The sequence below is a fragment of the Lepidochelys kempii genome, chromosome 1, assembly GCF_965140285.1.
Source record: "Lepidochelys kempii isolate rLepKem1 chromosome 1, rLepKem1.hap1, whole genome shotgun sequence".
NCBI classification, from domain to species: Eukaryota; Metazoa; Chordata; order Testudines; family Cheloniidae; genus Lepidochelys; species Lepidochelys kempii.
The window spans coordinates 287435151-287662628 of record NC_136380.1 but is presented as its reverse complement, the minus strand read 5'-3'; the positions used below and the strand labels follow the sequence as shown (position 1 = coordinate 287662628).

The following is a 227478-nucleotide window of genomic DNA, read 5'->3' as shown; positions in this document are numbered from 1 at the left end:
AACTTGCAAGCTGCTAATTGCGTTAGTACATTCTAAGACAGAGTCTGAATTCACAGAGAGAGAGACTCAAAGCAATACTCTAACAACAGAAACAGCACCCAGAGACTCCCCGCCCTTTTGTTGTATTAACAATTGTGATTAAAATAGAGATAGAGGATGTATGTGGATGGATGCTTGGTGTGGATAATAACTGAATGATCACGAGGTGCCAGCCTAAGAACGCAGTGTCCATTGGCTGAAGGAGGCGTCAAGTGGAAATAACCAGAGGACCCCCTGGAGGGCAGACTGGAATCCACCCAACAGCCTCAAGAATGGGAGAACCAAAGAACAAGATAACATCTAGCAGCACAGAGCCGTCAGGAATGTGCCATCTGCTGATTGATTCAGCAACAGCATGATGAAGCAATTCCCATAGACTGGCATAGGAAGAAACTCCTATAAAAATGGACTCTAGAAAGTGAGAACTTTGTGGGGTCTGATTCTGCAAACCAACTTCCAGGAGCATCATATGAGCATCTGACAAGGCCCTGGTCCCTCCTCATGTCCAGGCCACCTGGCCAGTGGCTTGGCATGAGCAACTCTAAGGGTATGTCTACACTACGGAATTAGGTCGAATTTATAGAAGTCGGTTTTTTAGAAATCGGTTTTATATATTCGAGTGTGTGTGTCCCCACAGAAAATGCTCTAAGAGCATTAAGTGCATTAACTCGGTGGAGTGCTTCCACAGGACCGAGGCAAGCGTCGACTTCCGGAGTGTTGCACTGTGGGTAGCTATCCCACAGTTCCTGCAGTCTCCGCTGCCCATTGGAATTCTGGGTTGAGATCCCAATACCTGATGGGGCTAAAACATTGTCGCGGGTGGTTCTGGGTACATATCGTCAGGCCCCTGTTCCCGCCCTCCCTCCGTGAAAGCAAGGGCAGAGAATCGTTTCGCGCCTTTTTTCCTGAGTTACCTGTGCAGACGCCATACCACGGCAAGCATGGAGCCCGCTCAGGTAACTGTCACCCTATGTCTCCTGGGTGCTGGCAGACGCGGTATGCCATTGCCACACAGCAGCATCAACCCCTTGCCTTGTGGCAGCAGATGGTACAGTACGACTGGTAGCCGTCATCATCATGTCCGAGGTGCTCCTGGCCATGTTGGCCAGGAGCGCCTGGGCAGACATGGGCGCAGGGACTAAATTTGGAGTGACTTGACCAGGTCATTCTCTTTAGTTCTGCAGTCAGTCCTATTGAACTGTCTTATGGTGAGCAGGCAGGCGATACGGATTGCTAGCAGTCCTATTGCATCATCTTCTGCCGGGCAGCCATGAGATGTGGATGGCATGCAGTCCTTCTGCACCGTCTGCTGCTAGCCAAAGATGTAAAAGATAGATGGAGTGGATCAAAACAAAAAATAGACCAGATTTGTTTTGTACTCATTTGCTTCCTCCCCCTCCCCCGTCTAGGGGACTAATTCCTCTAGGTCACACTGCAATCACTCACAGAGAAGGTGCAGCGAAGTAAATCTAGCCATGTATCAATCAGAGGCCAGACTAACCTCCTTGTTCCAATAAGAACAATAACTTAGGTGCACCATTTCTTATTGGAACCATCCGTGAAGTCCTGCCTGAAATACTCCTTGATGTAAAGCCACCCCCTTTGTTGATTTAGCTCCCTAAAGCCAACCCTGTAAGCCATGTCGCCAGTCGCCCCTCCCTCCGTCAGAGCAACGGCAGACAATTGTTCCACGCCTTTTTTCTGTGCGGACGCCATACCAAGGCAAGCATGGAGGCCGCTCAGCTCACTTTGGCAATTAGGAGCACATTAAACACCACACGCATTATCCAGCAGTATATGCAGCACCAGAACCTGGCAAAGCGATACCGGGCGAGGAGGCGACGTCAGCGCGGTCACGTGAGTGATCAGGACATGGACACAGATTTCTCTGAAAGCATGGGCCCTGCCAATGCATGCATCATGGTGCTAATGGGGCAGGTTCATGCTGTGGAATGCCGATTCTGGGCTCGGGAAACAAGCACAGACTGGTGGGACCGCATAGTGTTGCAGGTCTGGGACGATTCCCAGTGGCTGCGAAACTTTCGCATGCATAAGGGCACTTTCATGGAACTTTGTGACTTGCTTTCCCCTGCCCTGAAGCGCATGAATACCAAGAGGAGAGCAGCCCTCACAGTTGAGAAGCGAGTGGCAATAGCCCTGTGGAAGCTTGCAACGCCAGACAGCTACCGGTCAGTTGGGAATCAATTTGGAGTGGGCAAATCTACTGTTGGGGCTGCTGTAATGCAAGTAGCCCACGCAATCAAAGATCTGCTGATATCAAGGGTAGTGACCTTGGGAAATGTGCAGGTCATAGTGGATGGCTTTGCTGCAATGGGATTCCCTAACTGTGGTGGGGCCATAGACAGGACCCATATCCCTATCTTGGCACCGGAGCACCAACCCGGCGAGTACATAAACCGCCAGGGGTACTTTTCAATAGTGCTGCAAGCTCTGGTGGATCACAGGGACGTTTCACCAACATCAACGTGGGATGGCCGGGAAAGGAACATGACGCTCGCACCTTCAGGAACTCTGGTCTGTTTCAAAAGCTGCAGGAAGGGACTTTATTCCCAGACCAGAAAATAACTGTTGGGGACATTGAAATGCCTATATGTATTCTTGGGGACCCAGCCTACTCCTTAATGCCATGGTTTATGAAGCCGTACACAGGCAGCCTGGACAGTAGTCAGGAGCTGTTCAACTACAGGCTGAGCAAGTGCAGAATGGTGGTAGAATGTGCATTTGGACGTTTAAAGGCGCGCTGGCGCAGTTTACTGACTCGCTTAGACCTCAGCGAAACCAATATTCCCACTGTTATTACTGCTTGCTGTGTGCTCCACAATATCTGTGAGAGTAAGGAGGAGACGTTTATGGCAGGGTGGGAGGTTGAGGCAAATCGCCTGGCTGCTGGTTACGTGCAGCCAGACACCAGGGTGGTTAGAAGAGCACAGGAGGGTATGGTACGCATCAGAGAAGCTTTGAAAACCAGTTTCATGACTGGCCAGGCTACGGTGTGAAAGTTCTGTTTGTTTCTCCTTGATGAACCCCCCCGCCCCTTAGTTCACTCTACTTCCCTGTAAGCTAACCACCCTGCCCTCCTCCCTTCGATCACCGCTTGCAGAGGCAATAAAGTCATTGTTGCTTCACATTCATGCATTCTTTATTCATTCATCACACAAATAGGGGGATGACTACCAAGGTAGCCCAGGAGGGGTGGTGGAGGAGGGAAGGAAAATGCCACATAGCACTTTAAAAGTTTACAACTTTAAAATTTATTGAATGCCAGCCTTCTTTTTTTGGGGCAATCCTCTGTGGCGGAGTCTCTGGTTGGCTGGTGGCCCCCCCACCGCGTTCTTGGGTGTCTGGGTGAGGAGGCTTTGGAACTTGGGGAGGAGGGTGGTTGGTTACACAGGGGCTGTAGTGGCAGTCTGTGCTCCAGCTGCCTTTGCTGCAGCTCAACCATACACTGGAGCATACTGGTTTGGTCCTCCAGCAGCCTCAGCTTTGAATCCTGCCTCCTCTCATCACACTGCCGCCACATTTGAGCTTCAGCCCGCCACTTACTCTTTTCAGCCCGCCACCTCTCCTCCCGGTCATTTTGTGCTTTCCTGCACTCTGACATTATTTGCCTCCAAGCATTCGTCTGTGCTCTGTCAGTGCGGGAGGACAGCATGAGCTCAGAGAACGTTTCATCACGAGTGCATTTTTTTTCTTTCTAATCTTCACTAGCCTCTGGGAAGGAGAAGATCCTGTGATCATTGAAACACATGCAGCTGGTGGAGAAAAAAAAAGGGACAGCGGTATTTAAAAAGACACATTTTATAAAACAGTGGCTACACTCTTTCAGGGTAACCCTTGCTGTTAACATTACATACATAGCATATGTGCTTTCGTTACAAGGTCACATTTTGCCTCCCCCCCCACCGCGTGGCTACCCCCTCAACCCTCCCTGTGGCTAACAGCAGGGAACATTTCTGTTCAGCCACAGGCAAACAGCCCAGCAGGAATGGGCTCCTCTGAGTGTCCCCTGAAGAAAAGCACCTTATTTCAACCAGGAGACCATGAATGATATCTCACTCTCCTGAGGATAACACAGAGAGATAATGAACGGATGTTGTTTGAACGCCAGCAAAAATACACTGCAATGCTTTGTTGTACAATGATTCCCGAGTACGTGTTACTGGCCTGGAGTGGTAAAGTGTCCTACCATGAAGGACGCAATAAGGCTGCCCTCCCCAGAAACTGAAGGGTTCATGTAGCGTTCATGCACCTGGAAACAGTCAGGGCACACCCTGACTGTTGTGTAGGAGCAATGCGCACATTGCTCTGTTCTATCCAAGGACATGGACCATGAAAACATGGACCATCTGGGAAGTCAAAATAAGGACATCAGCCGTGGGAAGCTTCCTCGGCCGAAACTCAAGGCCTGAGAATAAAGATTGTAGTAGATAGAGGCTAGTAAATAGGAATATTAATCAAAGTCATATTATTTCCTTTGTTGATGCCTTTTGCGGTCGGTTGGGGTATGTGATGCGCAGGGGGGAGAGAAATAAAAGAGGTGGAAAAGCTGACAGGGAAAATCCCATCAGCAGACCAGCCTGCTTGCTTGCCTAAAGCCGTGTCCTGTCTTGTATTGAACCGCCCCTAGAAACCTTTTGCAAAGGCTTTGGGAGTACATCCAGGAGAGCCGCGAATGCCAGGGCAAATTAATCCTTTCACATGCTTGCTTTTAAACCATGTATATTTAAAGTATTTTAAAAGGTACACTCACCGGAGGTCCCTTCTCCACCTGCTGGGTCCAGGAGGCAGCCTTGGGTGGGTTCGGGGGGTACTGGCTCCAGGTCCAGGGTGAGAAACAGTTCCTGGCTGTCGGGAAAACCGATTTCTCTGCTTGCTTGCTGTGAGCTATCTACAATCTCATCAATCATCATCATCTTCTTCGTCCCCAAAACCTGCTTCCGTATTGCCTCCATCTCCATTGAAGGAGTCAAACAACACGGCTGGGGTAGTGGTGGCTGAACCCCCTAAAATGGCATGCAGCTCATCATAGAAGCGGCATGTTTGGGGTTCTGACCCGGAGCGGCCGTTCGCCTCTGGTTTTCTGGTAGGCTTGCCTCAGCTCCTTAAGTTTCATTCGGCACTGCTTCGGGTCCCTGTTATGGCCTCTGTCCTTCATGGCCTGGGAGATTTTGACAAAGGTTTTGGCATTTCGAAAACTGGAACAGAGTTCTGATAGCACGGATTCCTCTCCCCATACAGCAATCAGATTCCATACCGCCCGTTCAGTCCATGCTGGAGCTCTTTTGCGATTCTGGGACTCCATCATGGTCACCTCTGCTGATGAGCTCTGCATGGTCACCTGCAGCTTGCCACGCTGGCCAAACGGGAAATGAGATTCAAAAGTTCACAGTTCTTTTCCTGTCTACCTGGCCAGTGCATCTGAGTTGAGAGTGCTGTCCAGAGCAGTCACAATGGAGCACTCTGGGATAGCTCCCAGAGGCCAATACCATTGAATTGTGTCCACAGTACCCCAAATTTGAGCCGGCAAGGCCAATTTAAGCGCTAATCCACTTGTCGGGGTGGAGTACGGAAATCGATTTTAAGAGCCCTTTAAGTCGAAATAAAGGGCTTCATCGTGTGGACGGGTGCAGGTTTACATCGATTTAACGCTGCTAAATTTGACCTAAAGTCCTAGTGTAGACCAGGGCTAAGGCTGGTAACTATGATAACAACCTTGCAGAACCTGTGTGTGTGTGTATGAATGAATGTGTGAATAAATATGAGATTGAATGGAATGTTATAGCTATAACTAACTGCTTACTATGATTCTTTCTGTATTCACAATAAATGGTGTATTTTGCCTTTTCGCCTTTAATAAGATCCTGCTGGATTTTAATTTATTGGTACAACATTTTGGTGGAGAATTGCGAAAGGGGGAATATTGGTAAAAAACCTCAGTTATTGTAAATATTGGTGTGCACACCGCCAGCTCTATTGAGCTAGGCATTTCTATTAGGTTAACCAGACCTGCTGGACTCCGGGAAGGTAGCAAGGGGACCTGCTGGCCTCCGAGAAGGTAGCAGGGAAGAACAGGTTAACCAGACCTTCTGGCCTCCGAGAAGGTAGCAAGGAGAAATAGGTTAACCGGACCTGCTGGCCTCCGGGAAGGTAGCAGGGGAAAAACGCATAGATTAAGCTATGATTTCAGAATCTAGGCTGTGTCACTTGCTAAGTAATACCAGCAGTGACAAAGAGATTGAAATATCCATGTTAAAAAGAAAACAGGGTAAGCCAGTACCAGAGGGAGGAATGGAGTCAGAAGGAACTCCAACCTCACCTTTTGTTAAAGAAATTACACCTTTTAAACAAATCCTTCAAAAATTTGGGCACAGTCCTTGGACTAAACAAGCCCTAGCTGATGTCTGCACTATTTCGGACCTAGAGGATAGACTGGCTCAGTCTATCCTCATATACAAACCTTCTAGTGCTGCCAAAAGAGATGCAGCAGCAATTTGGTTGTTGTGGGAGGCATGTAAGGATTCTTCCCTCCGCTTGTCTTCATGTAAAGAGGAAAAGGCACAAACGGAAAAGGGAGCAGACAATTGGAAAGTGCTGGCTACAAATACCCAAAGCCAGCTGAAAATAGTGAAAGAGGCACTCCAAGAATGCAAAAAGAGAGTGAAAAAGTTAACTCTGCAGAGGCTGGAGGGATGCAGGTAAAGGGGGAGAAGGTCCTATGTACAGCACCCCCAGGCATAATTACAAAGAGAAAACAGAGTAAAAAGGTTAACTCTGCAGAGTCTGGAGGGAATTAAGCAGCTAAACTTTGTGAAAATGTTAAAAAGGAAAAGTGTTAGAGAAAGAGCATTCTTGGTTTCTTTGCAGCCATTCTGAAAGAAAAATGGGCCCTTTTCCAAAGGAATGTCTGTAAATTAGCCAAGCAAAAATAAACTATCTGATTAAAATCATTTGACTGGACAATTTAGTCAAATTTGCTAAAAGAACATAAGAGGGTTCTACTGGAACTTAACTGTCTCAAATGTAAAAGGGGAATGTAAGATGTAAAAAAAAAAAAAAAAAACCAGAGCAGTGTGGAAGGGATGTTAAGGAAAAGAAAATGTGTATGTATCTATCTGTGTGTGTGTAAATATGTAAAGTTCTGAGGACTAATTGGTTTTGTTTTTGTTTTAAATAATGCCACTAAAAATCCATTTGACTCTTTAATTCAAAGTTGCAAAACTGACAGACCTTTTTGCTAGACACAGGTAATTAGTGTTGTTTGGCTTTGGGATTTGGCATTTAACCTTTAAAAGGTAACTCAATGCTTTACAAAATTTAAAATGTTATTAAGTTGTGGCTGCAGCAGGGCAGTCAAAATCAGAAGAAAAAAAAATTTGGATTCTTTTTGTTTGGTTGGTTGGTTTTTGTTTGTTTGTTTTTGTAACAAAATAGCAGATGAGAGCTATAGTAAAAAAATAAATAAATACGAAATTTAAAAAAGACAGTGCCCCTCTGAAGCAACAGCAGGGGTGAGGTGCACAAAACAAAAAGAAAAGGAGTACTTGTGGCACCTTAGAGACTAACTAATTTATTTGAGCATGAGCTTTCGTGAGCTACAGCTCAAAAGCTCATGCTCAAATAAATTGGTTAGTCTCTAAGGTGCCACAAGTACTCCTTTTCTTTTTGCGAATACAGACTAACACGGCTGTTACTCTGAAACAAAAAGAAGCAATGTTAGAAACACTGAGTCTTAAAATGGCTCTGAGTAATCAGACTGTCACTTTGATAAAGATACATGAAAACTCTAAGCAAAAAAAGAAATAGTTACACCATATGTAAAAATTGATATGGATGTTATAAAAGTTAAACGATGGAAGGAATGTGCATTTGCCCCAGAACATGTGCAAGGTATATTGTAGAAGGGGCAAAAGAAATGCAAACATACCATGCTACTTAATTAAAATGCTATTAGGGCTCCAAAGGGAGCCACAATAGGTTGGGTTTTCTTTTTCAGATTGCTGTGTGTTTTGCAAGCAGAAGTTAAAAGTAATCGAAACTCTGGTGAAAGTTGATTGTGTCCCTTTTAAGATAGAGTCTCTGAGCTGCTGATGGCTTTAAATCCAAAAGCAGGAAGCTTCTGTGAAAATGCAAATTACCTAACTGATAAAGGAAGGAAAGAACTAGCAGCACCAAGGAACTGCAGATAAAGGACACACCTGGTCAGCAAACAAATTGTCTAAATAAAAGGCATGGGATAACAAGATAATTTTAATAAATTTAATGATAATCAGTACCCCTGTAACAATGTATAGTGTGTATGATTTTTGGAAAAACCCTTTAAGGTCATATGGTAATGATGCTTCTCAGCTATTACCTGTAAATAAACTTAAAGCTTAACACAGCAGGAAAAACATTATAAACTTGATCTGCTGTATAAGGAGGAAAACTGAGGTACCCCACCTCAGGGATTTAATGACTAAACAGTGGGATAATTTCCCCATAATCCTTAAAAGATAAAAGCCATTGAAACCTGGCCTGCCTATAGAATAAAAACAGGAAAATGTGGGGGCAATTCCTGTTTTGCCTGCAATCAGCCAGGGTATTTGTAAAAGAAATATTTTAAGCAATAATCTGCCACCCGGAGCGCCCAATGCTGGCTCAGGCTTCCTCGGTGCATGGTGTCCCAGAGCCGTCGAGAGACCCGGCACTGGCTAAGCCCTGTAAACTGTCGGCCCCAGAGCACCAGACTAGGCCCCGGCACCACTCATCCTCCCCGGGGCGGCCCCCGGCACAGCTGACAGGAAGGCGCTGTCATTCCCTGCACAGGAGGCCGGCACCTCCCAAGGCCCCGAGTGCCGATAAGAGCGGGAAGGCCGCGGTTCCGGCAGCACAAGCCCCACCGAGCCCAGACCTAAGTGAGCTCAGTGTGGACGATGGGCTCGAGGGCATAACGGATCAGCCCTCCACGCCTGGCACCTTTGAGGCTGCAAAGGACCTCATTGAGCTGTTGGCGGCAAGCCCCCTCCCAAATGGGGAGAATCATCCAGCACCCCATGCCTCGGGTGCCATCGAGGGGTAAGCCAGCAATGGTGTGCCACTCGAGGACACCGTCCCGGCACCGCTCCTGGAGTTGGTCACAGTCTAGCTCCAACTCCGCGGACTCACAGTTGCCAGCGGCCCAGAAGGCCGGTCTCTGGCACCACCCAGAGACCGGCACTGGGAGGAGTCAAGAAGGCCCTCACCAGAGGACTCCCGCCGATGGTCCTGCTGCCGCTCGTTCTCCCACCAGCACAGATCGTTGGCACTGTCGTAGCCTTCGCGATCAGCGTCACTGCAGTCCTGAGCCGACTCCGGCAGCTATAGCTACTCGCACCGGGCCCCAGACAGCACGGACCCTCAGGTGGGCTGGCAACTCCAATGAGGGCCGCCAGGCCATTGGGCCTTCTGGACCCCCTGGGCCTATCAGGAGCACCAAGGGGCTCCGTCCAGGGCAAGTTACTCAATGCAGCGGTCCCGGTCCCCACACAGATGCCAGACGGTGCAGGAGACTACAGTATCCAGGCCTCCAGCATCTCCCCAGGATAAACCGGAGAGACCGGCACCGATCCCAGTGCCGTCGCATGGACTCACATCCCAGCTCCAGGCGGGCCCATCCGAGGCGGAAGTGCGGGGCCATGTGGAGGTGGCCCTGAGATTGTTCCGCGAGCTGGGGCTCCTGGTCAACGTCCCCAAGTCCACGCTCGTACCCATGCAGAAAGTGGAATTCATAGGGGCAGTCCTGGATGCGGTGCAGGCCAGAGCAAGCCTTCCGGTATCCCAATTCTAGGTTATCCAGCAACCGGTGGCCTCCTTGCGCCAGTTTCCAATGACAACGGCCAGGTGCTGCCTGCGGCTGCTGGGCCACAGGGCAGCATGCACACACGTGGTCAGGCATGCCAGACTGAGACTCAGGACTCTGCAGGCGTGGCTCGCTTGGGTGTACCGCCCAGGCAGGGACCCCGTGGACTTGGTAGTGACAGCCCCAAGGGACGTGCTGGACTCCCTGCTGTGGTGGCAGTCCCAGCCTGCGGTTTGCGAAGGCATCCCCTTTGCGGCCCCACAACTGGACCAGATGCTGGTGACGGACGTGTCACACCCCGGATGGGGGGCTCACCTGGGGGACCTCATGACGCAGGGGTTATGGTCCGGAGCAGAACAGTTGCTCCATATCAATGTGAAGGAGCTCAGGGTGGTTCGTCTCGCCTGCCAGACCTTTCACGTGATGCCCTCTCTGAAACTCCCTCAATAACATCTCGGGAGAAATTAACCATTCCCAGAAAGGATCTAAGAGCTGTGACATCTGTGGGAATTGGTAGTTTAAGTATCAGTTCCACATTCTGTTGATCAGGGGAAATCTCAAAATCACTCCAAAATAGTCTACTTGTTGGGACCACGATTGGGTCTTTCTTTGGATTTATTTTAAACCCAGCTTCCTGAATCTTTTGTAACACCCTGTCCAATACTTCCAAATTCTCTTCCTTGGGGTCTGAGTGAAAACCAGGTTGTCATCCACATAAGAAATCACACTGTCTCCTTCAGGCATACCATCCCACATCTTGACTACAGGGGCATCTTGACAAATAATAGGGGCATTGTTCAAGCCCATGAGGACCGTGGCAAGACACAACTGTTTCCCTTGAAAGGTAAAAGGGTATATGATTCAGCCTTCAGGCTGGATATCTCTTTGTCTTTCTCAACTTTATCTTTCTTTAACTCCTCTATTTCTGTCATTAACTGATCTATCTCTGTACCTACTATCATCACTACCATCCGCTTACAGAGCCACAGGAAGCTCCCAGGCTTCCAGAGACCAATACCATGCTCCTGTACAAAATCATTCAAGCTATTTCCCAAGATCATTTCCAACTTTTCTTTCTTTCCAGATGTTCCCTTTCCTTCTAACATGTCTTCTTACCCGATCAGGCTGTCAGCCTGAGCCCTGAATCAGAAGCAGAATGTAACCATAAATCAACTCATGGGCTACAACATGGAAAATTACAGCTTGCGATCCTGTTCCACCATTCCCTTCCCTTACTGCAAACAAAAACTACTTGTATCAATTGTCCCCTCCTCTCCATCACTCCTGGCAACTGGCTCACCAGATCCATTACCCAGGGTTTTCAGAACCCAAACCAGTAGTAACTTAACTGTTTCATTCCAGGCAGTGTCAGGAATAAATCAATGGGAATACAGCGCTTCCAGCTGATGAAAGATTGATATAAGTAAGTGGGCTCTTACCTAAAACTACTATTTATTAGATTTAAGCACACACAGACATAAGCAATAGGTTTAGAACATTCCAAATAATTACCTAAACTCTGAGATGGTATTGAGTGATTAGCAGCAGATCAGCAATGGCCAGGCGCTTCCCTGCCAGAGAATATGGTGTTGGGAAAAAGTCTCTCAGGATAGCTTCAGAGAACTGCTCCAAAGTATACTCCATTATCTAGTTTTTTTATAATTACTTTTTACAAAACTCATAGCTCATTGTGACCCCTAGTGGGTCATCACTTCTCCTAACTTCAAACAACTGCTTATTAACAAAACATTCCTAACAATCTTAGCCATAATAAGCTTCTATATCAAAAGCGCCCAAGCTCAAGGTCTCCATCCACTTATTTTCTTTCAGTCTCATAATTTGTTGATGCTTTTCTCCCCTCCTCCCATCACGATAAATAGAAACTGTAAGCTTGGAGCCTGTATTCTCCACAAGCCCTGCTGGTGCAAATTAACCCTTAACTATGTGGTGTTCTGTTTTATTAATTCATGGTGGCTGAATACACATAATATGGCTGTAATTAGCATAATCAAATTCTGGAATAACACACCTCTCAATTCTCGGGTAATACAGCCACTGGAAACCCACTCTAACTCCTAACCTCCCATGTCACATAGAGAAGAGCCATCAACATTAAGAAACAAAGGGGACTCAATACCCAACCAACGATCAACACAGAAGGGACATCACCCCAACCTACCACAACTGCTGCCTGAAGAAGCCACAGGCAGGCACCTGACATCATTGCTATTTCTGTGAGGAAGAGCTGTCATGTAAGGGACCCACCTCAAGGAGCCTTCTATGAGAGGGTGGTTTGGGGGAAAACGTGGTGACGCAAGAAGTACTGGGCCAGGAAAAGGGTAGTGGTTGTGTCAGCTAGGGCTGTTTGTTGAGGGAAAGGGTGTAGAATTGAATTTTTTTATATTGGGGGCACGAGGAGGGTAAGGGGGAGTATTTTACCCTGGGAATGGCACACTTTTGAGGGAGCCCATTGTTAAAATATTGGCAGTACAGCCCTGCTTCTAAAGACCTAAGAAGAGTTAGCAGTCATAGTTTAAACTCGAGTCAGATTCCAGTGGGGTGATTCCATTCTGGCTATCTATGTTCAGCTAGAACTCACAATGGACACAGAATTCTTCAATGTCATGCTGCTTTGTACTGTTTAAAGGTTTTCAGTGTCAGAGGTAGCTGCATTCAGGGGCAGGTGGAGTGTTCTCTGATTACACAGTTTTATAGCTAGTCTGGTGCTTTGGCTTTTTTGGTGAAAAACACTATATAAATGTCTATCACCCACAAAGACTGAAAGATCATACTAAAAATACCCCCAAAATCAACATTTAAAATGACAGATTTGGGGTGTTATCTTCACTAAATTGCCACAGTTGATATTTTTTATACTTTCTGAAGTTAGGAAATCCTGAACAACATCGTTTAGGGCTCTCCTGTCTGGCCATACATTGTATGGAAAAGAACTCTCCAACTTTGGTCCAGATCCTCAGCAGATGTAAATTGGTGTAGCTCCATTGAAGTCATGGATTTGTTCCAGCTGAGAGTCTGGCCCTTGCTCTTCTGCTTTTGGGCCAGCCTGGGAAAAATTGCACTCGATAGCATTGCTGTGCAGAACATGCACTTAGGCCCTGATGACGGAGACTTGAGGAAAGGGAAAAGCATCTTGTACCAGCAATGCTTCTGGCTGCACTGGTGCTGATGGCTTCTGGGGAGAGCAACCTTCAGCCCAGCATAGATTTCAATGGGAGTTAGGCACTTAAATACCTTTGAGCATCTGGGCCTAGGACTCCAATGTCTTTTGGATAGCAGGTTGAGAAGAAAATGTGAAAGTAGGAAAAATCTTGTGGCTCCAAAAATGGCTCCTCTCCCCATCAAGGAAGAACCTGTGATTTATAATGGAGACAGTGCTGGACCTGGAATTACACTGGCACAAATGGGACTAGAGATATATATTTACACCTCTCATTTTGTAAACTTCTGCAGTGCTTTGTTAAAATCTAATGGTTGACAGATGAATGAGGAAACGAAACAATGTATGTTTTTCTTTGAGTAACAGAAAACCACACATTTCTTAACAAGTAGTTAAAAATACTAATTCGGTATTTCCCAAAAGGGCTTTCTTCATAGTGCTGTTCTCTTCTCTGCCTGTATTTGCACAATTCTCCTAATTAAGATAAAAATCAATACAGTACTGTTCTGGTGTGTGGGGTTTTCCTTAACATATATAAATTGCATGTGCAGTAAGGTAACAATCTAGGCCTGGGGCCCAAGAATGGAGCATTTTAGCTGTATTTGTTATGGAAAAACAGAGGCCCATAGCACATAGAGTCCATCTATGGCATTTAAATGGCTCCCACCATCAAAGTATGTGAGCACTGCATGCCACCTCCATAATGTAGGGAGCGAAGGCACACAGAGACTAAACAATAGAGGAAATCTGTGGCAGAAGAGGGAACTGTGTCCCCAAGCCACTGCCCTAACCACTGGGCCATCCTTGCTTTCATAATAATAAAGAACAGGGTGTGGGCTCTGGGAGGGAGTTTGGGTGAGGGAGAGGGGTCAGGCTCTGGGCAGGAGTTGGGGTGCACAGTGCAGGCTTTAGGATGGGGAAGGGGGTTGGGGTGCAGGAGGGGGTTGGCACTTACCTCAGGTGGCTCCTGAAAGTGACCGGCACACCCTGGCAGCGGCTCCTAGCCGGGGGGGTCTAGGGGGTCTCCGTGTGCCACTTCCCACAGACACCACCCCAGTGATGGGTGCGGGGGGCAGTGTGCGGAGACCCCCTGTCCCCTCCAGGGCCGTAGAGCCGTTCTAGCCACTTCCGGGAACAGTGTGGAGTGAGGGCAGGCAGGAAGCCTGCCTTACCTCTGCTGCGCTGCCGGTGGCAGCGGCCGGGGCCCCCACGGGCCCTTTTAAACCACCTGGGCCCCTGGGCAATTGCCCCATTACTCCCTCGCTCCCCCATCGGCGGGCCTGAGTAAACCTAGGAAATTCAGGGAAACTCGCACACTGGAAAGTTTGGAAAGTCATCATTAAGAAGCACAAACTAGATTCAACTCTGGGCCAACAGGCTAGCACACAGATGTACTCAGTAACCTTAATGTGATCTTTCCTCACGTTATTTTACTACAGAGGGACAAATATATATACACTAACCCCTCCTCCTTCCCCAGCCTCCCCCCCACTCAAAAGAAGAATGTTTGTTTCTGAACTTCTGCGCTTAGGGTGTCCAATTCATTTCAGCTTTTTAGTAAAGTCTTCCCTCTCCCTCAGGCCTCTCCTAGCGGTTTCGAAGCTGACACTCCTCTGGTTGGGCATTTTAGATGGAGTAGCCCAAATCAGGCTTGTAATGGGAAACTCAGTCACAACATTAACTACAGAGTCACTATTGTCATTCTGCAGTGTTACAGAAACAGAAATCTTAGCATCTGACCTTGTAGTTGTTACAAAAACAAAATTCACATTCATATTAATTTTTTTAAATTTACACATCAAAGTCAATGTCTGCAAAGTGCTATTGCGAATTTAGGTCTGCTGAGCAGGCCCTGTTGGTATCAGTAGTTGGTAGACAGCGCCAGGGCCCTAATTTAGCACACATCCCTGTAATAAAGGTGTTCTCCCACCCCTGGAGAAAAAGATATAGTATAAACTGTTCTCTTAGGGTGTAGAAAGCCAGTCATTACTGAGACTTATTAGTGTAAGTTTAAAATAGCTCTTGCTCAGCATAAGAATACCTAGCAATACCTAGACAGAGCATATAGGCCACAAGAGAGGTATCATTATCCCCTTTCTGCATATGGGGAAACTGAGGCAGAGGTAAAGTAACTTGTTCAAGGTCACCCGGCAGACCAGAGGCAAAGCTTGCACTACAATGTAGGTCTGTTGGATCCCAGTCCAGTGCCCAGTCCACTAGGCACACTGCATTTCCAAAGACATAGCAGAACTTACAGATGCCACAGAGAACTAGACAACCTTTTAACCCACCTACCAAAGTATTTGCAGTTTATCATTCAAAGCTGGGAGCTGCAGGGAGGGGCTGCTGCTTTAGCTGCCCAGTGTGGCAGGAGGGACAGCTGAGAGCTAAGGGAAGGGCCACTGCTTTCCGGGCGGAGCGTGATTTGAGCTGTTCCCTGTTGTTCCTCCCCACTATTAGCAGGCACACATCGTCTCTAGTCTCAGTGATAGGAGCCTGGGCTTGCTACACCACCAGCATGAAGGCTTTGCTAATCCTGGGGCTTCTCCTCCTGCCCCTGGCTGCTCGTGGGAAGACCTATGAAAGGTGTGAGCTGGCAAGAGCAATGAAAAGGCTTGGGCTGGATGGATACCACGGCTACAGCTTGGGACATTGTAAGTCTGCTGCCTTGGAGGAGATGTCTATGTGATTCAGGGGGCGGGGAGGGAATGGGGATAAGTTGACAGGTGCCCATTTTCCTTTGGAAAGTCCAGTCAAAAAGGGGACCCAGCAGTGTCCAGTCAGATGTACTGACTGGAGACCAAAAGTCCGTTTACCAGAGAGGGTGGGAGTGGGAGGGGAGGTACTGGGTCATCAACCTTTGACAGCCCCTGCTCAACTAGGGTCGCCTTCTATCTGCAGACAACCGTGCGGTAGGCTCTGCGTCTGACTGCAGCTCCTGTCCAGGCCCCGGAGCAGAGGGAGCCCAGCTGGTGAGGGAGGGAGGATGAGACAATCCAGCAACAGGGAGCGGGGAGAGCATGGAGCAATACGGGGAGGGCGAGAGAAGAGTGAGTGGGGGCAGGGCTTTGGGGGAAGAGGTGGGGCTGTGGCAGGGGCTCAGGAGTTTGATTTTCAGCAATTAGAAAGTTGGCAACTCTACACCCCAAAACACTCACTGGTGTTTCCTTCAAAGATATTGGCCCCATGTGGTGTTCACATGACAATCAAAAGTTTTCCATGTAGAATGTTTTTTTCTTACTCTTCATATTAAATAAGGATTGTGAATCTGATCAATTTAATGGGAAGCAAAACTGCCTGTGTGTATTTTGTATTACATAATCATTTACATCATCTACAAACCAGTGATATAGGGGCATTTAGATTCATATTTCTGTAAAGTATCAAGCTATGAGGAGTTTGTATCACCAGAGAAAATACATCAGTCTGTGTGTGGTTATTTTTTTTAAATGGAACCTTCACAGGGGTGTGCGCAGCAAGATACGAGAGCAACTTTAACACAGGAGCCACGAACTATAACCCTGGTGACCAAAGCACTGACTATGGGATTTTACAGATCAACAGCCACTGGTGGTGTAATGATGGCAAGACTCCAAGAGCCAAGAACGCATGTAAAATCCAGTGTCATGGTAGGTGCAATATGTTCCTACAGGTAACACTATGAAGGGCAAATTCTGCCTGTTTGTGTGAGCCTATAGCATTGCAAAGTTATAACTGAGGCCATATTTTGCTCCTAGTAGCCCTACATTAAAAAACCAACCCCTTATTCTACAGACAGAAGGGCGAGGTTGCAATGTGTGGGGATGCATGTGTGCTATAAAAGGGGAATTCCCAAAGGATTTTTTAAAAAGGAATTGTGTTCCTTCTTTTCTGACTTTCTGTTTTATGTTTCTTTAGTAAAAACAATTCCCTTTTCGAGAAGCATTTACTACTTACCGGTTATGTTGATTTGAGTACATGTAACTTTGTTCTCAGAGGATGAAGTTCACCACTGTGCAGAAGGCCAGCACAAATGCCGGTTCCTGCCCTTGCTTCATTATAAAAAAAAACATTTAAAGTTTCTAATTTAAAGAGACACAATCAACTTGAAATCTAGTCCATTTTAAGAAAGAATTAAAAATAGTTTCAAGTACTACAATATACCTTCCCGTCCCCTGACAGTTTTTGTATTTTTACAATCCCTCTTTTTTTTTTTGGACTTGTCTCCTCTGTTGCTGTGTGAGAGACCCACACAAACAACATAGAAAACTGTCTGTCTGACTATACACAAAACCAGCAAAATAGCTATTCAGAAAGAGTAAAACCAACCCTTTTGGAGAGGGTTAGCACAGAATTTATGGTCTCACCTAAGACATATTACACCCAAAAGCTATCAAGGGCACCAAGGAAAGAAGATGGAAAAAATACCAAACAATATTTTTCTCTCATTTCTTTCAATTTCTGGTGACTTTTAGGTGCTACTTGTGGTAATAGTTGGTTTAAAATTTTCAGACAAGTGTGTTATATTGAAGCAGATGGTGTGGTATCCCTTTATAGTACTAGAAGACATTTGTTCTGAAATAAAACCATTAAATAGAATTCAGCAAAGTCTAATAGAAACAGATAGAAACTTCAAAGAGAGAAACAGAGCAATTGCCATACTGGATCTAACCAGTGGTCTTTCTAGTTCAATACAATGTCTCCAATAGCCTCTTTACTCCTGGGGGAATTCTATGCCAAAAATTAAAAATTCTGTACACAATATTTTAAAATTCTGCAAAATTCTTCATATTTTATTTGTCAAAAGAACACAATATAATCACATCTGTTTCAATCATTTTGGTAATTTATTTTGAAATACGTGTCAGCAAGTATGTCTGTAACAATACAGACAACAAAAAAGATTCAGGAAATGTTTTCTGACAAATAGATTCCTTACTAGGCATATTAATACAGGACTCTGAGTAATAACTCATTTAAACTATAGTACAGAACCATATTTCCTGCTCCCCTCAGAAGCAGTGCAAAGACTTGGGGGAGTCAGGGGTAACAGAGGATCTGAGGGAGAGGGAAGTAATTGCTGGGAAGGAGCCTGGGTGTGAACTTAGAAGGTTGTTGGGTATGGGTGGGAAAAGTATGGAACAGGTGTTTTTGGGAGGTGGGGAAGGATTGTTAGGGAGCTTCCCCCATGCAGACCCTGGCTGACCCCTAGCCTCTCCCATTCAGTCAGGCACATATGCCCCTGTCCACATGTGTCCCTCCACCCCCACTTAGCCAGGCCCCATACCAATGTGTCCCTGCACCTCCTCCCCCTGTACCCATGTGTCCCTGAACCCCCTCAGCCAGCCACCTCCCCCCATCCTCATGCAGCCCTAAACCCCCTCCCCATCTTCATGTGGCCCTGCAACTCCCTCCCCACTGTGGCCCAGCACTTCCACTCCCATTCAGGCCCTCCCCCAGCTTGTCCTCCCCAACTAGCCCTTATGAGCCCCTGTCTGTGATCCCGCAGCAGCCCCATGATGTCTGTCTCCCCATGTCCCCTGTCTCCTGACCTGGCCCGACAGGCGCTGTGAAGAAGGCATTGCAGGCTCTTTCTCTTCCCTAGTTGGCCGGGAGCGCCACAGCACCCTTTGGTGGGTAAAAGGTGGAACTGTAGCACCTTTCTGGCAGAAGCTATTTTCTGGGGGAAAAAACCCTAAAAATATGCATAGCACATCAATTATGCATGCACACAGTGACATAGAATTCCCCCAGGAGTGTATAATAGCAGTGACCATTATCACATGTGCCAGAGGAAGATACAAGACAACTTACAGTAGTTGGTTATGCTATAACTAGCCCACAGACTTACAGCATTCTAAAGCTAAGATCAAATTGTGGAACTAACATGATGCTTGACACCAGAAAATTGCTTACTCTGTTTGTGTGTTATATCCCTTTTCCCTACCCTGGGTCTATCTTTCTATTTAGATTCTAAGATCTTCAGAACACGAACATCTACGATTCTATGTTTGTACAGTGCCTATCACCACAGGGTCCTGTTCTTGGTTGGTCCTTAGATGCTACTGTAATCAACTTGATTAATAAACAATAATACATAAAATATTATTTCAGCATCCATTTTAAGATGACTGATTTTAAAAAAATGAAGAGGAAAATGTTTTTTTCTTCCTCCGCTTACCACTGTATTTCTTTTTTAGAGTTACTGGCAGCAGACATTACAGCGAGTGTAAATTGTGCAAAGAGAGTTGTTCAGGATCCTAATGGCATGGGTGCATGGTACGTCTAAAACTCTTACAAGAACTAATAACAGTGACATATTTGTGTGTACAGTTAGGGGGGAGGCTAGTTAAAAGAGAGAGACTACAATCTTCTTTCAGATAAACAAGCTTGTATAGAAGCAACAAGCAGGTTGCTAATATTTGCATGCTTAATTATTAACAGATTTGAACTCAGAACTTGTATACTAAGGATTCACAGCACAATATATTTATGGACATTGAGGCATCTCAGTTGTAGCTCTGATACACATGAAGGCGACTTGGACCTTTACAGCAGCAGTGGAGATAGCTCTCAGATCTTCCTCCTCGAAAAACTCCTACACTTGGACTGAAAACAACTCTCTATTCATTATTAAAGGTGTACGGTCTATGACATAGAGTTGACCAGTTTGGATTTCATCCAGTATAGAGCACTGGCACTGTGAATGGCAGTCTATCCCATTTGCTCTAAACAACAGTCCAAGTGCCCTCTCTAGGTTCACAACTCACCTACTTCTGGGGTTTGACTTTTCTAATGACCAATAAAACAGCACAAAGTCCAGTCTAAACCTCCTCCGCAGACTTGGCTGACCTGACAGTTCCTAGCTCAGGATTGCTCAGCCCACCCCTTAGGTCCTCTCGGCCTCAGACCCAAGATCCCTCTGTTAGGTGACTGGCTCTGAAGCCTTTTTCCTCCATTTTAATTCCCTCTAGACTTGTTACTTCTGGCAGGTGAAATGGGACCGGCTTCAGCTGCTGTCTTCAGGACAGACAATTAACCCCTTCCTGCCCAGGTTCGCCCTGCTTGTCCACCACATCAGAAGCACACACACTCTTCTACTTAGAGAAATGTATTTGGTGAGCATCTGTGGTTCCCAGGAATTCAAACACCAAAGTAACAAATCCAGAACCACCAGGGACTTCAAGATTACATCTATGCTGCACAACAGGGCCACTTGATCTTTCATATGGCAGTGGGGATGGAACTTAAATCACCTTTCTCCAGAAGTTTAGTGCCCTCCAGCTGGAGATAAAAGGAAATGTTCATTAATTTTATTTAGCAGGATAGTGCTTATGGCACAACACTGAACAAATTTGATTCCATCCAGTAGAGAGCAATTCACACAGGCCATCTTCCAATTTTCCCCAGGGGTGCTCAAACCCTGCTTAGCCCCAGGCCCTACCCTCGCTCCACCCCTTCCTTGTAGCCCCCACCCCCACCCAGCCTCTTTCTGCTCCTGGCGCACCTTGGCCCCACCCCCATTCCACCCCGTTCTCCAAGGCCTACCCCACCCACCTCTTCCTGTCCCTGCTCCACCCTCTTCCCGCCTCTTTCTGCCCTCCCCCCAGAGCATGCCCTGTCCCCACTCCTCCGCCTCCCTCCCAGCATCTCCTGCACGGCACGAAACAGCTGATCCATCGGGGCCGCTGGCGGACGGGAGGCGCTGGGCGGGGAGGGGGAAGCTTGGCTGTCAGTGGGTGCTAAGCACATGCTAATTTTTTTCCAAGGGTGCTCCAGCCCTGGAGCTCCCATGGAGTTGTTGCCTCTGAGCAGCGTCACAAACACACCAAATTTATGTGGCAGGAATAGCAGCTGGTAAGTGGGCCTTTTGACAACCATTTGACAACCTTTTAGGAAGTGTTGGCAGACTCAGGATTTATTCAGGCATGCATAGCTCCAGGACTCAGCTGGGCCATTCAGACTAGGCAGGTGCTCTGCTGGGATTGGACCAGTAGCAAATTATTTGTTATATTAGCTCGGATCTCTGCAGAAAAGTTAATCATACAAAAATGTAATTGGTTGGTTTTTTCTTGGGTGGCTTTGCACTAATTGATGAGATGGCCATAATCAACTAATGTGATTTTTAACTCAACAGGGTGGCATGGAGAAAGAACTGCAAAGGACGAGATGTCTCCCTGTGGATCCGTGGCTGTGGGCTATAAAGTGATGGGGTTTATCGCATCTTGGTTCCCTTATAAATAAGGAGCTTTTCACATAGAGCAAAATATTCTCTTTGCTTGCTTCCCTTTTACAATTAATCATGTTCAGAATAAAAAAAATTCAGGAGAAAGGTTTGCAGGGCAACTGACTGGTAAAATGCAAATATTTTACTCCTTGCTGTGGATCGTTCCATGTGACCAGCTGCAGTAACTTATTTTGTGTTCTACACAGTTTTAAAGAGCTCCTATTAGCTCTATATTATGTATACACATTAGAATAAGCCAGATCTGTTTTTCCTGTGAGATCCTGCTACTACTTTGTTCTGCTAATTAGTAATATTATGTCATCTTGCTTTCGAGCTCACATTCATTACACTCAATAAAATTACTTACTTTGCGCATCATTTTTGTGATTCTTGGTTAATATACAAAAGAAACTGAATAAGAGATTATGAACTTGGGCCCAAGTCTTCAAACATATTTAGGCTCTTAACTTCCATTGATGTTCATTCAATGGAAAATAAGAGCCTAAATACCTTTAAAGAACAGGGCCTGGTACTATGAGATAAAGATTGTGGGAGAAGAACATAATCAGGGAGACCTACATGTTTTATATTGACTATCATAGTTTCTAAAAACATGGTGCGGAATTGTAATCTGTTATATATAATTATGTTCCAAAAACATGAATTTGGGCTTAAAAAATATGTTAAGATTGTAGCAACTACACTGATGCCACTCATCACATCATTTACACAACCCAAGCACTTAAAAGCAAAGAAATTAATAGTTAAGAACACTGGTCCTCTTACATTGTCAACATGACAAACACACACGCTGGTCCCCGTTCAATAAGGTATTGAAGCACGAATCATCCACTGTCAGGTCAGAGGGAGAGGAGAGGTACTTCCAGCACTCCGGCAAACCCCAGCTAGCAGATGCTCCTTTGGAGACTGTTACCAACTGGCAGAGTTAGCTCTCCATTGGAGCATACCAGGCAAGAGAAATCAGAGAGCTGACAAGGGCACTGAGGAACTATTGGGATTGCAGCTAGCGGTGTGCCCAAGACAGAGGTGCAGCTTCACAGCAAGCTGATCATAGGAAGGAGCCCAGGGTACCAGACAGTAGTCCAATTGTGTTGCCAGAATTCTGGTCAGCGTGTTGTGGTGGGATCCCCACTGACCACGTAGTAGAACCCCTGGGCTGGGACTGGGAGGAGTAGAGTGAAGCCAAGGTCATGCATGGATTCACCAAGGGCAAGTCATGCCTGACTAACCTAATTGCCTTCTATGACGAGATAACTGGCTTTGTGGATGAGGGGAAAGCAGTGGATGTGTTATTCCTTGACTTTAGCAAAGCTCTTAACACGGTCTCCCACAGTATTCTTGCCAGCAAGTTAAAGAAGTATGGGCTGGATGAATGGACTATAAGGTGGATAGAAAGCTGGCTAGATTGTCGGCTCAACGGGTAGCAATCAATGGCTCAATGTCTAGTTGGCAGCCGGTATCAAGCAGAGTGCCCCAAGGGTCGGTCCTTGGGCCAGATTTGTTCAGTATCTTCATAAATGATCTGGAGCAGTGTTTCCCAAACTTGGGACACCGCTTATTCAGGGAAAGCCCCTGGCGGGCCGGGCCAGTTTGTTTACCTGCCGCGTCCGCAGGTTCGGCCGATCGCGGCTCCCACTGGCCGCGGTTCGCCGCTGCAGGCCAATGGGGGCTGCGGGAAGCGGCGTGGGCCGAGGGACATACCAGCCGCCGCTTCCCACAGCCCCCATTGGCCTGGAGTAGTGAACCGCGGCCAGTGGGAGCCGCAATCAGCCGAACCTGCGGACTCGGCAGGTAAACAAACTGGCCTGGCCAGCCAGGGGCTTTCCCTGGCCAAGCAGCGTCCCAAGTTTGGGAAACACTGATCTGGAGGATGGCATGGATTGAGCCCTCAGCAAGTTTGCAGATGACACTAAACTGGGAGGAGAGGTAGATACACTGGAGGGTAGGGATAGGATACAGAGGGACCTAGACAAATTAGAGGATTGGGCCAAAAGAAATCTGATGAGTTTCAGAGTCCTGCACTTAGGACAGAAGAATCCCATGTACTGCTACAGCCTAGGGATCGAATGGCTAGGCAGCAGAAAAGGACCTGGGGGTTACAGTGGACGAGAAGCTGGATATGAGTCAACAGTGTGCCCTTGTTGCCAAGAAGGCTAACAACATTTTGGGCTGTATAAGTAGAGACACTGCCAGCAGATCAAGGGACATGATCATTCCCCTCTATTCAATATTGGTGAGGCCTCATCTGGAGTACTGTGTCCAGTTTTGGGCCCCACAGTACAACAAGGATGTGGAAAAATTGGAAAGAGTCCAGCGGAGGGCAACAAAAATGATTAGGGGGCTGGAGCACATGACTTATGAGGAGAGGCTGTGGGAACTGGGATTGTTTCATTTGCAGAAGAGAAGAATGAAGGGGAATTTGATAGCTGCTTTCAACTACCTGAAGGGGGGTTCCAAAGAGGATGGATCTAGACTGTTCTCAGTGGTAACAGATGACAGAACAAGGAGTAATGGTCTCAAGTTGCAGTGGAGGAGATTTAGGTTGGATGTTAGGAAAATCTTTTTCACTAGGAGGGTGCTGAAGTACTGGAATGGGTTACCTAGGGAGGTGATGGAATCTCCTTCCTTAGAGGTTTTCAAGGTCCGGCTTGACAAAGCCCTGGCTGGGATGATTTAGTTGGGGATTGGTCCTGCTTTGAGCAGGGGGTTGGACTAGATGACCTCCTGAGGTCCCTTCCAACCCTGATATTCTATGATTCTAAGGTCCCCCTATCCTTTGCTGCCAACCCCATCTCTGAGGGGCAACCTTCCCACCTTAGGCCAAGAGGCTTGCGCTTGTTTGCCGTGTCCCTGATACAGGACATGAGGCATTAGCCTGCTTGCTGTTCTGCCCTGCTTCAGGGCCTGAGCCCTGGACTACTTGCTGTCTGGCCCTGGCCTAGGCAACAAGGATCATGGAGACTGCTAATCCCTTTTTGAGCCGGTCCTTCCAGAAATGCAGAGCTAGGGGCCTGGCCTCCCTCCAAGTCTGATGGGGAGGGACAGCCACAACCTCCTGCACCTCTGGTGAGAGCCTCCTCCAGCCCCAAAGATTTCAACGGGAGTAAGGTGCCTTAGGGATAGCTCAGTGGTTTGAGCATTGGCCGGCTAAACCCAAGGTTGTGAGTTCAATCCTTGAGGGGGCAATTTAGGGATCTGGGGGCAAAGATTGGGGATTGGTCCTGCTTTCAGCAAGGGGTTGGACTAGATGACCTCCTGAGGTTCCTTCCAACCCTGAGATTCTATGATTAATACTTTATAGGATCTGGGCCTAGGACTCCCAAGTCTTTGGAATAGTAGATAGAAAAGAAAATGGGAAAGTAGGGAAGATCTTGTGGCTTCACAAATGGCTTGAACGATTCCCTCCTCTCCTCATCAAAGAAAAACCTGTGATTTATATTGGAGACAGTGCTGGATCTGGTATTACACTGGCACAAACGGCACTGGTCACATACATTAATACACACAAGCTTGGCAAACTTCTGCAATGCTCTGTTTAAATCAAACTGTAGACCGATGAATGAGGAAATGAAAGCAGCCCCTTCCCTGCTGTCCCCCCACCCCCGCAGCCATGCCAGCATGCTGGCAGTGTGGCTGGCTCCATCCGGGCAGCGGGGCTGTGAGCTCCTGCCGCTCTGAGCGGCATGGTAAGGGGGTGGCGGGGGTTGAGGTTGGGTAGGGGGTCGTGGGGGGGGGGCAATCAGGGGACAGGGAGCAGGGGGTGGTTGGATGGGGCAGAGGTTCAGGGGGCCTGTCAGTGGGCAGGGGTGTGAATAGGGGTCGGGGCAGTCAAGGGACAGGGAGCAGGGGGGGTTTGATGGGGGTGGGGTCCCAGGGGGGCAGTTAAGGGTGGAGGGTGCTGGGAGGGGGCGGTCATGGGACAAGGAGCGGGGTTGGATGGGTTGGGAGTTCTGAGGGGGGCAGTCAGGGGCCGGGAAGTGGGTGGGGGTGGATAGGGTGCGGGGTCCAGGCTGTTTGGGGGACACAGCCTTCCCTACCCAGCCCCCATACGGTTTCGCACCCTGATGTGGCCCTTGGGCCAAAAAGTTTGCCCACCCCCGTCTTAGGGTGTAGAAAGCCAGTCATTATTGAGAGTTATTAGTGTAAGTTACAAAATACTACTAGATCAGAATAATAATACCTAGCAGTTATACAGAGCATATAGACCACAAGAGAGGTATCTTTATTCCCGTTCTGCATATGGGGACACCGAAGTGGAGGTGACGTGACTTGTCCAAGATCACCCTGCAGCCCAGTGGAAAAGCTTGCACTACAATGTAGGTCTGCTGGATCCCAGTCCAGCGCTCTGTCCACTAGGGCACACTGCATCCTCAAAGACCTAGCAGAACTTACAGCTGCCACAGTGAACTAGACAATCTTTTAACCCACCTACCAAAGGATTTGCAGTTTATCGTTCAAAGCTGGGAGCGGCAGAGAGGGGCGGCTGCTTTAACTGCAGGGAGCGGTAGGAGGAACAGCCGAGAGCCGCAGGGAGGGGCCGCTGCTTTCCGGGAAGGGTGGGACTCCAGCTGTTCCAGGTTCTGCCTCCCCCATGAGCAGGCACGCTTTGCCTCTGGCCTCAGCGGCAGGAGGCCTGGGGTCGCTACGCGGCCAGCATGAAGGCTTTGCTACACAGGCTCCGACTCCGTGGGTGGCTTAGCATCCACCATCAGCCGGTTCCTCCCCGTGCCTCCCACCCTCTGGCAGCCGCGTCCTGCCCATTGCAGAGCAGCTGTTCTGCGGCCTGCAGGAGGCGCTGTGGTGGGGGAGGGGAAGGAGCGGGGACGGGGCGCGCTGGCAGGAGGCCAGCGCTGGGGGCGGCCCCGTGAAAGGGGCGGCGGCCCGTGTGGCCACTTGTCTTTCCACGGTAGCGGCAATGCGGCGGCGGCCCCACTCTTCAGGCCGCACCGCAGCGCCAGCTTCTGTCTTCAGTCGTCCTGCTTGGGGGCGGCAAAAGCTGTAGAGGGGGGCCCTGGGAGCGGGGGGGGGGGGGTGGAGGTGGAATTGGCCCCCCCAGAGGCCGGTCAGGGGGTGGAGCCGGGCCAGGAAAATGCGGGGTGGGGCGGGGGCCTTGTGGAAGGAGGAAGTCGGCGCCTGGGCTTCGCTAAGCCTGGGGCTTCTCCTCCTGCCCGTGGCTGCTCGTGGGAAGATCTGCGAAAGGTGCGAGCTGGCAAGAGCAATGAAAAGGCTTGGGCTGGATGGGTGCCCGGGCTACAGCCTGGGACGCTGTCAGTCTGCTGCCTTGGAGGAGATGTCCGTGTGTGGTTCAGGCGATGGCCAGGGAAAGGGGATAAGTTGCCAGGTGCCTGGTTTTCCACTGGAAAGTCCAGATAAAAGGGGGACCTGGCAGTGTCCATTCAGATGTATTGACCAGACACCAAAAGTCTAGTGACCCGGGGGCGGGGGCAGGGGTGGGGATGCCGGTGCGTGGGGGAGAACTGGGTCATTAACCTGCGCCAGCCTCTGCTCAGTGAGGTTCGCCTCCTACCTGCAGGCAGACGGGCAACAGGCTCCGAGGCAGAAGGCAGCTCCTGTCCCAGGCCTGCAGAGCAGAGGAAGCCCAGCTGGTGGGGGAGGGAGGATGAGAAAATCCAGTGACAGGGAGTGGGGAGATCAGCCAGCGATGGGGGAAGGGGGAGAAAGGAGTGAGTAGGGGGCAGGGCTTCGGAGGAGGAGGTGGGGCAAGGGCGGGGCCTCGGGAGTCAGGTTTTCAGCAACTGGGAAGTTGTCATCCCACCGCAAAACACTCACTGGTGTTTCCTTCAAAGTTATAGGCCCCATGTGATGTTCATATGACAATCCAAAAGTTTTACTTGTAGAATATTTTTTCTTACAATGCATATTTAATAAGGATTGTGAATCTGATCAGATTAAAAGGAAGCAAAACTGCCTGTGTGTACTTTGTATTAAATAATCATTTGCATCATCTACAAACAAGGGATACAGGGGCATTGAGAACCATATTTCTGTAAAATATCAACCTATGAGGAGTTTTTATCACCAGAGAAAATACATCAATCTGTGTGGTTATTTTTTTTAAACGGAACCTTCCCAGGGTGCGCACAGCAAGATACAAGAGCAACTTTAACACACCTGTCATAAACTATAACCCAGGTGACAAAAGCACTGATTTATGGGATTTTACAAATCAACAGCCACTGGTGGTGCAATGTTAAAACTGAAGGCAGGTTTTGACCACTGTTGCCAATTTTCACGGGGTAAAGAAGCACCCCGATTTTCACAATAAGCCAAAAATCAAGCCAATCCCATTTTAAAACAAGGCCAAAACAAGCCAATCCCTAAGAACCACAACACTCTATGTGACTAGATCCCCCCAGTGTGCAGTCTGAGACTGTGGTGGGCCTGCTGTGCACTCCTGATGCTCTTCCCCCCCATTGCCCCCGCTTGCCCCTGCTTGCCGGAAGCTGATCAAAAAAAGAAGCAACAAGCTACAAGCCAAAAACTAGCCAACAAGCAACTCACAAGCCAATTAAGCAAAAAGCAAGCCCAATTTCTGTGTTGTTTTTTTGGTGTGGGTTTGGCATGTCAGGTTTTGACCCTAGTAGCCCTACATTAAAAAAACAACCCCTTATTCTACAGACAGAGGGGCGGGGTTGCAATGTGTGGGGATGCATGAGTGCTATAAAAGGGGATTCCCAAAGGATTTTTTAAAGAGGAATTTTGTTCCTTGTTTTTCAGACTTTCTTTATTAGGTTTCTTTAGTAAAAAACAATTCCCTTTCGGAGAAGCACTTATTACTTAGCAGTTACGTTGATTTAAGAACACTTAACTTTGTTCTCAGAGGATGAAATTTTACCGCTGTGCAGAAGGCCAGCACAAATGCCAATTCCTGACATTTTGAAAATAAGCATTTTAATGGTTGTAATTTAAAGAAACCCAATCAACTTGAAATCTAGTCCATTTTAAGAAATAATTAAAAGTAGTTTCAAGTACTGCAATTACCCTTCACTCCCCCTACCAATTTTTGTATTTTTACAATCAGTATTCTTTTTGTTTTGGTCTTGTCTCCTCTGCTCCTGTGAGAGATGCCCATACAAAAAACACAGGAAGCTGTCCGTCTGACTATACACAAAAAACAGCAAAATAGCTATTTACAAAGAGTAAAACCAATCCTTTTGGAGAGGGTTATCAGTAGCACAGGAATTATGGTCTCATCTAAGACATATTTCATTCAAAGAGCTGTCAAGGGCACCAAGTAAAAAAGATACCAAACAATATTTTCTCTTATTTCTTTAAATTTTTAGTGGCTCTTAGGTGCTACTAGTTGGTTTAAAATATTCAGACAAGCATGTGACGTAGAAGCAGATGGTGTGGTATCCCTTTACAGTACTAGAAGACATTTCCTTTGAAATAAGATCATTATGTAAAACAAGCAAAGAAAGTCTAATAGAAACAGATAGGAACTATAAAGAGAGGAACATAGAAATTGCCATACCGGATCAGACCTGCGGTCCTTCTAGTCCAATACAGTATCTCCAATAGGAGTGGCCAGTACCACATACTCCAGAGGAAGGTGCAAGACACCTTACAGTAGTTAGTTACGGTATAATGAGCCCACAGACTGACAGCATTCTAAAGCTAGGACCAAATTGTGAAACTAACATGATGCTTGACACCATCACATAGTTCACTCTGCTTGTGTGTTATAGCCCTTTCCCCCACCCTCTGTCTGTCTTTCTATTTAAATTCTAAGCTCTTCAGAACAAGGACCATCTGCTATTCTATGTTTGTACAGCATCTAACACCATGGGTCCCTGTTCTTGGTTGGTCCTTAGATGCTACCGTAATCAACTTGATTATCAAATAATAATAAATAACATATAATTTCAGCAACAGTTTTAAGATGACTGATTCAAAAAAATGAAGAAGAAAATGGTTGTTTTTTTCTCCCTCCTGTTACCGCGCAATTTCTTTTTTAGAGTTACTGACAGCAGACATTACAGCAAGTGTAAATTGTGCAAAGAGAGTTGTTTGTGATCCCATTGGCATGGGTGCATGGTACATTTAAAACTCTTACAAGAACTAATAACAGTGACATACTTGTGTATATAGTTGGGGGGAGGCTAGTTAAAAGAGAGAGACTACAATCTTCTTTCGGATAAACAAGCTTGTAGAGAAGGAACAAGCAGGTTGCTAATATTTGCATGCTTATTTATTAACATATTTGGACTCAGAACTTGTACACTAAGGGTCCTCCAGAAGCCTAGCCACCTTTATCTGGAGCTAAAAGGGAATGAGCAGTATTTCTGCTTAGCGAGACAGAGCTTATAGCACAAAACAGAGCAAATTTGATTCCATCCCATAGAGAGCAGTTGTGCAAATACACCAAACTTCTGCAGCAGGAATAGCAGCTGGTAAGTGGGCCTTTTGACAATTGTGTTCGTAGACTCCAGATTTATTCAGGCAGGATGCAGGATCCAGCTGGACCATGCAGAGTAGGCAGGTGCTATGCCAGGATTGGGCCAGTGGAAAATTACTTGTTATATTAATTTTGCTCTCTGCAGAAATATTAACCATGTACATACATTTAAATTTTTTTTTAAGTCTTTGCACTAATTGATGAGTTTCCATAATCAATTAATATGATTTTTAACTCACACAGGGTGGCATGGAAAAAGTACTGCAGAGGATGAGATGTCTCCCAGTGGATCAGGGGCTGCAATCTGTAAAGTGTTGGGGTTTATCCCAGCTTGGTTCCCTTGCAAATTAGCAGGGATTCGCATAGAGCAAAATGTTCCCTCCACTTGCTTCCCTTTTACAATTAATCATGTTCAAAATAAAACAAACTCAACAGAAAGGTTTAGGGCAACTGTCTGGTGAAATGCAAATATTTTACTCCTTGATGGTAAATCTGTGGATCTTTCCATGTGACCAGCTGCAGTAACCTATTTTGTGTTCTATACAGTGTAAAAGATCTGTTATCAGCTCTATATTATATAGACATATCAACATAAGTCAAATCTGCTTTTCCTGTGAGATCCTGCTACTATTTTGTTCTGCTAATTATAGTAATATGTCATCTTGCTTGTGAGCTTACATTCATTACAATCAATACAACTACTTACTTTGCACATAGTTTTTGTGATTATTCGTTAATGTAGAAGAGAAACTGAATATGAGACTATGAACTTGGGCCCACTGAAATCAATGGAATTTAGGAGCCTAAATACCTTTGAAGAGCTGGGCCTAGCACTACGAAATAAAGAGTATGAGAGAAGTGCATCATTAGGGAGACCTAAATATTTTATCTCAACTATCATAGTTTGTAAAAACATGGTGCAGAATTGTAATCTGTTATAGATAATTATGTTCCAAAACCACAAATCTGGGTTTAAAAAATCGTTTTAGGTTCTCATTCAAATATACTGAGTCACTCATCACAGCATTTACAACCACCCAAGCACTTAAAAGCAAAGAAATGAATAGTTGACAACACTGGACCTCTTACACTGGCCACATGACAAACACAAACGCTGGTCCCAGTTTAACAAGGTATTGAAGCACATGAGTAATCCACAGAATTCAGGGGAAGAGAAGAGGTACTCCCAACACTCCTGCAAACCCCAGCTAGCAGATGCTCCCTTGGTGACCGTTGCCAGCTGGCAGAGTGAACTCTCCACTGTGTTGCCAGAATTCTGGTCAGCGTTTTGTGGTGGGATCCCCACTGACCACGTGATGGACCCTCTGCTACTGTTAGGGACCTGGGTGGGACCTGGTGGAGTAGGGTGGCCCAGGTCCCCCATCCCGTCCTGCCAACCCTGCCCCTGGGGTGGCAGCCTCCCCGCCTTAGGCCAAGAGACCTACGTTTGTCGGCCATCTCCCTGAGCCAGGATATCAGATACGAGACTGCTTCCTGCTCCGCCCCGCCCAGGGGGCCAGAGTTCCTAGACTGCTGGCTGCTCCACCTTGCCCAGAGGATCAGAGCCCCTAGATTGTTGGGTGCTCCGTGCTGACCAAAAGGCCAGAGCCCCTAGGCTGCTGGCTGCACTGCCCTTTGTGAGGGCCTGTGCCCTGGACTACTTGATGCCTGGCCCCTGCCTAGGTGATCAGGATAGTGGAGGACTGCTAATCCCCCTTTGAGCCAGTCTTTCCAGAAATGCAGGAGTGAGGAGGCCTTCCCTCCCTCCGAGCCTGATGGGGAGGGACAGCTGCAACCTCCTACATCTCTGGTGAGAGCAACCTCAGCCCCATAGTTTAAATGGGAGGTAGGCGCCTAAATACCTTACAGGATCTGGCCCTAGGACTCCAAAGTCTTTCGGATGATAGGTAGAGAAAAAAATGCGAAAATAGGAAAGTTCTTGTGGCTCCAAAAATGGCTTGAAGGATTTCCTCCAGCCGAATCATCAAGGAAACACCTGTGAGTTATAATGGTATTAGTCACATATATGAAAACACACAGCTTGGCAAACTTCTGCAGTGCTCTGTTGAAATCAAACTGTAGACAGATGAATGAGGAAATGAAACAAGGAGTTAGAAATACGAATTTAGGATTTCCCAACAGGACTTTCTTCATAGTGCTGTTCTCTTCCCTGCCTGTATTTGCACAATTGTTCCAATTAAGATGAAAATCAATACTGTCGTGTTCTGGGGTGGGTTTTGTTTTTAACATCTATCAATTGCATGTGTAGTAAGGTACAAATCTAGGCCTGGAGCTGGCAAGAGCAGTGAAAAGGCTTGGGCTGGATGGATACAGCTTGGGACACTGTGAGTCTGCTGCCTCGGAGGAGATGTCCAGGTGGTTCAGGGGGCGGAAAGGGAGGCCCCGTCTACACTGGCTAGTTTCTGCACAGTAAAGTAGCTTTCTATGCTGTAACTCCCGAGGTGTACACACTGCCAAGCCACTTAGTGCTCAGAAGCTGCGCAGTTGTAGCACCCTGATGAGAGGCGTAGAGCTTTCTGCGCCAGGACTACAGTGCCGCTGTGCCAGTGTAGACACCATGGTGATTACAGCGCTGTAATTGGCCTCCGGGCAAGGGCGGCCTGTCCATACAGGTGAAGTAGGCGGTTGCCTAGGGTGCCAAGTTGAATGGGGCACCAAAGTTGAGGGAAAAAATCAAACTTAAAAAAAAATCAAATGAAAAAAATATGAACAACATGAAAAATATACAAATAAAATAATGACGATACCATTATTTCAATTCCCATGCACGTACGGAGGGGATATGAATTATAATTCATTTCTCTACATTTCTGAGAATTTATTTATATGTCAAATCTTTTATTTACTGCAAAAATAAATATTTTAGCGAAAAAAATTTCAATTTGCAACGTAGGGTTAAGATGACCCACTCCGCAATTTTGATAAGCAATAACTCGGCCACATTGAAACAGAAGAGCTGCAATGCTAGTGACGCTTAACTCGAATATACATCAAGGTCGCATAGCCGGAAATTCATGTTGAGTGGAGATATCGTGAGTTGATACATGTCAAAGGGTCATTTTAACATACGTCGCAGGTAGATGGTTAAGAATCAAGCGAATACTGTGGAAAATTGTGTTTCTTGGTAATAAAGAATAACATCTTTCAGCATTATCAATCCAAAATGTGAGTATCTTTAAGCGTTATTAAACCTTAGCGTTATTATCGGGCTGTATAATTATGAACTATGCTTTGTTATAACTGATTCACATGTAATAAATAAGGTCCATAAAAGAAAAGTAACAGCGTTAATGCTTAATAGACTACGAAAGTGATGACGTCACACTCCAAGCAGGTAACCTTGAGGAAAGGGATTACTTTCCAAACAACCGGTGTCGGGTTATAACGTCGAAAAGGTCATTTTGTTTCTGTGTAAACGCTGTAACTAACTATTTTAATAGGTAAGTGAGTGTATGTTACTAATCACTGAACCTTTAAGCAGTGAAAAGACGGGTTGGGATGGCTGCAATGTGGTTTAAATCGCCAACCATGTGGTGTGTCAGTCATCCTTAACGCTATAATGTTTGCAGTCGTGAGCACAGTACATAACAATATTCAAATGTCCCATGGCAGAAAGAGGAAAAAGAAAACCCTCAGGAGCTGAGTATCATAAATGAAAGGCTGAGAAGGAGAAGGACCAAGTAAAACAGCAGGGATCCTTCCTGAAATATCTTCTCTTTAATCCAAATAAATCTGGAAGCAGTTCACAGCATCCAGATGAAGGAATTTTACTTGGAGAGGAGGTTAGCTCACATCCGCATGGAAGCAGTTTGGAACATCAAGATGAAGTAAACTTACTTCTAGATGAAGGCAGCTCACAGCATCAGATTGATATGGAAGTGGAGAAAATTTATTCACCTTCAGAGACACATGCAGAAATTGAAGTAAATGAAGTAGAAAGAAGAAAGGATGAGGAAGTTACAAACAAGTCACAGTATGGGGATCCAGCTTCATAGCCCAGATGTGATGACAGTGTGCGGCCAATTCTCATGGAACATAGACCCGAACAAGTTCATGAATTTCCCTTCCCTAAGGATGGAAATAAAAGAAAATTCTCTGCTCAGCATTACAACAGGAAACTCATTAATGGGGAAGAAATTCTTCTAAACTGGTTACAATATTCAGTCAAAGGACTCTGTGTTTTGCTTTTGCTGCAAGTTGTTTAGAAATGAAGCAATTGGTACATCACTTACTGAAAATGGTTCGAAGGACTGGAAAAACATATCTTCAATTCTCTCCTCACATGAAAGAAGTACAGAACATTTGGAATGTTTTCAAAATTGGAAAGAACTTGAATTACGATTGAAAAAAGGAAAAACTATCAATGAAGAAAATTAACGTGTGATCAAGGAAAAAGAAGAATATTGGCAACAAATATTAGTGCATCTGATTGCTTTATTGAGAGTTATTGGTGGGCAAAATTTAGCATTCTGCGGCCGTGGTAAAAATGAAAAATTATACACTCCAGATAATGGAAACTTTTTAAAATTTGTTGAATACCTAGCTTTGTTTGATCCAGTCATGAAGGAGCATCTATGTAAAATAACAGATCATGAAACACAGGTTTATTATTTAGGAAAAAATATGCAGAATTAACTGATTCAAATCCTAGCAAATGCCATTAAAAAGAAAATTGTAGAAGCTGCCCATTTTGCAAAATACTTTTCAATAATACTGGACTGTACACCAGATATGTGTCATGTTGAACAAATGATGACGATCGTTCATTTTGTGGATGTGGAAAAGTCTGCAGGTGAAGATAATATTGAAGTGCTCATAAAGGAACATTTTTTGGGGTTCATACCACTGAAAGAGACCCCTGGAGCATTTATGACTAAAACTATTCTACAAGAGCTTGAAACAATGTCATTATCTGTTGAAAACTTACGTGGCTAAGGCTATGTTAATGGGAGTAATATGAAGGGGAAAGACAATGGTGTGAAAAGGAGAATGATGGAAATCAATCCTAGGGCCTTTTTCGTTCCTTGCAGTGTGCATTCTCCAAATTTGGTTGTCAATGATGCTGCTAGATGCGGTTTGGAGGCAAGCAGTTTCTTTGACCTGTTACAACATGTTCATGTGTTTTTCTCAGGCTGAACACGCCGTTGGGAGATTCTGACTCGCCATGTGAATTCTCTAACTCTGAAACCACTTAGTCAGACAAGATGGGAGAGTCGCATTGATGCTTTGAAACCTCTTCGCTTTGAACTTGGAAATATTTATGATGCCCTAATTGAAATTTCTGACGATACTACCTTTACTGGATCATCTGGCAATACGGCATGTTCAGATTCAGAAGCTCTTGCAAACGGCCTTTCCAAGTTCAAATTTGTGACTTCACTCATTTTGTGGTATAATATCCTTTTCAAGATTAACCTCACTAAGTAAGCAGCTTCAGGAAAAGAACTTGAACATATATTCTGCTATTCAAAAACTGCAGCAAACTAAAAATATTCTGGAGGAATTCAGAAGTGATGAAGAGTTCGAAAGAACACTGGTAGATTCTGAAGAAATAGAATTTCCGACAGAATTTGAACCAGAGCCAGTTCACATTCAGCAAAAGAAACAGCAGTTTTTATACAAAGGATGAGACACACCCATTCAGAACCCAAAACAAAGGTTCAAAGTGAATTTCTACTTTGCAGTCCTTGGTACTGCTATTCACTTGGCTGACAAAAGATTTCAAAGATGCAGCAGCTCGAGTCAGTATTTGGCTTTCTATATGATATCCACAGCTTGCAATAGAAAACAGCAAAACAGATAAGAGAATTTTGTAGAAAACTGAAGTCGGCATTGACTCATGAAAATTCAAAAGACATTGATGCTACAGATTTGTGTAGTGAGCTTCAGGCTTTTTCAAGACGACTTAAGAAACATTCCACTCCTGAAGAAGTACTGAAGTTTGTTTGTGAAAATAAACTCACAGACAGTTTTCCAAACATTTTTATAGCTCTACGCATTCTTTTAACTTTGCCAGTTTCCATAGCTAGTGGGGAACGTAGCTTCTCAAAGTTAAATTTGATAAAAACGTATCTGTGTTCAACAATGGTGCAAGAGAGACTTGCTGGACTTGCCACAATGTCAATAGAGCATGAAATAGCTGGAAAACTGGATCTAAAAGAACTAGTCACTGAATTTTCAAAACTTAAAGCAAGAAAAGCCATGTTTTAAGAGCACAGAGTGTTTTTTATTTGGAGTGTTTTGTAAATACAGGTTAAAGTTCATTGAAGAGTTTTCTTATTTCTTTCTATATTGGATGTGGTGGTAATGGCAGTTAAAGCAGGATAGTATAATGGATGATTTTGGATTTGTAATAATAAAAATTATAATTAACACTTTTAATGCATTTTTATTTGAAATCAGACTGAAATATCATCTAGCTGTCGTGTACAAATCTATTCTGCAAATTTCATATCTCTATTTTATCTGATCTCAGAAACATTGGTTGGACAGATGGACGGACAGACAAACCGAATAATTAAGCCTCTTGTTTAAAAAAAAACCACTTAAAAAACATTAAAAGGAAAAAAGGGGCAAAATGTTTCCCAGTTTACCAAAAACCTCAGCCTAGATCTGCCCTTGGGGATTGGGGGTGGGGGGCGCCAATTACGTGGTTCACCTAGGGTACCAGTTGCTGGCAGCTAGTCTAGGGCCACCCCTGCCTCCGGGAGGTGTCCCACAATGCCTGTTCTCACCTCTTTGGTCATCGATTTGAACTCTACTGCCCTGCCCTCAGGTGACCAGCTGTCATCCCCACCCCATACATTCCTTTGCAAATTTGAAAGTCCCCTTCCTGTTTGCTTGGTGATGCGTACAGTGGTCTCAGTGTATCTTTCCAGGTGACCATGCCTGCTCCATGCACCAGGCGATCCCCAGCTTGAAGCAACGCTGAGCTGCTGGACCTCATCAGCATTTGGGGAGAGGAGGCTGCGCAGTCCCAGCTGAACTCCAGCCGTAGGAATTATGATACCTATGGACAGATTTCACGATGCATGATAGAAAGGGGCCATGACTGGGACACACTGCAGTGGAGGGTCAAAGTGAAGGAGCTGCGGAACGCCTACCACAAGGCGCAGGAGGCAAACCACCACTCCGGTGCTGCGCTCATGAGCTGCCGGTTCTCCAAAGAGCTGGACACGATACTCAGCAGTGATCCCACCTCCACTGCGAAAGCCCCTGTAGATACTTCGTTGGTTCGCGTGCCAGTCGAGAGTGGACCGAGCCAGGTGGAGGAAATCTTGGACGAGGATGTGGAGGGGGACCCAGAGATGGAGGATGGCTTGGAGGCCAGAGATGCATGCAGTCAGGAGCTCTTTTCTACCCCGGAGGAGCCTAGCCAGTCACAGCAGTCGGATCTTGGCGAAGTGCAAACAGGAGAGGAGGCCTTGGTAAGTGGATCTAAGCTGAAGCGATCTGCTGGGGGTAGGAGGGTTGCAGAAATCAGGCTTTTCCCCCATCGCATGCCTATTCTGAGTGATGAAACAGGCTGTTGATAGAGTCCCTCACTTCAAGGGAATCTGCCAAAGAGATCTCCAGGAAACTCTCGTGGAGATACTGGGCAATCCGCTGCCGCAGGTTCCTCAGCAGAGCTGCTTTGTTTCTTACCCCATTAGCAGTAACTTTCCCATGCCACTGTGCCATCAGCAGGGTTGGGGGAGGGCATTGCTGCACACAGGCGAGCCACATAGGGGCCAGGAGGAAAGCTGCTGGCTTGGAGAAGACCCTCCCTTGATTCCCTGCTCACCCTCAGCAGCAAGATATCTGCCATAATAATCACATCCTGTGAAAAGTGTGGGGACAGGAACGATTATCAAGCCCCCACGCCCCACACAGTGCTAGCTTGCCCCAAGAGCCACATGTCCAGCTTACAGCAGGGTCCGGGAAGAGTGATTCACCCTGCCCCTGCAGCTATTCACCATTTTGGGGATCTTGTGGCTCATGTGTGCTTGCCTGGGGTCGGCCAGTTAGTGACAGGTGTGTGAGTACTGGCTGTGTTTTAAAGCATTGAATCAGTGTTGTCTGTGTTGCAAACAATAGTGCTTCTGTAAAATGTTGCATTTACGTTTCACAGAGATGACCTTGGGAGACCAGCCTCCCTTATCTGTGGTAGAACGGCTGCGCAGAATTAGAAAGCAGCCATGAAGAACTAAGGAGGACTTTCTCTGTGAGGTTATGATGCACTCCGCCACTGAGAAACAAATTGAAGGAGTGGCAGGACAGCGAGAAGAGGGACCGAAAGGAGAATGCGGCACACCAGAAAGAAGCCACGGAACGGCTTTTAAACATTATGGAGCGCCAAGTGGACATGCTCCAGGCGATACTAGCTCTTCAAATCGAGCAGCTCCATGCCCGCCCTCCCCTGCAGCCGCTGTCGCAAAACTCTTTCCCATGCGCCCTCCCCCCCACACCGCCAACACACTGTTATCAACCTCCTGGCTCCATTCTCTACCTACAGCGTTCCACTTCTCCCTCCTCACAGTCCAGCACTGTGGACGTCCACTACCCACTGCACTCAACACCCATCCCTCTGCAGTTTGGCCCTGCTGAAGTACTGCACCCGCTGCACTGTACTCCAAAGGAGAAGGTTGGGTATGATCCCTGGACATACACAAATCTGTAGCCATCCCGGGACCCCTCCTCCTCGTGAGACCTTCCCTTCCCCCATCCCTGCTGATGATTTTTTTCATTTGACTTTCTCCTCCGGTTGTTGTCTTTTCATAAAAGAATTGTGTGTGTTTGTTTGAAAGCAATCTTTATTCTATTAAGCGAAATCACAAAGAGCACTTCAAAGCTACATACAATTATGTTAAGGTCCCTTCTTGCATCCTGTGCACCAATCACCTCCTAGCATTACACGCACTGCAATCCCAAGCATAGCAACGAATATTAGTGGCTTTCAGCCTCAGATTGCTTCCTCAAGGCATCCCTGATACTTACGGCCCCACGCTGTGCCCCTCTGATAGCTCTGGTCTCTGGCGTTCAAACTCAGCCTCCCGGCGCTGAGCCTCTGCGGTCCAGCCCTGAATGAAACTTTCACCCTTCCCTTCACAAATATATGGATGAATAGCACGTGGCTATAAGCATAGGAATATTGTCATCAGCCATGTCGAGCTTCCCACACAGGCCTCGCCAGTGAGCTTTTAAACGGCCAAATGCACACTCAACAGTCAATCAGCACTTGCACAGCCTGTTTTTGAACTGCTCCTTGCTGCTTCATAAGCCATGGCATTAAGGGATAGGCAGGGTCTCCCAGGATCACAAAATGGGCATTTCGACTTCCCCTACGGTTATCTTCTGGTCCGGGAAGGAAGTCCCTGCTTGCAGCTTCCTGCATAGGCCAGTCTTCTGAAAGATGCGTGCGTCATGCACCTTTCTGGACCAGCCTGCATTAATGTCCATGAAACACCCACGGTGATCCACAAGTGCCCAGAGAACCATTGAGAAATACCCCTTGCGATTAATGTACTCAGTGGCTAGGTGGTCTGGTACCAGAATTGGAATATGCATGCCATCTATCGCCCCTCTGCAGTTAGGGAAGCCCATTTGTGCAAAGCCATCCACAATGTCACGCACATTGCCCAGAGTCACAGTCTTTCAAAGCAGGATGCAATTAATGGTCCTGCACACTTCCGTCAACATGAGTCCAACGGTTGACTTTCCCACTCCAAACTGGTTAGCAACCAATCAGTAGCAGACTGGAGTAGCCAGCTTCCACAGTGCAATCGCCACGCACTTCTCCAGTGACAGGGCAGCTCTCATTCTCATGTCCTTGCGCCGCACGGCTGGGGCGAGCTCATCACACAGTCCCATGAATGTGGCTTTTGTCTTCCGAAAGTTCTGCAGCCACTGCTTGTCATCCCAGACGTGCATCACAATGTGATCCCACCACTCAGTGCTTGTTTCCCGAGCCCAAAAGCGGTGTTCCACTGTGGTCAGCACCTCCGTGAACGCCACAGCAATTTCATGTCACAGCTACTATGTGTGGTGAGATCAACGTCGCATTCCTTGACTTTGTAGTTTAAGGAATAACTCCACTGCCCCTCGTGACGTGTTAGTGAGAGCGAGCAGCATACTGGTCAGCAGTTTTGGATCCATTCCTGCAGCCTGAAAGAGGCAGGGCGCGCAGTACACAAACCGTTGAAAGATGGCGCCAAATGCGGACAGAAGCACAGGGACTGCTGGGATGTGAAGCAATGCATCATGGGACATTGGGACTGATCCCAGGATGCCCCGCAATCCCCTCTGCCTTCCCACAAGTCTTAGCAGCAAAAGAGAAAGAGGTGCTCTGTGGGATAGCTGCCAGAGTGCACCACTCCAAATAGCGCTGCAAGTGTGAACACGCTATTGTGCAGGCAGCTGTCAGTATGAACATACAACTGCGGTTTTCCTTCTGCCCTCTCTGAGCGGCGCTGTAACTGCTGGCGCTGTAACTTTGCCAGTGTAGACGTGCCCCAAGTGTGGCAACAACCACCACCACAACAGCCTTGCTCATATGGGAGGCACACTTCACATTTTTAAAGCCAGTCATCTTCCCTAGAGCTAGAACACACTGCTCCACAGAGACAGAGTCTGGAGGCAAAATCCATAGCCCCCAGCCACGGATTAAACCCTCAGAATCCACAATAAACTGCGGTCTATTCCCACTGGACTGGCCAGAGGCCAGAAAAAAGCCTGCTAAAACAAACAAAACCCTTGAAATTAATCCCACAACAAACACAAAAAACCAAAAGTCCATTTCCCAACAAATAGAAAAGCAGAGAGAACAGCAAACCACACACACTCTCAGCCTCCCTCCCAAACATCCCACCCCAACAGTCCTCTCAGAGAGAGAGAGAGAGAGAGACTGAAGAAACAGCTGAAAGCATGCGGTGGCTGACCCTGGAAGAAACCTAGGGGGGGTTCTTGGGTCAAAGGTACAGAGTTCTCTTGGTGCTGTATGCATGTAAGCAGAGTCAGGATGAGCTCTACCCTGACACCTGGTGACGAGTTGTGGTGGGTTGTGGAAAAGAACTTCAGGGGCTAATCTCATTTGCATAGGCACACCCACCCCGTCTAGATGGTCACTTAGCTGTTGTAGCAGCCCCAGTTTCTCTGTTATTGGGGCAGGAAGAATAAACTGTTATTATCCTGATTATATGAATCAAGGACAGTGGAACTGTACTTGGCCTTTTGTTATGATGGAGGGACTCGCCATCAACTGCGCAGCACTCGCTAGGCAAGGGTCATGGGTTCCAAAACCCAGTGAATTGAGAGAGGCTGGGGGTAGGTATTAATATCTTGTGTTATGGACCTTGCCCTGCCCACTTCCTGGATCCCAATAAGGCTATGGAGGCCTAGGGAAGGCTCTATATGCTAGTTATACACCCCCTGCCCTGCCCTTGTGGAATATCAGAGCTAGTTTTGATTCTACTGCAAGTCTAGTTACAGGCTGCTGAGCTGAATTCACTTTGGGTCAATGGTGCACCAGCAATGAGGCTCCCCTACTACAAGCTGAAATCACTAAAGAGCTAAAATTATTAAGAGCTGAAATCACTGAGTGTTGTGTTAAGTAGTGGTGGGGTCTGAAGATATATTGTGGGACATATCACAGGATGGCTGGCAGAGTGGAGCAGTTTGCGGGATGGCTGGTGGAGCAGAATGGCTGGCAGAGCAGAGCAATTCATGGGACAGCTAGTAGAGCGGAGCCCACAAAGAGAGGTGGAGCAGTCGACTTTGGACCACATAAGGTGCCCCTTAACCCCCTCCCCATTTCCACCCCGGCTGGGAAGTAAAACTCTGCAGATAAACTTTTGAACTCTGGGGCTCCACTTACCAGGGACAGAGACTTTTGGGTTGTTGGACTTTTGGGACTTCGGGTGACTTTGAGTTGCTGGACTCCAGAACCAAAGGGAAAGGACATGGCCCAATTTGCTTGGGGTGGGATTATGCTCATGGGTTGTGTTATGAACCCTTTTGGTGGTGTTTCCCCAACATAATGCCACATTGTTTCTCTCTGTTATTAAAAGACTCTGTGCTTGCGAGAGGGGAAGTATTGCCTCTGGGAGGCGCCCAGCGGGGGTGGTATATATTTGTCCCAGGTCACTGGGTGGGGGCTCGAGCCGGTTTTGCATTGTGTTATTGGAATGGAACCCCTAGATACTGAACCCGGCCCTTGTTGCTGCCAACTCTGACAGGCAGAAGGGTTACATGCATCCAATGAAGTGAGCTGTAGCTCACGAAAGCTTATGCTCAAATACATGTTAGTCTCTAAGGTGCCACAAGTACTCCTTTTTATGCAAAAGAACCTGTTTCCTGATATTTGATTTCTTCTGCATTTGAAGATACAGGGCTTTGTACATTTTTTGTAAATAAACTGCCTCAGATAAATACCTCTCTCCAATTTTTGCCCAACTGGAACACCAACAGGGCCCAAGACTTTGACTAGCTGCTTGGGTCAAAAGGGGCAACAATATGTACAGACGATTGTCAGTGATCCCCCTATACTTGCACATATGTACATTTTAAACTGTTACAATATGAAAAAAGTAGTGGCATACAATGACTATTTTTCCTACAAAATTTGGCCAATTTTCATGAAAATTTAAACAAAATACAGACACACTAATTTCAAGCATTTCCTATTATGCTGTGAATATTTCACAAATGCTAATATACAGCCCTCTCCATTATAGAAACTATAGGTGAAAGCCTGGCCCTATTGAAATCAATAGGAGTTTGCTATTGATGTCAGTGAAATTGGGATTTCATTCTGCGGAATTAATTCAGCCCTGCCAGTGTAAGCCAGGGCACAGGATCCCTCATGTGAGAAAATCCTGGGGTAGGAGTTGCAGCTACACAAGGCATATGCAACTTGAAACATAGTGACAAGCCCTGGCCATGCAGAATTGAAAAATACATTATCCCCTTTCCACCATTAATGCCATACTGTAGCTACTCCAGCCCGTTTGATCCTAAGGAGAGTTACGGGATGTCTACACTGTTAGTGGTTTGTGTCAGGTAACTTGAATTTGTAGGACTCAGGCTGTGGGGCTGTAAAGTACATTTGCTAAGTACATTTCACTTAACTACGATCTAAGGCAGGCGTGTTAAACAGACTTGCCCACAAACCAACAAGACAAATATTTAGCAATCACACTGTTTCAAGGGCTCTGTGGTTAGCTGCATCTGTGGCCAGGTTACCCCTCTGCCGCCCCCCGTGTATGACCCCGCTCTAGCTTTCACCCCCAGCCCACCTGCCCTCTGGCCTGCCTCGACTCCCCCTCCCCGCTCCGCCCCTTTCTCCTCTTCCCCTAGCGGGCGGGGCAAGGTGACATCACGGACCCGGTGACACCCGACTAGTGTTGGCGGCGGCTTCTTGCCATAGGGGGGCGGGGTGACCTCGCGCTGCACGCGGGCGGGCTGCCTCCCTGGTGACGTAGAAGCGCCAGGGGCACGGGCCGGGGTCTGGCGGGTAACCCACCCCCACCTGATCTGGCGGCGGGGAAGGAAGGCGCGAGCCGTGGCCGGAGCTGCGCGCGGGCCTGGCCTCGCTGCCGCGGAGCAGGGGGCTGAGCGCGAGCGGCCGGCGCGGCCCCGGGCGGTTCCCCGCGCTGCAATATGTTCAAGAGAATGGCTGAGTTCGGGCCTGACTCCGGGGGAAGAGTGAAGGTGCCGGCCGGGGCCGGGTTCCTTTCTCCGCCGGGGGCGGGAGGGCGCCTGTCCCCACCTCCCCCGGGCGCGCTCGGCTTGCTGGGGGCTCCGCACGGGGAGGGGCTGCGTAGCTGCGCCCAGTGCCCGCCGCGGGGTGCAAGCAGCCGCGGGGGGTGGCGGCCCCGGCGCGTTCACCGCTTGGCAGCCCCCCGCCCCAAGGGCCAGTGCCGCCGCCGCAGCAGCGCGGGTAAAGCCCGCGTCCCCGCCAGAGCGAGGAGCAGCAGCCGCCGGGGGGAGCCCCGCTCGCTGCACGCGGTGGTAGAGACCAGCCTTAACCCGCGGGCGGGGCACCGAAGTTTCCTGTCCGTACCACAGAGCGGGTCCCGCCATGCCCGCTCTGCGGGGCTGGGCGGCTTGAGCCGGAGGGCAACTCGGTCTCCCAACGTCACCTGGCTCTTGGCCTCTGCTGAGGGGCAAAGAGAGTGGTTCAGCACGCTGCGGGCGCTTCATAACTGCTGTGCTGGTCTTTTGGAAAACGCATTTTTCACCCCTTCTTTTTCCCCCTTACCACGGGTAGCCTCCATACTGGAAGGTTATTTATGCGGCTCAGAAACGTTAATTTCTCTGTCAGATGGAGTCTCTCAGATCTCATAATGATAAAATACATGTTTTAAACAAAACAGATACAAATGGCAGAATAGCTTAAATTGTGAAGTAAAAATAGCAGCTGTTATATATCATGTGGCTTCTCAACAGGATTAGTTTCAGTTATCATTTATGAGCGGCTGATCATTTTTCTTTTTTAAAGGGTGTTACTATTGTGAAACCTATAGTTTATGGAAATGTTGCACGTTATTTTGGAAAGAAGAGAGAGGAAGATGGACACACACATCAGTGGACAGTTTATGTAAAGCCCTACAGAAATGAGGTAGGCAAAAAGTTGATTATTGACCAAAAGATGAACTAGAAATGTTTACCATAAATTGTCATCTGTCTAGATATAGGCCTTAATTCTGCAAACACTTACGGCATGGCTACACTTGCAGATGTAGAGCGCTTTGAGTTAAACCAGCCTTTGTAGAGTGCAGTAGGGAAAGCGCTGCAGTCTGTCCACACTGACAGCTACAAGCGCACTGGTGTGGCCACATTAGCAGCTCTTGCAATGGCCACAGAGAGAGCAGTGCATTGTGGTAGTTATCCCAGCATGCAGGTGGCTGCAACATGCTTTTCAAATGAGGGGGAGGGGTGGAGTGTGACAGGGAGTGTGTTATGTGTATGTGGGGGGAGAGAGAGCATGTCAGCATGTTGTCTTGTAAGTTCAGACAGCAGCAGACCCCCCCTCCCCACCGCCTCTCTCTCTCTCTCTCACAGCATTCCACAGTCATGGTTGCTTTGTCTCAGAGCAGATAAGCAGCCGGCTGTCAGAAACGGAGCTTTCAAAGGGCATATCCGCATTCCTGCAGCGATTCTAAAACAATGAGAAGAGTGACCACTTGACTTAAGGGGATTACGGGACATTTCCAGAGGCTGATCAGAGCGCAGTAATGCAATACCTTGTTCACACTGACAACCGGGCATTTCAGCCAAGGCGCAACAAGTGTTTAATTTTCTTGCCCAGGTGGAGTACCAGGAGCACTCTAGCCGTGGAGTCAGAGCACTCTACGTGCCTTGCCAGTGTGGACGGGTAGTGAGCTAGGGCACCCGGGGCTGCTTTAATGTGTTCTAATTCACAAGTGTAGCCAAGCCCTTACATTCATATTTAACTTTAAGCATGTTAGTGGACCCATTGACTTCAAAGTTAAGCACATGCATAATTGCACAATTGGGGCCTTACCTGTTAAAATATAGCAAATGTTGTAATGACAGTGTCACTTAAGAAATGCCAGAAAGGCTCTTAGCATTGTGTTGGGGTCAGAAGAAAATACAGGCACAGTTAGAATAGCTTCTTCATCTCCAGTATAACACATTAATTATATGTACAAATTTAGAGCTGGCATTAGGGAAAAGGTGTGCAGATAAGTGTTTGGCAAAAGGTGAGTTATATAGACTGGCAGTTAAAAATAATCTATATTTCTGCAAGGATCATACAGAAAATAAATTAGATTGATGTCATCAGAGAGAAATGTAGCAAGAGATTATGTGGATTTTTTAATCTGGAGTATAGCTTGGTTTTGGCAGATAGTTAAAGTTTGCCACATTAGTAAACATAATAGATATGTGGAGGGGAAGAGACAATGAGAGAAACTGTTCAGTGTGGTTTAATATCTGGAAATAATTGGCTACAGTGTTTACATTTTAGGATATGTCTGCTTATGTGAAGAAAATTCAATTTAAACTACATGAAAGCTATGGTAATCCTTTAAGAGGTAAGTTTGTTTTTTTATGGTTTGTACATAGCTCTCACATAATGAGACTATAAGTTATCTGTGTTCCTGCCACTATTTTTTTCACTGCAGTTGTTACCAAACCACCATATGAAATCACTGAAACGGGTTGGGGTGAATTTGAAATCATCATCAAGATATTTTTTATTGATCCCAATGAAAGACCTGTAAGTACATTTTTTGGCTTTTAATAAACCTTTATTTATGTGTAGTGTATTGTGCATTTATAAAACTTTGACATGGGATGCAGTTGACCAGAAAAAGTTCTAATACTAAGTCACAGCATGTTTAATGTCTTCATTACTGTATGCCTACCCTTCACTTTTGGATGCATCTTCAAGATAATGTGTGCTATTACTCAGCTTTTGGAGTCATTTTTTATTGTGCATTGAATCCCAGTGCATAGCTGGCTTTCACACTTTTAAACTAAGTATAGATAGGGAAAGCACGTGTCAAGTAGCACTGTGGTGCCTGAAGGTGGGAAGGGAATGCCTACTCGTTGAAAACAGAATTTGTAAATTACCATGATCGCAAGAGCTTAGTCCTTTCTCCTTGTCCAAAACTCTCAAACTCTTTATGCTTTCCTTGACCTGATTAACACTACGGAGGAATATGATGGATTACACACTTTTTGAATGGTGTTGAAGGAAGGAAAAGAACTGTAAGGTGTTCCAAAGAGGATCAAAGTAGATAAAATAGCCTGGATTGTCTCTTTTTTCCCTCCCTGCCCTCCATTATGTACAATTCTTCCAACTGGAAGCAGGTATTGGCCATCTCTGTGGCACTTAACTGGTTTGCTTAAGGGAAGGAGTGGAAAGGGCAGAGTTGTTGGGATTTGTTGATTAGAGCCAGAGCCATTGTGAATCCATGTTGCTTCCACATGGATGGCCTGGCCTCCCATGAATAACCAGGGGTTTGTAGGTAAGCTCACAGCCTATTCCATTACCTATCACCTCCCACAGAATAATAGAAAAGGAACTCTTGGAGAAGAACTTCATCGAGGGGTGATATAAATCTAGATTAATATTGAGAAGCACTTCCTAACTGTGTTTTGTTAGGCATCCGTATGCATAGGGTCCCACGTGAACCAAGTGATCTTTTCTGTGCTCAGAGTTTGTCTACATGGTGAGCTGGTGCACAGAAACCTAGCATGTGAATCTATAGCCAGCTACATCGTGCTTGCAAAGTTCTGTAGCGTGCTTTGACTTACTGCTGTTAGTGCTGTAGCTGTGTCCACATGGGATATTGTTGTGTGGCTAGCTAGTGTTCTGCAGATGCACTTCCTGGCTTGTTGTGCACCAACTCATTGAATGTTTGAAAAAAGGTAATTATTATAGTAGCATTTATAGATCAGTCTTCGTTTATCTTATTTTCTATTTTACTTTCCCTAGACCCTTTCCAAATCCAGCCAAACATTTGGCTTCAGGATGCTTAAGTTGTTTAACAATTAATATTAAATTCAGTTATTCTGTTAAAGTTTAAACAGTATCAGAAGATCGGTTTAGTTCTTGAATTCTTACAGGGTTTTAAAAATCCTATATGCTTGCACAGCAAAAAGAGCAATGAATGTTTTAATTCCATTCTGGTGTATCACTTATTTTTTCTTAAAGTGGTCATATTACATTTATTCAGGTCTATCTGTTTTCCTTGCACAGGTAACTTTGTACCATTTGCTGAAGCTGTTTCAGTCTGACACCAATGCAATACTGGGAAAGAAAACTGTAGTATCTGAGTTTTATGATGAGATGGTAAGAAAAGAGAACATATTAAAGGTTTTGTTTTTAAATAGTGAGATTGATAACAGGTGTGTATTTTTCTCCTCTATTAGATATTTCAAGATCCTACTGCTATGATGCAGCAGCTTTTGACAACATCTCGTCAGCTAACGCTAGGAGCTTATAAGCATGAAACAGAGTGTAAGTGCCAACTGATAATTCTAATGTCACACATGAATTTTAGAAGTTAAGATTAACCATTAATGTTTTTAATTATCTTTGTCTGCTGCTGTAAAGTGAAATTTGTATGTGGAAAGATCTCTATATGTTTTTGAAAAACATCTCTACAGACATATCTATTAAGTATTATACTAATTTTAGGATCTGAAGGTTTCAGATTTGTACATTTTTCACAATCGTTTACTTGTGAATAATTCTATATGAAGGCTGATAGAAATATTTATCGTTCATGTAATTCCAGTGAAGTCAGAGAGTAACACAAGGAATGAAAAAACCCCTGAGGGGTCCTTGTGCTACAAGGACTCCTTGTTGTTTTTGCTGGTACAGACTAACACAGCTACCACTGTGAAACCTCTCACAAGGAATTAAGTTGCCCAATAGATTTGAGGTGTGAACTTCCCCCGTTCATCTAAATAGGATATTAACTGAACTCAGAGATTGAACTTAGAATTGCAATATTTAATATTTCAACACCTTTACCTGAAGCGAGCAGCTATTTTGGGATGGAGTGAATAGTTACCATTACTTGTTTTCTAAATGAAGTTCTCAAACTTTCATGCTGTAGACCATTTCTTAAGATAAGACTTTTATAGAGTCACCTCCCTATCCAACCTCTTTCCTAATTCTTTGTTTCCTTTGCAACTATAATGCTTTCTTTAAGTATTGAGGGCATTAAGGCGATAAAATGAAAATAAACTTTATTAATATTGACTGGTGTGGCTATTTGACTTATCCCCTCCTTCAGATTTTGCTTCAGCTTTCTGATTTCCTATACCCAGAGCATAGATTTAATATATATTCATTCCACATCTCACATTGCTGACTATAACTCTGCTGCTCTAATCTCTCCAGGACACTTACACTTTGGTTCTGTCCTCCTGTCTGTATGTTACCCCTCTCATTTAAGTATTGTCAGTAAATTATATTACTTAAGATACTTTTGAGATACCTAAAACTGAGGACTAAGGGAGTCCATATAGCTTTGAAAGCCAGAAAATGCTGGATTCTAATCTCAGCGTTGCCACTGTAGTGCTGTGTCGACTTTGGTAAATCACTTGACTTTCCTGCCTTAGTTTTATCATCTGTGCGGTGGAAATAATGTCTTTACCAGTTTCCTCATTTGTAAAATACTTATCTCACAAAAGTACTGAGGATTATTTTTTGTATTTGTAGCTTGTTACTTTGTTAATTGGACAGTAGAAAATGTTTTATGACTTTACTTTTGAGCATGTCAAACTTTTACATTTAAACTAAAAAAATGGCTACATGTTTCTACTAGGCATGGATAGAAGTGATTTATTGCTCTACAGCCAAAGTATTAGAGGTGTTTCCTTATTTGCATTTCTCATAAATATGCTTGTGGAAGAAGATATCGAGTAGGACCTTCCTGGAGCATGGGCTGTTTAATTTAATATCCCACAAATGGGAGGGGTGATGTTTTTGCGATGCAGTGGAGTGCCAGTGTTCTATTCAGATTTCTGTTGCCCTGCCCGCCAAAAACGGAGACATGGGGAAAGTAACATTCTCACAATGTTTTTGTGCATAAGCTAAAAAGCTGGAATTTACAGTATTTCAATACTGCAATTTCTGTAGGATACTTGGAAAGACAGATTCTGTGCCACTGTATATCTGAGACATGTAGAATAACTATTGTGGTAAGGCATTGAGGGCAAGGTGCTTTTTTTTTGCACCTGGTAGGGAATAGGAGCCCAACTTCCAGCCATGCAAACTCCAAAATGGGATCTGAAGGTCCTTCTGGATTCTTTTAGGGTCCATGCATTACCAGTAGTGAAGATTCTGTGAAACAGATTCTGCCCTCTGTTACATTATATTGAGTAATTGCAATTTTGCAGCGCACTAAAATTTTTTTTTTCTTTGTCACCATCCCAGTTGCAGATCTTGAAGTTAAAACCAGGGAAAAGCTGGAAGCTGCCAAAAAAAAAACCAGTTTTGAAATTGCTGAGCTTAAAGAGAGATTAAAAGCAAGTCGTGAAACTATCAACTGTTTAAAGAGTGAAATCAGGAAACTTGAAGAAGATGACCAGTCTAAAGATATTTAACAAGTTATCAATTTGATAGAGACTTAGCTGTAAATAAAGGGACTTAGATCATGGAACAATGTTAACATATTCCCTCAAATTCATAGAGGGGACTATGTACAGTTTCATCCTTGAATTTCATTTCAAAAGATTGTTGTACATGAGGCCAGCTTTATAGATGAAAAATGTCTAGTGTTTAAACTGTCGAAGTATGTGCAATTTTTACTTTTCTATCGTTTTAAAGAATGTAATTCTTTGAGATCAGACTTTTTTAAAATTGCATTGAGTGCAGCATGGTAACTTTGTAATAAATCTCAGGTTACTATAATTTACAAAATGTAATCCGTTTTCATACTCCATTTACTCTTTCTAAAGTATTGGAGACAAATCTTTAAAACTGAACATTAAAATAGTAGTAGCCTTTTCACTGTTGGGAATCTGAAATTCCTCTTAGTTGTTGGCTTCACATCCAGTGTGATGAGTAAATTTGAAGGGAGAGGTTAAAATCTTTGGTATGCAGGTAGATTAAGCCTGTCAGTTTAAAATTACATCTGCACTTCTGTTTTCTGATATTGGTATGAGGAAACAGTGGGCTGGCAGAGATTCAGGAAGATGAGATTCTTTAAACTAGCAGTACTACTGTACAAATGGTACAGAGACAAACTATAAAAATGTAGATCAGACTTATATAAATACAACCACATTACTTATATTCCAAGATGTAAGTTGACTTGTCATGTTTTGCAACTTTTTGTTGGCCTAATATATTATTATTATTATACTGTATTATTTGTTACCAACTCCAGTAACTCTAGCATACGTCCTTACCGAAAAAGCAGTACATATTCCCCTTGACAGCTCTGACTTTATTCATAGGAATAAAATGTGACCTTGGAATGAAAAGCGTTATCTTCCCTGCTATTTTTTAAATTACCACTATACAATATAATCACCTGTTAAATACACACACAAACCCCAGGAATTAATGTGAGATTTTAAAGACTCAAAGCATTGGGATTGCTTTAAATTTGAGATTAATATGAACCGCCTGTTGACCATGACTTTAGTAAACTAAATACATTTAAAACAGTTCCATAGAAGTAATTTACTTCAAATAATGCAGTTTTTTGATATCTGCACTTAATATAGAACTGGAAGGATTTTTCCTTCATTCTCTGATCCCACAGTGCAGCTAAGATACGTGGGAATCAAATGAGAAGGCACAAGCCAAGACCCTTTGTTTAAAGGTGTTTCAAAGAGTTATAACTCCCATGGAACCAACTACTGTCTAATGTTCAAATAAAGCTGGCTGACTCTAAAAGATGGTCCAAGTGGCTTCCGTCTACAAATTGTTGCTGGTCTGATGCCTTGCAAGACTCATGAGAGGAGAATAGGAGTGGAAATGTACTAAACTGACGGGAAGTAAAATAGATGTCTATATTCCAGAACAGCAGCTCCTCTGACTCCTTGCAGCTGCTAATCTGGGTTTGAGTGTGGGCTGAAGTTGGAAAGATAGGATTTAGATAGGGCAAGGGTTCTCAAATGGGGTTATAAGCTTATTACATGGGGGGGGGGGGTCGCAAGCTGTCAGCCTCCACCCCCAAACCCTGCTTTGACTCCAGCATTTATAATAGTGTTAAATACAAAAAATGTTCTTTTAATTTATAAGGAGGGGTCGCACTCGTAGGTTTGCTGTGTGAAAGGGGTCACCAATACAAAAGTTTGAGAAATACTGATATAGGGGCCAATGGCTTACCCAAGCCCCATCAGCTCAGATGATGCCTTGTCACTCTCCCAACCTCTGAGTGAGGGGTGACCCTTAAAAGAGCCACTATCCAGAGGAAGGATTGTCCAGTGGTTAGGGAACTAGTTTAGGATTTGGGAGACTATGGTTCAGTTTCTTGTTCTTCCACAGTGTGTGACCTTGAACAAGTCACTTAGCCTCTCTGTGCCTCAGTATCCCTTGTGAAATGGGGATAATAGTATACCCATAGCTCATTAAGGATTATGAGATGCTCGGATACTACAGTGATGTGGACAATGTAAGCAGCTTAGGTAACTTTTCCTGACTGTGATTGTAAAGGAGCTACTTGCTAGATTTGGACCTGTGAGGTGTCACTAGAATTTCAGGAGTACCATCACACAAGATTATGGGGAATTGCATTCCGTTTCCTGAGGTAGCTTTTAAGACGCTGGAATTTTTTTCTATTTTGGGAATAGGATGTAGGTGGGGAGGTAAAGGAAACCTGGGAATTTGCAGCAGTGGTGGGACAAAAATGGGTTTAGAACACATATTGAACCAATACTTACTCCTGCACAGCCCTGCCACACGAGACTGTGGGGGAATGAGGAAATCCTCTCAATTTTTTTAATCTTCACACTGAGCCAACGTGTGTGACATCTCCTGGTTTGAGAGTTGAAGTTGTGAATCCTAATTCTGGAGTACATAAGTCAACATAATGAGACTAATGGGAATATGAGTAACATACAGTCAGAATTCTAGAGCCTCCAAAGAATTGAAACAGAACTTGAAAAGCTGTGTCATAAGTAGCCTAGCAGAATTTGATTTTTATTTTTTATAATTTTGACATATCAATGTTTAGTTTTAAGCATTTTAAAAATTTTTATTAACTTAAATTTTTAATTGCAGGAAATTGGGGTGGGGAGGAGGGGTCAGGCAATAGGTGAGATCAGACCATAATTCTTTAATGACAATAGAGATTTGAGATTTCAGTAAGTTAAAGCTTTATTGCCATTAAAACACAATTGTCCACATCACATCAAAATATACAAAATAAATATTCTTAAATCAAACTCTTCTCAAGCAGCATTTTTCCTATTTTGCCTATCTGTAAACTCTGGTTATTACAGATGTAAATTTTTGTTAATGTGTCTGGTGAAATGAACATCTACTGTCACTTACTGATGATCTAATCCTCCCAAGCCTAGTGATAAGAAAAGCTATGATTCAGATATTATTATTTCTTAAGAACCTATAAACACTATCCAGCTGTGTTTTTATACCATCGTTATCACCATAGTATTAGAATACTTTATTTAAGTGCAGAACTCGGCCTTAAAAATGGACCCAAGACTGGTGCTTTCGTAATAGAGAGCATGCCCGTAATAGACCAGTGATCTTTTTTTTTTTTCCTCCTTCTGAGGCAATCAAGATTTTTTTTCTTGTCACTGTTCCCTCAACTTCACTTTTTATGCTTTTCTTTCTCTCCTTCCTTCCTTGCTGTTCCTATGGGAGGAGGAGACAGAAATAATAGTCTTAACTTGGAGGGAAAAAAATTAGTCACAAAATCTTTTCCTGAGCAGATATGACTGTCTCATGGAAAACAAGAAACTATTTCATATTACACTGTTCAAGTTCCTTGTGTGTATTCTGTATTTTTCTTCAATAGTAGAAAATTGTTTCTAAGGATGAAGAAAACATGCTTGAATTCAGCAGTATCAGAAAAATTCAGTTTTCCAAAGAACCTGTCTACAATTTTCTATCAGAATTGCAGAGCCTAAGCATTATGATTTTTATTGGATTGTAAGCAGTATGAGAAAACAAACTTTTCCAAAACTTGTGTGAAACTAAATATTGTGCCTGCATGTGACTACATGTGCATATATGAGTCATGGTGTTGGTTGGACACATGAATATGTATTCACCTTTCTAATCATGTGCCCATCTAAATCCCCAAGCTTGCATATAGTGTATACACCTAAAAGTCAAGACATCTGAACTGAGATGAAGCAGCACATGCTGGGACCTGTAGTCTGCATGATCTACATTATCTGGAGAAAGCAGCTGTGGGTTGTAATGGAAAGTTAAGGTCCATAGACTGTACTTTGGCCACCCCTGAGTAAGATGTTTTTCACATTATTCGAGACAAATAGTTATGGTTCATGATTTCTGGGGATGTGAATTTAAGTGGTAGCTATGTACATTGTTGACTCTGACTTTCTGCCTTCAGAGAGTGGTTCTATCCTGAATTATAATGATGACACAGAGTGGTATTTTAAAATCTCTTCAAGAGGGGGAAAAAATCCCTGATTGTGCCATATGTAAAACAAAAGACTTCTTGATCTCACCCAGATGTATGATAATTTAGTCTCAATAATTGTCTAGCACTAAAGCTTCAGACTCTGTTTAAACTAATCCTTTGGTGGGTGAGGAGAAATATGGTTTATTTCCATTGTCTTGCTAGGTAAAATGTTCTGGATTGGGAGATAAACTTGTCCCATAATAAATCATGTTACAAGTTAACTAGTCCAGATCTGTTATCCTACTTCATGCATCAAACAGGTAGCTTTATAATTAAGCACAGTTTGCTATTTCCATTGCAAACTCCATTTCCCCCCAACCCCAAGAATTTTAACCCATTTTAACTCACAGCTGTCTGAGATGTGAGATCTAAATATTTAGGTTGGATGAGAGAGGAACTGCCAACTACCTTCCATGATCACCTTCCCTTTCACTACTTTTCAGTAGTAAAGAAAAACTCACTAAACTGCTGATCTGAAAGTTTTATGCTTCACTGTCCCTCTACAGCTTTTTCAGCATGGGGATGGGGTTGATTCTTCTGAGGGGGTGGTGGTTAGCATATCAGCCCGTTTGTTAGTCTGAGATAGAATTTTGGGTTTGACTTTTTCATATCCATATATCTTACGCTGATATGTGTGAAGAACAATGAACAAAGATACTGTGTGTTGAACTTCCCACAACCAGATGGGGTTTTTAGTACAATGGGAAGAGATAAGGGATAGAGCAGTTAAAGTGTTACCAGGCATAGTGGGAGTGTAATATATGAGCTCCTTTCTCAAGCCAAGGTCAAGCAACCAGTTGCGGGGAGGGGGTGGAGGCATAAGAAACACTAAAAGCCAAAGAAAAGCCTGGCATTGTCTAGAACACAACCTCACTCCTTACCCCCACATGGAATACAAAAGAGGTGGGACGAAGACCCATGACCCTGCAAAACAGAATGTGACCATAAGTGTAAGGAGTGTGATTAGGGGTGTGCACTGCAGGTATATTTGGGCCTGCTAAGGAGGAAGAGGTGGGAATGGGGAACAGGGACATAAGCAAGACTCTGCAGTGTCAGAGCTGGGAAGGGGGACATGGCGTAAACACTCTGCGGCGTCAGAGCTGGGAATGGAACACTGGGAATCAGACTATGCCGACATGTAGAACTATGGTATCCATGTTCGCTTGGAACTAACCCCAGTAAACATTGTATTGCCTGCACTTTGGACTTCTGGTCTTCTGCTTTCTGTGTGACGAGAACCAGGGGAGAGGGTGACGGGAAAGCCCTCTAACAGTGGTAGCTAGACAAGAAGTGCAGCTCTGTTGGGGCAGCCTGCCCGGCCTCATCCAACAATGCTCTAGGACAGTAAGTAGGTCACTGGTGGCCAAGACCCATCCTTGTTGGAGGGGGCACCCAGACTGGTGGTCAGAGGCCAAACTGAAGATATGGAAGCAAAGAGCGTTGTTGGCATGAGCCAGAGCGATGGATACTATTCTTCAAATGCAAACCTGGTGAGATCTGAGACCTCTGAAGTATCTAGATATAGCAAGGTGAAGTATCTCCTCTCCCTCTTACTCATTTTCTTTTGTTGTCCTTCTGTATTCTGTCTGTATCTTTTGCATTCTCATATTCTTTTATCCCGTTTCATTCATTTACCCTGCCTTGTCCTTCTTTTTAGCAATTTAGGACTGGTAACAGTTGTCAGATTGAAAGCCTTGAAGAATAAAACCCAGCACAGGAAAAATATGGATAACTAACTACCTGGTTGTTGTAAGAAACATTGCTTTATTTAACTTCTTCCGGAGAGTTATTCTTCCGGCTACACTGACTCATCTGTCCTTTTGGCATGTAAACTACACTGCTGAACCACTTACAACTTTATATCATTTATCACCATCCATTTTCAGACCTGCTTAAACCTGATGTGTAACTTACACCTCCATTTATATCACCGTTCAGTTTGGTCCTAGTATTTCTGCTTAAGCCACATCTCTAATACCAAGCCATTTAGAGCTGTACCCTTTGTAGATTTCACTTTAGAATGCCTAGGATCTGACATGAAGTCTATTTCAGGGGTTTACTCTAAGAATTTTCATGGTCAAAGGGAGAGATGGGGATGGTGTTGGGAAGTTTTCCCCTAAATGTATGTTTAATGACGTTAATGTTTATGTTTGAATTAATGTGTTTGCTGTAATGATTAGTATAAAATGTGTTAATTATGGAACAGAAATCAATGGAGTCCATGATTCAAGATGGTGTGCCTGAGCATTCTTGCCATCCACCAGAGCGGCAGCCAGGTATCACATTGATTCCCGCGGACGTCGAGGATCTCCTCAGTGACTTCGGGCCCACACCGTTGGCCAAGAAGACATCACTTACCATCACTCATGAACTATAACACCTACCTATATCCTGATTCCAGCGACTCCTTTATCTGCAATCCTGGTTCCAGTAGATCTTCGCTGAGGGTCCTATGCTCCTCTCTCCCGTAGGCCAAGTCAGGCTGCGAAGCTTGGTTTGGGGTCCAGGATTTGGAACCCACGGTGTCAAGCTACAACGAGATACTCCACCATCAGTTATTTTGTCTTACCTGAAGCTGTCTCCTCTGACTCAGTACAGTCAGGGCCATTCCTATCCATACGCAAAATTCGCAGCTGTGCAGGGCAATGGGAAATTTGGGGCACCACATTTCCTGTGCCCTACGCAGCTGCATGCTGCTCCAGCCCCTGCCCTGCCTCTTCCCACCCCAGCCCTGCCCCCCACTCCCTTGAGGACTGCAGCAGGCGTTGGGCCTACACTCACCGGCGGCGGGAAGTGGAGCGACCCGGTCCCAGCCCGCTCTGCGCTGCTGGCTCCCAGCCGCGCCACTGGTGAGTGCTGGGGGGGCGGTAGCCCCCTGCCCCCCAAGCCGCAAGGCTGGGAGCCAGGGGAGCAGAACAAAGCAGGCTGGGGCCCGGTCGCTCCACTTCCCGCCGCCCCGTGAGTGCAGGGTCGGTCCTGCCCTGCACTCACCGAGCGGCAGGAAATGGAGGGACCCGGCTCCAACCCGCTCCACTCCACCGGCTCATGCTGGGGGGGCGGTTTCCCCCCGACCCTCAAGCCTGCTCCTGCTCCCCCATGGAGGCCACCCCCCCCCGTGGAGGCCTGGGACCCCACATCCCCCCCCCGGGGGGGGGCTGAGTAGGGCACCAAAATGGCTAGGGACGGCCCTGAGTACAGTATTGGGGTAGATTGTGTTTTCCTTTAGTTTAGTTTAAATATAGCCACGGTTAAGGGTTGTATGGGTCTCCGGGCTTCATGTCCAACTGGGGGCAGCCACACTTGCATTTGTATTGGGTTGTTTATTCTAGTTATCATTCCTCTTTCCCTGCTATTGTCAATTTCCTTAATAAATCTTTCACTGTTTTCAAAGCATACATATCTCTCTGTCTCTTTTCTGTCATACACGAGAGGTGTATGGACTGACAAACTGCTTCCGCAGGTGATTAGATACTGTATGCCAGCTCAAGTTCCTGACCCTGTGGGCTAGGTTGAACGGAGGGAATACTCGGTCACTCTCTTTGTTGATTTGTTCCTTCCCACATTGGCTTGAGGTCACTTTCAGCGATGTTGTCGTGAAGACTATTTTGTTTGGGGGTTTTAATATATTTGTCATAAATCCTGAGTCCATTTCAGAATAATATTACCTTGCTCCTTAAATAGGAATACAATTTCAATAGCACTCCAGGCTGCTTTCCAAACACCAACAGGCAAACGTGCAAAATTGTCCTAACCATCTCAATAACAACTTAATAATTTGGTTTTGGGCAGGAAAAGGGGAACTTCTCACTGGACCCATAAAGTAGCTTTTTACACTGAAGATTTTTAGCACTTTTTAAAAAATTCTGGAAGGATAATCAGTAGTGACCTGTGTCCAGGGGCCATTGGCAGGTACAGAAAAAAAAATACTCTTGAGTCAGACAACTTGCTACAATCTTAGGAACTATTTTCCCATTTGGGCAATGTTTTACTGCTCTTGGCCTTCAAACCAATACATATTTGTGTTTATGGGCTTTAGGTATATTCATATATCTTACACGTTTTTATCCCTGAGCATCATGAAGGTCTGAATATATCATGCTCAGGGGGTGATCATTGAGCCAGACCTTTCAGTATGATTTGTTCTTGCTTCTGTAGATGGGATGAAATCACATCTAGCCTGCTGTGAAACTTTTACAGCCCTGTGAGCCAGCAATGCCAATTCAGATATTTCTTGGAATGGGGGGCAGATTCCAATTCCTACAGCTTCCTCAGGGATCCCTGGACAGTTTCCCATCTCTTACCTACAGAGCACATGATCAGCCAATGCTGCCATGGGTTGAGTTCTCAGTGGACTCTCTTACCCTCTGGATGGAGGGGCAGCTGGGTCAAATTTCAGTGACAATGTAACCATGCACTCAAATCCATCTTCTGGATTGCTGCAGCAGCAGCCATACTGTACTTACCCCTGCTACTGAAATTAATTAAAGGATAAATCCTGAGGGTGAGTGCAGGGGGGAGGACGGGGCATTTGCACCTCACTGCTGTGAGCTGAATTTAGCCTCAAGTATTTGCCTGACTGCAGGGCTCAGTCATAGGAATTGTGTCTGGGTCCAAATGGAGATAATTATTGCATGACAGGGACTGCAACTCTCATTTATTTGTCAGGGTCCAGTTTTTATAACCCATGCTCCCTTTTTGTGTGCTTTTTCAAGGGGATATTATGTACCTGCAATTATATGTAGACAAAAATGATGTCACACAGATGTCCTATTACATGGCATAATTTGCTTGTGCACACAAGTATTTGCATCTGTAAGAAAACCAGGTTTTAAAATTTTGACTTTAACATTCAATTGCTGGCCGCTGAACTTGTCTAATAAGAACTTAAATAATAAAGAATGCCATAGATGTGTGTAGGGTGTGCAAAACTAATAGATGGAGTCCCTGCTCTGCACAGTTTGCAATCTAAATTGAGATAAGTGTAACAGGAGTAAACATAGGTGGATTCACAGGAATATAGGAACGTAAGAACTGTCATACTATTTCAAACTAGAGTCCATCTAGACCAGTATCCTATCTAACTGTGGTCAGTACTCCATACTTCAGAGGGAAATGGTTAAAAAACATTCTTTATTTAAGTATGGAAGATATGAAGTAGACTGATGGCAGGAAAATGGTGACAACAGTGAAAGATCATGAGATGAGCTTATTGTTTCATATGCATCTTGTTCCTCTTTGGACTTTTAAAATATAATGAATTAGTATGGATTTCTTTTTTTAACCTGGGGTTTACGGTACACAGCATGCAAATAATTCATAATGGAATGTTTCAGTTTTAAGAGGGTCTAAGCCAGGACTCTAAATGATATAAGCGTCTAGTAAAACAGTTCTTTTACAAGGAGATATTACATGACAGAAACTGAAATTTACATTTAAACATTCAGGGGAAAACATCTTGGAAGTCCTGGAGAATAAGTCACAAAAAGAGTTCATCAGCATCAGGATGGATAGCTCGTCTCCTTTTTTCCTGGATAGCTACTTTAAATTCTAAGTCACTTGAGTGTTGAAATAATAGTAGTTGGCATCTTTGCTCCATCTTCTACTGCAGTGTTTCCCAAACTTGGGACACCGGTTGTTCAGGGAAAACTCCTGGTGGGCCGGGCCGGTTTGTCTACCTGCTGCATCCGCAGGTTCGGCCGACCACGGCTCCCACTGGCCGCGGTTCGCTGTGCCCGGCCAATGCGGGCTGCGGGAAGTGGCACGGGCCGAGGGACGTACTGGCCGCTGCTTCCCGCAGACCCCATTGGCCGGATACGGCAAATTGCGGCCAGTGGGAGCCGCAATCGGCCGAACCTGCAGATGCGGCAGGTAGACAAACCGGCCCGGCCCACCAGGGGTTTTCCCTGAACAAACGGCGTCCCAAGTTTGGGAAACACTGTTCTACTGTATTCTCACAGCAGTGGACAACTGCTATAATTTATAGCACAGAAAACATCTATCTGATGTTCTTCCCTCTGCTGCTTAAAGAGTATTTTAATCTGAAATGTTGGCAGTTTTTCTAAGGGTCACAGTTGAAGAAATATTTCAGCTAATTCCTATTTTTGTGGTGTTTCCCTTTCCAGTGTTCTGTACATCTTTTGTACATTTTCCTATGGAAAATATTGTTGGTGACAGCTTACGGTACAATGTAAATTCAGTTTAAAAACTCATATTTCAGGCAAACTGTAGCCTAAAACGTTTTAATGCATTCAGAATTGTGTGTTCCTAGTATATGGTATAAGTTGCATAAAAGAATTGTGTAGAGACATTGTTCGGGGAAACAAATTATAGTATTCATTCATGAGCCCAAAAACAAAGAAAGAAAAAAATTAAGAGGCATATAAGCAAGAGTTTTTCAGCTGATATTTGAAGTAAGATGAGAACTGGCAGGCAAAGCTACTGCTACTACTACTAATTCTATATTGATGTAATGACTTTAATGCCACAGGATCCCAAAGTGCGTCGCAGGTTTATACCCCGGTTTGTAACTTTGCATCTGCCATCACCAATATGGTGGCTGATTACCTATTTTTGCTGCAAGTACAGTATTTTTATTAAGTTATAAGAGGATAAGAGTTATAAATGGGGGGAAAATCAGGCTCTATGCCTTTTGTCTGCATGTTGTATAAAAAGAAAAGGAGTACTTGTGGCACCTTAGAGACTAACCAATTTATTTGAGCATAAGCTTTCGTGAGCTACAGCTCACTTCATCGGATGCATACTGTGGAAAGTGTAGAAGATCTTTTTATACACACAAAGCATGAAAAAATACCTCCTCCCACCCCACTCTCCTGCTGGTAATAGCTTATCTAAAGTGATCACTCTCCTTACAATGTGTATGATAATCAAGTTGGGCCATTTCCAGCACAAATCCAGGTTTTCTCCCCCCCACCCCACCCCAAACCCACTCTCCTGTTGGTAATAGCTTATCTAAAGTGACCACTCTCCTTACAATTACTATTACCAACAGGAGAGTGGGTTTTGGGGGGGGGGGGGAAAGAAAACCTGGATTTGTGCTGGAAATGGCCCAACTTGATTATCATACACATTGTAAGGAGAGCGATCACTTTAGATAAGTGTGTTGGAGTGCATGGTGTGGTTGGAAGTGATCAAGGAGCAAGCTGGAGGTGGAGAGGGAAGGTCCGTGACCATGTGGTCCTTCCCATTCCCTGTAGAAGGGATTCACTAGCTCTGTACTGCTTGGGGGAAGGATTGCTTCCTTCCCTGCCTCTTTCCAACCCTCTCCTCTTTGGAAATGGTCATTGTACAGCAGAGTGAGATGAGCCCTGCTTGGCACTGGGTCTCTGCTGGAGCTGGAGAGTGGTAGTAGTCCACCCAGGTGATCTGGCCTCCAGGCAAATCCCTACTCCATGCCTGCCTGTGGGGCTGGGACCACTTCTAAAGGTGGGAAGGTAGTTCAGCTTCTTAATGTTCAATCTTTGGCCTGTCCGCTGGTGCTGAATTTGGCAATGTGGACTGCCCACTAGGATCTAGACTGAAAAAATACTCTAGGTCATTACCTACCTGTTTTGGATTCAACCTGATGCCTTAAAAGTTAAAGGTTGAGTCCCATTATCTTCTGAGTGATCCATTTCCGTGAGAGGTAGATCATCTCTGCATGTATTTAAAAAGTTTTACTTTCAAGAGAACAAAGACTAGCAGACTTTTGTCAGGAATCTTCACAACAGTGTAAGTATTCTCCATTGTTTAAACTGCTCTTCTCTGAATCTTTGATGTGCAGGCCATCTGGTGGTCTTGTGCAAATCTGTGTATTACAAATCTGCCTCTATTATTGCCTAGTAATTTATTAAGCTCACATCAATGTAAATAACATAACAACCATTAACATTTTTATATGTGGCTTTCCTGTGGAAAGACTTGAAATCATAGAATCATAGGACTGGAAGGGATCTTGAAAGGTCTTCTAGTCCAGTCCCCTGCCCTTAAGGCAGGACTAAGTATTATCTTCACCATCCCTGACAGGTGTTTGTCTAATCTGCTCTTAAAAATCTCTAATGATGGAGATTCTACAACCTCCCTTGGCAATTTATTCCAGTGCTTAACCACCCTGATAGTTAGGAAGTTTTTCCTAATGTCCAACTTAAACTGCCCTTGCTGCAATTTAAGTCCCTTGCTTCTTGCCGTATCCTCAAAGGTTAAAGAGAACAATTTTTGAAAGAGAACAATTTTTCTCCCTCCTCCTTGTAACAACCTTTTATGTACTTGAAAACTGTTATGTCCCCCCTCAGTCTTCTCCTCTCCATACTAACCAAACCCAATTTTTTCATTCTTTCCTCACAGGTCATGTTTTCCAGACTTTTAATTCTTGATGAGATTCGAAATGCCAAGTATTTTTCAGTCATTGTTGATATCAGTCCAGATTGTTCTCACAAAGAACAGACTACTATCGTTATTCGATATGTTAAGATTGTAGACAGCTCAAAATTTTCACTTGAAGAAAGGTTTATTTTGTTTGATAATTTTAAGAGAAAAACTGGAAAAGAAATTGCTGCTCGAGGCCTAGCAATTCTAAAAGGTTTTAAGTTAGATTTTCAAGTCTGCATTGGTCAAGCCTATGACAATGGATCTAATATGGCTTCGAAGTACAAAGGTGTACAAGCAGTTCTGCTTGAGCGTAATTCAAACTGTATTTTCTCCAGCTGTGGAAACCACACACTAAACCAGAGGTTCTCAAACTGGGGGTCGGGACCCCTCAGGGAGTCGCAAGGTTGTTCTAGGGGGGTCGCGAACTGTCAGCCTCCACCAGAAACCCCACTTTGCCTCCAGAATTTATAATGGTGTTAAATATATAAAAGGGGTTTTTAATTTATATGGGGGGGGGTCGCACTCAGAGGCTTGTTATGTGAAAGGGGTCATCAGTACAAAAGTTTGAGAACCGTTGCACTAAACCTTGTAGGTGTTGACTGTGCTGAATCACGCAAGGAAGCAATTACTTACTTTGGAACTGTTCAGCAAATGTACAATCTCTTCAGTAGCAGTCCACAAATGTGGGGAATTCTGAAGCAATATCTTCCTGTTTCACTGCATGGGATGTCCAAAACTAGATGGTCTGCACGGATTGATGGTGTTTAACCAGTTGTGCATCATCTGAATTCAGTGAGAAAGGCTTTAAATGAGCTTGAATCTCCCAATCTCACTGCACAGGCTCGAACTGAACTTCAGTCTATTCAGAAGCACATGTTCAAATTTGAATGCATTCTGCTGTCATCTTTGTGGATGAAGCTACTTACAATGATCCACCAAACTAATCTGGTAATTGAAGCGTGCAGTGCTACACTTGATGTTGAGAAGGATAAAACTGAAGGTCTTATCAATGACATTCAACAGGATCTTGAACAATGGGATGCGATCCTGACTGAGTCCAAATTAGTAGCACAGAATATTGGCATTTCATCTGAGTTCTCCACCAATCGCAACTTACCTACTGAATCCGATGCCAAGCAGCTTTATAGGGTCAATGTCTTCCTTGTCATCATTGACTCTATTCAATCAGGTCTTACGCGTCCATTTGAATCACTGCGACTAATCTGTATCCTTTTGGGGTTTCTTTGACAGTTCAACAGACTGAGTAATGAAGATCTACTTTCTGCAGCTGAACAATTTCAGCAACAGTACAACAAAGAAATCTCAAAAGATCTCAGTGATGAGATCATCTTCCTCGAATGAATCTATTCCACGAACTTTAAATTGGATTGCAAGCCAAAGGAATTGCTTCAAGAAATAATCGAACTTGGACTCTCTGGGGTGTTTCCTAATATCACAATTGCATTGCGTATTTTTGTCAGTTTGCCTGCATCAGTGGCTTCAGGTGAATGCACTTTCAATGTGTTGAAGCAGGTAAAGAACTATTACCATTCAACTATGGGACAAGAGTGTTTGAATGGGCTCGCCATGCTTAATATCAACTGTGACATTGCATGAAAGCTAGATTTTTCCTCAATAATTAGTGCATTTGCACAGAAAAAGGCTAGAAAAGCATTTGTTAAATAAAAAATTATTCAAATTATGTCTCACTCTTTTTTTGGTGCCTTATTTTGTTTTCATGTGTCGTCATTTTTTATTTTTATTATGGCTAGGGGGCCTCAAAAGCTGGAAGTGGCCCAGGCCCCTCTGGACCTCTGAGAGGGCCTGAATGGATGTTAAGGCTGAATCACTTTCTGAGGAGGTCTGGCCAGGTCAGGGCAGAGACACATTGATGAGGCAGTGGAGGGAAGCTTGCACTGTATCTGCCTGTTCTGTGGGACAAAGTGGGTGAGGTAATATCTTTTATTGGACCAACTTCTGTTGGAGAAAGAGACAAGCTTTCAAGCCACACCGAGATCTTCTTCAGGTCTGGGAAAGGTACTCCCAGAAAACCTCATGCTCAGAGCTGGCAATCTTGCACCTTTCACAACCGCTAAATTCACTAACAAAAAATATTCAAAATTAAAAAGTAACACAGTAGTATGAATTTGGCTTCCCTCTGCAAACTTACTGCTAAGCAGACAGAGTTATGAAAAAGAGAGAGACAGCACTCTGTTTCTTACTCTGTGATATTGGTCTCTTTGGGGAAGTTCTGCCTTTTTTCATAAGGGGACTTATCCAGCCCAGGGAAACTTCCAGAAGGACTTACAGGCCAAATTCACGTTGGTGTATTGGCACTGACATCAATAATTACATCAGGGTTAATTTGGCCCAATATGTTTTCCTTCTTCTCTTCTAGATTACTAACTCCTGAGTGAAAACAAAAGGAGAACTATCTAATTTGCACTGAACCAGCTGCTCTGCTTTTGCAGAGTCACAACAAGGAAAAAAAAATTCTTGACCACCATTTAAATATTTCGTCCAAAACACACCAAAGGGAAATGAAAATCAGGGCAGGGAGAGATGCTTCTCTGTGTATCTTAAGGGAAGTGAAAGTAATTTTGTACATTAGGAGAGGAATGCTATATCAAAGCTTAAGAAACCTAGTTATAGAGAATTAGATACGTAAAGTACATCAGAATATACAGTAATACTAAGAAGAAAAGGAGGACTTGTGGCACCTTAGAGACTAACAAATTTATTTGAGCGTAAGTTTTCATGAGCTACAGCCATTTCGCAGAGATAGCTCTCTGATTGTGCTGGCTAAAACCTCCAAATGCATGTTCTAACCACCACAATAGAGATATATACGTTTTTGTGGGCACACCCATTACCCCCCTAAAATCTTGGCCTTAGGAGTTTCCTGACACTTTGAGTTACTTTAACAATCCACAAGGACTAGAGAGCGTTTATTTAAGCGCACTCTTTGATTCTGGAACAGTAAATCCAGCCACAAAAGATAAATATCAGCAACATGCCTACAACGTTCTAAAAAAACAAACATGAAAATTCTGTATGTAACAATGCAAAATATATATCAATAATGGGTATTTCAGTAAAAGTTCTCTTCACTTTCTCAGCTCCAATGAGTGGCTGTGCTATGGTTGGACTTTCTGCTAGCACAGAGATATTCCAGTACGCAGTGTACTGTTAACCTGAGTAGCACCTCTTATTCCTAAGGGAACAGGGACAAGGAAGTGTGGGGGGAAATAAATCAAATGTTATTTTTAATATTTGCTATGTAGTAGTCGTCATAAAAGCATACAATGTAAATACAGAAGATCTTAGAGATCTGTTGATGATTCATTTAAATTTGGCTTAATTTTTCCCCATAAGCAAACACCCTGTGCCTGATCAATCATATTCAAGCATGCAATTGTCCATACAAATCCCTCGTTACCAGTTGCACAAGAAGCTTAAACTGCTGTTGCAAAAATATTTAGATTTGCATATAACCACACCTTATGGAAAAAAGAAAAGGAGGACTTGTGGCACCTTAGAGACTAACCAATTTATCTGAGCATAAGGCTTTCGTGAGCTACAGCTCACTTCATCGGATGCTGTAGCTCACGAAAGCTCATGCTCAGATAAATTGGTTAGTCTCTAAGGTGCCACAAATACTCCTTTTCTTTTTGCGAATACAGACTAACACGGCTGTTACTCTGAAACACACCTTATGGTTTTCTCTGAATACATAGCCCGTCATCTTAACCCCACTACCTATCTACTCTCCAACAAACAGACAGACAACTCCTGTTGTTTTTATTCAGTCCTTACTCCAATTGAAGTCAAAGTAAGTTTGGCTTTAGTAAAGGCTGCAGGACTTGATCCACTGCGTCTGGACATTCCTAGCTTCTCGGACAAGATCATTCTCAAGGCAGCTAGCTCCTCCTGATGCTCACCCTCTGCGGCTACACTTCCATTTATAGTGCAATTGCTCAATGAGAGTGAGCATGGATATGTCTCCTTGAGGTAGAAATTACACTTCCAATTCTAAGTGTGGACATTCCCTAAGTATTTTGTGTGAGTGTATTGTTGTACCTCTGCTGAGCAGTAGCTGATTCAGGCCTTGCAAGTCAGTTTCCTGTTAGAGGAGAAATCAATGATGCAGAGCGTGGGTGTTTTCTTAATGCACTTTGTTTATTACACTATGTATGCCAGTCCTTGAACAGAGGTGGACATCAACAGCACACAGGTAATCCCCTCTTTCAGAAATCTCAGTCCAGATACCAATGCTCAGTTCCCAGGAATCAACTTTGCACTATGAATTGACTTCAGTTAGAGAAATTAAGGTAGTGAGCCAACCCCTTATTGTCAACAATTTCCCCAAAGAACATACATCAAAAAATAACAATATCACTTTTCTTCAAAGACTATGCTGCTCTCATGTTAAGAAAAATAATTTATGTGCAATAATGCCATTAAGGGACTTCTACCATAGCTCTGTTATGGAAGGTGGGGGGAGGGCCTTGTAGTGACCCATCAGGTTAAGTTACCTAATACTTTCCCTTATAAAAAATTCTTGTAACTTTTTTTGAAAAGCTCTAATGTAACCCATGTGCCTAGTAGTGAGATATCTCTTTAAGAGACCCATTGGGGGGAGGTAGGAGTGAGTTGTGTCTGAGTCATTGTTGTGAGGCAGATTTAGCACTCCACATCCAGAAGCTTCTGGAATTGGGTCTGGTAGTTTTGGGTATGCTTCAATAGATTCTCTGTTCCTGGGGTCAGACTCCAGGAGGGCAAGCAGTCAGGGCAGCTGCTTTGCAGAAGGCCAAGTGCCCTGTGTGAGTTGGGAGAAGATGAGCCCAGGAGCAGAAAGCAGGCTGTTGTCTCTAACTCTGAAGCATTTTGCAGCAGGCTAGTGGTATTGTTAACCCTCTAATAGGGAAGCATGGGCAAGGCTAATTAAAGCAAGGGGAAATTGGGAGGGAAAAATAACTTCTATTTTAATTGTATGCTTTGAATGTTTTGATTTTAGCCAAACTGTTCTAGTTATATCAACTAGTCGGATTCACCAACTTTTCTTTAAATGTAGTAATGGGGAAAGAGTCATTTATATTTTGCTATTCTCAGTTTTGTATTTTCTTGTAACAGTTTTCTTTAAATCTACACACTTTAACTGAGTGTTTGGTTAATCAGTTAGCTGACTGACTAGCAGTGATTTCAGCAGAGGAAGAGTCTGCATGGATTCCAACTGAAGATTCCTACAAGCAAGTGGAAGGAAGATGTTTTAGACTCAGCAGACTGTATAGATTCGGTGCTCAAAGTGGGGGTCAGTGCTAACAAGACCAATTCAATCAGGGTGGATGTGGCCCATTCCCAACAGTTGACAAGAAGGGGTGAACATCAACAGAGGGCAAATTACTTTTTGTAGTGACCCAGACACTCCCAGTCTTTATTCGGGCCTCATTTGATGGTGTCAAGTTTGCAAATTAATTCCAGTTCTGCAATTTCTCATTGAAGTCTGTTTTTGAAGTTTTTTTTGTTGAAGAATGGCCACTTTTAAGTCTGTTATTGAGTGTCCAGGGAGATTGAAGTGCTTGCCTACTGGTTTTTGAATGTTACAATTCTTGATGTCTGATTTGTGTCCATTTATTCTTTTACGTAGAGACTGTCCAGTTTGGCCAATGTACATGGCAGAGGGGCATTGCTGGCACATGATGGGATATGTGCAGGTGAACGAGCCCCTGATGGCTAATGTGGTTAGGTCCTATGATTGTGTCCCTTGAATAGATATGTGGACAGAGTTGGCAACAGGTTTGTTGCAGGGATTGGTTCCTGGGTTAGTGTTTCTGTTGTGTGGTGTGTAGTTGCTGGTGAGTATTTGCTACAGGTTGGGGGCTGTCTGTAAGCGAGGACCGGCCTGTCTCCCAAGATCTGTGAGAGTGAGGGATGGTCCTCCAGGATAGATCCTTGATGATGCGCTGGAGAGGTTTTAGTTGGGGGCTGTAGGTGATGGCGAGTGGCATTCAATGACTTTCTTTGTTGGGCCTGTTCTTTAGTAGGTGACTTCTGGGTACCCTTCTGGCTCTGTCAATCTGTTTCTTCACTTCAGGAGGTGGGTATTGCAGTTGTAAGAATGCTTGATAGAGATCCTATAGGTGTTTGTCCGAGCGATCGGAGCAAATGTGGTTGTATCTTAGGGCTTGGCTGTAGACAATGGATTGTGTGATGTGGTCTGGATGAAAGCTGGAGGCATGTAGGTAAGTATAGAGGTCAGTAGGTTTCCAGTATAGGGTGATGTTTATGTGACCATTGCTTATTTGCACTGTCTGTGGGTTAGAAAATAGCCATGTTATGCTGTAAAAATTAGGTTTCAGAATGGTAGCCGCATTAGTCTGTATCAGCAAAAAGAACTAGGAGTACTTGTGGCACTTTAGAGACTAACAAATTTGTCTGAGCATAAGCTTTCGTGGGCTAAACCCCACTTCATCAGATGCATGCAGCGGAAAATACAGTAGGAAGATATATATAATATAAATTAATTATATACACATATAATATAAATTAATATATACACATACAGGAGAATATGAAAAAAAAGGGATTGCCATACCAACTCTAACGAGAGTAATTGATTAAGGTGAGCTATTATCAGCAGGAGAAAAAAAACTTTTGTAGTGATAATCAGGATGGCCCATTTGACAAGAAGGTGTGAGTAACAGTAGGGGGAAAATTAGCATGGGGAAATAGTTTTTAGTTTGTGTAATGACTCACCCACTCCCAGTCTTTATTCAAGCCTAATTTAATGGTGTCCAGTCTGCAAATTAATTCCAGTTCTGCAGTTTCTCATTGGAGTCTGTTTTTGAAGGTTTTTTTGTTGAATAATTGCAACTTTTAGGTCTATAATTGAGTGTCCAGGGAGACTGAAGTGTTCACTGACTGGTTTTTGAAATGGGCTTTAGCCCATGACAGCTTATGCTCAAATAAATCTGTTAGTCTCTAAGGTGCCCCAAGTACTCCTCATTCTTTTTGTAAAAATTAGATTATTATTTGTTTCTTTATCATGAGATTTTATAAACTTATTTAATTAAATTCATTTCTTTAGTTCCTTTTGGGACTTGAATGTGGGAAGGTTGACCCTGTGCAATTCTTGCTGAAAATCCTTAGAGACTAAACTGGGTCTCCAGCTACTTTTCTATGGGAGTTGGGGTTTTTTTAGACACTGGAGAAGGGCAATGAAGTGAACTCTAGCCCACCACCTCCGTTTCTTCTGAAATGCCATTGTCACTTTAAGTGTCAGCAAAACTTTGGCAGCATGCCACAACAATAACTCAACATAAACATTCAAATTTAAGGTCAGGCCCACACAACTGCTACTGCAGCATCAGCAGACCCAGGGAGAGAGCTAGACTGGGCTCCCCATGACAATCTCATCCGCAGATTCAGCACGTGGTACCAGTATCCCATCCTCTTCTCTGAGAACACCACATGGAGAAGGAATTCCCCTCACTTTCTGGGGTTGGAAAGAAGAGAGTGATTTGGGCCATGCTTTTCCCAAATACATGCCGAGACCCAACACGTGGTGCCAGCAGCTCACTTCTCCCTGGGATAACAGCTTTTTCCTTCTGCCAGCTAAGGTAGTTAGTATAGGTTTCAGAGTAACAGCCGTGTTAGTCTGTATTTGCAAAAAGAAAAGGAGTACTTGTGGCACCTTAGAGACTAACCAATTTATTTGAGCATGAGCTTTCGCGAGCTGCATCCGATGCATCCGATGAAGTGAGCTGTAGCTCACGAAAGCTCATGCTCAAATAAATTGGTTAGTCTCTAAGGTGCCACAAGTCCTCCTTTTCTTTTTGTAGTTAGTATAGTAGCTCAAGCTGTGCTGAAGATGTAGGATTCAAATTCTACCAATAATGTGTTTTGGGGGAGGGTTTGGTAAGTACAGCAGCACATAATAAAATTTGTTAACCTTTTTCCTTTAAAAAAATTCTAAGAAATTAACTAAATTTAAAAAAACATTAAAAAACACATGTGGCAAACTCAAGCATTCAGAAGTTAGGAAATGCCAGATCTAAGGTTGCCCATACAACCTTACTCTTGGTGGAGTTCTGCGCCAAAAAAATAAAAATTCTGCATATTTTATTTGTCAAAATCACACAATATAATCATGTCAGTTTCAATTATTTTGGTAATTTATTTCAAAATATCCGTCAGCAAGTATGTCTGTAACAATATAGACCCCCCCAAAAAAAAAAGATTCTGGTAATATTTTTGTTTTGACAAATAGATTCCTTAGGAGGCTTATTAATACAGAACTTTGAGTAATTCATTTAAATTACAATACAGAACTGTATTTCCTGCATCTGTCAGAAGCAGTGCAAAGGCTTGGGGGAGTCAGGGGTAACAGAGGACCAGAGGGAGAGGGAAGGAGCCTGGGAGTGAACCTGGAGGGTGTTGGATGTAGGTGGGAGAAGGGTTTATTGGGGGCGGACGGGACTGTTAGGGAGTTGGGATGCCTCCCCCATGCAGACCCTGACTGACCCCAAGCCTCTCTCATTCAGTCAGGCACATCTATCTCTGTCCCCACAACCCCCCATCCCCATGGGTCTCTGCAATCTTCTCCCCCATCCCCCTGTTCCGTGCAGCCTCCCTTCCCCATCCCCAGGCTCAATGCTGTCACCCCACTAGCTCCTGAGCCCATGCGCCAGTCTGTCCCTGCCCCCAGCCATTCTGAACCCCAGCAGCCGTGTGTGCCCTACTCTGTCCTAACCTGGCAGAGTGCTATGATGAACTTCTACTGCTGGGGGAAATCTGCAGCACTGGGCACACAGAGAAATTTCTTTCCCCCACAGAAAATACATTCTGCCCCAGAAGTGCTGCGGTTCTGCCTTTTGCCCACAAGAGGCCGCTGTGGTGGCAGAACAGCCGGGTGCATTCATGTAGCTGTCTGTTCTGGCCCCACAGCAGCCTCTGGTGGGCAAAAGATGGAACTGCACCACTTCTTGGGTAGAATGTCTTTTATGTTGGGGGAAAAACAAAATTATGTGGGACAGATGAACATCTGCAGATACACAGAATTCCCCCAGAAGTAACAACCTCAGTTCTGCCCCTTGTGTATATGGCATTATGACAGAGTCTCCAGTTTCATTATCATATACTATTTTTCAATAGGAGTTCTTGCTCTTTCAGTGCACAGGATGGACTGTGCTAAAGGCATGAATCAGGGTTGATAGTGAATGAGGCTGTTTGTAGGATCTCTGCCTCATTTGCTCTAGAATTTGGAAGATGTACAGTGAGCAGGTAGGGGACTGCAGAAAGAACATGCGCTCCCAATGTGATGTTGTATTTAGCAGGGTGAATGCAATCCTTGGATGTATGAAGAATATCCGGTAGGAACAGGGAGATGGTGTTACCTCTGTATACAGCATTAATAAGGCTGTTACTGAACTAGTATATCTAGTTCTGATCACACTTGAAAAAAGATGTTGAGAATTTGGAAAGGGTTCAGAAAAGTGCTATACGAATGATTAGAGATCAAAAACCATGCCTTCTACCGACAAGCTAAAAAAACTCTGTCTGTTTAGTTTAGCGAATAGAAGGTTAAGAAGTAACTTTTTCACAGTCTATAAGTACTTAAAGAGAGAAGAAACTTCTGCTAGTTGTGGGCTCTTTCATCTAGCAGAAAAAGGCATAATGACATCGAGTTTGGATGCGGAAACCAGACAAAATATAGACTAGAAACCGGGTTGCAAATTTTTAACAGTTAGTGTAATTAACCATCGCAACAACTTTCCTAGGGATGTCGTGGATTCTCCATCCCATTCAGTCTTTAAGACAAGAGTGGAAATCTTTCTAGAAGATACGCTGTAGCTCAGGTAGAAGTTATGGGCTTGATGCAAAAAATATTCATGATGCTCTATGGCTTGTGTTATGGAGGTCAGACTAGATCAGGATCGGCAACCTGCGGCTTCAGAGCTGCATGTGGCTCTTTGGCTGCCCCCTTGTTGCTCTTTGGCTGCCCAATTGCTGGCTGCCATTTTCTGAGGGGGTGCGAGGTGCAGGCTCTGGCCAGGAGGCGCTTACCACAGACTGCCTGCCTGCCCTAGACCCACGCTGCTCCAGGAAGCAGCTGGCTGCTGGCATGTCTCTGCGCACTCCTTGGGGGAAGGGAGGTAGCCCGCAAGCACCACCCCCGCAACTCCCATTGGCCAGTTCCCAGCCAATGGGAGCTGTGAGGACGGTGCTGGGAGTGGGGACAGTGCGCAGAGCTGCCTCCCCCCTGCACAAGGGGTGTGCAGAGGCATACCAGCAGCCAGCCACTTCCGGGAGCGGCATGGGGCCAGGGCAGGCAGGCAGCCTGCTGTGCTGCCAGCCGGGTGCCGCCTGTAGTAAGCGCCTCCTGGCCAGAGCCTGCACCTCGCACCTCCTCCCGCACCCCTACCCCAAGTCAGAACCCCCTCCTGCACCCAAACTCCCTCCCAGACCCCACACCCTCTCCTGCACCACAGTCCCCTGCTTTGTAATCAAGGAAGACTGGCACTCAGCAGAAGAGGTGGGAGGTTTGCATGAAGGGGATTCGGAGTCTGATACAAAGCCAGGGTGAGGCTCTCATAAGCACATAATCCACCGCAGCACGGGTGTAGTTATTGTGTCGTCTCGGGTACACAATGCTCCAAGCACCCTGTGATTCAGAAGGGCAGAGACCACTCAGCCTCCAGGGAGCTCACATATTGTACAGTGACATCGCATTACTGTGACCCCCTGCCAGAATACTGGCCTTATTCAGAGCCTCACTTGAGGGACTGTAGCCCTGCAGGCCCTGTAGAAAATGCACTTTAACAAACCCAAATCTGAATGCAAGTATTTTCCAGAGAGCTGGGTCCAAACTTATTTGAATGTCAGTAACATCAGTAGGCCCCAACTCAGATCAGGTCCTGATTGTGCTAGGTGCTGTACAAATGCAGGGGATGTGCCTACATTGCATTCAGAAGCATGACTGCAGCTCTGCTAGCTTTAATCTAGCTCCCCTGGCTAAAGATATCAGTGAAGATGCAACGGCATGGACCCAGCATGGTTTAACACCGCAGCTACATACCCTGGCTGTGGGCAGTGAGGTATAGTGAGGTATAGTCCTCACTGAAGCACCTAGATTCTAGTCAGATTAAAAGTATTGGTGAGTAGTAATAACTTTAACATGTTCAATTATTATTAGTTGATAAATTCGAACTCTACAAGTAGCTTTGTGTGTGATACGGCTCTTGAAATATTTTGGTCAAAGACAAAAACTAAAAAATAGCTCTTCTTCGAAAGGTTGCTGACCCCTGGACTAGATGATCATAATAGTTCCTTTATAATCTATGAGCAAAGATTCCCTTGTAGTTAAGGAAGGTGAATAATAGAGTATAAAGGAAGATTCAGATCTATCTCTGCTGCAGCCTTCATATGCAATGCAGAGCAAATCATTCAAACAAAAATTTTGCCAGGTGACCACTAATTGTATACTTCTGATTTTCTGTGTGCACAACTTGACACAATGGGGGCCTGCTTTGCAGAAATGCTGAACACTTACAGCTGGAATAGAACTCAGTGGTGCCACAGATGCTCAGCACCTCTGCCAATAAGACTGTTTTCACGGACACAAAGGTGTGGGGGTTTGTACAGCGAGATAACAAATATAGAGTGGTTATCCTGCTATAAAATCCTAAGAGAGACATGTAGTGTTTGCTGTGAGGTACCTAGCTGAGGTCAGCATTATATACCTGTGTTTGATCTCATGATAAACACTACAGGTGTCTTTTCTCCACTACGGTAAAGCAGGATAGTTAATGTGGTTAGGTATCCTATTGGTAAAAACATACCTTTTTGTCAGTGACATCATAGTACAAGAGAGCTTGGTATGGAGGTGTGGGCACAGGCTTGGGAATCTTGTGGTGCTGAGCTCTAACCCTAGCTCTACCCCTGATTCACTGTGTTCCTGCAGAGAAGTCTTTGTCTGTTTTTCCCATCTATAAAATGAAGATAATACTCTTATCTTGCAGTGGCGATATGGAGATAAATTCATTAATGTGTGGGAAGCACTCAGACATTACAGTGATGAGTGCCCTAGAAAAGACCATAAGAAAATTAATAATTATATATTCATTGCATGGTATACACTAAATAAGGCAGAGGATACTAACTGTATGTTGAGGATAAAAATATTAAACAGCAGCTTCATTCTCTGAACCATTCGTTTTTTAAACAGGTTTACAAATCCTTGCCATGTAAATATCAGAGACAAAACACTCATTACAACAGTGAGCTTTTGGTTAGTGAAACAGTATACAGTTAATATAATCATCAAATCTCTCCGTTTAAGCAGGGTGTTACCATGTGACAGAGTGAGCATCTTTACACTACTCATGACCTAGCATTTCTAGTGAATTTGTTAAATTGAGTGAAATCTCTGATTACACATATTTAACAAGCCAGGCATGTCTATCAAATGCTAATATTCAAAAAGATTGGACAGGTGTGCCAAGAGGTTTTTTGCAGGTGAATCTTCTTTTGTTTGAGTACTGAGTGTATATAGTAACCAAATATCTAAGTATCTATTTGTCCTCTGTCTATTATCCTGAGCACGTAACTGGTGCATTAATTTTTCCATAACAACCTCTCATATTTTGTGAACCATTCCGCTAGAGTTGGACCATTTTTCTTTTCCCAATGAGAGGCTATCAGGAGCCTAGCAGATGACAGATTAATTCTTCATTTCCTTTTGTATGACCATTCTGACAGGAAGCCCAGGAGGATTACTGAAGGATCATTGGGTAATAAATATCCAACAATTTGTGATAAATTATTATGAATTATGTCCCAGTACTTTCTAATGAATAGACATGTCCACCCTGTGTGTGTAAAATCTCCTCGTTCACTGCGGTTTCTCCAGTATTTATCCACATTTAATTGCTATATATAGATTTTAACCTGACTGGCATGAAATACCATTGAAACACTATAGTAAAGAATTTTTCTTTTATCATGCTGAAGACTGAGGTTACTGGTCCTCTTGTATCATATCAACCCTCATTCTTCTGGGGTAATTTGTTTATCCAGATCCTTTTCCCAGCATGTCATATATAGACTTCTTTGGTTAGGAAAGTTGTCTGCAAAGATTGATATAAATTAGTTGCAATTTTTTGTTTCCTAACTGACCGGATGCTATCGCTTCTATTAAAGTCAGCTTTTTGTATAAAACAACTTTTCTAGGAAGTTGAGCAACATAATGGCTAATTTGAAAGTACTGTACCAGTATCAGGGAAGAATGGGCTGGTTAAGGTTTGTTTTGATCTCTATGTAAGTTAGAAAAGTTTCTTTATTGAATAGCTGGGAAATTGCAGTCTTTAAAACTCTCTGGTTCATGATTTGGGTTAAGAACTGGATTATTTGAAATGGGTGTCATTAGTGAGGGAAAAACACTTATTTTTTATCTCTAGTTCTATCCTAAACCCATGGAGTAGCCTTTGCTAAAGATGTATGTACATTTCTGGAGGGCATGTTCAACCTTCATTCTGGCATTTTCTAACTTTTGAGAGCTTGACTTTGCAACCTTAATAATGTTCTTTTAACACAGTGATTTGTATGTAGTGTGTGTTCACGCATGATTGTGCACACTGGCATGCGCACAGCCACAACACGTGTGTCTATTATGCACAGTTCTGAGACCCTGCAGTTCCAAAGTACAGCAGGGTGAAATAAGGACAGAATGGGAACTTTAACTTGGAATTTCCTTGCTTTTGTCAGTTTAATTCAGACCATGAATGTTATTGCAACATACGGCAACTTTTTGTATTTAATTAGATTTACATCCCACTCAGTTACCACAGGCTGGTTGGAAACAGATGTGTGTGTACTTTCCTATGGTCAGCACATTGATGCTGCCACTGGAAAATAGCCAACAAGAAGTTACAAAGAGAGGACTGCATGTGGCAGCTCCTGTTAGGGGAGTGAAAATAGTTGAATGTGGTTAAGCATAACGTTCATTTTGTGAGGCCACCTGGGCTTGAATATGGTTTTGGAAGCCTCAGAAAAAGCTTCATTTGTAATTATGTTTTCAGTCTTTCATCATTAATGTGTCTGAAAGATCAAAAAAAGCAGAGCATGACTATCTCAGCAGGCTCAGAATCATTTTATTATAACACTAAATAGGTCTTCTCTGACCTCATGAGCTTTAATTTACATTTTCAGTTGTTTTCTCATTGTCACTGTGTGTTCAATTCTTACAGCTGAAATACCGCTGTGCCTGGAGCCTTAAAAATACTATAACAGACAGTACATTGTTTGTATGCAGCAGGTAGATCTTTTCAACAATTCCAGTGCTCACAGTTCAATATGCATAAGGCACTTTACTTATTAGGCAACCCAATTCAAATATTCCCAGTATGGGCACCTATCTCAAGGTCCCCTAATGATGTGAGTACAGTTCTATTCCACCTTTCTCAAAAAGCCACATCCATTAAACGCAACGGATTTATCACTCTCAAGCAGTCACTTAGGACAAGTTTTACTGTGTAAATAAAAATAATCTGTCAAGATGTAGGAAATACATTAATATTGATTTTTACATACACAGCGGCAACTGCACTAATGATTACAATATTCAGTGATACAGTGGACCAATGGTTTAAGACCAGGGCCCAATCTTGTATTCCTTACTTAGACAGAAATCCTATTGACTTCAGTAGGACCTTTTTCCTAATTAAGAATTGCAGGGTCAGGTGCTAGGTGCCTGTAGCATAGCCTCCATTATCTGGGAGGGTTTGTTCTATCTTGTTCAACTGCGGAGAACAAAAACTTCTTGAACCTTGATACACAAAGGCTCATTCTACTGAGCATACCCACCGTGAGGGGAGGCAGACTGACCTTACACTGTTCAACTAGCACACTAAGTACAACTCATTCTCTCTGTAAACCGGTCTTCAAGCTTCTGAAAGGTTTGCTATAGACTCAGAAATGTGTGTTTTAAAAGTTGTATTTGTTAGTGTCAAATTGCATTTGGAGACGGACACAGAAAAATTACACAAGAGGCCGCCTCCTACAGTAGAGAGAGGGAGATTTTCTGTATAAAATTTCAGCCAAGAAGTGCTTTTAATGGCTGAGTCATAAACACTGCAAAACACAGTTCATAACAGACTCGCAACACTGGTCGCATACTCATCTATAGCTGTGCTGCCAAGCACTACTCTAATGAATGCAATAATAATAAAGGCCTATCTTAAACAAAAGTGATTGCAAAGTTTTGTAAAAGTGCAGAGTAATACAAATTTAGAAGATTAGAAACAAGAGAAATTAACTTTTTAAATTTAATTGAAAATGTCTTCTCAGCCTAGCATAAAAGACTAGCTTTAGGTCCTAATCTGAATCTTTAAATACTGTGTAAATGAGTCTTGCATTGTGTGACAGGGTGTACCAAACCCGCACTGGGTCAACGGGGCCTGACCAATCACTGTGGGCCTAGGAGACAATGCCCCCTCACCCCTGCTGCACATGCTCCAGGTGGAAGGGACAGATAAAAGGAGGCAGCCCAGTTCAGTGGGGGCTGACTGAGGTGGAGGAAGGACATGTGCTGCAGGTTCCTGCAGAGGAATCTTCAACTCTCCAGGCTGTTGAGACCACGGACTCAGACTATGCTGTGGATGACCAGCTGACCATGGAGACTAACTGGGATGCTGAGCCCCTGCCAGCAGAAGAGATGCCCTAAATGGGCCTTATGGTAGGAAGTACCCAGGGAATGTGTTAGGGGTTCAAGCATAGGGAATTTACCAGCTTCTTAGGGCCCTGGGCTAGAACCCAGTGGAGTAGGGTGGCCCCAGGTTCCCCTGTGCCCTCCTCTGCACTTGCCACTAGGCAAGCTACCTGACAGCTAGCTGGGAGGAGGAGAGAGTTTAGGTGTGTCCATGTAAATACAGTTTGCTCTTGCTCTGCTTAGATATTCATCAGATAGAGCAGTGTTTTGCCCAATGTAATCAACTTTGACTCATGTTGGGTTACAAATCACTTTACTACTGAATGCAGGGGTAGTGAAATGCTGTTATCAATGTGTTGTAATTATTGTATGAATAAAGGGGAACAGAACCTGTCCCAAATGAGGGGGTCACCCTCAGCTGAAAGCACCTTGTTAAGCCAGGGGCTCGAATGCCAGAGCCCTGTGAAAGTAAGAGGGGTGGGGACAGGTGTCCCAGTCAGGAAGTGTAGACCTTCCCCAAGGATCTTCCCTGGACTAGTTTAATGTGTTTCTCTTAGAATCATAGAATATCAGGGTTGGAAGGGACCCCAGAAGGTCATCTAGTCCAACCCCCTGCTCAAAGCAGGACCAATTCCCAGTTAAATCATCCCAGCCAGGGCTTTGTCAAGCCTGACCTTAAAAACCTCTAAGGAAGGAGATTCTACCACCTCCCTAGGTAACGCATTCCAGTGTTTCACCACCCTCTTAGTGAAAAAGTTTTTCCTAATATCCAATCTAAACCTCCCCCACTGCAACTTGAGACCATTACTCCTCGTTCTGTCATCTGCTATCATTGAGAACAGTCTAGAGCCAGTCTCTTCCCCTGCTGCTCAAAGAAAGAGCTAAATTATTTTTTATCAAGGTCCAAATTTCTTGGTCAAGGTATAGTCAAGATCCAGACTCCAGAGAAAATAATAATAATTTAAAAAATGACAATAAGTTCATAAAAAGATTTTGGAGTCTGTTTAAAATCATCAGGTGGTCTGGATTTGGTCATCTGCCTATTGACTATCCCTGCTATAGACTGAGTGTTTGCTCTGCTCCACCCCAGGGGCTGATGACTGACTTTTTGCCGTGACCTGCCCAGAGGGTCAGAGCCCTCCACTATTGTCTGCCCCAGCCCAGAAGGCTTACGAGCCATAGACTAAGTGTTTGCTCTGTCCTGCCCCCGGGGCTACAGACTGCTTGGTTGCTTGGCCCTGCTAGGGGTCCTGAGTTCTCCAACTGCAATTGTTTGACTCAACAGGGAATCCCAATGACCGTGTGACAGGGTGTACCAAGCCCAAGCTTAATATTAAAACTGCAACACTGATCAATAGATACAAGCCTTTCCTAGCTGCCTTCTTTGTGCAGTCCCCAATCCTAATGTTTTTTTCTGGAAGGTCTAAATCTTGTCGTTGGGCTGCTGCTGTGGTTTTATTTTTTAAAATAAACTGTTTCCTTTATTGCTTTTACCTCAAGAGCAGAATTTACAATAGAAAAATTAAGAACATGAGAACTAATACCCTTACCAAAAAATGTACTCAGTCTTAAGAGAGATATACAGTAATACATATGTTAGAATTATGGAAAGGTATCCCATCCTCCTTTAAGTAGACCAAGTCGCATCCCGATAATATTGTATTTATTTTGTACATTTTACCTCAAGATATCAGGCCACATCCTGGTCTGTAATATCCCTTTGCCTCTCTCTGGCCCTTAAGATCAAACTTATGATTTTTCCTTTCCACCAAAGTTGTCTTTTTCTTGGCAAACACTTTAAGTGTAAGGTTGTCCATATTAGCAGTTCTCTCAGCTTAACAACCTTAGGCCCCAATTCTACATATATACTTAACTTCATGCACTTTGAACAGAAATCAATGGGACTACTCACTGTGTATCCAGTTAAGCAGGTGCGTAATACCCAATGTAACTCATTCTTGCACCAAAATTCAGAGTGATACCCTCTGGCTATTCTCACTAAAAATAAGAGAGAGAGAGAATATTTGGTACAACCTGAATGTCAGAAGGGCTAGGAAAGATATTGTTACCTTCCACCTGCCCACTTTGCAGGCCATATGCAAGGACCACAGGCAATCATATTCCCTACATTTGCGGAGAAAATAAGGACTGTTCCCTCTTTGCACCTCTGCGGTGGCAAGTGGCAGGATCCATGAAGTTACTTGGGTACTTAAGTCCTGTTGTTTAGACACCACTGAAATCCACAAAACTCCCACTTGGCTGCTGGCTAATCCTGTAGGCACCTATGTATTTTCCCCTAGGAATGTACACTACATGCATGCTGCAGCCTCACTATAGGCACTGTAATAGAATAAGAACGGCCCTACTGGGTCAGACCAAAGGTCCATCTAGCCCAGTATCCTGTCTTACAACAGTGGCCAGTGCCAGGTGCTCCAGAGGGAATGAACAGAACAGGTAATCATCAAGTGATCCATCCCATGTCCCTCGTTCCCAGCTTCTGGCAAACAGTGGCTAGAGACACCATTCTTGCCCATCCTGGCTAATAGCCATTGATGGACCTATCCTCCATGAATTTATCTAGTTCTTTTTTGAACCCTGTTATGGTCTTGGCCTTCACAACATCCTCTGGCAAGGAGTTCCACAGGTTGGCTGTGCATTGTGTGAAGAAATACTTACTTTTATTTGTTTTAAACCTGCTGCCTATTAATTTCATTTGGTGAGCCCCTAGTTCTTGTGTTATGAGAAGTAGTAAACAACACTTCCTTATCTACTTTCTCTACACCAGTCATGATTTTATAGACCTCAATCATATCTCCCTTTAGCTGTCTCTTTTCCAAGCTGAAAAGGCCCAGTCTTATTATTCTCTCCTCATACGGAAGCCGTTCCATACCCCTAATTTTTGTTGCCCTCTTCTGAACCTTTTCCAATTCCAATATATCTTTTTTGAGATGGGATGACCACATCTGTACACAGTATTCATGGATTTATATAGAGGCAACATGATATTTTCTGTCCTATTATCTATCCCTTTCTTAATTATTCCCAGCATGCTGTTCACTTTTTTGACTGCCGCTGCATATTGAGTGGATGTTTTCAGAGAACTATCCATAATGACTCCAAGATCTCTTTCTTGAGTTGTAACAGCTAATTTAGACCCCATCATTTTATATGTATAGTTGGGATTATGCTTTTCAATGTGCATTACTTTGCATTTATCAACATTAAATTTCATCTGCCATTTTGTTGCCCAGTCACCCAGTTTTGAGAGATCCTTTTGTAGGTTTTTGCAGTCTGCCTGCGTCTTCACTATCTTTAGTAATTTTGTATCCTCTGCAAATTTTGCCACCTCACTGTTTACCCCTTTTTCCAGATCATTTATGAATATGTTGAATAGGACTGGTCTCAGAACAGACCCCTGGGGCCCTCTCTCCATTCTGAAAAAGGACCATTTATTCCTACCCTCTGTTTCCTATCTTTTAACCAGTTACCAATCCATGAGAGCACCTTCCCTCTTATCCCATGGCAGCTTACTTTGCATAAGAGCTGCCATAGCAACTCAGCCAGCAGTCTTTGCCAGCAGCAGCTACCAAACATCTGCAGTGACCAACAGGCTTCCATATTTGTCACCAGAGGGCAGCTTTCGCCTCAGCAGCATTGGTCTCTCTCTGGTGGCAAACAATATTAAGCACCAGCAGACAGCGTTTCCTTTTTTCACAGATCAGAAGGACCTTATTGATGATTCAGAGGAATCTAAGAATAGTAGAAGTAAGTCTAGTCTTCTATTCACTGTCAAGGAACGTATGGGTTTCTCCTGTAAATAAAGTTGTATGCCAGTGGTCTTAGTGAGCTCTTCCTCTACCCATCTAATAGTCCCTTGGCCAGTGCTTATTGGATGTTCAGTGCTACATGTTGAATGTTAAATGTTAAAAGTCAAATAGAGTTAAGTGAATGGTTACATTGTTATATTTTATATAGTCTATGTTTTTACTTGCCGCATTGCTTTATTTTAAAGTGTAATTCTATTATGTTTTATCATGCTTTACTCATTTCTTCTTCTTTTTCTGTAAATACCTAATTCCTTCAAGAAACAATTATTTCTGTTTGAAGAATTACTGTTTGTGTGTCCATTCCTGAGCGGAAGGCTGTATTCATGTCCTTTCAGGGGTTAACAAGACTAGCTTGCTCTGGGGAGCCCTCTACGAGTCAGAGACAAGCCCCCTGGTAATATTCTGGTAATTCCTTTAGGGCAGGCCACAACCTTGTTTACCCTTTTTATTAAATTTAAAAAATTGTAGGTAATTTAATTAGCTTCCAATTTTTAGGGTAACAGTTGGGGGAGAAGAGCTTATGAACACTTTTACAACGTTGATGCTCAATTAGAGAACTGCTGAGCCTAGAACCTGGTTACTGTGTCTGTGTTCAATTGGATGGAGAAAAAGGATGGATAACTCCAGCAGTCCTAAAGAAAAAGAATTCGCCAACCAGATCATTTGTGATCAAGACCAACAGTAGAGAGTTCAACAGAAACTGTCAATATCTAGTTTGTGCCTCAGAAAGAACAATCAACAGAACAAACTCTACATATGGCAGATGACGATTCAAGGATTCCAAACTGATCACAGGCTGTTGTTGCAACTAATGGATAGCCAGATGATCAAGTTGTTACATGTTTGGGCTGTGTAGTGAGAAAACCAATCCGATTCAGATACATTTGACAGACTAGTCTGTATCAAACTTCAGAAATAGTGTGACAGTGTAAATTTTGTAAATGGTAGGAATATAGAACTTTTGGGGGGAGAAGTAATGGAATGCTAATTTGTATTCCACTGTACAGCCACAAGGTGGCAATATGTGTAACATACCTTATTTAAGCTAACCTCAGCCATGCTTGGCAGAGCATTAAAGGATCTTATGGTGAACACATCTGGTGTATATCTCTGAGGGAAGGAAGTTCTGTAGCCAGACCATATCTGATATAGAAGCCTGATCTGTTCGTAGCAGCCCTGCAACCTACTGGTATACATGACAGGCAACCAGGCCCCTGTTTCCTGCCTAAGCATGCATTCTACTGTTTCATGATAGGCATCCAGACACCTATCTCCCACCTAAGCTCAGAACAATTGTCAACCCAGGAAAGATATGCATTTGGCTGCTCAAGTTGCATGTGAGGGCACAGTCAGGTACACGGTCTCTGAGCACACCTACTGGACTGGGTCCCTCAGGCAAATTCACACAAAATAGCTGCGGGGAGGCCAGCAACCTCCCTTATCTTTAGCCTACTGGCTAGAGTATTCACACATGGTATGGGAAACCCCCAGTTCAAGTACTCCCTCCTTGTGTGGGAGAAGGGTTTTGAAATGTGATCAGCCATAGATGCCAACTTCTCCTGGCACCAGTGGGTGGTCCCGCCCCGACTCCGCCCCTGCCCTGCCCCCATTCCAAATCCTTCCCCAAAGTCCCCTCCCCAACTCTGCCCCCTCCCTGCCCCTATTGGGACCCATTCCCCAAATCCCCACCTCTTCCCAGCCTCCCCCCCGAGCACTCCATGTTCCCGCTCCTTCCCACAGCTTGTTATGCCTTGAAAAAGCTGTTTCCCAGTGGAAGCCTGGGAGGAGAAGCGGGGACATGGCGTGCTTAGGAGAGGAGGCAGAGGTGAGCTGGGGGGGGCCGGTGGGGGAAGCTTGGCTGCTGGTGGGTGCAGAGCACCCACCAGTTTTTCCCCATGGGTCCTCCAGTACCGGAGCACCCACAGAGTCGGCACCTATGTGATCAGCCACTTCTCAGGAGAGTGTCCAAACTGCTAGGCAATGGAACAGTCTGATGTGGGGCTCCCTCATTCTCTCCTGTTGAAGTTGTTCCACTCCAGTTGAACAGTGGAATACTGAAATGTTAATGGTATCAAAGAAAGAATTAGAATAACTCTGTAGTCTAGTGGTTAGGCACTCCCACTCAGGAGGAGGGGAAACTTCAACTGGGGGTCTTCCACATCTTGGGTGAGTACCCTAGGCTAAAGGTTATAAAGGAGGTCCTCCTCCTTCTTCTCCCCCACTCCCTGGCTGTTTTGTTTTGGGTTCTGCACAAGATAGGTGCCCCTGTGCTGCCCAGATTTAGGCACCTGTCTCTGAGAGAGGGGCAGAGCTTAGCACACACCCGTCTAGTTGACATGTCCCATTGACTAGCTTAGATGGCTTCCCACCTAATGTACTGCTTTGAGGATTGTTTTCTAAGCTCTCTCTCCCCATTCATTGTATAGGAGCCTAGCTGTCTAACTCGGCCTTGTCGATCAGTGTTATTCCTGTGATATTTTTTTTTCTAGGCCCTAAAAGTTAGGCACCGTGTGATGCTCAGCACGGCAACACTAACGTCCTGTTGCGGATCTCACCCTAGGTGCCAGGCTTCTTCCCTTCACCCCTAAAGGCCAGCAAAGCAAGTCAGATGCACTGGCAGAGCAGGCTGCATGCAACATTGTGCATGCAATCTGCTCACTTTCATGTGCACTGTGGAGCTGAGAGGAACTGGTTTTGTCTGTTTTTTTCCTAGGTGCAATTCCACACCTCTGGCTCAGGCCTGTGTCTGAATGGGTGAGATTGTGCTAAACACTGTTTTACCAAAAGCTTCAGCCTTTTCACTGAGAAATTTAGAAATGGTTCCTTCTGTGTTTTAAATAAATCAATCGTATTTCTCATCCCAAACATTCTTTTGCATGACACTGCTGTTACAAGGTCTACCCAAAATGCTTTTATACTTAATATTCTTTATCCTTTCAGTGGAAGGGATTTACAGGTATGAGACAAACTATACAGTAAAAGGAAAACGTTCAGAAGTCCTTGGTATTCCTTCACCTCTCCCACTCCTCCTCCCACTTTACAAGTTTCATTCTCAGGAATCCCTAAGCAAACAAACAGAAGGAAACTGCAGGAAACCCCATTCTCTGGTGTGCAGTTCTCAGAGATTCCCTTCTTCCTCAGACCCCAGACAAGAATTGGGAAAGGAAGGGGGAACAATTTCTTAAACAGATAAATCCCTGTTATAAAACCCTATATACTGCTTGACTGCTCTCTTGAGTGCAGGATTGGCTACTTGCTAAAACAGGTGAAAATGTTTAGTCCACCAAGTAAATCTAATTTCCATCACAATACCACCACACAATGGCAGTCTTTTCTCTAAAAGACTAGATTAACAGGAACAGATATTGAGATGCTTTTGGAGAGCAAGATTCAGATGCTCAGATAGTACCCACCTGCAGGATACCTGGCTCTTCCAATATTATTAGCGCTTCAAAGAGCAAAACATGTGAAAATATATCTTTAGTTCAGAAGAAGAAAAAAAACTTTTAAAGAAACAAACAGGTGGTACACCACAAACTGATAGGTGGGGTATAGATTCATTGTCAGTAAAATACTTAATTCTCAATTGTAATCAAATCCAGCACATAAATACAATATTTAATAGAACAAGCTGGCCTTAAATCAGAGCGAGAGCAGTGAAGTTGTGTAACCACTCCAGTTACCTCAGAAAAGTCATCATGGTTGCTGGATGTGCTAAATCGCTCGGAAAATTTGTTTACCTGGACATTTTTTTCATCCTCCCAAAATATTCTGAGTGATTAGCACAAAGGCTATTAGCTATAAACTCATAAACTACAATAAGATTAAGCAGTGAAAGTCTTTAAATAAAAACAATGGTTAGTTTTCATTGCCTTAGGCTCTATTCTTGCAAAGACTTACACGCATGCTTTACTTTATGCACATGAAGAGTACGACTGAACATTTGGGTAAATCTTTGCAGGCTCAGGGTCTAAGAGGCATTAGAATAAATCAAGCTATTTTAATGTAAAGACTTACAATGTTTGATCTTACTCTGTAGTTCATGTATGTATCAGTTTATGTGTAGTATGAATGGGACTGCTCACATATGTAAAGTTAAGCACATGCATAGGTGTGGCGGGTTGTATAGGTGTGGCTCTGGTTTCGCAGGGGTTAATTCTACTATGTGGGCTGAGAAGGTCACCCCGGCCTGGCTTGCTGGGCATGCTCCATCTGGAAACGGAATATAAAAGGGAGTAACTCTGCTCAGTCTGGGCTGACTGCTGGAGGGAGTGGAGGTGTGCTGCGGATTCTGGCACTTCGGGACACGAAGGCCAGCCAGACTGTGCTGACCCACGAACCCCAGGCTCCTGATACCACAGAGGGAGGAGAGACCATGGGAACCCCAAGATGCCAAACTGCAGACTCACGGAAACTTTGCAGGGAATCGGTTGTAAAACCATAGATTAGATTAGTGTGTTTCACTTGCTGAGCTGGTGGCGGGCAACCCTGCCACCGCAAGGGCCCTGAGTTGGGACCCAGTGGAGTAGGAAGGACCTGGGTCCCCCTACCCTGGCCACTGCCCACCCTGGGGTGGCGGCCCACCTCTCCAACCCTATTGACTCTGGCTGCTAGACCACACAGCTCGAACAGTAAGGGCAATCCTATTGACTCTGGCCGGTAGGCCACACAGCCTGGCATAGGAGGACCACCTTGACGAGCCCCAAACATTAGGCCACACTGCCCCGAGACTAGGGGTGGTCATTCAAACTCAGCCGTGAGGCCATAATGCCCCTTCACCTCTCCCCCAAAATGTGACTGGGTGTACCAGCTCCAGGACAACAGGTCTTTAAAGTATTGGGTCTTAGAATAGTTAAGTAGATAGCTGATAAAATATGTTTTAAAAATAATTTTAAACCTCCTTTTTCAGAAATATATTTTTTTGTTGAATTGTTTTCGCCAAATGCAGCACCAGACTTCTAATAAACATAGCTAGAATTGTAACCATGAGGCTGCGGTTTATTTCTGTCATGAGGGAATGAGTATATTGGTAACTGAATGGTTCTGGCGTGTCTCAGTAGGACAGGAGGTGCCATTCTGCTGTTACCAGTACCTGACAGCATGAAATTCTGTCTGCTGATGCATAAGTCTCTGACAAAGAAATTGCTGTGCAGAGTATGATTGTATAATGGAACCGGAGACTTTCACATTTATTTTAACACAAGTTCTATTTTGGGTAAAAAAACCCAAAAAACTAAGTGGATTACATTCAATTCTTTTTCATACTAAACCAATTTCAACAAACTTATTTCCAATAAGTAATACAATTTACCTTAAAACATCTGGGAGAAGAGCCTCAGAAACAGATAGTAGATAAACAAGATTGCAACTTCTTGTTTCTTTAGAAATCTTTGTTTTTTATATGTAACTGTATGTAAGCAGAGACAGGGTGGGCTCCACCCTGACATCTGGTGGTGACGATTTGGGCAGTTATGGCCTCATTCTAGGCAGGGTGGGTGTGCCTATGCAAATGAGATCAGCCCCTGAAGTTCTTTTCCACAACTTGCCACACCTCACCACCAGATGTCAGGGTGGGGTGGGCTCCACCCTGACATCTGGTGGTGAGGTGTGGCAAGTTGTGGAAAAGAACTTCAGGGGCTGATCTCATTTGCATAGGCACACCCACCCTGCCTAGAATGAGGCCATAACTGCCCAAATCGTCACTTTGGCTGCTGTGGGATCCCCAGTGTCTCTGTTATTGGGGCGGGAAGAATAAATTGTTAGTACCCTGATTATGGGAACTGTGCTTGGAACTGTACTTGGCCTTTTTGTTATGATGGAGGACTCACCATCAACTGAGTAGCACTCACTAGGCAAGGGACATGGGTTCCAAAACTCTGTGAATTGAGAGAGACTTGAGACAGGTATTAGTGCCTGGTGGTGTAGGCCCCTTTTGTGAGGGCCTGAAGCACCAATTGCACCTCTGTCTCTCTCCACTGTGGAATGTCAGAGCTAATTTTGGGTCTATTAAGAGTTTTGTTACAGGTATTGTGCTGAATTCACTTCAGCCTTATAGTGCACCAGCACTAAGGCTCCCACTACTATGAGCTGAAATCACTGAGAGCTGAAATCACTGAGCACTGTGTCAAGTAGGGGGGAGCCGGAAGTTCTAGTGTGCAGTGGAGCCGGTCGTGAGACAGCGGTGTGTTCGTGAGACGGCGAGCTGTCTGGAGCCGGTCGTGAGACAGCGGTGTGTTCGTGAGACGGCGAGCTGAGCGGAGCCGGTCGTGAGACGGTGAGCTGTGCAGAGCGGAGCCGGTCGTGGTGGAGCGGAGCAGAGCCCTGTGGGGCAGTCAGCTTCAGGACACGTAAGGTGCCCCTTACCTCTTTCCCCCACACCCAGGCACATTTTAGCCAGATTGGGGAGTAACACTCTGCAGGTGAACTTTTGAACTCCGGGGCTGGACTTTTTTTGGACTTTGGGCGATTAGTGGATTGCTGGACTCAAGAGACGTTTGGGTTCTGGGACTCAAGAGCCTGAGGGAAAGGATGTGGCCCAAATTTTCTGGGGTGGGTCAGTGTTCATGGTTTGGTTAATGAACACTAGTTGTGGTGTTTCCCCAATTTAATGCTGATGTTGTTTGCCTCATGTTATTAAAGATTCTCTACTACACCAAGACTCTGTGCTTGCGAGAGGGGAAGTATTGCCTCCTTGAGGCGCCCAGGGGGTGTGTAAGATTTTCCCAGGTCACTGGGTGGGGGCTCGAGCCAGTTTTGCATTTGCTTTAATGAGAGGGAACCCCTGTGTATTGAACCCGGCCCTTGCTGCTATCAACTTGGCCTGGCAGAAGGGTTACATTTGTGGGGGCTCGTCCGGGATCGAGACTGGGTCAGTACCCCTCGCAAGCACATCTTAGGTGAGTCATTAAATTGGGAGAACCCAGAATCTGGTTGTTGTTGTTTTGATCTGTTATATTTGGGAAAGAAATTACAGTTTGTATAATGGCCCTACATTTGCTAGAGGATTGGTGCAAGGGGATGAATATTAACCCTAGGAACTGTGTCCTGGTGACCGGGGTGCCGGAGGCATTCGATGAAGGCTCAATAGAGCCTACCTTAAGGGCATCCACTGAGTACCTGAGTAAGTGTAAAATGCGTGGGCGCATATTTGTGAGGGAGGATGGAGATTTTGCTGTACTGTGTGAGCTGCCGTCGGCTGTGGACCCTCTACAGGTTCCAGGCACGATAGCAGTGGAAGATGGTGAGTGGAAGGTAATAACTACTGGGAGCCAGCCCTCACCGGCTCCTGCATCTGAAGTGGAGTTTTTAAAGAAAATGTCAGCCTTTTTGGGGAGAGAGGGGAAGACCTTGGCTGATATGCCGGGTCTGTTGGGCCTTGACCCAGGAGTCCCAACCCGGGAGGCTGCTCCATCACCTGATGAGTGGGTGAAGGCTTTGGGGCAAGCATTAGAGAAGGTCGTGCCACCCCACCCTGAGTCAAGCCCCTATCGTAAACTGAGGCTGTTTTCTGGGGGTCCCACCCCAATACCCGGGGAGGAAGCATTTGAACCCTGGCTGGAACACACCACTGAAATGCTGCAGGAGTGGGCAGTACCTGATGCTGAAAAGAGAAGGCGACTAGTAGAGTGCCTCAGGGGGCCAGCCCTAGATGTGATTCGCACCCTGAAGCTCAGTAACCCTGGGGTCAAGGTAAAGGACTGCCTAGAGGCCCTTGATCATGCCTTCGGGAGAACCGAGGGCTCAGAGGATGTTTATTGCAAGTTCCTCAATGCCAGGCAACAAAAGGGAGAGAAAGTTTCTGCCTACATACAGAGGTTGGAGAAATTATTACAGAGAGCCATCATGAGGGGAGCAGTAGCGGTTGAGCAAATGGACCGGACTAGATTGGCTCAGATTGTGAGGGGAATTCAATATCAGAACCCAATCCTTCTCCACCTTCGATTAAGGGAGCGCCAAGACAATCCACCGGGTTACTCTCGACTGATAAAAGAGGTCCGAGAGGAGGAAGAGAGGCAGGCAGCTGGTGAGGTTTGGGAGGTTCAGCCACCCCAGGCAACTGCCACAACATCCATACGAGCGCCCAAGGCGCTGATGGTGAATCCTCAAGAGGAACTTACCCAACGAGTGCAGGTCCTGACACAGAAAGTGGCTGAACTAGAGAATACCATCGATTCAGCAAAGACTTCAGCGTACAAGGAACCCCCTGTTACCACGGTCCAGAAGACTACATTTAGAACCTCTGCCCCACCCCGGCAACACGGGAAAGGGCAATCCTTCTTCTGCTACCGGTGTGGCCAGGATGGGCACATTGCTGCCAGGTGTCAGAATGCAGAGAATCCCCCGCTAGTATACCAAAAGCTGAGGACCACCTGGGGAAAGTCGGGAAACGGCCCCAGGGCCTGGGAAGGGAGCCGCCTAGGCCTGCAGGGTTCGGAGGCTCCCCTGCGAAGAACCATGCCACCCGAATCCCACCAGGATTGATAGGACCTCGAGCTGAGGTCACTGTAAAGGTTGAAGGGACAGAATGTAGAGCAGTGCTTGACACGGGATCCCAAGTGACTATCATATTCCAGTCTTTCTACCAGCAGATGCTTATGCATCTGCCTATACAGCCCTTGACAGGGCTTGGCCTGTGTGGTCTCAGCATGGATGAATACCCGTATCAGGGGTATGTCATTGTACACCTGGAATTCCCAGAAGAGATCGCTGGGGTAAGACAGGAGGTGGACACTGCAGCTTTAATATGCCCTGACCCTAAAGGTGTCTCTGATGTGTCCGTGCTGATAGGGACCAACTCCAGCCTCTTTAAGGTACTTGCAGATTACTGCAGACAGCGAGCAGGGGACCAATACCTGAATACCTTGGTGATACACACACATTGTGCTGCAGCCTACAGAAAAATTGAGGACGCAAAAAGAGTGATGCCTGATTTGCCGGTGGGAGCACTGAGGTACGCAGGCCCGGTCCCCTTAGTGGTGTCTGCAATGACAGAAAAGGAGGTGATTGTCATGAGTACCTGCCTGAAAGGCAATAAGAGAACATTAGCAGTGGTGGAGCAGCCAACTGAGGGAGGGCTCCCTGAAGGAGTGCTGGTTCTTAGTGGAGTCATAACCCTACCTGCTGAAGCCCAGGAAGAGGTGACTATACTGATTGCTAATGGGACAAGTCGTGATATTTTTGTGAGGCGAGGACAAAAGATAGCAGACCTCTTTGAACCCGAGTCAATTGTAACCCCCCAGTGTGAAACGCAAGTTCCGACGATAGACCCAGCAAAGTTTGACTTTGGAGATTCACCAGTGTCCGAGGAGTGGAAAGATCGCCTGAGGAAGAAACTTTGTGAAAGATCCAAGGTGTTCTCACTGCATGAGTGGGATGTGGGATGTGCAAAAGGAGTAGAACACAATATCAGACTACATGACTCTCGACCTTTTAGGGAGAGATCTAGGAAGATTGCTCTCTCTGAGATGGAAGATGTGCGACATCATCTTCAGGAGCTGGCTGCGAATGGCATCATTACAGAGTCCCGCAGCCCATACGCCTCGCCCATTGTGGTAGTCCGTAAAAAGAATGGGAAAATCCGGATGTGTATTGACTACCGCACCCTAAACAGCCGTACTGTGGTCGACCAGTACACTATGCCTCGAGTGCAAGATGCCTTAGACTGTCTGCTGGGAAGCCAGTGGTTCTCTGTGTTGGATCTTCGAAGTGGGTACTACCAGATCCCTCTGGGAGAAGAAGATAAGGAGAAGACCGCCTTCATCTGCCCATTAGGGTTTTATCAGTTCGAACGCATGCCCCAAGGGATTTCTGGAGCACCTGCCACCTTTCAACGTCTCATGGAGAGAGTTGTGGGAGACATGAATTTACTGCAAGTGTTAGTTTATTTGGATGACCTGATTGTGTTTGGAAGAACCTTAGAGGAGCATGAAGAAAGACTTCTTAAAGTGCTTGATAGGTTGGAGGATTATGGTCTGAAGCTTTCAATTGACAAATGCCAGTTCTGCAGAACCTCAGTGAAGTATGTGGGTCACATCGTATCCCAAGAGGGTGTGAGTACTGATCCTGATAAAATAGAAGCACTCACTACATGGCCACGTCCAAGTAACTATAGAGAACTCAAGACCTTTCTTGGATTTAGTGGCTACTACCGCAGGTTTGTGAAAAACTATGCTACGATTGTAAAGCCTCTGAATGATCTTACCAGGGGACATCAGTCCAGCAAGAACAAATCTAAGACCAGGAATAAGGGGAGGTTCCCAAAGCCTCCTGTGCAGAGAAACTATGGCCCCTTTGCACCATTTGGGCCACGGTGGGATGAGAGATGTGAAAGGGCTTTTCGAGAAATCATTACTTGCCTAACTCATGCTCCAGTCCTAGTTTTTGCTGACCCAAGCAAACCATTTATCCTGCATACTGATGCCAGTTTGGAGGGTCTGGGAGCAGTCCTGTACCAGGAAGTGGAAGGCAAACATAAACCTGTAGCCTTTGCCAGCCGAGGATTGTCTGATAGTGAAACTCGTTATCCCACCCACAAGCTGGAATTCTTGGCCTTGAAATGGGCCATCACTGAGAAATTTCGAGACTACTTGTATGGTGCTCAGTTCCAGGTGTGGACAGACAACAATCCACTGACCTATGTGTTAACAAGTGCTAAGCTGGATGCTACAGGGCAGAGATGGGTGGCCGCCTTGGCTAGCTATGAGTTTAGCATTCAGTACCGATCAGGGAGAAGCAATGTAGATGCAGATGCATTGTCCAGGCGTCCGCAGGCTCCAGAAGTTGCTGTGATACCTACAGATGGAGTGAGAGCTATTTGCAGTGTGAGTCGTCGAGAGCCAGAGGCCTGTGAGAGCCTTCAGGGATGTATTGCAGAAGCTTTGGGCCTGCCCCCTGAATGCATGCCTTCTGCCTCAGTGAACTATATTGCATTGGACCAATCTCCTTTGCCCATGCTCAATGCGGCTGACTGGCAAGAAGCCCAGCGGCAAGATATTGACATTCGTGATACACTACTTGCCAAAAGGGAGGGGCGAAGCCCAGCTGCAGTTGTCCCACCTAACCCGGAGGGTAAACTACTATTGAGAGAATGGACCAAATTAAAACTGATTCAGGGAGTGCTACACCGAATGACCACCGACTCTTTACAAAAGCAACGAGCACAACTAGTACTGCCAAAAAGGTACAGAGCCCTGGCCATGAGGGCCCTGCATGATGACTTTGGGCATTTAGGGATGGAGAGGACTCTGGAACTTATTCGTAGTAGGTTCTATTGGCCCCGAATGGCTGAAGATGTTCGCAGGAAATGTGAGACTTGTGCTCGATGTGTTCAAAGGAAAACTCTGCCCACGAGGGCTGCATATCTGAAGAACATCACCAGCAACAAACCTTTGGAGTTGGTATGCATTGATTTCTTGTCTGTAGAGGTAGACAAGAGGAATGTTGGGAACATTCTAGTAGTGACTGACCATTTTACACGGTATGCACAGGCATATCCCACACGTGATCAGAGGGCCACCACCGTCGCTCGAGTATTGTGGGACAAATATTTCTCAGTCTATGGATTCCCGGCTCGGATACACTCTGATCAGGGGCGGGATTTTGAGAGTCACCTTCTGAAGGAGGTGCTGAAGATAGCAGGAATTAAAAAGTCTAGGACAACGCCTTATCACCCCCAAGGTGATCCCCAGCCAGAGAGGTTCAACCGAACCCTATTAGATATGTTGGGAACTTTGCGACCAGAGCAGAAGGCAACCTGGAGCCAGCATGTCGCATTTCTGGTGCATGCCTACAATGCCACAAAGAACGATGCTACGGGAGTCACCCCATATCTTTTGATGTTTGGGCGAGAACCAAGATTACCCATAGACTTGTGCTTTGGTGTATCAGAGGATGGAGATAGCTATGAAACTCATCAGCAATACGTATCCCGACTAAGAGAGAGGCTGCAGGATGCTTATCGCTTGGCTACCGCTGCGGCTCGGAAGAACGCAGACCGCAACAAACATCGATATGATGCTAGAGTGCGTTCGCAGGAGCTCCAGCCGGGGGACAGAGTCCTGCTGCGAAATTTGGGTATCGCTGGCAAACACAAGATAGCTGACAGATGGAAGGCAATACCTTACCTGGTGATGGAAAAGCTGGGAGATCTGCCGGTCTACAAGATCAAACCTGAAGACAGTCCAGGGCAAATAAAGACGGTGCATAGAAACCTTTTGCTCCCTGTGGGGGAATTGGTAAGCACCCCTTATGAGATGGGCCATGACAGGGCAGCCGGGCAGAACAGAAGTGCTAGACCAAAGCTGCCATCCAACACAGACAGTGAGCCTCCTGCAGCTAACTTACCCCTATTCTGCACATCTGAGAGTGAGTCTGAGGAGGAAGACACAACCCTGGTGTATCCTGGGATGGAGACAAGATTTCAGTCTCGACCAGCTGAACCGAATGAGAGTTCTCCCTTTTCCACCCTAAACCCTATGGCGGAATTATTTAGGCCCCTTTCTGACACCCCTGTGCCGCTGATGAGACCCCCGTGTGATGACACACACAGGTTATTGGCCAGTGGAGACACTCAGGTAGAGGATGTCCTGGGCACCTTGGACCCTCCCACGTTAGAACTAGGAGTGCAGGGGCCTACGCCAGTAGCCAAGAGACCCTCAAAGGAAGCCTCTCCATCCATCAATCAAGAGGACGTTCCCCTTACCTCAGCAACAGAGATTCTCAATAGACGAGACAGGGTGATAAGACCAGTAAAACGGTTAACTTATGATGCACCTGGGGTGACTAGTGAGGAGCCAATACATTTAGCACACAGGATTGTGGAAGCCAAAGTGGGCTTTCTGAGGCCTTTTGGAGGAAATCAATGAGTTGGTATAAAGGGAGTATGATTTGTCGGGACGCCAAATTCTCGGCTGGGGGGAGGATGTAAGCAGAGACAGGGTGGGCTCCACCCTGACATCTGGTGGTGAGGTGTGGCAAGTTGTGGAAAAGAACTTCAGGGGCTGATCTCATTTGCATAGGCACACCCACCCTGCCTAGAATGAGGCCATAACTGCCCAAATCGTCACTTTGGCTGCTGTGGGATCCCCAGTGTCTCTGTTATTGGGGCGGGAAGAATAAATTGTTAGTACCCTGATTATGGGAACTGTGCTTGGAACTGTACTTGGCCTTTTTGTTATGATGGAGGACTCACCATCAACTGAGTAGCACTCACTAGGCAAGGGACATGGGTTCCAAAACTCTGTGAATTGAGAGAGACTTGAGACAGGTATTAGTGCCTGGTGGTGTAGGCCCCTTTTGTGAGGGCCTGAAGCACCAATTGCACCTCTGTCTCTCTCCACTGTGGAATGTCAGAGCTAATTTTGGGTCTATTAAGAGTTTTGTTACAGGTATTGTGCTGAATTCACTTCAGCCTTATAGTGCACCAGCACTAAGGCTCCCACTACTATGAGCTGAAATCACTGAGAGCTGAAATCACTGAGCACTGTGTCAAGTAGGGGGGAGCCGGAAGTTCTAGTGTGCAGTGGAGCCGGTCGTGAGACAGCAGTGTGTTCGTGAGACGGCGAGCTGAGCGGAGCCGGTCGTGAGACAGCAGTGTGTTTGTGAGACGGCGAGCTGAGCGGAGCCGGTCGTGAGACAGCGGTGTGTTCGTGAGACGGCGAGCTGAGCGGAGCCGGTCGTGAGACAGCGGTGTGTTCGTGAGACGGCGAGCTGTCTGGAGCCGGTCGTGAGACAGCGGTGTGTTCGTGAGACGGCGAGCTGAGCGGAGCCGGTCGTGAGACGGTGAGCTGTGCAGAGCGGAGCCGGTCGTGGTGGAGCGGAGCAGAGCCCTGTGGGGCAGTCAGCTTCAGGACACGTAAGGTGCCCCTTACCTCTTTCCCCCACACCCAGGCACATTTTAGCCAGATTGGGGAGTAACACTCTGCAGGTGAACTTTTGAACTCCGGGGCTGGACTTTTTTTGGACTTTGGGCGATTAGTGGATTGCTGGACTCAAGAGACGTTTGGGTTCTGGGACTCAAGAGCCTGCGGGAAAGGATGTGGCCCAAATTTTCTGGGGTGGGTCAGTGTTCATGGTTTGGTTAATGAACACTAGTTGTGGTGTTTCCCCAATTTAATGCTGATGTTGTTTGCCTCATGTTATTAAAGATTCTCTACTACACCAAGACTCTGTGCTTGCGAGAGGGGAAGTATTGCCTCCTTGAGGCGCCCAGGGGGTGTGTAAGATTTTCCCAGGTCACTGGGTGGGGGCTCGAGCCAGTTTTGCATTTGCTTTAATGAGAGGGAACCCCTGTGTATTGAACCCGGCCCTTGCTGCTATCAACTTGGCCTGGCAGAAGGGTTACATGTACATATTTTTACAATTAAATAACGTAATTGTCAAAATATTCTAATTAAACTCTGTTCATTTTTTTAAATGGCATCTTATCCTTTCTATACTGTCAATAGCTTGGTGTGCAGTTTTCTAGTGAATAGCAAAACTACTAATTTTAAGCATGCAGGGCTGGGCCCACGATTAGAAGAGACAGTGATTTCTTTCTTTTTGTCAGGGACAATACATAAACACTTCATTCAGTGCTGTGGAAATCTATTTAAGGTTTCAAGATTTCCACACATTAAAATTGTGGTCAATTGGTACCTACAATTTACAGCCCTTTCTTTCTGGCTGTTACCAAATTCAACCCTAATGTTTGAGAAAAATGTAATAAAATGGGGGGGTATTATATAGCTATATATCTCTAAAGGAATGAAAAAGTGGATAATGCATGTGTACAATGTCAAATGTTTGATTAATATAGCTTTGGATTCTAGAATCAGTCATCTGACTTTTTCCCACTATTTATTTATTAGAGTCTATTATGGAAACATACTAGCTAACATATTAAGAGCTTTATGTATCTGGTAACTTAGTGCATAAGCTTATTTGCTTCTGTACAGCCAATAAAATGCTACTTCAAAGGGCAAATTAGAGTAATTAGTTTTAGCATTACACATATCATCCAAAGCTCCACAGGCTCCTAGGGAAAATGAATGGGAAACCTGGCCAAAACAAAACTTAAAGTATGTTCCGCACACATCTGCCAAGACAATTTCTCAGTGTAACCTCAGAGCAAAGATCCTTCAGTTACACACGTTCATGCATACTTTTAGTGCAATCTCAAGAAAGAAGGGAACATCACGTTATGATGAAAGTTGGGAGAAACCTCATTGAAGTTGGTGAGAGAGAGCTGCTATTCGTTCAGGATAAACGTAAGTCGTAGTTAAGCTCCCTTTTGGATAAGATAGCTGAAACAATAAGAGCTACTGCCCAAAACACAGGCCACATGCAAGGCCAGTTAGTTACAGAGCTAGGTGGGTGGAGGGGTTTTGCTGGGGGCTGAATGCAAACACAGGGAGCTGGATATTGTTGTTTGTAGGTGTTCGCAGCCAGATCCAGACATAGTAGGCAGCAAGAAAGCCAAGGAGACAGTGAGAGAAGTACTTGTAAAGTGGCCCTGAGAGAAAGACAAAGCTTTTTGTGCAGAGCATTGGCTGGAATGAGGCTTGGAAGTCCTGGCAAAGAAACTGCCTCCTGTTGTTTGTTTCCCACTCTGTTCAGTGAAACAGGACTTGGTGTACATTCTTTGCAAATAAACAAGATTGCATTAAAGAAATACTTGCTTCCATCATCAATTTCTCCTAAGAGAAACAACCTGCAAGATCTTCAATATTGGCTAACTGCTTGAGTCAAAAGAGGTAATAATTTCACACGCATTCATAGTCCATTTTAGATTGTAAAGAACAAGCCTGCTTACAGGATGATCTATAAGTAAAAATAGTGTGATCTCAAAAAAGAAAATTTTGCCTTAGCTGCACCTCACAGAGCTGCACCTTGCAAAGGAAATTAAAACCAATAGTGAAAGGTTCTTTAGTCATATAAATAAAAAGAAAACAAGGAAAGAAGTGGACTGCAGAACACTGAGGACAGGGTAGAGATTAAAAATAATCTAGATATGGCCCACCATTTAAACAAATACTATGCCTCGGGTTTTAATAAGGGTAATCAGGAGCTTAGCAACAGTGGCAGGTTGGCTAATGGGTACAGGAATATGGAAAAAGAAATTGCCACATCTGAAGTGGAAGTCAAACTCAGACAGTTTAATGGGAGAAAACTGGGGGACCATCCAAAAATACCAAAATAATTTCATGTGGCAGTTCCAAATCCAACAGCAAGGATTTTTAACGAATCTGTAAATTTGGTGGGGGTACTGTGACGGAGTAGGGCGTATTGACCTGGGGATGTTGCGTGGAAGTTTTACTGGGACTGTCTGCATTGGTGATGGGGATATCAGGTGTGACTTCACTTGAAGGAGGATACCTGAGCATGTAACCTGAGCCCAGGAGGGGGGTTGGGGCCAGGTTACACCTTTGCTCAGGAAACTGGACAAAGGCTGGAGGAGGAGCCAGGGGGAGGCTGGGCAAGACTGGGTGAGATGACTAGAGGGGGTTTCAGTTTGGAGCTAACTGGGGAAATGGAGGGAGGCCCAGATGCGGCTCTGGGCTCCCTACCCCCCAAGACGGACCTGACTGAAAGGTCCTGTTCTCTGTACCTACAAGCTCTGTTTTAGACTGTGTTCCTGTTGTCTAGTAAACCTTCTGTTTTACTGTGTCTGGTGTTAACAAATATCTCCAGCTATGAGACACTAGATGGGGAGGGCTCAGAGTTACTACAGAAAATTCTTTTGCAGGTTTCCAGCTAGTGGGTCTTGCCCACGTGCTCAGGGTCTAGCTAATTGCCGCATTTGAAGTCAGGAAGGAATTTTCTTCCAGCTCCATAGGTACTGACTCCATGGGTGCTCCAGCCTTGGAGCACCACGGAAAAAAACTAGTAGATGCTTAGCACCCACTGGCAGCAAGCACACCCCTCCTCCCACAGCGCCTCCTGTCTGCCAATAAACTCCTCCTCCACCCTCCCAGAATCTCCTGCCTCCCGTGATCAGCTCTTCCGCAGTGTGCAGGAGGCTCTGGGGTAGGGAGCGAGGACAAGTGGGGATGGGGCATACTCAGAGGAGCGGCAGGCAGGGCCAGGGGGGATACTCCCGGAGTGGCAGGCCAGGCTGGGGAAGGGACCTGGCCCCAAACTTTGGTTAAGCTGGACCCCCTGCTCTCACATTGGTGAAGCACAGGCACCATGGGCCCATAGAACTCGCCGCCCCTGCCCAGCTGTGTGGTGTGCACTTTACCTTTGACTCTTTTTTGTGTATGTCTATACTGAAATTAAAAACCGATGGCTGGCTCATGCAGGCTTGGGCTAAGGGACTGTTTAATTGCAGTATTTGGGCTGGCACTAAAGTTCTAGGATCCTGCGAGTTGGGAGAATCCTAGAACTCTGGATAAAACCAGAGCTGGAACCTCCCTACACCAGTAGTTCTCAACCTTTCCAGCCTACTGTACCCCTTTCAGGAGCCTGATTCGTCTTGCATACTCTTAAGTTTCACCTCACTTAAAACGTATTTGCACTGCTTGAAGATGGTATAGTGCTCACAAAAGCTTTTTTCATTTTAAGCTGGCAAGTCTGGAACTCAAAGCTTTCTTTGAAAAAATCTACTGGCTTATCCGCATACAGAGGTTGTTTTGTCTTCAGACGTCATGGCAAATGTGCCAGCTTCAAACTGTTGTTTGACAGAGTTTCTTTGCAAAGGAAACACAAAGCTTGAAGTGGATTGCTATTTGTAGACATGAATCCAAAAGCAATAGATTCCTTGCAGAAGCGACAATTTTTTTTCCCCGTCATTTTCAATTTCTTACTATTTTCAGTCGCCACTACCACTGCTTCCAGCTTGTTTTAAAAAATTCTATCCATTTTTACATTGCAACTGCATACACTCCATGACAACTTCAATCTCATTAACGTGCTTGCCTGCATAAGTAAATGACATAGAACATGTCTAATACAGTGCGTATACATGTTACTTTACCGTATAACATAGTATATAGAGCAGCATAAACAAGTCATTCTATGAAATTTTAGTTTGTACGGACTTCGCTAGTGCTTTTTATGTAGCCTGTTGCAAAACTAGGCAAATACCTAGATGAGTTGACATACTCCCTAGAGGACCTCTACATACTTCCAGGATATCCCAGATTGAAAACCACGGCTCTACACCACACTTAAACAGCCCTGAAGCTAGCTGAGGGTGTCTACTGCACTGCAGACATACCCATCATTTCTATTTTCATCATTCCTCCTTTTTCATCTTCTTGTATTAATTATATTGCTCCCTCTTTATAATTTTCTATACATCAACAGTTAAAAAAAGAACATGAAGATACATTTGTACAGTGTTTGAAGACTATAAAGCAACATCTAAACACGACAGAAACCAACTTCTTGGTGCCCAGTCACAAGTAATAAAAAAAGCAAATTAAAACCCCTTGTACCTCATCTTTTCAAACTTGCAAAATCAGGAAGTTTCTACAAGGAAACTGCTGGCGGCCCTTCTCGGGAACGGGCCTGGCAACGCACTTCTCTGGTGCCCAGCAGAAAACAAGTATTTGTGGCACCTTAGAGACTAACCAATTTATTTGAGCATGAGCTTTCCTGAGCTACCGCTCACTTCATGGGATGCATGCTGTGGAAAACAGCAGCTGACACACACAGAATTCCTAGTTCTTCCTCCCAGGCCGCTGAGCTGTTTTCTTTAGCAATTTCTTTGAGGCATGGGCTGCGCCTTTTACGCCATCAAAGCCACTGTCAGCTCTTAACGCGCCGCGAGGACCAGAGTCTCCGGGGGCGGCGGCTGCATGAGGTGAGCCAGCAGACGCTCGCACAGCCCAAGCGCCTCACTGCGTTTTGCACGGCGAGTCAGGCTGCGCCAGCAGGGCAGTGACACGCCGGCTCCCGGAGCCTGCCCGAGCCCAGCTGGGGCGCGCGACGGCCGGGGCACGGGAGTTCAGGGTTACGTAGGAATATGTAAATGAGCTCAGGCAGGCCGCACTTGGGATCAACCGTTGGCGTGAGAGCGAGGCTCCGGCTACCCAAACGCGTACTCCCAACGAGCGGCTCCTCCCGCCCCGCATGAGGCCAGGGCGCTCCCCGCCAGAGACGCCCCCGGCCCCCTCCCAGGACCACGCCCCCTCCCTGGCCCCGGAAGTAGTTGTGGGGCTTGCCCCGGAAGTTGTCCCGGGCAGAGTCCGGCCCAGAGCGAGGCCCTGCGGCTGCCGCTATCGAGAGTTGCAGTTGTTCCTGGGGCTGTGAAAGGACCCAGCGCCGCGGTCTCCCAGCCCCCGGCTGCTCGGCCCGGTCCTGCCCCTGCCGGTTTCGCGGCCAGTCCTGGGCTCATGGAGAATGTAAGTGCTGGTTAGGGCCCGGCTCTGCGCCCGGCGCCTTCCCCCGGGTGTCGGCAGCCGGCTTCTGGGGGCGGGGGGCGCAGCGTCCTGGGGCCCGGCTCGGTTCTGCTCCGCTCCGCTCTTCCTGGCGGTGACTCGTGCCAGCGGGAGCGTCCTGGGCTGCGGGAGCCGCTGCTCCCTATTGGCCCTGTTCTGGGCTTCCCTGGGGGAGAGACGTGCCGCTGGGAGAGGGGGCCGGGCTGGGGACGTGTTTCTGTCAGTGGGGGGAGGGGGCGCTGCTGGGACCTGCCGCCGTGCTTGGGGGCCTGGGCGTGGGGTTGGCAAGTCGCTGATGCGAGCGTAGGGCTGGAGACCATCGCCGTGTAGGGCTCAGGTGAGGGGTTGGGTTTGGTTTGCGGGGGGGCTAACCTGCCGTTGCGTGTGTTGCCAGTGGGGATAGAGTGTGTGGGGGTGGGGGGAGAGGTGAGAAATGACCGTGAAAACAAAGGTGAGCCCTTAAAGCTGTCTTGACTGAGGGCTTACTGGAGGCAGCTCCTGTACGTTGTGGTCCCTGAGCTTGCTGACCATGCACCAGCTGATTTGCCTGCTGGGTCAGCCTTATCCTGTGTGTCCTGTCAAGGTTCCCTCTGTAGCTTTAACTGCTTCTATAATGTGCGTTTTAGGACTAGTATATTTGCTGTTGCATGCCCCTGATTGTGGTGTATTAATGCCCAGTAGTCCTGGAACTTTAAAGGTGCTATTCCTGACTCTCAAAACTAATTCTGAGTTTGGCTAGTTTGATGAGTTAGTGCCAAAATAACACAAGTGTCTGATATATGTGGGTGGGGAGAGGAGAGGATTCTGAAAATTTACCCAAAAATGATCCTCTGTGGGTGAAAATATATTAGATGTTATACTTAACAGAATATATTTCAAGTAGAAAATTCCCTTTTTGTAATCTCCTGCTAGGATTAGTTTGGTGGGGATTGGCCTCAGAAAGTTAAACGGTGCAAATGGTGCCTCACATCCTAGTTAATTATAGTGGACCACCAGGTCTGCTATAGCTAAGGTTTAGACCAGCTTTTTGTTTAAATCAGTTCTCTGACAGTTTTGCAACTTTGTAAGTGCTATGTCTGCAATACTGAGCTTTAACGTCTTGAATTTTTTTTAGCTAATTTTAATCTTCCTTTCATTGGCAATTCATAGAAAGCAATGATCATATTCAGGTATCACTTAAAATTTTATTTGACACTTAGTCATAGAATGATATACCTTTCAATTGCGGTGCATGTAAATAATAGAAGTCAGACTTAATATTGGGAAGAGTTTTGTATTTGTCATTTTCTCCAGTGTAACCACAATATTTTGTATTAGTATTTTTTTCTGATGATTTCATTTCCTAATGACACTTTTGTAACTATACTTCTCTAAAACTACTTAACTCTTTTGTCTGAACACTAATATGTAAGTGACATCTAGCATAATGTGCATATAGTTTTTCTGAATAACTTATTTTGATCTTAAACAGTTTTAAAATATTCGTAGCCATTCTACATTAAAATACTATTTTTATGATCTGATAACTATGTTGTCATTTTTTTCTTTTTGGGAGATGAACTGTATACAATATTGCATGTTTTTGTGGTGCATTTGTGATGCTCTGGTATTAAGACATGTGGGTTCAGATCCAGTAAATGCCCTGTATTCCTACTGAAGTCAGCAAGAATTCTGCAAGTTGACTCTGTTGTGTATTTTCCTTGGTTAAATACTGCACTGAAAACATACAGTGCTTTATAAATGTATTTGCTGGGTTTTTTTGTTTAAAAGGAAATGTTTATATTGGAATAAATTTACCAGTCCAATGCTAATATTCATAAATTTAGTTCCCTTCCTTATTTGACTCTAATTTGGATGTCGCGCCTTACCTAACAACCCCTTAGTTCATATGATTCTGTGTCAATAAAAAATGAAAATGCTTATTGAAACAACATTCCTGCGAATATATGTGTAGCTAAACGTCTTTCCATGATTTTTGCTTACTTTCATACTTGTTTATTTTAAACACAAGTTGGTCAATTTTGTTGTTTAAGATTATACTGCAGTTTTTCTGTGGACCATCTCTTTGTAATGTCATCAAGGCTTCAGATTTGAAATGAGTGTGGTGGAAAGAAGTTTAATCTAATTTTACCTGAAAATGTGGTGAAATTATGTATGCTCAGAGTAGCAAGGCTAATCAGCTCATTAGAGGGCAACCTGATCCTTCCCAGGGTCATCCCCCTGCAGAGCTGCCCGCAAGCACTACTTTGAGACTAAAAGTAATTCAGCACTCAGACTGATAAGTGACAAATAACAGAGTCATCTGACTTAGGTAGGTGGGGAGAGGATTTTCAAGATGTACCAAAAAGTAATCCTGTATGTACACATGTATGAAAAGACATACCTAACCGAAATATATTTATATTTATTTAGGGGCAAATTCCCCCTGTCTGTTTATTAAGTAGTCTATAAATAGTTCTAGCTTGTTTTGACTTACTATGTTCAACTACTTCATTTCTTTGTCTTCACAAGTACTCTACCACTGATTCATGTTTGCCATTTTGCCATCTTTTAACATTAAAAATAACTCAAAAATAAATAAGTGCTGATCCTGTCTGTTGCCAATCATTTTTGTCAGGAAAAATAAAATATTTGACACTTAATGTATATTAACATTTGTGTTAGTATAATCTGTCCTGCAAACACTTTTACACTGTAGTTCCTTTGAAGTCAGTCAGGCTATTCGGGTTCGTAAAATTAAGCATGTAAATTTGCAGCATTTTGTCTGCTTGAATTCATATGCTTATACATGTCTATTCTGTGTTCTGTACTGTTAGTGCTCAGTCAGTGAACTACATGGAAATTGTACCCTCCTAAATCTAATGTTCTAAAAATAATAGTTACTTTTTGTAACATAATTTAATCTTGCTGTATAGATTCTTTATTCTTATTCAGTATTCTTAGAGACTTTCTGGTGGTTCCAAACGAATTATGAATGCAATTACATCCATTTCACTGTGTGTCCTATTTAGAACCTGTTGAAATCAGTTCATTCCCGTTGACTGCAGTGAGCAATGGATCAGGCCTTATAGTTTAAAGAATGCAGCTCATAAGAAAGATAGTGGATGAAATTAATGCCTGATTAGAAGGGCCAGTTAACAGGGCACTTCCTAAGGCAACATTTAAATCCCATATAACTTTAATTTGGAGTTGAAGTGGGCATAAATGGTGCATAGGGCCTTGTGTGGATGTTCGGCACATTAAAAAACTGCAGTCAGTTTGAGCTGTGACTCTTTGGATCTCTAAGTTAGGGGTATAATTGTTAACTCAACACTTACGCTGCTGCTGTTTTGCATTTTATTCAACATGGAGAGTGAAACTAAAACAGTGAAGTTGATCAATTTGTAGATTTCATTTTCTGGGTTTTGCACACCAGCAGTTGTTCTTAAGCCTCCAAAAATTTAAAACAACACTTAAACTTTAAATTGAAAAAAGTTTATTTTTTAACTTACTAAAATAATGAATAGAGCTCTATTTGTGTTAAGTTTTGATAAACTTTTTAGCAACCTTATACTGAAAAATACTACATCTCTTTAGTTCTGGGGTGTCAAACTCATTTGGCTCAGAGGACTGAATTGCAAGTTAAATTATTGTTCATGGTCTGGGGCATAAATAGAGGACTTCAGACTCCTCTTGATCCAGAGCAGTCTGACATTGATGTCACTAGGAGCTTTGCAGTGAGATCAAGGGAAGGATATGGCCTTTGTGTAGTAACTAAACTTAGATATTCTTCATTTAGTACCTTATTGTCATATTTAGCAACGTTCAGTGGGAAAAATGTCCTCCTTTTAGAGCCACTGTTATTTCTGCCCGCTGTTTTTTTCCCCAGTCTCCTTTTTTTCTCTCTCCATCTTCCCTGTGTGTTTACTCTGTTTTTCCCTCTGCATTTTCTTACCTGAAGCAGCTCCCAGTTCCCACCTCCTTGTAAGCTTAATTTTCACACCTCCTTCCCCATTCTATCCATGAACATGATCAGCTGAAGATAGTTGGTGTTAACACTGAAATGTTGTTGCTGGATTTTAGATCTGAGACACTAGCTCCCCTCCATGAGATTAATAGGAAGAAGGGGAGTTCATGCTCCTCAGTCACTGTTTCTACCTGTCTGCAGACTCAGGCACCTGGCATTGCAGCAGTTTAGCTAAGTTTACATTTACAAACTTTTTTTTAACCATTAGGGTTAGGAACTTATTTAAATAAGAAAAAGAGAGCTGAAATTCTACAGTCTGAACATGTCCTGTGGGAAATGTAAATACATCAGGCAGACCATATCCAGCCCATGGGCAGTATGTTTGACGCACCAGCTATAATCAGTTTAACTGAGAAACTCTTGGTGGTGAGGTTAGAAGGGACAAATCTGTTGAACATGTGCATGTTCTTAAGGGTATGAAGAATCACAACATCCCTACCCCCTAAATTAATAAGAGGCTTCAGTATAAGTTGAACTTTTCAGTGTGTTGCTACATTTGTTATAATTTTCTATGTATTTACATTAATGTGGTTTAATATTTTGGCAGTGATCATTCATAATGCAAATAGGTTCCTGAAACAATGACTTAGTTTAGCATTTATGGCAGATGCAGCAGTGAATTAAAACGTCTACCAAGGAAATGGTTAGACTATACAATGTGGTAAAGGGTGTGTGTGTGCGTGTGTGCGTGTGTGCGTGCTCGCTCTCTCTTGCTCTCACGCTCGCTCTCAGTAAAATTGATCACATTGACATCTTCAAAATAATTGAAATGTTTTTCTGTGTATGTGAAAGTTAAGGTGATAAAAAACGATTATCAACGATGGTCAAATTTCTTGGTGTAGACAGAGATTAATATTCTGATTGTGTGGAAGTTGAAATACAGCAGCTTCCACTGTAAAAATGTTTAAGGGGGATAGATTTTAAATTTTCTGTTAATAGACTTTTTCTGTAGTAATCAGTGTATACAAACTCATTCTCTTTATACTTGGATCTGTGATGTATTCTCTGGCATACTACCATCTTCATTGTTTCTAGCTGAGTTGCAAAACAAAAGTTTCTAGTTGTCATGGTTGGGAAGAAGAGTTTGAAAATATGAATGCTAATGACTCAAAAACCAAAGGGTAAATAAAAAGAACCCCACATTTTATTAATTTTTTTTTTAAATCTCATGATTTGTTTGGGGGCTTGGCTCATGATTTTGATGTGGTTGGCCTTGGCAATATTCTGCACACTGCTTGGTGAGGACAGAGTGGTGCTCCCGCATTGTTGTGACCAGCTGCTGCTTTTCTGTCCAGGACATCTGTTACCTGGACAACTTGTTTTGCTTTTACCTAAATCCATGAGCATGGTTCAACGGTTGGAGCAGAGAATTGGGTGTCAAGACCTGGTTTCTGTTCCCATGTGTCACTGAGTTGCTTTGTGTCATTGGACTGTCCCTTAAACATTTCTGTGCCTGATTCCCAATGTGCAAAATAGAGGTAGGACCCATCTTTATAGAACCTTGAGAGCGTTTGTGTCACTACAAAGTGGTGGTGGCATTGCAAAATATTGTAGCTTCAACACTAGTGTTGCCTGTAATTTGGAGTAGATTTTTGGTTAGAGTCTGAAGTTGCATTAATTTTCCTTTCCATTTACCCAAATAGCAGTGTGCATTTAAGTTAGGGATGCCTGGTTTGTGTGGAAACAGTCCTATTACAATACACTTCTGAATCAAGGTCTCCAGTACATTTTTAGGTTTTTTTTCTACCTTCTCTTTCACACTACTGTAAGTGAATTAGTTTGTTGGATGTAAGCTTCATTTTTTAAGCTTGTGTTCAATAGGCATTTGGCTTTCAGGTATTCAGATTTCTTTCTGTGTATATTTGACTTCGTGACTCTTGTTCAGGAAAATGTGTGCTTCAGAGCTACTATTTTTTTGAAATATCTATCTATAATAAAAGCCAAGTACTATATGGCAGTTGGCATATTTGTAATACTGCAGGTTTTTTGGATGACTACTCAAATTCAAGAGGGGTTTGATCATTACATTTTTAGTTCTAAGAGAAGACCTTTTTTCCTTGACTCCTCTCCGTTGGTTTTTCTTCATGGTGGTATTGGTACTGGCAGAGCTGAGATGCTGCTGCAGTCATTCATATAGCAGATGACGGTTAGTGTAAACCACTGATCCATTACTGTATGCTGGCTCAATGGTGAAAAGTTGCTGCAATTTCCTGCCTCTCTTTCAAAGAGAAAATGGACCCTCTATCCTGGTATGCTGGAAGCTGGAATTCTGTCGTTTGCAACAGTTAATCAAAGTTTTTAAACTTGTCTTCAGAGCTGTAATTTAAATCATTTTGCCTTGCTGATAATTCTGGTGATTACTATGGTGTGGCCCAACAAACTGTTGTCACACCACAGACTTATTTGCCAAATTGCTTATCCTTGATTGATCCTATAACTGCTAACATTATTTTTCAAGCAAGTTGGTCTGTAAACACTTTGGGGGAGAGGCCATGCCTTCCAACATGTTTGTACAGCATCTATCACAATGTCATCCCATTCTGGGTGGAGACATTTCAGCATTACCGCTATACGATTACTAATAATGATCATAATTAATTGCTTAAACATTTGGATGATTGTACTTAAATGTTAAAATATGGATGTCAATCAATATAATACTAGTTAAGAACCTGACAATTGTACTTTCATCTTCATGCTTAATCTAGTTGACAACATATCCTTAATTTTACAAGTATTCCTAGTATGGAATGGCTTTATTTTATTTTTTGTGTGGTAGAACAAGAGTTCTAGAGGAAATCTTGAGTGTGATGGAGAGTTGGCTGTTTTTGCTACGTCTTTAGAAACTAGTGACACCTTTGCCCCACGTGGAGACATTGAAGCAATAATTTTAGAGGATCTCCCACTATACTTCACAGAAATGCAAACTACAGTTTTATATATAAACTGTTTCAAGTGAAGAATGAATGATCTAGTGTTTGCTATATTCCAGTTCAGTACAAATGCATCGCACGCTGAGCTTACTTGAAGTGACAGCAATAGTTCTTTATTTAGTTGCAGAGCAGAGCAAAACAGAGCTGACTGTACAGCAGTTGTCTTTCAGACGTGTCTAAATTTTTCAGTCTATTTATGACTATCAACAAACACTTTGTACATAGTTTTGCCACGCATTGAATGCTTCTATTTTCCTTTAATTTAGCTTAAAACTAGTAATGGAATTCCTGAGGTTTTGAAAGGAATAGTTCTTGGCAAGCCTACAGTTTTGAAACCAAAGGCAAATTAAGATACCAAGCAACACAGAGGACTAGGATAGGACTACTTCAGAGAAGAATGTTAAAATTCTTCTGATATTTTAGAGACAGTTCTTTCATATAAAAAAAGACTTCTCTTCTTTTAAATAAGTGTTTAAAACTGCAAATGTAAATATTATAAAAATGGTTTTTTAAAAAAAATTAAATAAATAAATCCTCTAGCTCTATTCAGTGTCACTTAAATGTTAGGGCTTTTCAGCCAAGCATTAACGCTACAGAGTATTTCACACTTTTGAGGTTTTTTCTCTGATGGACTGTATTAAATATTTCAAATATTGATTTGCAGATGTAATTATTTCCTTAAACTATAGTATGATATTGCTTTTAAATTACAGCAAAATGGTAACTGAAAAACAAATCTAATCCTCCTCGGTCGTAAGAACTGTACAACTATCAGAGGGGTAGCTGTGTTAGTCTGGATCCACAAAAACAACGAGGAGTTGGTGGCACCTTAAAGATTAACAGATTTATTTGGGTATAAGCTTTTGTAGGTAAAAAACCCACTTCTTCGGATGTATTGAGTGAAAATTACAGATGCAGGCATAAATATACTGACACATGAAGAGAAGGGAGTTACCTTACAAGTGGAGAACCAGTGTTGACAGGCCAATTCAATCAGGGTGGATGTGGTCCACTCCCAATAACTGAGGAGGAGGTGTCAATACAAAGAGAGGGAAAATTGCTTTTGTAGTGAACCAACCACTCCCAGTCCCTATTCAAGCCCAAATTAATGGTGTTAAATTTGCAAATGAATTGTAGTTCTGCAGTTTCCCTTTAAAGTCTGTTTGTGAAGTTTTTGTTGTTGAAGGATGGGTACTTTTAAATCTGTTTAATGTCCAGGGAGATCAAAGTGTTCTCCTACTGGCTTTTGTACATTACTATTACTGATGTCTGATTTGTGTCCATTTATTCTTTTACATAGAGACTGTCCATTTTGGCCAATGTACATGGCAAAGGGGCATTGCTGGCACATGATGGCATATATCACATTAGTAGATGTGTAGGTGAATGAGCCTCTGATGTGGCTCATGTGGTTGGGTCCTCTGATGGTGTTGCTAGAGTAGATATGGGAACAGAGTAGGCTGTTTATTAAACATGGTTTATTTTAAGGATTGGTTCTTGGGTTAGTGTTTCTGTGGTGTGTGGTTGCTTGTGAGTATTTGCTTCAGGTTGGGGGGCTGTCTGTAAGCAAGGATTGGCTTGCCTCACAAGGTCTGTGAGAGTTAGGGATCATTTTCCAGGGTAGGTTGTAGATTGATGATGCGCTGGAGAGGTTTTAGCTGAGGACTGTACGTGATGGCCGGTGGTGTTCTGTTGTTTTCCTTGTTGGGCCTGTCCTGTAGTAGGTGACTTCTGGGTACCTGTCTTGCTCTGTCAATCTGTTTCCTCACTTTCCCAGGTGGATATTGTACAGTTATTAAGCATTCTTAAAACTACAACTATTAACCAGTGCAATACGCCAGTCCAAAATTTATTTAAAACAGTTAAAATGCACTCCTACTCTTTAAAGTGTAGGTCCAGGCACCCTATCAGTGGGTGAGACACACATGACTGCCCCTCTACACACCCCTTTATGCACCATTTCTATGAATCATTTACGCAATACTCAGGCTTTTTTGGTGACTGCATCTTCTCAGACAGCTTCAACTCCTGATTTGTGTGCCACCATCCAGTCTTGTTTCTCCTTCTTGATTTCTTGCAGTCATCTTAAGACTAGTGTGGCCTAAACTGGAGTCCTCTTCCTTTCCTGTCTCTGCTCATTTCCCTCACCATTCTCAATTACTTCTGACAAATACCACCATCCTCCCTCTCACTCAGGCCAATAACCTGGGAGTCGACTTTGGTCACATCCTCTCCCTGGACCTGGACAAAAAACATGGATGTGCAAATACAGCTGCCTGTTTCTCCAGAATGTTTCCAAGATGAGTCCTTTCTTTTTCTCTTCGCAGCTAAAGGTCTCGTTCAGGCCCTTATGTGACCTTAGGTGTCAGGGTAACCCATACTGAAAATGCCAAAGGCAGGGCAGGCTGCAAAAAGGAGAGCAGATTCTTCCCAAACTGGTGGCTAACTAGTTAGTCACCAGTCCGTCACAAACTGAGCTCCTGATCCCTCATACTGGTTATCAAGAAGCTTAGAAAAAAATAAATCGCACAGTCCCTTTATTGCATTCCAGTCGCCGGCTCCCAATCAGCAGATAGGTCCAATAAAGTGAGAAGTTATTTAAAGCTCTAGACACTACAAAATGTTCTTCTGATCCCGAAGGGCCAGCCACACTACCAGTTCAAGACTAGTCTGGATCTTACCCAAAATACCACACTGCCAGATGATCCTTGAGTATCTAAAACTAAAGGTTTTATTGTAAACAAAAAGAAAAGGAAGAAGACAGTTGTTAAATGGTCAACACAATCGGATACATATATATGACTTCAGAGTCCATATTTCAGGTTCTTGGCCGCATTGGTGAGATTGCTGTTGTGTAAAGTCCCTTTGGAACATAGACCATCCAAACTTTGCACATCAGTCCTTTGTTCAAAGCTTCAGTTTGTAGGGAAGTTACTCCAAGGTGAGAAGCAGGCTTGAAGACAAAATGGAGAAGATGCAGCTGCCTTTTTATATTCTTTGCTATGTGGCTTGTACATCATCTGTCTCAAACATAAGCTCTCAGCAAGTGGAAATGCACTTGGAGTCGTGTCCCCGTCCCCCCCCCACCCCACTAAGAAGCTTCTCTCAGTGGGTTCATTGTACAGGTGATTGCCCTTGATGGGCCATTAAACAGGCTGGATAGTGCTGATGCCAATCTGTTTTGGTGTGTCACCCAGATCCACAGCACATATTTGAGATATCAATATATTACACACATTTAAACTCATGATACAAAGATGATACATATAAATAAGCTTATTTAGCAAATCATAACTTTTCCACTGATACCTTACATAGCACCTCTTGTAAGACTTATTGCGGTCACCCATATTCCATATAGTGTCACACCTTGACTACTGTAAGTGCCTCTTCCCCAGCCTTCTTGACATCCATATTGCTGCAGTCCACACAGAAGAAAGATGTTAAGAATCACTTCTGTAGTTGCTAGGTCCTCCTTGTGTACTGCATCAAGTTAGAGTCCTTTTTCCTTACCATGAAAACACTGTTTAATTCTTATCCTCCCTCCTTCTCTGCCCTTGTCCTTTTGTGCATAAACCCAGCCCCACTCCTCTGCCATTGATTTCACTCACCACCCTATGTGTCTGTTTCCTTTCCTTCCATGCCACATTTTATACCTTCAGAATAGGGACTATCACTTAATATGTGTTGCACAGCACCTATCAAAGTGGAGCCCTGATCTTAGTTGGAGGACTGTTAGATATATTTTAATTATTATTAATATTTATGCTTATGCACAACAAAAAGACCAAGTTGTTGTTGTCCTAGCTATCTCTCAACCAAGGGTAGGTCGACATAGCTATGGTGCTCAGGAGTGTGGATTTTTCATGCCCCTGAGTGGGGTAGTTATATTGACCAGACCTCATGGTGTTCAGGTACCCTAGCTTGTCAGTCTGTGTTTATAAAGCACCGAATCCTGAAACCTGCAATGGGCTGCCACCTTGCCTCCTTAAACTGTTAAGGATGCAGGCAAACTATGCACCTCCGATTATAGACACACATCTGGTCTCTGTCTTGTGAGTGCAAATTATTTCTACTATTAGGTGCGTCGTACAGTCTTATGCACATAACTAACCTGCCTGAAAAAGTGTTTGGGTGAGTCTTCCAAACCTGGTTTCCTTTCCTAGTGATTCAAAGTGCTTTTAAGCTAGGGGAGCTCATTGGTGACACTATGACAATGCCATACAATAAAGGTTTTGTGGGAGGGGAAGATGACTTTTTCTAACCCTAAGTAAATGGTTGCGAACAGTGATTTCTTGCATCTGGTTGGTCTCTGAAACACTTTTGAGCCCAGGGTATATGGTCTGGTGAAAAAAGTAATACAGTAGGTTGTCATCCCTGATCAGCTGACCTAGGTGAAAATGACCTAAATATTTGTCTAAAACTTGAACAAAATCAATATTGAACAGGTTGTCCTTAAAATGGTCTTACTGCAGAATTAATGAGGGAAACACATTTTTTGAAATTGGGAAGGCCAAGTAGGTATTTTGGTCACAATGTTGCCAACTCTCATGATTTCATTACAAGTCTTATAATATTTGGTGTTTCTTCTTAAAGTCCTGAGCTCTCGGAGTTAAATGATTGTTTAACTCTCTTTCTCTCTCTCTCTCTTTTTTTTTTTTTTTTTAAAGTTCCTAGACCTCACATTTGTGGAGAAAAGCTTAAACATGAACACTAAAGGCTCAAAAAGTAAAAGGTAAATAAAAACATCAGAATATTTTTTTAAAGTTTTAAATCCATTCCAATTACTGTAAAGAGTTTGAGGCCTGAATGTTTGCGGTGCACTGACGGTGAAAAGATGAATTTATTGTTAAGCTGTCAGTTGAAACAGTTACAGTTTCTAAACTCATTTTAAAAGCAGTTTGGTTCCTTCTACAGTAGGAGGTCAAACTGTTAGAAACAAGACCTACTTTTAAATCAAATTAAAATCTGTTAAAGGCCCTCTGTTAGGGGTATAAACAAGATAGACAAATGCTACAAAAGTTACTCCAGCAGTAGCTTTTGAAGATGTCCTCTTGTTGCCTCTTTCTTCAGGAATTTTCATTTTGTTGACATTCAGATTGGTTGGGACCTAGATTCATTAAACATCTGACAAACTTTACCTCTCATATCTACCTTTTTATAACTTGTAGAATTTTAGAACTTAAAGGGACAGATCCTGATCTGTGTTTGCCTTTTGGGTGCTTAAAACCTTTAATCAATTAGGATAGCACTTAATATCTCAGCATTTATTGTGCAGCATTTAGGCTAGTCATTGGTTTGGGAGTTTCCAGATAATATATTGCAAAACTATATAAGACATTGGTCATTTGAGTGTTAATTTTCTTTTTATAAACAAAACATGACCAAAAAAATCTAACTGGGTTAATATGGTAAACTGGATGGTCCTCATCACCCTACACGATACTCATATTGGTACAATGGATTATAGTTAAAACAAGTAATTTATTCTTTAACCTCTGCTCTAAATTTTTAAAAAGTATTTAATAAGGCATGGTTGGTCTGAGAGGATGCCAGCTTTTACTCCGTTCTGGGATCTTGCCGTTATAACTGACTGCTGTTTTTCTTCATTCACTGTGGGGTTTTTTTTTTTTTTAAGAAGTTCCGATATCCCAGTTCCTGATTTCTCCCCCGCCCCCCTGAAGTTGGAGTTTGTGGGACAGATAAATACTACATGAGCCTTATTAGTTAATGAGGAGAGCTGAGTTATAGACACTTCAGATATTAAATAAGATAGTTTTTAATTTTAATCTTAAACTGGAATTTTAAAGTAGCGATGTTTACTTCTAGGTAGGTAGTTGTTTAGGGTATTTGTGGGTCCCACTTCTGGAATGGGTTGAAGCATTGCCCAACTCTGTACCAGACCTGTATGGCATAGATAACCTGATCTTGGCAGATATTTAGTATTATACAATTAAGGAAAGGAGTTGCATTAAAAATGGGGATTGACAAGGACAGGACACATTTATGCTAATAAATGGAGTGACATTAACCAGCTTGTTATGCCTTCTGTATGTTGTAATATAAAGTGCTTTTCTGTTAATTATATAAGGTGAATGGATGAAATGGAACTCTACAGATCAACTGGCTTCTATACTGATTTAAAGTCAGAATAGGATTGAGTGTAATACTTTTCTGAAATGTTAAATCCTAGGCATAAGTTATTAAAATTTGAATGAATGCAACAGTGTATGTATAAAACAACTAGTTATATTCTTCAGTAAGAATGTCTTCTGCTTTATGAAAATTCTGAAAGTTATTTTTGTTCCATTTGCTATATCTTTAGGTGCCGCAATGTTTGACAACCATATACAGTTGCATTGTTCCTTTCTTAAAATAACAGTCAACATTTTATTCCAAAACCTGTACTCTGTTCTTCATGCCAGAAAATCTAGAATTGATGTTCAGATTTTTACTTGCAGTCTCAAATATTCTACGTAAAAGCTTGTGGCTTTTTTTAGACAGATACTTTATTCTAGTTATGAAAGGTAATTGTCTTTACGTAGATTTATATCTAAAATTATGGTTTTGTAAAAAGAGGCAATTTGCTACAATTTAGATAACAAATTATCTTCTGTTTTCTTGATAATGCTGATAGGTTAATGATTGTATACTTTTTTCTGTAAAACAGATTTTTAGCTTTCTCTGTTTCATCATATGGGTGCATTCAGGCTTAAATAAATTCAGCTCTTCCACTACTAGAGTATACAAATGCTAGTCATTCAAAATGTCAAAGTTTGGATGTAACCCAGGAACTGAAAAGAATGTAACCTTTCATGTATTGAGAGATATTAAGCCTTCCTAGTGGGGAGGGATAAGTGAGATACTGTATTTATGAGGTTATTTAAACAGTTAGGCTTTAGAGTTGTTGTGTGCCAAATGTCTTTCTGAAGTGTGTGGCATACTGTACCAATTAAAGAAATGTAGCTGCAGAGTCCTTCAGTATTCTCGACTTTTTAAGATTAATCATGGAACCACAGCAGAATACTTTGAAAGAATGATGGAATGCTAAAAACTAGCAATTTATGGTGAAAAGTTGCAGTATTTCTGTGTCTCTGCCACTAACAGTAAACATTTTGGGCTGTCAGTTGGAGTGCTTTGAGAATAAACTTTTTTTTACTTACCACTACAAACGTTTGATATTAATCAAGTCCAGCACCAAACAAAGCATTAGTGGATTTTTCAGTCAGACTACCTTCCATGAATGTTCTACTTGAGGTATCAGAGTAACAGCCGTGTTAGTATGTATTCGCAAAAAGAAAAGGAGTACTTGCGGCACCTTAGAGACTAACCAATTTATTTGAGCATAAGCTTTCGTGAGCTACAGCTCACTTCATTGGATGCCTACTGTGGAAACTGCAGAAGACATTAAATACACAGAGACCATGAAACAATACCTCCTCCCACCCCACTCTCCTACTGGTAATAGCTTATCTAAAGTGATCACTCTCCTTACAATGTGCATGATAATCAAGGTTATGGTCATTTCCAGCACAAATCCCCCCCCCACACACACACACAAACACACACACAGCAGGAGAGTGAGTTTGTGTGTGTGTGTGTTGGAGGGAGGGGGGGAGAACCTGCATTTGTGCTGGAAATGGCCCACCTTGATTATCATGCACATTGTAGGGAGAGTGTTCACTTTGGATGAGCTATTACCAGCAGGAGAGTGGGGTGGGAGGAGGTATTGTTTCATGGTCTCTGTGTATATAATGTCTTCTGCAGTTTCCACTGTATGCATCTGATGAAGTGAGCTGTAGCTCACGAAAGCTTATGCTCAAATAAATTGGTTAGTCTCTAAGGTGCCACAAGTACTCCTTTTCTTTCTACTTGAGGTAGCTAGTCAGGTATGAAACTTCAAATTATAAAGTGACCATGTTTAACATTGTGGCATTTAGGAAGATTATAGTAATGGAAGGAATGAGAAGATGTCTTGTTTTGCTCATAAACCTATAGTTGCTGTAAATAAAACTGTAGCAAAGACTGTTAGTAAAAAGTATGGTGTTTAAATTCTTTTACATCAAAGGAAGCCTGCTGCCAGGTGCCTCATAACTTAACCCTATTGACAAATGTAAATTAACTCTCTTCTTGCAAACTCTAATTCTGGATTGATTGGTTGCTTTTTCCCAATCTAGATTGACAGGGAGCAGAGACTGGTAATCTCAGGAGTTTTGGTTCAATTTCAGTCCATTTTCCAGTGCCTCAGGAGACAGTGGTACCACACTGCTGCCCCTTCACATTTAATTTCAGCATGAAGAGAAAAGCTACATATTTAGTCTTGAGAAAAGAAGGCTGGTGTGGGGGGAAGTTGATAACACATTTCTAATAGGGCTGTTATAATGAGGATTATAATTCACTGACCTCCATGTCCACTGAAGGTAGGATGGGAAGTAATGGGCTTAATCTGCTGCAAGAGAGAGTTAGGTTAGGTATTAAAAAAACTTTCTAACTATAAAGGTAGTTAAATTCTGGAATAGGCTTCCAAGGGGGGTTGTGAAAATCTTTATCATTGGAAATTTTTTAGAACAAGGTGGACAAACACCAGTCAGGGATGGTCTCTGTTTACTTGGTCCTGCCTCAGTGCAGGGAGATGGGCTTGATGACTTCTCATGGTCCCTTCCAGTCTTCCATTTCTATGATAAAATGGTCTCAATCTGAGTTTTCAGCAGAACAGTTTACAGTTCTGGCATTTGGGACTCTGCTTTTAGTGCAGGAGCCCAAGTTAGAACTGAACTTTGAGATTTCCTAGCTTCATGTTCAATTTCTTTTTGGTGCTACTACAAGATGAATCCCACTCATGCTTCCCCTAGATGAGTTTCTGTTTTTGGAAGTTAACCTTTTGTCCAGCACCCTTTAAACATTAGCAGCTGTTCTATGAAAAGGGGTAAACAGAAAAGGTTTTTCAGATGCCATCCATTTAGTGATACGATAGGCAGCATCTTGATTAGATCTCCAGCTATAGCACTAGTTATTTCCTGGAACCTCAGTTTGGCTCAGAGGAAACTCTGAGAGCTGCCGTTTTAATTGCCTGGTTGTGTATATTAGACTGCATCTTCCATAGAGAATTGAATGAGTGGGATATGTGGTACTATATATACCATGGTAGCTCTGCCATTTTAGGTGCAGTTTTGTCCTGAATCTGCACTTTCACTTAATTACTCCATTGCAGTTGCATTGGTTTTTTGGGTACCTATGCCATAATTTCTGGCACAGGTCTCTGAAGCAGTGATCTGAGAGAGATTTTGAAAGGCTTTTAGGGAGTCGCGTAGAATTGAGGAAGATGTCAACCTCCCATGATTCTAAGGAAACTTCTGTAATTTAATGGCCACTATGGAACATTCACTTCTGTTAGTTGCACTGACAGCCAGTCATAAACCAAAATGATCCAAGTGACTAAATTCAGGTGGGCCTGGACCTCCTAACTCCCTTGATGATCGGTCAGCAGCTATCGGCCAACTGACAGTAGTACACTAAATAGGAAGGTTGAAATAGGCTATAGGTTGAAGCAGAACAAAATCTAATGCAGTTGAAGAAATCAGCCACTCCTTAAATAGTGCCTAAATGAATTCCACAGTGTGTGCACAATTAATTTGTACAGGGAAATGTCTTCTACCTAACTCATCCCCTGTGTAGTAGAAGGTTGAAACTATACCACAGACCACGTTTGCAATTTGGGGTAAATGCACGTGTGGTAGGGTGGTGGGAGGGTTATTTTACACTATTCGTGCCCATCCAGACTGGCTCAATGCTGGATGTTAGTATGGTGGAGGATTATTTGCTGATTAGTCTTGCTTGAAGAAAGTCTAAATCAAAATAGTGGTATGACTGCCTGTCTGCTGTTGGAGAATTTTATGTGAATGAATGGAACCAGATCCTTAGCCTAGTGTAGACTGGCATAACTCCATTTACTTTAGTGGAGTGACAACAGTTTACATCAGCCCACGATCTTGTCCAGTTGGTGTTACAGGTGTGCTATAGGAACCAGTTGCTGATTGTCATGCTAAGGTTTTTTTTTTTAGGATAGACTCAGATTTAGGTTTCCTACTTGAAAAGTGACTCTTCTGTACTTAATAGAATGATAGTTAGGTACTTTATCATATAGATTACAATTTATAGTTTTATCACTGGTAGGAGGACATGGCTTAAAACTTCTGGGAAGTTGGCTGTTTGAAACTCCCAAGATATTGCTTGTCAGAGTTTCAGCAGTCATTCTACTGTAATACTGAAGGTAGTCATTTAGAATACTCTTAATTGCAGTATCTCGGTGCCTTTCAGAATTCCTATTAACTGAACCTTGATTTGTTGGTGTGGAAGAAGCAAATAGGTAGTGATGAGCAGCTTGTATGCTTTCTGTTTGTATGGAGCAGGGAGAATACAAATCATGATTTAAAAAATCAAAATTTTTATTTAAATTTTTCTAGTTTAAATTTGCTAGTTCTTTTCTTCCCATTATATTGTCTTAAATTAATATGGATATCCTGTTCTTGTTCCTTTTAGTTTTCTAATGTTCAGATTTTACTTAGATATTTTTTCTACTAAAAAGTTTCAAACTTAAAATGTTCGTATATGCTGAAAAAGATGAGTCCAGAAATTCAACCCCCGTCTTCCAAAATATTGAACCATCACAATTCAGGAAAGCCAAAATGCATTGATCAGGCTACACTCCTGCATCAGGGTTTGCAGTTTGAAGTCTATTAAATTTGTGCTCCTAAATTACTTAAGTGATTTTGAAAATCCCACTAATGGGTACCTAAATATGAGTTCAGGGGCCTTGCTTTAGGCTTCTGTTTTTGTTAACTTTGGGTTGTGCATATATAAATCATTGTACAGCAGATCTAAGTAACTTGAGCAATTTTGATCTGAAGTGACAAAGATTTTTGTCACTCAGAAGTTTTTAATAAAAATACTTCACTTTCTGATGCTGGAAGCACTTATTTGATTATTGTACTTTAAATACTTAAATAATCCCATTGGAATCCACAGGACTGTACATGTGAGTAAAGTTACGTTCTAGTTTGTGGCATCAAGGCCTTAATTTTCAATATAGTGTTTTGCTTTTGGCCTATAGCGGTTTTGTAAAATTCAAGTAAGAGACTTTCTATCAGTATTGGCATTTAAAAAACCTCAACAAGATATAATTGATTATACCTATTAATCTAAAGTTGGTATAGCAAAATTTTCAATATAGTTTTACGAAGCCCCAATCTGATTTAAATCAGTCACTTCAATTGCTCCACCCAGTTATGGATACTGAAAGTTTTAATAGTAAACTGCCAAAACCATCATGACACACTACTAAATCAGTTGAAGACATCTCCATTGAGCAGAACAACTGTCCTGTGCCAAATATATCAGAATATGTAAGGAAACCTTTGTTGAAGGAGTTCCATCTTCTAACATCCTAAAGGCCCATTTCACTATTTGTACTTTTTATATATTTTAATACAGTATCATTCTGAGCTCTAACTCTGGTAGAAAATTAAACACCCAACAAAGATAAATAGTCAGAATTCAATAACAATACCTATACAAGGACATATGGTCTACATAATAGTGTGGTTGTATGACAAGCAGCAATGATCATGGATCAAAGAACCCATATGTAATGTACCTGTTGCAAGGTTAGTGAGCCTTTCAGATGGTTCACATCCCAGCTTTCACTTGTGCTTAGGTTCCTCCCTGATCATGTGACTGTTGGCCTCAGCAAGGCCTGGACTGGGCTAGAAAATATCTGCCTCTTGCTTCTTACTGTTAGTACTCTTGTAGCAAGGGGTCTGGAGCCAAGACTGGTGTGGTTCCGTGCTGAGAGAGAGCTGTAGAGGGAGCCACAGAGGTCTCTGCACTTAAGATACCTAGGAAGAGCCTGGGGAGAAGGTCTAAGAGGATACGAGCAGGTATTTGAAGTGCCCTGGGGAAGAGTAAAGTAAAGCAGTTTGGAGTGAACAATCACTTCACGGTTTTGGGTCCTAAGGTCATAGATAAAAGAGAGAAGCTCCTCTGTAATGCCACATGTAGGTTGTATGAAAATCCCTGTAGTTTAGGGGAAGGACTTGGAGGAAGCTGTGGCCCACTGACAGCGAAGTACTTGTTTGTGAAAGGCTTTGTTGTGTTTTTGGTCTTTCCTTTACTCCAGAAAGGAACTTTTTGGTTTGGCTGCAGTCACAGGGAGCCCAGGACTGGTGGGGAAACCAATGCATGGCCATCCGGCTCAGATAAGGTAAGCTATATCCTTATGGTGCCCAAATAAAGTGAAACAGACCTCTAGAAATAGGGCATCATACAATCACTCCACATCTCTCATTGTATACTTCCTAGGAAAGCCTAGAAGAATAGATATGTCTTGCATCATGCCTGGGAAGTTAACAGACTTGGGGTCTTTTGGACCAACAGGAGAATTGAGTTTGAGTCAAGAACACATTCTCAGTTGTAATTAACTTTTTTAATGACGTGGCTGTGAGCTTGGTTGCCTCTGATCGCAGCTTCTCGAGCAGGTATCAGCAACCTTTGAGAAGTGGCGTGCCAAGTCTTCATTAATTTAAGGTTTCGTGTGCCAGTAATAAATTTTACATTTATAGGGGCCCCTGACGGAACCCCAGGCTGGCAGTGGGCTGAATGGGGCTGGTGGCCAGGACCCAGGCTGGCAGCGGGCTGAGCGGGGCCGATGGCCAGGACCCTGGCTGGCAAGAGGCCGGTGGCTGGAACTCCAGACCGGCAGCCTGCTGCCGGTCTGGGGTTCCCACTGCCGGCTCCTGCCAGCTGAGGTCCTGGCTGCCAGCCCCGCTCAGCCTGCTGCCAGCCAGGGTTTCCATTCGCCCAGGCAGGCAGCGGGCTGAATGGGGCCGGCGGCCGGGACTCTGGCTGGCAGCAGCATCCGAGTAAAAATCGGCTTGCATGCCGCCTTTGGCACTTTAGGTAGTCTGGGCCCAAGCATTTGGGCAGGGATTTTCAAAAGAGCATATATGGGAGTTAGGAACCCAAAACTCATTGAAATTTGGGCTTATGGCTCACTCACTTATGGTTTACAAGTCATAACTAATGCCTTAAATTCCCGCTGGAGATTAATTTGAAGCCAGTGCAGCTCTGGGGGCATGCTAATGTACTGTCTGTATAAAGCGCTGCTTGTTTGTTTTCTGCAACTTAAATATCACCTCAGTCTTCATTGAGTCTCAGCTGGCTAGCACTTCTCCATCCCTCGGTCTCATAAATTAGGTAAGTAACTCAACTGCTTCAAGTTCAGATGAGATTGAGAAATAAGGGTGGGGTTTAGTATGAGCTACAGCAGATTTAGTACACTATCTCGCTAATTCTCCTAGCATCCTCGCATACATGCTGAATGTGACCAGCTGAGAATCCTGTAGCTCTGTAAATGAAAAAGCTTTGGGGAGCGGAGTTATTATTCAGCATAATCAAAGTGACTCCATCAGTCGCTGCTAGTGACTCCAGGCATGTGACCAAAATCTCATGATCAGTAGTAACAAAGGCAGTATCTGCTTGTATAGTTGATCGTAATCCATCACCATAAGGAGATTTACCAACAAATCCATTCCAGTGACTGTATTATCTAGGCTTTAAACCAGGGATATTTGAGGATCCCAGATATAAAAATGCTGTCTATCTTCTCCCAAAAATATTTCTGTAGTTCCTCCATATTACCTTTCCACAATGGTAGGCTTATGAGTTGTGCCTAAAGGGATCTGGAAATACCTGAAGTGAATTTAAAGGTACTTTACCATATGAAAAGAGAGTTGCCCATTCTTCAATTCAGAATTGTTAAGATGAAGTAATCAAGCAGGTAGAATTTTCCTTTTTGTACTTTAGATTCACTAATCTGGTACCATATTTCTGTGTTGAGGGTTTTTTGACTGGGGGTGGAAGGAAGGAAGTGTACGTTTTTGTATATTTTTCTATCATATTTTTTGTGAAGGAAGGTTTTATGTGAACTTCCTCGTAGCTATCAAAATCAGGAATAAATGTAAACTATTTCTTAAGTATACTGTGGAAACTGCAATTTCGGATGCCTAGTGAAGGCAGGAGTGAAAGTTCCTAGGGTACATGAGAACCTTTCTGAGGCACTGGTTTTGCTACCTTTCGATGTAGACAATAAATGCTAAGCTGACTAGTTTCTAAGCTGGTATACTGATATGCAAATGGGACAAAATTCTACTGGTTCTCCTCTAACAGCAGTTGGCCACCATATTTTTATAGTTGCTGTTCTAAACTACTTTTTTAACTTCTTTAATACTGCTTGTACTGTTAAATGGCTGCTGTGCTCTATTTTGGAGGTAGCTGTCTTCCAGTAGAGGGCAAAATAATCACAATATAATTTGTAAAGCATCTTTTGGATCTATTTGGATGAAAAGTGCTATGTAAATAAATTTTCTCTGAAAATAAAGTACAATACAATGGTACATCAGGTGTTTAAAATAAGAAATTCTTATGAATGCTGAATGAAAGGGCCAAAAGTTGTCAACTGTATGCATATAATGCTCGTGGTGGCTATGAACTATAGAGCTTTATAGTCCTGTTTCAGTACAGAGCTTTATGTCAAGAACTATTATAAAGCTTCAGAGAGGTAGCTGTGTTAGTGTGGATCTGTAAAAGCAGCAGAGAGTCCTGTGGCACCTTTTAGACTAACAGATGAAGTGGGTAGTCACCCACGAAAGCTCATGCTCCAATTCGTCTGTTAGTCTATAAGGTGCCACAGGACTCTTTGCCGCTTGTAAAATTTGCTTCCATCCAAGTGCAGTCCTATTAGGGGAAAAATTCTTTTCAAGCCACTGAATGGGAAAAAATTGTTACCTTCTTCCTCTATAAAAATGTGCTTGCTTGCTATTGTGAAGTATCTGAAATGTGTGGTTTTACTACTAAGGCTTAATTTCCTCTGTGAAGAATAATACAGAGAACTTTGTTGTTTGCTTGAGAGAAGGGAGAGCGGAGGGATGAAAATCTTCCCCATGTTTGTAACCACCTTCATGTTGGTCATAATTGGACAGACGTAACAAATACAGAATTTCCAAAGGGAAGGTCTGTTCATTAATGCCAAGTTTTACATAAATGCAGTTTTTACTGAGTCAAGTCAACATTTTTGAAGGCAGCCCTTTAAAGGTTTGGCTTTAATTTCAAAGAAGCTGAGCACCCACAGTTCCCATTGACTTTTTAACGATGTTGGAAGTGCACAGCATATCTGAAAAATCAGGCCAGTAGTTTCATTTTGATGGGCAAAGGTTTGACCAGAGCTTCCTGTTTATTCAGGTGAGAACACACTCTTACTTCAGAGAAAAAATAGTTTGGAGCATTTAGCTTTATCTGATAAACATCTCCCCACTAGTTAAGTGGGCTATTCTCTAATTCCTAGATATCTGGAATTTTGTGTTGGTGCTGTCATTTTTGCATGGTATATAGTTTTTGATGCTTCTAATGCAACATAAATATAAGTTAAAATATAGACAGTGACAATTTGAAGGGTACCATGGTGTTCACATATGTCTAGATTTGCTAAGTTTTAAAAAATGTATAAATGCCATTTCTGATATCAGAATTTAAATTTCTATCATAAGCCCTATTTTTCAGGAGTTTGTAAATGGAGTTTCCAGTATTTGTTTGAAATGAAACTTTGTTTATGTGACTGCAGATTTGTGCAAACATAGAAAAATCTTATTAAGCAAGTCTAACAAACTGGATATTTTTATTTTATTTTGCTGTAAGCTTAATATATTTTGGTCAAACTCTATTTGAAAAGTCTAAATTACAAAAAGTCCCAGTTTTTCTTAAGTTTGATTAGATGCCTCTTGGTATCTTTCTAAACAGTCCTAGTTATTTTTTGTTTTTAAACAAAATGAGATACTGAACATTCATAGTAACTTTTAAAAGTAACTGCTCTGGGGGAAAAGATAAAGCCTTGATTTTATTCTTATTGGCAGTTGATCAGCAATAGATGATTCATCAACACAAAATACTTTAACCGGTCTTTTAGAATTGTTAAGATATGTCACCTTGGGTCTGCTTAATAACATCCCTATATTATAGACCAAGGTGCTTTTTTGTGTGTGGGTACTCTGTTTCATGTAACGGTCTTAAGAGAGAAACTACAAAACCTGTTTTAAAACATTTAAGGTTTCTGACACACATCCAAAGCAAACTATTGCAATGCTCTAGCCTTCTTTCTAGGTTGTAGTAAAAACAGTATATAAAATCAAATTTTTAGCAGATCCATGCAATACTGTTAAAAAATCAGTGAGATAAAGGAAAGAGAGCCTTAATGTAGAATTTCCTGACTTAAGGTTTTGACGTGAGTGTTTTAGCATTTTAACATTTATTTTCATTCAACCCTTGTATGTCCTTAACCTGATCTTTTCTATATGGTTGGAGTATCAGACCCCCCACAACCTCAGCTACAGTTTTGTTATAAATTTAATTTGTATTACCATAGGAATAGAAGAGTTTACCTTTTGATATATGCATACTCATAATTACCGAAGCTTGTATAACGTACAAAAGTTTCAATATTTGTTGGTATACTGACTTTCCCTAAATGTCAATGCTGACCAAAAAACCACAACCCCAGCAAGTTGTTTGGGTGTGACTAAAGTATGTAAATATTAATCCTGAGTCACTTGGATTTCTTTTGAAGTATTGAAGATTATAGCAGGAAAACTACTCTGAAGTTAAGGTAGAAAAAAGAGCTGGTAATATAATGGTTTGCTCAGTAGCCCTCTGCAATATCTAGTCTGTGAGCTGTATTGCGTCTTTTGTCTCTTATAAAATGCAGTTGTTGGGTTGTTTCTGGAAATTCACAATATTTTGGCTTGGTTAGAATTGGTTTTATAACATATTTTCAACTTTAAAATATAGTACTGGTGTTGCTTTTATTGAGTAATATCAACTGCTCTTGTTGCAGTACACAGATTATACAGTAATGGGTGTGATAAAAGAATAGCATATCACTGAATTTCCATTACAAACCTGATTTTGGTCCCTTCCTCATTCCTCCTTGCTGTCAAACCACCATCATCACCACACATTCTTCAAAATGGCCAGATTTCAGATAGTTTGGCTTCCTTAACTGTGAATTTCCATACCTTTCAAAGGTTTGAGTTTCGTGTATGTTTTGAACACTGAATTTATGGGAATTTAACTTTTTTGCTAGCGCTAACATTTTTGAAATAGAATATATGGTTTGCAAAATTAACTTCACTTGAACAAAACCTTTTTGTGGTAGGGGTATAAAATATGCAAGCTGCTCAGCTAAATTGTGAACAAGAGCAAAAGAAACTTGTTTCTGGAGTCTTTGGTATTCCTCTCCCTCTCGCCCCAATATGATGACTTGTTCCTCTGGATAAACTTTGGGTGCCTGTGCAAACTAGATGTTGTTCTACCTTGAAGTGTGAAAGATCATATAGCCTGTAATTATGTTTTCCTGTTTTTTAAGATTTCCCTTTGTTAGCAGAGGTCAAGGTTGCATTGCATGGTGTCCACTCACTCACCTTGTGACTATAGACCATTAAATTTTTTTGAAGGGATCCACCTATCAGTGAACCAGGCAGAGTGACCCTTATGTCAGATGCCAGATGGGTACAATGGTGGAGGCCCAAACAAATCCCAGTTCAGTCCAAGAAATAGGTACGGGAGAGTGTGTGTGTGGCATCCACCAGCTGAAGTACTGTGTGCAGTTCCGAGCACCACACTTTGGGAAAGATGTGAACAAAATGGAGAAAGCGTAGAGGAGAACAAGAAAAATTATTAAGGTTCTAGCAGATTTGAAAAAAAAAAAAGGGCTTGTTTTGACTGGAGAAGAGATGAATGAAAGGGGACATAACCTTTTAGGTACTTGAAGACTTGTTATAAAGAGGATGGTGATAAATTGTTTTCCTTATCCACTGAGGACAGGGCAAGAAGCAGTGGGCAAATTGCAGTAAGGGAGATTTAGATTAGGCATTAAGAGAAACTTCCTATCTGTAAGGGTAGTTAAGCCCTGGAGCAAATTACCTAAGGAGGTTGTGGAATCTGTCATTGGAGGCTTTTAAGAACAGGTTAGACAAACACTGTCAGGGATGATCTAATCTAGATAATATTTAGGACTGTCTCAGCGCAGGGGACTGGATTAGATGACCTATTGAGGTCCCTTCCAGTCCTACATTTCTATGATTATATGACTGGAGGTTTGCAAGCACTTTTCCTTCCATGGATATAATGGGCTTGGTCTTGTTTTGGCAGTCAAAATGGTTGGTGCGGTTTTCATAAATCAGCTAGGAAAAACACGATTGGCCCAACTCCATAGAAAGTAACTCTGCTCTGCCCAGGACAGAAGTTTCCTTTCTCTGTGTATGCTACCCCCAAAAGAGACATGGAACACCAAGGCTTATGTAAATCAATTTGATAGGCTGATGACTGACTTCTTTGCATCTAGAAACAGCAGTGAAGTGCCCTGTGGTCTCTCCATATGTCAGGACTGGATGTGAGGAATTGAATGAACAGTTCTAAAACTGGGTGATGTCTCTGTCTTACCACCTCTTCCACTACTCCTCAGGACCATACATGCATAGTAAGGAGAGAGCAGCAGTCATACTGTTTGCTTTTCTGGCTATAGAATTTATGGCTCTCTAGCCTTATGAACCTACTGTGACCATTTGGAATCTCTGTGTGAATTCATGAATTCCAGTTAGATTTTATGAACTCTTTATTTCTGCCTAATGAATTTCCTGACTGTCTTTCACTATATCTCTTGCATCATATTTATTGTAATAAAGGGAGGGCATTGGCACATTGTGTCTGCTCCTGAATGGGACAGTGGGAAAGGACTATCAGCAAATGAAAACTTTGCCATAGACCTGAGGAAGAGTTCTGTGTAACTCAAAAGCTCGTCTCTCTCACCAGCAGAAGTTGGTCCAATAAAAGATACTCACTCACCAATCATGTCTCTCTAATTTGACATAGCAGGACAGATAGTGAATGCTCAGTGTAACCTGTTCTTCCAGGTAAGCTGGGTAATCAAGCAATGGATCACTTGATGAGGGATTGGGAGTCACTGAAAGAGGTCACCTGACAAAAGAAACTGCAACTTTATAAAGGGGAGCTTCTGACTGGACACTTTAGAGAGAGAAGTGAGCAGATCAGGACCCGAAGCAGGTAAGGTGAGTAGGAGTAGAGGAAGTAGCCTGCTCCCCTGAAAAGGCAATACCATATCCCAAAGGGCTCTTGGAATTGTTAAGAAATCGAGACAGGGTTTTGTTGTTTTTTCATACCTCTGTATATCTCTTGTATTTTCTCCAAGTGCATTCACTGTCACATTCCATGAATGGGGGAGAGTGAACTGGAATGCAGCAGCTGCTTGTCAGGTTTGGTGCCAGTTTCAGGGCCTAGGCAATTGGACTATAGGATCTCTGCAGCCAAGAGGAGCGTCACTCACAGGTTCTGCACCTAGTGAGTGTGCCTAGAGGCACAGAACTAGAGAGATGGTGTCTAAAGTCTGCCAAGCCGCAGCAATCCAAGGGCACGTGGGATCATGGTTCCACCAGTAAACAAGTAAAACATAGCCTTGAGTTTCTCTAGGAGGGTCTTAATGTAGTTATGAGTATACAGGGAAAAAGTCACCTCTCCATAGCGTATTATCAGCATGTTCAAGAAAAGGAAGTTTTGTACAAATCCCATCCTTAAATGCTTTATTTGGACAATGATCCTTATTCCAGCCCCATAAGGTCATACAGAACGGCCTTGGAACCTGGTTCTGCTCCTTACAGCACTGCTCTAATTGAGTTCCTGCAGGAGGTGTCATATTTCCTGTTCATTACGGAAGACCTCCCAATTGACACTACCTCCAATCATGAGGTGTGGGGTTTTTTGGTGGATTTTTTTTTTTTAAAGTTAGGAGCTTTCTTGGATAAAACCCAGTATTGTACTTCTAATTCCAATCAGTAGTCCTTTCAACTGTCATAACATTAGTTTGCAGAGTAAATCAAGAAATATTCTTCCTTTGGCTAAGCATCAAAGTCCAGTCCTTTGGAGCACTGAATCTCAGAGAAGAATAGTCATGTCTCCTCTATTGAGAATTCCAGGTGGCCACCTGGCCATGAATACAGAAGTTCACCTAATTCTATACATCTGTCATCCAGTCTTTAACCAATGCCATTTTTTGGCATAACTCATTCCACATCTTAATGCCAAGTGGAAGGTAAGGGGATGTATAAGCCTTGTGTGCCTTGGTTACTCCGTCTGTAAAATGAGGATAATGCTACTGACCACCTTTGTAAAGTGCTTTGAGATCTATGGATGAAAAGCACTATATAAGAGTTGTGTTATGTATTATTATAATATACTTCACTTTAGATTTCCATTTTTTAAATGATGATCCTGCTTTCCATCCTGGAGATGTGCTGCTTTGAGAATCCCATTGTAACAAATCTGTTGACTTCGGCATGATGAATAGGAGAATATATCTCTGCTTGTCTGAAAATTTTCTTCAAGTATTAAGGTCACCGATCTGGGCCACCTGGAGACAAACGGAGCATTCAGAATAGAGATGGAAACTGACATCCAAACTTCTGAGAGAGTTTTCCACACTCTACAGTAGGAGAAATTATTGTGCTTTTTCCTAAAAGTATACTTAAAAAGAAAAGGAGTACCTGTGGCACCTTAGAGACTAACAAATTTATTTGAGCAAAAGCTTTCGTGAGCTACAATGAGGATAATGTACAATGTAGCTCACGAAAGCTTTTGCTCAAATAAATTTGTTAGTCTCTAAGGTGCCACAGGTACTCCTTTTCTTTTTGTGAATACAGACTAATACGGCTGCTACTCTGAAACCTTAAGTATACTTACACAATTTGTAAATTAGGAAATGAGAACTGAATTAATCTGATTGTGGAAGTTCACAACAGTAATGAACCTTAGTGGTGGAACGCTTTTGTTTCTAGTGACTGACAGTTCTGGTGCTGTTCCAGGAAGTACCTATTGCATCGGTTCTCAAACTTTTGTATTGGTGACCCCTTTTACATAGCAAGCCTCTGAGTGTGACCCTCACCTGCCATATAAATTAAAAACACGTTTTTAAATATTTAACACTATTATAAATGCTGGAGGTGAAGCTGGGTTTGGCGATGGAGGCTGACAGCTTGTGACCCCGCCCCCCAACACAATAACCTCGCGACCCCATGAGGAGTCACAACCTCCAGTTTGAGAACCTCTGACCTATTGTAACAGATTTGTGGACTTCATTATTCAAAGGAAGGAACTTTTCAGATAAGAACCGATAAATTTCCCTATTTGGTGTACATTTTTATGTTTATGTGAATTAAATGTTGCACAGTAATTCTCTCTTCTTACTCAATTGGAGCAAGTGATTTTATTTTCTCTAGATGAGGGGCTTGATTTTTTAAATGAGTTTTCCCCCTGCAACTGGGTGGATTGATTTTAAATCAAAGCTATTTAAACCATCAATTGTAATCACAATTTAAATCAGCAAGCAGGAAACCTTGATTTAAATAAACTATTTTAATCATGTTGTGCAGTAGTACTTTTTTAGTTATTTTCCAAAGGAAAGGTTGATTCTCATTGGTTGGTAACCATTAAAAAATGTTAATTTGCAACTAATTACAGTTTTTACTCTAAATTTGGTGCTGCTTTTTACGAACCAGGAGGATACATTATATCTATAGTCTTTTGTAGTTTAATATATATTCATGCACATTCTTAATTTTTATATTGCTAGAAAGTGGTGAATGATGCATTTCTTTAATTTTTTATTCGTGATTTGTGTCAAGCGCTGGATGGAAATTCAAATTCAATTAATGCACAAAACAGAATTTTTAAATAAAACATTAAATGTGCTGGATACATTAAAAATTTATTAAAACATGTTTTGCATTTAAATTGATTTATTAAACAAGGGAAGTATTGTCTGTAGTTGGTGAATGGAACTGATTGTTTCTGGTCACTAGTCCTTCAAGATTTTAGAGCTACTAGATCTCATCCTTTCACACCTACTTTTTACTCATAGCTTGGAAGGGGAAAACAAGCGTTCCTGATTGATTTATTTATTTATTTTATTTATTAATTCCCATTAGCTTCTTAACTTTGAACAAGCTAGTTAAAAAAATGGAAGAAAATATTCCTTCTGCATCTGCAGAAGAGTCTGCTGTTGTAACGTGGTTTAATATGTCAACATGCTCTGGTTACCAGCTACTTAGTCAAAGTTTTCTACCAGACTTTCTTTAAAATTTTGACAGCGAACATGTACTGCTTTAATATATTTTTTTATATAACTTAATAGACTATAGTTAGTTCAGGCCTTAACATAAATTGTTTTAATTTCAAATATAATTTTAAATAGGTTTATTTTTTAAAATCCGATTTAAATAAATCCAGTTATTCTTTTTAAAATAATCTCCTCCCTCCCCCACAATCCACTTTACCAGGCAGTAATTAATCAGATTTGTTTGTTCTGGACTGGAATGTGTGACAATAGCAACATTCACCATATTAGTTGAAAATATATGTTTAAACACTTTTTTTTTAACTCCTGCTATCCTATCTTTGCACCCACAGAGGTATACTTTGAGTGATAGTCATACCATTATTTTATCATACTTAAGCCAGTATGTCATGAATCTGAAGTCAAAACTAGTAGGCATCAATCATTAATGGAAGGTAATCTCATGTTTTTAATTACACTGTACATATACATAGAATTTTCTTGTGTGTCATGCTTAACAAATATATAGTAAGAGTCTTTCCCTAGTAAATCTAGTTTTATACTGTTCAGGCCACCTCCCTTCCCTCCCCCCCCCCCCCCCCCCGGCCACACAAATAACCTTGATAGAAGAACATTTATGAAGGTTTGAAAGTCAAGGATTTAGAAGTTAGGGAATGCCAGTATTTTGTCTTATTGATTTTACTCAAAACCTACAAGTGGTGTTGGGGCGCACACATATATCGCTAGTCTGTCTCTAACCACATTTCTGTTGCTGACACCTTGTCTTCCTTCTGCATCCTTTGACTGTACAAAGAGGGTCCTCTGCCATTGCTTTTTCTCTGTCTGCTTTGCTACTGTAGCCATTTAAATTAAAGGGAGAAAAAATTGAAGCTACTGTCAACTCAAAGTTATTGAAACAATACAGTATAGATACAGATCTTCAAAAGTCTAGACTAAAGTGAATTCAATGACTGTAGTTGTACCAGTTACCTAAATGCATCAGCTATTCATTTGGCACTTTTAGAATTGTGGTCTTCAGTGTTTTTATGTGCATACTATAGAATTTTAATATCTGTGTCAACTGTTTATCTGTAGAATTGCACATAAAATCTCCTCGGTGCTGCTATTTCAACGTAAGGTGAACTTTCAGAAGTGTGATCAACTTAATAAATGGAACCCTTTCTAACATCAGTGGAAATTACAGCCTGCTTAACAGCAGCTGTTGCATACAACAAACTTTTACTGTCTGGGTAGTCAAAGGCAACAGGTTACTCCTGTTGTGAGGAGAGGAGTGCAATAAAATGGGCCAGCCCAGTTAAACAGATTTAGATTGATGGAAAGCGCTGCTCCTTAGGGAGCTAGATTTTCAGGGAATTTTGACTGTTGGCACAGCTCATCGACGAAAATAGTCACCAGTCTGATGCACGTCATCCCATTGATTTGCTGAAACCTCCATTTGTTATAGGGGAGCCAGTTGCTGCTGCCAGGTATCACTCAGCTGAATCGGAAATTCCCTTAGGAGAAGGAACAGTGTGTTTTCTCTTTTGAGAAAAAACAGAGGAAAAACATGTATAGATAGGGCAAGGGTAAGAAAGAGAAGGAAATTGAAGAGATTGCTGTTCTCAATAGTTGAGTTTAAGGGATCAATTATTACATATATTATAGCTTAGTTGGAATATGCACTTCTTGAAACTGTTTCCTTATTTGTAATTACAGTGAGTCTTGATTTTTATTTATTACTGTCTGAACACACTGTAATTGGCAAATTTGAAAATAAAGGCTTGGGCATGCAGTGTATATATTTAACTTTTATAACCTTGCTGCTTAGTGAAGACTTTATGTATGAAATCTGTCCAAAATATATATTTGGTACTCTTTCAAGATACGTATACATACATGCATGCACGCTAACATTGCCTTCCCCTAAGCTAACAGTTTAATTTGGTCGTCCAGTGGCCACTTTTATGTTTAGTCAGTCTGAGAAGTCTGACGGTGGGATATTCCAAATCTTACTGAACACAACAACATATAAGGTAATTTAATGTTGCAGTGTAGTCACAGACTATTCAACCTTGCAAGGTAAAATTTGAAAGATAGCCTTTACTTTTATGCATCAGAATTCTTTAAAAAGCCTGCGTGTAGAAGTTCAGTAGTATTTTTGTCTTATGGTCTTTAAACATTTTGAAGCACGATAATGAAGCACAATTGAAGTTTCAATAATGTAGACTGTGTGTCAGATTCAGAGTGTTTAAGGTCAGAAAGGGCTATTATCTAATATAGTCTGAGCTCCTGGTTCTCACAGGCTATTGCATTTAATCATTTACCCATTTATGGAGCTAAAACAGGGGTGGGGAACTTTAGCTTGTTTGGCTAAAACAGATGGGGAGCTTACAGCCAGCGGGCCGGATCTAGCCCATTGGTTAATGTCATTCGGCCCATGGCAGACCCCCACTCCCTCCACAGGGCTGGAGCTGTGAGCGCCTGCTCTCCCCACCACGGGCTGAGGGTGGAGAAAGCCCTGAGTCTCTGTGTGCCCCCCCTTTCCCCCCCCAGGGCTGGAGCCACAAGCACCAGCTGGCCCTGCTGCAGGGGGAAGCCTCAAGCCTCTGCGCCACCCTGAGCCGGTAAGTGTTCCGCGATTAATTTCCCCAAATACGTTCTTCCTGAGTTCTTAATTACCAGATTGGACTGTTCCTCTCTATTTTGTTACCTCCCAGAGGTGTGAAACCAGTCCCCAGTTATCGGTTCACTTTGGGATATGGACTCCACACAGTTTGCACATCAGAGACCTGCTTATGATAAAATTAAACAAAAACCTAATTTAATACAAAAACCACAGATTCAGAGATGAAATAATGAGGAAAAACAAACATATACATTTATGCATAAAGTCAATGTTCAAGATGCAATCTCAGGCTTTACAATTTCATATTAGATAAAATCACTTTTCTAATAAGAGTTACCTATTGCATTAAAGTAGTTTCATAGCATAATCCTAATTATAAGAGGGATCCACTGTTCATGGACAACCTTCTGCCTTGACTGTCCCCCCAAGTTCTGGATACTCTTTAGTTCAAACCCCTTCCATTTTAAAAGGCTTTACATTTTTTTTCCCCTTTAGTCACTATAGACTGGGGTTTTCTTTTCAGTTTCAAGCTGTTCCTGTTTGCTTTGATGATTCCTCACTCTTCTTTTCTGCTCTGGACAATGTCTAGGTGCTTGCGGCTAGTCTCATTGGGTAGGAGAGGTAGCCCTTCCCTGTCTGATTGCTTCACAGCGCTGTTTTGAGGTGATGCTGAAGTTGTATCACAGTTACCATTACAGGTGTGTGTGTGTGGGGGGTACACATACATTCACACCATCTGTATACATATCTCATAATGACTGTTAAGTTCTGTGCATTACAAGCTTTCATAAGAGTTTACTTGATGTACTTTTACAGTAAAGTAGTTGGTTTAGCTGCTTACTTTTGGGGATTTAAACCTTCTGATCTCCCCTTGGTGTCTGTACCCTGATTGTCATAGTTGTCTTTTTAGAAAACATAGTGTTTTGGTTTTTAGTTATTTGTGTTTTTAAATGACGCTTACTCTTAAAGGTGCTACCGTGATGCCATGGGGTGTAAGCAAAGGAGCAGCTCTGTCTCCATTTCTAACACATTTGAACATTTGGGGTTGGCAATACTGTCTAGATTTCTAAATCTAGAAATCTATTGCCAACATCTTATTTAGGGCTCATTTGCTCATACTGGTGACATTCACATGGGCTATAATATTGTACATCTCCTGTGAAGACACTATAAATCGTTATTGCCCTCCTTCACAAAATAATACAAAACCAATGTACATTTCTCACTTGACAATGTTCAGCTGGAAAAGGCTACATGCAGTGGGTCCCTAGTAATTGCTGTTAGATTAGTGTACATAGTTACTAAAGTCAGCTAATTATTCCAGTTAAAATCACTATCTGTATTTTGAATGCTGTTTAAATTTGATTTTAGGATCTCTGAACCTATATTTGCTGATGAATGGTAAAACATGTTACCTAAATTGTCCTTTGTTCTAATAGATGGACCACTAGATCTGGGTACCTCTATCAAAAGCAGAGAGAGAAATCTAGTTAACTGTCTCTATTTTGAGTTTAGTTTTCCTGTCTCTTCATTAGAGCCTTCTATTTACAAACAAAACCAGTTAATTCTGTTAAATGTTTGATCTGTCATAACATAAGATATACTAGCTTTCACAATTGTGGCACTGAGTCATCAATGAGTGAGGCTTAGCACCACGCTAGTAACCTACAGATGTCTCCCTTGAGAGCTACCTAAAGTAGTGTCTGTGGATCTGCCTACTAGAAGAAAGGGATTTTTGAGATAAGTAAACACATTTTCCTATTCCAGTTAGCACATGATCAGTAAACTGATATAAGATCCATGGTGATGCTTTCCATTTCTAATTTGATTACTTTGATCAGAATCTCCCCATCAAAAATAAACAATGCGTTAAAAGAGCAAAGCCCTTCCTGGTTTCTCATGGTCTTAGTTATATTTAATATCACTGGCTTTCCCGGTGGACTGAAAAATGTTCTGGAGTGTGAAAAGGTGTGGATATTAAAATAATGACAAGAAATTTCTTTTAATTGAAACAATTTTAGTTTTAACTGTACAGCTTTATTTCAGAAATGGTAATAAAGATAGAAGCTAAGGGCTTGTCTGCACTAGCGAGCTTACAGCAGAGCAGCTGTGCTGCTGTAAGATGGCTCATGTAGCCGCTCTAAGCCAATGGGAGAGAGCTCTCCCGTCGACATAATAACACATCGCCATGAGCCATGGTAGCTATGTTGGCAGGAGAAGCTCTCCCAACGACTGTCCACCCTGCGCTTCTGTTGGTGTAATTTATGTTGCTCAGGGGGTGTTTTTTCACATGGGTGATGTAGACAAGCCCTAAGTCAATGAGTGAGTCTACTTTTGATTGTAAGCTCTTGAGGCAGGGGCAGTCTTTGTTCTGTTTGTACAATGCCTAGCATAGTGGGGTCCTGGTCCAGGACTAGGACTCCGAGGTGCTACAGTAATACATACATTAACAGTAATTCATAATATATGCATACTGCTGCTATGCTTTCTCACCTAGAATAGTGTGTATATATAGAAGACAATTACTCTTGAACTTCTAAATTGAAGTCTGAATTTTGTCTAAATTTGACTTGATTTATGTTTAGCATTCTTTTGGATCTTATCTTTGTATATTTCTTTTCTTGAATTAATGTATAGCTAACTGAATTCTAGTATAATTTTTGGACCATGTCATCTAGTTTTAAATTAAAAAAAAATGCTGGTATTAAATGGGTGTGTTAATGTTAGGCGCATTTGAACTTGTTTGTTTGAGCAGACTGCAGTGCAAACACTTATTACTTTGTGTGTGTGTGTGTATATATATATATATGCAGGCTTATGCTTTTTTTAAAAAATACTTTTACCACTAAAAATATTTTAAACCAGTGTGTTAGGTCTTGAGTCGATTAAAACAAAAGTCTGGCATCTGCTTTGCTCCAAACCCTTTGTCTTCAGTCATACGATCACATTGCTGAAGCTGTGGGAGCTATTTTGTGTGGAACTTGGGGCAATTTTTAATAATGCCCTTAATATGTAACCGATTTATTATTCAAAAAAAGCTTGTTTAATTGGAAACCTCTAAATTTTCTAGAAAGTGACTGTCATAAAAGAAAATTGCACCCACTTTGTTCATTCCCGTGGCTCAAAATTCAAAAGATGAAAGGATCATTATGAATGAAGTGTGAAACTTGTTTGAGAATAAGTTTTTAAATATAAATTCTATTCCCCTTTTCATCAAGACAGCAACCAAAAATAGCAAAGCATTTATCATACATTCATAGGAAGAGACATATGAGCAGTGGAAGCAAATAAGGTTTGGGCCTCGACGGTGGAGTGTACTTTTGCCAACTCTTGCAATATTTGGTATTTTTCTTAAAGCCCCAGCTCCTGGAATCATGTAATTGATTACATGAAAATCTCAACATACATTTAAAAGAAAATATCTAGCTCTCCTGGTTGCAGAGGAAAAACTTGAAAATGTGACCGTAAAGGCTCAAAAAACAGATGGTAAGTAAAAAGACCCCAAATTTTATTGTTTTAAACCAAACTCATGATTTTTAGCGCCTTTTGGAACTGGGAGTATGATGTGTGAAGGTTCAATTTGATGCAAAAGAAAAGGGGATTTGAAGAGGCAAATTAGTGTATTGACTTTGTCAATCCTGCATAAATAGGGCCCGACCAAATTCACGGTACACTTCAGTAAACATCACAGTCATAGGATTTAAAAATGGTAAATTTCATGATTTCAGCTATTTAAATCTGAAATTTCATGGTGTTGTAATTGTAGGGGTCCTGACCCAAAAAGGAGTTGTGGAGGGTAGGGGTCGCAAGCTTATTGTAAGGGGGGTTGCACTATTGCTACCCTTATTTCTGGGCAGCTGCTGGCTGGGAGCCCAGCTCTGAAGGCAGAGCTGCTGCCAGCAGCAGCATAAAGTAAGGATGGCATGGTATGGTATTGCCATCCTTACTTCTGTGCTGCTGCCTGCAGAGCTGGGCCCTCAGTCAGTAGCCACCACTCTCCGGCTGCCCACCTCTGAAGGCAGCAGCATGTGGTATGGTATAGCCACCCTTACTGCTATGCTGCCGCTGGCGGGGCGCTGATTTCAGAGCTGGGCAGCGTCCAACAGTCACTGCTCTGCGGTCGCCAAGATCTGAAGGCAGCACCAAAGACAGAGTGGCAATACTGCAACACCCCTAAAATAACCTTGTGACCCACCTCCCCCACAATTCCCTTTTGGATCAGCACCCCCAATTTGAGAAATGCTGGTCTCACCTGTGAAATCTGTATAGTAAAGTGTAAAAGCACACGCACAAGACCAGATTTCATGATCTGTGACACGTTTTTCGTGGCCGTGAATTTGGTAGGATTCTATGCATAAATCCATGCAGATTTGATATTTAAATTTATTTTAGGATTTTTTTTTCTTCTGGTTAACTGGGTCCATCTCTTCTCCCAGTACCCTCTGGGCCCAGAACTATATTGAAGAGACCCCCACATACTATGGTGGCTCTAGGACCCAGGTGGTGCCTCCCCTCCACCCCACAATCGAGATTGGGAGGGGCGGGGGAGGTTTGTAGAGAGGAGCCAGCTAGAGACTCCAGATGGTAGGATAAGGAACAGCTAAGCTCTTTGGGGTAGAGACTGTCTTCTAGCATTGTGTTTCTACAGTGCCTAGCACCATAGTGCCCCATTCTTGGGTGCCCCTTAGGGAGTGCCGTAATAAAAACAATAATAATTTATTATTAAACCAGTATTGTGGAATGTTGTAATCTGGCCTACATTTTGATTCTGGGCTTCCACACCACCAGACACATGAATGATGTCACCTCTTAACCATAGAGTTGCTCTGAGTAGTGGCTTAAGAAATGCCAGTTATAATTAAAGCTTTATTTTTCTAAGTAACTTGTGTGTGTTCATGCAGAACTTTTCTTACCTTTTGAACTTTCAAACTGCTGGACTGAGGAAAATGAGCATCATTTTCTTTTATGCTTGGGACTATAAAAGGATTCTTCAATCCTTCTATGCAACCTAAATTGGCTGCATAGTTGAATATGTTTAAAGGCTATTTTTGAGTCATAATCATATTTAAATAAGCTGGTTTTAGCCAATTGCCATCTAATTAGATGTTCTTTGGATTGAATATGAAAATAAGTGCTGTTCTAACTAGAAAACTGTACTTCACTGTTTTTCTTAGTGTTGCCTGTCCCATGATCCAGATTTTTTCAGACTACTGTTTTGTTTGTTAGAAACCATGCAAATCAGAGAACAGCTACTCTGTATACAAGTAAATAATTAATTAGTCCAAAAATTCTTCTCTTATGGGCTTAAATTTCAGCTTTTAAATGTTTTTTTCATGAATCAGGAACTGCAGTGGAAAAGGTTATCTCATATCCCTCCCCTCCCCCCCGAGTTTCCTTACTGGTTCTGCACCACCTGAATCTAGTGTCATTGTGAATGCATCTTTCATTGTAGTACAAGATGGTGTGATGGCATCTTCCATACATCATTGTTATGTATGGAGGGTTGGAATAATACTGTTGTGATGTTGTCCAGTGGGGGGCAATTTGTTTATGGTACTCCTTAAAATGAACATAATGGTATTGTTTCTTTATTTTAGGCCTGGATGTTATGAGTATAAGCCAGGAAGGAACAAATTTGTTCTGAGGTGTGCTCGTAGAATGTTTTGGTCAGGTACTTAAGAATTATTTGCGTAGCCCTCCTGGCTAGTATAAGATAATTAGGTTTAATTGGGGCTTGGGTTTCAATAAGCTGGCTGGGAGTCGGTCCTAATAAGACTGAGATGATGCTGGTTGTTTGAGAGAAGTAGTGAGTAGGTATGAATGGTGACTGCCTTCATGATTGAGGCATCTTGCCTGTTCCTAGTCAATGAAGAGCATAATTTCAGGGTATTACTGGATCCCTATTAGTTCCTGGAATTCCAAGTGGCTTTGATAGCCAGAAGTGCCTTTTTTGGTGTCTGCAGTAACTGATTATCTGATGTGGACCATGCTGTAAGCATCTGTGCTTTTGTAACCTCTAAATGAATGCGTTCTATCTACAGCTACCATATGAAAATATCTTAGATATTACAGCTGACACAGAATGCAATGAGTTGTCTCTTTGCTTACTTATATTAAGTGAATAGAACATAAACTTGAACGCTGGCTGTATTATTTAGCTGGTGCTTGTAAACTAATTTTTGTACTATTTTAGCATGTCCTCTCTGGCTGGCTGCCATGGGCCGACAGCAGGAGTCCCACAACAAATGCTAAATAGCAGCTATGAAACTGACAAGAATGACAGTTTCACTGCTAGTGGGCTCCCTGTTGTGAAGCTGAGCCCTGCCCCTCATCAGGCTCACAGTTTAAGCTGTCAGCTGTGGGCGGGGCTCCTGCTTTGAGCCCTGCTGCCAGGGCAGGGAGCCGGGCTCGGGCTTTCTCCCCTTCCTCACTGGGAGGTGGCAGCGGGGCTCCAGGCTGCCAGCCAACAAGCGATATAAGTAGCACAGGGTCTACATGGACACTGCGTTGCCCGAACTACGTGGACCTAAGCACTACGCTTCTCAAAGAAATGGAGTTATTAGATTGATGTAGTGGGCAACTTACATCGGCGGGAGCACCATTCTAGTGTAAACACTTACATAGTTAGGTTGAGTAAGCTGACTTACGTCAACCGAACTCTGGAATGTAGACCAGGCCTGAGTACCTTTCCCAGACCTGAAGAAGAGCTCTGTGTAGTTCAAAAGCTTGTCTTTCATCAATAGAATTAGGTCCAATAAAAGATATTACCTCCCTCACCATGTCTCTCTAAAGTTACTATTTGTTAATTTGTACATTATTTTGTTAGTTACATTACATTACTAACTTTGATCAAATTTTCATGTGTGTACATCTGTTTTAATTTTGGCATATACATTCTGTACAATAGTTCTACAGAGGGATAAAACATGGTTTTAAACTGCTTAATAAACAAATGCTTAGAATAAATAAAACATTGGATAAGACACAGAACCTAATTCCTTATTTTTAATAATAAAGGCAGAAGAGTGAAATTAGAGGGCTTTGAGACCTTACGTTATTTTTGAAGTATTTTGCAGAATGTTAACACCCACTACCAAATTTAATTTTTATCCATATGAAATATTGTTAGAAAAACAAGCTTTTTTTTTCTCTTCACCTGCAGAGCAGTTAATTATTATGCACCCCCTTAAAAATAGCAAATAAGGAAATCCCATCTTGTCAAGAATAAAACTGGGTCAATTAGAATAGCAAGGTTATTTCAGTTCAAGATTATAGCATGTGTCCAAGTGAATAAACAACAAATGAAAGTTTCTCTTAATTTGCAGTTTTTGACGTATTCTTCTCTACTCTTTTCTCTCTTCTTCCCGCCCCCCGTCCTTTACCAGCTGAGAACGGGAAACCTTTGCATCTCATAGTAATATGTATTGGACTGTGCAGCAACCTTCTTGGAATGTTGGACTGTCCAGCCAATGAAAGGGGGTGTGTGTGTGTGTATACACACCCCCTTCCTCAACCCTGAATTGCTTTATTTCTTTAAAAAACAACGAGGAGTCCCTGTGGCACCTTAGAGACTAACAAATTTATTTGGGCATAAGCGTTTGTGTGCTAGAACCCACTTCATCAGATTCATGCATGCATGAATCTGATGAAGTGGGTTCTAGACCACGAAAGCTTATGCCCAAATAAATTTTAGTCTCTAAGGTGCGACAGGGACTCCTCGTTGTTTTTGCTGATAGACTAACACGGCTACCACTCTAAAACCTTTATTTTTTTAGTAACTTGTGGTGATGCACACTAATGCTAAGGTCTGCAGCTCTGTTACAATGGGTATTGCAACTTAGGGACAGAACCAAATCTGTCAGAATTGACAGCATTTGAATGTCCTACCACAGTAGTTCACTACAGCTTTATTTGCCTCCACAGTGACAGGCACAAACAAGCAGATCTCTCTGCTTCAACGCTTTTTCTAAGGAAAACGCTAAACTTTATTTCAGTTTTCTGACTATTTGGCTCAATAATTTGGCTGATTAATTCGCAGCTGGTTGCCAGGGCTGAATTTCCCTTTTCTCACAGTGCAGTTGGGTGAATGATTCGCAGCACCTGGTTACATTGTTCACCTTCATGGAGTGTAACATGGAATATAAATGAAGAAAAGACCAGATTATTTCTGTGGCATATGTGCATACATATACATAGGAAAATTCTTCCTTTGGGGAGGAAGGCCAGCAGAGTACCGTTTTAACCACGGTCAGGTCATCTGCAGCTGTCCTAAACAATAGTTTATATACCCCTCCTCATTTTCTCTAGTAAAATGTAATAGAGGGATGGGGGGAAATATTGGGCTGTCATCACCTGCCGCTTCTGTGGATTTCCATAGGCTAACTACTGGGCTGTCATTTCCAACTGACTCTGTTGGTCACCACACTTTAACGTCCAGGATATTGTCCCCAGCGTCTGCCTTCCCTTCTAATCTGTAAGCGGCTGGCCGTGAAGTAATGAGAAGGCCAGTAACCCAGGTGTGGAAAAACAAGTAGGCAGTAGGAGGCCCACCATTTATCTTTCTAGTCCCACTGTACACCATTTTATTAGGCCAGAAGATTCCTTTGTGTGCGCCAATCCATATTCAACGTGGTGTCACTAATGGAATTAAACATGGCTGTCTTTCCTGGTGACCAGGGTTCAACATTTCTAAGTGGGGAAGACTTTCCGTTGAAAGTCTGCTGTACAGGCCCTTCTCAGGCAGCTAACACCAGGCAGGCATCACCTCCGCCCTCTCCTTTGGCTATGAAAGCTCTGAGGTGGCATCATACCAACCCAATAAAAAAGAAAATATTCTGAACTGCTGTCTGACACTGTGAGTGCCTCCACATGCTTTCACAAGGAGGGATAGTATTGCAGGTATGGTCCCCCTCAACCTAAAGATCTTATGACCTAACTGGGTTTTTCCTGGGAAACTGTGTGGGTTACAAATGTTACAAGGGGCTTTGAACCTTGAGATTAGGCACTTAGGCAAATGAGTTTCTAAGTCTTAGTGCTACAATGGGAAGCTTCATGGACAGCTGAGGCTTCTCACAGTAATTGGAAATGTCTGTTTACAATTTTTGGCTCCTGACAGACACTATAGAAAGAAATACATGTAATATAGCTAGTTGAAACTGAAGTACACAAGAGGAAAGACCACTCTGCAAGTTGTAACTAGTATAAGTACAGGGTGCTGAGGTAAAGTCAGCAGTGGCTCTCAATTGGCAGACGGAGGGGGAACCAATGGATGGAAGGAAAGAGAAGGGTAACATGCTGAAAGAATTCATAGATATTTGGGTTTTTTTATAGTACATATCAAAATTACACTGCCTTATTTTTGGTAAATTCTGCTGCATTTACTGAATCTTCTAATAAGAGGGTAGAACTAACATTTAAAAAACCAAAGATCTACTGTGGTTTTAAAAGACTGTGCAGACTCTGCTCAAAAAATTAAAACAAAGTTTAAAGAATTTTTATAAAAATGTTTGGATGAGTAATATTCATCCATTAAAATATAAAAAATAAGTCTTTTCATGCCACTTTTATTATGAGATTTGGCACTCAAGTGGCCTTGGAGAATCTGCCTGGGCTGTGGGCTCAAGTTTGGGAGGCATCTGACGTAAAAGTATTGGAGAGCTAACTCACTCTTTAAGTCTTTGCAGGCCATTTCTTCTCCCCCCCCCCCCCAATAATTTAGGCTCCATTGTTTTGCCCTGATAGATGTAACCTCCTCCATTTTCCCTACTTCTTTCTCTCCTCCCTCACAGTTTACCTAAAATACGGCTTCTGAAGTATAATATACTACTTCCCTTTCTCCAGCCATGGCGCTCACTACTTGAATCCTATCACTGCCTCTCTTACTGCAGAATATTCATGCTCCTTGTCTTCACATAAACCTCCACTATAACTTCCTCCTCCCTGTATTTTGCTCACTGCTTCCTTCTTTTCTTTCTCCCACTCCTTTGATTTTATGGGTTCATTTCTGCTATCCCTATACTGGGAACAGTCTGCCAAAAGCTTATTCTCCTTATCCCTTCTTAAAACTTACTTCCAGGAAGTCAGCATATGTCAACCCTCGTCTATGCCAGGAAGATGTTTTTTTTTTTTTTCCCCTTTATAACCTAAGGTTTGAATTTAAACGGATATACCTATACTGGTATCATCCTTTGTGTGGATAATCATCTTCTGGCGTATGAGTGGCTTTTTTCAGTTTAGTTGTTTGCTTGGGAAAGGGTTTAAGCTAAACTGAAAAGAGAAATTCTGATACCAGAATAATACTGTCCATACAGGGATACAAGCTATTTAACTGCATTTGTTTTCCCTGGTAAAATTTTCCTGTGTAAGGAAGGTCTTAATTTCCTCACCAGCATTCTCTGTTGGTTGACCTTTAACTGGATGGTTTTGGTATATTTAGGATTGTCTTTCACTGCAGATGGGGGAAATGAAAAAAAAATTGAGGTCATAAAAATATCTAGGTAGCTTGAATTAGCTGGTAGATTACTTCAGCATATACATAGTTCTTTATTTCTTTCAGGTATTCACCTAAACCAGCCACTGTGTCCTGATGCATGAGCTCCAAGGAGAAAATGTTGCACTTTACATATAAATTATCATGTTATATTTGAAGAGGACCAAGAATTTCCAAAACTAAAATAATTTTAATAGTGCTTCCTTGGTCAAACAAACCTCAAAAGCCAACATTGAGGTTTCTCTTCTGGCCTCTTCTTTCAGAAAGATATAGTTTAAACTGACAAGAATTCAGAGGAGACTAATACAGTGATTAGGGGTCTGGAGGGATTGTTCTATGAATTAAGATTAAAATAGTTTACACGGGTGTGGACTGGCTAAATAATTATATCAGATGGGGTGGACCTGGACATATTGGTCTATAAGTATCTTGAAGATGTGAACACCAAGAAAAAAGAGTAAATTGTTCAGAGTGGCACAAAGGAGTGAAACAGGGCATAGTGTGACTAAATTAAGCAAAAGAAAATTTAGACAGAATATTAGGAAAAACCTTCCTAACAGAAAGATGTATTTGATTATGGAAAAGTCTCCCAAAATAAGTTGTGGAAAGATCATTGAGACTGTTAAAACTAGGCGTACAGAGGACTGAAAAACAGAATGCATAGAACAATCCTACGCTACAAAGGAGGGATGGGCTACATGACCTAATTGGGTCTCTTCTGTGTCTAACTACTGGGACAATAGTGTGGCTTAAACAGCTCAAAATCCTCTTGGAGTTGATGTCCCCTGGCTCACATAGAGGATGGACCAGTCCAGCAGCCTACAATGGTGTAATCAAATAACAGGAATGAATTGATTATATTTTATAAATTTTGTTGTGCATGTTCCCCCAGTTCTCACAACAAACTTGTCATTAAGATTAATTTAGATTTCCTGCTTCATATATAGGATTTATTTTAATTATTTCTATTTTTATCCCATTTAATTTTTATGATTTGTATTGTGGTACCATCCAAAAACTGCATTCAGGATCAGGGTCTCACTGTGCTAGGTGCTTTACAAACACAGGACTCCAATCTGCAAGTAGTTATTTCCCCAGTCCTGTACTGAGGAAGTAAATGGGGACTCCACATGTGGTCTCTGGGTGGATAAATGTGAGTAGCTGTAGGGTCCTGTGTCCAGTTCTGGTGTCTACATTTTAAAAAGGATCTGAAAAATAGAAGGTGCATAAAAGAGCCATACAAATTATTTGGGGGCTGGGCTTTACAGTGAGACACTTTATATATAGTCTTTTTTTTAATGAGTTTTTAAGTCTTGACCCGTCTTAGTATTTGTCTTGCCATTTTCTACTTTTATATTTAATCTTATCCTTATCTAGCTGTTCGAAGTATATCCTTTTTAATGTAATCCTTGTCTTTTACTATTGCATATTTTACCCAAGTCATTTCTATTTTTAAATTTTGTTTTGAACTCTTGCCTGTTTTCAAGGTGGATGACAGATGAATGATGGAAAGTTTGTTGCTGCTGAAGGTGTTTGAATTGCTGCTGAACTTGATAGAATGCAAGGTAAATCAGAAGAGTAGATTAATAAAGTCCAGAATCAAGGTGCTGTGCCACTGGGGAAGCCGTGGCCTTTGAAAATTGTCCTGTAGTATATTGCCTATGTTGTACTGAAGTATGATGGAATAAATGAGTGAGTGCTGTCATCTGAGGACTTTAATAGAAACTCTGTGTATTTAAGTAAAATTTTAAACAAATAGACTGGTGAAGATTGAAAATTGTGTTTAACATAGAGGAACTTCTGCGTTGCTATTGAATAGAAAAATTCATATCCAGTTCTCCTCTCAAATCCTTGGAATTCTGAAATGAAAAGAATGGTTACCTCTTTTACCACCTGAAGATATGCCAGAATGTATTTACCTTACTTGATGTATATATTCCCTGTGGTAGAATTAAGGGAGTAAATGTTACGCTTTGAGTGGAAAAAAGAATCGTAAGAGAGATCTTATGAAAGAGATGTCATATATTTGATAAGTTCAGCTGTGCACAAATCTTGGTTTTTATTAATCCTGAAGTATTTTGAGATTAATCTTAAATTTTGTCATCAATGGCCAGTTCGCCACACACTCCTATACCAACCCCTTGAGACCCTCCCCCCCCCCCCTTTTTTTTTTTTTTTTTAACAAGAATACAAGAGCACAAAGGCATCTTCCGAGTGATTGCTCTTGCATGGGTTAAGTATGTGTTTGTAAATGGTCGTTAATCAGGAATAGTTACGGAACAAAAATGTAGATAGCTTCTTGCAGGTTACTAAAATCATTATTTTCAGCTTTGAGAAAAATGCTTTGGGTGTTTGCAGCTTTACAATTTAATATACTGGCACATCAAGATTTTCAGTTTATTTTTACAGTAGGATCTTCAGAGATCTTTCCTTACAGCTTAGTCTGTTCTCTTTACTTCCCTCCCCCAAATATTTTCTCAAACTGTGTTTTATGTACTATGACACTTACTTTGATTAACAATGTTTGAAAAATACATAGGAAATAACTCCTCAGGTTTTTTTAGCTCAAACAGATTGAAATGCTGCACAAATCTCTGGAACTGAACAAAAGTGCTAATCAAGTTTCAAAATTTTAAATCAACCCCTGTGATTAGTAGTTTGGGAATTAAGAGGACAAGCTCTTCCGAATTTGAGGGAACAACCATTTTCGTTGCCAACTAGGGCTGACTCTAAATGGACCAGCTGTCCATATTAGGAGCAGAGGGTTGCTAAGGTTACAGTGGCTGTTTGAAGAAGAATGCAGCTGAGACGGCAAGTTCTTGATGTGTGAGCTGAGGGAAGGAATTTAGTGTGATCATGCATCAGCCCTCCTAATCACATGTTCAAAAAGTGCTGTGTGGGCGGTATGTAGAAACTACAATTCTGTGTGCTGGCACTTGTGTGTGGTTACAATAATTTTGTTTTTCTAGGAGTCAGATTCATTGTAGTTTTATCATAAAAATGTCATGGTTTTGTTTTGGGCAAGGGGTAGAGAGAAAAGCAGTCTAAATTCAACATAATTTGAATAATTAGTCTGTGAATGTATTTAATTTAATTATAAAAAAATTCTTATACTTAAACACTTATCATAGACAAATATATAAAATACACTTTTTTTAATACCTTCAGCTCCACCATTCAGGATTGTAGATTTTATTCACCTTTCATATTCAGGCCACAGCTCCAATCAAAACAATTTTCCAGTACCGTTACTTCCCACTTGCATCTCCTTCGCTGTAGTTTTTGGTCTGTTTTAGTTTGATATTGGCAACACTGCTTTTTTCCCCTCAAGTACTTGTTCTCTTTTTGTTATGACTGATGCTAGATAGATGAAAGTGCAGGATTATGCTCAGTGACCCAACTCAGCTTTCTTAACTGTTAAAATGCCCCTACTGTCTCTCAAGTAGACAAAATGGGAAGCTAGTTGCTGTTAGATCTTCATGTGCTGGAGAATGCAAGGCAAGGACTCAGCAAGACATCTTGAAGAAACAGTTAATTTGAAGAAAGGCTGCATACGTGGGGATGTATGGGAAAGAACATCATGACCCTTCTGAATCTTCTTTCAAGGGTTTCTGTCTTTTTAAACTACTCTGTTTCCATGGGAGAAGTTTCCTCCTCTGAAACCTGTTACTTTTTCTCTGTTCTATTTCCAGACTCCTAGTGAATTTTCCAGTCTGGGCTAATAAGCGCAAATCTGGTTTTTCCTCATTAATTCTTAAGAAGTTCACCCCTGTGGGCCAGCTCCAAGAGGCTTGCCTGCACAGCCAGCAATTACTGGTTTGAAGCAAAATTTTGATACAGAAGAGATGTTGCATGTGATGCCTTATCCCAAGATAACCTCATAGCAGCAACACATGCTCTCATGACCGTGAACTCAATTGCAGTCCCCTTTACACAGGGCTTCTCCGGAGCTTGCAGCTTGTGCAGTATGTGACAGCACTTACCTATTTTCAGCATTTTACACCAGCCCTGCCGCCTTTATATTGCCCTAAAGTGGTGAATGGACTCTAAATCGATACTGTTGTTTTTTCAGACTTCTACACCACAAATTGTAGAAAATAATCTAAAGAATTTGGCATCATTCTAGGACAGAGGTGGGCAAACTTTTTGGCCTGAGGGCCACATTGGGGTTGCAAAACTATATGGAGGGCTGGGTAGGGAAGACTTTGCCTCCCCAAACAGCCTGGCCACCCCCCCGCCCCAATCCAACCCATTCCCCCCCGTCTCCTGACTGCCTCTACCCCTATCCACCCCCCCCCGTCCCCAGTCTCCTGACAGGCCCTCCGGGACTCCCACGCCTATCCAACCGCCCCCTGTCCTCTGACTGCCCCAGAACCTCTGCCCCATCCAACCCCCCACCCACCCACCCCCCCGCAACCTTCACATGCTGCTCAGAGCAGTAGGAGATCGCCGCCCAGCCGGAGCCAGCTGCGCTGCCCAGAGGAGTGGCGGGCCAGAGCGCTGGCAGCGTGACGAGCTGAGGCTACGGGGGAGGAGGGACAGCAGCGGCGGGGCTGGGAGCTCAAGGGCCGGGCAGGACGGGCCCGCGGGCCATAGTTTGCCCACCTCTGTTCTAGGAAGCCACTCGAGCCAGAAAAAAGACAAAGGTCAAAGTAAGAACTACTTAAGTCTAAATAGGATACTAGGCTTAATAGGATTTGCCACATCTGAGCAACCAATGGTCCTTCTTTTCTTTCACATTTTATTCTACCACAGTGTCTACTACTAAATTATTCAGCTGAAGCCTAGAGAAAGAATCTAGTGCCAACAAGTAAGATAGACATCAACTAAGTTCAGAGGGTTGATTGCATTGTCACCTTATCTTCTGGAGGGAATAAGGTGCTTCTTAAAGGCTGCTCCCTTTGTTTTACTCAATAGCATTTTTTTCTATATGGTAGGTTTCCCATCTGTTTCCGTCTATCCAATTGCTGACACTAACTTAGTGTCTGGAGGGCTTTCCAGTTCTATCTGAACATGCATCTGTGTTCTGTATAGGCCACCCAAAAACGTCCGCATTTAGAACACTAGTTTCTCGCCCAGAGAACTGAGTGGATTCCCATGCAGCCTATCTGCTGCATTATATAGCAGGAATCTGACATAATGTAGTCACACAGTACAGCCCCTCATTTTGCAGACCTTCTTTGAGGTGTCAGTATTTCAGTGGAAACCCTGCGTTTCACTGAATATTGATAAATGCCACAGTGGAACAGTGATTTTGGTGGGAGTCAGGAAAATTACAAGATTTATTTTAAATTACATAGAAGCCTGGCTGTATTTTCTCCAGACACTACAGAGTTTGCACTTTTTTTCATTGGGCTGTTTTTGGTAAGAGGGTCCTTAAAGCACATGGACTCTGGGTATAAATCTGTCCCATCTAGGTTTCATAAAGTTGGGGTTCCAAGTAAAGACAATGTTAACCACTATCATAATAGTCAAACAAATAAAAAGCAAATAAGGCAATTAAAAGTTGCTGGAGGGAAAGGAATGAGAGAAATATAACAGATGTGGGGCCAACTATGATTGTTCTTTTCTAAGGGAGGAGATGACAACTTACACTATTTGCAGTCAGATAAAAATATTTTAGGCATTTAAAAAAAAAAGTGAAGTAAGTACTGGGTTGAATTTCAGGGTATAGTAGATTCCATACTCTGGAACCCTCCTCAGTAAAGGCATGTTTGTTTTACCAACCTGAGATGCAAAGATGGTTCACTGAAAGGCTATTGGTGTATGACTGCAGACACCTGTCAAAATGAGGCCTCCGCGTCTAATATAGCTTGGGCCTATAGCATTAAAAGTTTGAAAAACCAACATTGTCAGTTTATAGTCCATCCGTCAACTTAGGGCAATGTAAAGAAGGCAGGACTGGTGTAAAATACTGAAAATAAATGTGTGCTGTTGCATACTGAACAAACTGGAAGCTCTGGAGAAGCCCCATGGACAGGGAATTGCAACTGAGTTTATGGTCATGCGATCATGTGGTGCTGCTACAAGGCTACCCTGGGATAAAGAAAGATGTAGTCTGTGCAAATTGTGCAACTGTAAATTTGTTCCATGTATAATATGGCAACTGTTGTGGCAAACTGAATGTACCTTAAAAGGGGAATGTTTGAAATGCGGATTTCATAACTCATTAACTCAATCCTTTAAAAACACATTTTTTCCTTAGCTCTGTGAGAGCACCCAGTACTCAAGTATTTTTCATTAAGTATGTAGGTTGACTTTTATAAAATACACTCCTTATATGCTACTTAAGTATTTTTGCAACACAAAAGAATTTGGTGTTAAACAAGGTTCAGTAAAAGGGATGTAACTAAACAAATAGCAAGTAATCTTAATGACTAAAAAGTCTACGACAGTTGTGGATGAAAACAAGAGATGTCAAAACTGAAGGAAAATCAATTACAATGTAACTAACCTCTAGATAATTTAAAAAAAAATCTTTTTTTTTAGGCATGACCTATTACATAATCCAAAGCCAAAACAAAAAACCTCTTGCTCTCAAATTTAATTACTGTGTTGTAGGAAGTCAGCTAGTGGTGATTTGAATCAGTAAATGTTGCTGTTAGTGATGTGAGATTCCATATTCTTGAGATCACAGCTAGTTTACTGTTAGAAAACTGATTTTAGAAGTATATGAGAAGCTCGTTAAGGTGGGACAACAGTGGGGATTTCACTCTCCGAAGCCAATCATCCAAGTACGGTAGAAGTGTATTTCTTGTCATCTTGGATGTGCTGCTACTACCATCAGATATCTTGTGAAAACTCTTAGGTTGTAGACAGACGGTAGTGATAGTGGTTGAACTGAAGAGATGTTCCAAACCTGCAGCCGAATCAGCACACAGCTGTGGCCCATGTGACGTCCTCAGAGCCATACAGGTAGTATTGGATGAGTCCCACAATGGTAAATTAATTGAGAACCACTGATGTATTCTGAGGGCTGGGTGAATCACTACTTGAAAATAAGTTTCCTGAAGGTTAAGAGCAGAAAACCAATTCTGCTTCCAAAGAGTTGATTATGGAAGCTAGTGTCAACATTCTGAATTTGAGCTGGTGAATTAATTCTAATTGTCTGAGGTCTAGGATAAGATGCACTCGCACGCACACCTTTTTCTTTTTTTTAATAGGGAAGTAGTGTGAATAGAATTCTTGAGTTGGTACTTCTGTTGCTTTCTAGTTGAAATAAGGAATCCACTTTCTTCCCTCTTTTTTTTTTTTCCCCATGTAAGGTTAGTTCTTGAAGAGGAATGGGGGAGGGGACTAAAAAGGGGGCAAGGACTATAATGTAATGTTTTCATGCATAAGATACCTACATTTAAGAATATTTTATGCAGGAATTGTTTGGCAGAGAATAAGCCCTTTTTTCAACATACTGGTCTTTAAAAGAGTTCTATAAGAGGCAGTGTCCAAGCAGCAATAGGGTTGTCATTTTTAGAGCTATGCTAATTTGAGTTCTCAATAATAGAGTTAAATATTAAGTATTAAAAATGGTCCATTCTCGGGCCCCTCCATATCATTTTTCAAAGTGGGGTGTTCACCATCTCCATGACAACTAGAGCCTTTGCTCTAAGGCTGAGCTCCAGAGTTGTCTGCCTACAAGCTGCGTGCACATGAGATTATTGCAGAAGCTTCTGCAGGATTCTTAAAAGATTATCAACAAGTGTGTCTCAAATTCTTCAATGGCTCTGAGGCTTTTCCTCAAAAAGACTAAACTTAAAAAAAAAAATTAGGTTGGCTTTCTGAGGAGGGTTTGGAGAACAGCACCTCGCCTTCTCACCCTCTCCAGAAATGGCAGACAGCAGGCCACAGGAATTCAGCTCCCAGCAAGCACGTGGCCAAGGCCATGTCAAGACAGTTGAGCAGACTGCATGGAAGCTTCTTTCATGGAGACCAGGCCAGAATCAGTGTCAAACTTGGGGGTAAGTTTTTCCCCTTCCCCAAAATATGGGATCCCTTTTCTTTTCTGCTTGTCCTGAAGGCTGAGAGTTTTCACTGGAGACTCCTGAATCTTGGGGTAAGGCATGGTCTCACCCCATGACAATCAGGAGGATGAAATTCCTGTTTCAAGCCAGTTAGTAGGTGTGGACTGTGAGATGGCTGAGAAGGCTACAAAGCATCTCCCCTTTCACACAAGCTATTTTACTTGCAAGGCCACAGCTGTCTCATTTCCTGTCGCCTCCCTGATACCAACGGGTCCCTTGTCTCCAGTGGCTTCAGCTCACACCTCATTCTGTGCAGTCGGTTCTTGCTTAGCTTGGACCCAGCAGCAAGGAGCACAGGGTAAAATGATTTGAATTCCCTCCTTGGGAGATGAGCCTGCTATATCTCCCCTTCTATCCTCCAGAATTCACACAGGAGGTCATAAAGTGGCTACTCTTTTTTCCTTGTAGAGAAATGAGGGATATATGCCTGCAGACTGTCCTTTCAATCTCTCTGATAACGCACTTTCCCCCTCAGAGGGCTTCTCCCCACTTCTCTTGAAGGTTTGATCCAAGGTCTGGTGAAGAGTGTTTCTCACAATCAGATCTTAAAAGGAAACCGCAAAGTCGTAACACGTCTCATGAGTGTCCCATCTAGGTCTCTAGGAGAAATCTCTAAAGTTGAGGCTTTTGAGCAAGATGCTCAGACTGACTAAGCTTTCCATAGTTAAGCACAAATTGCACAGGGAGAGGATCTAACTTCACAAGTGCTTATGGATTTTTAGAAAATGAAACAAACAAAATAACTTGCAAAGTTGAAGAGCCATGTTGTTCATCCCCTTATTTGAGGGTGTGATTTTAAGATGGAGTGGCAATTCCCTACCTAAAGTCTTCATTAGTCTGCCTAAGGTTAAGCCTGTTGTGACTTTGTTAAAGGGCATAATCATACCAGTTGAAGAGAGTAATCTTGCTAAACCCACAGATGAGAATAAAATCACTCAGACTAAACTTGGATACAGTAGTCTCAGCCTGAGCGTCTGGGTGTAGTCTTATTGTGGAGGTCTATGCTTAACTGTTAGCAGCTTGTGAGCATGCAGGGGAAAAAGAAAAACAATCTATTCTAAACTAGATTTCTTTATTAGCTTTTTTAGGACTGATGCTTCACCTGATTCTGACTTGCTGTATGTAATGTTGTAGCCATGTTGGTCCCAGGATATTAGAGAGACAAGGTAGGTGAGGTAATATCTTTTTATTGGTCTGAAGCTCTGTGTAAGCTCGAAATTTTGTCTCTCTCACCAACAGAAGTTGGTCCAATAAAAGAGATTACGTCATCCACCTTATGTCTTTAACTTGCTGAACATTCAAAGCTTCAAAGTTGTGTCCCGGGGGCAGCTATGGCTGCACTTGAAGAAACTGGAATTACAGGCTAAACTCTGATACCCTTCCAAATATCTTGTTGTAAGCATTTTGGGAGCATAGAAGCAAAGCAGACGCTGAGACTTTAGACAAGGGGTTAAGTCCTTGCCAGTGAGAGACACTTCAAATTACCTTATTTCAGCAGGTATTTCCTTTGAAGCCAATCCTCCTCCAGATTCCAGCATGGATATTACAAATTGGGAAGCGGTCGTTCTCTCTCGTGGACTTGGAAGACCAAGACTGGGATTCTCTGGAAAACCATCCAGCCTTCAAAGCTTCTTATTTTTTGGGTTTCCCAATTTTGGGAAGAACTCCCTCCCCTGAGCAGGGATGCTTCAGGGTGGGCCCTGATCTAGAAGTGAATCACCTCCAGAGAATAGGAGCTTGAGATAATCAGGGAAGGATATTCAGTAGAACTCACTTATTGTCCTAGGGAGAAGTTTATCCTTTACTCACAGTAAATTAAAATAAATCCGCACTATCAGCAAGAACCTTTATAGCATCAGAAGATGAAGCGTGCATAGTCCATCTCCCACACATTGAAACAATAAGAACCAGTTCTGTGAGAGATGAATATTTTGGAAGAAGTAAAAGATTCTTTGTGGTACAAATTTTAGATCTCTGGTTCCTCAGAAAGTCCAGAAGGAGATCATATATTCCAGTTAGAAATACTAAAATCCATCATTGCAGCATTTTCTTTCCAAGACTTTGGAATGTGAAAATAAAGCTCCCAGAGATCTACTGAAGATGTGATTGGGGAGACTCACCCAGAGATACTTAGTCTCTGCTACAACAAAGTATTCCCTTTTTGGACTCGTAACGTCTACATGGATATTCACAATTCATCCCTTCCTTCAAGTGAAAGGGATACATGTTTACCCTTGTCTGGACAGCCTTCTTGTCATATTACACTGGACCCAGCAACCATTGCTAAAAAGCCATCAGAAACATGGCTTTGAGCAAACAGGTTTGAAGAGCCAATTACAGCCCTCATAAAACTCCAGCATCTAAGTTATTGTCCGGGACAATCTCTTTATTTCGGGGAGGCAGGAGGGAGAGAAAAGAAAATAGTGTCTTATTTGCCAAACATTAGCACATTTCTCATAGGAAAAATCTGACTCAGCTCCTGGGCTAGTTGGTCTTGTGCGTATGCCTGGCACAATTCTTGCTTTGCTTCCAGCCAGCAATTGCAGCAAAATAGTATATAAAGTTCTTGGTCCAGATCCAGTATTGGTATCTCAATGAACTCATTCTTAATATTATTTAACGGCTGCCTGATGTTGAGTCTGGAGGAACTTGTCATCTGCACAGATAGCAGATCCCATGTAAAGGGAACATAGCTGGACCCCTCATTGACTTGGGAGAGGGATATAGCCCAGAGACGAGATATAGAGTATAACCTGTCTCGTTCTGTGAGCCGTCAAGCATACACCTGCATTTCCAGCATTTTTGATTCTTTGGAAACAGTCTGTATGTGCCTGCAAAGGCTGAAGATCTTCAGCCCTGCTGGGAGAAATATTCTTGCTTGTGCCCTTGGCAGAAACAAGCGTGCATGCTCGCTTGCTCTCCTTCCCTCCCACCATGGTTCTACACAAAGAAGGAAAGTTAGCATCTGAAGATGAACTTAGAACCAAAGGAATGCAGTTTACAACAGCTAGCCTTTCTGTGCCTCATGGGTCAGACTTAAAGCCTATTTGTGAATCCGTTTGCATCCAACTCCATTTGGAAAGCCAAGAGGTACCATGTGAGATGCACACTCACAAGCGGAGGCTGTGGTCCCCATATCTTTGAAAGTGGGCTAAAAGTCTCCTTTTTTTTGTTTTCTTCCTAACCCCAACTCCCTGCAGCCACTGAGGATCAAAATGGTAACACAGATTGTGAAGGAGCAGACTATAGTGATTACACCTCATTAAGCCTCACGGCTTGGTTCTTAGACCTGACCCATTGGAACCTCGTCTCAGATCCCACCCCTGCCCTTCCCACCCAATACTGCAACAGGGACCCATCTTGAACAAATATCCAGTGCTGCCTAATCAGTCAGCTGGGAAACAGATAGGAAAGAATTACAGGTGCTCATTCTAAGAAGTTGATAAACATTCTCCTAGAGAGATAAGGTGGGTGAGGTAATATCTTTTATTGAATCAACTTCTGTTGGTGAAAGACACAAGCTTTCAAGCTACACAGAATTCAAGTCACATTCTGGGGTGCAGTCCAGCCCAGTGAGGAGTTGTCACTGTCTGCCCTGTTAGTGCCTCAAAATGCCTTCCTGCTTCTCAGCTCCTCAGAGCTAAGATCAAGCATAGGTAGTCTCTTGGCTTATCAAAGGCTGTGATCAAGCATCTTGATGTTTTTAGGCTTTTGGCCCTGAGATGAAAAACCTTGTCTGTGTCTCTTGGACCGTGAAGTACAAACATTATCTCCTAAACTAATATCTGTTCTTATCAGTTTAATGTCTGCTGTAGCTCTCTTGACAGGGTGTTTCCAGCCAGCATACAAGCATGCACTGAGTAGCTGTGTTAAGGAACTCTGGTTCAGCGCTCTGATTCCAGTAGCCTGCTTGTTATACCACTGCCACTCTCTGGCTTCCATCAGCCTTGGTTACACCTGGGAAGATGACCTGAAGAAGAACTCTGTGTAGCTCAAAAGTTTCTTTTTCACCAACAAAAGTTAGCCCAATAAAAGATACTACCTCACCTACTTTGTCTCTCTAATGTCCTGGAACCAGTGTGGCTACAACAGCAGTGCAAAAAACCATTCTCCTAGCATCTCGGAGGAAATTCACAAATGATGTCTATGTATCACATGATGATTATATATTGGTGTTACAAGGGATACATATCAGGGAAGGTCAGATGATGCAAAGGACACAGTGGTTTTTTTTGCAAGACACCCTGACCATGGATGTCAAGGGCAACACTTTTTTGTTTTAGAACAGTGGTCCCCAAACTTTTCATGGTTGCCCCCCTGACTCCTGTTGCCCCCCCAAGCTGAGGCCACTTCTCCCGGGGAGGGAGCGGGGGAGGAGAGAAGGGCACAGACAAGGGTAAGGGGAGCCCCGGCTGGGGTCAGGAGCGGAGCCAGGATTGGGGAACTGTGGTGGTCGGAGACCAGGACTGGAGCAGAGCTGGGGATAAAGAGGGGCTGGGTGGCACTCCCTCCCTGCCCCCCATGGGGGCTGGCCCTAGGCCTCACTGTGATCCCTGAATGTTCCTCCATGCCCTTCTAGGGGGGTGAGCCCCACAGTTTGGGGACCACTGTTTTAGAAAGACAAGTCAGTTTCTGTTGGTATATCGCACTGTAAGAAATGCATAAGAATTTCTCATTATTGCCATGTAATAGATTCCTGACAGCTGCCACTCTTATCAGTCCTCTGGCAATATGCAGGTTCTTGGCATGATCTTGATCTATGTCCTACAAGTTCGAATAGAACTACCTTTCAGTCTTGCAGGTGCTTTTCCCTTCTCACTGAAAGTATCTTGCTTATTCACCACTTTCTTGTCGAACAGTGTTTGTTTTTGGCAGGCTCTCGATGAAACCTGACTTATACTTTCTCTCAAACATGGTAGTTCTGTGAATTAGCCAGCCCTCCATCCCCAAGGTGACTACAATCTTTCTTATATAATAGGAAGTTTTATGTTGCCCTTCTGGTTGAATCCAGACATCCTAGGGAAGTAGAAATGCATAAGTTAGACATGAACAGAGCCTACAGGTAAAGATATTCATAGCAGAGACATTCAAAGCTCTTCTCCTTTTGTTTCTATGCACTCTGTGAAAAGACCAGTGACTTTTTTTTGTGGATGGAAATCTTAAAAGGAAATCTGTAAGGCTACTAAAGGGTTTTCCATCTGCTTTTTCAGACACTAGACTTGACATCCTGAAGCATTTGGTAGCTGTAGCTCACAAAAGCTTGTGCTCAAATAAGTTTGTCTCTAAGGTGCCACAAGTACTCCTTTTCTTTTTGTGGATAGACTAACACAGCTGCTACTCTGAAACCAAGGATTACTGGGGTACCCTGTTCTGTAAATTCCTTTTCAGTTCTACAGGAGAAAATGGAATCCTCCCTCCCTAGGGATGATTTACTGCTTCCCACTATGAAGACTGCAACATGGAGGGGTCTGAAAGGGAAAATTCTGTTTTATCCATGAATTTTCATTTGAGGAACCTCCATGTTGCAGTCTGACCCTCCCTCAGAGAATTGATTAATGTCCAATTCTCCTTCCCTTCCCCCCACCACACACACTTCTTTCTTAAGAAGTTTGAAACAGATGAGGGTATTCTTCCAGGAAACTCCTAAATTTCTTGTAAAGGCTCTGCTGCAAATGGTTTGTGTTGACTAGCACTTAGAAACTTTTATACAGCTTCCAAAGCTGGAAAAAAAAAATCTCCAGAATGATCATTAGTTCTTCCTGAGGTGTGCCGAAGCCCACGCTCCCGAAAGAGATTTAGTATGCTTCCCCTTGCCATAGAGATGGGGACTGCCCTACTACGAAGACTAGCTGACATGGAGGTTTCTAAAAAGAAAACTCACAGGTAAGAAAGAATTTTCCCTTTCCAGTGAAGGGACTTGAAATACTGTACACTAAATTTGAAGTCTGAACAGGTTGCAGACTCAAAAGCTTGTTTGTTTTTTTCTTGTTTCAAGAATTTAGAAAAAATAATCAGTCACTTTTTTGTTTTTTCCCTTTTGTAATTTGGTGCTGGTGTTACCACTGGTATTTTCAGCAGAATGCTTCCGTTAAATAATTGACAAGTGTTTTTTTTTTTTCCCCCCCACATAGTTTCCCAGGATTTTTAAATGATTTCCAGTTTTAAAAATCAAGTTATGATTTTACCAAGAAGAACCTGAGAGCAGAAAATATGTTTAGTCATCTGCTTTGTGATGGTGCTACAGTCTCATACTTAATTTAACCTGAAAAGTGAGCAAACCAGACACTTAATAAAAATGTGATTAAATGGCAGAGATTACTCTGTAGCTAAAAGCAGTTTTGTAAAGTGAGTTTGAAAATTATTTGAGGGATTGTTGTATTTCAGTTTAAGTAGAAGTAACTGTCCAGCAGGCCGTGACTTGAATTCACTGCCCAGAGGGGATGCCATGAAATAGAATTCTTCCCAGGTTCAATCCACATCACAAACATAACATGTTTTTCCAGTTATTCAACTTTCCTCCTTCAAAATCTCAAGGATTTATCCTGAAGCTTCAAATTAAACTAATTTCCAAATTTTTTGTTTAATGAGCTGGCCCTAGAATTAAACTATGGCATTTAAGTGGGGGACAAACAGAAATTGGACTTACTGAGGATGAAACCTTTAATGTTTCTGCTATTTTAAGAATGTCTTCATAAAGTTCCAAATTGACTATAGTCCTTTTTCTTGGTTTGACAGCAGGCAGTTGTGAAAACCCAGTTAGGTATTTCTGAAGCCTTTGACCATGGTAGTACTACTGCAACTGAAAAGTCTTAATTGTAACATTCAGAGAGTGCTTGTAAGCTTTTTTTTGGTATTGCGCATTAAATATTTGCTTTCAACTCTGGTACAAATGTATTATATTAAATTCATTGTTGGCTAACTAGTTTAGAGTTTAGACAGACCATGACTTTCATTTTACTGTTTTAATATGATACTTATTTTGAGAAATAATATTTAGGAATGGGAAGAATTAAAACTGAGGATTTGATCCTTGTTCTGTTACATTTGTATTTTCTTGGATTTTAGTACCCAGGTATCCCAGCATTAATTCTATTATTAAAACATGTACTGTAATGTAAATTAGTGATCTCAAAAACATTCTGTTTATCCAGTATCTTAAATTAACTGTTAAAGAAATGTACATAGTGGAAAAAATAGTTTGTTAGCTTCATTCTCTTCACTCTTTGGTCACAAATTTGTGGCCCTAATGGAGATCCTAAGTTTAAAAACCAGCAAACAAAAAACCTCACACATCACACACAGCTTTAAGCTAAAGATGAATTAATGCATCTCAGGAACAATGGAATAACTCTAGCTACTCTGTTTTTTGGTGCTAGATAAGTTAATGTTCAAAACCACTTTAATTTCTCTATCCTTTATCTTCTCTACCTTTTTAAAATCAAATACATATGATATGTAATGTTAGAATTTAGGGTAAGCATTAAAATAAAAACACAACAGTTCTGTGTTCTAGTTTCAGGACTCAGGGCTAAGCCCCTTCTTAAAGAAGAAAAATATAAATTAGAAAGCTAGATTTTGTGTGTGTATACATACATGTGTATACATGCATGTTTGCCCTTTAATTTTAAGGTTAAAAAGTAGACGTGGTCTGCCAAATTGTTGCATTTAGAATGCTCTAGGTGAAAATGATGGATGTAAGTATATTTAGCTTTTAGCTGTGGTCAGCCGTTCTCATGACTGAATACAAAATCTACCGGCGGGAACGGTTTAAAAAATAAATAAATAAATAAATAAAAAAGGGCTAGACTTCCTTGAGGTAAAAGAATGTGCTAGAGAAGGAAAGGTATCTTTCAATGTCTTTTGACTGAAATAATATTTTATAGATGTTTTGAAATGCAAGAACTTAAAATTGAGTTATTGGGCAAAGTGTGTATGATCACAGGACTACTCATTGCTCAGTCAGAACTGGAAGCTAAGAGCAAATGGACCTAGCCATGTTGTAGCTATTGGATTTGAAGAGCCATACTCTCCTTAACTAACTCCCAGATGATGGGAGAGCTTGCAAAGGGTGAGGGCTAGAGAAAGAAGGCTCCTTTTCTTTCCCTTTCCACACTAATCACTTTATTTTGTTTTTAACTTACTTCCTCCCCTCTCCCCAAAATTAACAGGTTGCAAAGTCAAGCAATCAAAAATTAGGAATTGCCAGATTTAAGGTCGCCTATTCAACTTTAACTCTGCCCCGTTGTGCATCGAATAAGGTGGAGGTCTTGTGCAAAAATTTGATTGTGTAATTTAAAACTGTATCATAATGCATGGATGCAAGGGGCAGGATGAAATTATATCAAGACTGGAAGATGAGACTCATGGAGGGCAAAGGTAGTGAAGTTTATATAGTCTAGTAAAGAAGATTGTGAGGAGGACATGAGTTTACAAATCACTAAGTTACAGTAAAAGCTAGAGTAGGCAAACTTCAGGTTGGGTGTTAGGCAGTTGTCCCTGAAAGAGCACTTTGACTGGAAATTTAGTGCAATTATAGAAATAATTTATACATCCTCACTTGCTGCAAGGCTTTGACATTGACTACCACATGTCTTTGAGGCAACAACATAGCCATGTTAACCGTGTTTGCACTCTATAAATTCCTTTCCGTGTATTTGTGTGTCTACACACACCTAAATGTACAGCATATGACCAATGGTCATCCTACATCTATGCACAAGTCAAATTTGATTGAAGTTCAGCAAAGCTTGTGCAGTTTTGTATGTGATTGTAGTGTCTTAAATGTGATCACAAGTTTTTGTTATAGCCTAATGAAAAACATAGGCAGCGTTATGATAGTCTGGTTTTGAAAGTCCAATGTAGCTACTTTACTTTTTAATCTATATAATTTAAAGATGGGTTATCCATACTATCCCTAATTATTAACTTGTATTACCTTGTCACCCAGGAGCCTTGCCATGGATCAGGACCCTGTTGTGGTAGGCACTGTAAAAATACAGGACAAAATGATAGTCCCTGCCCCTAAGAGTTTACAATCTAAGTATAAGACAGCAGATGTCTAAAGATATATAAATGAATACAAGGGAACAATGACAGAGCATTGGTCAGCTTGATAAACAGTGCTATCACCAGCCTCATCATTGTCAAGTATTTGTAGGCATCACATCAAAGGAGGTAGCTGAAGGTAGTTAAAGGGGTAGCTTTACAGATGTTCCCAGGGGGTACCTCCCAAGAGTGAAGGACAACATGGGAGAAAGCACAAAGGTGCTTGTTTGAAAACAGGTGAGCAGTGGAAGTTGGCATCATGGCCCGACTGAAGGTGGGAGTCAACCTTTCAGTATTCAGAGTAGCAGCCGTGTTAGTCTGTATTCGCAAAAAGAAAAGGAGTACTTGTGGCACCTTAGAGACTAACAAATGTATTTGAGCATAAGCTTTCGTGAGCTACAGCTCACTTAATCGGATGCATTCAGTGGAAAATACAGTGGGGAGATTTATATACATAGAGAACATGAAACAATGGGTGTTATCATACACACTGTAACCAGAGTGATCACTTACGGTGAGCTATTACCAGCAGGAGAGCGAGGGGGGGGACCTTTTGTAGTGATAGTCCAGGTGGGCCATTTCCAGCAGTTGACAAGAACGTCTGAGGAACAGTGGGGAGTGGTGGGGGGGGGGGAGATAAACATAGGGAAATTGTTTTAATTTGTGTAATGACCCATCCACTCCCAGTCTCTATTCAAGCCTAAGTTAATTGTATCCAGTTTGCAAATTAATTCCAATTCAGCAGTCTCTTGTTGGAGTCTGTTTTTGAAGTTTTTTTGTTGAAGTATTGCACTTTGAGGTCTGTAATCAAGTGACCAGAGAGATTGAAATGTTCTCCAACTGGTTTTTGAATGTTATAATTCTTGACATCTGATTTGTGTCCATTTATTCTTTTACGTAGAAACTGTCTAGTTTGACCAATGTACATGGCAGAGGGGCATTGCTGGCACGTGGTGGCGTATATCACATTGGTAGATGTGCAGGTGAACGAGCCTCTGATAGTGTGGCTGATGTTATTAGGCCCTATTATGGTGTCCCCTGAGTAGATATGTGGACACAGTTGGCAACGGGCTTTGTTGCAAGGATAGGTTCCTGGGTTAGTGGTTCTGTTGTGTGGTGTGTGGTTGCTTGTGAGTATTTGCTTCAGGTTGGGGGGCTGTCTGTAAGCAAGGACTGGCCTGTCTCCCAAGATCTGTGAGAGTGATGGGTCGTCGTTCAGGATAGGTTGTAGATCCTTGATGGTGTGTTGGAGAGGTTTTAGTTGGGGGCTGAAGGTGATGGCTAGTGGCATTCTGTTATTTTCTTTGTTGGGCCTGTCCTGTAGTAGGTGACTTCTGGGTACTCTTCTGGCTTTGTCAATCTGTTTCTTCACTTCAGCAGGTGGGTATTGTAGTTGTAAGAATGCTTGATAGAGATCTTGTGAGTGTTTGCCTCTGTCTGAGGGGTTGGAGCAAATGCGGTTGTATTGTAGAGCTTGGCTGTAGATAATGGATCGTGTGGTGTGGTCTGGACGAATGCTGGAGGCATGTAGGTAGGAATAGCAGTCAGTAGGTTTCCGGTATAGGGTGGTGTTTGTGACCATCGTTTATTAGCACCGTAGTGTCCAGGAAGTGGATCTCTTATGTGGATTGGTCCAAGCTGAGGTTGATGGTGGGATGGAAATTGTTGAAATCATGGTGGAATTCCTCAAGGGCTTCTTTTCCATGGGTCCAGATGATGAAGATGTCATCAATGTAGCGCAAGTAGAGTAGGGGCATTAGGGGACGAGAGCTGAGGAAGCGTTGTTCTAAGTCAGCCATAAAAATGTTGGCATACTGTGGGGCCATGCAGGTACCCATAGCAGTGCTGCTGATTTGAAGGTACACATTGTCCCCAAATGTGAAATAGTTATGGGTGAGGACAAAGTCACAAAGTTCAGCCACCAGGTTTGCCGTGACATTATCGAGGATACTGATGGCTTGTAGTCCATCTTTGTGTGGAATGTTGGTGTAGAGGGCTTCTACATATATAGTGGCCAGGATGGTGTTTTCAGGAAGATCACTGATGGATTGTAGTTTCCTCAGGAAGTCAGTGGTGTCTCGAAGATAGCTGGAAGTGCTGGTAGCATAGGGCCTGAGGAGGGAGTCTACATAGCCAGACAATCCTGCTGTCAAGGTGCCAATGCGTGGGATGATGGGGCATCCAGGATTTCCAGGTTTATGGATCTTGGGTAGCAGATAGAATACCCCAGGTCGGGGTTCCAGGGGTCTGTCTGTGCAGATTTGTTCTTGTGCTTTTTCAGGGAGTTTCTTGAGCAAATGCTGTAGTTTTCCTTTGGTAACCCTTAGTGGGATCAGACTTCAAAAACAGACTCCAACGAGAGACTGCTGAATTGGAATTAATTTGCAAACTGGATACAATTAACTTAGGCTTGAATAGAGACCGGGAGTGGATGGGTCATTATACAAAGTAAAACTATTTCCCCATGTTTATTCCCCGCCCCCACTCCCCACTGTTCCTCAGACGTCCTTGTCAACTGCTGGAAATGGCCCACCTGGATTATCACTACAAAAGGTCCCCCCCTCGCTCTCCTGCTGGTAATAGCTCACCTTAAGTGATCATTCTGGTTACAGTGTGTATGGTAACACCCATTGTTTCATGTTCTCTTTGTATATAAATCTCACTGTATTTTCCACTGAATGCATCCGATTAGGTGAGCTGTAGCTCACAAAAGCTTATGCTCAAATAAATTTGTTAGTCTCTAAGATGCCACAAGTACTCCTAACATTTCAGTAGTAAGTGAAAGGCCTTGTAAGTGAAGACAAAAAGCTTATGTTGTGATAGAGAAGGAGAAGCCAGTGGAGGGTTGCAAAGAGGGTTGACATGCTAAGAATACCCATTGATACTATCCTACGCGTTCTGTAGGATATGGAATAAGAGACATATTGCTCCTCTGTGCAGCCTCCCCAATGTGTCTGCTATACCCTACATGTCTGTGTATCTGGTACTTCCCTTCTCTCAGGTAGGTGGGGTATCGGCAGAGAGTGGGCATAGTCCCCCATTGCAATGATTCTCAACCGTTCCAGACTATCGTACTCCTTTCTGGTCTCTGAATCCCAAACCCTGCTGCCTGGGGCTGAAGCATGTAGCTTAGCTTTGCGGGGGCCCCTGTGGCATGAGGCCCCAGGCAGTTTCCATACTTGTCACCCCCTAATGCCAGTTCTGCACTTTTAATCCCCTCAAAACCTCTCCCGTAACCCCCCTGGGGCTCATGACTCCCAGGCTGAAAAACACTGATCTAGATGAATTGACGTAACCCCTGGAAGACCTGTGCATACCCTCGTTGAGGACAACTGCTCCAGTGCACCAGTATTAGCAGATTTCTTCTCTCTGCAAGCAAGATGGGAACAGGAAATGTATTGTGATTCTGAGACCCTGGGGTCCACGACATAAGCACCATTGCACAAAGATTTGCCTCTTATACAAAACTATAGCAGTCTAGCCCTATACAGTGCCTCCAAAATATACTGTTGACTATGTATAAATGTACATTAATAGCAAGTTTTTGCTGAAGGAAAGTATGTATAAAGACAAGTTGTTCAACTTTTCCCCCCTCACTTATATTTTTAGTTCAAGTGGTTGCTAATGTGAGAAGACAACATGCCATTTTGAAGTATGACAGAAGTCCTGATGCTGCAGCAGAGGCTAGGAATATTAATGGCCAAATCTAGGTGAGTGAATTTAGTTAAGTTCCATCAGTTCTCAAAGTTCCATACTGTGGGCCTTTTAACCTCAATTCCACATTGTCTCTTAAACAGCTTTAAGTGCTCTGTGTCCTAAAACGTTAAGGAGGTAAAACCATAAACTCCTCTGACTATTGAATTATATTTCCCTTCTCCCTTTCTGTATCTCTGTTTCCTCTTCTTGGGGGGGTAGTGTTGAAATTTAAGTACCAGATCTCTTCACTTCATCTACAACTCCCTTTGCTCTATATCTGCTAGTCACTTTGCAGGTTGATTTTGTTGTCCTTCAAAATCGCTCGCACTGGCATCCCAGTTCTGCCGTTTACAGCTTTGATCAATGTAATTTTTACACCAAAGAAAGAAAGAGTGAGTGCATCACTGCTGCTTAGTTCTGTTATCAGTTTGTCAAAAAGGTTAAAGGAAGCCCTAAGACTGGGCATACGTAGCTACAGTATCTCTGTTTAAAGACTGACAAACACTTCCCCAATGTAACTGAAACAGCTCTGCATCCATCTGGAAGCGCTCTGTGGACCACAGAGCGAGAACTTCTGTTTTAAATGTGTTTATTTGTATTAACTTTAATATCTAGGTGCACTATAGCTACCTTTCATAATTGTTTTCAAGAGTACTTCCTCAAAATAAATGAGCAGGATCAATAGACTACAGGACCCCTGCTGCGCGCCCCCCCCCCCCCTTTGTGTAAGGATCCATAGGCTGTCTCCACAGTGCCTGTGCTGGGGAAATTCTCCCTGAGCCAGAACTTGGGCTTTTAGAGCCTTTTGGCCCAGTGTGAAGAGTTTGGAGGGGGGTGAGGGTCTCACCACAAAACGTTTCCAAATGTCATGAGAATTCAATTCACAACTCACATGAGCTGGTTACTGCAAGTTTTACTTATGGCAGGATTCTCACAACTTTGTATTGAGAGAGGTTTTTTTTCCAGTCAAATTGTAAGAAAATAAAATTTTAAAAAGTGGAATGTTATCATTATTTTAATATTTTTATAATAGCTTGTGTGATTACTGCAAAATACTTCAGACATTTGTCATCTCAAGGAGAACTATTTGTGCATTTGGTTTTGTTGTGTCAATGAGATGTGTATATACAGGTTTCAGAGTAGCAGCCGTGTTAGTCTGTATTCGCAAAAAGAAAAGGAGGACTTGTGGCACCTTAGAGACTAACCAATTTATTTGAGCATAAGCTTTCAATGAAGTGAGCTGTAGCTCACGAAAGCTTATGCTCAAATAAATTGGTTAGTCTCTAAGGTGCCACAAGTCCTCCTTTTCTTTTTGTGTATATATAGTTAGTGGATGTTATTGGGGTGTATGAAAATTTAAATTAAATTCCTTTTAAAACTTAAAATTAATAGGTATATTTAAAAAAATATATTTAAAATTGACAATCTAGCCTAAACTTACTAAAATGTATTAAATCATTTAATTAAAAAAAAATCAAGCAGTACATATTAGATGCTGACGTTTAAAAGATAGAACACTGACTTGGTGAAAGCCACTAATTAAGTACCTAGAACCAAAGTGTGTTGAAATGTGAAACCAACTCTTGATAGCAGTAGTCTCTTCTGCAGATAGAGAAAATATTTTCTTCAAATCAGTTTATTCCACTAGTTTTAGTTCAGTGACAGGTTCATTCAAAGTTAAGAAACTGGTTGGTAATCAAAAAAGCAGGAAAACTTGTTTTCCTCTTCCAATCTGTGAATAAAAATGAGATACGAGAGAGTGAGTTGACTAGTTTTAAAATCTTGAAAGACATGATGACCAGAAACTATCACTTCAATTCACTAACTCAGGTACTTATTTTGTTTAATAAATCAAATTTAAATACAAAATATGTTTTGGTAAACTTACTTTCTCCCTTAGATATCTATCATATACAAGGTAGTTTTATTTAATTAAAAACAGAATTTTAAAATTATTTTATTAATTGAATTTCAATTTCCGTCCAAATACAACTTGACTCAAATCACGAGTAAAATATTAATCTAGTAAGTAAATTCATCATTAACTATTTTCTAACATAACAGAATGTAAAAATTAGTACTCTGAAATGTTAAGCTATATAATTGCTTAAATAAATACAAACAGATATAAGGTATACTCCTGATTAGCCACAAGTACCAAATTTAGTGTAAAGGTTATATTTAGTAGTTGCAAATGAACACGTTTTTAATGATTACATCAACCAGTAAGAATCATCTTTGGTTTTTTTGCATTTGTTCTTTTTGTTTTCCTAACAATGACCTTAATCAAGGTTTCCTGTTTGTTGATTTAAATCATGATTAAAATTGTTGATGTAAGTGTCTTTGATTTAAATCAGTCTACCCTGGGTATTCTTGGGTTCCCTTCCCCCAAGTAAATTACCACTTCCTTTTTTGGCTCTAGAGATTACATGGTCTTCTAAAGAAGCCATGGGTAGCTGTTGTAGCTGTCCAGATAAAGAGACTGTCCCAGACAACCATCGAAACAAGTTTAAGGTAAGCAGTTGATTTTTTTGTGTTGCAATCTATTTTGTCATTCCCTTGCAAAATAGAATTCAGATATAAGAATTGGAATGAAGAAAGTGTTAGTAATGTTTATGAAAATCAAGCCATCAGAGACGTATCAGTTTGTATGGCTATGAATTCCTCTTTATCCCTAAGGATATATTAGGTCCAGTAAAAGGAATATTTTAAAAGGTCTGGTTTTCAGTAGTGATGGATATTCATAGACCTCTGATCTTCTGTAAGGTGAAAAGCCATGTGTCTTAGGCGGTGAATCTCCATTTAAACAGAAGGTCAGTATTATTGTAGCATTTTTCAGAAAACGTCTTTTATTTGAAGAAGAATAGTCCTTGTTGTCACACGCAAAGAATTCCTAGGAGTTTTAGACCTGGAAATACATGTGCTTAACCTTAACCACAAGTAGCCCCATTGACTGCAATGGCCTCATTTTGCCCAGTTACACAAGATTGATACTTGATTTTCTGTCCCTGTCTGTCTCACCAAGATCCTAGAAGAATGAGGGCAAGTGGCTGTGCTTTCCATCATGAACAATGACTCTTGCAGACAACTTAAGGGGATGCTGTTATCTTAAATACCACATTAATGTCTGGACTTTTTTACATAGTTTTGTTACAAATAACACCTAATAACCGAAAGATCAGAGACTTTATTTCTGTTTTTCAATTTGTGCTTCAACAGCATTTTGTTTGGTGGTCAGTTTCTCTTTTCCCCCTATACAGTTAACTCCCTTGTTTGTGTGAGTCTTACTTAAAAACCGGGGAGAGAAAAAAAGAGACTATTTTTGCAAAACCACAGAAAATGTCAGGAGCCTCAGTGGCAGGTGAAACTATTTCTCCTTTTTTAAAATTGACTAGATTTCAATTTGACTATCTCTTTTTAAGAAGAAAATTAATTATAACCAGTCTTTCTATTGAGTAAGGAGTGGTTGGGACAAAAGGCACTGAAATAGGGGCTGTTACAGTGTGAATAAATGTGGCGATTGTCCAAGTTCTATCAGGGATAAAGAGGATGTGGTGACTGTTTGTTTTAATGCACATATTACATATAAAAAATACAGACTCTTAGATTTATTGGACTTACCTTCAAACTTCTGTAGTGTTGAGGTAACAAGTCACATTAATGATTTGCGCCCTTTGATACACACTGCTTTAAACATACACTTTTTTAAAAAAAAGAGGCAAATACTCTCATCTAGAGAATTAACACTTCCTGACTTGCTCTTATACAAAAATGTTTTGTTTTCAAAAATAGTTAAACCTGTAATGTTTTGTATCTCACCAGGAGCTATAAACTCTTTTCAAATTTGTATTTGATGGGTCAGATGCTTTATGTTACTGAAATGTCCAAGAAGCTTATATAATGGTATAAAACTCTTATTTTAAAGGTCATTAATGTAGATGATGATGGTAATGAACTGGGTTCTGGCGTAATGGAACTTACAGATACAGAACTAATTTTATACACCCGTAAACGGGATTCCGTAAAATGGCACTACCTCTGTCTCCGTCGCTACGGCTATGATTCAAATCTCTTTTCTTTTGAAAGTGGTCGAAGATGTCAAACTGGACAAGGTAGGTAGCATCTATATGTTTGTATATATAAGTATTTTAGCAACCTGTTCCACAAGTCTTTAAATGAAATACAATTCACTCAGTTTTTTCTTCCTGAGAGCAAGAGTGGAAAGAGTGGGCTTTTTCTCCTTGAATGTAGGCATCACAAAAAATCTTATAAGTAGCCCTTTGGGGAACAGTTCTAGTTAAATGGCCAGCATTTTAAATAGGGTGGGCCTGATTGCTCTGGAGCAGTTTGTCTGCACTATATGAAAGAAGATCTGGGAGACTTCTAGTTTCTGAAATCACCAAAGACGTGGAATACTTTGTACTTCTTTGCAGTGACATCACTAATCAGTTTAAGAGCTGATTTAATGGGTTTTGTAGAGGGTTGAATCCAACTCTCCTGGCTCGAAGTGTTGACTTTCCTGATGTTTCTCCTTTTGGGGAAGGAGAAATGTAAAAATGAAGATTTCAGAGAAGCCTTTCTGAAAACTAACAGATTATTTTAGCTAAATTCATCACTACACCTGTTATGAGGGCAGCAAATGGGGGGGGGGGGTATAATAAACCTGAGCACTTGCAGGATCAGGTCTGTCTGCCTTGTTTATTTTTAAACATAGTATTTAAAACACATACTTGCATTTTCTATCCTTCTCCCTAAAAAAAAAAAAAAAAATCATAAATGTTTGTTTATAAAAGCCAAAACATCAGTGAAATCATCCTGTTTCCTAAATTCTGTTTTTATTTTAAATATGAAGCACTTAATTTCAGCACATTTGAGAAGAATGAGGGATAGGTGGCTCCTACTTTTCCGTTCCCTTAATCCTGAGCTGACTGGGGAGTCAAAATGGCTCCCAGTTGATGGGCCAAACAGCTACACTAAATTACACCCACTGCAGCAGTCCCTATGCGACAACTGCACTGGCCAAGGAACAGGTGAAGTACCATGTGCTCCATGACACCCTTTCTATGCTTCCCTACCCCTGATGCACCACCTTCATGAAGATATTGGGTGGTGGCTACCCCATCTCCGACATTCAAGAATTCCTCTGTGTCAAGGGTAATCTATGGCTGCCTGATCATTGCAGATTCCTGCAGCACAGTGCAGCCAGACTGGGGCTGGAGATCTGGCTTGAAGTGTTGATTAACTTAACCTTTTAAAAAGCAACCACTATTTAAAGCAGGTGAGAGTAGTTAGTCACCCATTTTTATCATTTTGTTAGGTTAAGTTGCATTCTTAACTGCCGTTAACATTGTTTACTCACTATTTTTTTTATTATGAGGCTCGTAAAAAAACAAAACAAAAAAAAAAACCACCACAACTCCATACTCCTGAGCGACGTAGTTATACCGATTGAACTCCTGCTGCAGACAGCACTATGTCGATGGGAGGTCGTCTTCTGTCAACATAGCTGCAGCCTCTTAGGGAGTTGGAGTACCGATGCTGACAGAAGTTCTCCAGTCAGCACAGGTAGCATCTTCACTTAAGTGCTATAGCAGCACAGCTGCATCAGTACAGCTGCACTGCTATATGTGTAGACAAGAACCAGATTATTTGTTGTCTTTCTAAACTTGAAGCCCACTTCAGAACTTCACTGACCATGCAACATTGTTTCTGTGTCGGTAAACTGGGTATAGTAGTACATGTTATGAAAAAACCCATGGCATCCTAGCTAACTTGAGTGGGGGGAAGGGAGTTGCTTTTTCATAGTATGGCTTTTAATATGAAAATATTTGAGAAATTGCTGCAGTAAGAAGTCTTGATTTTTGTTTTTCTTTCTTTCTATATATGCAATTTAATTGCACCTCATGTTCCGAAGTACTAACAATTTGGGAACAGAACATGTTTTATTCTTCCTTTTTAATAGAAGGGCAAATTTGAATTTCTCAAGCGTACACTGTTATTTTCTGAAGTATATCAAGCAAAATGTCAAATTTTTGGAGAGGTTTCACAGAAATTGTTTAGACCTAGAGTACTGCACATCTTGAAAGCTTCTACCTTTGGAGCATTTTTTTAGTGATTAACGCCAAAATATAGTCAATATGTTAGATTGCTCTTTGTTCCATGGTATTCAAATCAATCAAAAGTTTGTAGATAACAAGAAGTGAATGTCATGATTGATTGCATTGTCAAAATGTAGTAGGATATAGGTATCTTAAAATAAAGATACTTTTTAGATGTATCCAGTCTTCTTAAAAAAACAAAACCACATACACACTCTTCTTTTAACAAGAATATGTCAACTTTAAATTAATGCTTTCAATGGAAAGAATAACCAAAGCTGCGACTTCACTGCTTGTCTCTTTGCTTGGGATGGTAAGTTGGGCTCCCTCTACTGTTCAAAGACAAAGTGGCACAATACTTGGGCAATATACATAGTATTGATGCCAACTTTGTATTTCGTGTCTATCCCTAAGGCAGGAAAAAAATGGTTTGTTGCTGTTTATTTCACACAATCTGTCTTCTAGCCCTTCATTTTAACCTTCTTTAAGAACGTGGACTTTTACCCTGTGTCAAAACCCTTCTTCCCTGTTGTGCAGGTATTTTATTTTTTATGGTAACTCAGTATAAACCTGATAAACACATAACCTTGCAGCACCAAAGTTCTATTCTTTTTACAGGTCTACTTATTAGATTATTCATTTTAAAACTTCGCTGTTTCATGAAGTGTTTTTCCTCATTTACCCAGAAATTTTAACAGATTTTCTCTTATTGGGTCTGTTTTATTTTCCAGTCTGTCCTTTGGTGCATTGGAAGCTTATTCATTTATCAGGTACTAATTTAAAAGGGCCTCACTATATATTTTTGTTTCGGTTGGTGCACAAAAAAGATAATAGCTCAGTTCCTTTAACAGGTATTCGTTAAGTGGACTCCTGTTTAGTTACTTAAAAATTAATTACATAACTGTTTTTAGAAGCAGTTCTTGTTTTCACTTAAAGGGATCTAAAACAATTTGTTGTATGTTTATAGGAATCTTTGCCTTTAAGTGTGCTCGTGCAGAAGAATTATTTAATATGCTACAAGAGATCATGCAGAACAATAGCATAAATGTGGTAGAAGAACCAGTAGTAGAAAGGAATCATCATCAAACTGAGTTGGAAGTTCCAAGAACCCCTCGAACACCCACCAGTAAGCATGGTTCTGCTCTCAAAGTATAATTTCTGTGTGTAACGTGACACCTTGCTTTAAATTTGATTTAGCTCTTCAGTTAGCAGCATGCAAGTAATCTAGTTAACGAATGAATACTGATTTAAATGCTATTGCCAGCTAAAGTGTTTGCAGTAGGTTTTTTTCTTTAAATACCATCACAGAATTCTCACTTCTAGATCTCCTTGCTCTGGGGCAGGACTGGCTAGGACTCCCAAAGCTGAAGAATTTGGCTAGGCTGTATTGGGACCTAACATCAGTGCACAAAAGCACCACTTCAGTATGTGCACATATGGTCGCTTTATGAGATCTTGTCTAAGGATTGCCTGATTACAACCACAGAAAATTATACGACAATTGTAAACGTCAGAATCCTTGTCCAAAATGTTCATGCTTTGTGTCAGCAGGCCCTGAGGGGCTGAATGAAGGTAGAACAGCAGAATTCTTCCTATCAGCTAAACAAGAAATTACTGACCTTTTCTTTATAGGGAAGGCTCCTGTAAGCATTTCCACCACTCTGTAGCAGCAAAGGGCTTGGCAAAGCTTGAATCTTCTTTGAGTATTGTCCCTTTGGCACCTTTGACTGGAGGTTTTCAGTAACAGTGCCCATTTGGCTTGTGCGTGCATTCTAGACATCCTCATGCCCGTACCAACAATATATAGAGCTGCATAGGCAAAATGCCCTCTGTTCCTTTTTAACTGCCCTTACACTTGAGACTGAGCATCAAGTGTGCCTGGTTCACTTTAGGTGTAATTTAGCTTGGTTTGTTCTTTTGTTAAGTAGTTTTCTTAAATTTAATCTAGTTGTTAGTATTTAATTTTGGGGGTTCTGTTTGTTTTATTTTCCCCTCTTGAGGGGTTATTTTGGAGATCAGCACTTCTGGGGTACACCAGGATCCCTAGGCTTTAAGCACTCTCTCTCCTGCCAGGAGGTAATCTGTGTCAGTGACGGCTATTCTCAGTGCCTCCGCTGTTTGGCAGACATCCATATACTGACTAAGTGTAAGATCTGGACGTCTTTTAAAAGCAGAACTCAGTAAGAATAGTGTGAGAGAGTTTAAATTGCTTATGATGGAACAAGTCCTAAGACTGGCCTCTGATCCAGGCTCAGAGAACCCCCCTGTACACTGGTCTCCCAGCACACTTAATGGCTTCATCTACCTCTGAGTTCAGGTCAACAAGAGCCTCATGGAACAAGACTATGGGTGCCAACAAGAGGATAAGGAGTACTAGGTTTCCTACCTGAGAGTCCTTGTCTTTTCTTAAAAAAAAAAAAAAAAAAAAATCTCTATCACTGGTTTATAATTAATGTTCCGGAGACCTCTCCCAAAGGGAGTACCATTGAGGCGCCGACTGGCTCCAGTACCGAGAGGTCATCTCTAAGACATCATCTAAAAGCCCTGCCCAGTAGTGACACCTCCCTTGACATCAGGTCGTCATGTCCATTCCAGGAGACATTGTACTTTGAAGCAGTCAGTGCCATTAGACTCCTGCATACCTTCTCTGAGACTTTATACCAATGTCCCAGTCTACTTCATTGATATCATCTGAGTCTACTAGATGTATTTGTTCGAAGTGTTCCATGTGCGCAGTACTAGCACATTCTAGATGAGCACCTATCCTGGTACTGATGACAGTTTCTGCAGAATCCTATTCAACTTCTGCTCACACTCCATTGGTACCACAGGAATTTAGCTATTCAAAAGATCTTTTTGTCTCAGACAAGCCTGTCTCCACTATTTATTGGTACCATACAATTGCCTATACTGAGATCTTCTGGGTCACCAACACCACATCTCTTGCCCAGATCTCCTACCTCTTTGATACCTACCGTTCAGGATGAGCAGTTATCACCGCCACTGGATTATGGTGAGGAAAAGTCCGATTTCCAGATTTCTGTCCAGGGGACCCCTCTCTACTTGACAAGACATTTACTCTCTTGCCACCTACACTGAGGGGGAGAGAAAGGGGGTTTAGAGGTTGGGAAATGACTTTGACCTCCATTCCATTGGTGCGGCAGATGGATGTCTCTTCCCATGCCCTATGGGCCCTCCTCAGTGGCAACATCAAGATTCCTCAGTCTTTTTTTCCTCCCCTCAGATTAAACCCCAATATGGGATTTGAACTTCATTCTTAATTGTTTTACAAAACATCTCTGAGCCATTAACTACTTGTTCTTTACTTCCCCTCTCCATGAAAATGGCTACTTTTTTTTTTTTTGATGGCCCTCACTTCTGCTCGAAGGGTCGGAGAACTGGGATCTTTAATGGCAGATCATCCCTTTGGTGTTTTTCAAAAAAAAGTTTTGTTATGGCCACACCCTAAGTTTATGCCTAAAGTATCTTCTGAATTTCAGATTAACCAGGTCACTTATCTCCCAGTTTTTTCCCCAAAACTACATCAGACCAGGGATGTCTTCTATACCTTGAATGTCAGAAGGGCATTAGCCTTCTATTTGGACGAAACTAAACCATTTAGAAAGTCTCCCAGACTGTTTCAGTTGTAGACAGATCCAAAGGACCCACAGTCTCCTCCCAAAGACTCTCAAGGTGGATCTCTAGGGGTATTATTTCATGTTATGAGTCTGTCAAATCCATCCTCCTTCCAGGGTGCTAGCCCATTGTACAGGGCCTCTACCTATTTCTGTGGCATTACTGAAACCTGTTCTGGCTATTGAAATCAGCAAAGCCAAAACCTGGACCCCTCTATATGCTTTGGTTCGTGCCTATAGATCAGATGTTGGAGTTGGTAATGCATTTTTGTCTTCACTATTTGACTTCGCTCTGAAGCTCCCTCCTCTGGGTGAGGACACTGCTTGGGAGTCATCTGAAGTAGAGAACTTGTTCCAGGGAAACTACTCAATGAAGGAGAGGTTACTCACCTTGTGCATAACTGGAGTTGTTTGAGATGCCTCCCTGAGGGTGGTCTGCTACAAGCCCTCCTTTCCTTCTGTTTTGGAGCTTCCTTTCATGGAACTTTGTGGTAGAGAAGGAACTGAGGGCAGTTTGCCTGTGCAGCTCTCTGTATCTCCAGTTCAGGCAACCAGGATGTTTGGAGAACATACATGGGCCAAATGGGCACTGCTACTGAACATCTCCGGTCAAAGGTTCATGGGGTCATGTGCACCTCAAGTGGAGCACCCATAGGGACACATACCTTGAAGAACTCCAGCCACTGCACAGTTGAGTTACCTCTCCTTTTCCAATATCCCCATATTAGCCAAGACTGTCATTTTTGACTTTACAAATATCTAAGATGAGCTTTCTCAGGCTCAGTGTGTGGCTTTGGATGACTGCTCAGAACTCCTGTGACCTTGTCCAGACTGAGCTGTCCTCTGACACTTTTTTTTTTTTTTTTTGACAGAATGTAGTTCTGAGGGCGTGGTATGTATAGCTGAACAAATGGCTTGAATTCTGGCTTTTTGGAAGACCATTACCTCACAGATGTAGTCATAGATGTCTGTGTCATTCATGGCTTGCAGTCAGCTTCCATCTCTCACGTCTGCAGAACATATTTCATAGTAGCGGAGCCCAAACTCTCCCATGCCTATGAGTTTTGTTTCTTAGGATATCTTTATCTGGATATATTTGTGGATAATTCTTGCTTATTGAGCGCTCATCCTCAAATCCCTCTGCATTGATGCTTCTTGGTTAGCAGGAGGTGACTCATCCTCCCTTTTTATTAAAGAAAAAAAGAGCTGCTTTGCATCTTGCCTAAGGTACATGTTAATCATTGCCTGATGCAGTGCCTTTGGTTTTATTTTGAAACATCACATCCTTAAGCTCCTTACTCACCAAGAGTGGGAATCCCATAACGATTGTATCTTTAAAGAGAAAATTCTTTCTTCATCTTTGAACATATCTCACATGATTCTCACCCATGCATCTCCTTTCAGAGTGTAGGAGTTCTGCCTATGAAGAGGTGTGCTCTGCTTTGTGGTGATTGTGTATTTGTGCATATTTATATACAAAAATAACATTGTCTACTGAATGTGGGTTTTTTAATATGAACTCACCCTTTATCCTTGCAGAGTTAATGATATGTTGGTACTGGTCATGTTCCAGCCTTTCGCTCTCGCTCTCAAAAGGGAATTGGCAGTTAAGCTGTACCTTTCGTGCTGCGGGGTTGGAATGTTTCTTCTGATGTGGGGAGGGTGTGTGTGTGAAGCCCTCCAAAACTCTGTTTGTGGGAGTTCTGGCCAATCTCAGGTTGGAGGCTTGAGATCTAGCAGTGAGGATCCGGTGGTGGTGGTGATTTAAAAAAGTAGAATTACAGGCAAGTAATTTTCTTTTCCTTAAGGAGACAGCTTCATGTTACTAATGGCAATATTGAAAAGAAGTTTGATAAGGGTTATGGTTCCTCCTCCATCGAGATCTAAAAATGTAAACTTCTTGTTTCAGTGTTGTCTATACATTCACTTCAGATAACCTAGAACTGTAAAACTGTGAATTTGAAAAGTGGTGGAATGAAGTTCTCAAAAGTAGATACTCTTGTGACTAGTGATGTTACAAGAATATCTCTTTTGACAATCTTATATACTTAACTGGAAAACTGCATTAAAATTTGGCAGTGTGTGAAAACCTGAAATTGGCTTAACAATTTTTCTGATGAAATACTTGTAACCAATGAAACTAACTTATTTTCCCATTGTATATTTAGCTTACCCTTTGTTGAATAAAGTAAACGAGTTTGCAATCTTTGCTGTCATTCTGTATCATAAATATACTGACAAACAATGCAATGCAATTATGAAAAACACAAATTAATTTTTCAGTAGCGTTTATATCTAAGGCCTGGGCTACACTGGGGGGTTCGAACTCAGATATGCCACTTCAGCTATGCAAATAGCATAGCTGAAGTCGAACTATCTTAGTTCAACTTATCTGGCCGTCCTCACGGTGGTGAGTTGATGGTGGCGGCTCCCCTGTCAACTCCGCTTACTCCTCCTGCAGAGGTGGAGTACAGGCGTCAATTAGCGGATCGATTTATCGCGTCTAGATGAGACATGATAAATCGATCCCCGATAGATCGATCACTACCCGCTGATCCGGCGGGTACTGAAGACGTACCCTAATATACATTCCCGTAAATGTATATTGTAAAATGTATATTCCCGTTCTCTTGTTTATGCATGCAGACAATACAGTTTAAGAGGGCTGAACTTAAGAAAATGAATGTTGATGCCAATTCCACTTTGTTACTCAGCAGTAGTTGCTTTTCATATTTTCTTGAGGGGATTAAAATTTTTGGCACATGGTTTGGCAGTTAAATATTGAGGAGATCCAATCTAGATATATATATTTTTAGGCACATATCTAGGCCCGTGAGCATTTGGCATTTGTTAAATATATTTATTTTGATAGTGTCCACAATGTACAATGCACTTTCCAAAGACAAAAGAAAGCAGCTGAATGATACATAAGGGGGCACTTTGAATATCGTTTTAATGCATCTTTTCTTAAATTGAATTAGCTCCTGGGTTCAGTGCACAAAGTTTACCTAATGGGTATCCAAGATATCCCTCCTTTGGAGATGCTTCATCACATCCTTCCAGCAGACATCCCTCTGTAGGAAGTGCACGGCTTCCGTCAGTAGGTGAAGAGTCAACGCATCCATTGCTTGTAGCAGAGGAACAAGTAAGCATAGTCTTTATTTTCACATATTTTGGGTTCAGCATTAATTCTACTGCTCTTATACTGACCCTGTAGATTTGTATTTGCACTTATTTTCCTAGATCTGTTTCCATGATGGAAAAATGTGTGTTTTTTTCTGATCTTGGCTGTGTATATCTGCATAGTATGTTGTATTACTGTAAAATGTTTGCATGTGGTACCATTTTAGGATGATGATTAAAGCTAAGATTTTGTCATGGGTATTTTTAGTAAAAATCAGGGACAGGTCCCGGGCAATAAAGAAAAAATCATGGAAGCCCATGACCTGTTCCTGACTTTTACTAAAAATATCCATGATAAAATGGGAAGGTACTGGGCAGCTGGGAGCTCTGGGGTCCCACTACCCAAACGGGCACAGAGTTCCAGGTTCCCCCTGCAACCAGCAGTGGAGGGAAGCTGCAAGAATCCCCCCTCCCCAGCCGTGGAAAGGTGGGGGGGTCCCCCGCCTCCTCTCCAACTGTGGGGAGCTGCGGGGGTCCCCCTGCCCAGCCATGGCCATAGCTGGGAGCTGCAGGGTACACCCGCTGCCCATGGCATCTGAGCGCTTGGGGGCACACTGCCTCAAAGTGGCGGGGGTACCTCACAGCTCCCTGCCACCAGGGCTGAAGTCACGGGGGTCTTTAGAAGTCATGAATTCCGTGACAAAACCGTAGTCTTGATGATGATGTATATGGTGTGCATCTGGCGAAAGAGCAACTTTGTTTTCTTAGCTACTTGATTTAAAATACATGTTATTATGCATTTATTTGTATTGTAATAGTGCCAGGAGTTCCCAGTCATGAACTTAAGATAGGTGGGTAAGAGTCATATGGGGAGTCAGCATGGAAAAGTCACTGAGGATGATGATGAGAGACTGGGAGGAGAAAAAGAGGCAGAGCCAAAAGTCAGAGAGGAAGATAGATGGAGTTGAGTCAAGTGAGCACCTGCAGGGCAGGAAAAGGAGAGAACAAATGGTTGGAGTGTTCAAAGGAGAATGAATTAGGTGAGGGAGGGAGAACAGGGGTTGAAAGCAAGTGGAGTGGGAGAGAAGCTGAGTGCCTCACCATGGCTTTTTGAGCATGTCACTGGGTAAGTGTTGTGGGAGAAATTACATCTGTGTATTTGACTCTCAGCAATGCTCTTTGGTAGAAGCAAATAACTTGAAAAATGAAGACACACATGACTGTTGATGTGTGAGGCAATCCGGAAAAGTAATAGTTATCCTCATCTACTAGTGTGCCCTACACGCACTCAGCAGGCAAATCCTGGCAGAGGTCTGGTATAGTGTGGAGCACAGAAGGGAGTTGTTCTCAGTCATTACCTTTGCCCTCCAAGTTTCCAGATCCAGGAGTGGTATAGGGGATGAGAGAATTCCATCTATCCATTCCCTTCAAAGCAAGGGGTTGGAAACCCTGAAGGATGAAGTGTGAAGCTAGTGGTGCACTTTTAGCTCGCCCAAAGTGCATCTGCTACCAACATCCTGATCGGCACTTTTAATTCCGTAAATGTACGATTTCACACACCAGTCTGACCTCTTCGATCGTTAGTTCTGAAACAGTTTTATAATTTGACCATTAATTGACTATATGCTCTTCGGTGGAAGCGCTGCTACCTAACCCTCCAAGTATACCAGTGGCTTTAGTCAGAGCAGCCCCAAGGCTGTTCTGACCAATGTTGGGGCTAGCCTGGCACTGGATCAGGGAGCTGTAACCTCAGCAGAGCTCAGACATAAGGTAGAATTGAGCTTATTAATAAATTTAATGGTAGAAATAGGTTCTCACTGGTTCGTCTGGGCACCTTTTGACATTATTTAAAACAACACAGCAAAAATAAGATGAGTAGCAAACCTCTGACAAAGCTCCATGCTCAACACAACCCAACAGGCTGGACTTTTACCCCAAAACTCTGTCCCCAAAACACAGTTTCCTTCACTCTTCAGACAGCCAGGCAAAAAGATTGCAAGTCTTTGAGGGAAGGGAAGGAGTAAGGAGATTAAGAAAAAGTGCAACTAATGTTTGAATTTGTCCTCTACAGGTGCACACCTATGTCAACACTACTGGTGTACAAGAGGAAAGAAAAAATAGATCAAGTGTGCATGTACCGCTGGAATTAAGGCTTTCTAATGTTGAAACAAGCAAGACAACAGAAGATCAGAATTGCACTGATGACAGAGATGCTCAGGTTCTTCTGGAGCCTGAAGGAGTCAAATTTGTTTTAGGACCAACACCTGTTCAAAGACAATTAATGGAAAGAGAGCAACTGGAGCAACTTGGGAGAGACCAAGTTAGTGGCAGCAGTACAAACAACTCTGAATGGGACACTGGGTACGACAGTGATGAACGTAAAGAAACACCTTGTGGTAATAAACTAGTGTATGAAAATCTAAACAGGTTATCAATCCCTAGTGCCTCAGGGGTCAGGAGAGGTCGTCTGACATCAACAAGTACCTCAGATACCCAGAATATTAACAACTCTGCTCAAAGGAGAACTGCATTGTTAAACTATGAAAACTTGCCATCTTTGCCGCCTGTTTGGGAAGCCCGCAAGCTAAGTAGAGATGAAGATGACAATTTAGGACCAAAGACCCCATCTCTGAATGGCTACCACAATAACCTAGATCCAATGCATAATTACGTAAATACAGAGAATGTAACTGTGCCAGCAAGTGCTCATAAAGTAGAATTTACACGACGTCGGGACTGTACACCAACAGTCTTTAACTTTGATATTAGACGTCCAAGTTTAGAACACAGGCAGCTCAATTATATACAGGTTGACTTGGAAGGTGGCAGTGACTCCGACAACCCTCAGACTCCAAAAACTCCTACCACTCCACTTCCACAAACTCCAACCAGGCGCACAGAGCTGTATGCTGTGATAGACATTGAAAGAACTGCTGCTATGTCAAGTTTGCAGAAAGCACTGCCACGAGATGATGGTACGTCTAGAAAAACTAGACATAACAGTACTGACCTGCCTATGTGAAACCGGGAAGCATTAAATCATTTGCACCTTTTGTGAAGTTTATAAAATTGAAGATGCAAATACTTCATTTGCATTTCTTAACAGTAACGCTTTTTATAGAGTAATAGACTTTTTTCTGAATACTTCATGTGCTTGTCTAACAAAAGGGAAATAATGTAGAGCAGGTACTCATTAAATGACACCATTTTATTCTACAGTAATAGTAATTGTTGTGCAGAAGCATTGCCACTTTTCACAGTGCCTCTTTACTTGGTTAGAGTTGGAGTGACTGCTAGTTCTGAAGTTATCAATATTCTGGCCATGTGCCTATAGTCATTGTTATAACATTTTATAAAGCCTCTTGATGTGCATTATTAGCTGATAGCCCTAATCTTGCAAGGTTGATATTTGTACCTTCACTCTCTTCATTCATGTGGCCTCCTCCAATATGAGAGGTGTGAGTAATTCATTATTCAATCAGTTTGACTTACATAATACATATTGGCTCATGTGAAGGGATATAAACACCGTGCTTCCTTGTATATGTCAGTTCATTTTTTGAAGTAATTTGGACAAGCTTCAAATTCTTGAAGGTTTTTTAAATTTCTGTAACATTGAGGGGTTACATCAAGTTCACTTGGTCAGAGATAGAGTTGGGTCTGAAATAAGCCATAAGTCATTTCCACTAGAAAAGATATTTCCAAGTGGTAGTATCAAGCTTCCTGAACAGTTTTACCGAATTTTAATCTGAGTTTTCTGAAGGAATTCAAAGTCACAGTTCTGCTCACCTTTCCATCTTCATGTGTGGGATGTCTTTTGACCTATTTTGTATTGTCTGTAGCTTAAGAACAGTTAAGTTTTTGTGTATAACTTCAATGATTGTTTAGGGTTTTTATGTGTGTTGCTCCTATTCAGTCTGCACATTGTCAAAGAAAAATCTCTTGAAGGTTCAGTGGGAACCTTTTTTACTTAACAGGGTTGCTTTTGTCCAGTGTTCTATTCTACTTTTTATGTCTGGCAGAAACATCCCAAAAGTGTTAGTGTCCAGCAGCATACAGCATCGCACAAGTGGAAAGGTGTATTATGCATTTTTGTCTTCCTCTGAAGCATCAAATATAGGTCACCATGGGAAGCAAGGTACTGCAGTTGGTAGTTCAGTGTGCCAAATCTTAAATTCTAACTGTGTGGATCTGTAGATGATGTACTTGGATTTAGACCGAATTAGTTACTTACAATATGTAGAGAATTTTCTGAAGGTAATATCTATGGGCATATATATTTTCCCTTTGCAGCTAGTTAACTCAGTTACTCTAATGGCTTAACTGCTGCTCGATGTTATGGTACATCCAAGTAGAACGCATCTGCTGAACATGCCAGGTATGCCCTTGACAGTCCCTTGTTCTATACTGAATATTAATAGAATTGATAGCAGTACAGCAGGTGCAGCGCAGGACCAGAAAAAAAAACAGATTAAGCTTGAGCCTGTGATTTCAAAGGAACTGACCACTATGTGAACTGGTGTGACGAATAATAATCCTTGAGCTGTGGGTGAGAAAAATCACATGCAAGAAACCATAGGGGAGGTCTGAAAAAATGCTTAGGGTCCTCATGTAATATTTGAGCTTTCATATAAAACAAAACACTATTTCCAGTTCTTTGAATTTTGTGGAAGGTGTTCCTGTTTCCCTATTACATTTTCCTTTTGTCTTCAGCCAGATAAATAGTAGGAAGAGTGATAGCTGAAATACATTTTTCCTGTTCACCCCAGTGAGATAATGGCAGCCTCATTTATATAGGTCAGGCCTTTTTATCCTGAAGGATTTCCAGTGTTCTTCACAAACTTTATAATTCTAAAATGCATCTAGGTGCACAATCCATATGCTTCACAGTAGTAAGGGAACAGGAGCCTTAGTTGGGACGTTGTAAGAAAACTTCATTGAGATCAAGAAACTTTTCCATAATCATTTCACCATTAGTCTATGCACTTGTATACATTTTTTTTTATTTAGGTGCTCAAAAAGGTGAGGGACTAGTAGCATTTCACTAGAACCAGAGGTAGTGCAGATGCATGGTGCTATAAGTGTCCCTTGTTCCGCCCTGACATTGCACCTCTGTTGTGATTTGCATCACACCATGCATATACTAATCCTGGGTCTGTCTTGAAGCGTGATTGCCAATTGTTGCAAACTGTGTGGTGGATGTGTGAAGTGGGCTAGGAACTAGAATCAGACCGACAAACTGTTGCGAATTTGTAAACTAAGACAAGATTTCAGCACTATATTTCAAGCAGTTAAAAAGCTAGAACACTTAACTCATCAGCTATCTTATCTAGAGACTTATATGGCTCGTGTCACCATAATCTCTGAGTGTCTTAATCATTAATGGATTTTATCTTCAAACACCCCTGTAGAGTAAGTAAGTACTGTCCCCAATTTACAGATGGGGGAACTGAGGCCCAAGTAAACTATACATGACTTGCTGAAGGTCACACATTGAGCCAGGAGTTCAACCCCACTCTCATGAGTTTTAGTCCAGTGCCCTTTCCACTAGATCATCCTTCCTATCCAAGACCTACCATGGACCATTCAGAATAACGTTGTTGCCAACTCTTGCAATTTTATGAGTGTTGTAATATTTAGTGTTTTTCTTAAAGCTGTAGATCCTGGAGTTGCGAATACTGCAAAATCTCACTTTTTCCTTTTTTTCTCCCCCCTCCCCCCAAAAAAATAAAGTTAAATTTCTTGCCCTTGGGGAGAAAAGCTTGAAAATATGATCCCTAAAGGATCAAAAACCAGAAGGCCTCTAAAAAGAAGCCAAATCCAATCTCATGATTTTTTTTTCTCATTCATGATATTTGAATTCTTGGGGTTGGTGATGCTTTTAATATGACAAATGCAAAAGACATCATACTGCACCTAAAGGGAAGAGTATCTCTAACATACAGAGTGCATTTTAGCATTAAAGATGTTAAGCATGGTGTTTAGGTTCAGGCTGATACCTCCACCTGCATATTTTTCAAGGATGTCCCTAAACCTCTTCCATTTCCCTAAGCAGGTAAGAGATAGAAACTACTCAATTCATCTATGGCATTGTTTTTATTTAATTTTCCTATGAAGTAGTTGCACTTTACCCTTGGAGACTTGGTTGTATCTCAGTCTCTTTGTGATGTTAGATTCACTGTCTGCAGATCTGGGGTTCAGTTTTTAGCTGAAATTTCTCAACTGTATTTTTAAGCATATTTATTTTGGACCCACAGGTGTACAGAGCAAGATGCAACAACTATGTAACAGTTCATTGGAAAATAACTGGCATAATATGTGAAGATTACCTAACCAATGCCCAGAAAAAGTGGCAAATTTTCTTTTAATTGTGTTTATACACAATGTTCAGCTGGCCCCTGTCTTTCAGGCACATGACATATTCGACACTACTAATCCTCCAATGTGTAAAGCCTTTAAGCTAGACGTTGCTCCCCCCCGATGCCATGACTAGTAAAAGGTGCGGAGCGTTCATATATTCTACTACGTTAAGTAGCTGCTCTAACCAATTCTTATTTGCAGTGTATAAAATCTGAGGAGGCACTGTCCAAGACTCCATTGTTGCATTGAAAATGCAGTTAAAGTGGGAATTTAATCCATGGGTTACACAAGGGAAAAACAAGTATTTCCTTCCCAAATTGATATTGCATACTTAAGAGGTGCAGAGTTCTATTTTGTGAAAGTTTTTTTTTTTTTTTTCCAGTGATTCTATCAAATACATTTAAAAATGACCAATTCTGGAAAAATTTGACTGGCTTTATAATGTTCTTTTGGTTTCTCCTCAGTGAAGTGTCTAAATTAAAAAATAAATAAAATGTACTCATGTACTGATAATTTATTCAGCATATGGAAGGTGTTGAATATAACAAGTGACACAGTAAGGCCTAATCTTGCTCTCATTTAAATCCATAACAAAACTATTATCTTCAGTAGTGCAGTATCAGGCCCCCAAGTATTTATCTTTACATTTTGCACTTAGTCAAATGTCTCAGCATTTAAATAATATCAGTGTGTTCAAATCTCTGACATGAAAGCATTTTATTGCAACATAGAATGCAGTTAGTCTGGGCCACAGCTATGATATACAGGGTCCAGGTCAAGATTTCAAAGCAGGGCCACTATGTGGCCCAGCTCCTTGCAACAGCTGCATGAGCAGCCACTGCAATATTGTTCCTTGGAGCCTCATTTCCTCCTGTACAAGGGCTAGTCTCACCCTCCCTAGTGTTTGATAATCCATCACCCATCACCCTTCACCCAGTCAGGCTTTCATATTCACTCAGAGCCCAGACAGGCACTGAAAGAAATGGAGGCATCTACACTCAAGTTATTTAACTTATGGTAAATTAAATAGTACTTTCATGGGCATGACAACCTGAAAGTGTTATCTAAGTGTGAGAGACAGAGACAGGTATCCTTGTGTAAATCAACAGTTGGTTTCAATGGAGTTATGCCAATGTACATCCACTGAAAAGCCAGCCCAGAATATTCATGTTGGTATCTGGGGTAGTTCCATTTTGCCCAGGATGAGGCAGTATCAACAGAGGACAGATTGCCTTTGCCTTCTTTCACTTCAATTAGAGCAGGGCTGTCAAGTGATTTTTAAAAAATTAATTGCGATTAAACAATAATAGAATATCATTTATTTAAATATTTTGGATGTTTTCTACATTTTCAAATATATTGATTTCAATTTCACCACAGAGTACAGTGCTCACTTTATATTTATTTTTGATTACAAATATTTGTGCTGTAAAAAACAAAAGAAATAGTATTTTTCAATTCACCTCATACAAGTACTGTAATACAATCTCTTTATTATGAAAGTTGGACTTACAAAGGTAGAATTATGTGTAAAAATAACTGCCTTAAAAAATAAAACAATGTAAAACTTTAGAGCCTACAAATCCACTCAGTCCTACTTCTTGTTCAGCCAGTCACTCAGAAAAACAAGTTTGTTTACATTTGCAGGAGATAATGCTGCCCCCTTCTTGTTCACAATGTCACCTGAAAATGAGAACAGGTGTTTGCATGGCACTGTTGTAGCGGTGTTGCAAGATGTTTGTGCCAGATGCGCTAAGGATTCATATGTCCCTTCATGCTTCAACCACCTTTCCGGAGGACATGCATCCATGCTGATGATGGGTTCTGCTCAATAACAATCCAAAGCAGTGCAGATCGATGCATGTTCCTTTTCATCATCTGAGTCAGATGCCACCAGCAGAAGGTTGATTTTCTTTTTTGATGGTTCGGGTTCTGTAGTTTTCGCATCGGAGTGTTGCACTTTTAGGACTTCTAAAAGCATACTCCACACCTTGTCCCCTTCAGATTCTTAAATCTTGGGTTAAGTGCTGTAGCTATCTTTAGAAATCTCACACTGGTACCTTCTTTGCGTTTTGTCAAATCAGCAATGAAAGCGTTCTTAAAACTAACAACGTGCTGAGTCATCATCCAAGACTGCTATAACATGAAATATATGGCAGAATGCAGGTAAAACAGAGCAGGAGACTTACTGTTCTCCCCCAAGGACTTCAGTGAGAATTTAATTAACACATTTTTTTAACAAGCGTCATCCACATGGAAGCATGTCCTCTGCAATTGTGGGCAAAGCATGAAGGGGCATATGAATGTTTGGCATGTAGCACGTAAATACCTTTCAATGCCTGTTATAAAAGTGCCATGCAAATGCCTGTTCTCACTTTCAGGTGACATTGTAAATAAGAAGCCAGCAGCATTATCTCCTGTAAATGTAAACAAACTTGTTGGTCTTAGCTGAAGGAGAAGTAGGACTGAGTGGACTTGTAGGCTCTAAAGTTTTACATTGTTTTGTTTTTGAGTGCAGCTATGTAACAAAAAAATCTACATTTGTAAATTGTACTTTTACTATAAGGAGATTGCATTACAGTACTTGTATGAGGTGAATTGAAAAACTATTTCTTTTTATAATTTTTACAGTGCAAATATTTGTAATAAAAATAATATAAAGTGAGCACTGTGTACACTTTTTGTATTCTGTGTTTGTAATTGGAATCAATATATTTTAAAATGTAGAAACACATCTAAAATATTTAATTTCATTTGGTATTCTATTAACAGTGCAATTAAAACTGATTGATCATGATTTTTTTAGTTAATTGCGTGAGTTAACTGCAATTAATCGAGAGCCAGAATTAAGAGTGAACAAGTTTTCGTTGAGTTGTTACTGCATTGTGTGTGATGTTGCATCCCTGATGTGGAGCTCTGTTTCTTAACAGAACTGCCTGCTTCATATAAGGTGGAATCTGTAGTAGAACTCCGTATCTGCACTGTACTGTGTTGTTTATGGCTGCAAATAAAGATGAATGTGAGGAAACATACTGTAGAGGCTGGTAGTGGATCTAATTGGTTTCTTAGAGGAAAACTTCTTCTCTCTTAACCATCACTAGAAGAGGTCAAGAAAAGTTTGAGCCTGCTTGTTGGCTGATAGAAATTGATTTTTGGCATTTAAATGTAGGGGTTTTTCCATGAATAACAATTCAGGCATTCAAATTTGACAGTATTTACTTCATAAAAATATTTAATCAAAATCATGTAAGATGTGTTCATGTTGAATTCTTCATTTACAGTCTCAAAAAAAAAAAAAAAAAAAAAAGAGCGCCTAGGGGAAATTCCAGCACAAAAAACTGCGTTAACATGGAGTTAAGGTTGCTAATGTCCATTCCTAAATAGTACTCATTAAAAAGATAGGAAATCTTGAGTTAAGGTTCTTTCACAATCTTTAGAAAATATTTCCTCTTCCAGGCAACACACACACACGATGAATAGGAAATTAAAATTTACATAGCAGACTTAACTCTGACCATACATGTGTTAATGTTCCTTGTAATTGTGCTTTAAGTATGACTTAAGACATTTGTCAGATGTATTATTAGGATATTATCCTAATGTTGTTTACTCCAGTTTAACGCAGTATTTTGTGTGGAAATATGTAGGTATATAGGTGAAAGTATGTCTGATCTTTAAAAGTCATGAAACAAGTATTGGACATTTTTATATTTTTTTATATATTTACAAAGGGCATTTAAAATTTTTCTTGCAGTTTTAGTAATTATCTAGTGTGATAATACACATATTGTGACAAAGTTTCCTGATATATCCATTACCTTGGTGTATTTCTATTTAATGTAGCAAATATGTATATATACAAATGAGATGATGTAAAAATATAATTAAGAATTAGGTTGTATGCTCCTTGGGGCAGGGACTAAGTCTTCCTTTGTGTTTTGTAAAGCACCTAGCACAATGGGACCCCAACGCTGACTGGTGTCTGAGAATTACAGTGATAAAAATAAGAGGAGATAATGAAGATGCAGGGCCAGAACTTCACCTTTAATTGAGAAGCATGAGTACTTAGATGCCATGAAGCTCACCTTTCCACTCCCTGATTCTGGGGGCCACTCTGTGCCTGGCTATTTCCCAGGAACATTCTCCCCACTAGCTGCAAACCAGCCCAAAATCACAGCAGGTGAATAATAGAGCATAGGGGTATATCAACCTTTTATCACATCCTCTGTGCTTGCTGCAGAGGTGGGGGTGAGGCAGGAGCCTCTCTGTGGATTACCTTTGTACTGGAGTGATCTTGAGCTGGATACACTGTCTCTGGGCCCATTGAAGCCAACAGAAAGATTCATTGCCCACTGAAGCCTACAGAAAGATTTCTGTTGATTTTGGTGTCTGTTGGACCAGGTGGTACCTGCTCAGATTCTGCTGGCAATGAGTGCAAAATGGCTGTACTACACCAGAAGATCTGGTTGATCAAGCTATTCAGGAATGATCTAAAAATACTGTAAAAATATAAATATATTACCTGTACTAAAAAAAATTCCTATTTGTGGTCACCAGAGTTAAAATTACAATATAAATTTTTATTTGTCATACATAAGTGTAGATTGATTGAGCTGTTATGTATGAAAGAGGAAATGATTCTAAAGAGTGTGAAAGAAACAGCTCAGGATTGCTTTTATTTTTAATGCTAGGAATGGACATCAGCATCCTTGACTCCAAAATTAATGCAAATTTTGGCATCGGATTGTGTAAGGGTGTGTGTGTGGGTGTGTATGCGCGCACACACACAATATACTATATATTTGGTACTAACTTTGTACTTTCCCTGAAGTTGCCAAATCTTTAACACAGACATTCTCACTTGTAAGATATTGGTACTTAATTACTGAATGTATAGGATATGCTTCTGGTTTGAAAAGGAAAATTAGTGTTGTATGGTATCCCACAATGCAGTGTGTCCCAACTGTAAACGTTGCCTTTTTTTGCATGTAACACCTCATTCTGTTGTTGCATCACCTAGAACTATTACTTCTGAACCATCGTCTGCATCTTAACTAAACTGCAAATTTGCAGTTACAGTACAACTGAATACAGCTCTAGCATGAAAGCTGACTGGTAGTAATAGTACAGCAGTCACCATTGTGCCACAAATGCATTTATTAAATGCAGAAATATATATTTCTATAAAAGCCAAAACCATGTTTTTATGTTCCTTTATGGTCATTACATTGTATGATATTGTAAGATTATGTTCTAATTTGCATTATAAAATGTTTTTTCCTACTTAAAGGCATAAATATAACAACTTTGTATAAAGGTAGCTTTCTAGATTTTTATTTCTTTTATAAAAATTATAAATAGTGGGAGTACCATTGCCAAATTGTTTATAAAATGTCCATGAACTTTGTCCTGTTTGGTTAATCTTTTACAGACATTCCATGTTTCTTTTTATGAGAAAATTGACACTTTCTGCATAGTACAGTATTTTTATGCTGTTCCAAATCAGCATATTAGAATTTTAATTTAAGTTGGGTTTGCATTTTCATTACTGATAGCTAACCAAATGTTCATTTTTAAAAAATGTATTATGTAATGTTGACAACATTGTCGTCCTCCCTCATCAGTGCCAACTTCATTTTTTTTTAAATTGTAGCATGGCAATAAAAATGATTTTACATTGTTGGGAGCATGTGAATTTCTTGTTTGAGACTCGGTTATGATTTTCATTATTCAATATTGGGTGTGTTGTACCTTCAATGGAAAAGATATTTGTCCTTTTTCACCATTGTCCCTGGCATACCAATAGCCTTATTAGCTAACATTGTGTATTCACTTAATTTTCTGAATCTCATTTATCACAAAGACCGCCTCTATTCTATTTCCTTTGTATTACTAGGGTACATAATTTTTTAAGTTTGGAAATTTTCTGTGGTGGCCCTGGAAGTATGTGTGGATTTTTTTTGAGTGGTGTTCAGGCCTTACGTCTTTGTAATATATAGAAAGATGTTGCTTTTTCAGTGTGGTGCCATTTAAATTGATACATATCCCATATTTCTTGAAGTAAATAATCAGTTCTATAGAAAATGAAGTAAAAATCTTGTTGAAGGCAGATAGAAAAATTAGGTCACGAGTCATCCCCTTAATCACAAGACGTTAATGTGTCATAACTGAATTAACAGCACCAGTAAAAGTATTAAAACAGCCTTGTTAAATCACAGTGGCAAGGACTATAAATTTTAATCTGCAATAGCTCAGCATACTAAACTGAACTACTGGTTCAGCAGTAAGCGTAGGTCATAAGACTGTATTGATGAAGCCCCAATGATGGTAATTTATGCTCTGACTCAACCGTCCATCCTTATGCAGCTAAGCACTTAGCCTGTGCTTAACTCTAAGCCCTTCCTTATGTTCCACTGACTTCATAGAAATATAGGGCTGGATGGACCTCACAAGAACATCTAGTACACCCCCACCCCCTATTCTGAGGCACAATTGAGTATACCTAGACCATCCCTGACAGATGTTTCTCTAACAGGTTCTTGAAAACCTCCAGAGGGTGAGGATTTCACAATCTCCTTCTGTAACTTGTTCTAGTACTTAACTTCCTAATATCTAACTTAAATCTCCATTGCTGCAAACTAAGTCAACTGCTTTTTGTTCTACCCTCAGTAGACATGGAGAACAATTGATCACCATCTTCTTTATACTAAGCTTTTTCATATTTGAAGATTGCTGTCTCTCCTCACTCACCTTCACTCTAAAGCAAACATGCCTTGTTCCTTTAATCTTTTCTCATAAATCATGTTTTTTAAACCTCTTAGCAGTTTTGTTGTTCCACTCTGGATTGTCTCCAGTTTTTTCACATTTCTTAAAATGTGGTGCCCTGAACTGGATTCAGTACTCCAGATGAGGCCTTGCCAGTGCTGAGTATGGCGAAACAATTACCTACTTTGTCCTACATATGACATTCCTGTTACTACATCTCAGAATTAAATTTACCTTTTCCACAATACCGTCACACTGACTCATATCAGATGGTGATCTATTATAACCTTGGGATCCTTTTTCTGCAGTACTATTGCCTAGCTCAGGGGTCTCAAACTCAATTTATCTTAGGGCCAGTGCCAGTCCTCAAATTCTCCCAGCAGGCCAATAATGTTATTCATGCTGCCCACAACCTGCCCCCCGCCCAAAAAAACTCCACCCCCCACCTGTTAAGGCTGTGGGAAGGAGTTTGGGAGGGGGAGGAGGTCTGGGATAGGGGATTGGAGTGCAGGCTCTAGGAGGGAGTTTAGGTGCTGGGTGCAGGCTCTGGGCTGGGGCAGGGGGTGGGATTGCAGCCTCTGGGAGGGCGTGCGGCGCTTATCTGGGGCTCCAAAATGGGACGGGACGGGGGGCCCCGTGTGCTGCTGCCCCCAGGCACCGCCCCTGCAGCTTCCCATTGGCCACAGGAGCGCTCAGGGAGTGGGGCAGCGCACAGAGGCACAGCCCTGTCCTGGGGTTGCGGGGGAAGGAGGGGCAGCAGACATCTGGAGCAAGCAGGCAGAAGCCACTCTGCTCCGCTGTGCTGCGGGGGTCCTGGGCCATTGTAAATTGCCTGAGCTGGGGAGCGCCCGGGGCGGCAGGTGGGGCCAAGGGAAAGCCCTGGCCCAAAACTGCTGGAGCCCCACGGGCCACATTGGGGAGGTTCACAGGCCGCAGATGGCCCACAGGCCATGAGTTTGAGACCCTTGGCCTAGCCAGTTGTTCCCATTTTTATTTGATTTTTCTTTCCTCTGCCGGAATTGTATTTGTCTTCATTGAATTGCACAGTTATTTTGATTTCTAATACTTTGACGGAAAGTATTTGCAACCCCTCCTTGCTTGCTGTCCTCCACAGATTTTATAAGCATACTCCACTCCATCATCCAATTCATTAAAAATACTGAATATAGTAACGCCTCACTTAACATTGTAGTTATGTTCCTAAAAAATGCTACTTTAAGCGAAACGATGTTAAGCGAATCCAATTTTGCCATAAGAATTAATGTAAATTAATTAGGTTCCAGGGAGTGTGGGCTCTGGGAAGGAATTTGGGTGCGGGCTCTGGACCGGGACAGGGGGTTGGCGTGTGGGAGGAGGTGCAGGGTGTGGGACAGGGCTGGGGATGAGTTTGGGGTGCAGCAGGCAGGCTGCCCCAGGGCTGGGGGCCAGAGGATGACTCCTCGCAGCCAGCAGTAGCGAGCTCTGGACAGGGTCTTTTCCTAGCCTGACACTCACCCAAGTCCCCCTAGACTGCTGCTCATGAGGCCCAGCCAGGATAAGTGTCTTCCCCCATACCTCCCAAGTCGACTTGGAGTCGCTTACTGTCGGGTGGGGGTGCTGCCATGCACCTCCTCCCCTCCTCGGGTGCAGCAGCTACCTCAGCCTAGCCTTGGTGCTGCTCTCTTACAGCTGGCAGCAGCTGGTGAGGGAGCACAGGGCGGGGCAGCTGCCCGCTGCCCAGGGCACGTAGGGATGCTCGGAGGAGGCACACGGGGGTGGCAGGTGGGATCAGGGGAGAGACCTGGCCCTGAACATTGGTGGAGCTGGCCTCACCGGGCCCTGAATTTGCAGGAGCCCTGGCACCACAGACCCATACAACTCACTGCCCCTGTCGGTGGAGGTTAATACAACTCACTGCCCCTCTCGTTGGAGTCTGTTTTTGGCAATACTACAACAAAAAAAAACTTCAAAAACAGACTCCAATGAGAGACTGCTGAATTGGAATTAATTTGCAAACTGGACACCGCTACATTAGGCTTCAACAAGGACTGGGAATGGGCGAGTCATTACACCAAGTAAAACTATTTCCCCATGCTTATTTTTCCCCCTACTGTTACTCACACCTTCTTGTCAACCCTTTGGAAATGGGCCATCCTGATTATCACTACAAAAGGTTTTGTTTTTTTCCCTCCTGCTGCTACTAGCCCACCTTAATTGATCACTCTCCTTATAGTGGGTATGGCAACACCCATTTTTTTCATGTTCTCTCTCAATGTGTGTGTGTGTGTCTGTCTTCCTGCTGTATTTTCCACTGCATGCATCTGATGAAGTGGGTTTTAGCCCACAAAAGCTTATGCTCAAATAAATTTGTTAGTCTCTAAGGTGCCACAAGTCGTTCTCCTTTTTTCATCCTCCGAACGTCACTGTAATCAACAGTGAGTTGCTACATTTGTCACTGGTCACTTTGACACTTATTTTCTGGCTAAGGAAACCGAAGTCACTCGATCTAGTGACAAAGTAGCTAAGGTGGGTCAGCCTCCATCGGCAATCCGCCCTCCGGTCACCCTCAGGGGCTCCGCTTGGCCTGCGGAAGACTACAACTCCCAGAATGCAATATTCAATAGGGTGGATGTGCTCGGCTGAGGCAGCCTTTTTGCTTCCGGCCGACAGGGAGCGGCTGCGCCGCGGGAGGCAACGCAACTTCCGGTGGCTGCTGGGGGGTTAGCTCGTGGCCTGGGGACGGCTCGTGCGGCCGTGACTGTGAGCGGGCGCGAGGCGATCGGCAGGAGGCTGGTAGCAGATTCACCGTCACCATGGTAAGGCCGGGGCCGGGGCCGGGGAGCGAGCGGCGGGGCTAGGCGGGCTCGTGCCTGCGCCAGCTCCGCGTGGGAGCGCGAGGAGCTGTGGCTTTCTGCCGCCGTTGCCGCCCGCGGCTCCGGGCCCTCCCCCTCCTTTGTGCGGCGGCGGTGCCGCCAGTCACGGGGGAGCTGGACCCTGCCGCGCCCGGCCTAGAGCGGAGCGCCGGCCGAGAAGTTTCTCGAGCGGCTCCCCATGCGGGGCCGCTGCCTGGCCTGCGTCACTCTGGGGCCCATCGCCACGGGGCCGCCGCCCCATCCCAGGGGAGCGAGGGGCGGGGCCCGGCCGGGCTCTGACGCTGTCGGGTTTGGGGCCGATGTCCACGTGCCTGCTGGCGAGAGGGGCAATGACAGCTCTGGGACCGGACAGCGACCGCTCGGCAGCCGCTCTCCCGCGGGGCACCCGGGGGTGTGGCTGAGGCAGGCGGCCCTTGGTAGACTCGAGGTTAGGATTTACCTGGGTAACAGGATCATCCACCTCAAACAAGGTAAAATATGTTTAAGGGAGCTAAGTCTTTGTGTTTCTGCACACAAGGCTCCTAGTAACTGACGGGGGCTTGGGAAGAAACTTACTCCTTGGGAAAACTATTCCAGAATTGGCCCAACCCTATATCAGAGCAATCTACTGTGTTAAAAGTTTGCAGCGGTGTAAAATTGAATATACTGTAAGTATCCAAACATCCTAATACCACTGAATCATGTATGTTCCTTTGCGTCGGGTTCTGAGTTGACTTGAAGCTGCTGAAGAATCCCGAGTTCGCTTTAGAATGCAGCATTCGATGGTGTACAACTTAGTTCTAGATTGCTGCTGATTTCATGGGGGCCTTGATTAAGTTTAGATTTCTAATTTTAATGGGCTAAAAGATCCTACTATTATGGTGTAATTGACATGGGAAAGGCAAGGAAGTAAAATTGTGATAAAAATATTGTCATCTAACAACTTTTAAGTTTTTATGTTTGTTTTCAGTAATTCCACAAAACTTTGAAATGAGCGGCTCCAATTTTCTGCTGGGTGCAGCAGAGCAGTGGAGCAACAGAGGTTCTGGTTTCCTAATTTTCTGGTGGTTCAATTAAGAGCTGATTCCTTTAAACTACACCAACTGATAATGCTCCTCCAGGGTTGCTAGCTAGTAGAGAATAGCTGTAATCACTCCAGGAATAGGGGTAGCAGAAAGCTAGTTCACTGCCAGCACAGGTGAAATCTCAGTCAGGGAGATCTGGTTAGTTTCCAGGCAAATCTCTGTGTTCTGCAGGGCAGAACAGGGCAGGAAATCTTATATTTGCTCCGTTAGTTCATCTCAGCAAAGTTGGAGACAGCATTTGAGTTCTTTGGTGCCCCTGAGGTAATAAATATCTTTCTAAATTAAGAGGCTCTATATAATGTCAGTGAAGTGAAGATTAAAAAAAAAATGTAGATAAAAAGTGTGTTAAAGATCCATTTATTACAATATATCTAGGAATAGGGGATATTAAGTATTGTAATTCAACCATAACAGAAACATAATGTAATTTAGCTTTATCACTTCATTTTCAAAACACCTCACAAACATAAGTTGAAATTAAATAATGATCACCATTATTTCAGGCATCCCTTTCCTTAGCACCTGTGAATATTTTCAAGGCTGGAGCAGATGAAGAAAAAGCAGAGACAGCTCGGTTGGTGAGTTTATTTAAATATCAGCAGAACTGCTAACACCTTCTATAGGTATGGTTGCCTGACAGTTTCCATTATAAGTAAGGCCCTGTGTAAATCACACTGTCAGGGAGGGCATGGAAACCATTAAATTGCCTCCCCTCCCCCCAAATGGCGATCTTTTAAATATTTATTTTTTAAAAAAAGAGAGTGTTTACAACAAAGTCTTCAATACAAAACATTACCTTTACTTGCAGTGGTGTGTGTATCCAGAAGAATAGAGTGCTCTGTGCACACAAAGGAATAAGACTGCTATGTGCATGTGTGTGGAAGAAATTGATTAACTTGTAAAATTCATTCAGTTATTGAAATCAGCTAAAGTTACCTGTAAAATTAATTCCATGGAAGCTCCCTGAAAAGCAATACTTTGCCATTTACACAGTTGAGAATTTTCTTTAAAAAAAAATAAAATTACAATTTACACCAAGCCCTAAGTATAAGACCCTGTTTTCAGTTGCATATAACAAGTTTTAAGCAAAAATGGTTCAGCTGTTTTCAAGAACGAGATTTGGGGTGGGGGAGTGTGTGTGCGCTCATATTAACAAAATATTAAAAAGTATCTGTTTTGTTGAGAAGGTCTGCTCCTTCCATGCTTTGGACTGAGGATTTGAAATCTGAGAGTGGGATTTCTTTTGCCACTCACATGAAAAACTGCCAAATTTGACCATATTTAATAATTTTTTTTAAAAAATTCAGTTTGCATTTGTTCAGTAGTAGAGACTTATTGCAGTATAATTCTTTGAAGATTTCATCTGTACTGAGAATGCTCCAGCCTAAATTTGTAGGGATTGAGCAGGAGTTTCCATGGAGTTTCTGTTTCTAGCAGCTGTGGGTCGGTGGAGTGCTGGGTACAGAATGAGCAGACAGAGCAGCATCTCTTGTGCTCTGAGTGGCTCCTCTACTGGCACCCAGGTTATGAGGAGAAGGGAGCTGCCTGACTTTAGAGCTGGACCAGGGGAGGGAAGGGGATGGGATATGGTGGTGGAGGGAGTAGATGAGGGCAAGTAATTGTGATTCCTGACCCTGTTATGGTTTAATCTTTAGCTGCTTACTCTTATAAAAGAAGTGATGAATCCTTGTCTGATGCTTGTTCACTTTTATTCCAGTCATCCTTCATTGGTGCTATTGCCATTGGAGACCTGGTTAAGAGCACTCTGGGACCCAAAGGCATGGTAAGATATCTGCAGGCTCTCAGCTGTCTTTACAACTGTTAAAACTGTGGTACCACTATGAAGTACATGTTCAAGCAGTATCCCAAATCTTGCATCCTGTAGGACAAGATTCTTCTAAGTACTGGAAGAGACAGCACAGTGACAGTAACCAATGATGGTGCAACCATCCTAAAATCTATTGGAGTAGACAACCCAGCTGCCAAGGTTTTGGTTGGTGAGTTTGACTAGATGTTTTTCATTACAATATTTTAAATCATCCTTGTAGGTCAATTATTAGATAGTTTACTTTAGCAAACAAAACATCCTCTGTGCAAGTTTCTTTTGCTATGTAGCAGGTTGATAATATGATGCTCAGTTATTGCAATTAATCCTGCCCTTATGTAGTTTTTAAAAACCCTGTTTTTGATTTCCAAACTAGTGTGTATCCATAATATATAATATTTGTCATTAGTACTGAGCAGTACAGAATATTTGAATAAATAAACTAACATAGTAGTATTCTCTCTTAGACATGTCAATGGTTCAAGATGATGAGGTTGGTGATGGAACTACATCTGTAACTGTGCTGGCAGCGGAATTACTTAGGGTAATGAAACTTTTGTTTTTAAACATTTTCTACTGTATCTGGCATTTGAGTGCTCTGGTACCATATACAGCATAGGGTGCCACCAAGAGAGTAAGCATTAGTGTATCATTTATCAAATTTTTAGAAACAGGAACAAAACTTATATGATGCCTGTGCTGCTTCTTGGGAGTATCCAGGGTTGTGAAGCACCTTGCTACCTCCTACCCTTAATGTGAGGAATTCTTGTCTGTGTCTGCTGTGTATCAGTTCCTTGACTTCACCAGCCTCTGGCAATGCAGGTACTACCTTCCAGGTCTCTGCCAGCCTCACTCTCTCTGTACAGGCTAGCAATAGGTGCTCACCAACCCCCAAGTCCTCCAACCATCCCTCTGGAATGCCCACCCCCATCTCACTGAACACTTGGAGAACCCTGACTTGCTAGTCCTAAAAAAGTAGTATTCACCAGCCACAAGATTCAACTCAGGATCACCACCTTACTTTACACATAGCACCTGGGGGAGTGTGGGGGAGATAGTGAAAACAAGAATAAATGTATCAAAGAACAGAGATTCAAGTGATAGGAAGGAAGAATATTGGTAAGAAATGGTTTTATTTATATATATATATAACCATCATAACGTGCGTTCTAGAGCCTAAACTTAACTCACAAGGCCTCTGTGTCCTATATGATAGCTTGCCCCAAGTCCTTTTTCCAGTGTTTCAACCAAGTTGGCTGAGGTCCCTGCTTCATAAGACCAAGCCCACTGGTGGCTTGTCCTCACAAATTAAAGGATAACTGGGGGTTCATCTGCACAGGTGGCCAGGAAAACCACCCCAAAACAAGTCTGGTTCGTCCAAACCACAAAAAGACCCCACCAAAAAAATAGCAAGGGGTTAGCGGTTTGCGCATGATGCTGAATGGGGCATAGTTCAAGGGGGGAAAAAGCAGTCCCAGAGATGAGTGGGCGGTGGGGGGGAACTGTGGGTGCAGCTCCATGAAAATGGTCTCCCAACTGCACAAAAAGAAACCCAAAGCTATTTATTATATGCTGTTTACTCCTAAACCTTTGCTGTGTTTTCCTGCAGTCCCCACAATCTATTAAGTAACATTTTGCTCAGACTATAAATGGGCATCCATTGTGAGCCATACAACATTCGATGCACGTGACCAGGCGCACGCAGATAAGCATCTCGTCCTTCCTGCCTGTCGGGAGCTTGTGGATCATCTTCTGGTGGCCTACCTTAACTCTCAGACCTAGAGAACTTAACTTTTTCTTACATATTTTCTGTAGATACATCTCACAGTTGTGACCAGTGTGACACAGGCTATCATAAGAGACCTTGCATGATACTCTTTGGTTAACTAGTATGTAGACACCAGACCCAGAGGATCTCTGAAACCCTTATGTATTCCTGTTCCCTATGCCAGTTGGCGTTAAGAGGTCCTTGGGTCACACTGTTCTGTTAATATTTATAGTATTTTAAACAACTGTATTCCTTATCTATTACTAACAACATCTTGAATTATTGCAATTGAAAGGATTTTGTCTTCCTCACGCAACTGATATGCAAAAGGTAAAAAGGCAATTTAATTGTTTATCATATAATCAGTTTCGCTTTCTGGCTCTTGCAGTTAGCAGACTGGTACAGTGTTTGATTGCAGACTGAGTTTTGACTCTGTTGAGCTACCTGTGGAGGGAGCTTCAGAGGCAAGGACCTCCTGCTGACAAAGCTCTTCAAGGCCTAGAGATTTTAGCTCCAGGAACTGACATCAAGAGCACCTGCTGATCTTAACTGAAATGATAGGGCTTAAGATGAGAGATGATCTCTTGGGTAGCTGACTTACCAGGGCTTTAAAATTTCTCACCAGCCCCTTGAGTTACACCCATAAGTGAACAGGAAGCCAATGCAAAGCTTCGAGTAGATGATACATTTTTAGAATAACCTGCTTGCCTGTTCAAAATATAGCTATGGCTTGGAGTAGACAAAGCTTCCAGATGATCTTCAAGGGCCACCCTGAATAAAGCACATTAGTTGCTTAGGTAAGAGATACTAGCAGCATGAATGGCCACATCTGTATTTGAAGTATTAGAGGGTAAATACATATTTCCTAAATCATTCACGTTAAGATTGTTTTGATCGTTTTGGCTGTCAGGTGGATTAAAAGACTCCTTTTGGTGTTGAAAAGATTCTAAATTATCTTACTGAATAAATTGCCTTCCTCGGTTCAAATTTGACGTTGAAGTAAATTAATTATATGTTTTATGTTAATAGGAGGCAGAAGCATTAGTTGCAAAGAAGATTCATCCTCAAACCATCATTGCAGGTTGGAGAGAAGCTACAAAAGCAGCAAGAGAGGCCCTCTTGAAATCTGCAGTGGATCATGGGTTAGTAAATATCTTACATTTGCAGTAGTAATCTTCTTTTGTTGTCCTGATTAATTTTTGTGTAAACTGTCACAGATGGGTAGGACAAACAGATAAGAATTGTTCAGCAGGAGGAAAACAGTTTGGTTTTCTTCATTTTTATACTTTAGAATATAATATGATCTAAGCAATATTTTTTGAATAGATGTTATCACAATTTTCTTTAGCTAAACTATAAAGGCTTTTTAAAAATATAGACAAATTATCTTAAAATACTAAAAGATGTAGCTGTTTAACTAGAATATAGTTTGCCTTAAAATATAATTTTCCCCTTCAACAAAATTTGCAATTTTGTTCAGATTTTTCAATGTGTACTATAGATTTCTAGTTTCACTTCCAGATTCTCTACATCCATAAACCCAGATCCAAAGTTATTTCAATCTCAGATGGATACGGTTGACTTTAAATCTATTAAAAAAATCAGAACTAGTTTCAGGAACTGTTCTACTCCTGAGGGCATTCTGCGCCAAAAAATTAAAAATTCTGCTTACAGTATTTTAAAATTCTACAAGTTTTATTTGTCAATAAATAAATGCAAAGACTCCAGCATGGCAGTGGGGAGCACAGGCCACTAACTGCAAGAAGTGGAAACTCATTCTGCAGCCCCCCACTCCCAGCACATGGATTCAGTGGTGAGGCTGCTCCCGACCCTGACACAGCACAAGGCCTGGGCCTGTCACAGAAACATGCTGGGGCCATGCCCGTCTGCACCAGGTGTGGGGTAGGTAGGCTCAACCAGGCAGAATCCAAGTGTGATTGGAGGCTCCAAGAGGCTCGTTGTGGGGGTGCAGGGTCTTTGGGACTCTGCAGGGGCTTCCAGGTGAAGATTGTTGGGGCTCAGCGGAAGGGTCTGGGTATGGGGGTCTCAGCAGCAGGAGTCTGGCTGCTGGGGGAGTGGGGCTTGCTGGGGTGGGGGGGTCTGGGTGCAGCTAGTTGGGGGTCTGAAGGTGGGGGCTCAGGGTGGTGTAGGTGTGGGGCTCATCAAGATCAGGGTCTGAGTGCAGGAAGCTTAGTGGGGGGTGGTCTGGATGCAGGGGTGGAGGTCCAGAGGCAGAGGGTCTGGATGTGGGGGGATTCCAGATGCAGGGATGAGGTTCAGTGGGGTGGGGTTTGGGTACGGAGGGCTGGGGGGGTTCTGGATGTACGAGGTGAGGCTTGGCAGGGGTGTCTGTGTATGGGATGTCCAGATGCACAGGGGTTGGGTGGATGGGGGAGCAGCTCTCCATACAGTGGCCCCTCCCCTCTACAGCTGAGGAGTGGGCAGGAAGCAGGGGAGGATGCTGAACTACCTGCAGCTGGGGGAAGTTTCTAGGGGTGGGTCTGGCACAGCACCAGCCACTCATTGCAGGGAAAGAGGAAGTCCCATCCTCTCCTGCCTCCAGCCCAGCCAGGACTAGCAGCTGATCCTGGCTCAGGGTAGGAGCCACTGGCTGGTGTGTCCCCAGCCCCACGGTGATTTACCTCTCTGCTGGCTGCTTTGGATGCCTGAAACGTTGTACCTGCGCTGCTAGGGAGTGGTGTGTGACTGCTCTTGCAGCTTCCCTTTGCTTCCCTGTCAGAGAGTCATTTTTCTGCAGGGAAGCAAAGAAATCTGCAGGAGACATGAATTTTGCGCGTGCGCAGTGGTGCAGAATTCCCCCAGCAGTATTCTACCTAGTCCTGAGCCAATAGGGATTTCAGATGTGTGTGACAGAAAAGGAGGGTTGTTACCTTTTAATAGGTGGAAACCACCCAGCCACCTTTTCCAAATTTCTCCAACTTTGCAACATCATGTCTGTATTGACTAGAAAAAGCTGCAAACAGTTTACTTTGGTTCAAACCAAATCTTCAGCAGGTACTGGGAAAATAGTTGCTGTACAAGCTATATCTGAGGATAACGTGTCGTTATGTAATGCATATTCTCCTGGACTTGGGGAGTTGGGCAAGAGATTTGGACAAAGGTAGCGTTGCGTCCCCTTTGTGCTCACTGTATTCTGGAGCCTGCCTGACATAAATTAGAACCTCAGGGCACCTCCAGTTTACCCTGCTTCTCATGGACCCCATGTCTCTGGGAAGAAGAGAATAGTCATAGTATGGTACACTCCAGCCATCCCCTTGAAACCTTCACTATCCACTTCTGTGCTGTTGCCTGTGAACAGGGCCAAAATAGAGTACTTGCCGTTGCTAGGGATCTGCACAAGGGGCATTCTTTGAGCCACTTAAGACCCCTTTATACTGTCAAGGTGGTGTTATGAGGCCTTAATGTAACTGAGAATTTAGCTCAGTAACTCTGCTCAAATGTTCTGTCCTCATCAAGACTCCTGTAAAGAAGCAGTTCCTCGTATTTGGCCCAAATGATCTGTGCAGTTTCTTGTTCTGTCAATGAACAATATAGATATGAAATTATTCTTTACCAGTTTTCATAATCAAATACCTGAATGAAGCAGCATCTTGGAATATGAGTTGAAGGTACAGCAGGCCCTCTGATACCACACCTGTCACCATGGTATCGGACCGTAATAAGAAAGGTGTGACCGCTCATTCGAGTAATCTGAATATTTGTTACAATAATCCCAGTTAAATTGAAGCACTTAAATACAGGTGTTTACATTTTATTCTAAAGGAGAAATAAAGATCAAAACAAAATACAGTACTGTGTTGGGGTTCCCTGAGACCTTTTCCACTCAGTTCCCCAAAAACTCAGTTTGGCTCCAATCTCATCTTTCGTATTCCTTTATTTGGCATACAGCAAAGATATGTTGAGTTGATTAGATGCAAAGTAGCGGGGTGGATGCAGGATACAGCATAGATCCAAAGTCATACAGTAAAACTTACTTATATTCATTTCTACCAACACTAGTTCCTAACTAGTGCCTAACTATATGCATCTTACATTTCATGATTGACTTGGTTACTTTTCAGGAACCAATCCCTGTACAGCATACACTGTTCATGCATAATCTGATCTTCAACTTTTCTTACATTTATGCTTGTTTGCTAATATCAGGATATTCCTACTAATCTTAACTAGCCATCCTGACTCCAGCATACTGTTCGTTACGACAACTTAACCTTCCATGCACCTTCCCAATCATGCCCATTAAGAAATGAGGCAAGTTGCTTATGTCAAGTCTACATACTGTTTCTGTCTGTGACTTTCTCCAACTGAAAAATGGGGGTGATGATTCTTACCCACTGTTAAGTGTTTTGAAATGTATAGGTGAAAGCACTATGTAAGTGCGAAGTATCAATAATATATATGTGCAGTAATGCAACAGGCCATATATGGTTTGTTGTCCATTGAGCACCAACTCCTTTTCAAGAGGTGCTTTTATTCAAATTCATATCCTAAGTAGAGAGTGCTTCATGTAGTGAGGCATACAATGGAATAATCGCAAAATGCAACTATTTTGCAACTGCACATCACTTCAAAAATGTTGAGGAAAAGTATATAACAATATATCTGAGTGTAGTGTAGTGTCAGTCAGTTGAATTGCTTCTTCAGTCCTGTCCATTTAATTTTACTCACTTGGTTACATTGTGTTTGTTTTAGTGATGATGAAATAAAGTTCCGTGAAGACTTGATGAACATTGCAGGGACCACATTGTCCTCAAAACTACTTACTCATCATAAAGATCACTTTACTAAACTAGCAGTGGAAGCTGTCCTTAGACTGAAAGGATCTGGTAATTTGGAAGCTATCCATATTATCAAGAAACTAGGTGGAAGTCTGGTAGACTCTTACTTAGATGAAGGTATGTTTTATTCAGTGACTGTGTATTTGAGAGTTGAAATTAACACTATATGTGAGATATATACATATGTCTGTATGTGCTTCAGGAAACATTGCTATGGTATTGGTAGGTGAATCTATACAAATTTTTGACACATTTTAGAATAATAGTCCTTTTCCCATTTTAAGGCATGCTGAGTTTGTGCTACTTTCTCTTTCACTGTAGGCTTTCTGCTAGATAAAAAGATTGGTGTCAACCAGCCAAAAAGAATTGAAAATGCAAAGATACTTATTGCAAACACTGGCATGGATACAGATAAAATTAAGGTAGGTGATTAATATAATAGAAGCCTTCTTTATAAATTGAGTTAATTTTCAAATAAATCTTACATCTTTGTTTTTAATTTAGGTTTTTGGCTCTCGTGTAAGAGTGGATTCGACAGCAAAGGTAGCAGAAATAGAACAAGCAGAAAAAGAAAAAATGAAAGAGAAGGTTGAACGTATTCTTAAGCATGGAATAAACTGCTTTATTAACAGGTATGTATTTATTGTGGAAGGAATAAGGTATGTGACTATGTCCCACATGTTATATATTGTTAAAGGCTTGCTGCTTCATAACTTTTTTAAGATCCAGCTCTCTCTACCCACACACATAAGATTCATCCGGCTGTTTATCATCAGACTTCTTATTTATTGTAACATCTTCACTGAGTCCAATATCACTCCTTACCACCCCGTTCCACTCCATGGAAAACACAATTGCTAAGTAATTTTCTTACCTGTCATTCTGACTGCGCCATGCCCCCTACCTTTTAAATCCTTCCACTCACTCTCCCTACTCCCTTGCATTATGTTGAAGCTGCCTGTGATTGAGTACAAGAATCTACTTATATCTACCCCATGTTTTCTGAATCATCTTTGGCCCAGATCCTCAAAGCTATTTAGGCACCTAACGCCCATTGATTTCAATGGGTGATCGGTGCCTAAATAGCTTTGAGGATCTGGCCTTTGTTTCTTACTGTCATCCCCATCCCTTTTGTTGTCAGCCGTGACACCCCTTGTGACTGGTACTCCAGCTCTCTCCGTGTAGTGTTCCATGCCATTTGCTACATATAGAACACCTTTTCTGAGCTGGTCTGCAGAGCCACATTCTTCTTCTTTTTAAAAACATTCCTTAAGATCTTCTTCTTTTGTGATGGCTACAATAAACAACTGACTATAAGTTGATCTCTTTATTTATCCATTTCATATACTTATCACTGAGGACTTGCCATTTGAAGGGTGTGATCTTTTGAATAGTAAAACCAATGAGGCAATACTCTTGATGAAAGACTCACAAGTAACTCAAAGATCTCTGTGAGTCTACATGCCTGCACCAAGAAGGAAGCAGGCCATACCACAAATGTAGTCTAAGCAGAGGTACCAAAGGAAGACACTCTGCCTTCCCTTCATTGGCTGCTCACCCTGTGGCTACATCAAGGCAGTTAATTTTACATCTTGGTTGAGAGCTGTTTACAACATCTGGAGGATCTTTACTCATCCTGTCGCATCCCGAAGGGGTGGGGTATTTGAAACAATTTCAGAGTCTCCCTACCTTGCACCCTCCTTCCCCATCCCTTTTTCAGGGATTTCTCTCATGAAAGACTGTGAAGTCTGAAGAAAAAACAGGATTGGTGCCCAATTCTAGACTCTCTCTGGTTCTTCAGATAGCCTCTATAATCCCTTCCTTAGATCCTCGTTTCATATAACAATCCATTCAACTCCTATGAAATGTTTGAGATTCCAAGTGATAAATTCCCACTGTCAATACAGAGTTCTGCCATTTCAACTGTCAACAACGCTAAGGGTCTTCAACTCCATGGCTGTGGTAATAGAAGCTCGTGAAAAAGTAGGGAATCATTTGAGTGAAATCAACACATGTAAGTGACTCCATTCTTCAGCTGTTCACTATCCTGGGACTTGATCAATAAAAAAGTTGATTCTGTTGTCAACCCAGAGGGTAGACTTCATAGGGGCGTTGCTAGTTTCGATAACACCAAAGTCTTATCTGCTTTAGGACATATTCAGTACCATAGTTGATCTCATGAACCAGCTGCAGGCTCAGCCTTAAACATGAATAACAACATAGGGGCCATGTGAGCCAGAAGTCACACGGACCCTTGGATATATGTCACAAAGCATGCCAGACTTCACCTATGCTCTATGCAAAAATCTGTGCATCTGCCCAAGAAAATGTCACATAAATGTTAAAGTGCAAGACCCCCTCCCCCCCCCCAGAAGTCCTACTGTAACTGGTGAAAGAACCCTCTAAATGTTAAAGGAGGTACCCTTTCTCACTGTTGCCATCCAGTACACTAATGACACATGCTTGAACTCACCTAGATCATCTGCAAATCCAAGGCCTCTGGACTCCTGAAGACACTTGCCTTCACTTAAATGTACTGGGGTTGAAAGCAATTCATTGGACACACACAGCATTCCTTCCCATATTGAGAGGATTGATGGTCTAGATATAACATGACAGCAATGTCTTGTATAAACAGGCAGGAAGGAGCACAATCATTTCCCTTTTGTCAATAAGCTGTCCAACTCAGCAGTTGGTGTGTCCCACAAAATCACTCTGGTTGCCTTTCATTTACCAGGCTTATGGGATGTCCTGGCAGACTGCCTCAGAAGGCAGTTCACAAATGATCATGAATGATCTTTTGAAGACACCATCACACAAGACATCAATAACTGGTCACTTAGCCATAGACTTACCTCAAATGAGAACAAGAAGTGTCAGGGGGATCTGAGTCTGGGCTCCCTATCAGATGTCTTCCTCATTCCCTTGACATCAGGAAAAAAGTACATCCCCTGCCCACTAATCCCATTAATACCAAGGGTCTTAAGTGAGTTCAGACATGCTCAGCTGTAGTAATCATGCTCAATCCAGCTTGGCCAATGAAGTTTTTGTTATCAGACCTGCAGAATCTATCCACTCAACCTCTGATACTTCTTCCAGACATAATCTTCCAGAATCAGGGACAGATTCTTCATCTGGCCCCAGCTTTGTTATCCCTGACAGTGTGGATATTGGCTGGCTAACCATGACTTAAGAGGAGCTGTTCTGCTGAGGTCCAGAATGTACCAATTCACGAGTAGGAAAGACTACTATGTTTACTCATTCAGCCAAGTGGAAAAGATTCTCTATTTGGGCCCAACAATGCCAATTCTCTCCCTTAGAGACTCAGGTACTGCTATTTTGGACTACCTTCTTATTGCGGAAGAACTCAGGGCTATCTTGTCAGCTCAGTAAGAGTCCACTTGGCAGCATTATCAACCAACCATCTCTCCCATGCAGGGTCATGTGGTGGTCTCCCACCTGATGATAGCTAGATTCCTTAAGGCTTTATGTGGATGTGTTTCCCCTCAATAAGGGGGTCTTCTCCTCCTTGAGACCTTAATATCATGGATGTGAGATTGATATGGTGGCTCTACCTTTTTGAGACTCTGTTGACCTGCTCACTTTACCATTTATCCATGAACACAGCCTTCTTGGTGGCAATATTGTTGACTAAAGGGTAGGAGAAATCCAGGCACTTATGACTAATCTACTGTGTACACTACATTCCATAAGGACAGGGAGACCCTTAGGCCTTATCTGAAATTCTTGTGGAAAGTAGACTCAAGCTTCCATATAAATAAAGTGATCCATCTGTCTTTCTTTTTTCCAAAACCCCACTCCAACCAAGGGCAGGCCAACCTACACTCCCTAGATGTACTTAGGGCACTGTCGTTCTGTCTAGACACCACTAAACTTTTCAGGAATTCCCCAGACGGTGTGTATATTTGCAGATAGGATGATGGGTAAGGCAGTATTTGCCCAGAGGTTATCTAACTGGATTCACAGTTGCCCTAGGGCAACTATGAAACAGCCAGACAAGATCTACCAGTAAAGATTGGAGCCCAAGCCAGGTCCCAGGCAGCTACTGTGTACCAACCTGAGACTTGTAGGGCAGCTGCATGTGTTTGGTATACATTTTATACAACACTACTCCCTTGTAGAAGCATCAAGGACTGATGTGTGCTTTGGCAGACCTGTTCTGTGGTAGGTGTTCAGATACTTAGATCACCCACCTCCTATGCTCCTGGTCACTGTATTTGAGTCATCTGAAGTGGAATACATACAACCTGGTCTCCTTTCGTGCTACTTCAGAATCTTAAGCAAATTGGATTCTGTATTGGGGAAGGAACTCGGGGCATTTGGGACCACTTTTCCGTTTGGTCCCTTGGGTGGGAGATCATGAGGAGGACTACAGTGCAGGCACAGCCCCAACAGGCACAGATAGCCAAAATAATTTGAATTTGAACCTTTTGGGTGTATGTGCATCACAAGTGGAATATATCTGGATAACCCATTTTGAAAAACCACAGTTAGAAGTTACTTTACAGTGTCTTAGTTTCCAGTTACTCCCCCAGAATTTGTGTGACTCTTCATGCTGTGTGCTCTTTGTGCAGGGACGTTTTCTCCATGTTTGGGAAGTGCCTCGCACCCTGAGTATTTTTGGAATCTAAATAATTCAAAATCCATTTCTGTTCATGTTGAGAAGCAGGTTTACTTCTGTCGCTATCATGTAATTTTGATGAAAGATGCAGTCTTTCGATAGCATAAATTATGTGTGTGTGCTTCAATTGTAGGCAACTGATTTATAACTACCCCGAACAGCTGTTTGGTGCTGCTGGTGTTATGGCTATTGAACATGCAGACTTTGCAGGCGTAGAACGTCTGGCTCTTGTTACAGGTATAGAGAAGAATGCTGCATCATAGCAGTATGTCCTGGGTGTTGACATATCAGTAATTCATTTTATGCTAAATGTTAATGCATGATTCCATAGTTGATACAACTTGCCTTTAACTTTTCATTTTAAGAAAAGAAGTTAATTTAAAAAGTGGTGGAGTAATATGAACACAATTTACTTGGGAGTGTGGGGGAGTTAAATACAAAAGAACCTCTAAGGATTTTTTTTCTCAAGGTAAAATCTACCCAAAAGTAATTACTATTCATCAGAGATGAAACCTTGTACTCTTGATGTCCTTAAACCTCTGATTGCCAGAAGCTGGGACTGGACAATGGGATGGATCACTCAATAATTGCCCTGTTCTGTTTGTTCCTCTGAAGCATCTGGCACCTGGCCACTGTCAGAAGAGAGGATACTGAGGTAGATGGAGCATTGTTCTGACCCAGAACGGCCATTCTTATGTTCTTGATGGCTCTTGGCCTCTGTAAAATATGTTAATTTGCTAATAGACAGCTGCCTACTCAATTTACTCTGCTTTAAATTTAAACTTACTGTTGTCATTTGGCACCAGCTCATGAGCCCTGCATTATCATAGCATGCTAATAAATAGGATCAGACTATATTGTAAAGGTTACCTGTAAATAACTATTTAAAAAAAAAAATCAGAATTATGTGTTTCGTACCCTAAGTAACCAATATAGAAAGTCTGGAAAAAAAATGGGATAGGCCTGCTGCAGATAAGCCTTGCTAGGTATAGCATTGTTTGGTTTTGGGGAAGTATAAGTATTCTAGTTACAATAGTATGTAAAATAAATTAAATATCCCAACAGAAGTATGATTTTTTAAGGTTGTATTGTTTAAAGATCATATGGGTTTGTATGTAGTGATCATACTGTAGCTCTATATCACTCGCTTTGCATTTTATAAAACAGCGGCCCTAAAGTCTAAAAGGAGCTACACTCATGGTAGTCAAGCATTAGAGTGAAATAAGAAATAGTTGGGTACTGGATATGGTTTTCATGTAGGAGCTGAATCTCTTTAATCAAATAATTGGATTAAATTCAAAATTTTAAAGTAATACAGCCGTGTCTTCATCAGATCTCAAAGTGCTTTTGCAGAGGTGAAACAAACATATACTTCTAGGCTCTGTTCTTAATATTTTGGTGCCAGGAATCTGGAGTTTCACAATATATACTGTTGAATTTCCCAAACTCTTCAAAGCTGAGCCTCCACTTCAGGAAAATGAAACCAGTTGCATCCTACCATATAGTGATAAAGTTTTATGTTTTAATGTATACATCTTCCTGACTCCTGTGCCCTCCACATGCTTTGGGAAATGGTGGAAACTTTGTCATCGTTTCTTACATGGGTTGAGCAGTGAAATGCAACATTAATTGTCATCATTGACATCTGAGTTAGCACCCATTGAAAAGGATGGAACAGTCCAAGCCTTGGAGGTATTGTTTAGGGCTCTCGGTAAGCTCAAACGTCTTTGCATTGTTTTCAGTTGTTTAACAATTTGGCGTTGTTGTTACTAAAGCGAAAAGGTGTATTCTCAGCTCAAGCTAGCTGACTAGTTGTCTAACAAGGTGAAATCCTAATGAAGACAGGGCAGTTTGTAGCTTTCATGTGAGTTAGTAGGTCAAGTTAGAAATTATGGGGAGCCTAGTCTTTAACTTGACCACCTAATTTGTATGTAGAAACTACAAACTGCCTTGTCTTCACTAGGATTTTACATCATGTTAGGTTTCAGAGTAACAGCCGTGTTAGTCTGTATTCGCAAAAAGAAAAGGAGTACTTGTGGCACCTTAGAGACTAACCAATTTATTTGAGCATGAGCTTTGAAGTGAGCTGTAGCTCACGAAAGCTCATGCTCAAATAAATTGGTTAGTCTCTAAGGTGCCACAAGTACTCCTTTTCTTTTTACATCATGTTAGGTAACTCCAGTTAGACCCCCCCACACACACCTTTTTTTCCCTTAGTGAAAATACACACCCTTTAAAGACTTATTTTGCGACCATAAAATAAGTCTAGCTTTTTTTTTTAAACATGAAAGTGGAGACTCTGGGAATAACTGAGATATTCGGTCCTGCCACCAATTTTAGAAAACACTGGTGTAGTGTTGTTAGTAGCTAAAGGAAGCTTTAGATCTTCCCAGACTTGATGTAGACTGTAACCAAACAAGTAGTTTAATATGAACTTACATTCATAGGTGGTGAAATTGCCTCAACCTTTGATCACCCAGAGCTGGTAAAACTAGGAAGTTGCAAGCTTATTGAAGAGGTTCTGATTGGAGAAGATAAACTCATTCATTTCTCTGGTGTAGCTATGGGTAAGTATTTTACCATTAACCAACCATTATAATTTCATTCATTTATCACTAGAGCCCTGCCAAATTCTCAGCCGTGAAAAACGCGTCACGGACTGTGAAATCTGGTCTCTGGTGTGCTTTCACCCTATGCTATACAGATTTCACAGGGGAAACCGACATTTCTCAAACTGGAGGTCCTGACCCCAAATTAGGTTGCAGGGGGGGTCTCGGTATTACCACCCTTACCTCTGTGCTGCCTTCAGAGGTGGGTGGCTAGAGAGTGCTGGCTGCTGGCCAGACATCCAGCTCTGAAGGCAGAGCCCCACGAGGAGCAGTGCAGAAGTAAGGGTGGCAATAACATACTATACTACCCTTACTCTGTGCTGTTGCTTTCAGAGCTGGGTGGCTGGCAAGTAGCAGCTGCTGTTCTGAAGGCAGCCGTGCAGAAGTAAGGGTGGCAATACCATACCATGCCATCCTTCCTTCTGTGCTGCTGCTGGCAGTGGTATTGTCTTCAGAGCTAGGCTCCCAGCCAGCAGCTGCTGCTCTCCAGCTGCCCAACTCTGAAGTGAGCACTGCTGCCAGCGGGAACGTAGAAGTAAAGGTGGCAATACCGCAATCCCCCTACAATAACTTTGCAATCCCCCTTTGGGTCAGTATTCCTACAGTTACACTGGGAAATTTCAGATTTAAATATTTGAAATCATGAAATTTACAATTTTAAAAATCCCATGACTGAAGTTGACCAAAATGGCATGTGAATTTGGTAGGGCCCTATTTATTACTAACTGTTATATTTAACTTGTTCATTAAATGGTTGTCATTAGAATAGATACTTTAAATGCACCGTGTGACAGGTAACATTTTGTCTTAAAAGCCTGGCCAACACTAAGGCTCTTGTCCTTATGATATGTCCATAGGTTTAATTTTACTGTATTGTGTTATGTACGTTCATAAGTGTTTGCAAAATTGGGACCTAAGACTTTGTGTCCCCTCCCCACACCCCTTTTTGGTAAATGAAACAGTGGTGAGGCAAGTGGCAACCTGTTAGCAGGAATCTTCTAGAATAGATTTCAGTAACTTTCATTAACCAGAAAGTGCCAATACTTCTGATCTATATGTAGTTTATCAAGTTATTGCTTGATATTTGATGCTTCTAAATTAACTATTTGCAAAGAAATACAGCAAATTCTATAGTAGGACATGGATGAAAATGGCATGGTTAACGAAGTTCATTAGAAATTTTCATTTGTACTGTGAAATGCCAACTATTGCATTTTTTCCTAATAGGTTAAACTTGTCCAAGGTGATGTCAGTAAAACTAGCATAAATGCTTTTGGGACTGTCTTTGCTTTTCATTCTGTCAAAATGTTGTTGATGTTCTGTTGGCTATGTTCTTAGCTCTTTGGTTTTGCTATTTTTGACCTTAGGTGAAGCTTGCACCATAGTACTGCGTGGAGCAACACAGCAGATTATAGATGAAGCCGAACGATCTTTGCATGATGCTCTGTGTGTCCTTGCCCAAACTGTGAAAGATACTAGAACTGTTTATGGTGGAGGTGAATATTAAAGTTCTCTTTTACATTTTCTTTTCAACACTATGTATAACCTTTTCTTGTTGTCAGTCAAGACAGGTTGTAAGGTACTTACATTCTTTTAATATACAGGTTGCTCAGAGATGCTGATGGCTAATGCTGTCACAGAGGTTGCCAATAGAACACCAGGCAAAGAATCTGTTGCAATGGAGTCTTTTGCGAAGGCCTTGAGAATGGTAAGTTAATGTTCTTCTTCAAATAGTGTCCCTAAGGGTGCTCCACTATAGGTGCACTTGCATCCCTGCGCTGCCAATTGGAGAACTTTGGTAGCAGTGTCTGTTTGGCCAGCACATGCACTGTACTCCATCCTCATGCATTCCTCCTCCCCTCCTCCTGCCCCTGCCCGTGCTCGGTTTGGAGCCCAGGCTCTGGGACATGAGCCTGGAAGTCTACACAGAAATGAAACAGCCTTGCAGCCCAAACCCCACAAGCTGGAATCGGCTGGCATGGGCCAGTTGTGAGTTTTTCTTTAGCTGTGTAGGCATATACCCTAAGGCTCAGTAGAACGGGCAGCACACATTGGTTCCAGCTGATTTAGGTGGCTGGTTCAGGGAGATTACAGTAATGCTTTAATAGAAAAAATTCTCTAGCACTGTCCGAACTTCCCTATATAAAATCTTAGAAAATATTTGCTTCATCTCGTGAAAAATGAGACACCACCACAGAAAAGTGAATACAATACACATTAAATGCTAACTTTGCTTGTATTGGAGCACAGAGTTGGGAAAGCCTGACTTCCAGTAGCAACATTTTAAACTAGGGAAAACTTTTTTCAGAAAGTCAAGTAATGTTTAATTTAGAGAATACTGTCTCTTTAATGACCCTACACAGTTTGCTCTAGCATCACTTAGACTGACATGCGTTGAGTAAAAGAACGTTTTGTTGAAAAATGCTCATCAGCAAGATTACATTGTTAAAATGGAACAAGTGCCACAAGACCAGTTTGAAATCATTAATGAGAAAATGTACTCTTGTGTTCATGTGTTAAATTGAAGGAAAAACCTACTAAAATATTGTAGCTAGCATTCCCTCTACTACTGCTTACAAAGATCTCAAGCCTGAGGGAATAGTATTCTCATAATAAATGTTTTGGTCTATTTTTTCCAATTTCTTTCTTACTGAAATATATACCTTTAATACAAATTAATAGGATTTTGTTTTAAGAGCTGCTTACTATCTGTTTCAGCATTAAGGTTGTCGTTTTGGACTTTTTCTAAGCTATATATTTTCAACCAATCTAAACACCTTTTGGCCTGCAAATTTGCATGTGTATTCTCAGTGTAGAGAATTATTTTGCACGGATCACAAGAAATCATGCAAACCATTTTAATTGCAGATAAATATTTTGTTTCAAGTGGTCATAGTATAACTTTGTGTACCTATAAATTAATGAAAAACATTTGTTGACGACCTCAACTGGGGAACTTCTGCTTATGTATGTTTTTTGTGACTATGCCTTTCTCTTTTACAGCTGTTTTTGTAACTGAAGAGTAAATAAGCAACCTTAAGTTTGTATAGAGTTGTTGCAGTATGGTTATTTTGTTGTTTTTTACTTGCTTTATTTGCATCCTCTGATCTGTTGTCATGCATATTTATTCTTTTAGATCCCAACCATTATAGCTGATAATGCTGGCTATGATAGTGCAGATTTAGTGTCTCAGCTCAGAGCTGCTCACAGTGAAGGGAAAACAACTTATGGACTTGGTGAGAAATTTGATAGCATGTGAATTGTATTGAATTTTTTGTCCTTTTTTATGGTGTGGAATGTGTGCCTTTGCATTGTTGTGACTTACTGGGTGCAAACTTGACCTTTTGATAAAGTCAAGGCAAGAGTTTACTGCATCACAAACAAAATAATTAGGATTTAAAGTATAATCTTAACACCCTAGCTTGAAAAATAGTCACACCTATTTGCATCAATAGATGTCCAATTGGGTGGACATAAATCATGGTTTCATATGATGAATGAAAGTACTAGCTTTTTCCTGTACTGTCTTAACATGTAATTGTCTCGGTCCTCTGAGGTGGTTATGCTAGGAGACCAGTTCATGGTTTCTATTGATCATTTGGAATAGAGATGGCTGTATGGCTATAACCTATTCTTTTACCTTCCTGGTTAAAGTATAAGTAAGTAAATTAACATCAGTGAGTGTTAATGCTATGATTCAGTCAAGATTGAGTAGCAGCATTAGGAAGTGACAGTAAATAGATGAAGAATTTGAAACAAAGTGATAAGTAACATAAGGTTGAAAAACTCCACTTTGACATGGTTGTAATAGAAAGGATGGTTATAGTAAATAACTGACTATTTTAAGTTCAAATATAGAAGACTACATCTATTCTATAATATGTAAATGTTATTTTCAGGTTCTTAGTTAATAGTGCAAAAAAGTTACAAATATATCCTGAAAATTAAACATATTAATATCCTCATGCATGTGTTTGCATATCAAATATATACACATGCATAGCAAGAAAACATGGTACTCATGATGATGTGATGCAAGTTTTATTGGCTTGAATTTGGGATAATTGGTTCAGTGTGGATGCCCACTTTGAAACAGGGGCAGATCAAAGCGCACTGTCTAACTTTGTGTGAAGGGTCCCATAGACAGTTAGCATGTGGCAGCCTAGTGTGAGGTAGGCTTACACCCCAGCTTGTCAGAGACTAACTGTTCAAATACACAAGCCCTCAATAACAGCTTGTATGTACTTAATATATCGTGAATTTAAGACCACCATATTGCAGCTTTGTAGGGCATTTCATAATGGAAGATTCATACTGTTGGAAAGGGGATATTCACAGCTTCCCAAGGGAACCTAACACTCTCTTCTAGCCCAGGAACATCCCAAGTTGGTGAATTTTGGAGTTGACATTTCTGTATGTAGAAAATCTATTTTAGGTCACTTGTGGAGATATTTTACATTATCTCCCTTTTAGCCCTGCATAGTTGGACTCATAGTCATTAAAGCACCTGGCTTTACAGGTGGAGGGAAATAGGTAATAAGTATTGACCCTTTTCTTTAAAATATGTAATTTCTAAATTAGTTTTTCTGTAGAATCTATGACATATGGATAATACATGGTTGAGATGTAATGTTTTTATCTGCACTTGATTTAGATAGCTTTGTGCATAATGCAGGTTATTAGTAAGCTTTTCCTTTTAAAAAACAAACACCAAAAAAAAACCCTTCTGGCAAAGTATCTTTCTTTTTAAAGATATGAAGGATGGTGTCATTGGAGACATGGCAACGCTGGGAGTAACTGAAAGCTTCCAAGTCAAGAGACAAGTTCTGCTGAGTGCAGCTGAAGCAGCAGAAATGATTCTTCGTGTGGATGACATTATTAAAGCAGCACCAAGGTATCCTAAACTCTGAATCTAAGTTTGGTGTTCTAGTTATACCATTAGATAAAACCCTTCTTTTCAAGCTAAATATTGTCTCTTTTTTCCGATAAAGCTATTTTTTGTTTCTACTCTAACATTTCCCACATTTAGTTTGCAATAGCAAAAACAATTGACTCTCCAAAGTCATTGTGATGTTTAAATTAGAGTATGTTTAAGCACCATCTAGCCAATGAAAATCCATAGCTGTGACGCAGAGTTTGATCAGAGCGTGTAGAACTAAACTCTGAGTTCACTGGAGAAATCTGTTTGTGGAGAAAAATGGGGAAGGCAGTTTTTGATTCTCTCCGTTGTTAAAAAACCCTAAAAGCTAAAATTGTAGCTGGATGCCCAAAATTTATCTGAAATGGAATCTGCTACTGCTTGTGGCTGTCTGTTTACTATTATTTTGTCTACTTCGGTTGCTGATTGGTGTACTAGGAGTAAAGTTCATCTACCGATCTTAATGTATAACCCACATTTCTTCATGTCATTGCCCGCATGGATTCCACTCTTGGGGCACATGCAAACCAAGAGTGGAATCCAAGTGGATGACACCTCTCTAAAAACTATAGTTACTGTAAAGTAAGTAACATCATTCTTTGGATGATTCAGAGGCTGTAACTTAGAGCATGTTGACATCTGTGTACCTGAAAATATTCTATAATTTTGTACGCCACCTTGAAGAGTCACTTCATATAATTTGTGGCAAAAGATAGTTCTTTCCCTGGTTAAATCAAGTCCTGCACTGAGGAATTTATTGGAAATAAAATGACTGCTAATGAAGAATCCCTCATTGTTCCTTACCAGTAAAATTCATCCCTGTGGCAACAGCCTTGCAAAACTAATTTGGTGTTACCTAAAAGGTTTTGGTGACACAAAGGGCTTATGTAAGCCCTCACCATATTGGTGAATTTCAGCCTTAATTTTAACTTTGTAAAAACAGACATTAGAAAATATTAGCGAATTGTCATGGGAAAAGTTAACTGTGGGGTGCCACAAGTTTCTACTAGAACTGCTGTGTGTTGATGTGGAAAAAGGAATGAACAGGGAGGTGGCAAAATGTGCAGATAACACAATTTGCAATTGTTAGCCAAGTCCATAGAGGATTCTGAGAAACTTCAGAGGAAATTTCCAAAGTTAGGTGAATGGGCAACATGAATGTTGTTGATAAATATGAATAACGCATCTTGGAGGGGAAAATTTGAACAACTTATGCACCCTAACGAATTTTAAATTTGCCATCAGCTGGGAAAGATTTAAAAAGTTGAAATGTTTTATGTACATAACATATCCAGTTACATTAGTAAAATTATTACTTAAAGTTTTAGAAGGTGTATAAAATCTAATGCTTTAGGTCTCAACTGAGTAATTATTAAGAGAAGATGCTTACTGGACAAATTAGCCCTAACAGTTTATCATTAGGTTGCCTTCTCAGGAAGCATGTGGTGCTGAGTACTGTCAGAGACAAGATACTGGATTTGAGGGACTGGGGACACATCCAGATGGGCAGCTCATATGTTCCATACTTATGGAAGTAATTGGCATTGACTTTACAGTAGTGTGAAAAACTTAAGGTACTTTAAAAAATGTCTGCTGGACTTCAAGGAGAAGATACCACTCTAAATCATGTGATTTTCTTTCAGGAAACGTGTACCAGACCATCGCCCATGTTAACTGTTCAACCCATAAGGATGTGTGGACCAGATCTCGCCAAGTACTTAAACAAAAAAAAACCCTAAGAGGTTATGAAACAGAAAGAGTGTGTTCATTACTGGCATGTCATTATTACATTTTCCTGCAGATTTAACTTATTTTGTTTTTGTGCTTTAAAAAAGGCATTTTACATTCAAATAAAACATGGGTTGTATGAAACATCTATATTCTTTTTGTTCCTTTCCTAGTTCCCTCAATAGATCCCTGAAATAAAGTTTCAAATTCATATCTGAGTTTTTTTTTCTTGATAAAGAATGAGTGAGTGTGATCTTGATATATCGAGAGAATTGCAATGGACTTTCTCAGCATCCGGAGCTGAGAAATATTTAATATTGTGACCAAGGAAGTGGATACAAATGACTGTCCTCTCACAGTGGAAGATTTACATTACTACTTTAGCTTGAAAATGATATTTTAGTGCCAACTAACTCAATATATGCTTTGCAGGCTGTGTATTTCCAGCCGTGGGTTTTGCTTTATAATGGGCACTGGCTACGCAGTGCGTTTTTTTTGGCAATTAAAAAAGACTGGGTTTAACTTGGATGTTGAAGAAAATCTATTGCTGTTAAGCTTTTTTTAATCATTCGGTTAGCACTGAAATTTACAATATGCCATGGAAGGAAATGCAATGACAAGTTGCAGCAAGATTTGTCCTCCGATTGGGAGGTTCTTGGTTAAAATCCGTATTTTTATACTGAAACATTTTAATTTAGTAGAGCTGCTGCTTTTTTCATAATTGTGTGTAATAATCATAATTATTTTTAGCATGACTGAACATTGGGGGAAGGGAGAACAGGATTACAGTCTTGGGTGATCTTTAAAATTATTTGTATGTAGCCAATCAAGTGAATGGATAAAGTTAAGACAGCTTCATGTGACAAAAGCAGACTGATGTTAATGGATTAGTAGGGGAAGCAAAAGTGGATGGGAACCTGGGAGGCAGTGAACCAAGAGATGGTTGAGTTCAGGATCCTGACACAAGGAAGAAAGGAAAGCAGCAGAATACGGACCCTGGACTTCAGAAAAGCAGACTTTGACTCCTTCAGGGAACTGATGGGCAAGATCCCCTGGGAGAATAACATGAGGGGGAAAGGAGTCCAGGAGAGCTGGCTGTATTTTAAAGAATCCTTACTGAGGTTACAGGGACAAACCATCCCGATGTGTAGAAAGAATAGTAAATATGGCAGGCGACCAGCTTGGCTTAACAGTGAAATCCTTACTGATCTTAAATACAAAAAAGAAGCTTACAAGAAGTGGAAGATTGGACAAATGACCAGGGATGAGTATATAAATATTGCTCGGGCATGTAGGAATGGAATCAGGAAGGCTAAATCACACCTGGAGTTGCAGCTAGCGAGGGATGTTAAGAGTAACAAGAAAGGTTTCTTCAGGTATGTTGGCAATAAGAAGAAAGCCAAGGAAAGTGTGGGCCCCTTACTAAATGAGGGAGGCAACCTAGTGACAGAGGATGTGGAAAAAGCTAATGTACTCAATCCTTTTTTTGCCTCTGTCTTCACAAACAAGGTCAGCTCCCAGACTACTGCACTGGGCAGCATAGCATGGGGAGGAGGTGGCCAGTCCTCTGAAGGAAGAAGTGGTTCGGGACTATTTAGAAAAACTGGATGTGCACAAGTCCATGGGGCTGGATGCGTTGCATCCGAGAGTGCTAAAGGAATTGGCGGATGTGATTGCAGAGCCATTGGCCATTATCTTTGAAAACTCATGGCGATCGGGGGAAGTCCTGGAAGATTGGAAAAAGGCTAATGTAGTGCCCATCTTTAAAAAAGGGAAGAAGGATGATCCTGGGAACTACAGGCCGGTCAGCCTCACCTCAGTCCCCGGAAAAATCATGGAGCATGTCCTCAAGGAATCAATTCTGAAGCACTTAGAGGAGAGGAAAGCGATCAGGAACAGTCAGCATGGATTCACCAAGGGCAAGTCATGCCTGACTAATCTAATTGCCTTCTATGATGAGATAACTGGCTCTCTGGATGAAGGGAAAGCAGTGAACGTGTTATTCCTCTACTTTAGCAAAGCTTTTGACACGGTCTCCCACAGTATTCTTGTCAGCAAGTTAAAGTAGTATGGGCTGGATGGATACACTGCAAGGTGGGTAGAAAGTTGGCTAGATTGTCGGGCTCAATGGGTAGTGATCAATGGCTCCATGTCTAGTTGGCGTCCGGTATCTAGCGGAGTGCCCCAAGGGTTGCTCCTGGGGCTGGTTTTGTTCAATATCTTCATTAATGATCTGGAGGATGGTGTGGATTGCACCCTCAGCAAGTTTGCGGATGACACTAAACTGGGAGGAGTGGTAGATACGCTGGAGGGTAGGGATAGGATACAGAGGGACCTAGACAAATTGGAGGATTGGGCCAAAAGAAATCTGATGAGGTTCAACAAGGACAAGTGCAGAGTCCTGCACTTAGGACGGAAGAATCCAATGCACCGCTACAGACTAGGGACCGAATGGCTAGGCAGCAGTTCTGCAGAGAAGGACCTAGGGGTGACAGTGGATGAGAAGCTGGATATGAGTCAACAGTGTGCCCTTGTTGCCAAGAAGGCCAATGGCATTTTGGGGTGTATAAGTAGGGGCATTGCCAGCAGATCAAGGGACGTGATCGTTCCCCTCTATTCGACATTGGCGAGGCCTCATCTGGAGTACTGTGTCCAGTTTTGGGCCCCACACTACAAGAAGGATGTAGAGAAATTGGAGAGAGTCCAGCGAAGGGCAACAAAAATGATTAGGGGACTGGAACACATGACTTATGAGGAGAGGCTGAGGGAACTGGGATTGTTTAGTCTACAAAAGAGAAGAATGAGGGGGGATTTGATAGCTGCTTTCAACTACCTGAAAGGTGGATCCAAAGAGGATGGATCTAGACTATTCTCAGTGTAGCAGATGACAGGACAAGGAGTAATGATCTCAAGTTGCAGTGGGGGAGGTTTAGGTTGGATATTAGGAAAAACTTTTTCACTAGGAGGGTGGTGAAACACTGGAATGCGTTACCTAGGGAGGTGGTGGAATCCCCTTCCTTAAAGTTTTTAAGGTCAGGCTTGACAAAGTCCTGGCTGGGATGATTTAGTTGGGATTGGTCCTGCTCTGGGCAGGGGGTTGGACTAGACGGCCTCCAGAGGTCCCTTCCAACTGTTATTCTATGATTGAAAGGTGGGATTGTCTGAATAATTTTTTCTTATTCTTTCTTCTAAGATACATTAACTGTTTTTGCCATTAGTCGTGCACTTAACGACCCCCTGAACGCCACAGACATAAGAGGTATGTCTTTTATTTTGAGTGGTAAAACTCTCCATACTTGGCTGTATTTTGCCATGTTCCCCCACTCCCAAATTTAAATAACTCAAGTAATGCTGCATCCGATGAAGTGAGCTGTAGCTCACAAAAGCTTATGCTCAAATAAATTGGTTAGTCTCTAAGGTGCCACAAGTACTCCTTTTCTTTTTGCTGATACAGACTAACACGGCTGCTAGTCTAAAAGCTACTCTATCTGGTTCCCTCATTGGTCTTGTCTAGACTAGGATTTAAAGATGTGATGACAACACATTTAACATTATTTCAGTGGAGACAAATCATGCTGCCTTTTACGCATTCTAAAGAGTCCAGTATGTGTTAGACAGTATGTTTTCTTTACATTAGAATTTTAGAACATTACCACCTTTAGATACGTGCTGTTGTGTACGTTGAAATCCTATTCTAAATGAGAGCACTAACACACAACATTTCTCCCACTTCTCATTCCATTTCCTTCTATGATTGGATAACAAATGTGAATTATGCCCCCATGTAAAGCAGGGCTTGTCTAAATTTCCTTTGCTGTGTCTCTTTCAATTGATAAGCAACAGAATGAGAACGGCTTCTAGATACAATAAGCAATGTTTCTGCTTGCCCACAAAGACCTTGCTTTAATTACAGGCAATTCTTTGCCTGAGAGTTCCAGCTCGCGCTCTTATATATCCTGTTTGGTAGGGACAGTTTGATCTAGCAGAAGTAAACTACTTGCAAAGTCTGATGCTGCTTGAGTTAAAATGAGATGATGGTTAAGAATACATATATGGTTAATCGTGGCTGGCACTAGTATTGGTGTATGTAACTTGGGTCATTCTGCATTTATCTAAACATTCATTACATATAATGTGTTCAGACTAAAACTTCATCTTAGTTTAAATATTGGCACTGTTGGAAGTAGTGGTGGGAAGAGGTTCTTCGCTCTTGGCATTAGGGAGAATCTGAAGCTAACTGAGTTGCAAATGCAATGTTGTGTATATGTAAACGGTGCTTACACAAAAGAAATCTTATTCTCCTTCAAGTGATGGTCTGCACACATATTACACTAGAGACAGGTGTGTTTGTGACCGTGCACTAAATCAGACACTTTTTTGCCAGCAGTACCACTAGGTGGTGCATGTGCCCCTGCTCTCTAACTCTCAGGCCAGGGCATAAAAGGGACATATTTGCTGCCTCTGTCAGTTCCTTCTTATTGCCTGTGGAGACAGTGGGAGCTTCATATAGCATTTGCTTCTGTTAGCCAGCATTCCATAGCTTCAGTGTATATAGGTATAGTTAGTATTTATTGAAGTTTAGCAGGTTCCTGGAGGGATTTTATTATGGAAAAAGTCCTTGGGTTTTAAACAACGTGCCACATGCTTGGCTGTTTTCTCCGTCAGGGATAGGCACAAGGATAATTTGATCTCTCTTGGTGAGGGACAGATGCTCTATTTGTACCTCCTTCCCCATCAGGACTAAAAAACAGTCATCTTAAGATTCACTTTATGAAAGAGGCAATGTGACTTGCACCTGAGCTGGGCCCCAGCTGTGACACAGGGAACTCTAAATCTAGCATGCGTTGTCTTCTGTGTCAGCTTTGAAATGTTCCAAATATTCTAACTAACGAAACCTGTAAGTTTTGGTTTTCTCCCAGAAAACTTTCTGGTAAGTCCTCCAGTTTGAGACCTCACAAATTGAGGTGCTCACCAGTCCTTTCTGAGGCAGCACCATTGATTCCATCTCCATCGGGACCATTGAGACCAGTGTTTTCACCCATCCTGGGTCCTTCTTCCCCGGGTTGATTCAGTGTGCTTTAGCTCCACTGGCACCATCTGTGCCAATCCTTTTACCTGAGGTGCCTTCTTGTGGCAAGGGGCTTCTTTGTCTTTCTTTACCGGACACTCATTTGCTTCAGCCAACTCCAGTGTTCGCTCCGCTGTCAACACATTGTGGCATCTGACTTCAACAATGCTCCCAGTGCTGTCAGTGCACCCAGCACCATAAGTGTGTTCTGTGGGTATGCTGGCGCCAATCAATTAATTGACCTTTGGAGTCTCGTTTGTCTCTGATACCCAGATCACCTAAAACCCCAATGAGAACTGTTCCTATTCTGAAGTGGCTTCTGTTTCATCTTTGGACTTCTTTCAGATCACCCTACAGGTCTTCCACTACCAGTCCTAAATACTAGGACCGGTTTCCCTACAGAGACACTCCAGCTTGGGGTCCCCTGCCCTGGATGACAGTCTGTACCGTATCTTCCATGGCCATACTGGTCTTGGGCTGTCTCAAGAGACTCTAGATCTCTGTCTCGTTCACTTTCTGGGAGGAAGTTCTCCTGCTTTCTTAGTATGAGTCTTCTCAGCGTCCTGCTACCATACATCAACCTGCTGTGCTGGATCCCATGGAGGAGGGAGAATTGTTGGAGGAAACACTAGACAGTCCCTTCCCCTCCATTTCTTCAACTTTATGAAACAAAGCAGTTAATCCAGAGCTGACACCCCACTCAATGATTTGAGTTTTCCAGGACCTCAAGAAGAGGGAGGCTACTTCCATAGGGGTGCAGGCAGAGAATCTGCACAGTCTTTTGGGTATTGTCCAGTCTCCTTCTCCAGGAAGCATTGCCCTTCCTATCAATGAGAACTTACTAGAGCCAATGAAAACTCTGGCAGTCCCCTCTATACCTCTTACAGCTAAACAAGCAGGCAGATGATATCGAGTCCCTCAACAAGATTTTGGCTATTTCATTACCCTTCCAGTTCCTGACTCCTTAGTGGTCACAGCTACTAATAAGCAATCTCATCAATCCCAAATTAAGGCCACTCCCAAGGATAAGAAATTTGAGATTGGATTTATATGGTCATAAGGTTTGTTCCACTGCCACACTTCAAATGAGAGCCACCAATTATCACAATCAGGCTCTTATCAAAATAAATCTTAACGTTGCTGATAAGTTGCCAGAAGAATATAAAGACCAGTTTCTAGCTTTGGTTTCTGCGGGTAATCTTACGGCACATACATCCCTTCCGGCAGCAATAGATGCTATTGATAGCGCCTCGCTTTCTGTGGTCGCTGCAGTCTTCTGGCATTTCAAAGTTGCTGCATGATACAATAGAAGATTTACCATTTAAGTAGTCTAAATTGTTTTCTGCCAAAACAGACTATGCTATATGGACACACAGACTTTTGTGCAATAATTCATTAATTAGGGGTTTATACTCCAGTTGCGAAAAGGAAACCGTTTAGATTACAAAATTACTCCAAATCTTCCTTCCATCAGAGGGCTCAGTATGCTCCTAAGAGAAGGTCAGGATTGCCTTGACATCACTAGCCATCTTCAGCTGCAGCAGGTCCCTCTCACCATAATACTGCAACCTCGAAGCAATCATTTTGACTTTTCAGTTGAGGATAGCATACTAATGGCATCTCCTTTCAGATCAGGCCTGTCTCTCTTTCTGTGTTTGGGAAAACGTCACATCGGACATTCAGCACAGTAAAGGAGGGATACGTTATCTAATTCATCTCTCTTTCCCCCCCCCCCCCCACCTTTCCCAACCCACCTTCCTCATCAGACAGGGACCCCTCTCATGATACCACGTTACTTCAAGAACTATGGTCTCCTGTAGAACTGGGGGTGATAGAAGAAGTTCCTTACCAACATAGAGGAGAAGGAGAAGCCTTCTCTTCCTGGTACTTCCTGGCCCAAAGAAATCTGGTAGCCGCCATCCCCTTCTAGATTTAAGAAAGCTGAACCACTTCTTCAAGGAAGTCAAGTGCAAGATGGTCACTCTCGCTTCCATTATTGCTTCCTGGAAGATTGGTTGCTGCCCTCAGTTTACATGATGCATACTTCCATGTGGGGATACATCCCTGCCACAGAGATTTGTAGTAGGCACCAACCATTACCAGTACCTGGTACTTCCCTTTGGTCTGTCATCAGCTGAGGGTCATCACAAAGTGCATGGCAGTGGTAGCATAGAAGCATGGTAGCAACCTCTGCTCCTGTTTTCTTACCTGGATGATATCAAGCAACCAGATCCAAAATAGCATTCTAGTAATCAGAACACTGTATTCCCATCTAGGCCTGAAATTAAATTTGGAGAAATCACACTTAGTGCATAACTTTCATAGGAGCAGACCATGATGCCAGAACAGCCATGGCTTATCTTCCAATGGTGAGGTATCAACCTATAGCATTTCTTTCCAAAAGCCTCAAGTCCATCCCAATGACAACAGTGCATGTCTGCCTGCGTTCAGCTCCTAGGTCATATGACCTCGTGCACATACTACCTAACTTCAGGCTTCACCAGGCTTCATCCAGGCTTCACCTTTGCTGTCGCAGGCCTGGCTCTGTTCAGTGTATGATCCTTCCAGGCACCCTCTGGAAATGCAAATTTGAGTATCTGAACAAGTGCTTCCATTTCTCAATTGGTGGTTGCATCCTTCCTCCTCTGTACAGAGGAGTTCCATTTTTGTCCCTAGAATTATGACTCTGTAATGGATGCATCAACCAGAGGTTGGGGAGCCCATCTCTGCCAACTCCTGACACAAGCGCTTTGGTCACTCCAGGAAGTTTCACTGCACATACATGCATTGGAGCTCAGAGCTCTTAGTCTGGCCTGTGAGGTATTTTGCCCACCATCGAGAACCAGATGTTACAAGTTCTTACAGACACCAACATTACCATGTTTTATCTGAACAAAGAAGGAGGTGCAAGATCACCGCATCTGTGCCAGGAGTCTGTCATCCTATGTAATTTGTGCATTTGTCCCAAAGTTTCCAGAAGGTCTTTCACCTTCCAGGAGTGAGAAATACGGAAGTGGATATCCTTGGCAGGGTTTTCATAGACCAGTGATCAGCAACCTTTGGCACATGGCCCGCCAGGCAGGCCGGGCCGGTTTGTTTACCTGCCATATCTGCAGGTTTGGCCAATCGTGGCTCCCACTGGCTGCAGTTCGCCGCTCCAGGACAATGGGGGAAGCGGCGCAGGCCAAGGGATTTGCTGGCCGCCCCTTCCTGCAGCCCCCATTGGCCTCAAACAGTGAACCGGGGTCAGTGGGAGCTGCCATCAGCCGAACCTGTTGATGTGACAGATAAACCGGCCCAGCCTGCCAGGGGGCTTACCCTGGTGGCCCATGTGCCACAGGTTGCCGATCCCTGTCATAGACCAACAGGATTGAGCAATTAGGAAGGATGTTCTCCAGATTTTTCCATTGCTGGGGGTACCTAGTATTGGACTTGTTCACAATCAACCTGAACAAGTGCATGAGATTTTACTCCAGGGCTGCAGCCCACATTCCATCACAGATGCCTTTCTTCTTCCATTGTCCAGTCATCTCCTATATTCATTTCTTCAACTCTTCTAATTGTGAGGGAGCTCAAGAAGCTGAAAGAAGGCCAATCACAATTAATCCTTACTGCACTGGTGTGGCCGAGACAGAATTGGTTCATGGACCTCTATCAGTTTTCCCTCCAGTCGCCCATAACTTTATTGCTAGTCAAAGATCTTAAGTATCAAAATCAAAGAAAGTCTCTGCATCCCAACCTGAAGGCTCTCCGCTCTATGGCATGGATGATCTCTGGTTGAATATTTGCAAAAAAATCGTGCTCCCGAGAAGTTCAGACTATCTTGGTAAGCAGCAGAAAGGAGTCCTCTAGAGCCATGTACACAGTGAAGTAGAAGAGATTTCTGATTTAGTTGCACTCCCAGTGTTTCTCAAATCATTACGTGCAGATTACACATGCTGGACTATATTTTACACTTGAAATCGTTAGGCATTTCAGTTAGTTCTGTGAGTTCAGCTGGGTTTTTTTTTATACTACATCTGCCAATAGATGAATTTTCCATTTTCTCTTATCTGCTCATTTCTCTATTTTTTGAAAGGCCTAATCAATGTTTACTATTGTGTGTCTGCCCCTGTATGTCGCAATAAGAAAAGGAGTACTTGTGGCACCTTTAGAGACCAACCAATTTATTTGAGCATGAGCTTTCGTGAGCTACAGCTCACTTCATCGGATGCATACTGTGGAAAGTGTAGAAGATCTTTTTATACACACAAAGTATGAAAAAATACCTCCCCCCACCCCACTCTCCTGCTGGTAATAGCTTATCTAAAGTGATCACTCTCCTTACAATGTGTATGATAATCAAGGTGGGCCATTTCCAGCACAAATCCAGGGTTTAACAAGAACGTCTGGGGGGGGGGGTAGGAAAAAACAAGGGGAAATAGGTTACCTTGCATTCCCCTTGTTCCCCTCACCCCCCACCCGATGTTCTTGTTAAACCCTGGATTTGTGCTGGAAATGGCCCACCTTGATTATCTTACACATTGTAAGGAGAGTGATCACTTTAGATAAGCTATTACCAGCAGGAGAGTGGGGTGGGGGGAGGTATTTTTTCATGCTTTGTGTGTATAAAAAGATCTTCTACACTTTCCACAGTATGCATCCGATGAAGTGAGCTGTAGCTCACAAAAGCTTATGCTCAAATAAATTGGTTAGTCTCTGAGGTGCCACAAGTACTCCTTATTGTGAATACAGACTAACACGGCTGTTACTCTGAAACCTGCCCCTGTATGTATATGGGATTTAAATCTGGTCCTCTCCAAATTCATAGATGGCCCCCTTTTTGACCCTATGGCTATAACTTAATTCTTTGTCTAAGACAACGAGAGTTTTTTGTGACAATCACTTCTGCAAGGAGAGTTTTAGGACATAAGGCTCTAACTGACCTTCCTTTTGCAGTCTTCCATAAGGATAAGGTTTCCCTTTGGCCACATCCTAAGTTTGTCTAGGGTTAGGGTTAGAGTCAACTTTCTATCAAAACCAAGCATTTAATCTGTTGGTGTTTTTCCCAAAACCCCATTAACCTAAACCTGAGAACATTTTTTTAATACTTGGGATGTTCGTAGGGCTCTGGCATTCTACTTGAACTGCACTGGAGCATTCAGAACTTCCCCCAGGTTTTATGTAGCCTATGCTGGCAGAACTAAGGGTCAATCGGTGTCCTTTCAGCAAATCTCACTCTGGGTTTTTGACTGCACTAAAATTTGCTACAATCTTGCTAAAGTCTCTCCTACACAGAGAATAACTGCTCCACAGGCCTGTACACTTCATTACAAAGTGAGTAAAGTTCCAGTAGATGGTGTACTCAAGGCAGCGACATGGCTGTCTGTGTGTACCTTTTCCACTCTATGCCATTGCGACGGACTTTCCGGAGGTATAACCTGGAACTGGGGTACCGCTGTGCCCTCTGGCATATTAATCTGGACCCTCTCTCACACTGTGAAGCTGTGACCACCTGCAGACTGCTCCCAGAGCTGCACTCATACAAACATTTACAAAGGCAGGGACACACCCCACTTCAGTTACATTAATGCTACTCCTCAGCCACTAATGCACTAACAATAGAGAGGCTCCAGCCAGCTCCACCTCACAGCCTAGGACCCCAGCGCTTGCCCTAGTCAAAAGCCTGACCCGTGTAAGTTTATTATCCAGTCTGCCCCTCAATGCACCCGAGGACTATGTGCCAGTTTTTGTTCCTGAGCAGATTCCCCAAGCACGTCTAGCAAAACACACTGTTTTATGTAAAAAATATAAAACAAATTTATTAACTACAGAAAGATTTTAAGTGATAAGTAGGAGCATACACATCAAAGTTGGTTACCTAAGAAATAAACAAAATTGCAATCTAAATTCTATAAACTAGACAGGATTTGAATCAAGCAGTGTCTCACCCTAATGGTACAAACAGTCCACCCATCTTCCATACGCAGGCAGGGCTTTCTACTGTCCTGCCTGGGACCCTCTTCCCCTGTTCAGTCTTTGTTCCTATGGTGTTTCCAGGTGTTTAGATGTAAGGGGAGTGAGGCCAACTGGTGATGGTACTTCCCCGTTTTATGGCTTCTTCCAAGTGGAGGG

The 227478-nt window shown here is 42.5% G+C and overlaps 4 protein-coding genes and 1 long non-coding RNA gene across 12 annotated transcripts; 4 read left to right on the top strand and 1 right to left on the bottom strand.

The window, feature by feature from the left end:
• Positions 1–14137: 14137 nt before the first annotated feature.
• LOC140905127 (lysozyme C) lies at positions 14138–21639 on the top strand. The gene is made up of 4 exons (XM_073327823.2): positions 14138–15709; positions 16520–16684; positions 19235–19313; positions 21172–21639. Exons 1-4 carry the CDS (start codon positions 15313–15315, stop codon positions 21236–21238), a joined length of 708 nt encoding a protein of 235 aa, XP_073183924.1. The 5' UTR covers positions 14138–15312; the 3' UTR covers positions 21239–21639.
• Positions 21640–43217: 21578 nt separating this feature from the next.
• Positions 43218–50671, top strand: YEATS4 (YEATS domain containing 4). The gene is made up of 7 exons (XM_073327812.1): positions 43218–43408; positions 44199–44318; positions 45690–45756; positions 45847–45941; positions 47430–47522; positions 47603–47690; positions 49620–50671. Exons 1-7 carry the CDS (start codon positions 43358–43360, stop codon positions 49787–49789), a joined length of 684 nt encoding a protein of 227 aa, XP_073183913.1. The 5' UTR covers positions 43218–43357; the 3' UTR covers positions 49790–50671.
• A 1413-nt stretch (positions 50672–52084) lies between these two features.
• On the bottom strand, positions 52085–100794 carry LOC140905123 (uncharacterized). Of its 2 annotated transcripts, XR_012156760.1 has the most exons (5): positions 100125–100794; positions 79794–79879; positions 74016–74162; positions 56196–56341; positions 52085–52205 (listed from the first exon to the last, which is right to left on the bottom strand). It is a non-coding gene; the product is annotated as an uncharacterized LOC140905123 (long non-coding RNA). The 2 variants fall into 2 exon arrangements; XR_012156761.1 differs by lacking the exon at positions 74016–74162.
• Positions 100795–100857: 63 nt separating this feature from the next.
• FRS2 (fibroblast growth factor receptor substrate 2) lies at positions 100858–181886 on the top strand. 7 transcript variants are annotated; one of them, XM_073327803.2, is made up of 10 exons: positions 100858–101033; positions 112679–112743; positions 120184–120267; positions 144839–144916; positions 164024–164124; positions 166533–166624; positions 168036–168222; positions 171176–171334; positions 176825–176988; positions 179038–181886. In XM_073327803.2, the coding sequence occupies exons 6-10, from the start codon at positions 166559–166561 to the stop codon at positions 179986–179988; spliced, it is 1527 nt and encodes a 508-aa protein (XP_073183904.1). In that variant the 5' UTR covers positions 100858–101033; positions 112679–112743; positions 120184–120267; positions 144839–144916; positions 164024–164124; positions 166533–166558; the 3' UTR covers positions 179989–181886. The 7 variants fall into 7 exon arrangements, with proteins under 7 accessions (XP_073183904.1, XP_073183906.1, XP_073183905.1 ...); XM_073327805.2 differs by lacking the exon at positions 120184–120267; XM_073327804.2 differs by lacking the exon at positions 144839–144916.
• Positions 181887–193106: 11220 nt separating this feature from the next.
• CCT2 (chaperonin containing TCP1 subunit 2) lies at positions 193107–216440 on the top strand. Its single transcript, XM_073327802.2, is given in 17 exon segments — positions 193107–193355; positions 193357–193413; positions 194511–194585; positions 195725–195790; positions 195893–196004; positions 196300–196376; positions 198630–198742; positions 202314–202516; positions 202721–202821; positions 202904–203031; positions 207175–207278; positions 209489–209608; positions 211018–211146; positions 211255–211358; positions 212787–212886; positions 214403–214544; positions 216212–216440. Coding segments are annotated over 17 exon segments (1896 nt in total). The 5' UTR covers positions 193107–193121; the 3' UTR covers positions 216243–216440.
• The last annotated feature ends 11038 nt before the right edge of the window (positions 216441–227478 follow it).

What these genes read in the sequence shown, in the direction of transcription:
- YEATS4 (XM_073327812.1), top strand. Translation starts at nt 43,358, where the DNA reads ATGTTCAAGAGAATGGCTGAGTTCGGGCCTGACTCCGGGGGAAGAGTG. An exon ending in CTATGGTAATCCTTTAAGAG is followed by an intron (nt 45,757 to 45,846) that starts GTAAGTTTGTTT and finishes TTTTCACTGCAG; the next exon opens with TTGTTACCAAACCACCATAT. An exon ending in TTATAAGCATGAAACAGAGT is followed by an intron (nt 47,691 to 49,619) that starts GTAAGTGCCAAC and finishes TCACCATCCCAG; the next exon opens with TTGCAGATCTTGAAGTTAAA.
- LOC140905127 (XM_073327823.2), top strand. Translation starts at nt 15,313, where the DNA reads ATGCCACAGAGAACTAGACAACCTTTTAACCCACCTACCAAAGTATTT. An exon ending in CGGCTACAGCTTGGGACATT is followed by an intron (nt 15,710 to 16,519) that starts GTAAGTCTGCTG and finishes GAACCTTCACAG; the next exon opens with GGGTGTGCGCAGCAAGATAC. An exon ending in ATGTAAAATCCAGTGTCATG is followed by an intron (nt 16,685 to 19,234) that starts GTAGGTGCAATA and finishes TTTCTTTTTTAG; the next exon opens with AGTTACTGGCAGCAGACATT.
- FRS2 (XM_073327810.2), top strand. Translation starts at nt 166,559, where the DNA reads ATGGGTAGCTGTTGTAGCTGTCCAGATAAAGAGACTGTCCCAGACAAC. An exon ending in ACCATCGAAACAAGTTTAAG is followed by an intron (nt 166,625 to 168,035) that starts GTAAGCAGTTGA and finishes CTTATTTTAAAG; the next exon opens with GTCATTAATGTAGATGATGA. An exon ending in TGCTTGTAGCAGAGGAACAA is followed by an intron (nt 176,989 to 179,037) that starts GTAAGCATAGTC and finishes TGTCCTCTACAG; the next exon opens with GTGCACACCTATGTCAACAC.